The sequence below is a fragment of the Schistocerca serialis genome, chromosome 3 (genome assembly GCF_023864345.2).
Source record: "Schistocerca serialis cubense isolate TAMUIC-IGC-003099 chromosome 3, iqSchSeri2.2, whole genome shotgun sequence".
NCBI classification, from domain to species: domain Eukaryota; kingdom Metazoa; phylum Arthropoda; class Insecta; order Orthoptera; family Acrididae; genus Schistocerca; species Schistocerca serialis.
The window spans coordinates 986,504,518-986,792,875 of NC_064640.1; the positions used below are offsets into that span (position 1 = coordinate 986,504,518).

Consider the following 288,358-nt stretch of genomic DNA (forward strand, 5'->3'; position numbering starts at 1 on the left):
TGATAAAATTGCCTTGTCTTTGTTATTAGATATTCAAACAAACCCAATAAGAACCATTTGAAATTAATTTCGGATTTCATCCCAACAAAAACCAAATGCAGCTGCTTCATCTACCTCTCGTTAGAACTACTATATTACAAATTACTATTGCTAGAGAACTTACCAAAGTGCTATAAAGCATTAAGTATTGTTTACAACAACTCTGTTCCCATTCATTATTAAACCAAACATGAATGAATAATTTCGTTCCCACATTCATCATGCTTCAACGAAAATAAAGGACATACTATAGGCAATGCTAAACTTTTATGACCAAAATTATACAGTTGGTAGTGGATCCTCTAGAATGAGTACCTAAAGGTAAGGATCTACCTTATTGTCACAACTTTCACTTTATAACAACTTAAAATAACAGTAACTGTACAAAGTGAGAGCCTCACTGCATGCATTACAATGTAATCTGTTGACCAAAAAGAAGCCTGCACCCCACTGCTTGCATACATTATTTATGATAGGGAGTGCAATTGCTTCTCTGCCAGGACCACATGGTATACCTAACAAGCACCTTTCACAGGCAAATTGCTCTTTTATTATTGATAAAATTATATTCCACATGACTCAACACTGTCTCAGCTCTTATTGTACAACAAATTCTTTGTTGAAAACATTGGCCAGCTTTCTGTGTCTTGAATGACTCATTTCCTCAAAGTTAATATCCATAGAAATTTCTTAGAATTAGCATGAAACCTTTAGCAAAATTTATTATTTATCTGTCTACTTATTCAACTTTCTGGGTGCTACATCCTGTAGCACCATACATGAAATGCATTCAGTGAAAGCTCCAGTAACTTGTACTTCAATAACTAGTCATGAACAGCGATAAACTCTACTGTGGACAGAACACAGGTGATCGTGTATCCTGTTTCAACGCAGTGTCACCAACAATGTTTCACAGAAATGTCTTAATGACACAAAAATTTTTTAAACATGTGCCTCATGTACACAGCTCATTCAAACCTATGGCCTAAAATATACATCTTCAATCATTGGTTCCTTATCTCAAAACACTTCATTTTGAGTCTTCTACCATGTGGGTAAACTTTGAAGCTACAGGTTTTGGATGCCATGTTCACATTAAACTTTTTCCATGAAACATTTGTTATGTATGAAAATCTTTTGAAGAACGCTCATCAGTAATATTTAGCAGACAGCAACAGACTTAAACAGTAATCTAAGTATGTATAAAAACCTTCTCAACCTGTAAATTGTCATGTATTTGACAATACCCACAGTAAGATCAAGAACAAATAAAACTGTCTTCTAAACTATTGTTAACACTGACAAAATGGCAAAAATAACATTTAGAAGAATTTTTTCTTACATTTGAACATGTAGTGCACATCCAGAACAATGATATTATCCAGAATTTAACTCACATGTGTACCAGTACCTGTTTCATATGCATAACAGATGGGTCACATTCATAGTTGTCAAATGAACAAACCCTATATGTTCTGCAAATTATAACTGGAACGGAACGCCCTTATAGACTGCTATAGGTACGACACACAAACTGGGGATTCAAAATACCACTACAATAAAACAAGAGTGCAGAGAAACTGTTTATTAAACTCAAATGTCTTATACTGTCTTTACATAATGAAAAATGTTGAAATTTTTTTAACAATGTTAATCAGTATCAAAAAATATGAGATCTTCATTTCAGATGACAGATGTATTTTGGAGCAAAAGCTAGCACAGGATCTGTAAAACTTTACCATTAACATAGCACCTCACAGAGTCACTGAAAGGCTTTGACTACATCTGACACAACAAAAGGTACATTAGAAAATTTATTCAAGCTAGTTCTACTACCAAAAAATATCTATTGCTTCTTACTAACAGTTATGTGCTGTACAGATACTGAAGCTCACTGATACATGAAATGATAAATTAATAATTACACTCAGAACAAGAATGTTGCAGAATTTTATTCATTACATCTATACGAGTCAACAAAATAATTACAGTTGCTGCATACATATCTAAGTTGATTTTGTGCTTTGTATTTTTCTATGAAATAACTGTAAAATTACAGAACATATAACAACCTGTAAAATGTTGGTAAGAACGTATTTCATAGGTTTTCCACAATGCTAAACTAAATTATCTGCAAAAGCAGTACCAGCCAGAGGGAGTGACTAATGTATGTTGATTAAAGCATATACTTACACAATTAAGTCTCTCCAAACATAATCACATAAAAATAGGACCAAAGTATCTTCTCAGATTTATATTCTGTCAGGCCTTTTCATCAGCTCAACAATAATGGAAAGTAAAGCTACATACCTACATACTACAGTAAAATTGCATAAGTGTGAATGAAATTACATAAACATACAGCTCACGTATGTTTAATACATAACTAGGTTCCAAATTTAATCCATATTTGTGTATAAATATGCACACACTTCCACATGCACCAGAAATACAATGCAAGTTCCAAGAACAAAATCCACACTAATTATTATAACAAACATGAACTATACTATCACCAAAGAAAATATTCATTTACCACACAAACATTTCTGGTTGTCATGTTCCATCAACAAAATAGCCAAATATTTCACTGATGATATAGTAACACATTGTCAACACATACAAACACTTAACAATATGATAAAACAGAAGGTAAAACAAAGTTGAAACTATATTAAAAAGCAGGCATACAAATACTCACAGTAACTCAGTCATTTGGGTATGATTAACATTAATTTCAAATGGAAACAATGCACTGACTTCAACACCCTCTCCCTCAAGCATCAATCCTGATTATATATGTGATAATGTCAAATGTTACATCCACAATAATTCTTTAGAAGTTTTGCCCATCAATTTATCGTACTCATTTCCTTTCATGGACAATATTAAAAGTTTCAGAGTCCATTTGGGACTTTCATCAATCATATGCACTATAGAGAATGAAGTAAATGATATATGGAATACTGATGACAACAAATGAGTCTAGTTTGAAAGACTTTGCTGTATTTGCCAAATAGACAGTTTTTGTTTGTGTTTCAAAAACAACAAATGAAATGTAAAAAAATAATACTAATAATTTACCAGTTCCTACACTGGAAGCAAAATATCAAGTGACAGATTGCCACCAGTGACAGCGATATTCCAACTCTTACAGCTCCATTTGGGAATATTCACAAATATCTTACTTCAATGGTTGCCAAATAACTTATAATGATTATGGTTTCATTCATGATGATCTGGCAGCAGTTCTACACATATTTTAGTATAGTGGAAAAAATTTCTCAGCATAAGCAACATTAGGCCAACCTCTTCCTGAATTTTTGCACAATCTGATGATCATTTAAAACTTTTCAATTCCAATATACCTAGGTCACTTAATGAAGTTCCATTCATCAGCATCAGCTCTTTTTGTTTGTTTCCTACAACTGCCTGTAGACAATTAATCTGAAACGTTCATACAATGTTCCACATGACAAGATTGCTGATTACCCTCCTTACAAAGTGAAACTTTAATAATTTCCCCACTATATCCTTCGCAAACCAGCCTCCTTTTCCAAGTTTTGATGAAATCAAATACATCAATAACCTCCTTGCTGTCTGTTTCCAGATAAATATACTTTTATTACCTAGTGTATGCCATACAATGCTGTTCCTCCTTTCAATTAACATGATTTCACAAATAAACCTTTTCTTCTAGATTACATCTGAATCTGCAGTTGACTGCATGCTATACTGAAACTTCCCAACATATTTAACACTGTGTGGTGGACTAAGATTAATCTAGTGCAAACATGACAAAAAAAGGGGGAAAGGGGAGAGGGCAAGGGTTAATGTTTGGATCTTTGACTGGAACATAATCTTCAACTATCAGGAAGTTTCCTCCCTTTGTTCTATTCCAGAAACAACCTTTCCTACTACCACATATCAATCTATACTTCTCCTTTCTAGTTTCTCATTTCTAGTTGTCAAGGAAACTGAAGATTTAGTGTGAAAAAATGCTGTGACACAGGAATACATAATCAGGAATTCTTTATTCATTCTGCATTCATTCTTCAATTAAGGAAGATCTTACATCTTGAGTCCTATTTTTTAATTCCCCCCCCCCCCCCCCAGTTCATTATTTTCTAACAAAACTGAATATCTGTTTACTGCCTTAGTTGTATAGTTCTGAAACCGATCAGGAATCAACATTCAGCAGCTATAAAATTTAGCAGATGGGAATAAACAAAACAAGAATACACTATCCTTTATGAGACCTTCAAAATTTTCCAGTTCTGGACAAATCCAACAAAAAACAAATGGAAACACTCAAGTTATGTATTAAACTAACTTACGACATTAAACTAAGTGATGCTGCAAATTATGTAGAGCACTATGTTCTGAAGGAAAAACATAACTACAGACTGAGGAATGTGAGATTAGTGGTATGTTTCATGACTTTTAAAGCATGCCGAGAAGCCAATACTTTAACCACTGGTATGAATGATGAAGTTTCCAGCACATTAATCACTTAGTTCATTGCATTCTAACAACTGCCGCTCCATTACTGAATTAAGTACAGGTGTTTACTATTCACTTGTTAAAAACAATACTTTATCTGATGTACGTACAGAATAAAATCAGCTGAACTAATTTTAGTTTTCCAAACACCTTTATTTTGTTACAATATGCTGGAACGTAATGTGGTTTTATCAGTCAATCCATCTTTTTTTTTAAAATCAAAGTAGTATGTGTAATATTACTGTTATGTTTCTGGAAGCCATATCTTTGCCTTGAAGACTTTTCATGTGACATTATGATGCATTTCAATTTCATGTTACTCAAGATTCACAAAAATATTAATTTTTTTTTAAGAGCATCATTGTGTACCTACGCTGCAAAAAGAATACTTTTAACACTGGAACAAAGTGTGTGCCATCCTGTGGGCTACAGCTTCATGAACGAGATGTTTGGCAAACACACAGTGATGATTCTGCACCAGTGAACTATGTACAAGATGAAATAACAATATGTCTGTTACATTACACCATACTCTCAACATTACTCTAGACATCTGTCTGAACCGTCTTACATGTTCTAACTGCTGTTCCACGAGGCTGACAACACACAACAGCTAAGATAATGTGATGACTATTTCATGGCAGTGAAAAGAATCTTTACCATGAAAACTTTCAATTTAGCAAGACGGGTGGTCACACAAAATAAAAAATATTAAAATGTGACAAGATGTCTCATATTGAAGGAATGATAACCAACAAACTCCCACTCCATTGGTTCAGCTTTAATTGGGGGGCTGTGGGGAGAGCATGATTATGTGACAGCAAAAAATAGGACAGTTTTTATATAGAAACATTTTAATAATATTGGAAAGAATTCTGTTAATGTTGGTTAATTAGAAAACAATGCATACAATATGTTTTCATAACAAAATTATCAGTACAAGGTATCTGCATACTGTTTTAACAAATGTAGCCACCACAAATTTAGGATTCAGAGGAGAGGCCACTTCTGACACAGGAGCATTCATTAGAGTTTCCATTATTAATTTTCTGCGTTGGATACCCAGTCAGTCAGTGAAGCTTGCATAAATGGATTTTTGTAAAACTCAAATATTCTCTGTAATAGATTATTTACCTTGTCCATATGAGATATGCCACTCCTTATAATTTGAGATTCCACATTCCATTCCATGTCTAATTGCTGGCAGAACCACAATTCCAATTATATATGGATGAATATTAACATATCAGTTAAGCCACACCTAGTTTCTGCTTCTGCACAATAATTACATGTGTAACTCCCCTTATCCAGAAACACAGCCCAACAAAATGGACAAAAAAGTAATCAGCCAAGCTCAATTTTCATTTTGTTGTTCAATATTCCCTTAACTGGAGACTTCAATTACTTCTTGAGAAGGAAGAACACACATACCAAATGTTCTTAAAGGAAACTAAAAACAAAAATGATATTTTCTAAGCAGCTCTAAGACGAAATTTACACTCCATGATTTTACAATTCAATTCTTAAAAAGGCATCTATATCACTCTACACAAAATGTGTGTATATACACACACACACACTTCTTAAATTACAGAACATTATCAAGTTTGTTGCACAATATTCCAATTTCCCAAGTATTTCTTGGAAAATACTAATTAGTTATAATCAGCCTTTAACACAGATTAATAAACTTTAATCACAATAAAATATACATAAACAAATTTATGGCCAAATCAGGCACTGAGGAGGAGGGTGTACAACGACTAGTAGCAACATTCTGTGTGTCAGTCACCTTGCTCCAATTTTTACCAAGTGGCACTAGCGTATTCCTGACTTCGAGTGAGCAATCAGCCACTGCAGAGTTATATCAATGTTGTCTTTCTCCTTACAAGATATTGAGTAACAGCAAATTTCACGGTCTTGGATCGCCGACAAGTTCCTTTAAAACAGAGAAGTTACAAATAAATGACAAAATATAGCAAAAAAATTGTGGCTATCAAACTACTACATCTCCCACTCAAGTGGAGCCTCAAACGTTTCTTCACTTGGTAAAAGTATTATTATTCAAATTATGGTAACACTGCAAAGCTGTACTTTGGTAATGGAACAAAGGGATATTTCAATTGACACACTACTGTACAGCTAATTGGCTTGATGGTCTTTGATCATCCTTTACAGATAATTTGCATGCGAAACAGCTCCACTCTTAACCGTAACTTATTACATGTCACATACCATGCACCATTTGTACTGAATCCTAGAATAACCAAGGTCTATTCCATTGGAACAGTTGTGCATAGCAACTAGTACATTTCAAAAAGGAAAAGTAATTCGGCAATCAGTTGCAAATCCAAACTGCACTTTTAATAGCAGCATTAAAATTATTGGGATGAATGTAAGTGATGAGAACTGGTTTTCTGGACAAGAAATTAAAGAGTTTATCAGTATGTTGTTGCTAATCCTGAAGTATAACTGTTTTAAATTTAATGATAAAAACATACCTCCAAAATGACGGACTTAGCATGGGAAGCTACATTTCTGGTGTGATGGCCAATATTTTTATCAGTTATATTGAAAATAAGTTTTTCACTGAAAATCCCAGTTTAACAAAAAAGATAGTATATTACTTCACATATGTTGACAATAAGCTATTGTTAGCCAAAGGTAACAATAATGTTGTTAATGCCGGCCGGAGTGGCCGTGCGGTTCTAGGCGCTACAGTCTGAAACCGCGTGACCACTACGATCGCAGGTTCAAATCCTGCATCAGGTATGGATGTGTGTGACGTCCTTAGGTTAGTTAGGTTTAAGTAGTTCTATGTTCTAGGGGACTGATGACCACAGCAGTTAAGTCCCATAGTGCTCAGAGCCATTTGAACCAATGTTGTTAATGAAATTGTCACCAAGTTCAATGATTTACACGATAAAATCAAGTTTACATTTGAAGTTGAAACCAATGTTTCCATAATTTTTTTAGATTTGAATATCTGGAGTGAAAATAGGAAACATAGTTCTGGGATCTTCAGGAAAAATACTTTTTTTCAATTTTGCTACAGTGTTGCTACAAAATGTATTTATCATGAATCAGGTGTGCAAAAAATAAAATGTTTAGACTATGTTGCACATTATATTTGGCACAATGTGGTTGGGTGGAGAAGGGACGAAACTACACGGTCATCAGTCCCTCCAACCTTGGATTAACTAAAGCTGATAAAATCCCATATTAGAAGAGGGAACTAAAATGTCCATAAAATGATAAAACTATTGACATGAAAGGAAGGAAAAGGGCAGAAGAAGAGGTGAGGGAAAGAAAGTGACTAATGACAGGGGTGTGAAGAAAGAAGCGCAGGAGGCAAGAGAGATGCCCAAGACATAACAGACCCCATAAGGAAAGGAGTGGGAAGAGAGAGGGCCAAGGTGAACCACCACACCCAGCTGAAGCCAATCCAGTTGGGGCAAATGGGGGAGCAAGAGGGCCTGCCATCCCCTCCATTCACCAATAAGGTGGATGATTCCTCCCTTAAATAAAACGATAAAAACCCCCATCACGAATAAAACGTAAAACGAGATCTGTCGCTGAGGTAGTGTCAGCCAACACCAGGGGTAGAGAGCCTGGAAAGCTAAAAGTCCATCACAGTGTGGCTAAGTTGGGGCAGTCCAATAAGATGTGAGCCACAGTCAACACTGATCCACGACGACAGAGAGGGCGGTCCTCACGGCAGAGGAGATAACTGCGAGTCAGCCAAGTATGGCTGATGCGCAGCCGGCATAGGATGACAGAGGCCTTACGAGAGGCCCGCAAGGAGGACTGCCACAGAGTTGTAGAATCCTTAATCGCCCTGAGCTTGTTCGGCAAAGAAAGAGTGTGCCATTCTGCATCCCAAAGGCCCAAAACCTGACAACGTAATGCCGAGCGAAGGGCTATTTCCAGAATGCCAATAGCAAGAGATGGCGTGGTAGTAGCTAATTTAGCCAGTTGATCAACAAATTCATTGCCAGGAATCCCAACATGGGCTGGGGTCCAAATGAAAACCACCAAGCATCCACGTTTAGCAAGAAGAGAAAGGGAGTCCTGGATACCGATGACCAATGGGTGGTGAGGGAAGCACTGACCGATAGCGTGCAAACCGCTCAATGAGTCACTACAGATAGTGAAGGATAGTCCTGAGCAGGAGTGGATATGGTCCAGTGCGGGCAAGATGGCTACCAATTCTGCAGTAAAAACACTAAAGCCATCTGGCAAAGAACGAAGTTCCATGTGTCGCGCATAGGTGTAAGCAAAACCGGTGCGGCCAGCAACCATGGAGCCATCAGTATAGATCACTTCTGAACCCAGAAAGGAACTGAGGAGACAGGAGAACTGGCGGTGAAGAGCCAACAGAGGGACAGAATCCTTTGAATCTATTGAGAGATCAAGACAGAGCTGCGGCCAAGAGATGCACCATGGAGGGGTATGTGCGGAGAAAACAGGCGGTAAAGGGAATTGCTGAGCTCAGGAAAGAGCGACTGAATGCGGACAGCCACGGTAAGCCCACATCGTTGCTGCCGCTGTGGCAGGGTGGTCGCCATGTCTGGATAAAGGAGACCATAATTTGGATGCTTTGGGGTGCACAGAATGCGGAGCGCATAAGATATCAGCTCGCGCAAAACTCGCAGTGGTGGAATCCCCACCTCTGCGACAAGGCTAAGTACACGGCTAGTCCAGAAGGCACCAGTTGCAACTCAGACCCCACAGTGGTGGATGGGGGTCTAGTATCTGCAAAATCGAAGGTGACACAGAACCTTAGACAGGACTTCCATAGTCTAAACGAGACACGACCAGTGCTTGATACAATCGCAGGAGAACAGAGCGGTCTGCACCCCAGGTGGTATTGCACAGACACCTAAGAACATTGAGATGGGACCAGCACATCCTCTTCAGCTGGTGAAGATGAGGGAGCCATGTCAACCAGGCATTGAAGACTAGACCCAAGAAGCGATGGGTGTCCACCATCTCGAATGGCTGGCCATCAAGGAACAGGTCTGGATGGGGATGGACTGTACGGCGACGGCAGAAATGCACGACACACGACTTGGCTGCCGAAAACTGAAAGCCATGGGAGAGAGCCCACGAGTGCGCCCGGCAGATTGCCCCCTGTAGATGGCGTTCTGCAGCACCTATTATGGAGGAAGCGACGTAGATACAAAAATCTTCAGTATACAAAGAGGGAGCCACTGTCAGTCCAACAGCTGTCACCAGACCATTAATGGCTACATCTACATCTACATGATTACTCTGCAATTCACATTTAAGTGCTTGGCAGAGGGTTCATCCAACCACAATCATACTATCTCCATACCATTCCACTCCCGAACAGTGTGCAGGAAAAACGAGCTTTGATTTCTCTTATTTTATTTTGATGATCATTCCTACCTATGTAGGTTGGGCTCAACAAAATATTTTCGCATTCGGAAGAGGAAGTTGGTGACTGAAATTTCGTAAATAGATCTCGCCGCGACGAAAAACGTCTTTGCTTTAATGACTTCCATCCCAACTAGCGTATCATATCTGCCACACTCCCTCCCCTATTACGTGATAATACAAAACGAGCTGCCCTTTTTTGCACCCTTTCGATGTCCTCCATCAATCCCACCTGGTAAGGATCCCACACCGCGCAACAATATTCTAACAGAGGACGAACGAGTGTAGTGTAAGGTGTCTCTTTAGTGGACTTGTTGCATCTTCTAAGTGTCCTGCCAATGAAACGCAACCTTTGGCTCGCCTTCCCCACAATATTATCTATGTGGTCTTTCCAACTGAAGTTGTTCATAGTTTTTACACCCAGGTACTTAGTTGAATTGACAGCCTTGAGAATTGTACTATTTATCGAGTAATTGAATTCCAACGGATTTCTTTTGGAACTCATGTGGGTCACCTCACACTTTTCGTTATTTAGCATCAACTGCCACCTGCTACACCATACAGCAAGCTTTTCTAAATCGGCTTGCAACTGATACTGGTCTTCGGATGACCTTACTAGACGGTAAATTACAGCATCATCTGCGAACAACCAAAGAGAACTGCTCAGATTGTCACCCAGGTCATTTATATAGATCAGGAACAGCAGAGGTCCCAGGACGCTTCCCTGGGGAACACCTAATACCACTTCAGTTTTACTCAATGATTTGCTGTCTATTACTATGAACTGCGACCTTCCTGACAGGAAATCACGAATCCAGTCGCACAACTGAGACGATACCCCATAGGCCCGCAGCTTGATTAGAAGTTGCTTGTGAGGAGTGATGTCAAAAGCTTTCCGGAAATCTAGAAATACGGAATCAACTAGAGATCCCCTGTCGATAGCGGCCATTACTTCGTGCGAATAAAGAGCTAGCTGCGTTGCACAAGAACGATGTTTTCTGAAACGATGCTGATTACGTATCAATAGATCGTTCCCTTCGAGGCGATTCAATATGTTTGAATACAGTATATGCTCCAATACCCTACTGCAAACCGACGTCAATGATATAGGTCTGTAGTTCGATGGATTACTCCTACTACCCTTCTTAAACACTGGTGCGACCTGCGCAGTTTTCCAATCTGTAGGTACAGATCTACCGGTGAGCAAGCGGTTGTATATGATTGCTACATAGGGAGCTATTGTATCAGCGTAATCTGAAAGGAACCTAATCGGTATACAATCTGGACCTGAAGACTTGCCCGTATCAAGCGATTTGAGTTACTTCGCAACCCCTAAGGTATCTACTTCTAAGAAACTCATGCTAGCAGCTGTTCATGTTTCAAATTCTGGAATATTCCATTCCTCTTCCCTGGTGAAGGAATTTCGGAAAACTGCGTTCAATAACTCCGCTTTAGCGGCACAGTCGTCGGTAACAGTACCATCGGCACTGCACAGTGAAGGTATTGACTGTGTCTTGCCGCTTGTGTACTTTACATACGACCAGAATTTCTTCGGGTTTTCTACCAAATTTCGAGACAAAAAGAGGGGCGCTCAGGACGGAACCCTGTGGAACCCAATTTTCTTGCCAATGGGAAGTGCTGTAGGAGGAGCCAACTTGGACCCAAAAAGAGCGACAAGAAAGGAAGTTACAGATAAAAACTGGCGGAGCACCACAAAGGCCCCATTCGTGAAGGGTGGTGAGGATGTGGCAGTGCCAGGTGGTGTCACAGGCTTTATGCAGATCAAAGAAGACTGTAAGGAGGTGTTGCTTATGGGCAAAATCCGACCAGATAGCAGACTCCAGGTGGACCAAGTTATGCACCATAGAGCAGCCACAGCAAAAACCACTTTGAGTCGATGACAAAAGGTTGCGGGATTCAAGGATCAAAAACCGCCACCGACTCATGTGTTCAAGGAGCTTGCAGAGGGTGATGGTGAGGCTAATTGGACAGTAGCTATCCAACTGAAGAGGTGGCTTCCCTGGCTTCAAATCCGGAACAACAATGCTTTCCTGCCACAGGGTAGGAAAGACTCCACCACTCCACAGACTGTTGAAGAGGGCCTGTATACGATGGTGGCTGTAAGTGTTGGAGCATTTGGTTATGTATCCAATCCGGTCCAGGAGCCGTGTCAGGACAGAGGATGAGGGCGCTGGCGAATTCCCACTCGCTGAATGGGACATTATAGGGCTCCAAGCAGCGAGAAACAAAAGACAAAGGCAGTCATTCTGAGTGCTCTTTCAGGAGAAGGAACATGGGCGGATACTGAGTCGATGCTGAAGCTTGAGTAAAGTGTTGAAAGAAATTTTCTGCTACAATGTTCGGATTGGTAAGGACAACACCATGCACAGAAATTCCTGCAACCCCGGTGGGAGGACAGTTGCCAAAAATTCGCCTGAGTTTCGCCCAGACTTGTGAAGAGGAGGTGTAGTCCTATGGCAGCTACATATCGTTCCCAGCAAATGCATTTATGAAATTTGATTTGGTAGTGGGCCCGGGTGCGGAGTCATTTAAAGACCAAAAGAAGAGCAGTAGAAGGGTGCCGCTTGATGTGTTGAAGAGCACGGCGGCAGTCTTTTATGGCTGAAGTAATTTCCGGAGTCCACCAAGGGACCATTTTCTGATGGGGAGAAGCTGAGGAAGAAGCGACTGCTGAAACAGCTGCTGAAAGGATGGCAGCAGTCAAAGTCTGCGTAGATTCACCAACACTGTCGTGTGGGAATACAGGGGGGATGGGAGCAGAGGAGAAGGCACCCCAATCAGCCTTGTATATGGCCCACCTGGGAGGGTGACGGAGCCAGAGAGACTGAAGGAAGGTCAAAACAATTGGGTAATGGTCGCTGTCACATAAGTCATCGTGGACACCCCACTGAATGGAAGGAAAAAGGCCGGGACTCCAGATGGAGAGGTCAATGGTAGAGAAAGTGCCGTGCGCCACACTAAACTGTGTGGGAGCACCTGTGTTTAGTAAACAGAGGTCAAGCAATGCCACAACAGCTTCAACTGTCCTGCCCAGGGCAGTAGTCGTATGACTACCCCAAAGAGGATTGTGGGCATTAAAGTCCCCTAGTAGCAAGCAGGGAGAAGGGAGTTGTTGAAGAAGGGTGGTTAAAGAAAGGGATGTGGGCGGCCTGTCAGGTGAGAGGTAGAGATTACAGATTGTGATTGGAGTGGCCAGATGGGTCCTGACAGCAATGGCTTCCAGAGTGGTATGGAGGGGAACCCATTTACTAACAATGTCCTTGCGGACCAAGGTACAAATATCACCAGAAGCCTGCAAGGGGCCAATTCGGTTCTGACAAAGCGTGGAACCCACGAAGGGCAGATGAGTAAGAATTGACAAAATGCATCCCCTGGAGTGCAATACAAGCAGCAGACTACAAGGAAAGAAGGGGACTCAAATCTGGAAGGTGACGCAAATATCCATTACAATTCCACTGAAGGATTCTCAAGCCGCAGTCCAAATGGGAAGCTAATGGACCGGAGTCTGTCACGCCGCTAAGTCGCCATCCGTCACTGATAAGGATTGGGTAATATCCATATAGGTGGGGTCAGACTCTGTTGGTTCATTGACTGGAGGAGGGGAAGGCCGCACCTCAGGGGGTACCAGAGGGGCCTTGCCCGTGTTCTTGTGTTTCTGCTTCTTCTCTTGGGAAGGAAGAGAAGAGCACACTTCAGTGCGGGCGGGCACAGAATTACATCAGGATATCTTGACGCCCACCGCCCGCAGATCGTGCAGCTGATGTGGAGCAGCAGATTTCTTTTCAGGGGGGGTGCTGAGAAGAAGAGTCCAGGGAGGGAGCTTCAGTACCGGTGGCAGCTGAAGGAGGGGAGCACTTTCCCAGCAGGGGAGGGGAGCAGCTCCCGAAGGGCTGTGTATGGGTACTCACAAGGAGGAGGAGGGGATGTGGGAGAGGGAGGAGGCTAAAGGCATGGGGCGAATGGGGTGGGGCTGGGAAGAGGAGGGGGGTATGGACATAACTGAAGCAAAAGTAGAAGTCATAGAGACAGGATGGAGCCAGTCATACTTCTGACGAGCATCAGTGTAGGTGAGCCGATCTAAGGCTTTGTACTCTTGAATCCTTCTTTCTTTCACAAACACCAGGCATGCAGGCAAGCATGGAGAATGATGTCCATGACAATTTACACACACTGGCGGGGGAGCACAGGCACTCCCCTCATGGAGGGGTTGCCCACAGTCACCGCAGAGGGGATCAGTGGTGCAGCACGAAGACGTGTCCAAACCATAAGCATTTAAAGCACCTGATCAGTGGTGGAATATAAGGTTTTACATCACACTGATACACCATTACCTTGACCACCTCTGGGAGGTCACCCGTAGCGGTGCGATTGTTTGGAGGGCCTCACTGCACACACAGGATAAAACGAACCCTTCGACGCTTGAGGTTAGCACAAAGCTCCTCATCAGTTTGGAGAAGAAGATCCCAGTGGAAAATAATGCCCTGTACCGAGTTCGAAGAGTGATGGGGCAAGACGGAAACTGGGACGTCACCGAGATGGTCACAAGCATTCAGGGCAGCAGAAGATGTCTTTATGAGCAAAGCACCGGGCCGCAATTTACTCATTGATTGCACTTCGTCATACTTATCTTCAATCGCCTCCATGAAAAACAAAGGCCTGGTCATGACAAAACTTCCATCTTCCATCCTGCTACAAACCAGGTACCAATGGAAAGGTTTCAAACCAAGCCGGCGAGCTTGACCTTCCTCCCAGGGGGTGGCCAGGGAGGGGAAGGCCGAAGGATCAGAAGAAGGAGTGTCACGTCTGCTACCACTCTTAGAGATAGCCACAGAATGGCCAGGATGGTGAAGCTTTTGTCACTCCAGGCGCAAGGCATCCACACTAGTACCACCCACTCCGACCAGGGGCTCACCCCACGGGTGCCACCCAGCCACAGCAAGGGCCGTCGCACTGCGACCATTGCCGGGAGTTCTGGTTCCCCAAAGTGATGAGCATCGACTCCTGGGCATACACGAGTTGTTAACAGCTCAGGTACTAGCAGTGTGATCCCTGTGGTTTCAGGGGGCTCAGCCAAGTGGATACTTAACAAGCCCCACCACACGGACTGGCTACCGTGCTGGTGACCTAGCAGGAGGGGGCCAGGGCGCAAAGGGAAAGGGGAGGGGGAGAGGAACCTGCACCATGGAAGCTAGGTAAAGAGTTCATCCCCAAATGGCTCACACTGAATGGAAAATTTGGGAAATGGAGGTCAAACCCCAAAGAAACCAAAAGAAGTCCACTAAGAGGGGAAAAAGATGGGGGCAGGGACAAAGGAGCAAGGATAGGGACAGAGAGGAACAGGGATGGTAATGCAGCCTGGAAAGGAAAGGAGGCTGCAATGGCTCAGGGCCCCATGCACACCACACATGTACCCGCAAAAAGACTGTGGGCCCCCTGGGGGTTTTGGCATGAGGGAGAACACTAAACTCTGTTTGGTGAACATGTGGCATTGGATAGACAAGATATAGTTGAAAAATATAACTGTCCACATAACAGAGTGGACTTAGTGTTCTGTCCTTAAGGTCACACATGGCATTGCTCCACCGAGCTGAAAAATGCAGATTTGTGGACCTCCTGGAGGAAATAGAGAATTTCTTCAGTTTTCTCTTATCAACTACTCAATGCTGTGGTGATGAGAAACAGCCTTTTTTGCGAGCCTTTCAATTTCCATCTACTTGGTGGCAGACGATGCCACTACCCAGTAGGATGTAAAATGCCTAACAGTTCCCTTTATATGACAACACCTGGCAGTTCACCATGTGAGAACAAAATTTGTTATTACTTGTGGGTGTTGTTCGTGTTCTAACTTTTCCTATTATCTTGCTTGTTAGTGTTCTTTAGCAGCAACTGCACCAAATACATTTGAATTGAGCTATTAGTTGAAATCTTTTCTTCTCTACAGCTAAAGCACTGCAATTCAAACGATGTTTTAGTGAGTTAATTTTCCACTAACTCAATGCTCCAGCTTTTTAACACTTAATAATCTTTATGATAACACTGTTTATATTGATAGTGGTCATTTGGTTTTCATTTTTTTAAATTTTAATATCCAAGTAATACAAAAAAATTGTACTGGTAACTGTGTCAGGGTTATAGAGGGCGTTACTCTACCCATATGACAAGCTGTGGCTGCTTGCACTGATCTGTGAACAATAGCCTCAGTTTGGCCATGTAAATCAAAGTCTTACAGTAATGTGTTGTCACAAGCCTGATGAGTCTCTACGACTTGGTTTAAACAGTATGTTGCCTAATTTTGTTATTGCAATTGTACAATGTAAATTTAATTTACATCTTTTAATTACTGATTGTTGTATATTTTCTTGTATTTTTTAATCACTTAAGACTGCTACCCAATAGCTAAAATCTAGATCTGCAATATAAACACAGATTGTATGTGTGACTGATTGCTGAATTCATTTTTATTTTTTGTAATCCTAGATTACACTCAGAGTTGGAATATAACGAAATACCTGGAACAAAATTATCTTCTCCACACAAACCAGCCTGGACTGTGAGAACACCAACCACACAAGACAACTCACACTCTTGGCAAAAGAGCAATGGCCTAAAGATAGTAGTAATCATGTCCATTATGTGTTTCCAGATATCTGGAAAGCTATCAATTTGGCATGAAAGCAAATGTATACTAAAGAAAATTGACTGGATGTGACTGGACTGGAAAATTTGTTGACTGGTAAAATGTAATTTGGTATCTTGGATTTTATGTCAGAGACACTGACATGACTTTAGATGTTAACACAGTACATATTAATACATTTCATATTGACCTCAAAAACCCTAGACTGGTTTAACAACATATTTTAAAAATAATAGCCACATCACAATGACTACTTAAAATGTGACCAAGAAATTATATGAACTATGTAAAATGAGGTTTATCAATTCTGAAGACACATTGTTTCAGCATACATGATGAAGGAAAAAAATGCTGCAATTGGGATCAGCATATGATTCCTCATAGCAATTCAAGACAAAAGTGTATCTAGCAAAACCTAGCACCACCAATAGGTTTAACAGAAACCAGATTTTAAATAATGAGACTGTGGCAACACTAACTGCATGCTGTGTGATCAAGAACAAGTAACATGAACTCCGCACTGTGCTCCACCTGTATCATTTGCTCAGTGAGACAATGGAATGCCGTTGGGAAAATATGTGCAGATCTGCCAATGTTCGAGTCTTGTTCGTGCCAATGCACACAATTGTATCCATTTTACACCTCCACAATATGGTATCTAGTGTATTTCTTTCTGTTACTGTTACTTTTATTTAAACATTAAGACATAACATGAACTTCTTACAGACATAAATGACCACTTTGTTTAATACATGACACAAATAAAGCCAACAAAAAATACTAATGGCTACAGTATCATCATCTGTGTTCATGAGGTACAAAAAACACAACAATTAGGCAACACTAGATTACACTTTATACTGCGCACACAATAATTCCTTTCTGTACATTTGATACCCAAGTGTATCTTCACAGAGCTGGTATAAACACGTACGAGCAACAGTCACTTTAGAGAGGACATTCAATGCGACCACCTTGCATTTGCTAAAACTTCCCCGTTACTGGATCACACTTTCTGACCCTAAAAAATACACCTGCAGCCACCATTGCCAAAGCTGCGTGCACATAAGGTATCAGGTCATGTACATCCATGGATGGAGCACTATAAATTTGTTCCTTCAAGTTTCCCCACAAATAAAAATCTAGTGGTTTAAGGTCCAGGGAATGTCAAGGCTAGAACACTGGACCTCCACAACCAATCCATGTCCCTGGAAACACTTCATTTAAATAGTTATTTGCATTCATTTCAAAGTGTGAAGGGGCACCATCATGTTGAAACCATAATTGTCACTGAATACCATGTGGAACATTTTCCAGGCATCAGGCAAAGTATTCCAAAGAAATGTACAGTAGAGCCCATAAGCATTCCTCCCACATTTACAGCCCACAGATTTATGCCAAAGTGTGTCACATTCACGGGTAACACGTGGGTCGTGTTCTGAGCAATAATGGCTGTTGTGGAGGTTGAAAATGCCTTCACAAGTGAAGCTACATTCGTTAGTTGGTATCACATGATTTATTGAGTGTTCGCTACCTTCCACTTGGTGCAAAAGCCATTCACAAAACTGTATTCATCAAATGCAGTCTTCTGGCTGCTGGTGTTGAGTTAATGTGTAATGATACGCAAATACTTCTTCATGGTACAACAAACACTTCAATAACAATCGGCTCTGAGCACTATGGGACTTAACATCTATGGTCATCAGTCCCCTAGAACTTAGAACTACATAAACCTAACTTAACCTAAGGACATCACACAACACCCAGTCATCACAAGGTAGAGAAAATCCCTGACCCCGCCGGGAATCAAACCCGGGAACCTGGGCGCGGGAAGCGAGAACGCTACTGCACGACCACGAGCTGCGGACTCAATAATCATTCTTTGAGATATCTGGAACTGCACTGCTATATCACAGGTACTTCGCCGAGATGATTGGTGAAGGTTTTCAAGAATTACATCCTCTGATGAGTACGCCTAGTCCTCTGGTGACTTACGTCCATTACTTTTGGGCAAAGACAACCGTTTCCTGAGGGTGTTGCTCAGGGTGATGAGAAACATTCTTTTCATGAAGGGAACCTGATGAGGATTCAAACCATAGCTCCATGGTGGATGTGAGTTTGCTGTCACAGCAGTCTCTACTCAGTAAACTACCATGACTGGTACAGTAGTGCTGGATGATACACATTCCTCTGTACATTTCAATGTGCTTCACAATGTGACAGTGTTGCCAGCTCTCTTTTCATACCTGTCTTTTCAAAATGCACCCGATCCAATTTTGTAAGATAAACTTTTGTCTTAATCTGGATGAGGAAACACACACTGACCTCCAAGTGCCGCATTTTTTCCTTTGTCCTGACGATTCTGCAGAGATCTGGGGTGCAAATTTCTCAACCTCTGCTATCGGGTGGGGAAATCTAGGGTCCCCCTGAATAGGTCAGGTGTGCACTACACACAGGAAGCTGCTACAAGGGTAGCAGAGTACATGTGGAGTGCACATGTGGGTTTTTTAGGTTAGAGAATTCCCTCCATAGGCCCGACAAGACGGCTCCTGAGACGCGACAAGACAGTAGTAGTCAAAACACAACAGGGAATAACAATTTTAATGTGGTAATAGTAAACTGCAGGAGCATCTATAGAAAGGTCCCAGAACTACTCTCATTAACAAACGGTCACAATGCTCATAGTACTAGGGACGGAAAGTTGGCTGAAACCAGATGTAAACAGTAATGAAATTCTAAACTCAGATTGGAATGTATACCGCAGAGACAGGTTGGACAGTGAAGGGGGAGGCATGTTTATAGCGATAAAAAGTGCAATAGTATCAAAGGAAATTGACGGAGATACGAAATGTGAAATAATTTGGGTGAAGGTCATGGTTAAAGAAGGCTCAAACATGGTAATTGGATGTCTCTATGGGCCCCCTGGCTCAGCAGCTGTTGTGGCAGAGCACCTGAAGGAAAATTTGGAAAATATTTCGAGTAAATCTCCCGACCATATTATAGTTCTGGGTGCAGATATTAATTTGCCGGATATAGACTGGGAGACTCAAATGTTTATAACGGGTGGCAGGGACAAAGAATCCAGTGAAATTTTTTTAAATGCATTATCTGAAAACTACCTTGAGCAGTTAAACAGAGAATCGACTTGTAGCGATAACATATTAGACCTTCTGGTGACAAACAGGCCTGAACTATTTGAAACAGTTAACGCAGAACAGGGAATCAGCGATCATAAAGCTGTTACTGTATCGATGATTTCAGCTGTAAATAGAAATATTAAAAAAGGTAGGAAGATTATTCTGTTAAGCAAAAGTGGAAAAAAGCAGATTTCAGAGTACTTGATGGCTCAACACAAAAGTTTTGTCTCAAGTACAGATAGTGTTGAGGATCAGTGGACAAAGTTCAAAACCATTGTACAATATGCATTAGATGAGTATGTGCGAAGCAAAATCTTAAGAGATGGAAAAGAGCCACCGTGGTACAACAACCGAGTTAGAAAACTGCTGCGGAAGCAAAGGGAACTTCACAGCAAACATAAACATAGCCAAAGCCTTGCAGACAAACAAAAATTACGCGAAGCGAAATGTAGTGTGAAGAGGGCTATGCGAGAGGCGTTCAACGAATTCGAAAGTAAAGTTCTATGTAGCCTACTGACTTGGCAGAAAATCCTAAGAAATTTTGTTCTTATGTCAAAGCGGTAGGTGGATCAAAACAAAATGTCCAGACACACTGTGACCAAAATGGTACTGAAACAGAGGATGACAGACTAAAGGCCGAAATACTAAATGTCTCTTTCCAAAGTGGTTTCACAGAGGAAGACAGCACTGTAGTTCCTTCTCTAGATTGTCGCACAGATGACAAAATGGTAGATATCCAAATAGACGACAGAGGGATACAGAAACAATTAAAATTGCTCAAAAGAGGAAAGGCCGCTGGACCTGTTGGATACCAGTTCGATTTTACACAGAGTACGCGAAGGAACTTGCCCCCTTCTTGCAGCGGTGTACCGTAGGTCTCTAGAAGAGCGTAGTGTTCCAAGGATTAGAAAAGGGCACAGGTCATCCTGAAGGGACATCGAACAGATGTGCAGAACTATAGACCTATATCTCTAACATCGATCAGTTGTAGAATTTTGGAACACGTATTATGTTAGAGTATAATGACTTTTCTGGAGACTAGAAATCTACTCTGTAGGATTCAGCATGGGTTTCGAAAAAGACGATCGTGTGAAACCCAGCTCGCGCTATTCGTCCACGAGACTCAGAGGGCCATAAACACGGGTTGCCAGGAAGATGCCGTGTTTCTTGACTTCCGCAAGGCGTTTGATACAATTCCCCACAGTCATTTAATTAACAAAGAAGAAGCATATGGACTATCAGACCAATTGTGTGATTGGATTGAAGCGTTCCTAGATAACAGAATGCAGCATGTCATTCTCAATGGAGAGAAGTCTTCCGAAGTAAGAGTGATTTCAGGTGCGCCACAAGGGAGTGTCGTAGGACCGTTGCTATTCACAATATACATAAATGACTTTGTAGATGACATCAGAAGTTCACTGAGGCTTTTTGCGAATGATGCTGTGGTATATTGAGAGGTTGTAACAATGGAAAGTTGTACTGAAGTGCAGGAGGATCTGCAACGAATTGACGCATGGTGCAGGAAATGGCAATTGACTCTCGATGTAGACAAGTGTAATGTGCTGCGAATACACAAAAAGAAAGATCCTTTATCATTTAGCTACAATATAGCAGGTCAGCAACTGGAAGCAGTTAATTCTGTGAATTATCTGGGAGTACGCATTAGGAGTGATTTTAAAAGCAATGATCATATAAAGTTGATCGTTAGTAAAGTGGATGCCAGCCTGAGATTCATTGGAAGAATCCTAAGGAAATGCAATCCGAAAACAAAGGAAGTAGTTTACAGTACGCTTGTTCGCCCACTGCTTGAATGTTGCTCACCAGTGTGGGATCTGTACCATATAGGGTTGATAGAAGAGAGAAGATCCAACGGAGAGCACTGCGCTTCGTTACAGGATCATTTAGTCATCGCGAAAGCATTACGGAGATGATAGATAAACTCTGGTGGAAGACTCTGCAGGAGAGACACTCAGTAGCTCGGTACGGGTTTTGTTGAAGTTTCAAGAACATACCTTCACCGAGGCGTCAAGCAGTATATTGCTCCTTCCTACGTACATCTCGCGAAGAGACCACGAGGACAAAATCAGAGAGATTAGAGCCCACACAGAGGCATACCGACAATCTTTCTTTCCATGAACAATACGAGACTGGAATAGAAGGGAGAACCAATAGAGGTACTCAAAGTACCCTCTGCCACACACCGTGAGGTGGCTTGCGGAGTATGAATGTAGATGTAGATATTGTAAATAGCATGCACACAAATTATTTTACTAGGACCTATGTAAAGTTTTTTGCTCAGGGGGGGGGGGGGGAAACAGACAAACAGAACACACAGTTCTTGTAACATAATTTCCCACATTGTGTAACGTTTCCTAACACCTTGGCATATAAAGAACATCATAAATGGTACAATTACAAGATCTCCTGGTAAACATTTTCCTTCTGGCTGTTACTGACCCTGGTATACTCAACATAGAGTCGACTGCAACATTTCAGCAAAATGTGTTTGCCATGAAGTGTGCGCCTGGTCCATGACATGGAGATGAAACAGGTTCTTTTGCTACAATAAAATTTCTTAACTGGGAGAAGGTACAATTTTGTTTCTTTTGGCCGCATACATTGTCTCCTGATGAACCAGGAATGCATTAGTGGTGCCCTCCAACTGGACTATGATTTGTTGTAAAGATGATTAGCAATCATTTGATCTGATTTATCAATTTGTACTTCACTGTCATTAAAGTTCAGAATCACGAAGCTGCACATTCCACGAACAGAACTGTCTGACAGAGGGAAGCTAATTATTGTTTGTGGGGACTTCAATGTACATTTTCTGAAAGAGTCTGATAGAAAGCTGGACCTTGAAATATTACTTGTTCTTTCAATTTGACGCCAGTTACTGATTTTCCTACTCTGGTTGTGCAGGAAAGCAGCACAACAACAGATAATGTTTTTATAGACACATATAAATTTATTCAAATAATATTTTTCCTGTTAGGAATGGTCTGTCTGATCATGATGCACAGCTAGTTGCAGCATATGACATAGCTCCATACATAATGCAAAACAGTCTCTCAAAATAGGGCATTCGATTAATGATTTAATAGTTGCAAATTTTAGACAAAGCTTGCACAGTTAGAGTGGTGCTAATTTGAAATTTAATCTCTTTCATGATGCCTTTGTGAGTATATCTGAAAACAGTTTCCCTAAGAAAATGGTGAAACATAACTGTAAAAAAACATCAAATAATATAAAAACTAGTGCACTGTATTAAGAAAAGTTATTAATGAGTCCATATGTATGAGCACTATGTCTGAGATTAACATCTCTGCTAATAAAATTAAAACAATTTGGAATATGGTTAAAAGGGAAACAGGGCAACTGAGAGAACACGAAGACTGTATTTCTATCAAACTCAATGAAAAGTTTATTAACAAAAAGTCAGAAGTAGAAAATATTTTTAATAATTATTTTTTAAATGTTGTAGAGAAAATGCAAGGCTGCATATGGAAGACGCAATACTTATTTAATTTGATAAAACTGAAATTCAAAGCTACCTCTCCTACTGAAAGTAGGAAAAATAGTAAATTCACTCAAATGTAAAGGCTCACATTGAATTTATGGTATTTCCAACAGCGTACTAAAAGCTTGTTCCCAATAGATAAATAGGATTCTCAGCCACACATGTAGCAGCTCACTGAAACTGGTCATTTTTCTGGACAGACTGAAATATGTTGTTATTAAACCATTGCATAAAAATAATGATAGGTCTGATGCTGACAACTACCGCCCAATCTCACTTCTGACAGCTTTATCCAAAATTCTTGAAAAGTAATGCATTCAAGAGTAGCTTCACATATTTGTAAAAATGAAGTACTAACAAAATGCCAATTTGGTTTTCAGGAAGGCTTTTCAACAGAAAATGTTATACATGCCTTCACTGATAAAAATACTGAATGTTCTGAATAACTGAAAATCACCCATTGGGATATTCTGTGATTTCTCAAAGGCTTTCGACTGTGTAAATTGTGAAATTCTTCTACATAAGCTTAAGTATTGTGATATGAGTGGGACAGTGCACAAATTGTTTAATTCACATTTAACTGGAAGGATGCAGAAGGTTGAAACTGACAGTACAAATAGTCTGTAAAAATCAAGCGTGTCCTCTAAATGGGTAAGTAACAAGAATGGTGGCACATAAGGTTCAGTCTTGGGTCCCTTGCCACTCTATATTCATAGAGATGCAAAGCTAGTTCTTTTTGCTGATGATACAAGTATAATAATCACATCCAACAAACAAGAATTATCTGAGGAAATTGTAAATAGTGTCTTTCAGAGAACTATTAAGCAGTTACTTTCAATAAATTTCGAGAAAACACAGTATATGCAAGTCTATACAGTAAATGGCATAACACCAATGATACATATAGACTTTGAACAGAAGTCTGTTGCTAAGGCAGAATATTCAAAATTTCTGGATGTGTGCACTGATGAGAAATTGAACTGGAGGAAACACATTTATGATCTGCTGAAACAATTAGGTTCAACTACTTATGCTATTAGGGTCATTGCAAATTTTGGTGATAAATATATCAGTTAATTTGCCTACTATGCTCATTTTCATTCACTGCTGTCATATGGCATCATATTTTGGGGTAATTCATCAGTATTACAAAAAGTATTCATTGCACAAAAGTGTGTAATCTGAGTAACAGCTGGAGCCAACCTAAAATCGCCTTGCAGACATTTATTTAAGGAACTCGGGGTATTCGCAGTACCTTTGCAATATGTATATTCACTTATGAAATTTGTTATTAATAACCCATTTCAGTTCAAAAACAACACCAAAGTGCATAGCTATAACACTAAAAGGAAGGATGTTCTTCACTCTTGAGTTGAATCTGACATTGGCACAGAAAGGGGGTGAAAATTGCTGCCACAAAAATTGGTCATTTGCCAAATAGGATTAAAAGTCTGACTGATACCCAATCAGCATTTAAAAACAAGTTAAAAGAATTTCTGAATGACAAGCCCCTCCTACACAACAGATGATTTTTTACATATGAAGTAGTAACTAAAAACGAAAGAAACAAAAAGAAAATTATATTGCATAAAGGAAAGTTATCTTCCACATCATTACAAAATGTCATACTCATGATCTATGGGACAAGTATTAATGTAGTGTAATGTAATGCAAGTGATGATATGAACAAAAGATCATTCAGAATCCAAAAACAAGGGGGTATCTCCTTGCAAATGACACTTCCTTATACAATCTAGCAAATTCCCAATAGAGGTTAGAAAGCACAAAGCCAACACAGAACACAAGACAGATCCAGGTGTTGCCTGTTGCAATGAGTGCACAGCAGTTATTCTCAGGCACTATCCACACTGTGTTGGTGACTTAGTGAATAGTACTATTTACAATCTCTTACATCTTGCAGAGGACTGTATACCCATTAAGGAAACTGGAAGATCAGGGTGTAAAGTTCTGTTGATTTTGAGATCATCAGAATTGGAGCTGATTCTCCAACTGAATTAGGAGGAGGGGAAAGTGGCACCCTCTCCTGTTTGAGCGAAACACTGCAATAAAAATTTTAGGAGTATCAAATCAGATGTAGGCAATATATTAATCTGGTGCCAAAAACTCAAAGATTTCTTATTCTTGAGAAATGTAAAGTTGTGCAGGTCATAGACTGCCAAACAGCATATTAACTGCCTACATGATTAGTGAGATATAATGCAAGTCTGGCAACTCTCACAAATACCTATGTAGATATGAAATGTAACAATAACATAGCTTTAGTTGTATTTAAAGTGAATTGTGTTCTTTGATACACTAATAATATACTGTAACATTAGTTTGCTTATGAAGCTGGGAACATCATGCCTATGCTGGGAACATCATGCACATACTGTTAAGTGCAAAGTGAACCATTTCAGCCTTGTTTGTATCATGGGAATTCTCATACTCCATGTGAATGAAATGTGAAGAAACACTAATAAGTGTTACATAAAACATTTTCTGCCATACTTTTCTAAGTGACAAAGATAGTAAATATAACAAAGGGAAAAAGAATTCTAAGCAACATGAGGTACATGCACCAGACACTGTTAGACAAGTACGGTAAACGGCATCAAAGACCTATAATTTAGAATGGCTCATTTGAGATGTCCCGCACAATTATTGTGATAGACCAAGATAAAACTGACAGCTGGACACATGTTAATATGCCTTTAAAACCTCCTGGCAATCTTGAAAACAGAAATTTTACAATGAAAAACTATAAACTGAAGACTTCCAGGTACTCCATACTGCCCTTTTACACCTCCCACAAGCCAATGATTTGTGTTTGCTACAGAACATGCAGCAATTGCCAAATGGAATATGGAAAGTATTAAATAAGATTGGTAGCTACACTAAAGCAAGTTACAGGCAAATACCATTAAAGTCATCTTAAAAGATGAGTGTCTCCTGATGGGTAGCAACCGTTAGTAAAAAAGGAGACCATTTGCTATAAGAACAGTATCTACATCACAGTATCTTATTTTTGCGTGCAATATTCAGCCTTCACAGTGTCAGTCAAATAGAATCTAAGGGAAAATTGTATCAGAAGGTCTAATTGAGGCTTAAAATATACCTAAAACTGCTGGTTGTTAGAACTTACTACATTCAACATTAAGACAATGAACAGGCGAAGAAAAATGTCAATGATGTAAGCATAATTCTGGGATTTTTCTGTTATTCCCATTCTTGCAGGGCACATACAGGACTGAACAGAAAACTTATTTGTATGTTTCATTTATGTGACTAATTTCATCATTTTGGGATTGTTTTTGTTTAACTTTTTGGTGCTGCAAATAGATTCCCTGCACAAAATCTAGTAAAATCACATATATTTAGAGTTACCCGTGTACTCTAAATGCCTCAATAACATAAATAGCAGTGACTAAGATGAATGATATGACCCTAGATTTGCTACCAGTTTTTTAACATCTAGCATTACAAAAAATTTTTTGGCAATGAAGCAAAGTTTCTTGATATGTTTCCAATGAAACAGTATTTTAATAAATTATTCTTTCTGTATCATAGAGATCCACATCATTTTCATGATGACTGTGCACTTCAAAGTGAAGCTAGTCTAGCAATGGCTGTCATGTACTGCAGAAGGGAACACACATTTTATGAAACAATATTCAATATATCCTCACCTGAAACCATGCCAATTTTCCATTAGCTTTTGTACACATTTACCACAACTCACTGACAGAATATGAAAAGAGGTTCTTCAGAGATGAGAATGTTATTCTTGGAAAGGTAGAGCAAGACTCCCACTGTGTGTATATTTTTTAATTTGACATTACCGTCAATGAGGAACCGTTAAATATTCAAAGCTCCTCTTTATATTCAAAGAATCTATAGTTCTCATGCAATAAACCATTTACAATATTCCTAGTAGTTACATGAACCTGGTAGCAGACATGGTGAATTCAATAAAAATCACATCACTTTCATTTACAAAAAGCCAATAATGGTCCAACATTACAGAGTTTGTAGATTAACATGCAAAAATGAATCTCATTCTCATATAATCCAGTTTTCTATTTCATGTTTGAACCTCCATAATTAAACAGTTAACAACATTTACCACAATATTTACACCAAACCACATACCCCTTTGACATACTTTAGCACTGTTTGCTCATATAATTCTGGAAACTTTACTTTCATACTACAATGCAGTAATAAAGCTGACATTTATTTAACTTTTGTCCAGTTGTGGCACATCAATGACAAAGATAATATCGTCTTTGCCTGTGCTTCACAGAGACCTCACTTGATTTGATGTCAGAGCAACTGCGGAGGGAGGCAGGGAGAATAAAATACATCAACAATTGCTTCATACGAATGAAAGTCTGTCTCCAATGGAGTGCAAAACACGTAATAAATATTCGAGTTTTCAGTGAGCTTTCACAGTCTGCAAACATGTAATAGTAGTAGTAGTAGTTTTAGTTGGAGACAGGGTTCACCGGATTAAGTGGTTCAAAAAGGAACCCAGTTCACCAGTATAAGACTACTGAATATCAGTACATACTAATGTTTATGACACATACTTCTGTTTCTGACACAAAATTTAATATTTTCCTAACACACATTTGTCAGAGAAAGCAGCAACTGTAGGTGCTGACTCATCATTTGGTTCAAACCCCCTTTTTTTAGTGTTTTGCTTAATGGTGTGACTGGTTCCATTATCAAGGCCCACTTTTCCTCTAAAATTTAGACAAAATGCAACCTATGTTTTTTCTGTTTTGTTTGAAGGTGCAAAAACAACGAAGGCCATATGCACCCATGCAACTCAATTCATTACACTGAAGCTTTCCAGGTAATATTTTATTTGCACAACTGAAAGTCTTACAAAGCCCATACACCTGGGCTGGACAGAACTTCTGCCCATGTGCAGAGCTGCTGCACATGTGCAACTTCCTAGTCAGAGTGTGCACATTTACCAAACGCGTAAACAGGGAAACTGAACTGTCACCGCTCGTTTAGTGTACTTTCGTAAGCACTGATGTTGCCACTTCACTTTACCCACTAGCTGGGATACACTATACCTGCGGAAACCTACTGCTCTTTTCACAGTGTTCAATACAATTATGGGAAGGTATCGTGTTATTCTATCACTCTGTTAAAATGGCACAGAGCTAAAACAAAACATACAAACAAATGGTGTATAAATATGCTGGATTGGTTTTATGCCCATGTTAGTTATCTAAATACCCTTAATGGCAAGTGTATCAAACATGTCTCTCAATAATAAAAGGATAATTTTTGAGCATGTAAGTGTATCTTTAACAACTGGTTTAATACCAAATTTATCAGATAACAATGTTTGTCTGTGTAACATGAAGCAGGACGAGGTATGGTTAGTAAATAACAATTTTAAATTAGAAAAAGAAAGAAATCCGAAATTTGTTATCATTGGTGACGAGACCACACAAAAGTGCGGCACATTGATAAATGCAAGCACTTGTGAATATTATCATCGTTAATACTCTATCAAAACCTAGATTTATTCATTTTCATTATGGAGAAAAATCTTTCACACACATGGACATTACTCTCACAGCTTCATGTTGCAGTCGTGGAAATTCTTGCTGTGGAAAGTTTTCGTAGAAATCTTTGCCCTTCGTACTGCAAAGAACTTGTCCTTCAGCGATGTATTGCACTGGAAGTCAGTAAGATCTATTTGAAAATGATTCGGGGCATCTTCAACTGATGCTAAAAATGGCCGAGCAAAGCAATGAATGATAGGAGACACACTGGTAACATCTACAAATTGTGCTCGAAACTGCTGCTAAGTTTTTACATTTACTGACATGTATCCTTTAAATCTAGCACTTTCATAGACCAAACCAAGAGTAAGGAAATTTGCAGCGTTTTCAGACAATACTTGGCTCTCCCATAGAGCAAGCTTCCTTTCAAAACATTTACTATTTCCAACTTGTCAAAAAGTAAATCATTTTCACGTTGCAAACTGATGTGCAGGCTATTCATCTTAGATGTAATAGCCAGGGGGAAACACAAAGTCTGATAGCCAGCCAGGGTCTTCTAATTCATCTTTTCAGCATTTTACCTCGATTGAGCCTGTGTACTTCGGTATAGTAAGGTATGTCACTTTGCTCCTCTCCTAATTCCTCCAAGAACTGCTGAAACTGGCAATGCACAAGCTCATATGTTTTCAGTATGCCCAACAATTTGCAGGATGTTTTCTAACATTGCTAATCTCGCACAAAGTGTCTCTCAATGTAGAGTGCAGTGAATTCCATACAATGTCTATTCTATGCATTCTAGCTTTTTGCACATCAGTGCCATGAGTCCTCTTTGGTGGCCTCACATTAACAGTGTTCCATTCGATGTCACTGAGAATAACCAAATCCGACCCATATCAACACCATCACCAGCTTGCTAGACAGCTTGGAGGAAGTCTACGTCTGTCATGATCCTTTCAAAGGCACTAAGTCCAAAACGTTCTCTGTTACATGCAGATTGTTACTGACATCTCATATGCATAACACTAACTGAGCTGTATCTGTATAATCTGTTGCTTCATCCCCTGCAACAGAGAAAGCAGCAAAGTCTTTAGCGTTATTAACTGCCTGTGTACATTGCTGACCACAACTCTTATACATTGTGTCATTTATCTGGAAAGGTCAATTTCTTGAAACCTGCTGACATTAATGGGACACAGAAATTCTGCAGCATCGGTAAGACAACCTTTTACAGACCCCCTTTGGAAAAATTTTCCCAGCTCTTGCTATTCTTGGTGCAGTTTTGAAACTTGCTCGCAGTGCAGATGCACTGCAATTATTCTGGAAAATTGAAAACAGTACGTTGTAATACAAGAAATTAAGAGTTCAAGAGGTATCAGTTGTTATGACACGTTAAAAACATGTTTATGTGCCTGATCCAGTTTCTTAAGTGCACTTAATTTGGCTTGCTGTTCTTCGCAGTTTAGTACACTAAACTCGTCTTTATGGAGTGAGTTGTTTTGTTTTTCAATCGTGAACTTGGGCTGCTCACCTGTTATTCAGCAGCAGAGCAAATACTGTGAGTTTTCACCTACTGCTGTACATAAGACCTGCAGTTCCCAGTCATGTTTCAATGACTGAGAACACAGATTCCCATTCTTTGCTTTTCTTGCAATACTAGCCATTTCTCAGCACATCTTGCGTAAGGCTACAGTTGCCAGAGGGAAGCAAGACTGGATGTGCTTTGGTCCTCCTTGTACCACATAAGTAAGGAAACGAAACCGTCACTGCTCATTCGGTATGCATGTCTAGTCACAGATGTCACTGTTCTGCTTTGTCCACTGGTTGAGGTGTGAGCACCTCTGTCACACTTCTGCACTTTTACATAGTGTGCAGCATTTGGCTGGCACTGCCATACACAATACTGTTAGATCATTTTTTATTTACCTTTCAAAGCTTCATCACACATTAATGAACAGTTAACTGTCCCAAAAGCTGTAAATGACAGTGATTATATCTGTTGAGATGCTACAGACCAAAGTAACAATTGTGCACACATTTCATGAGTTATTAAGTTAGTGAGGAGGAGGTTTTAGAGTTTAACATCTTTGTGGCGCTGTTAATATCAAGATCTGGAGCACGAGACCAGTTACAACAGATTGTGAAGGGACTGAGATGTGGTTGCCTTAAAAGAGCAATGCAAACAAGGATGTGCACATCACTTCTAAAGAGTGAGTTTCAACTCCTAACTAACCCACTACTTGCTAAATATTATTCTTAGGCCAGGTACCAACAGTGTGGGCGATGCTCTAGGTAGAAAGTGACTAAGTGTAGGAAGGCTGGTGATAAGATGATTGGAGGAAGCATGAAGACAGATGGCAATAAAAAAGGGTTCTGTAAATTTGGGAATAATTCATACATGCACCTCGACTAACCAACCATGAAGAATGTCTCCAGTTTCCATCAGTACCACCTAAGAAAGCACCATGGATGATTAAAATACTACAAATTTATTTAGGAGGAGCGACATAATTTTATGTCCTGCTGTCTTGATACAGATTGACCTTTCCTTCCAACAATCATTTCATCTGAACTACAGGATGATTTGTTCAACACAATCACAACCAATTCCCTATACCTCCTATGAATGAAACTTGAAAAACAATCAAATACATATTTAACCAACTCTAAACCGTGACCTTACATTGCAACCTCCCCTTCCCCCGATAGGCCCCAACAGCACAACTAAACCATCTAACAAAACTTTTAGTTCCTTTCATCCTTAAGTGACAAATTCATGAGGTCCTTCCCACAACCCTCACAGAGTATTACACTGTCCAAACAACTCTCACAACATCCTAGATAGTAACTTTATCACTAACTCCAAATCCTACACAGCATGAATTTTACCCATGAGAATGAGTCTGATTCAAGAACTGTTTTACAAGATCCATCTTCCTCCTCACACATTAGTCCTGATTCAATCATGTCACATCACAACATAGGAGCTAATAGTGAATGCATTTAAACAGTTCATGAACTTTACTGCAGCCACTCCAGTATTGCTGAATATTAAAGAATTATACACTTGTGAATAGGTCTCCACTACCACCCTGCAGTCAGTTTGCTAGGTCTGCCACCCAGTGGCTGTATACGTACATGCTGCAGAGCCCACCTACAAACCTTATCCCCACAGCTCTGTATTTAAATACTTTCTTTGAACACTATCTCCTTCAAACTGCACTCATGAGAACCAGTGCAGTCCCTGGTTCCACAATCCTTTTTGACCTCTCAATGGTTTCTGCCTTAGACCCTGTATTTTACACTTTTCTTAACTGTAATTTCTCACTTTATTCTCATTCTTCAATTTTACTTTACCCCATTAATTTTATTTTCCGGATTTTTTAACCTGCCACTACTTATCCCATGCTCCTACTGCTTTGTATTTGACCTTACATTTACCAACATTTTCAGTTTTATTGGGTCTTTTCACATAATCACAGTATTATATTCCATAGAGAAATAGTCACTATCAGAATCAATAAACTTAGATATGAGAACTTGTCGACACTCAATAACAGCAGCAAATACTTTACAACTAACCTACAAATAAATGAAAATTTAAAAATCTATTAACTGTAAAAAAGTTTCTGGGGTTTGACTGAACAGCTATGTACACAAGAAATCCACACAGAATACGAAAAGATAAAGTTTGGCTCAAATGGCTCTGAGCACTATGGGACTTAACATCTGAGGTCATCAGTCCCCTAGAACTTAGAACTACTTAAACCTAACTAACCTAAGGACACCACACACATCCATGCCCGAGGTAGGATTCGAACCTGCGGTCGCGTGGTTCCAGACTGTAGCGCCTAGAATCGCTCAGCCACCCCAGCTGGTGATAAGTTTCCTCAACAGTAATTGCTAATGGAAAATATAGTTTAGTTTCAGGCAGCCGATCCTGAACCACTGTAAAATATCTGGTACAACCTTCTTTGGCCACAAATGCCAAACTGTACAGCAATTTGGAGCAGTGTAGAAAATATGCACACACTTAGATTGTATACAAACATTCTTTCCCCATGAATATTTCTCCAAATATCTGTATCATGTAACTGCTTGTCATCTATGGACTGTGACTAACATTTATAACATACGAAATTTTAACTAGCTATAATATTTTGCAATCTATACAAATTGTATATGTTCACAATTTCCAAAGCTAAAAACCTTAAAAAATAATCAGTATAATGAGATAAAAATATAGGCTTATTCCAACTGATATCACAAACCATTACTACTTTCCTCTAGTCTGTAATGCAGCAAATTCTAGCTGAAAGTCACTAATCTTGTACACAAGGGTTATTAAACATTTACATTTGATTATGCGTGGTATATTACACTACTATGCAATTAAATATAGTTGTCAAGGTTTTGACATTGCTCACCTAACTTAAGTTCTGAACAGGTATCTATGCAACTCTCCACTGAAAGCAAAGTCAAATGTCTCACCCGAGAACTAATATCAATGACCAAACAACCATAGAAGATCCTTTCTTGTGTAATGGCAGAATTGTACGGCCATAGCGGATAGTGGGAGAGCCGCCGCGCTATGCGCTTATCACACGGAATGCTGACGGGAAATGCAATCTGAGTCACGCACCGTGGCGTGTACACAGCCACCGGCTACGAAGAGCAGTCTGAGACCGGCCAGTTGCGAACATGTATCAATCTCGACACAGTGAAGATGGGTTACCAGACGCGCATAATGCAGTGTCACACCGTCTTTATTAATAAATGGTAAAACTAAGTTTTCCGTTTTCCACATTCCGCACTACCCGGAACTACTGCCCACGCATCCCATCCTAACAGCAAATGGATGCAATAACATTTTACTCGGCCGTCCAAAAGACCCCATTAGAAAAGTGGTGCCAGGTGTGGGATTATTTTCGGAAAACCTACAGTCCTGAAAAGTGCAGCGATGTGTAAACTTAACATCGGAGCATCTTTACAACAACACAGCAAGCAGCAGCAGCCGCCGCCAAGGACATCGTCCGACAACACGGGGACATCCAGTGCTGGAATTCAGGTTAGTCTACTCAGATTGGCTTAAAACGAAAGGCAGTGATGGATTTTAATTTTTTCTGTATTGAGTGACTGGTATAGACTGCATTCAAAATGGTAGACGCAAAACACGAGTAACACGGTCGATCTCCAAACCATTATAGAAGAACTATGAAGAGGGATTCAACAATTAAAAGCAAATAAAAGCGAGCATAGAATCCCGGTTGATTTGTCACATGATGGCACTTCTGTTCCAATAAAGAATTTTTCACTGTTGCCATCTGTACCAGTGTTCAGTGGAAAACCTGAGGAAGATGTGAAAGTATTTTTTCGGAAACTTGAAGGCGCAACTCTGTGGGGTTCGAGGACCGATTCAGATAAGCTAGCAGTTACTAAATTGAAAATCCAAGGAGCCGCACAAGATTTCATTAGCGTGGAGCCGATTTCCATGAAAACCGAAGTTTACAATGATTTTAAAACGGTAGTGGTTCAGAGGTTCAAACGCAAAAGTGCAATCAGATTCTACCGTGAGCGCATGCAGCGTGATGAATCTATCGCGCAATTCGCTGATAGAATCCAAAACACAAATGCTCAGACTTACGAGCTTGTAGAGGACGAAAATGAGAACTGGTTCCAGCTTTTCGAAGCCGATCAGAGAGCACTTAACACATTCATCCATGAGCTGTATGGGGAAGAAGTAAACAAAGCAGTCAGACTCGCACGCTGTAAAACATTTCAAGAAGCAGTAGAGGCAGCTGTTGGTTTTGTCGAAGCATTGAGACGCCCAGATGACATGCGAAAAGAAGAACGTCGCGTGTTCAATTCAAATGTGGAATGTTACCGATGCAATAGGCCCGGTCACGAGGGCAAGGACTAAGGAGAACAAGACCTGCCACAGTTGTGGGATACAGGGTCACTTAGCGAGGAACCGCCGCAACAAAAAGAAACCAAATGTGAGCAGCAGACAACTCGGCAGATCTTTAAACGAGTGCGGGGACGTACGTGCCACCACAGCATCCGCCCCTTGCCTGAGGCAGTGATTCCTGTTAGTGTAGCTGAAAATCAATTCGATCATGACTTCGTGATAGGTGCTGTTTATTGTGAAAAAAATTTTAAATTATTGATTGACACGGGAGCACAGACCTCACTGATGTGGTGTTCTATAGATGAAAGGGACAAGCTGAGTCCGCCAATGTTTAATGTGCGGGGGCTCAACAGTGGGAAACTATGTAACTATGGAGAAGTTGACGTAGAATTGTGCCTAGGCCAGGACAAATACACAGCAACGGTGCAATTGGTTTCTAACAATGAAACGCGCTACGATGGTGTACTTGGATTTGATTTCGTATCTGCTAACGGGGCAGAGATATTTGTCACAGCAGGAAGGATCAGACTAGGTCGTAACAATTACAACCTGGAAAATCATTCTTCACGTCACACTCAAAGGAGCCGAAATTCTGACGTCGATGGACCGATCACCCTGACCGACACATCAGTTGGAACCCTCCAAGTCGAAGTACAAATTACTCAGCCACAGCAAGTTCCTCAGGGAACAGAAAAGACAATCCATGTTTAAGTAAAGTCGCCACTGATCACAAAAGAAGCACTGTTGTTGACCAAACGGTCGGAAAATTGTGAATTATTGGACACAATGCATTGTTATGTTGCCCGAAGTATAGGCGTAGCTACAATGGTGAGGCCGAATGTAGCGAGAGTCCCAATATCAATAACTAATATGAGCAATACAGATGTTGTTTTGCCACGAGGAACAAAGGTTGCTGAAGTGTCGAGCATAAGTAAAGATGATGTAATACCGATTCCAAATGAAGCAGCAAATGTAGCAGTCATGGAAACAGATTCTTGTAGTGATACTGAAATATTGAAACAAGGAGCTGAAAATGAAATCGAATTAAAGAACAAAATTTGGAAGAAGACTGAATATTTGTCAGCTGATGATCAGAAGATTTTAGCACCTGTTCTGTTAGAGTATTCAGATCTTTTCAGAGAATGTTCAAATTTACCTGTTACTCACTTAGTTCAGCATCACATACACACTGGAAACGCAGCACCAATCACGCAGAAGCCTTACTGAATTCCATTCAGTCAAAGAGAATTGGTAGAAGATGTGGTCAAGGAACAACTAGAGGCCGGAATTATTAAACCAAGAGATCCTGCTGATCCACCATGGTCATCACCAGTGGTCCCAGTAAAGAAGAAATCTGTTTCGTGTGAACCACAGTTCCGATTTTGCGTTGATTACCAAGCTTTAAATGCTGTCACCACACCAGACATTTACCCGTTACCAAACTTGGTAGAAACCCTGGACTATTTGGGCAGATGTTGCATATTCTCAGTCTGTGATCTAATTAGCGGATATCACCAATTAACAGTGCATCCAGATGATCAAGCAAAAACTTCATTTGTAACTGCAACAGGAGTTTACAAATACCTCCGTATGCCCTTTGGACTATGTAACGCCCCAGCTACCTTCCAACGCCTAATGGATTCTGTTTTACGCGGGCTCACCCCAACACAAGCTCTTGTATACCTTGACGATGTGATAATTTTTGGTGAAAACATGATACAACACACTAAGAGACTTCAAGCAGTATTTGAGCGTATCAGAAGTGCGAACTTGTCTCTATCAATAGATAAATGTCACTTCACACAAAGTGAAGTGAAGTACCTTGGACATGTTATAACCAGTGAAGGTGTCCGCCCTGATCCAAAATTAGTCGAAGCTGTCAAAACTTTTCCTGAACCACAAACAGTCAAAGAACTACAATCAGTTTTGGGTTTATCGAATTTCTATTGTCGCTTAATAGCCCATTATGCAGATATCACAAGGCCAATGACACAGTTACTTAAAAAAGGAGCCACATTCAATTGGTCAACAGAACGCAAAAATGCAATGGAAAGACTGAAAACTGCTCTAACCACAGCTCCAGTTTTGGCCTATCCAGATTTCAGTAAGCCCTTCATCCTCTCCACAGATGCTTCAAATTTTGCAGTTGGTGCTATTTTGTCCCAAAAATTTGATTGTCAAGAACGTCCAGTATCATTTGCTTTCCAGCAATTAAATAAGACTGAATGTAACTACACTACCACTGAAAAGGAACTTTGTGCTCTGGTCTTTGGTATCAAACAAAACAGATGTTTCTTAACAGGAAGAGAATTCACTGTAATCACAGACCATGCCGCACTTAAATGGCTGTTGAGCTTACAGGATCCCAGTTGTAGACTAACAAGATGGGCATTTGAACTGAGCGCTTACCAATTCACAGTTATCCATTGTCCTGGGAAACAACATGTGAATGCTGATGCGATGAGTCGTAAGGTCCACGTTTGTGTCACCATAGGCCGTGAGGAGGAATTAAAAGCAGCCCAAGAAGAAGATTCACAATGCAAAATATGGAAGAATGATCAACGGTTCGTTGAAATAGAGGGATTGCTGTACGAAGTCACTAACAAAGGGAATCGCCTAGTTATTCCAGCAAGCATGAGAGAGCAAATCCTAACTGAACAACATGATTCCTTACTGTCAGGACACTGCGGTAAAAAGGCAATGAATATCAAAGTAGCTGAAAAGTATTGGTGGCCAAGTCGTAAGGCTGACGTATTTGAGTTTGTCTCACAATGTGATTCCTGCAACAGACACCATTACAAGAACTGCCAGAGACTAGTGAACCTTTTGAAAGAATTGGGTTAGACGTCATAGATCCCCTGCCAAAGACTAAGGATGGAAACAAGTACATATTGACGATATTAGATCATTTCTCCAGATATCTTATGATAGTACCAGTACCTGAGCAAAGTGCTGAAACCATAGCTAAAGTTTTTGTGAACGAATGGATTCTGAAGTCTGGATCTCCATTAAGCATTATCAGTGACCAAGGGACGAATTTTATGAGTGATTTACAAACATGTAAGATGATGCAAATAACACAGTTGAGAACCACACCAGCACACCCTGAAGGCAATGGTCGCATCGAGAGTGTACACAGAACCATCATTAAAATGCTTAGCCACTATGTAAGCAGCAAACACGATAATTGGGACGTCTGTCTTCCATGTGTTGTAAATGCCTACAACACTAAAATGCTCTTATCAACGGGCCTCAGTCCCTATGAAATTGTATATGGATGGGAGATGCATTCACCCTTGGACTTTGCACGATCGACAGCTGGAATCAGCAATGAACACGTAAGGGAGTTAGCTCGCAAACTGAGAGACGTATGGAGGGGAGTGAAACAGCGGAATAATCAGCCCTTCCTTCAGCAAGCCAAGCAACATGATTGCCAAGCAGTTGTGCTGCAGTATCGAGTGGGAGACTTTGTCTACCTGAGCAATGTAGTGCTAAAGAAGTCACAGGTCAAAAAGTTTAAGAAGTTTTGGAAGGGACCATACCCGATATTGGAGGTGGTGTCACCTGTTACCCTAAAGCTCCAAGTGCCTTTTCGTTCAGTTCTCGTCCATGTCAACCATGTAAAGCCCTACCTGGGTAGATTCCCTGTAGCAACGCAGGACGACGACGAGGACCGACCGAGGGGCAGACCAGATGCTCCAAAATGCAGGAGCCGAGCACAGCGAGTTCACAGTCCAGACTTCGAGCCCGAGGCGTCGCCGCCGCCAACCCACCGATCCAGCCCAAGGCACACTTACAACCTCCGTAAGCGTGTGTAGTGTGAGTGAATGCAAGATGTGTTGCGTTTAGCCGAGTGCATATGTGAATGTGCTGTGCAACATAAAATTGCAGCTATTGCGTAAGGTGCTCAAATGTATATAACATCTGATCCACAGGTCGCCGAAGACGCATATTTCTTCATATTCATTGTTTAATTCTAGTGTGTAGAACTTATTAACCATGTGAACTGTAATTCCATTATTTGTTATGTTAGTGTGTTCCATTAATGCTGTAGACGTAGTATAACAGAATGCAGGTGTGTTGTTTGAACCACAATCACACATGGCAGTCTCAACGCACAGTGCTACAATTGTGCTTAAATATAATTTGTCTGAGATTCACCAACAATTTGATTCTGTTAAAAAACAAATTGATTTGATCCGTTCAATTAAGAATAATGATACAGTCTTGGAAACTGGAACCTCTTGGTATAACAACTGGATTACTGTAAAAATGCAAGTAGAATCCACTTTCGCTAGCTATGAGCAAGAGATTAAATGTTTCTTAAAACTCTTGCATATAAAAGCTTGATTAGGCGCAAACATGCCTGGTTTGATTTTGGAGGTAAAGTTCTTCGTACTGTATTTGGAACCTTAACTAGCCAATATCTATTGGACATAAAGGATAAAATACTAGCTCTAGAGCAGGAGTCTAACACAAATTCAATTAACCGTTCTAATGAAATAATTGTGTAAAGAAATATGCAAAAGACCATTACTAACCACAAATTGTTTATTGAGCAAATTGTGAAAGAGTTCATTACACATTTTAACACAATTCATTGTGAAATGAATGCAACCATCCGTGAATTATATGCCATTCTTCAAGCTGTGAGTGCACATTTAGATTTAAACACCCTACTGTTAAGAATTACTGACAGTTTATCAAACACTAAATTTGATGATCTCAATTTAAGAATAGCCTTAGACAGTAGTTCAAATGATTGCTTGAATAGCGTTTTATTGCATCCAGACCAATTTTTACAAATGTTGCTGTTGATCGAAGGTAAGCTAGATGCAAAAAATGGTTCAAATGGCTCTGAGCACTATAGGACTTAACATCTTCCTACCTAACCTAAGAACATCACACACATCCATGCCCGAGGCAGGATTCGAACCTGCGACCATAGCGGTCTTGCGGTTCCAGACTGAAGTGCCTAGAACCACTCTGCCATCAGTGGCTGGCGGCTAGATGCATCATCTACCATGATTTACCCTGTCAATTACTACAATTTATATGCTTATTACAGATTAACTACCACATATTCTTTAATTATTGAAGATCAATTAACTGTAATTGTTTCTATACTGATTGTCAGATCCAAGCATAATTTTGAAACGTATAAAATTCATACTTACCCTGTGAAATGGAACGAAATAGGTATTCACACAATGTATCAGCTAAAGGATTATTTATTGATCAGTAAAGATAGAAGATATTTTGTATCCCTGAATGAACATGATGTTCGTAAGTGTAAACGTAATCATAAGCTAATTTGCCCAGAGACGGCAGTATTCTTAGATACTAGAGTGTACAGTTGTGAGAAAGATTTGTTTATGAACAATCCGCCTCACGGTGATTGCCCTAGGATTTTAATGGATCTTCATCAACCATTCCTTAAAAGATATTCTGAAGGTATAATATATTCATTTAACTCTACTCTCGAAGTCACATTTACCTGTAAAATGTTCGACACACCTGAACTACCTTTCACATCCAAATTAACTGGTAGTGGATCAATTCTGAATGTTACGCACTGTGATTTATCACGTGATCTGTTTGAAATGCGATCTGTATTACCAACCACCTTTCATGCAGATGCAAAATTCCCTTTAACAAGGATGTTACCTGTTAATTACAATGAATCATACTTACTGACCAATGCAAATAATTTTCTGCCCAGCTTACCCAAGGATGACAATTTAATTGTGCACTTCCATGAAAGTGTAATAAATACTATTAATGAGTTAAATTTCTTAGAAGTAGCAACTAAAATTAAGTCTATTGAATCTTCCAATAATGCTAATCCATATTTGATTGTCAGTGTTGTGTTCTTTGTGCTTTTATTGATGTCTCTTGCATGGACAGCCTCTGTAATGTGTGAAATTGTCGTCCTGAAAAACCGCTCGTCAGTGCCCATCGTCACTGTGTCTGCAAACAAAATAAATGCTGAAGTGTCCCCCAACACTGCCATAGGCGAGATAAATGCACGACACCCAGGAGGTCGTCTTGAGCAACCTTCAGTAGCTCGTTTTCATGAGGGAGGGTGATTGTAACAACAGAATTGTACGGCCGTAGCGGACAGCAGGAGAGTCGCCGTGCTGTGCACTTATCACGCGGAATGCTGACGGGAAATGCAATCAGAGTCGCGTGCCATGGCATGTACACAGCCACCGGCTACGAAGAGCAGTCTGAGACCGTTCAGTTGCAAACATGTATCGCTCCCGACACAGTGAAGACGGGTTATCAGATGCGCGTAATGCATTGTTGCACCGTCTTTATTAATAAATGGTAAAACTAAGTTTAGCGTGTTCCACATTCTGCACTACCCAGAGCTAATGCCCACGCATGCCATCCTAACAGCAAATGGACACAACAACATTTTACTCGGCCGTCCAAAAGACCCCGTTAGACTTGTTATAAACCCCACAAGTAATTCCATACGAAGAATACTGCACTTGAAAAATCAAATTTGAGGACAATTATTCCTGCTCTTGTATCCCACAACCATAAAGAAAGTTGCTCCGTTAGAAGTAACTTGTTACACCAAAATGTTTAATGTCACCGACAGAGTGATTGTTTTAGAGGTTATTTCAGAGCATCTTCTACTTATGAGGACTATGAAATAGATATGCATTTTGAAAATCTGGATTGATACGGAGCACGAATGAGAGAGAGAGAGAGAGAGAGAGAGAGAGAGAGAGAGAGAGAGAGAGAGAGAGGGGGGGGGGGGGGGGTAGGTTTTGTCATCATTAGCCTGTCCAGTTCTGGATACATAATTAATGGCCGCAATGTCTGTGTTTATACAAGGTGGAAGGAAGGAAGATTAGGGTTTAACATCCTGTTGACACTGAGGTCATTAGATATAGATAACATGCTTGGAATGTTTCCTGGATGGGGAAAGAAATTGGCCTTGCCCTTTTGATGGAACCACATCCTTGCATTTACCTGGAGCAATTTAGGGAAATCATGGGAACCTAACTCATGCTGGCAGACACGAATTTGAACTGTCGCCATCCTGAATTAAAGACATTGTAATGTGAAGATACAGACACAGTGTAAACACAGACACTGTAACCATCAATGATTTATAAGGATTAATTTCTGCTGAAACAAATGGCAAATTATGATTTTGGCTTCCTTATTCTGCAGTCTGTTTCAGTCATGTCCTCAATAAGCAAGTTAATATGTGTGTGCATGTGTGTGAAGATGTAATGAAAAAACATCACGCATTGCTGTTTAGTGAGAAATACATATTTCCAACTAATCATTGTTCATCTGTGAATGTATGAAATGTTTTACACTTACTGTAATTTGGCACTCTACTGTTTTATTGATTGTATGTTAGAATTGTCCACTGGTCATTACACAAAACTGGATCCCCGTCTTTCATCAGAAGTGCACACCCAATTACACCATCTCTCAGGCTGACTCAAAGCAGATAACGTAACTGTTAGAGCACTGTCTGAAAAGGGCATAGATCCAAGTTCAAATCTAAGCCCAGCACAAAGTTTTTCTTTGTCACACACAATCACCACATTATAGATTTTGATTTGAATGAAAGAATCGATTTCCTTTAATCCTTTTTTTCCCCCCAGGAAGCATCTCAACCGTATTTACCAAGCCAACTATGTACACCCTTTTCTACATTTTTGTCAACTATTTGATCCTTAATCATATTTTCCTTTTGTGGGCTATGTAACATCTATGCTGAACACACTAGGCTCCCTTCAGATGCTGCCCGAATTTAGTGAAAAGGAAGTCCAGCAGCTATTCATCATGCAGTTGAATCTCTTTTTACCCATGTTCACTTCCAAATGTATAATTATGGAAATATGATTCGGCCTTGAGCAAACAGAAACTCTTCTTTTTTAAACAAGTCTTGTAAGTCCAGAGCTGTTTAAAATTACTGTTGTTGCAGTTGCATGCAGCTCATTGAATCCAGTCAGAAGTTGACTATCACCAAGTTCTACTGACTCACTGCCACTGACAGTAATACATACTCAGCACAAGCAGTCTCTATAAACTTATATGCCATCAACTCTCTAGAGAATGCATGTAGAAGTGTTTCACGAGCAGTTTTGTGAGGACTATCATCTACAAAAATTGAGTTTTTTAACCACTCGACTGCATACTTTTAGAATTTAAATCTTTCCACTTCCCACAACTCTATGGTGCTGGGAGGAGCATGCTTCCTGTGCTTCCCAAATAAACTTTTTGAAAAGGGCAAGGGAGAAGTGCATGGATTATATGTACCACAGAGCCATGCTAACTTACTTATGTCACAAAGAAGACTTCCACCATATACTCCTAACTCTCCTTAAAAGTTCATCCAAATTCATTCTGATACACCATCCTTCTATTAAGACCCATGATATTTCCATTATCAGAACAGCATCACTTAACAACCACTGAAGCAAAGTGCTCTCAAACATTTTGAGAGAAGACAAAAGGCAAGCTAGGAAAACAGAAGTAGTAGACAAAATTATAAAGCAGGTTTGTTTTCCATTTAGTTCAATTCTAAAAATAAAGGGAAAAAGGGAACTTTAAATTATGGCAGCAAGCAAAGTAGGACAGCTTTAAAATGCAAAGTTTTTCATCTGTACACACCACACATTCAATCTATAGGACATAGCTACAAGCTTTAAGTGCAGCCTACAGTCACTATCCTCTCAATTGGCAACATTATAACTTTTAGGAACAGTAAGTACTCAAACGAACAGCTATGGGTTCATTCCCAGTTAACATATACATCATATAAGAACAGATTACCTACTACATAAAGTTGAATACACACAATTTTAGGAGTAATACTTACATTCTTTCAATAAGTCCGTTCTCATCTAGGGCATTGGGAAGATCACGTTTGTTTCCTAAAACCAAAACTGGTATACCAGCAAGTTGCGGCTTATCCAGTAAACTATGAAGTTCATTTCGAGATGCATCAATTTTTTCTTGATCTGCTGCATCTACCATATATCTGTAATGGTTGAAATAATTTAATATATTAGATTCCAAAGTGTAAGGAGTGAGACAAGATCAGCAAAGACAGCAGCCTACAGCACTAAATATACAGTAGCAAGTAGAAGAAGAGTAGCTGGTAGCACATGCTAGAACGAAAAGTAGCCTCATAGGATCTGAAATTTGAAAAACAGTTATAGCCTTCAATGTATATAATAGGGTACAATATACTGCAAGGCAATGAGCAACTGAAGTGTTTTTAATGACACCAGGAAAATCAAACACTGACAAACTGCTTGTGATAATCTTCGGACTGATTTGGAAAATAATAGATGGAAAACATAAGTCTGATACAAAAATCAATTTTACTGCCACGACCATCACCACGCAAGTTTACATATATACTTATCTCTTAACACTGTGAGAGTAAGATTAACTGCTGCCATTTAACTGATGTTCTGTAGATAATAAAGCATTACAAATTTAAGTTTAGTTATTTTATTATTTTATTTACACGTCAAGTTCCGTAGGACCAAACTGAGGAGCAAATCTCCAAGGCGATAGAACGTGTCAGTACATGAAATCACAAAATAAAAGTAATAACAGATAAAAATAAATGTTCATGAACCCGAAAAAAGTCAGTTCATAAGTTTAAGTAAATGCTATCAGCAATATAATAAGAATCAGCTTAATTTTCCAAGGAACTCCTCAACAGAATAGAAGGAGTGACCCATGAGGAAACTCTTCAGTTTCGATTTGAAAGCTTGTGGATTACTACTAAGATCTTTGAATTTGAGTGGCAGCTTACTGAAAATGGATGCAGCTGTATACTGCACACCTTTTTGCACAAGAGTTAAGGAAGCCCAATCCAAATGCAGGTTTGATTTCTGCAGAGCATTAACCGAGTGAAAGCTGCTTATTCTTGGGAATAAACTAATACTGGTAACAAGAAACGAAGATAAGGAATATACATATTGAGAGGCCAATGTCAAAATACCCAGACTCGTGAACAGAGGTCGACAAGAGGTTCGTGAACTCACACCACTTATTGCCCGAACCGCCCGTTTCTGAGCCAAAAATATCCTTGTAGAATGGGAAGAGTTACTCCCAAATATAATACGATACGACATAAGTGAATGGAAATAAGCAAAGTAGACTAATTTTCATGTCAAAGTATCACTCACTTTTGATACCATTCGAATAGTAGAAATGGCAGAATTAAGTCTTTGAACAAGATCCTGAACGTGGGCTTTCCACGACAGCTTACTATTTATATGGACACCTAGAAATTTGAACTGTTCAGTTTCACTAATCATATGACCGTTCTGTGAAATTAAATGTAAAATTAAAATGTCAGGTTTTGTTGAATTGTGTGTTAGAAACTGTAAAAACTGAGTCCTACTGTGATTTAACGTTAGTTTATTTTCTGAAAGCCATGAACTGAGGTCATGTGCTGCACTATTTGAAACCAAGTCAATGTTTCACACAACATCCTTTACTACCAAGCTAGTGTCATCAGCAAACAGAAATATTTTAGAGTTACCCATAATACTAGAGAGCATATCATTTATATAAATAAAGAACAGGAGCAGCCCCAACACTGATCCCTGGGGGTACCCCCGACTTGACAGTACCCCACTCAGATCCCACATCACAGCCGTTATCAACACTGTGGATAATGACCTGTTGCTAAATTAAGAGGTGAACTAGTTGTGAGCTACTCCCCGTATTCTGTAATTGTCCAACTTCTGGAGCAATATTTTGTGATCAACACAATCAAATGCCTTAGTTAAATCAGAAAATACGCCAAGTGTTTGAAACTTTTTGTTTAGCCCATCCAGTACCTCACAGAGACCAGAGAATATAGCATTTTCAGTTGTTAGACAACTTCTAAAGCCGAACTGTACATTTGATAGCAAATCTTACGATATAAAATGATCAATTATCCTTACATACACAGCCTTTTAAATAACTTTTGCAAACACTGATGGCATAGAAATAGGTCTAAAATTATCTACATTATCCCTTTCTCCATTTTTATAAAGTGGCTTTACTACTGAGTACTTTAATCGCCCAGGAAACTGACCATTCCTAAAGGAAAAATTACAAATATGGCTAAATACAGGGCTAACATGTTCGGCACAGTACTTTACTAGTCTGCTAGGCACTCCATCATAACCATGAGAGTCCTTACTCTTCAGTGATTTAATTATTGACTCAATCTCCCTCTTGTCTGTATCACAAAGGAGTATTTCAGATATCAATCTCGGAAAGGCATTTGCCAAGGAAATTATATGATTCTGTGTAGAAACTAAATTTTTATTTAATTCACCAGCAATGCCCAGAAAATGATTGTTAAATACTGTTCATATATCTAATTTACCAATAACAGAAATATTTTTACTATGAATTGACTTTATATCGTCAACCTAGTGCTGCTGACCAGACACTTCTTTCACAACTGACCATATGGTTTTAATTTTATCCTGTGAATTAGCTATTCTATTTGCATGGAACTTACTAATTGCCTTTCTTATAACATTTTGAAGCACCTCACAATAATGTTTGTAATGGGCTACTGTAGCTTGATTGTTACTGCTTCTAACATTTTGATATAATTCTCACTTTTTTGTACTTGATATCCTTATCCCACTAGTCAGCCACCTGGGCTGTCCATTATTGCTAGAACCCCGTTTAGAATGTTCTTTCCTACATAGTTTGTAATTAAATATGACATTGGTTTGAGTAGAAAAGCCTTTTAGTGTTAAAATTTGTACATCATGGTCTGAAAGGCCATTGACACTTTTACTAACAGAATGCCCATCCAGTAATGAAGAATGAATAAAAATATTGTCTATGACTGTGCTACTGTTCTCCTGCACCCTAGTTGGAAAAAACATAGTTTGCATCAGATCATATGAATTTAGGAGATCTACCAACATCCTTTTTCTTGCACAATCATATACAAAATTAATATTAAAGTCACCACATATAACTAATTTTTGGTGCTTCCTATAAAGTGAACAAAGAACCCTCTCTAGCTAGAGCAAAAATGTTCTGAAGTCAAAGTTAGGGGATCTATGAACAACAACAATTAGAAGTTTAGTTTTACTAAATTCAACTAACGCTGCACAACTTTCAAATATCCGTTCAGTGCAGTATTGTGATATGTCTATGGACTCAAATGGAATACTGTTTTTTTACATACAGAATGACTCCCCCACCCCGCAAGGAACTCCTTGAGAAACAGCTAGCTAATCTGTAGCCTGGTAAATGAAGCCTATGAATTATCAAATTATTTAAGTGATGCTCTGATATACTAATAATTTCAGAGTCAACATCTATTAGCAGTTCACTAACTTATATTTTGATGAAATATGCTAATTCTTTCTCTACTTGGAAACATTACATCCTCTGAAAGTGAGCCCTTAGTTAGAGGGACTTCCTTTAAGCATGTATACCTATCAGCTAACTTCAATCTAAAAAAGGTGTAGCTCTAACACCAACTACTACAGGAATTTTTCCATGAGTGACACCACCACCACCACCTATAAGCTTAGCGAGCCTCCCCTTCCCACACCTATTGAGGTGCAGGCCATGCCTAGTGAAACCTGATCTACCGACTGGCACCACTGAGATGTGATTCATGCCCTCTGCCATCAGTGCCCTCCCCAGCCCCACATTAACACGCCTAACAGCCACATTAAGGTGAGGCCGATCATGACGCTGAAACAGTTGCACGAAATGCACATCAGTGCCATCAGTTTGAGTAGCTATCTTAACCAAGTCACCACCAACATATTCCCCATCCCTATCGAGACTATTCCCTGCTCCACCCACTATCACTACCTGATCGTCCTCCGTAAAATTCTTACATAACTCCCCCATGCTTCCAGTCACCTGAGCCAACCCTGCACTAGGCTTCACAATGCTGGTGACCTGGCACTCACTCCCCAACACTTTCTGCAACTGCTGGCCCACACCTCAACCGTAAGAACTACCTAGCAGCAGAACCTTCTTTCTGCTAGACTTTGCAACTAACCTAGGCCTCCCAATAGCTGAGGACTGCTGCAAGTTCCCTCCATGTACAGTGTACTATGTATCATAAATAGTGATGAAAGTTTTAGCATACTACTTTGAATTTATAATTCTCAAGGCACCTACAGCGAGGCCTTTCAGCTGAAAAGAAGTAAAATGACAGAGCAATAAATAGCCTCCGCCTAGGGAAGTATTCCTCTGCACACTGTTAGCTACCTTATGATATGTGGCAAAGAGTACTTTGGGTACCATTATCATTTGCCTCACTTTTCCTTTCCATTTGCCAATGGTGCACGGGAAGAATGGCTGATAGCAAACCTCTGTATGTGTTCAAATTTATCATTATGGTTATTTCACCGGATTTAGCTGGGAGACCTAAATGTTGCTAGGCTTGTTAATAGGCACACACATGGAATTTTAACTGTAAACCCCATGGATACACACCTTTCTAGCAGTGTCATTGGAGCTGGATAAGCATGCTACCTCCTTAATGCTTAGCACTTCCTAAACATACTCGTGGTGAAATATGGTGCTATTCTCCAACTCATCTGCTCAGTCTGTGTGGTAATAAATCCACATCACTGAATAATATTTCGGTCAGTTGTAGGAGGATTTTGTGAACTACTTATTTTGTATGTGAATTACAAGTCCTTAAGATTGTTCCCATGGATCTTAACCCACCACTTGTTTCTTTTTTTTCTTAACTACTACTACGTGGTGGTTCCACTTTAGATCACCCCAGATATGTACTTTTAGGTCCAACTGCATATCATTTAGTAAACACAAAGGAAATTTTCGTGTAAATTACGAAAGAAACAAGTGGAAAAGACACAAAAAAAATGGTCAACTGGAATAAAAACATGAATGTCCCCGTACTGGTTCGATTCCATCCTACTGACCCTAGCGATGACTATTTGTCCAGTAACTAGATGTGAATCTAAATGAATTAAGTAATTACATTAAATTCCTCATAGCTTGGCAAAGATATCTGAAGGTACAGTCCTGTCAATAACTGTGTCATTAATTCCTAATAATTAGGAAGGATATGACACTGCAGTTTTAGGCCCAGGGTTACTGCTTTTAAAATATCAAAAATTTCAACAGAATAAACAATCATATTGGTGTAAACAGCTACATTTACTGACTGTTCATCTTTAAGCACTGGGTTCTGTATTTTTGATGCACTCATCACAGCAATTTTGCGACTTGCTTGACTGACACTTATGCCCTAATATGTTGCAAGTCCTCGATTCATTTTCACATGAACTGGATCGCAGTCACATACTACCTGAAATCTGTCGTTCCTATTATTTTAAGAAAGTGTGTTGCAAAAATCAACTCTTCTGTTAAGTTTTCGCTCTTAATCTTATTGTATCGTTCTTGCACTAAACAGTCTTTCAGCCTATTTGGGAGAAAAAAAAAAAAAACTGTGTTTTTAGTGGTACAGGTTTGTCACTGAAGTTAGTAATAACTCTGTTTCTGAGAGATACTGTCATTTTTCTGAGAATTTCTCAGTCTCTACAGTATACATGAACAGATTTCTGTGTCAAATATACAACAAAATTTATTTATAAACAGCATTGGGATAGAAATAATACCGAGGCTTTTGAAATAGTCGCTAAGAAATATATAATCATACCACCACCACCACCACCACCACCACCACCACCACCACCACTCTTCCCCTGTAAAAATTCTGATCCTATCATAAACCATGATTCACCATACTTTAACAAATTCAGTGTTCATTCAGTATACTGAACAGAGATTTCCTGCATGTGTATTGTCACAATTAATGCATTATCAATTTAGCTGTGATTAATTTATACAACACACACTTAATGTTATCCACAGAAACTGCAGTCGACCGTGTGGATGAAGCTTCTTACTAAGTTTCATCCACAATTGCGTCCCTCTGTTTTCTCCAGTCTTTGTTGCTGAACACTGTGTGCTACATCTGTATCAGGTATATAACTAAAAACACTTTTGTGAGCAACAGTTTTAGTATTTGCCAATATGAGTTCACTCGAAAGGAATGAAGCAAGAATACGGGTTAGCATCCTATTAACAATGAAGTCATTTGGCACCAAGTTCAAACATAACATGGAAAAGAATGGGAAGGAAGTTTGCTATATCCACTTGAAAGACTTAGTCTAGCATTCACATCAAACAATTTGGTGAAACTGCAGAAAACCTAAATCTGGATGACCAGATAAGAACTCTGACTCCTAGAATGTGTGTACTAACTTACCGCTGCACCACATTGTTTTTTTGTTCTCTAAGCTGTTCCACTGGTAGCTCTTCCTTTAGCACCTCCAAGCCACTAGTTTACTTTTCTCCTCTCGCAACTCTCCCCCACTCTTTTCTCCAAACATTTATTTACAAACAGATGTCAAGGGTCAACCATATATTATAGCTTTAGTTTCCTATTTCCACATGTTCACTGCTGAGTCTTATTTCTTACTGCAGTTACATAACTTCAGCCATCACACTGTTTTCACGAAGTGAGATAGGACAGTGGTTAGCACACTGGACTTTCAATCAGGAGGACCAGAGTTCAAATCCACATGTGGCAATCCTGATTTAGATTTTCCATGATTTTCCTACTAGGTGCAGTTCATTTTTGAAATGGCTATTTGACAATTTTTCACCAGTTGTCCGTACACATTCTGCTGCCTCTTTCAACTGACATTACTTTATTTTCAATATTTAAACAATTTTATCTCCACTTTTAGCATGGGATGTACTCAGCAAGCTTTCTTATTCTATGGCTTTTTTCTAATAGTGTTTGCTGATATCACTCATTTCCTTAATTTTATATAAATTGCATCACAGTTATTTACTTTTCTCAGTATCTTCCAATTTTATCAATTTTCCTAATTATCTACTTGTGCAGTTAAATGATATCATATCACAAACTAATATTTGTAAATAGTTATCTTTACTGTGCAATCCATACACTCACTTCAGACAGTGTACTGTCAAAATCTAAAATTCTGAGATGCCAGTCCTTAAGCAAATGACATACATGGTTTGATACTTTTTTCCTCCCTTAGTCAGTGAGAAACAGATTTCGTCACGAGTGTGTTAAGTGGCTGGAAAAGGACAATGTCGACATTAATTACCAACTGTTTCAGTGAAACATTTGGTCCAAAAAATTTTCGAAATAGTTTCTCAAGAATTCCGTCAGCAGATAGAAATCTTGGCCCTTTTTGTTTAAAAGGTCAAGATAACACACCAGGATGTTCTTAAGATGTAATGATATGTTACACTACAAAACAAAATGGTATGAAAACTTACACAATGGCATTTACTCCGCGACAATATCGCTCCCACATCGATCTAAATCTGGGCTGTCCTCCAATGTCCCATACTTTTATCGTTACGTTTCCTTTTGTTATCTTCCTCATATTGAAACCTACCGTCGGTATCATATCTTCACTGAATTGACCGGACTGCAAACATATGAAAGAACCATCATCACACTAAAGTAAAAACCGGAGACATATGGGCAACATAAAGTACACAATAAAGCAAAACTTCGTAGTGCCAAACTTGCTGTTTGAAAGAGCAATATAAAAAACTGCACAAAAACCACTTTCACGAAATTCACTGGTAATTAACGATTGAACAAGAGTATGCCAGTCGTCCAAAAGAAATGAATCATCATGAAAATAAAGTTTTAATATATCAATATTTATGTTCTTACCGCTATGACGTTTACGAACGTAGTTTTACCAGAGTACTGCAAGCCTACTAATGTCAGTTCCATTTCTTCTTTCCAAAACAAACTTTTAAACCAATCTAGAATACGATTTATTAAAGCCAACATGTTGTCTGCCGCTATGAAATCTGCCCACAGCAGTTAAAATAAAGTGGTCCACTTGGAATATCAGAATATTGCCGAAGGCACCGACAATTACAATATTTGACTTCACATCAACATCTGGCCGTCAAAAGTCCTATGACTATTCGTGTTACTGCAAGGTTCAAAATCCACACTGAATGCGCTGTCACCCAAAAATTATATAAACCCTTAGTGCGTAATAGGGCGATGACACTATTGTCATAGTGATGTTCCGTTACATTTGACAGCAATGTTTATTGTACATAAAACATATTTCTAATTTTTAGGTAAATAAATTTAACTCTGGTAGGTGGTGTTATTGTTTGCTGTCTTTCAAAATACCTATAAACCTAGTTACATAATTCGTATCCTTATTTTACTGTAGCTTTTCCAGGGGAATAAAATTTATAGAACTACGAAAATATTACTTCTGTACTTTTTCCAGTACGTTTTTCTGAACTTTATTATCGATTTTTTTAACATTCGATGTCAAAGAGTTCCATTACGATATGCAGTGGTGTGTAATATCTTTTTATTTCAAAACATTGTGTTGTTTATTTTAATGAAGGATAATGAGATTTGTGACACAATGTGATTTTTTCACAGCGTGTAGCGTGCCAAGCATTATTTCAGCATGAAATCGCTAACACGCTTGGTAATATTGCTGCTAGCTGTTTGCGTCTGTTTTGTATTCGTTGGCGTGAATCTTTTGTACCTCAAACCAAAACTGTATAATGGATTTGGAAGTCAAACTAGTGCCATGAACTTAGTGTATGTGAAGCATAAGCCGTCCACACAGTTTGAAACCAGGGGTGACATTATCTCTAGAAGCACAGAAACCAAAATTGAAGCAGATGCTAGTGTTCCACATCTTTACAGAGGTTCACTTCGCAATCCTTGGAGTAGCAGGTACGTGTATTCGTTGTTATTTAAAGCAAAATTTGATTTATGGGTCAGTTTGAGAGAGAGGAAGGGTTATTATTTTGTGTATTTATTATAGTAAATTATTGATTTTTGTTTCCATAGAACTCAGATTCATATGTTTGGAAGCGTCTGGAAGACATGTAATATGGAAAAACTATTTAGACTGTGAAGAAGAGAATAACATTGTTGACTGTGCAAAATATAATATAGCTGAAAGTGTTTTGACTCTCTTAATTATATCCTCATACTTTACTGCCTCTAAATAGATTTTAGTTGTATAGACCTATGTTTCAGATTGGCAATAACCAAATTGACAAACGCAAGTTTCAGGGATGAGGGGAAGTGACAGGAGAGGAAAAAAGAGAACATATTGAAAATAATTCTTAAACTCCCAGATACTTCTAACTTTGAGCGCTACTGGGTGCATGCTATGTATAGTAAAGAAAGTGGCTTTTTATGACTAGATGTTATGTTACGTGGAATCTCTGCACCAAAATTTAACTGACAAGTGTCCTTTTTGTATGACGTATGTTTCTTTTCTGTTCGCCTTCCACATAAACATTTCTTATTGTTATTCAGGAAGTGTAATGGGATAAATCGACCATTGTGCTGTTGAACTTAATTTACTCACGAACACTATTGCTCTTATAATAATTTTTGGCAGTAAGATAAACACAACATTATTGAAGCTGATATTATTCTTTATTAACTACAAATGTAGCTCTATGCACTTTGTTGGATAATGCATTAGAGCTGCATGCCAGATTTTAACAGCCTGTACATCTAAACCTGCATTTTGCGGGTATAGAACTACCTAAGAATATTTCATGGACCAACTCAAAATCTTCAGTAACAGATATATGGGATTGATTCTAGGTTTTTATCTCTAAATCCTACATAAGTCCACCAAAAAGAACATTAATGCCCCCTTAAAGAAGCTATGTTTAATTTGTCTTCTAAGTACATATTTTTCTAGAGCTTCATGTGCTATTCACCTGAACTCAAGACATTGTACATATTCCTTGTGTGAATTGAATTTTGAATATAACATGACTGTCTTCTTCCTCAGGCTGAACATGTAGACTTTAACACTAGACTCAATAGACCTTCATTCCGTGGTATAATATTATAGAAAGTACTTTGACATCTTGTAAATGGCACATGACTGGAGTTTGTGGTTGTCATTATAATGATGGTCAATGTTTTTTTTTCACAATGAAGGCAGTAGGGCTGTTAATAAAAGTGCTCTTTATAATGGATATTCAAAATGTAGAAGAGCCACATGTTGCAAGAAAAATGCTACAAAACTTGTAAACGGTAACGCTTAGTGTTCCACCTGTCACTAACAATAGGGTCCAGTACTATCATCTTCTCCCTTTAGTACAACACGTTATTAAATACATATAACCATCACCTTTGTAACAAAGTTACTGTCATCAGTATGTTAACAGATTGCAATCATCGTAATCAGCAGCACATACAATTTTACAGCCACTGCAGTATTAAGATTTCCTCTAGACTTGACCATGCATTACATTTTTAAGATACAATTTGACAGCCACTGCTGTATAAAGGCTTCCTCTAGACTTTACCATGCATTACATTTTTAAGATATCCGCACCCATGTTGCTCTTCTGTGTTTTGTAACTTCCCACTCTGTTGCATCATCATCATCTCAGCCTTTTTTCATCACTTGGTTATTTAGCAAAATGTTTCCTTGATCCTTCTACAATCTGTTCACTTGGCTAGAGGCCTCTCTCACCACCATTTTCTTAAGATCATAATTACGTCTTCCACCCAGGCCTATTACCTGATCCATTTGTTTGCTTTCCTGTCTCTCCTAGTAATTTTCCACATGCATTTCTCCATTGCTCCCTGAGCAACCAACTTCAAATGGGCTTCACATTAAAAGTTTATTTCTCACTGCCACAAGATGCAAGAGGTAATACACACTGATTGCCTACGGTTCAGAAGCTTCTTAATTCAGAAAACTCTGTTTATTGATTGTGTGAACCATGACATTATGTTACACAAATTACAATTCTGTGGTATAAATGGAATAGCATATGAGTGGTTTAAGTAATACCTACAGAAAAGGAAACAAAAAAGTTTCTTTATATGAGTCAAGTGATTTAAATAAATTTGCCACTTCATCTAATCATCTAACTGGGATGAAATTATATTAGGTGTTCCACAGGGTTTAATCATGGGGGTCCCCTTCTGTTCTTGATGTATATGAACGACCTTTCTTCTTATCTGAAACAAGAAGCTGAACTGACACTGTTTGCTGATGATAGAAGCATCATTATTAATCCAATTAAAGAAACTCCAATTAAAAATGACACAAATAAGGTCTTTGGAAAAGTTATTAATTGGTCTTCTGCAAATGGGCTTGCTTTAAACTTTGAAAAAGCAATGTACATACAGTTTTCTGCTGCAAAAAGTACAGTTCTTTCAATAAATGTAACACATCAACAGAAGTCAGTAGACAGGGTGTACATGCAGATGAGAATCTTAAGTGGAAATTTTATATTTTGGATCTTCTAAAGCAACTAAGTTCAGCAACTTATGTAATCAGAATAATTGCCAATTTTGAGGATATAGGAATTAGTAAGCTAACATACTTTGCATACTTTCACTCTCTAATGTCATACGGTATATTTTGGGGTAACTCAACAAAAAGTATTCGCTCCTCAAAAGAAACTGGTTAGAATAATGTGTGGGGTTCATAGTCGCACATCTTGTAGCATCTTAAAAAGATTGGGAATTCTTACAACAGCCTCACAGTACATTTACTCACTAATGAAATTTGTTCTCAACAACATGGACCAGTTTAAAAACAACAGTAACATTCATGATTATAATACCAGAAAAAAGAAAGACTTACACTATCAGTTACTCAACCTATCTTTGGCACAGAAAGGGGTAAAATAAAAATATTTGACAAATTACCAGATGAAATGAAATGCCTGACAGACAGAAGTAATAGCTTCAAAAATAAATTGAAATCATATATTTAAAAAAAATCTTGTTTCACATGTGCATTTCTTGTGCACTTGACACGTTCCACATAACAGCGGCTACCATACCGTGCGATTGATCAGTGGAACATGCAACTGATTAACTAAGCCATTTTTTACTCACCTGTTTTACAGTCAGTTATTGTCTTCATCGTTAATTTGTCCTATTTTCTTGTCTGTATTTTGGGTAAACATTATTTTAGTTATATTCTCACAGATTTTCAGGTTCACTCCCAAACATCCTCTACTCAACTCTTCCATTAGTTTTTGAAGTTACCACATTAGATGCAAATAATACAGTGCCATCGGCAACATTTAGGTGATTCATGTGTTTTTCCCATTTAAGAAGTGAATCAGAGTAACATAATAGTAATTATTTTTTCTGATTTTATATGCAAAGTAAAATGTTTAATTTATTTAAAAATGGCAGTTTGAAATGGAAACAAGAAAACAGAAAATTATGTCTAAAATTTATTTTATTGTTTCCCAGTAGAGTTCCTGTTTACCCAGTAAATGTTCATCAATGTCATGGTTCCATTTTTAGTCACAACCCTGTTGTAGCAAATAATGAGAGGGAAGTCAGTTGAACTAGCTTTGTAGTTAAAAAAATTGTCTGTACATCTGATTCCCCACTCCCCTCATTTTAAAGGCTTTAATTACAGATATGTATACATTTTGACCTAATTATGTTTATAGTCTTATTTTAGTACTTTCATTTTCAGAAATTTGGGAAGTATCCTTTCCTGATTTGATTTGATTTATTCATGCAGGAATCATCTTCCAGTGATGAAGACTTTGTCATCATAATGCAGTGAAAATAAAGTGTTCAAAATATATGAGTACATAGAGTATGTAGGTATATTTTTGCGAAGATAAGATCAGTGGCCGCCCATGGCCTTGCTGAAGGAACCATTACAGCATTTGTGTGAAATGATTTAGGAAGACCTGAATCTGCATGGTTGGACAATGCAAAGTCTGCCCTCCTGAAAATTAGATCAGTGTATTGACAAATGCACTCCCTCATTAAGTTGGTCTCCATTGTACAATGTCATTTTACACACTGTTTGTCCCATACAACTTAAGAGACACAGTTTTTCATTGCAGTAAGAACACTTGCTGGTGACTCCTGGACCATGAACCTGCTGCTAGGTTCCTTGCACTTACTCCAGTCTGTTTGAAAAACTGACTCCAAGTTGATAAACAATGAACTATACCCCCTGCACATTTTCATGTCCTACTCTCAGTCCACCTGAAAATCTGAGTTAGCATCCCACCTATGATGATTGAGACGTTGAACTCAGGATAATGACAAGATATGACGATCATGCACATCAGATCTTAAACCATGATTTTTCTGTAAAAGCCTCTCATAGTAATGTGTAGCTGTCTCCTTTCATTATTAACTGTTGTTTAAATCCTTCCAGGTAATGTGTAACATGCATTAGTTATGAAGTATGTTTTAGCTGTGTTTTTTTTTTTTTTTTTTAACAAATTTGTTTTAGTAATCCCTAATCTCCTTGGGCAGTTTATTGCACAGTTTTATTCTCTACTAGTTTATGGTGGTGTTGCATTTTTTTTACACTTGGTGAATTTGATTAGTCAATATATTCACTTGATGCAGTAAGGATACCCAGTTTTTTAAGTAGGCCTTAGTTCTTTACACTGAGCCTAACTGCGACTTCTATTTATTATTCTTACAGCCCTTCTTCACAGTTCGAAGATTGTGTCCATGTTTTGTGCCTTTGATCATCAGAAAAGAATCCTACAGCTAAGAATTGTGTTATCAGGGGAATAGCATGCACCACAAGGCAGTTTAGGTTACAAACTGATATACAACCCTAACATTATTTTTGCCAGTATTTGTGTGTTCATTCGCTGTTAGTTGACAGTGTTAATGACTTGCCACTCTGTCCTCATGAAGATGCAGAGCTAGTTCTTTATGCTGATGATATAAGTATAGTAATCACACCCACCAAACAAGAATTAGCTGAGGACATTATAAATAACAGCTTTCAGCAAATTATTGAGTAGTTCTCTGCACATGGACTCTCACTAAATTTTGAGAAAACACAGGATATGCAGTTCTGTACAATAAATGGCAGAACACCATTGATAAATATAGACTTCAAACAGAAGTCTGTTTGCTGAGGCAGAATATTCAAAGTTTCTGAGTGTGTGCATTGATGAGAAATTGAATAGGAAGAAACACATTTATGATCTGCTGAAATAATTAGGTTCAGCTACATATGCTATTAGGGTTATTGCCCTGTGGCTCTAAAGCACAGCACATTGTCACTTCAAGTACTTGTCAGTCCTCAGGTGACCGTATCCAGTACAAGCAATTGTTGTCGCTTCAGCTGTGTAGATGTTATTATAAACAATAGTGAGCCTTGTCACGCCAACCACTGACAGTCGTGCATCTGTCTTCTGCCGCTGTATTTGTAGACATTTAGAGTCACACCAGGCCTGCTCCTTGGCTGCTTTTATCATTGACTGTGCTAGATGCTACACTCATTCACTATCTGACAGCACCTACCATAGCTCCTACCACTAAGCTGCTTCCTTACATGTTATTACAGTGAAACAATGGATGAGTAATGCTGTAAAGGTTCTACTGATGGTGTTGTGGCCAAACACTACATTCAATCAGTGAGGCTCGGCCTCAATCATTGTCATGTATAATTGTATTAAAATTCATATTTTTTCAACACATCTGATCTGCAGCACATATTAAACAATTAGGTCTTACAATTAAATAGTAAAACACAAGGAATATGGTGGAAGTGGAGTGCATTACAATGTTAATGCATTGTCAGTGAGTGTTTTGACTTTAACTGTCTTAAATATGGTTATCCTTACTGATTCTTACAAATTTTGCTCCATGGCTACCTATAAATGGTGACACTTGTTTGACTTGCTTGTTGTTTGAGAACACAGAAAACAATTGTCTTTATGTTTGTATGCTGTACTTTAGATAACATTCACCTTAATTCTTAACTTTTATTGAAATATACATCTGAACCATCTAATTATTTTTCCAACCAGTTAATCAATAAATACAAAGAAGTTATGTTCTCAAATTCCATGCATATTTAATTTTTTTTTCCTTTTTTTTTTTCCTGTGAACTATCTGTCTTATCTCCTTTAGTAATAGCTTCATTCTTTCTTACAGTTCTTCTAGCTGGGAACATTTGGGGATTTTAACTTTGTCTTGTATTTCCTGGATTACACTGCTGTTAAAATGTTCCAAAACTTTATGGGTGTACCATATGTTACCAACTCTCCTCCTATACATTCTTGATGAATTTTCATATATAACTTTAATTTTACAACTTCAGCAGATGAACTACCATTAAATGTAGTTATGTTGTGAGTTTTAAACTCTGCAGACAGCTTTTCTGTTGGTAGATGCCCATTGTCAAGTCCAGCACATTTAGGTACATTGCAACCACCCTTTTTAAGCAGATCCAAATAGGAATGGATGTTTATAGATTCTTCATGTGCCCTTTAATATAGTAAACATCCACCACAAATGCATTATTTTCTGTGAGTGCTCCAGCGTATGGCCACTTTCCATTGCTATTTGCAGTAAATGCTGACATCTTTTATTCCCCAGTCACATCTAGATTTTCAGATATAGTCTTAATGTCCTGGATTGAGAAAAATGTTTCTCCAGCTTTAATATAACACTTGGGTATAATATTTACACATATTTATTGGAGTCTATGTTAACAATTTCCACATAGTTTACAAGCAAATACACAAAACTAGAGGCAGACAGGCTTTCCTCAGTTGGGATTCTCTGGAAGGTTTACTTGTATACCAGTCAACTTTCATGTTTTATTACTTCCCCAGTACAGTAATTGTAGAACACTGTTATACACAACACATCAGTTGTTGTGTAACTATCTGATAATTTACACTACATAGAGGATGTTACTACAGTCATAGAAAGTCTTGTATCTAATGACGAGTGTAGATGTGTTGCTTATTTTTTTCACTTCATCGTACTGCATACATAGAAGATTTACTTCTCTCAGAGCCCATTTATCGTATATTCTGTCATCCCTAAGGGGATCTTTTAATACACTTTTCAACGTCATACTTCTGCGGTGGTAGGGGGAGTCTATGAGACACTTGGGTGTTAGTAGGATAGGATTTCCAATAGGGTTTCAAATAGATGTTTGAAATTCTTAAAAATTGGCTATTTTGATATCCTCCTATCCTGTAGGGATCTGTACAGTGCAGCAGTACCCAGATGACTGGCAAGCATAGTAGATGTAGTCTCTTCAGTAGGTTTGCTGCCTTTTCTAAGTGTTCTGGGAATAAAGTGCACAAAACACAGTCTTTTGACATTGCTGTCTTGATATAGCCGATCATAGTGTGTTGAAAATGTAAATGATCATCGTATCCATCTAGCCAGTCGCTAGAGGATGTGTTGCGCTAAATAAAGTGGCAACTTTGCACTCAAAATTGTTTGCTGAGGTAGTGTGCTGTGATATCTAACTGTTTAACATTTTCTACACATAAGGTTTGTTGAAGGAGGGGGAAAAAAGAGATGAATTTTAAGAGAATTACACATGACAGCGATAGAAGCCATAACCACATTAGTTGAGTGCAGTGCAATGCAATTGACAGAGTCAGCATTACACACTCATTGTTTCATTTTAATAATATGTAAGGTAGAAACTTTACAACCCTTAGCTGCAGGAGTTGTCAGATCGTTTAGTGCATGTGGCCGCTGCAAGATGAAGTGCTACCCTGTGGCGCAGTGAGTGATAGGCAGCCACCCAGTACCATGGCACTGCCAGAGATCGTGTGACCAAATTATATAGTGCTGTGGATCAATGCAATGCATGAGAGACAGGCCTGACATTCACAGAGGCATAATAAAAACAATGGATATGCAACTGTTGGCTGTCAGTGTGGACTCGCATTCGGGAGAGCAACGGTCCAAAGCCACGTCTGGCCATCCAGATTCAGATTTTCCGTGATTTCCCTAAAACACTTACGGCAAATGTCGAGATGGTTCCTTCGAAAGTGCACGGCCGCTTTCCCCCTCTGTCCTTCCCTAAGCCGAGCTTGTGTTCCATCTCTAATGATCTTGATTTCGACGAGACATTAAACACACATTTCGGCCGTAATGTGATGATCCCTGTCGGGTTTGACCTCCATCTTTCTAAATTTTCCCGAAGAGCGAGCCAATTGGGGAAGGGCACCTTACATGGTGCATCATGTCCATCCTCCATCTTTAGCCACTTTCTCATTGTCGCATTCCAATCCTGCTCATTCTCCATCTCTTGGGCAAGGACACCTTCCTGGGTACGTTTTCCACCATGCTCTATGCAGTGTCGCACCTCGTATCCAGCACGGTAGCCAGTCCATATTGGTGGGGCTGCCATGTACCCTGTTGGTTGTAGCCCCCTGACAACACAGGGATCACTCTGCGGATGCCTGTGCCGTTAACTCCCCACGTATGCCATGGAGTAGATGCCCATCTCCCTGGAGCATCGGGACTCCTGGCAATGGCCATCCCGCCAGGTGGCCCTTGCTGAGGGTGGGTGGCACCCGTGGGGAGGGCCCCTGGCCGGAGAGGGTGGCATCAGGGTGGATGACATGCCATGAAGTGTAGTACATAATCTCTTGTTGGTGGTCCACCGCTAACAGTCTCTAAGCCGGCAAAGTCTAACTTCAGTGCTAAGAAATATGACCCCAAATCATTTCCTTTCCTGGCCAGACCATGGGAGGACTGCCAGGCTAAGGATGGCATTGAAGCTTATTTGCCCTGGCACCTCATATGTACGAGGGTTGATGGGGAATCTTTCATGTCCATGAACCCTCAGTTTTTTGTGGAGCGTTTGCAGGACAATTTTGGGGAGGTGGAGGGCTTGTCCAAAATGCACTCTGGGTCAGTCTTAAAAACAAAAAACAGCATCCTCTGCCTAGTCACAGGCATTACTCGCCTGTGACAAGTTGGAGGATGTTTGTTACCATCATGCCCCGTAAGGGCTTAAATATGGTCCAGGGTATTATATTCCACAGGGACTTTCTTTTGCAGTCTGACGATAAGCTGTGCGCCAATTTAGAGCGGCGAGGTGCTCATTTCGTCCAGCATATCCATCAGGGTCTAAGGGATAATCAGGCTGCCACCGGTGCCTACATCTTGGCCTTCAAGGGTGACACATTGCCCGAGAAGATTGGTCTACTGCTGTGACGTCAAGCCATATATCCCTCCCCCAGTGCGGTGCTTTATGTGCTGGAAGTTTGGCCATATGTCTTCCTGCTGTACTTCCAGCATCACATGTCAAGATTGTGGTCGTCCATCACATCCCAATACTCCATGCACGCCCCCCCCCCCCCCCTCCTCGCCCCTTGCCATCTGTGTCAATCGCGGAGAGCATCATTCACCTTACTCAGCAGACTGCAGGATTTTACAGAAAGAGAGGAAAATCATGGAATATAAAACCCTGGACCGACTGACCTACACTGAGGCTAAGAGAGAATTCAAACGCCTGCATCCTTTACGTATGACATTGTCTTACACCACCCCTACAACAGTTATGGCACCAACAGCTCCGCCAACCCGTCACTTCTCAGAGCTGGAAGACTATACCTGCCCACTTGATAGTGGGGGGCATTTCACTCCCTGTTGCTCCTGCACCACCTACTTCGGGAGCAACACCCCCACGGACGCCTGTTCCCACTTCTAAGCCGGAGAAGTGTAAGTCATCTTCGGCTTCTCTCACTAGGAAGGGGTCCCTTGGGTCACTCCCTTCCCAGGTTACTGCTAGTGGGAAAGATGACACTCGCCAGTGGCTGTAGAGCCCAAAAGCAGCTAGTCACAGGGCTTCACACTCATCCTCAATCACAGAGACTGAGCCAGTGAAGTCCTCCCAGCCCGGGAAACCAAAGGAGCAGTGAGAGAAATCCAAAAACAAAATCTCTAAGACCAAGGAAATTATGGTGGCACCCACGCCACCGTTACCTACAACCTCTGTTTCTGAGGATGGGGTGGAGATTTTGGCGTCTGCTGAGGACCTGGATCTCTCCAGACCCTCAGACAAAATGGATATAGACTGCTCAGGAAAACAGTTGGGTGCGGCAGGTGACCCTGAGGTGTAAACTGCCTCATTGAATGTTCCATGCCTTCCCAGTCTCATGATGTCATCCTCCAGTGGAATTATGGCGGTTTTTTCTACTGCCTGGCTGAGCTACGGCAACTATTAAGCTTTAGACCAGCTATCTGCATTGCCCTCCAGGAAACCTGGTTCCCAGCAATGCAGACCCCTGCCCTCTGCAGCTATAAGGGATATTACAGGAACCGTAGCGACTATAATAGTGTCAGGTGTAGTTTGCGTTCGTGTCCTCAAGTCAGTCTGTAGTGAACATCTGCCCCTTCAAACCCCGCTTGAAGCCGTGGCTGTCAGAATAAGGACGACACAGGAAATAACTGTCTGCAATGTATATCTTCCTCCAGGTGGTGCCATACCCCTGAATGTATTAGCTGCACTGATTGATCAACTCCCTAAACCTTTCTTACTTTTGGGAGATTTTAATGCCCATAACCCTTTGTGGGGTGGTACCATGCTCTCTGGCCAAGGCAGATATGTCGAAACCTTCTGTCTCAGTTCAACCTCTGCTTCGTAAATACTGGGGCCTCCACAAATTTCAGTGTGGCTCATGGTAGTTACTCGACCATTGATTTATCAATTTGCAGTCCAGGGCTTCTCCCATCTATCCACTGTAGAGCACATTACGACCTGCGTGGTAGTGACCACTTCCCCATCTTCCTGTCACTGCCCCGGCATCAGGCCCACGGACGTCTGCCCTGTTGGTCTTTAAACAAGGCGGACTGGGAAACTTTCACCTCTGCTGTCACTGTTGAATCTGCCCCACGCGGTAACGTCAATGTGATTGTTGAGCAGGTGACTACAAAAATTGTTTCTGCGGCAGAAAACACGATCTCTCGCTCTTCAGGGTGCCCCTGGCATTAGGTAGTCCCTTGGGTCGCCGAAGTCGCTGAAGCAATTAAGGAGCACCGGTGTGCTCTACAGTGGCATAAGCAACACCCTTCACTGGAGCACCTCATAGCCTATAAATGGCTCCGTGCCCATGTTCGCTACCTTATCAAACAACGGAAGCAGGAGTGTTGGGAGAGATAAGTCTCATCCATTGGGTGCCATACGTCACCTTCACAACTCTGGACCAAGATCAAAAGGAAATTGCGGTGGCACCCACTCCACTGCTACCTACAAGCTCTGCGTCTGAGGATGCAGTGGAGATTCTGGTGTCTGCTGAGGACCTAGATCTTGTCGGTCCCTCAGACGTGATGGGTGTTGCTCCCGTAGGTACTCAATCGGTGGCAGCAGGTGACACAGTGGCGTAATCTGCCTCCTCAGTCCCTTCACGCCTTTCTCGGCCATGGACAATGTCATACTCCAGTGGAACTGCAGTGGTTTTTTCCACCATCTTGCTGAGTTCCGACAACTTCTCAGCCTTCACCCTTTCCTCCGCATTGCTCTACAGGAAACTTGGTTTCCGGCGATGTGAATCCCCACCCTCCATGGCTATTGGGGTTATTATAGGAACCAGACAACTTATGAGAGGGTATCTGGTGGCGTCTGCATCTACATCCTTCACTCTCTTTACAGCGAGTCTGTCCCTCTACAAACACCTTTAGAGGCTGTCGCTGTTCTGTTGTGGACCCCTCAGGCTGTTACTGTCTGCAGTCTCTATCTTCCACCGGATGTTGATGTACCGCAGCATGTCCTGGCTGCGCTGATAGCCCAATTGCCGCCACCTTTTCTGTTATTGGGCGACTTCAATGCCCATAACCATCTGTGGGGGTGGATCAGTGGCAACAGGCCAAGGCAGCATCATTGAGCAAGTATTGATACAGCTAGACCTTTCTCTTTTAAATAGTGGTGCCTTCACACATTTCAGTGTGGCGTGTGGCATGTACTTGGCCATCGACCTTTCGATGTGCAGCCCTAGCCTGTTACCATCTGTCCAATGGAGTGTGCATGACAACTTGTGCGGTAGTGACCACTTTCCGATCTTTCTGTCACTGTCACAGTGTCACTCTTCTGGGCGCTACTGCAGATGGGCTATGAATAAAGCTGACTGGGACTTGTTCACCTCCATTGCCACTACTGAGCCTCTTTCCAATGACGCCATTGATACGGTGGTTCACTCGGTCACCACTGGCATTGTTACTGCCGCAGAATCTGCCATTCCCTGTTCTTCTGGGTCCCCTCGGCAGAGGACTGTGCCTTGGTGGTCGCCCAAGATCGCTGAGGCGGTTAAAGATCGCAGGCGGGCACTCCAGCATCACAAGCGGCATCCCTCATTGGCACACCTCATCGCCTTTAAATGGCTCTTAGCGCGAACCCGCCGCCTCATTTGCCAATGCAAGCAGGAGTGCTGGGAAAGGTATGTCTCCACCCTTGGTCTCCGTACCTCTCCATCACAGGCTTGGGCCAAGATTAGACGACTCTATGGCTATCAGAGCCCCATCAGCATACCTGCACTTTCACTGAATGGAGCAGTCTGTACTGACTCTGACACAATTGCAAACGGCTTAGGGAAGCATTTTGCTCAGAGTTCCACTTCTGGGAATTACCCACTGGCTTTCCGCTCCCTGAAAGAGCGATTGGAACATTGGAGCCTTTCATTTCACATGCGCCACCCTGAATTGTACAATGCTCCGTTCAGTGAGTTGGAATTCCAAAGTGCCCTAGATGCTTGCCCTGATACGGCTCCCCGGCCAGATCGCATCCACTGTCAGATGCTCAAATACCTCTCAGTGGACTGCCAGAAACGCATCCTAGACCTTCTCAACCGTATCTGGGTTGTGGGTGAGTTCCCATCGCAATGTTGGGAAAGCATCGTAATCCCTGTGTTGAAACCTGGCAAGAACCCACTGGAGGTGGACAGCTACCGCCCCATTAGCCTCTCCAACATTCTTTGCAAGTTGCTCAAACGCATGGTGAGCTGGAGGTTGAGTTGGCTACTTGAATCTCAGGGCCTTCTGGCTCCGTCTCAGGGTGGGTTCCGTAAGGACTGCTGTGCCGCCGATAATGTGGTGTGCCTAGAGTTTGCCATCCGTATGGTCTTTGCCCGCCATCAGCATCTATTTGCCATTTTTTTTGACATGCGGAAGGCATACGATACGACATGGCGACATCACATCCTCTCTACGCTTCATGGTTGGGGTCTTCAGGGTCGGCTCCTGATTTTCATACAAAATTTTCTGTCGCTTCTTTCCTTCCGCGTGCAAGTTACGGCCTCCCATAGTTCCTCACGAGTTCAGGATAGTGGGGTACTGCAAGGATCTGTCTTAAGTGTTTGCCGAACGGCAGCTGCAGGGCTCTATCCACAAGGCGCAGTCTTGGGCTGTATTGCATGGCTTCCAGTTTTCGGCTGCCAAGACTTGCGTTATGCATTTCTGCCGGCGACACAGTGTTCACCCTGAGCCATGGCTTTATCTTGACGGCGAACCTCTTGCTGTGGTGGAGACGTATCAGTTTTGGGATTGGTTTTTGATACCCGGTTGACTTGGCTCCCTCATATTCGGCAGATTAAACAGACGTGCTGGCGGCTTCTTAACGCTCTTCGTTGCTTCAGTCACTCCAGCTGAGGTGTCGATCGGTCTACCCTTCTACGGCTGTACCAGGCATTAATTCAGTCCCGTCTAGATTATGGGAGCTTGGCTTACGGTTCAGCATCACCTTCCGCATTGCAGTTGCTTGACACCATCCTTCACAGCGGGATCCAACTCACCACTGGAGCTTTCCCGACAAGCCCTGTCAACAGCATACTTGTGGAGGCAGGTGTCCCTCCATTGCAGTTCTGGCGCCACCGATTACTTGCCGCTTATGCTACACACGTTTGTAGCTTGCGCGGGCATCCCAATTATCGTCTCCTGTTCCCTCAGTCGGTCGTCCATCTTCCTGAACGGTGGGCCCGGTTAGGGTGTACGGTCACAGTTCGCATCAGAACTCATCTCTCCGGGCTTGAGGTTTTTCCCTCCTCCACCTCTTTTCCGGGCCCCTCTGCATATATCCCCGTGGTGTCTGCCCCGCCCGTGCCTTCGGCTCGATATGGCACAGGGCCCAAAGGACTCAGTCCCTCCTGAGGCGCTCAGCCGCCGCTTCCTTTCAATCCTTGCCACATTTTGAGGCTCTGACGTTGTCTATATTGATGGTTTGATGGTTGCTGGTCATGTCGGTTATGTTCTTACTCTAGGGGATTATTGTGAAAAACACTGACTGCTGGCTGGCTGCAGTGTTTTCACTGCCAAGCTGGTCGCCATCTCTCGCACCCTAGAGTATATCCGCTCCTGCTCAGGTGAGTCCTCCGTTATCTGTAGTGACTCCCTGAGCGATTTACGAGCTACAGTGTTTCCCCTGCTCTCGTCTGGTAATGGCTGTCCAGGAGTCCTTCCATACTCTTGCCTGTTGTGGCCGCTCTGTGGTCTTTGTGTGGACCCCGGGTCATGTAGGAATACCAGGTAATGAATGTGTTGACACGCTGGTCAAACAGGCTGTCGATGCACCAGCCTCAGAGATTGGTCTTTTGGAGAGTGACATCAGGTCAGTTTTGTGGCAGAAGGTACTTTGTACCTGGGGTGAAGAATGGCGCACCCGACAAACGTCGGGCCTTCAAGAAGGCTACCGGTGCGTGGCGCTCCTCCTTGCGGGTCTCTCGCAAGGACTCTGTTGTCCTCTGCCGACTGCACATTGGCCACACCTGGACAACACACAGCTATTTCTGGCACCGCGAGGACCCACCTTTGTGTCGCTGTGGGTCAACTTTGACGGTGGTCCACATCTTGTTGGACTGCCCGCTTTTAACTCTGCTCAGGCAGACGTTTGCACTGCCTGATACGCTTCCTGCACTTTTATCAGATGACGTTGCGATGGCAGATTTAGTTTTGGATTTTATTCGTGCAGGGGGGTTTTATCGATTGATCTAAGTGTTTGTCCTTTTTTGTGTTGAGTCTGGTCTTTGGCCTATGATTTTAGACTGGGGTTTTTAGTGCATTTCTTGGTAGTTGGCTTTTTCCTTTTTGTTTCTGTGGTCGGCCAACCACTGTCACACATGGTGTGATTTTAATTCCTTTTTTCTGGTCTCTGTCTCTCTTGTCCTGTGTCATCTCTTGTCATCTCCATTGTTTGTTCTTATTCTTTGTGGGTGCTTCAAGTTCGTGGAAAAAGGGACCGATGGCCCTAGTGGTCTGATCCCTTCAATACCACAAACCGACCAGCCAGTGACTGACCTACGCTTGTTATTACGCCGCAAGGTTTTTCAGCTTTTGGAGATGGAATGGCAAAATCTCAGTACGCAGAATAAACTGCGAGCCATTAAGGGGACCACGAATGTGTGGAAGTCCTCGATGAGGGCGTCTCACAGGGACTCTGTGGTTCTCTGCCAACTCCACATTGGACATGCATGGGCAACCTAAGGCTACCTCCTGTGCCTTGAAGACCCACCTCAGTGTCGGTGCGGCGCCCGGTTGACAGTGGCACGTATTCTTTTGCTATGTCCTTCTTTGGCTGCCGTGCAACTTCATCTTCGGTTGTCGTACTCGTTATCATTGATTTTCACAGACAACGCCTCATCGGCTGATTTGGTTTACGTTCCGTTTCATTCGTGAGGATGGGTTTTATCATTCGATCTGAGTTTTAGCGCCTGTCGTTTGTCCCTCTGTGTCCTCCACCATAGTGCTTTTAGTGTGAAGGTTTTAATGTGTTGCAGGGTGGCTGGCTTTTCATTTTTATTTTCGTGGTCAGCCAGCCACTGTAATCTGCTTCCTTGTTTTACTCTCTTCTGTTACTTGCATCTCTCTGTTGTTCTCTTGTCCTCTTTTGTTCCTTTTAGTGTTCGTTGCCTTTCCTTCGTTCTTGTGGTCTTTCCTTTCTTTCCGTTTTGTGTCATATGTCTCATCTATTTTATGCTCACACTTGTGGCATTGTTTTATTAGGAACAAGGAACCGATGGCCTCGTAGTTTGGTCTCTTTCCCCATATTTTAAACCAACCAACGAAATGGCACAACCTCAGCACGCACATGAAACTGCGTGCCATTAAGGAGACTACGAATTTGTGCCAGTCCTCCATGGGGGCCACTCGCAGGAACTCTGTGGTACTCTGCCGGCTCCACATTGGCCATGCTTGGGTGACACACGGCCACCTCCTGCGCCGTGATGACCCAGCTCAGTGTCGGTGCTGCGCCCGGCTGACAGTGGCCCATATCTTGGTGAGCTGACCTTCTTTGACTGCCCTGCGACAGACTCCTCAGTTACCGGACTCGCTGCCATTAATTTTAGCAGACAACGCCTCATCGGCTATTTTAGTTTTACGTTTTATACATGACGGTGGGTTTTATCATTCTATATAAGTTTTAGTGCATGTCCTTTGTCCCTTTGTGTTCCCCACTCTAATGCTTTTAGGGTGGATGTTTTAATGTGTCGCAGAGTGGCTGGCTTTTCCTTTTAATTCTCGTGGTTGGCCAGCCACGGTCATCTGCTCTCTTGTTTTTACCCCTTCTACTTGTTTCTTGCTTCTCTCTGTGGTTTTCTTTTCCTGTTTTGCCCATAGTAGCGTTCGTTGTCCTTCTGCCCTTCTTCTGGTTCTTCCTTTCTCCTGTTATTGTGCTGTACGTCTCCTCTTCTTTTTTTCCTTATGTAATTATTTTAGTGTGCGCAAGGGACTGATGACCTCGCAGTTTGGTCCTCTCCCCCCCCCCCCCCCCCTTTCTAAACAAACTAACTAACAAACTAACTAACCAATCCTCCTCCTGCTATTGATTATACTAGTGACTCCATGGTTGATATGATCATAGTTGCTTATCCAGACACAGTCTGCTGAGGACGGGCGTACTACTGGAGATGGCTATATGCATCGTGCTTTACAGCCATGGCTTTTGCCAGAGTTGCGCACACCCATATACGCTCACTGGACAAACCAGTCTTCTTCTTCTTCTTATAATAATAACAACAACAACCACCACCCCGTGGAGGCCCGGGAAAAGAATAGGCCTCTGGTATGTTCTGCCAGTCGTAAAAGGCGACGAAAAGAACAAACCACTAATAGGGCTAACCCCCCTTTTAGTGTGATTAGTTGGTTCAGGACAGAACTAAAGAAGCCTCGGACAAGCGCCGTCATGGTCGGGGACGACGCTTGAACCCTATGCCCGCCCACAATGGTAACGACACTGCTAGCCAACTGGAAAATGATTTAAATCCAAATAGAGGTGTTTTGCAGGATATGCTTCCTGCAACCACCCTAGAAGGAAAACAAAGACAGAGGATGAGATGGTCAGATGAAGTTAATGGACACCTCATGTTCTGTTATTACCAAGCAACAAACCTAGGAACCACCACAACTGGATACAGATCACAAGTATACACAACATTTATTACCAGATACCCAGAATTAAAATTTTTAACAGAACAACGACTAGCTGATCAGATCCGTGTAATAATCAAAAATAACAAGATACCCCAGTCAGAATTAGAAAACATCAAACACCAAGTACAACAAATACTGAAACAAAATAATGTGCAATCAGAAGAAGAAGAAGAAGAAGAAAATACAGTAATGGACTCAAACATCCCAGAGCAAACAAACAAAGAACAACACGCATCAATTAAACAATCAGAGGAAAACGAAATCTTAAGACAGCTACCAGAACAAGCACAAATAGAACACGAAGTGACACACATGTTAGATATAGAAGAAAAATTTCAGCTGACATATATAGAATACAGAGACACAAATACAGACATTAGACCATTCTTGCAAAGACCGCCAAATAACCCACAAGTCGAAACAACAATAAAAACTATCAACACAATCATACACAACAAAATAAATGAAAACACAACTATGGAAGAATTACAACTACTGGTTTATATAGGAGCACTCACTACACTAAATATACACACTAGGCAGAGATCAGAACCAACCAACACACAGAAGAAACCCACAAAACCAGCATGGCAACACAGGCTACAGATCAGAATAGAAAAACTTAGAAAGGACATCGGACAGCTAACACAATTTATAAGAAATGAAATGTCAGAAAAAAAACGAAAAAGGTTAGGTAAAATCTCACAACAAGAAGCGATAGAGCAATTAGATGAAAAGAAACAGAAATTACAAGCACTGGCCAAACGACTTAGAAGATACAAAAAAAGTGAAAATAGAAGGAAACAAAACCAAACATTCAACACAAACCAAAAGAAATTTTATCAGACAATAGATAACACCCACATTAAAATAGACAATCCACCAAACATAACAGACATGGAACACTTCTGGAGCAACATATGGCCAAACGCGGTACAACATAACAGACATGCACGAGGGATACAAGTAGAAACAGACACATACAAGATGATATCACAAATGCCTGAAGTGATAATTTTGCTACATGAAGTTACCCGAGCAATTAATTCTATGCACTATTTGAAAGCCCCTGGAAAAGATAAAATAGCAAATTTCTGGCTAAAGAAGTTCACCTCAACACATTCACATCTAACTAAATTATTTAACAGTTACATTGCAGACCCATACACATTCCCTGATACACTTACACGAGGAATAACTTACCTGAAACCTAAAGATCAAGCAGACACAGCAAACCCAGCAAAATATCGCCCCATAACATGCCTACCAACAATATACAAAGTATTACCTTCAGTCATTACATAGGAATTAATGACACATACAACACAGAACAAAATTATAAATGAAGAACAAAAAGGCTGTTGCAAAGGAGCACGAGGATGTAAAGAGCAACTGATAATAGATGCAGAGGTGACATATCAAGCTAAAACTAAATAAAGGTCGCTACACTACGCATACATTGATTACCAAAAAGCTTTTGATAGTGTACCCCACTCATGGTTACTACAAATATTGGAAATATACAAAGTAGATCCTAAATTGATACAGTCCCTAAACATAGTAATGAAAAATTGGAAAACTACACTTAATATCCAAACAAATTCAAATAATATCACGTCACAGCCAATACAGATTAAGCGTGGAATATACCAAGGAGACTCTGTTCTTTCTGGTTCTGCCTTGCTCTGTACCCACTATCCGACATGCTAAATAATACAAATTATGGATATAATACCAACAGAAAATCACACAATAGCTTTACATGGATGATCTAAAACTACTGGCAGCAACAAATCAACAACTCAACCAATTACTAAAGATAACAGAAGTATTCAGCAATGATATAAATATGGCTTTTGGAACAGAGAAATGTAAGAAAAATAGCATAGTCAAGGGAAAACACACTAAAAAAGAAGATTACATATTGGATAATCACAGCGACTGCATAGAAGCGATGGAAAGAACAGATGCCTATAAATATCTAGGATACAGACAAAAATTAGGACTATATAATACAAATATCAAAGAAGAACTAAAAGAAAAATATAGACAAAGACTAACAAAAATACTGAAAACAGAATTGACAGCAAGAAACAAGACAAAAGCTATAAATACTTATGCTATACCAATACTGACCTACTCATTTGGAGTAGTGAAATGGAGTAACACAGACCTAGAAGCACTCAATACACTTACACGATCACAATGCCACAAATATAGAATACATCACATACATTCAACAACAGAAAGATTCACATTAAGCAGAAAGGAAGGGGGAAGGGGATTTATAGACATAAAAAACCTACATTATGGACAGGTAGACAATTTAAGAAAATTCTTTATAGAACGAGCAGAAACTAGCAAAATACAGAAAGCAATCACTCATATAAATACATCAGCTGCACCATTGCAATTTCATAACCACTTCTACAACCCTTTATATCACATAACATCAACAGATACAAAGAAAGTAAATCGGAAAAAGAAAACACTACATGACAACCACCCGTATCATCTAACACAGCTACACATCGATCAAGACGCATCCAACATATGGCTAAGGAAAGGCAATATAGGCCTATACAGTGAGACGGAAGGATTCATGATTGCAATACAGGATCAAACAATAAACACCAGATATTGCAGCAAGCATATTATTAAATATCCCAATACCACAACAGATAAATGCAGACTTTGCAAACAACAAATAGAAACAGTAGATCACATCACAAGCGGATGTACAATACTAGCAAATACAGAATACACCAGAAGACATGACAATGTAGCAAAAATAATACATCAACAACTTGCCATACAACATAAACTAATAAAACAACACATTCCCACATACAAGTATGCACCACAAAATGTACTGGGGAATGATGAATACAAATTATACTGGAACAGAACCATTATAACAGATAAAACAACACCACATAACAAACCTGACATCATACTCACCAATAAAAAGAAGAAATTAACACAACTAATCGAAATATCCATACCCAATACAACAAATATACAGAAGAAAACAGGAGAAAAAATTGAAAAATACATCCAACTGGCTGAGGAAGTCAAGGACATGTGGCATCAGGATAAAGTTGACATTATACCAATTATACTATCAACTACAGGAGTCATACCACACAATATCCACCAGTACATCAATGCAATACAGCTACATCCAAACCTATATATACAACTACAGATATCTGTAATTATTGATACATGTTCAATTACCCGAAAGTTCCTAAATGCAATATAACACATACCGTACAGTTAAAAGGAAGTGACGCTTGATCAAGGTCCGCGTCACTCCATTCTTAACCGGACTTAACGTCTGAGAAAGGGAAGATAATAATAATAATGAAAAATTAATAATATCTGCAGATGACATTCCATGCTGGGCGGAGTGACGCAGGATTGTGGCTACACACAGTGGCTATCATGTGCAACTGTGACCCTCCTAATGTGAGCACAGAGGCTGGGCAGTGTGGCGGCAGCTTCAGCCAGCGGTGGTGGTAATATGAGGGGCGTGCAATACATAATGCAACACTTTTTTTTTTTAAACTTCCTGACAGATTAAAACTGTGTGCCCGACCGAGACTCGAACTCGAGACCTTTGCCTTTCGCGGGCAAGTGCTCTACCATCTGAGCTACCGAAGCACGACTCACGCCCCGTCCTCACAGCTTTACTTCTGCCAGTTTCTCGGCCAGTTTCAGCTGGAAAACACGAGTAATTTGTTTCTCGGCCAATTTCGGGTGGAACAAGTGTGGAATTTGTTGTGGGATATCGTGGAATATTCCTGCTTCAGCTCTTACAGCTTCAGGAAGTTCCAGTAAGTGATGACATTATACGTAGCTTTGAAAATGGCGTTTGTAATTGATGTGGGTTCCAAGCAGAGAGTTGTCATTGAATTTCTTTTGGTAGAAGACCAGAGCATCGCAGATATTCACATTAGTCTGTACACCCGAGAGGAATTCGCAAAACTTCATAGGCTCGTTCTTCCACATCCACCCTACAGCCCAGATCTCGCATCTGTTTGGCCCAATGAAGGATGCACTCCACAGGAAGCAGTATGTCGATGATTGGTGCAGCAAGATATTGGCTCCAACGTCGACCAGGAGAGTGCTGCCTCTCAATGATATCATCGTCTTACTTACCTTAATATCGTTTTACCACAGTTACGGAAAACTTGAATCTTAAGACCGAATAGGGATTTAAATCGCCGTCTTCCCAAATGTGTGACCAGTGTCCTACTACTGCGCCACCTTGCACATTATTTTCGTGCCCACATGGGAACGTATAACCAAAACGTTAAATGTACGAGTATAATCTGAACAATGAAGCAAAACACTCTTTCATTACAATAGTGCCTAATATCTGTTCTGTTACTATACGGAACTAGGTGTTAGTAACAGTTCGAAACCTCTAACCCATACTATCATGACAATCTCTCCAACCGAGCCTCTTTGACTTGTACACCCAAGAAGACATATAGATCAGAGTCTGCCACAGGCCTAGTAACAAAGTCCATGTGGATGTTCCGTGTGAATGTCGCATAGTCATATTGGCTTAAGACTGGGGTTCCCAAACTTTTCCTCTGGCGGAACACACTGAGGCTCCTGGTACTTTGATGAAACACCTTGTTTATTTTATTTTGAAGGTTAATAAAATTTTTAAAAAGTGAAACGTTTGTTTTATTCAATGATTACTTCAACTCATAACGAATAACCCAGAAAATCGTAATAAAATTTTAAAAAATAATTATTATAATCTTCAAAATGTTGAGAAAAAAAAGCGCCCTGCTATTAATAGTTTTTCGTAGAGCAGTTGTTCACGTCCCGTAGTGTGCCAATGTTCCGCGGAACACAGTTTGGGAAATCGTGGCTTAAGGTAGGCACATAATCGTGAAACCGGTAGGCCACCGGCGTCGTACCAAAGCAACCAACTCTCCATTACCCAAGCAGTATGTTTAGTTTGTGCGTAACATAGCGGTTCATCACGAAACGACGTAGACATACAAAATATCAGACACGTCTTTCTGGAATTTTGGGAGGAGGGGGCCATAACATAGCGGTTCATCACGAAACGACGTAGACGTACAAAATATCAGACACGTCTTTCTGGAATTTTGGGAGGAGGGGGCCATAAAGTCTCCATTTGGTGTAACGGGCAATGCGATTGCTCGGTAACGGGCCCCTCACGGTTATAGGATCTTTACCTAAAATTACGCGGGAAATACATGTGAATAATACTGCAATGGTAGTTGCCGTATCCGTGCCGTAGATTAAATAAGCACAACAACAAATGTGTTGCCAGGAGCCTGAGTGCCTGCTGAAATCTTTCAGCGTACCATACAGTGATCAACTAAAAAGCATACATTATCACACTTTAATTCAGTTTTTAATACAAGTGAAAGTACCGGCCCGAAAAGTGAACATAGAATTTAGAACACTGCGTTTTATAGGTCGTTCTAGATGACTAGGGTACTTGATCCAAGATGCTATGAGCGGATATAATGGAATTATAACAAGAGACAAAATTAAAGAAAAAGAGCTTGAAGGAATCAAAGAACAAACCTAAATTTCATCACTGGTGATTTCATATGTCTCAGTAACTGACAACAGAGAGAATTTTAGAAGCATCCAAAGATTCCTTTAAATGTTTCTTATGCTTGGGAGATAAATCCGAAACACACACAATAATAAAAATAATGACAACATTCTGGAAGTAATGCCGTATTGTATTGTTCAAGCAGTGAATCATAAACACACATGATGATGATAATAAAAATAAGATTGGCATTATGGAAGTAATGCCATTTGAGTTTTGAAGAAAGGCAGAGTGTCTGGAAAGGGTGTTTCAATAGAAATGGTTGAAACTGAAGGGAAAGCAGTATGAAAATAAACTGCAAAATTGTTTACAATATTTCTACAGGGAAAGAAAACCCCTCAGAACTGAAAGACTGTTGTAAAGAAACAAAAGAAGATAAAAAATGTATGTGGTCAGCTCTGTAATGTACCAAATATTCACTAAAAATCTAACTTTATAAGTAAATGTAGCATAATAGATCATTTGCATTTGATGAATAAATGCATACGATTCATTAATGTCAGAAAGCTTTTCACTCAGTGTCGACAGAATCTTTTTCTTGAGAGACAAAGAATTGATCCAAGTTACGTTAATATGCAGAAGAAAATATACTGAAGAGCGAAAACATTATGATCACTGCCCACCGTGAGACTGGAAGGAATCGGAGCAGAGACGGAAGGGGAATTGTTCTAGCAACGATACGGACTGTAAATGGGGGGGGGGGGGGGGGGGAGAAAGACAGTGACGAAAGCGACTTTGACAAAGGATAGATTGTTATGGCCCAACGCCTGGGAACGGGCATCTCGGAAATTGTGAAGCTGGTAACCTGTTCGGATACTTCCGTCGTTGAGCATCCACAGAAAAGTGTTGGTAAATCCACAAGTAAGTGACAAGGTGGTCAGAGTGTGGAGATCGGAGGCTTGCCATCGCTGTTAAGCCGGATATGCAGCAATCTGTGGCAGATTTGACGACAGGGTACAGTGCTGGTGCAGGTACAAATGTTTCGGAGCACACAGTTCAGCGCACATTGTTGAATATGGAGCTCCGCAGCAAACAACTCGTGTGTTCCCGTTACGAAGTTAATCGAACGACGTAGTCAGCTACGATTGCAGTGGGCAAGAGATATCGAGATTGGACCGTGGATCAATGGAAGCGTGTTGCCTGGTCGGGGACATTAGTTTCCTTTTACAACAGGTCTATTTCGGTAATAAACTCCGCACAATCAAGGAGACTATTGCAGTTTGGCGCTCTTCCTTCCGCTCCTCTCGAAAGGAATCCGCGGTCTTATGCCGGCTACGCCTCGGTCGTACTAGGCTCACTCATTATTTTCTCTTGCGCAACGAACCACCTCCACAATGTGATTGTGGAGCCAGACTGACGGTATCCCATATATTGGTAGAATGTCCACTCCTTTTGGCCCTTCATACTTTCCAAATTCCTTGTCTGTAATATTAGCGGAAGATTCACGGATGGCTGATTTGGTCCTTAGTTTCCTTCGTGAAAGTGGTGTTTATTTTCAGTTATAAAGTTTTGCTTTCGTCCTGGAGCAGGGGCAGACTTGTTGTGGTTGGGGCCTCTCTTCGTGTTTTCTGGGTCTGGGACCAATGACCACTCCCCTGTGCAAAAACCGCTCTTTTATCCCTCTGTTTTCCCGTTTTTAGATTTGACCGCACCTTTTATGCCTTTTACTGTCTGCGTTTTTAGCTTCCTGGCTTTATAGTTTGACCCCTCTGACTGGATCCATCCACTTTCCCCGAGCGCCTCTGTCTTATGCACGTAACTGTTGAATTGCGGGACTGATGACCTATAGCGGACATTCACCTGAACTTCCATGGGACCTGTGGTAGTAATCGAAGGCATCTCGACAGCTGCGGATTGCGTGGACATTACTGCGGACCACGAGCATTCCTTCTTCCCTGACGACCACGGCATCTTCCAGCGGGATAACTGTCCGTCTCGCAATGTCACACTCGCTCTACATTCGCTTGAGGAGCCTGATAGTGGACTCTCTCTGACGTCTTGGCCTCCAAATTAACCTGATCTGAAGCCGATGGAACATATCCGACACGCTATCGGGCTACAGCTCCTCGCCCAAAACCACCAGCCCGTGATTACGGGCATTGCGCGGCCAGTACGTAGACATGTGGTGCCTCCCACCTCAGGAATACCGAGGACTTGACAAATCTGTGCCGCACATAATCGTTGGCATATTGCATTCTAACGGTGAACATGCTGTTAAGCAGTTCGGCATAACGTGTGCGCGTCATGCTACAGATTCGTATACTTCATCAGAGTATTGAGAAATTCAGATTTGAAAAGGAAGTCAGGCAAGGTGATCTCATATCATCGTAAGTATTTTCAGTAGCCCTAGAGAAAATGAATATGAATTAACGGAATATAGTTGGACCACATACGTTTTGCAGATAAACGTCAACAACGAATGGAATAGTAAGTTTGAAAGTAGGCCCAAAATTTATTAAGACCAAAATAATGTGTAATAAACACGGAAAAAATGTACAGATTAACAGTAACGTAGAAGAATACGTTAATGAGGTTTTTCTTTATTTAGAGAAGTTGACGACAGTGACAGGATGCACACTAAAAGAAATGAACAGAAGAGTAAATATGCCTCGGACTACATGTAGTAAATTGAGTATTCAAACCGGTACTTCAGATTTATTTCAAAAGTAAAGTTTATCATCAGTATGTGATGCCAGTTTTGACTTACTGTAGTGCGAATGGACATTCAGTGCAAAAAATCATTCAAAAACTGGAGATTGCACAGCGAGAAAAGGAGAGAAGAATGTTGGGAATTACCTGGAGGGACAGGAAAACAAATGAATCTGGGAGGAGTCTGGGTGGAAGGTGTAATTATGACAAGAATGGAAATCGAATGTAGGGCACGTGTTATCAGAGGTGGTCCTATTCCTGGGGGCCCTATATGTGGACCAGGCGTGCTAAAGACGTCTGGTGCTACTAAAGACATTCACTATTTAATGTCGTCACTGTTAGCTGTACACTGTACATACAACATACTAGATACATTCACCTGACTCATTAGTTTATGATTGATGCTGTTCAGAATTATCTTCTTTGAGGTTTTCCTAGACATTTTTCTGTAAGGAAATCGGTAAGACATATATCAGCATGCAAAGCATCTAAACTATATCGTGCATTTATAGCTATGATCTGAAAATGAAGCTTATTGAATGTTGGTGATAAATTGTCATAAATGCGTCGATTTCATAGTAATAGACCATTCGATTCTTATTACTTGCTTGCCGCGGTGGCCGAGCGGTTCTAGGCGTTTCAGTCTGGAAGCGCGCGACCGCTCCGGTCGCAGGTTCGAATCCTGCCTCGGACATGGATGTGTGTGATGTCCTTAGGTTAGTTAGGTTTAAGTAGTTCTAAGTTCTAGGGAACTGATGGCCTCAGATGTTAAGTCCCATAGTGCTGAGATCCATTTGAACCATTTTTTCTTATTACTTTTCTCAGAAATAATACATTTTGAATTTGGTTTATTAATTCATTTTGTGGCGTTATAAAGTTACATTATATGATCCAGGTATCACTTAAACATATGCTAAGTATTAATTGCTTTCATTGATATTGTGTCACATTGTTCTTCTATGGAAATAGAGAATGAACGCTGTTTCAAAGTCGCAGCAATATGAAGTCAATCTTCAGGATATTTCCACACACAACTAATTTTATGCTGTCTCTTTATTCGTCTATTTATGTGAGCTTTCATCACATTAATCGTTTAATCAAACAACCTATAAACACACAGATTTCTCAGCTTGTAGACCAGATAAGGATGTATGCTCACTATAAATACGCTGTAGCGTCTGCTAGCTCCAGTAGCACTTACCGCAGTAATCGGGTTATTACTGTATGTAGAGGGTCAAAGAGAGACACGTCGCCTTGTCGGTGCTAGTAGCTGGAGACAAGGAACAACTTTTATCGATAGAGCTTCCTGCTAGCAAGGAACGACTCGTAGAGTTCCTCTCCAGATTATTTAGAAGAAGCACAATGTTTAGCTACAGTGCCGTTCTCTGGCTTGAGGTATTCAAAAATATTACCAAGGCCATCTCCAAAGTGGCCAACTATTCAAGGACAACTGGGCGTAAACACAGTTGGATCGTGTGGTCACCCAGCTGTCTTCGTTCTGGGGTTAGAAATTTCAGGAGTAACCTCCAGGAAAGACACTTCCTGTGGATACCATTAACTGTGAGGATAACTACAGACTATAGCGCACCTACTGGATTGTCGTGCTCTACAACTTGTGCAGAAGAAGATCTAATGCTGGAAATTCCATGTGCAGGTTTTGGTCAACAGACCTGTAACTTGATTGTTCTTTCTTTCATTTGCTTTTAATGATAATTACCTTGTATTGTATTTGTTCCTGACCCGAATCAACAAAAAAAAATTACTAGACGGCATAGAGACTGTTGAAGGGAAAATTGCGTGATTATGCAAATGACGTCTTAGTAATGTCTGCAGACTCTAGGTCGAGACATGAGCAACGGACGAATGCTTTGCTTACGTAGATGTAACAGCGATACACAGGGAAAGACTGTCTATAGCTAGCCACAGAACCACATACATACATATCTAGGACAGGCGCACTCTTGCCAAAAGTTATGCCCTGAATCTTGGCGGAATCCCTATAACTCGTAGCAGTGTTTGCTGGTACCCAGTCATTCTTCCAGAAGAAAAGAGAAGCATCTTGGCACATGTAAACTCTGTTACTCAAAGAGCAGTCATAATCATTCAACAGTATTATCCTTGCCGAGCAAAGTTATTGCTACGTGTTGTATGTGCGTTGATATCACCAATCTTTCGTCAATAGTATTGTGAGCTTCAGTTCCGTCGTATCTGGAAAAATTTGGAAGATTTATTGAACGTAATGGATAATGTTAGAATGAATTCTCAGAGTAGTTGTTAGTGGAAACCAATAAGACTGTTGAGATTTTGAGGGAATTAAAAGAATGTTCTACAGGTAGAAAGTTTAGAACACACGCGGCGGGATCTGGGAAAGGTGTCTGTAAGAAGACTAGGATAGAAGCTTGAAATTATCTTCGTAAAGCAGTGCATATTAAAACGTGATGTCATGGCTTTTGGTACGTGGGAGATTGACAACTGCTAATAGACGTCTGCGGGAGCGCTTATCACAAACGTTACTATGAGAGATAGGTAAGAAAGAATTGCAAAATGTTTAAATGGCATACCGCAAGATATTACCATAATACTAGGGCTACCTACGTCTCGGTCTCTGCTAAAGCTGTACCGTGTGAGCCAAAAGTATCATAACAAGTGAAATATCAGTAACTCCAACTACAGGGTGTTTATAAATGAATATCTGAGTTTTAACGGTTTATAATATTTATTATATTTAACTTACAGTTATAAATGATATGTCAAATAGAAGAGCAACTCAGTTTCACCAAGAACCTTATAAATGTCCAACGTGAGCACCATTTGTCACACGGCACACACAAAGTCCATAGCCGAGCGCTCGATAGGCAGCAAGGGGCCCAATGACAGGGCTTGCTTTGCATGGCCTCCACGTTCACACGACCTAACGCCATGCGATTTTTTTTCTTTGGGGCTTCATTAAGGATTGTGTGTACGTGCCTCCGCTACCAGCAGACCTCCCTGAATTATGAAATCTGATTGAAGCAGCTGTTGCTACAGTCACTGAAGACACACTTATCAACGTTTGGGAAGAACTCGGCTATAGACTTGATGTGTGCCGTGTGACAAAATGGTACTCACATTGAATATTTATAAGGTTCATGGTAAAACTGAGCTCTTTCAATTGACATATATTAAACTTACAGTTATAAATGATAATAAATATAAAAAGGTTAAAACCCCGATATTAATTTATAAACACCCTGTATTTGGAGGCAGGGGTCAATACAAGACGCACTTATGGCATTCGATAAAGCTACAGGTGTATGACATGGCGAGCAAGGGCACCGGTTGTGTGTCCTTCATCACCATTTTCATCAATTCGCCGAAGAGGTGTCAACTAAAATGACTTGCAATACGGCGGCCGAACCCTGAAGGGAATATCCTGGCCAATAAATGCCATACGATCATTTCATTTTACCTGGGAGAACTTAGACGGTTTCGTCTGGGTACAGGTGGTGTAAAATAGCGAAAGCAACTCAATTTATGCCCCAAGCAAGTAGTGACTCTCACTGGTTCTATCTTTTATCAATTTGTTGTGCGCCGGTATGCTACTATAGATGAAGCATGAGTCTACCGCTTCATGGCAGAAACTAAGCAGCAATAAAAGCAGTAGATAGAAGACCGCGCCCCTTCACTTAAAACGGAGAAGTCGATTTCATCTACAAGGAAGGTGGTGGCCAGTGTTGTTTGGAGGCTGCAAAGGGGCTACCTCTTATTCGTTACCGTGGGAGAATAGAATTAATAGCTAGTAGTTCCTCTGTGTTGTATGGAAGGAAAAATATTAGAGAAGGAACCTAGGTCTTAAAAAAGGAAAAAAATCACATTTGCTTAAGACAGTGAAAGGTGCTTGGCTGTGGACACCCTGCGTGCTGTTTGCCACCTTTTAAATTCCTCTGCTCCCATATTTATATTTGTTGACTGGTAACAGTTCTGAGTTTAATGAAGAGGTTTTGGCCGTTGAATAGCATTCTGTAAACGTCTTGCAGTTGTATTTGAGTGAAGGAATTTACTCGCTGGAGAAACGCTGTATAAAGTGCAGTGACGTTAAAGGGTTGGTACATATAAAAGTGATTTTCAGCTAAAAATATTAAGAATTCCACTCCTAGACAATGAATCATGCCCTCTTAATGTTTCTTTCCAGAATTTTCAGAATGCGTGAACGCCGACACAAACAGAGAGCCCTTTACAAATATCGTGTGTGAGGCTTTTTTTTCCGCCATCATCCATATAGGACAGACATCCATTTTACTGATTGAGTGGTGATATATTATTTGCAAAATTGTTCGAGCGATGAGGAATAGTGTTACGATACTGCTTGGGTACGCAGTTGAGATCACACGTAAAGCATTGTCGTTGTAGTTGATTTGCCCTTATGGGTCACATCAGATAGAGGGGTTTATTACTTGCACAGGGTTTGTTTTGCGTATTCCTCTGTGCCGTACAGATTTCTGCCTTGTGCCTGCAGAGTGAGTAAAAGGACTCCTTTTGTGTGTCGATTATGTAATCCCTGTCTCGTCTCGTTTGTGTACTTCTACTGCCCAGTCCGGTCTGGCTGGTATATAACGCATACAATCCAACAAACTCTACCAGAAATATTTGAAGGCCTCTGAAGGAAACACACCTTTAAATATTCGAATAAAATCGCTAGTCGATGCGCGTCACAACCCATGTATGAGTTTGTTTGGATTCCGCATAAATGGGAGTACTTTGATCCGTATCTCTTTGGCATCTACTGCCCAGAGGTCAGCGTCATTGGTTCATCAGTATAAAGTCCAAATTATAGGCAAATTATGTAGTCGGCGATAGTTGACGTGGAAGTCTCCGGTACCACGTGAGCGAATTTCGCATATGGCACTGGCTTGTTTCGGCCAATCTTGATCATTGTTATGAATAGAAGGACATCAGACATAAAGTGGGTATTATACTAAATGTGGGTGCAAAACTAGTGCTACGTGAATCAGTGATGCTCTACGTTTTTGTTACATTTCTCCACTGTTTTTAAGTTCTTTGCGAACCCAGAAAAAATTGGCAGAGAGGAATATTTTAGAGAACAACTGGCGCATTTACTTAAAAAGTGAACAGTACTGCAGGTTTTTCATCCTATCCGGCATTCAAATTATTCCTTATCCCATATTATTATCTATAAAGACGATATATAAATACAAATTTACAGTGAGCTGTATGATGACATAGGCACTGGAGTGGAGTGCATATTGCCATCGTACCTTTCAGATTTAGGTTCTCCTTGCTTACCCTAAATCACTAGGAGTAATCATCGTTGGCATATTTCCACCGCAACAATGTCCCGACCGATTGCTTGCCCGGCTTAGCTATTTAGTCCAGGCAGCGAAGGAAAACCAGTCGAAAATTCTTGTTGTCGCAAATTTTTGTAGAGTGGTAAGGGGGAGGGCCATGAGCAAATATTAAAACTCCACACATGTGAAATGTGAGCGTTGGGGTGGAGATGGGGGGGGGGGGGGGCTAATGGGCGTCTAAAGGTCACTTTTAGTGTTTTTCTTGAAAACCCGGAAACCTCGGCCTCTACCGGAAATGTTTTCCAGTACAAAATTAAACTACGTTAAATTTCGTACAAAAAAGTTCGTGTTTATTTTTTTCTCGAGGACTAATAGTTTTCGCATTGTATACTAAGCAGATTCAGAAGGATGTAGACTGCAGTACGTATTGGGATATGAAGAAGCTTGCACAGAATAGAGTAGCATCGAGAGCTGCATCAAGCCAGTCTCAGGACTGAAGACCACAACAACAACAACAACAACAACAAGAGGATGGAAAAAATTTCGAAGATAATTACAAATAGTGTTAATGGTGTAAAATCAATGTCTATTGTTAAGTAAAATTGGTTAAGAACAAATATTAAATGTGTGTACTGCACCTAAGTGTAATATAGCCATATTAAGGGGTAAACTGTGCTCTGTGGGTGTAACAGGGTATAGGGGACAGGCTTGGAGGGTAGAAGTGCAGGGGAAAGTAGGTCACCGGAATGTGGTCATGCAGTTCCCTCCGTAATATGTGTGCAGGTGCTTCCCCACTCTATCTGCCCTACCACATTACAGGAAGAAACTACAGGATGTTTCACAAAGTTATGTATCCCTGGCGGCGCAGTGCGCAGATATGGCGGGGTGTCCATTGTCCGCAAAGTACGGTAACGCTGCATCGAATACGGATATGAGTTACTAATTATGCTGATGAAAGAAATGCATATGGACAGAACCTATGTAAAACTCTGCACACGGCTTTACATAGCTATAGGAAAATTGTTTCTTAGTAATCCTGTACGGCAGCTGTAGCGTTCTTCCGGGAAAGGTTACCTTCACCACCACGAGCGCTGGTCGCGCTTTTCAGATCAGACTCCACCTCCTTAGCATTTCCTGTTGAGTTCTTTTATGTGAGCAGACAGTTACCTCACTGGGCTCGTGTTTATATGGTGGAGTTATTTTCAGTTTATTAAATGGATAGTTATTGGCAGTTGTTAAGTGAGCTCTTACGTAAAATACTCGACAGCTGGAGCTGTCAAATGTCTATCACACTGAAGAGACTGTCCCAACTGTAACATGCTGTCAGTGTGCATTTGACGATGGCGATTGGTACTTTTCACAGCATGAGGGGTATTAAATGTTTCTCCCCAGCCTGAACTCTCCCAACATCAGAAGAGACCCAGATGCTTAAAATTGTCCCTCTCTGCAACACAAGAAGGGTACATGGGAGTTATGGAACTTCAGATATCTCAACACAAATGAAGCGGTGCATTACAGCAGACCACTCATCTACGTTTGTTTCGCACCCACCTAGGAATGCCTCCACTCGCTCGGTGATGGAGCATGTGGGTCCCTGGTCACGTCGGAGTGAAGCTGCCAATGCTGCTGCCAAGGCAACAGTCAGGCTACCTAGGCCTTCTAGCTGTATGATCTCTGTGTTGGCGCACGTAAGAACACAGTGCCACCGTGGTCTGAACACTGGTCGCCTCTATATGGCAACAAACTCCGGGAAATTAAACACCTCGCAACGGCTTTGTTGACTTCCTCTCGCACCTCTCATCGTGTGTAGATACTTTTAGCTGGGCTGCGTATTGTTTGCTCTCGTTTGTCACCGTCATTTGTTAAGTGGAGACCCCGCATCACTCTGCGCTTACTGTACCCAACGATTAACAGTACGCCATTTCTGACCCTAAGCCGATTTTATATCCATTTACGTATTAATGTATGTTTTCCATCTGAATTATCAGATATTTTAGCAGATACCCCGCGAGCTGTAGATCGCGTTCTACTTTTTAGTCGTCGTAGTAAAATGCGGAAGAAAATGTAATTTTCAACCGTTTGAGCTACCTCAAAGGGGAAGAGGTCGTTTGTAGCTATCCCTCTTCTCCAGTCGATTAGGCTCTCCGTATTACCAACTTCAAATTCATTCGATAATTGACCATTTTAAGTTTTGACATGGGGGCTTATGGCCTCAGCTGTTTCGCGCCCTAAAGCAACAAATAACAACAACAACGACTCATCGTGGAGGATATACTGTGAATGTTTGATAAGTGGTTCCGCTAAAGTAAGTCGTATGCTGTGAATGGCTGGGAGACCCCCGAAGGGCCGGTTTCGCCGCCTAGTTGGAAAGGTTGTCCCTATCCTCTGCGTCCGTAAGCACCTTTTCTGTGCGAAGTATGAGAGCTGTGTGTGTAAGAGTGTCTGTTAAGTATAGTTGACTAATGGTGTATGTGTGACTTGTAGTGTAGTAAAGTGTCGCGTTCGAGATATGAGAAGGGAGAGAGTGAAACCTGGTACCGGCACACAGTCTACTCCATCGCGCCAGATGGGGCTTGACTTAGGTGATCTAACAGGAACTGGTGTATCCACCTTGGCATGGCCGTTGGTAGTGACTCAACTCAATGCACCCTACTCTGCAAGTAACAGCAATTCCTGAATCTAAGAGGTTTATACGTCCACTAGTAACAGAATGAAGGGTGAGAGAAGTGCAGTAACTTTCTGGTTATTCATATATTCACCCACCCAGTGGCTAGAACACTATTACACGGCTTTACAATATGCTATCAACGATAGACAGCAGCAAGGTTCTACATTCGCCAATCCAGTCACTTTCCCACCAACACTACAAAGGTCACTGCAAAATCACACTTACAAATTATACACTTCTCAGCCTTTGTTTATAGGAACGTATTTTACATAAAAGCTTACTTAACAACTGCAAATAAGTACTCATTTAACAGCCGGCCGCGGTGGCGGTGGCGTGGTTCTAGGCGCGCAGTCCGGAACCGCGCGGCTGCTACGGTCGCAGGTTCGAATCCTGCCTCGGGCATGGATGTGTGTGACGTCCTTAGGTTAGTTATGTTTAAGTAGTTCTAAGTTCTAGGGGACTGATGACCACAGCTGTTAAGTCCCATAGTGCTCAGAGCCTTTTGAACCATTTAACAAACTGAGTAAAGCCCACTGTAGAAACACTTTCGAAGTTCCTCGCCCGAAATAGACTGCGCTGCCGGAGCTTCGTCGAAACCCTCATAAGAGGAACAGGAAAAAAGTAAAATCATATAAACACGATCTCAATGAAGAAATTTTGTCAACTCACATGAGAGAACTGGGCAGGAAATGCTGGTGATGTATAATCTGTCTGCAAAATGAAAAGTGATCTCCTCTTCTGGGGGAAGAGGGGGAGTTCGAAGTTGCGTTTACCGGAAGAACGCTACAGCAGCCGTACGGTATGACAGTATAGAGCGGTATGCAGAGATTTAGGTAATCTGTCAATTTGCGTTTCTAGCGTTAGTATTATATTAGTAATACTGATCTATATTTTAGGGGGGGGGGGGGGAGGAGGGCAGGGGAGGGGAACTGGGCACGAGCATCAAACAGGTACCTAAAATTTAAATCTCCCACTCACCGGGAAATATTAATTGGCGCACACGCAGAAGTGTGTTACGTAGTGTGGTTTGTTGTGGAGACCATTAAGAAAGGTAAGAAATAGCGTGATATTGTGATGTTAATTAGTTGTTTCCGTAACTTGCGAGAGAGCGTTCTTACATGTTCCATTTTCGATTGATGGTTGTATTACAACGCGGTTAAAGTGGCGTTATAAAAGTACGTCCACGCCAGCGTGGTTTTGTTAACTTTGTTAACAAACTCTTAACGCAAGATACACATGCACACTTTGTCCTATTCATAAACAAAACTGCGTACACTGAAGGAAAAAAATCGCAACACCAAAAAATAATTAATGTAGAGCTATGAAATTCCAGGAATACATTTGCCTAGGTAACATATTTGATTAACACTGCAAAATCACAGTTCATTGTAGGCGGGAGATAAGCCATTGCAAATGTGCAGTGCTGATTCATTAATAATTAGTGTAACTGTCATAATGTTGAATGCAAGCTGCATTCTTTGTGCTGTACAGGTGCCGGATGTCAGTTTGTGGGATGGAGTTCCGTGCCAGTTGCACTCGGTCGGACAATAAGGTGATGGTTAATGCTGCTTGTGGATGACGCTGCAATTGTCGTCCGATGATGTACTATAGGTGCTCGATTGAAGACAGATCTGATGGAGCAGGCCAAGGCAACATGTGGACATTCTGTAGAACAACAATGGTATGAGAGCGAGCGTCATCCTGTTGGGAAACACCCCCTGGAATGGCAGCACAAGAGATTGACGTACGGACTTACAGCCACGGTGCGTGGGATAACCACGAGAGTGCTGCTGCTGTCATACGAAGTCGCACCCCAGACAACAACTCCAGTGTCTCTAGCACGCAGTCAGATTGGTTGAAAACCCTCGCCAAACCTCCTTCTAACCAACACGTGGCAATCACTGGCACCGAGGCAGAACCAGCTTTCATCAGGAAACGCAACAGACCCCACACTGCCCTCCAATGAGCGCTCGCTTGACACCACTGAGCCGGCCGGTGTGGCCAAGCGGTTAAAGGCGCTACAGTCTGGAACCGCGTGACCGCTACGGTCGCAGGTTCGAATCCTGCCTCGGGCATGGATGTGTGTGATGTCCTTAGGTTAGTTAGGTTTAAGTAGTTCTGAGTTCTAGGGGACTGATGACCTTAGAAGTTAAGTCCCATAGTGCTCAGAGCCATTTGACACCACTGAAGTCGCAAATAGCGGAGGTTTGGGATTAGTGGAATGCATGCTACAAGGCGTCTGGTTCGGAGCTGTTCTCGAGTGACCGATTTGTCACATTTAGTTGTCACTATGGTGTCAACTGGTACTCAAATTGCTGCTGCAGATGGAGTACGATGCGCCATAGCCATACATGGAACACGATGGTCTTCCTTCTCGGTAGTGCGACGTGGCCATCCAGGGTCCGGTCTGTACATTCTCGTGACCGCCACTGCCAGCAGCTATGTACAGTGGCTACATTCCTGCCACGTCTTTCCGTTAATATCGCAGAAGGAAATCCAGCTCCTCGCAGCCCTATTACTCGCCCTCGTACAAACTCAGTGCAGTGTTGATAATGACTAACATCAACTCACCACGCCCATTCTCAAAGGTAACACGCTCACGACCGTTACAGCTTATATTTAAAGCAAACGTGATCTGCATCCTCATAGTGGCGCTACTAGCGCCACTCTTATGCGACTGGTGCGAAATACATCTTTCAGATGTAGAAACACGCCTACCAATTTTCGTTTATGTTGCACAACTCCTTGATATTGCGATTTTTTGCCGTGTGCTTTCGAACTTTCCGGGCGTGTTTGATAAACAGAACTTTTTAACTTCTGTGGGTCATATTGTGAATTAATTTATCGTCACGGTTTTTTTTTTCATTGCGAATTTACCTATAATAGCAGAGAGTAGCAGATACAAGCAGATACACTCAGTATGATTTTCACGCGGACGACTGAATAGTTTGCTCCAGTTCGTTAAATCAAATGACAAGTGACTGTTAATGTGATTCCTACTTTGTCGTTAATGGACGCTGCTATATTTCGCTTATCACTGACTGGCAGAAAGCGTAGAGAAGAAACACTCTCCCCAAAAGAAATTGTAGGTCAAGAAGAAACACTTATCCCAGATAAACCCAAAGACGATGAAAAATGCACTTTCATCATATGAAAATGTAATTGAACGCTCAGTGCTAATCCCTTTTTTCTTTTTTTGTGAAAAACTGATAAAACTCAGGACTCCGTCGCAGTGAACGAGATAAAACAAAGTTCTTTTGAAACATCAGAACATCAATTTAAGGATGGTACTACAAGACACTGTACTAGTGCCCTTTTTTACAGAGAGAACTTGTAGACTGTGAAATTAATGGTAGAGATTATTTAGTGCACCCAGAAAGTCAGGGAACATTATTTTGTGCAACAAGTACTCTGTCTGTAGGAACATTAGGCTTGGCAGGACCTCACGGTATCTCGGACTGGAAGCATCCAGAGGTAATCACAGCTCATGAAGACAGTTCAAAGCACTGAGATTATGTTCTAAGTTTTAAAAACAGAACTCTGTTTTGGACGAGTTCATAATGCTACCTTTTTAATGTGCATGGAACTTGTATCTTAATTTTATCCATTTCTTGTTAGCCACATGTCACAATTTAAGGATTCTGGAAAGGGAAAAACATCATACTTGTCTTCCGCTATTTATGAGGAAGTAATCAAAATTAGGGTAAGAGAGTAGTTGAAGTAGTGGCAGAAATTATTGCAGTTAAATATTATTCTGCCGTTGTTAACTCGAAACGTGCTACTGCACACAATAATCAGGCAAAAAACATGTCCACGTGTTAAGCTGCGGTCACAGTGGCACCGATATTGGTGGATTCTGCCGAAGACCGACATCAGCCGGCGGTGGCCGAGCCTTCACATCAGTGCACCACTGCGACCGCACTGTAGCCGATCTCATCGTCCGAACGCATAGACTTCGAACGACAATCGGTGACACTCAAATCTGTGTTTTCTTCGATCAAATCGACCGACGTATTCACACACGATATATGGGCCTGTGAGAAACTGGTAAGTTTAATTCGAGAAAGAGAGAGTTTGTTGCATCCCGAGGACAATATCATCATCGGGATATAGTTCGGAATGTGCTAACTGAAATCGCAGGTTTATTGGAAACAAGAAGTAGGCAAAATCTTTATGGAAATTTTAGGTGTAAATCATAACCTCAAAAGATAATTTGTTCAAGTGAGAAGGATGGCGTATATTATGCTACAGTTACTGTAGTCGATATTTTTTGGGTTGTGGTAGGTGGACTTAGCTGTCTACAAATTATTACTACCGCTTGCTTGCTGGTGATTTTAAGTCAGTTGGTTGGTGATTTTGTTACATGAAGTGGTTTGCAGATGTGGTATCATGTTTCCACTTCTCAGTGCTTTAGTTGTTCTTAATGTCTTATTGTATACTTCAGCATTATCTTCCACACGCACGCTGAATGACAGTCATTGAAGGTTGATTGACGTATGTCTGCACAACTTCAAATAAATTCAGCAAAACAGTGTTCATAGTCTCCCTTTTCAGGGCACCTCTAATAATCTCGAATATGTAAAGCTGGAGACTCAAACGTGGGACACTTTCGGATAACGAAAGCTAATTTCCGGTACTTGTAGAGGCGTGATTCGAGCTCTGTTAAAAAATCCGACACTCACGTTAAAGGTGTAGTTCTGGCTCAAGGAAGATTAGAAATGACACTTTGATATTTGATATATGGTGATTACATCTTCCCAATATGTAAGCCTATACCATGTTCTAAAAATTATAATTTGCAAGTTGTTGTGTCGTATGTTGGATGCTATTTACGATGTCCTTAAGACTAATTTAAAAGCGAATATTTTCAATCTTGCACAACAAATACTACTAAATAATAAATTTATTCTGTACCGAATTTTGGAGGTATGCTTTGTGTAAGTAAACTAAAAGACACTGTGATATAGTTGACTTCATTAATAAAACCTGCCGGCGTCGTTGGCGGAGAGGTTTTAGGCGCTTCAGTCCGCAACCGCGCGACTGCTACGGTCGCACGTTCGAATCCTGCCTCGGGCATGGATGTGTGTGATGGTCTTAGATTATTTAGGTTTAATTAGTTCTAAGTCCTAGCGGACGGATGACCTCATATGTTAAGTCCCATAGTGCTCAGAGTTAATAAAAGCTACACTCAATCTGAAATACTCCTGTCACCATAAACCTTGTTACTACTTTTCCCAAATCCACTGGACAAGTGTTTAAAGGGCATTGCAGTTTCCAGTACTAGAATGTAATTATCTGAATATACTGCCCGTACTGCATTAATTTTCACCATTGTTGGAATAAAATGAGCTACTGTGAAACAACAAATTTGTCTTAGGTTAATTAAATAGTACTTGCTTACTCACACACAAATTCTATCCGTGCATCATAAAATAGAAGCATCGTCTACTTTCACCACGTAACTTAACCATAATGTGCTCATAATGTCATTGACAAAATGCTTAGCCGCTTGGTCTGAGGCGCCTTGTCACGGTCCGCGCGGCTCTCCCCGTCAGAGCTTCGAGTCCTCCTTCAGGCGTGGTAAGTTAGTGTAACTTAGATTAAGTAGTGTGTAAGCAGTTTGGTCCCATAGGATCTTACCACACATTTAAATTTTAAACAAAACGTTTATACGCCGAAGTCGCACATCCTATCGCTGTAGGATAAAAGTAATACTCGGAACAACGTGTTTCGGAGAGATTCGCAATGCGGTACGTCACTGAAACTACGTTTTTCGTATTAATACGTGTTTATTACAAAAATGTGTAAAGTACATCATGTTAGATTCAAAGGTGGTGACCGTTTCTGACGCTAATAGGCGGTGGGAGAAGGAGAGTGGCATTCAGAGTATTTAGTAATCTCAAGATAAATCTCATTAAATGCATTTCGGCATCTTTTTAATATCAAACGCCTAATTGCAACAATCGTCTCCAAGCACAGAGCTGTCGTGGTATCCATCTCACCCATCGAGGTTAAAATCTGACCTACTTCGGACATAGAATAGATTCTAGCCTAACAGAGTGTGACCAACGTTTCCGCCATTTGACCCTACAAACTTCTTTATTTTATATTACTATCATGATTTCGGCCTTAATCCATTATAAAGTACAACAGTGCTGGGTAAAATTATACTTTAAGTGATATCATCGTCAGTACCTATTAACCTGGGTGTCCCACCGTGTAGATAAGTACTTATCTACACGCTGGGACGCCTATATCAATAGATCTTGACGATGACTTCACTTACCAAAGTCTGAATATACCCAACATTGTTGTTACTGATAATAACGTAAGGCCGAAATCATGATAGTAATATAAAATAAATTTTGTTCTGTCAAGTGGCGCAAATATCATTCAAACAGTATTACATGACTGTTAGGTTAGGATAATCTTTTTATAGTTTTCGGTTACAACGTCCAGACTGACGGAGATCGGACGCACCGTGACAAAGCTGTCAAACGATGTTATCGACGGCGTCAGGCGACCGTTGTGAAGTCAACCATTATATTTAAAGCCTGCGGAGAAAGGGTGGGCGTCAGGAGTTCCAAATACGGGCCAGTCTGTACTTGTTGTAGTGTTAGTGCGCTTTGTGAAAAGTAAACGCGCCTTGGGCATGTATGCGCACCGCGTTGCTAATGATTAGTAATGCGCGCTGCGAATGGTCGAAATAACTTTGTGTAACACCCTGTAGTTGCTTCTTGTAACGTGATGACGTAGTTAGAGTAGGGAACTACCTCACTGTTCGAGGGAAGTGCATGGCCACAATCCGGCGATCTGCCATCCCTCGCACTTCTACCCTCCACGTCCGCACCCTCCACCCTTCTACATCCCCAGAACACATTTTATCCCTTAACACGGCTCTGCTGCACTAAGACATGTTGCACACATTTAATATTTGGTTTTAACCCACTCATTTAACAGTAAACATCAATCTTCTGCCATTAACACTACTATTAATAATCTGCGATTTCTCTTATCTCCCGCAACGCGGGAACTACATTGAAGAACCAAAAAAACTGGTACACCTGCCTGATATCGTGTAGGGCCCCCGCGAGCAAGCAGAACTGCTGCAGCACGACGTACCGTGGACTCGACTAATGTATGAAGTAGTGCTGGAGGGAACTGACACCGTGAATCCTGCAGGGCTGTCCATAAATCTGGAAGAGTACGACTGGATGGAGATCTCTTCTGAACAGCACGTTGCAATACGAAGATATGCTCACTAATGTTCATGTCTGGGGAGTTTGGCGGCCAGCGGATGTGTTTACACTTACAAGAGTATTCCTGGAGTCACTCTGTAGCAATCCTGGACGTGTGGGGTGTCGCATTGTCCTGCTGGTATCGCCCAAGTCGGCCGGAATGAGCAATGGACATGAATGGATGCAGGTGATCAGACAGGATGCTTACGAACGTGTCACCCCTCAGAACCGTATCTAGACACATGCAGGGTCCATGGATTAATGTGGTTGTCTCCATATCCGTACACGTCCATCCGCTCGATACAATTTGAAGAGGCAACATGTTTCCAGTCATCAATTGTCCAGTGTCAGTGCTGACGGGCCCAGGCGAGGCGTAAAGCTTTGTGTTATGCAGTCATAAAGGGTACACGTGTGGGTCTTCGGCTCCGAAATCCCATATCGATGATGTTTCTTTGAATGGTTCGCTCGCTGATATTGGTTGACGTCCCAGCATTGAAATCTGCAGCAATTTGCGGAAGGCTTGCACTTCCGTCACGTTGAACGATTCTCTTCAGGCGTCGTTGGCTCCGTTCTTGCAGGGTCTTTCTCCGGCCGCAGCGATGTCGGTGATTTGACTTTTACCCCATTCCTGATATTCACGGTACACTCGTGAAATGGTCGTATGGGAAAATTCCCACTTCATCGCTACTTCGTAGATGCTATGTCCCATCGCTCGTGCGCCGACTATAACACCACGTTGAAACTCACTTAAATCCTGATAACCTACCATTCTAGCAGCAGTAACCGATCTAAAAACTGCGCCAGATACTTGTCTTATATAGGCGTTACCGACCTCAGCGCAGTATTCTGCCTGTTTACATATTTCTGTATTCTGTATTTGAATACGCATGCCTATAACAGTTTCTTTGACGCTTCAGCGTAGAGAAAAAATTATTATGGCTTTTTTTTTTTTTTAGGAAATGTAACGTAGTTGGATGTTGTACTGGGAAAGATTTTTGCTAGAAGCCGTGGTTTTAGAATTATTCAAGAAAAACTTTAAAAAGTGAACTTTAAACAGCCCTCCAATCCCAAAACTCACACCCCAAGGGTGGGGATTTTTAGTATTTGTTCATTGCCCTCTCCCTCTCACTACAAAAATTTGGGGCTACATAATTTTTTTTTCTCTATTCGCCCTTTTTTTTGTCTTCGTTGACTGTGTTAGTTGCTTTGACTGTCTTGATATCGAAATGTTGCTACCCTTTTTATTTTCGTATTCTTTGCTTTTGTTGTTGAAATACGGATACAAATCTGACACAAGGGCCTGATGGTTTTATTGATAAGACACTCTTCCTGAAGACATTATTCACTGAGTCGGTCTTAGGACAGTCTTCCCAACTGCTACACTAACATGCCCTACTCAGCGCCACTTCGCCTTCCGTCATATTCTTTCACAATCATGCACTGCCCCTGAACTTGCGTGTCACAGTTCTGTATCTTCTATTCCGACTGCGGTAATGCAATCTCCAGCATAGCTTTGCGCAGCAACGTTACGTGCTTGCACATTCCTGCACCAGAACGCTTGACGCAGGTAACTGTTGTGAGTGATCTTACAGTATTTCCCGATCTTGCTAACAAAACATAATAAGAGCAATGTAATGAAAATATCAAAAAAAGATGTGGTCACTAGTGACGTAAAATGCCTGTTAATTTATAACTTGGGCAAATGCCCAGGATAAATGCATGGGCAAATGCCCAAAATTCAAAAATGCTCTGACATATATGCATTTTAAAGATTAATTGATAAGCAGAACTTATAAAAAATTTTGAACTCATATTTTGTATTGAAAAAGATGTTTGGCAACACTGTGTCTGTAGTGGTGTGGTAACAAAGTGGAAAAAGCTGCTCGAGAGTTAGGGATGCGTTATTAGAGGAAATAAATTGGACTGTAAACATAATTATACATTTTTAATGAGGTCAGTTCTTGCGCTAGTACATAAAAGAAAATTAAAGTTTAAAATTAATTCCTTCAAATGAAGTATAGTTTACGTTATGTAGGTAGCCTGTAGGCAGTATTTTTATTTGTACTATACTGTTGCCAAAATATTAGAATAGTAAATTTTTATCCATAATTAGTTTAATTAGGGATGACTTACGTGCCGATTCCGATTCAACGAGTCCAAGAATCGCCGATTCTCTAGGAATCGGTTAGTATCGGAATCGAACGTTTCCAGTGTTTTCGGCATCGATTCTTTGTTATTAAATCTTTTTTATGTTAGTGTTCTCATTTTAGCTTTACAGCAGTCCGTTCATACGAAATTAGATAAAGAAAGGAGAAAAAGAGTACATTTATTGTCAAGAAACACATGCCAGCTGTGTAATACATTCAGTAAAATTTGTTATCAATAATCATTCTTCAATAATATTCAGAGATTTGACACGGACTAATATTGTGTTACAACGCGGCGTGTGCGTGTGTGCGCGCGCGCGCACAAGCAACTGTCAGTAACAGGCGCCTTTCCTTGGTACAGCAAGCTGGAATGCTAGTAAAGAAAAAAAAAAAAAAAAAAATCTCTCTTCTTTCCTTTCGTTTTTAATTATAAAGGCAGTGAATGACATACATATGATTAAACATAAACATTTACTAACAGCTAATATCGGGAGTATCGCCCCATACCTTATTTTTATTTGTAAATTATACATTCTTGCAGCAAAACTTGAAAAAGTACTTTTTTATAAATGGCCCAGATTCTGGGCGTTTGAAATGCTTTGAGCAAATTACGGGGCAAATGCCCATTTGTCTCGCGCTAATGGCTCTTCTGTAAAGCGCTGCTTTCTGCCAGGGTCCATAGTGGTCTCACAGTAACGTTGGAAATATGAGGTGTCAAGGGGAAATCACCCGATATGGAGCGAGTCTGATATGCTTCCACCACCACTCGATGAGGGAGGTGGGCAAAGACCAGTCCATTATCTCAAAGGTGGAGAAAACATCTTTGTTCGGTGTACACAAGTAGCCGCTGTAACGAGCAAACATTCGGAGCCCATAAATGATATTATGCTAGTTCTAATGCAGGGGACGTTAGGGCAGATTCGAGGTCGAACGGTACCATCTAAGAAATTTTTGATTTAGTCTCTCCCTTTATTTCTTACTTTTTTGTTTTCAAGACTTTAATTCTTATGTGGGCTTGTCGAGTTATACAAGGTGTGCTGGGAGGAACAGTCAAAATTCAGAAATGTTACAAAAACAATGATTTGCAGCAGAAGTCTAGTAAACAAGGTCTCTAAAATGCATACCTTAAGAGCTATTAGGACTTTTTCATCTTCACTACTGTAAAACTTTTCGTCTACTGAAGAAATGCTCATAACTCTTAAGGGACACATTGTAGAGCCTAAGTTTACTGAACTTTTTTGCTTCAAATGATCATTCCTGTCATACCCGGGACACTCCATATATCCATTCTACGGCCAGATGCTTGTACTCGGTTCTCCCACTGATTGTTACGTCAGTAAAACTACAGGATGAGAAGGGAGAGGGAACGTACCCGGCTTCCCTGTGATGTCAGAGAAGGGGTGCCTACTGACGTGGTATATGTAGTATTTAAGGGAGGTGCTAACCTCTCCGTCCAACGGTTCACTAATTTAATAAATAGATAATAGAGTTTGAACAGAGGAGTGTTAGCTGTAACTTTTGCGAAATTGAAGATCATATCAACTGGATGAAGCTGTTCGCATATGTATTTGGACTAACAAGTTGGAGAGGCGATCCAAAGATTTATATTCATGTGTCTTCCTGTCCTTTTTAAAACTCAGCCAAACTTGTGACCTGGGAAAGTCATCAGGACAGTTTGTGCACACTGTAGGTTGTTCACAACAGCGGTCGTCATACGGAATTCTGACAGTTACTGCATACGGATTGTGAAATATAATTAGATGACTGAAATGGTAACTTCCGGTAAGAGTGTCCTTCAAACGTCAATAACAACCCACCTCTGTCAAGTCAATTTGCCTTTGTGTGTTCCATACAAAATGAACACTGCGAATTGTCAGGTTCTGAGTTCTTCATCAGACCTCTCTTAAAGACAAGTCACATGTGTTTTTTTTTTTTTTTTTTTTTTTATTGTGGTGTGTTAATGACAGGGATGTCTCTTAACTTGGTACAACACCTGAGTGCTTGGGAGTGCCAAAGCTTGATTGTTATAAGTATCAGCATTAAATTTTCTTTTTTCCGATTACAGATTTATGCGTACTTTGATCTTCGATTTTAATGGCATAGTGCACCACGAGTTCATACCACAAAGTGAGACTATCAATAACGAGTACTACTTAAAAGATCAACGCCGTTTGCGTGGAGCAAAACAAACAAATAAAAGTCGATTGGATTTGTGACCAAACAATTCAGCCTTTGTACCACGATAATGCACGGACTCGAGTGATTTGGGCCAGGTAAATGCCCAGCGGGCAGGACATTTATAAATGAGCATTTGCCCAAAGTAGTTTTAAATGCCCAAAACTCTGGGCTGTTTATAAAAAGTACTTTTTGAAGTTTTTGGTGCTGGAATGAATAATTTACGAATAAAAATAAGGGATGGTACAGTGCGCCCGATATTAGCAGTTAGTAAATATTTACATTTAAACAAATACTAAAAATTAAAGGAAATAAGAGTGAAGGTTTTTTTTCCTAGCATTCCAGCTTAACAACAGCTGCTTGTCATTTACAATGTTCCTTTATATTTTTACCATTTCTCGCGCGCGCGCGCTCACACACACACACACACACACACACACACACTGCATAGAAGAGCTGTGTCGTGATAAGCCGGCACTAAAAAACATAGTCCGTACATCATCGCTTTGTTGTGTAACACACTTTATAATCTGTGTCAAATATTACTGAAGAATGATTATTGATAACAAAATTTTACGTAATGTATTACATAGCTGGCATGTGTTTCTTGACAATAAATGTATTCTTAAATGTTAAACTGTTTTCAGTGAAAATAATGACTTTGTCAGACATAGTGACATTTCAGATAGACTATAGTCTTCTGTTCTGCTCCTGTCTTTATCTACTTTCTCATGGCTGCACTGCTCTGAAGATAAAATGGGAACACTAACATAAAAAAATTTAATAACAAAGAATGGAAACGATCGATTCCGATACTAGTCGATTCCTAGATAATCGGTGATTCTTGCACTAGTGGATTCGGAATCGGCACACGACTCATCCCTAATTAAAATCATTACGGATAAACTTTCCTTACTCTCATATTTTGGTAGTAGTATAGCACAAGCAAAAATACTAGCTACTGGCTACCTACTTAAACTATAGTATATTTCAAGTATTACTTTTAAATTTGAGTTTTCTTTTCTTTTTTTTTTTTAACTATATACTACCCCAAGAACTGCGACGCTCAAAACGTATAATTACGTTTACAGCCCAATGTATTGCCGCTAGTATCTCTTCCCTTGCTCGCAAGCAGATTTTTCAACTTGGTTATCCAACTGCTACAGAAGCGGTGTTGCAATACGCCTTTTATGGTACAAAATATCAGTTTAAATGTTTTTTTATAAGTGCCGCCTATCAGTTAGTGCTTAGAACGCATAAATGCCCGAGCATTTATGAATTTTGGATATTTATCCTGGGCATTTACCAGAACTTAAACACTGAAGAGCTGAAGAACCTGGTACACCTGCCTAATATCGTGTAGGGCCCTCGCGAGCACGCAGAAGTGCCGCTACAGGACGTGGCGTGGGCTCGACTAATGTCTGAAGTAGTGCTGGAGGGAAACTGACACCATGAATCCTGCAGGGCCGTCCACAAATCCGTGAGGGGGTGGAAATCTCTTCTGAACAGCAAGTTGCAAGGTATGCCAGATACGCTCACTAATGTTCATGTCTGGGGAGTTTGGTGGCCAACGGAAGTTTTTAAACTCAGAAGAGTGTTCCTGGAGCCTCTCGTAGCAATTCCGGACGTGTGAGATGTCGCATTGTCCTGCTGGAATTGTCCAAGTACACCCCCCTGCTGACATGAAGGATCAATTGATTCATGAGGTGGTCTCCATACCCGTACACTTCCATCCGCTTAATACGATTTGAAAGGAGATTCGTCCAACCAGGCAACATGTTTCCAGTCAACAGTCCATAGTCGGTGTTGAAGGGCCCAGGTGAGGCGTAAAGCTTTGTGTCGTGCATTCATCAAGAGTACACGAATGGGCCTTTGGCTCCGAAAGCCCGTATCGATGATGTTTCGTTGAATGGTCTGCTCGCTGCACTTGTTGGCTCTGTTGATTGAAATCAGCAGCAATATGCGGAAGGGTTGCACTTCTTTCACGTTGAACGAATCTCTTCAGGCGTCGTTGGCCACATTTTTGCAAGATCTTTTTCCGACCGCAGCGATGTTGGGTATTTGATGTGTTACCGGATTCCTGATATTCAGGGTACACCGTGAAATCCCTACTGCATCGCTGCCTGTGAGATGCTGTATCCCATTGCTCGTGCGCCGACTGTAACACCACGTTCAAACTCAATTAAATCTTGATAACCTGGCATTGTGGCAGCAGTAACCGATCTAACAACTGCGCCAGGCACTTGCTGTTTTATATTGGCGTTGCCGACCGCAGCGCCGTATTCTGTTTGTTTACGTATCTCTGTATTTGAATAAGAATGCCTAATCCAGTTTCTTTGGCGCTTCAGTGTAAATACCCAGGCATTTTACATCACTATGTACATGTACAGACAAAATGATAACAGTTTCAGAAATATTGGATGATTTATTGAAGAGAAAGAACTTCACAAACTGAACATGTCAGTAATCCATTTGTTTGCCTCTGCCTGTATGGAAGCAGTTTTTCAGCTTGGCGTTGATTGATATAGTTCTTGGATGTTCCTGAGGGCTATCATGCCAAATTCTGTCCAATTGGTGCTTTAGCTCTTCAATATCCCAAAATGGTTGGAGGGCTCTATCCACAATGTTTCAAACGTTGTGAATTGGGGAGGGATCCTGCGACCTTGCTGGCCAAGATGAGTTGGACCAACTCAAAGACAAGCAGTGAAAACTCTCGCTGTGTGCATTGGCTTACGGAAATGTAAGCCCAGGTTGGCTTGCCATCAATGACAACAAAACAGGGCGGAGAATATCGTCGATGTATTGCTGTGCTGTAAGGATGCTGTGGATGACAAGCAAAGAACTACTGCTGTGAAAAGAATGGCACCCCAAACCATCATTTCTGGCTGTTGGGCTGTATGTGGGGTGACAGTGAGATTGGTATCCCATTGTGGTCTGTAGGGGGTGGCGGACGGTGTCTGTGTACATTGTTTGTGTGTCTATTGCATTATTTTGTGAGCAGGTCTGTAGGCTGCGCTATGCATTATTTGGGCAGTTTACAAGTTGATTTTGCGTCTGCACATCAGTGTACTGCATTATTTAGGTGGAGTTTGTATGTCTGTCCTGACGTTATTTCGGTAAATTAAGTGTTGTTTGCGTGACTGGAGAGCGTTATTTAGAAGTAGTTTACAGGTCTGCAGACCGTGTGTTGTGACCCTAAGCATGTGTTTTGTATCAGGGTGATAAATATACTCCATTCCAAAATAAATGACGTACACTCCTTCCTTACTCTATCCAGCAGCCCAGCACAGGCTGAGTCATTTTCATGCCATTTTCCCATCCAGACCACCATCTTGGACTGCATCACAGGAGTGATAACAGCACCCTCTGGTGGCAGTAGTGTGTACTAGGTCAGATGGACTATAGGTCTCATGGTGGGGAGGCTGCCTGCAAAATAAAAACTTATGTCCAGCACAGGCAGAGGCCTTTTCCCACCATTTCCCCCTACCATCTTGGATTTCATTACAAAACGGACGACAGCACTCTCTGATGGTGGTACTGAGTACTAGGTCCAGACCTTATGGTGAACACATTTTGCCGCCATCTTGGATAATGGTAAATACGTCATCAGCTGACGTCATGGCTGTCATCTTGAATTACGTCACGGAACAGGTGACAGTGCCCTCTGGTGGTGGTACTGTGTACTAGGTCAGTTGGAGTGCAGACCTCATGGCAAACACACTGGATGAGGGTGCTGTCTCGAATTGTTTAAATAAAGACTGGTGCATGATTTTGACAATTGATGATTAGCGAGCATGATTGCAGAGTCTTTTATATGGATTATTATTCTGACAATTTACGAGATGTTTGGCTCTGTGAACATAAATATATTGCATTATTTAAGAGTGGTTTGCAAGTTTGTAGGCTGTGCAATGTGTTATTTTCAGTTTACAATTAGCAAGTGTCTGAGCAAAGCATTATACATGAGTTATTTAGGAGTAGTTTGCAGGTCTGTATGCTGTGTGGCGTGTGTTCTGTATCACAGTGATAATAAATTTTTCCAAAATAAATAAAGTACATTCCTTCCTCTCTCCACCAGCCCAGTGCAGGCTGAGTCCTTTTCCCAGCAATCCCTAGGAAGAGGTGGTGGCTGGGTGACTTGGGTTAGTGGAGGCAGCCCAAGTGACCTATCTTCCTGCGATTTTCTTAGGTTAGTAGAGGTGTGTTGCCTTGTTCTGTTGGAATTTGACCTTCCCACCATTTTCTGGGGGATGGGAAGGGGATTAGGTTAGTGGAGGTAGCCCAAGTGCCCTGTATTCCCGCCAAAATCCGCCATTTTGGATGACGGCATCTCCGCCATCATGGATACATCTGGCAACAATAGAAAGTGATGTGACGACATTTTATTCCACTACTCTTCGCCATTTGATTCATAATCAAACCGTCTTCGGTCCCGGGTTCAATCCCCGCCACTGCCTAAATTTTGATAAATAATCAGCATTGGCGGCCGAAGACTTCCGGCATAAGCAGTCAGCCTCATTCTGCCAACGGCCTTGTCAAAGAGGGCGGAGGAGCGGATAGAGGTTCAGGACACTCTCTTGTCCTAGGGGTGGGAAATTGCCCCTAAAGGCGGAAGAATCAGCAGTGATCAACGACATGAGGATGCAGAAGGCAATGGAAACCACTGCATTAAAGACACGTAACGTGTATCCACAGGACATGTGGCCTGTATTTGAAGAAGTGTCATGATGATTGGCAAAAGATTCCGGAATAGTCCCCCATTCGGATCTCCGGGAGGGGACTGCCAAGGGGGAGGTTACCATGAGAAAAAGATTGAATAATCAACGGAAGGATAAAGACCTTCGAGTCGGGGCGTGGAATGTCAGAAGCTTGAACGTGGTAGGGAAACTAGAAAATCTGAAAAGGGAAATGCAAAGGCTCAATCTAGATATAGTAGGGGTCAGTGAAGTGAAGTGGAAGGAAGATAAGGATTTCTGGTCAGATGAGTATCGGCTAATATCAACAGCAGCAGAAAATGGTGTAACAGGTGTAGGATTCGTTATGAATAGGAAGGTAGGGCAGAGGGTGTGTTACTGTGAACAGTTCAGTGACCGGGTTGTTCTAATCAGAATCGACAGCAGACCAACACCGACAACGATAGTTCAGGTATACATGCCGACGTCGCAAGTTGAAGATGAACAGATAGAGAAAGTGTATGAGGATATTGAAAGGGTAATGCAGTATGTAAAGGGGGACGAAAATCTAATAGTCATGGGCGATTGGAATGCAGTTGTAGGGGAAGGAGTAGAAGAAAAGGTTACAGGAGCATATGGGCTTGGGACAAGGAATGAAAGAGGAGAAAGACTAATTGAGTTCTGTAACAAGTTTCAGCTAGTAATAGCGAATACCCTGTTCAAGAATCACAAGAGGAGGAGGTATACTTGGAAAAGGCCGGGAGATACGGGAAGATTTCAATTAGATTACATCATGGTCAGACAGAGATTCCGAAATCAGATACTGGATTGTAAGGCGTACCCAGGAGCAGATATAGACTCAGATCACAATATAGTAGTGATGAGGAGTAGGCTGAAGTTCCTGACATTAGTCAGGAAGAATCAATACGCAAAGAAGTGGGATACGGAAGTACTAAGGAATGACGAGATACGTTTGAAGTTCTCTAACGCTATAGATACAGCAATAAGGAATAGCGCAGTAGGCAGTACAGTTGAAGAGGAATGGACAGCTCTAAAAAGGGCCATCACAGAAGTTGGGAAGGAAACAATAGGTATGGTTTGAGAGTAAATCGGAGAAAGACGAAGGTAATGAAAAGTAGTAGATATAAGAACAGCGAGAAACTTAACATCAGGATTGATGGTCACGAAGTCAATTAAGTTAAGGAATTCTGCTACCTAGGCAGTAAAATAACCAATGACGGACGGAGCAAGGAGGACATCAAAAGCAGACTCGCTATGGCAAAAAAGGCATTTCTGGCCAAGAGAAGTCTACTAATATCAAATACCGGCCTTAATTTGAGGAAGAAATTTCTGAGGATGTACGTCTGGAGTTCAGCATTGTATGGTAGTGAAACATGGACTGTGGGAAAACCGGAACAGAAGAGAATCGAAGCATTTGAGATGTGATGCTATAGACGAATGTTGAAAATTAGGTGGACTGATAAGGTAAGGAATGAGGAGGCTCTACGCAGAATCGGAGAGGAAAGGAATATGTGGAAAACACATAAGGAGAAGGGACAGGATGATAGGACACCTGCTAAGACTTGAGGGAATGACTTCCATGGTACTAGCCGGGTTGTAGAGGGCAAAAACTGTAGAGGAAGACAGAGATTGGAATACGTCAAGCAAATAATTGAGGACGTAGGTTGCAAGTGCTACTCTGAGATGAAGAGGTTAGCACAGGAAAGGAATTCGTGGCGGGCCGCATCAAACCAGTCAGTAGACTGATGACAAAAAACTCTTCGCTGGTCATCAGGGCTCAGTTCGAAGCAGGACTCATCACCAAAGACAGTTCTACTCTATTGTCTGAGATTCGAGGCTGAATGTGCCCAACACCGCTGCAAGTGGGTTTCTTGATGTACAAATGGGATTTGTGCAAGGGGCCCCATGAGCTCAGCCCGCGTTCTGTCTGTTGCTTATTAATGGTCCTTGTGGTCACTGAAACACCAGTTACATGCTGGATCGGTGGTGGTGGTGGTGGTGGTGGTGGTGGTGGTGGTGAATACATGTTTCTGAGTGCCTCTTTGACGATTGCTCGGTCCTCCCGTTCTGTCGTCTCTATGTCGACTGCTTCGTTCTTGCCGCTGTAATAGGCCGTCATTCACCGATTCCTGCCAACATCGTCGAATAATGGCGTCGCTGCTACTCAGTTTCGAGCGATTCTCCGATTACGCCCACCGGCTTCTTTGCGATCAACTTTACACCCTCTTTCAAATGCTGACATCTGCGTATATTCTTCACGCGCCTGTCTGCGAGGCATAGTTACTGTTGAGCCGAGTACACGGAGTGAAATTCGCGAAGTCTATACTGTGGTATCGATGTGTCCCTTGTCTACTAGCGTTGCCAGCTGAACGGTGAAATTTGTGCTGCAGCGTCACACATTCATCCATCAGCCACCAAAGTTTACAATTGTGCATTTTCCGTAGATACCTCTATGAATATCAATTTGTGACCAGTGTTATTACTCCATCCTAGCGCGTTGGTGGAACAGTTTGAGCTCACGAAGTCGAGCCATTGTCCTGCAGCCCTCGTGGGGCTGAGGTTGTGTTTTGGTTGTGTTTTTCTTAAGTCGGGAGTACGTGATCCTCCGTGTTCAACTACGAAGTCTGTTCAAAAAATTCCAGAACTTCGTCCACAAAAATTTTCTACGCCCATCTTTTACTTATTGTACATGGTCTACTTCGAAATACTCTGCTCCACAATTGATGCACTGCATCCAACGCCGTTTCCACTTCCGAAAGAAGTCTTGGTACAACTCTTGCTGGATCGCGCGAAGCGCCGTCTGCGAATTTTCTTTAATTTCATCTGTCGTGGCAAATCTTCGTCCTTACAATGGGGATTTCAACTTTGTAAATAATAAAAAAAATCCGGTGAGGCCAGGTATGGAGAGTACGGAGGATGGGGCAGCACAGTGACTTCGTTTTTTGTGCAATAGTCACATGATCCTACTTAAATGTTACATTCTTGTGCGACAGTGAGTATACGATTGGCACTCACAGTTTCGTTCACGTCCCCGACATGAGCGTCGTCGGTATACGTCGAAGGGCGTCCTGGACGATTGTCATCTTTAATTTCCATCCGGCCATTTTTAAACCGTGTGAACCATTCTTAACACGGAGTACCACGTAAGCACTCACCACCGTATCACCGTAGGCTTCCTGGTGTGATACTGTATACGTTTTCTTGAGCTTCACACTAAATTTAATGCAGACGCGTTGCCCTAACAAGGAATAACATTATACAGAAGCTCTGTGGAACGACATGGGGAGCGGCAGCTACTACGTTACGGACATCAGCCTTAAGTCTCGTCTTCTCAGCTGCCGAATATTGTGCGCCGGTATGGCTAAACAGCCACCACACCCATAGAATCGAAGCACAGCTCAATAACACAATGAGAATGATCGCTGGTGTAATAAAGACTACACCCGTGGAATGGCTCCCAGTACTAAGCCACTTACCACCCCCTAACCTACGCCGCACAAACGCTTTATAAGAGAGTACAAAAAGATAATGAGCAATCGGAATCTACCCATCCATGAGAATTTTGAAGATGCCACCCAAAGCCGCCTCCGCTCCAGAAGGTCACCCATCAGAACCGCAATAGCCACATCTGCAACAGAGGAAGAATTCAACATAACCAGCGCCTGGCACCAAGAATGGTCCTTAAAGAACATCAGCAAACTTCCATGTATCTCCCAGAAGCCTCCAGGTTTTGACTTATCACGCAAAACCTGGGCAACTTTAAACAGAATTAGAACTAAACATGGCAGATGCGCCTATTCCCTCTACCAGTGGGGCATGACAGAATCGCCGCTATGTCAATGTGGAGAAAATCAAACTATCCAGCACATAATAGAAGACTGCCCCAGGACAGCCTATGATGGGACTCCAGAATCAATTGCATATATTAACTCATTAGATGTTTGTTTGTAATTACTTCCAAACTACTATAACTTTGTATAACTACTGTAACATGTGTATTATGTGTAATTTTGTATAATTTTGTATAATTCTGTATAACTATTGTAATAACTGTAAGAATATCTAATGCCAAATTATTACAATTTTGCATATTGATTGTAATAACAATTGTGTCTAAATGCCATACGCTAAATAAAATTCCATCTCGAAATTCGCAAACTGTGCGACACAATGTTCTACTCAATACAACACTTAACAATAACATACAAACTTCCGGCAGTTACACATTAAACACAGGCATCGTGTAGGGATGCGAACCGCATTTCGCTCCAACTCACAATTGGCGCGTTATTACGAATGTTTCGGGATATTTTGAACAGACCTCGGAAGTTGTAAGTTACGTATTGAAGTACGGAAGATTGAGAGAATTCGTAGTGAGTTCTCGGACCCGGAATTCTGCTTAGATACTTTCGTGCTCCTTTTCTCGAGAGAGAGAGAGAGAGAGAGAGAGAGAGAGAGAGAGAGAGAGAGAGAGAGATATGCAGAGCGTGGACCCATTAACTAACTGGAGGCTCGTTGAGAAACGTAACGTACAGTAGAGCGTCGATTATCCGAACGTCGGTCAACCGAAAGACCGCTTAACCGAACTGTGTACTCGCTCGCACCTGTTACTCTCCCACCCCACCGTCCATCATCCGCCTCACTCCCAAACCAAGTTTCCCACAGTAGTCGCCGCACTGGGCCACCGCTGGCGGAACATTGCTTCTAATGGGGCCTTCACAAGGCGCTGCTGACCGGCCAAGCCGCCAGTCGCTGTGTTTCAACAATCAGCACACAGAAGTCGGCTTGGCACTGGCATTAGAAGTGGCGGCATTATCAAAACTGTTCACAGCAACAGCTGCGCCAGCTTAGAGTTGAGGTTTGCCGCTCCGTAATACTAAAAGAGATGCCTGTTTTTATGAATAAATTTACTGTACAGTACTTCTTTTTGGCAAATAAACATGTACAGTTCGATTATCCGAACAAACCAGTTTTCCGAACACCCATGTCCCCCAATTACTTCGGATAATCGACGCTCTACTGTATTTGGCTTGGGTTAATTCGTGTCACTAAATTTCATTTGTTTCCGTACAGATTTGTGAGGGATGGGTTTCTGTGATTGCCCCCTCCTCCCCCCTCCCCACCTGTTGACTTCCAACTGTGTTCCTATTTTGATGTTGTGGGGAATACTGGCGAGAGTTGGTAGTTGCCATTAGGGGCAGTGTCTGAACAGTTAGCGTTGAACATATTCCAGTCCAGTGGTCGGGGTCTCTGAATCTTCCAGCTACAGGTCTGTTTCAGTTGTTGACTTTGGAGTTGTGAGAAGTTGAACCCTGTGTGGTGGGGTCAAAGCGAGGCTAGCAACTCTTATTTAGAGAGATTAGCAGGACAGCAGAGTAGAGAATTCATGCGGGTACGTCTATAAAAGCTTCCGATTAACCTTCACAATACCAAAAGTGGGAAAGGGGTGGGAGGGGGGAGGTGATACCAGCTTCCCACCTTTTGAAAATATTGTAAGCTAGTTATATACTTTATATTTCAGAATTTTGAAAAATATTTGTTTTTAATGATTTGTTATATCAGATTTCGTAATCGTTTTAAAATTTTCATTAAAACTTAACCCAAAAATTTTTGTTTTAGTACACTACTGGCCATTAAAATTGCTATACCACGAAGATGACGTGCTACAGACGCGAAATTTAACCGATAGGAAGAAGATGCTGTGATATGCAAATGATTAGCTTTTCAGAGCATTCATACAAGGTTGGCGCCGGTGGTGACACCTACACGTGCTGACATGAAGAAAGTTTCCAGCCGATTTCTCATACACAAACAGCCAGAGGTGGTAGTTCTGGGTACTGATTTCTCAGGATCTATGCACCCAAATTGCGTGGAAATGTGATCACATGTCAGTTCTAGTGTAATATATTTGTCCAATGAATACCCGTTTATCATCTGCATTTCTTCTTGGTGTAGTAATTTTAATGGCCAGTAGTGTAGTTAATGTGAGTTTCCGCAACAAATGTCTTTTTCAGGTTCAGGACGCTTCATACACATCTATATATCTTTAAAAAGCACGTCGTTGAATAAAAGTCAACGACAGTTATCGAAATTGTATTTTTTAAATTTTTTGTCGCCATGAAGTACCCCTCAGCTCAGTGTACATATTACGGAAAATGCTTCGGCATCGCTAAGTGTGTGCTAAAATATATTTTCTGGATCTGAACCCTACTTATACATATGTACCCATTTAAAAAGTGCGTTGTTAATAAAAGTTTACACGAATTAACGAAATGAGCTTTTCAATTTGTATAGCGCTGACTGCAGCCATGAATGGATTTCGCTCGACACTACAGAAGCTCCAAGGCACGGACGAAACGTACGTTTCACTGCCTGTAAATCAGGATATTACACCAGTCAAAGAGGAAACCGAGAAAGAACCAATCCAGTCCCTTTCAGCTTAGTTGACTGAAACTACTACTTGTTTAACGCTCATACAATGGAACTTGAACGGCTATTACCGCCACCTGGCTGAACTTACGCAAATTATGTCCCACCTATCCATCGCGTGTGTTGCAATGCATTAGTCTCGGATACTGGAAGGCAAACTTCCTATAGTCCAAAAATATCACGTTTTTAGTCAAACTAATGCGATGGATGCTTCAGGATGCGTTTGTACATTAGTACATTCGCTTACTTTTAGCGAGTTAGAGGTCATAGCTGCTATAATCCTTCTGTCTTGGTAATTAGTAACGATCTCAAAATCATACCCCCAACCCCTCCCCAGATAGTGGTATGTACTGTCAGCAGATAGAAGTACTACTACATAAACTACTACTCCCCATTATTCTTTTGCCCAGAGCTATGCTAGTCAGCGAGAATACAATTAGTAGAAGTCCACCAGTCTATCGGGATTTTAACTTTTGCACTACGAATACAGGCTGCGTCCTGGTCTTTAATCTGTGCTACGACTTGTCCACCGCGTTGTGTGACAGCGACCTTCACCCAATCAATTTATTGGTACCACTTTAGAGAGGCACTGACGCTCCGCTGCGGTAGCCTCTACTAAATACCATTGAGGACGTACACTCCTCCAGTCACGATATCCTAAGAAAAGGGTATTGATGAGATATTGCGAGAAACAACGAATGCGATACCCTATTCTTCCGGGACATCTCGACGCAAGCGGTACGAAGACCATCATAAAAAGACGAAGTGCATTACAACGACAGTAACCTAATTTTATATAAAAGACTACGAGCAAAAAACGCATTTTTAAATCAAACAATGCAGGCAGGTTTGTTAAGAACAAATAGTCGCTTCAAGGAATGCACATGTAACAGATTCCCAGATACGGGCATAACTGGGACGTTCCAGCACACATTTTCCCGAGCACGAAGACTGAAGAGCTCGACATACCAATCCTTTTTAATATAGCCGAATTACGATACAGTGTCAGCTTCAATCAAGATTTCACTCTGCATCGAATTTTAAGAGAAGTCAGTATTACATCTTTTAACGTTTGTCAGATACAGCCCTATAATTCGCCTTTTGAATACGTAATTCAGCGGAGCACGAAGACATTGAAAACACACCTCCCACGTCTGAGATACCTTATACAATCAAATGCTCCACCACCTTACGCACTACAGCAAACGAAGTACCATCCTGATTATGTTGGACAAGATTTGGGAAGAGGCAGAAAGTGTCATAGTACTGACATTGAAACCTTTTACTATGTAAATCCACTATTAGGAACCCCCCTGCGGGTCCAGGGATTGGCATAGGCCCAAGTTATTCCTGCCTGTCGTAAGAGGCGACTGAAAGGAGTCTCACGTTTCGGCCTTCATGTGATGATCCCCTGTAGAGTTTGACCTCCATTTTTCAAAATTTTCCCAAGGAGTGAGCCAGTTGGGGAAGGGCGCCTTACTGGCCATAGTGGCCAAGCGGTTCTAGGCGCTTCAGTCCGGAACCGCGCGACTGCTACGGTCGCAGGTTCGAATCCTGCCTCGGGCATGAATGTGTGTGACGTCCTTAGGTTAGTTAGGTTTAGGTAGTTCTAAGTTCTAGGGGACTGATAACCTCGGATGTTAAGTCCCATAGTGCTCAGAGCCATTTTTGAGCGCCTTACATGGTGTAACGTGTCCATCGTGCATAGAGATCTTCAGCCCATTTTCTCGTCGTCGCATTGCAGTTCCACCCGTTCTCCATCTCTTGGTTGTGGACACCTTCCTTGGTGCGTTTTCCACTGTGCACTATGCAGTGTCGCTTTCTGCGTCGACGATGAGCGTGGACTTCTTTGCACCTGATATCCAGCACGGTAGCCAGTCCGTTGTGGTTGGGCTGCCATGTACCCTGTTTGTTGTAGCCCCCTGACCACACAGGGATTGCTCTGCAGATGCCTGCGCCATTAACTCACCACGTATGCCAAGGGGTAGATGCCCATCCCCCTGGGGCATTGGGACTCCCGGCAATGGCTATCCTGCCAGGTGGCCTTTGCTGCGGCTGGGTGGCGCCCGTGGGAAGGGCCCCTGGTCAGAGTGGGTGGCATCAGGGCAGATGACACGCAATGAAGCGTAGTCCATCATCTCTTGCTGTTGGTGAAACACCAGCAGTTTCTAAGCGTTCACAAGCTCAATTCAACGCACAGAAGTACGACCCCAAATCGTTCCCCTCCCTGGCCACTCCATGGGAGGAACGTCAGGCTAAGGATGCCAGCGGATCTTATTCGCCCCGGTACCTCGTATGTTGGAGAACTGATGGGGAGTCTTTCGTAACGATGAAGCCTCAGTTTTTTGTTGAGCATTTAGAGGACAAGTTTGGAAAGGTGGAGGGATTGTCGAAAATGAGACCTGGGTCAGTCTTGATCAAAACAGCATCCTCTGCCCAGTCACGGGCATTACTCGCTTGTGACAAGATGGGGGATGTTTCTGTAACCATCACGCCCCATAAGAGCTTAAATATGGTCCAGCGTATCATATTTCACGGGGACCTTCTTTTGCAGTCTGATCATGAGCTGCCAATTTTGAGGGGCTAGGTGTACTTTTTGTCCGGCTTGTCAACCGGGGTCTGAGGGATAATCAGGTTGCCATCGGTGCCTTCATCTTGGCCTTCGAGGGTGATACATTGCCCGAGAAGGTCAAGGTGATGGTCTACTGCTGTCATGTAAAGCCCTATACCCCTCCCCTGATGCGGTGCTTTAAGTGCTGGAAGTTTGGCCATATGTATTCCTATTGTATTTCAGCATCACATGCTCAGATTGCTGACGCCCATCACATCCCAATACAGGGCTATTACAAATGATTGAAGCGATTTCATAAATTCACTGTAGCTCCATTCATTGACACATGGTCACGACACACTACAGATACGTAGAAAAACTCATAAAGTTTTGTTCGGCTGAAGCCGCACTTCAGGTTTCTGCCGTCAGAGCGCTCGAGAACGCAGTGAGCCAAATTGACGACAGGAGCCGAGAAAGCGTGTGTCGTGCTTGAAATGCACTCACATCAGTCAGTCATAACAGTGCAACGACACTTCAGGACGAAGTTCAACAAAGATCCACCAACTGCTAACTCCATTCGGCGATGGTATGCGCAGTTTAAAGCTTCTGGATGCCTCTGTAAGGGGAAATCAACGGGTCGGCCTGCAGTGAGCGAAGAAACGGTTGAACGTGTGCGGGCAAGTTTCACGCGTAGCCCGCAGAAAATTGGCTCTTGCCACAACTGGAGACCGACAGCGCCGACTTCATCTTTCAACAGGATGGTGCTCCACCGCACTTCCATCATGATGTTCGGCATATCTTAAACAGGAGATTGGAAAAGCGATGGATCGGTCGTGGTGGAGATCATGATCAGCAATTCATGTCATGGCCTCCACGCTCTCCCGACTTAACCCCATGCGATTTCTTTCTGTGGGGTTATGTGAAAGATTCAGTGTTTAAACCTCCTCTACCAAGAAACGTGCCAGAACTGTGAGCTCGCATCAACGATGCTTTCGAACTCATTGATGGGGACATGCTGCGCCGAGTGTGGGAGGAACTTGATTATCGGCTTGATGTCTGCCGAATCACTAAAGGGGCACATATCGAACATTTGTGAATGCCTAAAAAAACTTTTTGAGTTTTTGTATGTGTGTGCAAAGCATTTTGAAAATATCTCAAATAATAAAGTTATTGTAGAGCTGTGAAATCGCTTCAGTCATTTGTAATAACCTTGTACTCCATGTGCCCTGCCTCCCATCTGTGTCAACTTCAGAAAGCACCATTCTCCTTGCTTGCCAGACTGCAGGTTTCTCCAGAAAGAAAGGAAAATCAACTGACTGACCTACACTGAGACTAAGAGAAAATTTGAACACCTGCTTCCGGTACGTATGACATTGTCTTATGCCACCCCTACAACAGTTATGGCACCAACATTTCTGCCAACCCAGTCACCTCTCAGAGCCAGAAGACTACACCTGCCCCCTTGATGGTGGGTGGCATTTCCCTACCTGTTGCTCCCGCACCACCTACTTTGGGAGCAACACCCCCCTCCCCAATCAATGGGGACGTTCGTCCCCACTTCTAAGCTGGAGAAGCGTAAGTCTTCTTCGGCTTCTCTCACTAGAAAGGGGTCCCTTGGGTCTCTCCCTTCCCTCGTTTCGCCTTGTGGGAAAAATAACACACAACAGTGGCTGAAGAACTCAAAATTAGCTGGTTGTAGGACTTAACACTCATCCTCAGTCCCGGAGACTGAGAGTCAAGTCTTCCCAGCCAGTTAAACCCAAGGAGCAGCGAGAGAAACCCAAAAAGAAGACCCCTAAGACCAAGGAAATTGCCCCTCACTACCACTATCTACTAGCTCTGCATCTGTGGATGGGATGGTGATTCTGGCATCCTCTGAGGATCTGCATCGCGCCAGACCCTCATGCAATGGATATAGACTGCTCAGGCAGTAAGTCGGTGGCAGCAGGTGACTCTAAGACGTAAACTGCCTCATTGAATGTTCCATGCCTTCCCAGTCGTACGATGACGTCATCCTCCAGTGGAATTGCGGCGTTTTTTTCCGCCGCCTGCCTGAGCTACGGTAACTATTAAGCTTTACACCTGCTATCTGCATTTTCCACCAGAAAACCTGGTTCCCAGCAATGCGGACCCTTTCCCTCCATGGCTATAAGGGATATTACACGAACTGTAGTGACTATAATCGAATTTCAGGTGAAGTTTGCGTTTATGTCCTAAACTCAGTCTGTAGTGTCACTTCAAACCCCTCGTGAAGCTGTGGCTGTCAGAATTAGGACGATGCTGGTAATAACTGTCTGCAACATATATCTTCCTACATATGGTGCTCTACCCCTCAACGTATTGGCTGCACTGATTCATCAACTCCGTAAACCTTTCTTACTTTTGGGAGATTTTAACGCCCATAACCCCTTGTGGGGTGGCACCGTGCGTACTGTCCGAGGCAGAGATGTCGTAACTTTACTGTCTCAGTTCGACCTCCGCCTCTCAAATACAGCGGCTGCCACACATTTCAGTGTGGCTTATGCTATTTACTGGGCCATTGATTTATCAGTTTGCAGCCCAGGACTTATCTCATCTATCCACTGGAGAGCATATGACGACCTGTGTGGTAGTGACCATTTCCCCATCTTCCTGTCACTGCCCCGACGTCAGGCCCATGGACGCCTGACCCGATGGGCTTTAAACCAGGCAGTCTGGGAAACTTTCACCTGTGCTATCACCGTTGAATCTCCCCCACGCGGTAACTTTGATGTGATAGTTGAGCAGATTACAACAACAATTGTTTCTGCGGCAGAAAAAGCGCGATCCCTCGCTCTTGAGGGTGTCCCTGGCGTAAGGCAGTCCCTTGGTGGCCTCCGGAAGTCGCTGAAGCAATTAAGGAGCGTCAGCGAGCTCTACAGCGTCATAAGCGGCACCCTTCCCTGGAGCACCTCATAGCCTAAACAGCTCTGTGCCTGCGTTTGCCAACTTACCTAACGTCAGAAGCAGGAGTGTTGGGAGAGATACGTCTCGACCATTGGGTGCCATACGTCACCTTCCCAACTTTGGGCCAAGATCAAATGTCTTTTCGGGTACCAGACCCCAACAGGTGTTCCCAGTGTTACCATAAATGGCGTGTTATCAACCAACGTAAACGCGATTGCCACACACTTTGCCGAGCACTATGCTTGAGCCTCTGCGTCGGAGAACTAGCCCCCAGCCTTTGGCACTCTCCAAACGGCTTCTGGAAGGGAAAGTCCTCTCATTCACTACACACCACAGTGAATCCTATAACGCCCCATGTACAGAGTGGGAGCTCCTCAGTGGTCTTGCACATTGCCTTTGCACATTGCCCTGACACAGCTCCTGGGCCTGATCGGATCCACAGCCAGATGATTAAACATCTCTCATCTTACTACAAGTGACATACCTCCATCATTTTCAACCGGATCTGGTGCGATCGCGTCTTTCCATCGCAGTGGCAGGAGAGCACTACCATTCTGGTGCTCGAACCCAGTAAAAACCTGCCTGATATGGATAGCTATTGGTCCATCAGCATCACCAACGTTCTTAGTAAGCTGCTGGAACGTGTGGTGTGTCGGCAGTTGGGTTGGGTCCTGGAGTCACGTGGCCTCCATGTCGGGGCGGCTTTCGCCAGGGTTGCTCTACCACTGATAATCTTGTGTTCCTCGAGTCTGCCATCTGAACAGCCTTTTCCAGACGCTGACACCTGGTTGCCGTCTTTTTTGTCTTACATAAAGCATACAACATGACCTGGCGACTTCATATCCTTGCAACATTGTACGAGTGGGGTCTCTGGGGCCCGCTTCCGATTTTTATCCAAAACTTACTGTCGCTCCATACCTTCTATTTCCAAGTTGGTGCCTCCCATAGTTCCATCCATACCCAGGGGATTGGAGTCCCGCAGGGCTCTGTATTGAGCGTCTCTCTATTGTTAGTGGCTATTAAGTCTAGCAGCAGCTGTCGGGCCCTCCGTCTCACCTTTCCTATATGCAGGTGACTTCTGCATTTCGTCCTGCTCCACCAATACTGGTGTTGCTGAGTGGCGCCTACAGGGAGCCATCCACAAGGCGCAGTCATGGGCTCTAGCCCACGGCTTCCAGTTTTCAGCTGCAAAGTCGTGTGTCGTGCACTTCTGTCAGTGTCTTGCCGTTCATCCAGACCCAGAATCTTACCTTCGTGACGATCCACCCACTGTAATGGAGACATATCGATTCTTAGGACTGGTTGTCGACGCTCGATTGACGTGGCTCCCTCATCTTCATTAGCTTAAGCGGAAGTGTTGGCAGCACTTCAATGCCCTCTGTTGCCTGAGCAACACCATTTGGGGTGCTTATCACTCTACGCTGCTGCAGCTTTACAGAGCCCTTGTCCCATCTCAAATTGACTAGGGGAGTGTGGCTTGTGGTTCGGCAGCGCCCTCAGCGTTACATTCACTCGACCCTGTGCGGGGTTCGACTAGCAACAGCAGCTTTTAGGACGAGACCGGTGACCAGCGTACTGGTAGAGGTTGGGGTCCCTCCATTGCAGGTCAGTCGTGGACAACTGCTTGCGAGTTACGTCACACACATTCGTAGTTCTCCTGAGCATCCGAATTACCGTCTCCTTTTCCCGCCCCCGGCGATCCATTTCCCGCATCGGCGGCCCAGGTCGGGGCTGATTGCGGTTCGCGTGCGGTCCCTTCTCTCCGAACTGGAGTCTTTCCCTTTATCACCTCTACTTGCGGTACGTTCACGTACGCCTCCATGGTGTACGCCTCGGACGCAGTTTCGTCTGGACGTTTTGCATGGCCCTAAGGACTCCGTTAACCCCGCTGCTCTCTGCTGTCACTTCCTCTCGATTCTTGACGTTTTCTGGGGCTCTGGCGTGGTTTACAGCGATGGCTCGATGGCTGATGGGCACCTAGGCTATGCGTCTGTTCATGGAGGAGATATTGAACAACACTCCTTGCCATATGGCTGCAATGCTTTCATTGCAGAGCTGGCGGCCATATCTCGTGCTCTTGAACACATCCGCTCATGCTCTGGCGCGTCATTTCTCCTGTTTACTGACTCATTGAGTAGCCTACAAGCTATCGACCAGTGCTACCCTCGCCATCCTCTGGTACCGTCCATCCAGGAGTCCATCAATGCCCTCTAATGGTCCCGTCGTTCAGTGGTGTTTGTGTGGACCCCAGGACACGTCGGTATCCCAGGCAACGAACTTGCCGACAGGCTGGCCAAACAGGCGACGGGGAAACCGCTTCTGCAGATGGGCATCTCCGAAGCTGACCTGCGTTCTGACTTACGCCGTAGGTTTTTCCGGCTTTGGGAGACGGAATAGCATAGCAGTACGAACACCAAGCTACGTGTCATTAAGGAGACTATGAATGTGCGGAAGTCATCCATGCGGTCCTCTCGCAGGGAATCAGTTCTCCTCTGCCGGTTCCGCATTGGCCATACATGGCTAACGCGTGGTTACCTACTCCGTCGCGAGGACCCACCTCTGGGTCGCTGTGGCTCCCAAATTACAGTCGTCCACCTGTTGCTCGACTGCCCACTTTTATCCGCTCTTCAGCGGACTTTTAACTTTCCCAGCTCCCTACCTTCGGTGTTGGGCGACGATGCCTCAGTAGCGGCTTTAGTTTTACGTTTTATCCATGTGAGTGGGTTTTATACTTCTATATAGATTTTAGCGCATGTTCTTTGTCCCTCTGTGTCCTCCACCCTAGTGCTTTTAGGATGGAAGTTTTAATGTGTTGCAGACTGGCTGGCTTTTCCTTTTTATTCCCGTGGTCGGCCAGCAACTGTAATGTGCTTTCTTGTTTTACTCTCTTCTGTTTCTAGCGTCTCTCTGTTTTCTTGTCCTCTTCTATTCCTTTTAGTGTTCGTTGGCTTTCCTTCGTTCTTGTGGTTTTTCCTTCCTTTCCGTTTTGTGTTATATGTCTAGTTCGTTTTATTCTCACACTTGTGGCATTGTGTTATTAGGAACAAGGGACCGATGACCTCCTAGTTTGGTCCCTTCCCCCCTATTTTAAACCAACCAACCACTATTAGGGCGACTTTACCCTTAGTTGACAGCAGTTAGCGGTCTTATTCGATTTGCGAAAGACGTATTATACACAACATATTAACACCCCACCTTACAAAGTTACGTGGGTAATCCCCCAACTTTTGTTGCAGTTTATTAGGCCCTCAGCATTCCGAATTGGTGCAACGGTTAGTACACGGCATTCCACAGAGTTCAGGCTCCAGCACTGTCCTCTTCGTAACAGGAACTACCGCCGTTGCCGTCCAAATTTATCGTCGCCCTTGTATGCTGACACTTCCGTGTGCACTGCATTTCTACAACACTGTGCTCAGAAGAGGGTCATTTTCGTATGACACGGATATGGAGCCCATAAACGTGGCTGGTGTTTCCCGCCTACAAAATGCTGCATCATACACTTATGCAGAATCCGATCCTCCCACCCCCCATCTGAATTATATCTGGATGAAAAACAATTTGAAGTGGCAGGCGACTTGAACTTTACAGGGTTGCTATTCAACCGCAGTCTGACATGGTTATCGCACACAAAGCAGCCCGAGACAGCAGGTATACAGAAATTTAACGCCTTACACTGTAAGATTGATTTATTTATTTATCACACAATGTACGATATGCTATATAGTAATAGGCAGCAGGTCGTTACTTGAGAAATAAATAAATAAATAAATCCTCTGTAATGGTGCAAAAGCGTGGCACCATGCTACATCACTGTCGGACTCGGCTACGCTACAAATACATGCGAAAAAAGGCCACAGCTCAGAAGTGTATATGAGGTATAAGATAGGTTAATGATGGCAGATTGGCGCCGAATTTTATCTCAATTCTGCCCAACTCCACCGTGGACGTATCACACGGTGGGAAGATCATCACATCCCTTCTTATCCACATTTCACTCCGTTCTTTTGACGCCTGTGCGATAGAGATCACAACTGCGACGCCCAGATTTGAAATCACACTGTTTTCTTATGGCCGAGAAAAACATTTCAGACACACTGGCGTTCAGTACCGAAACGAAAAGGCCACAGGGTTGGCGTAAAGGACGCTAATGAAATTGCCTCTTCTCTTGGGGCGTTAATTCCCACACATCTTTCGGTGGAAAACGACAGTTCGCATTGCGATGAGCAATACGACGACGTTCTTGAACATCTTTGACATAGTTGTCAGCCACCCCACTCCCTGGACGATCAACCCTTCTCCAACGACATCGTGGGCTTTCAATCCATTGAAAGTGATCGTACCCGTTTTATGTATAGCGCGACCGCATTTTTGCTCTGGTGGACAGGATGAAACCGCTAAAGCCCGTTCAAAATCATTCAAGTATTTGAACGTGATCCAAAGCAGCAAAGGGTGTTCATGCTTTTTCAGCCCTCCTGTGGCATGTTTACGAGGTGGGTTGCGACATTGACACATCCGTGAATAAAACGGCAAAGGTTCCCTCTAATACCCCTTTTGTTGATCACGTTAAAAATGTTGCTGTACAAAACAGCCAATTATTTGTCTCCTAGGCGCCGGCATGACAGGCATCTCTTTCGACACTCCTCAGATTTCTCATGCGACCTACCGGCGCTAGTGCAGTGAAGAAGTGCCGAGCCGGGTGTAACTAGCAGGACACTTAAGACCCTTCTACACGATCGACTTCATTGCCTCAATTGACTACTCGAGACAAGTGCGTCTACTGCAGCGCCCCAGACGTTTTATTTCCGCGCTGAGTCTCGTCTGTTCTGAAGTGGTCATTTTCGTTTACACGTCAGTGCTGTGCAGTTTGGCATTTGATGAAAGCGAGATAATGAGGGACTATCCTTTTTATGGAAAAATCGAAATATAGTGACAAAATGTAGGAAGAGGCAATGACAGTAGAGTTTATTAGTGACCAAAGCAGAATTCATAGTGGAAGCTCTTGTCAGAGATCGCGTCGTAAGTTTTCGGCACTCCTGAGAACTGTAAGAACAGGAAAGGTGTCATCCAAACATTTCAGAACATATACATTTGCTCGAGAAAATCTATACTTGCAAACACATCAGACAATACGTAGAACGCAGTAAATTGCGCCTTTTTGCTCTAGCCTTTGTATTTTGTGTTCTTGCTAAGTGCTAAATAACAACGAAAGTTATTTTTCTCCGCCAGTAGTTCTTTTTCACTGTTGAAATTATTTTCGTCAAAACACGTTTTTTTATTTACATTCTTATGTATACATAGTGTAGATTTTTTTTCTCTGTTAAACGTAAATACTTTTTCGCTTTCAGTTGTTTTCTTTCTCTTGTAGGCGGACACTAGTAAGAAAAAAAAATACAAGGACCGTGCGTAACCTTTCAGTGTGCCACGAAAACAGAGTAAACAAGATAATGAAGATTAAGAAGACATGAAATACATTTCTGTAATAGGAATGAGCTGGTCTAGAATTGGTTATAACTGCCGACGTTAGCAGACGCCGCTGTAGTCCCTTGTCTCTGCGCATGCACAACGTGCAGCATACTCAGAAACTTAGAACTCCGCTCTCGGCACAGTCTATAGATCATTGACGTCATAGGCACACTCGCGTCGAGGTTGGGTGCTGACTTAACACGCAGGCACGAAAGGCCCACGTACTAGAATAGTCGATCTTGACCACAAAGTCGCTCGTGTAAAACGGGCTTCAGGCGCGTTCGCCGCGGATGCGAAGCGCGAGCTGGATGTCCTTGGCCATGACGGTGACACGCTTGACGCGAATGGCGCACAGGTTGGCGACGAGGTACACTATGTGGTCAAAACTATCCGGACACCCCCAAAAACATACGTTTTTCATATTAGGTGCATTGTGCTGCCACCTACTGCGAGGTACTCCATATCAGCGACCTCAGTAGTCATTAGACATCGTCAGAGAGCAGAATGGGGCGCTCCACGGAATTCACGGACGTGATCAGGTGATTGCGTGTTACTTGTGTCATACGTCTGTACGCGAGATTTCGACACTCCTAAACATCCCTAGGTCCACTGTTTCCGATGTGATAGTGAAGTGGAAACGTGAAGGGTCACGTGCAGCACAAAAGCGTACAGGCCGACCTCGTCTGTTGACTGTCAGAGACCGCCGACAGTTGAAGAGGGTCGTAATGTGTAATAGGCCATCACACAGGAATTCCAAACTGCATCAGGATCCACTGCAAGTACTATGACAGTTAGGCGGTTGGTGTGAGAACTTGGATTTCATGGTCGAGCGGCTGCTCATAAGCCACACATCACGCCGGTAAATGCCAAACGACGCCTCGCTTGGTGTAAGGAACGTAAACATTGGACGATTGACCAGTGGAAAAACGTTGTGTTGAGTGACGAATCACGGTACACAATGTGGCGATCCGATGGCAGGGTGTGGGTATGGCGAATGCCCGGTGAACGTCATCTGCCAGCGTGTGTAGTGCGAACGGTAAAATTCGGAGGCTGTGGTGTTATGATGCGCTCGTGTTTTTTATGGAGGGGGCTTGCGGCCCTTGTTTTTCGTGGCACTATCGCAGCACAGGCCTACATTGATGTTTTAAGCACTTTCCTGCTTCCCACTGTTGAAAAGCAATCCGGGGATGACGATTGCATCTTTCAACACGATCGAGCACTTGTTCATAATGTACGGCCTGTGGCGGAGTGCTTACACGACAATAACATCCTTGTAATGGACTAGCCTGCACAGAGTCCTGACCTGAATCCTATAGAAAACTTTTGGGATGTTTGGGAACGCCGACTTCGTGGCAGGCCTCATCGACCGACATCGGTACCTCTCCTCAGTGCAGCACTCCGCGAAGAATGGGCTGCGATTCCCCAAGAAACCTTCCAGCATCTGATTGAACATATGCCTGCGGAAGCTGTCATCAAGGCTAAGGGTGGGCAAACACCATATTGAATTCCAGCATTACCGATGGAGGGCGCCACGAACTTGCAAATCATTTTCAGTCAGGTTTCCGGGTACTCTTGACCACATAGTGTAAGTCTCGCTGGCTTCCTGCAACGCCTTGGTGGCAGAGCTCTGGAAGAGCGATTTGTTTTGCAGTCCTGGGCTGTCTATCTCGCGCACTAGGCACTGTAAGGGCATGTTGCTAAGGTTGTTTCGACTACGCTTCGGAAATTTCGGTGGGAAGCCCTTACACATCCTGCACACAGTCACGATCTCTCCTCATGCACAGACAGCATCCCCAGCACAGTCACGGGCATTGCTTGCTTGTGACGAGCACGGTGATGTTGCAGTCTCCATTACGGCTCATAAGAGCCTCAATATGGTTCTGGGACTTAGTTTTCATCGTGACCTGTTGTTGCAGTTTGACGATGAGCTCCGTGCAAATCTGTAACGCCGCGGTGTCCACTTTGAACGAGGTGTCTTCAGGGGACCTAAAGATAGTAGGGTCGCCACCGGCGCCTTCATCTTGTCTTTCGAGGGTGACACTGAGCCCGAGAAGGTCGAGGTGATGATATATCGATGCGATGTTAAGCCTTACGTCCCTCCTCCCATGCGCTGCTTTAAGTGCTGGAGATTTGGGCACATGTCATCGAGATGTGACGCCAACCCTACCTGTCGGGATTGTGGACGTGCCTCCCACCTCGTACCATGTTCGCCGCCCCCTTTTTGTGTCAACTGCGGACAGAAACATTCACCTTGCTCGTCAAGACTGCGTGGTTTATCAAAAAGAACAGAAGATTATGGAGTATAGGACCTTGGACAGGCTCACTTACACAGAGGCTAAATGCAAGTATGATCGACTTCACCCTGTGCGCATTTCATCGCCGTATACTGCAGCAGCTTTGATGTCACCATCCCTGGCGATGAGCCCCCAAGCTCAGCCACTTTTGTGGGCCCTCCAGCCCGGCCGTCTATTCCTGCCGCCCCCCCCCCCCCCCCCGGTAGTTGGGGGAACACCCTCTTCCGTTGCTCACCTGTTTTCAACATCGGGAGTAACAACCTCTCCTTCTTTGGGGACTTCAGTCCCCACCTCTGCGCCGGAGAAGTGCCCGCCGCCTCCAGCTCCCCTCGCGCGGAAGAGATCGCTTGGTGCTCTCCCTTCCATGGTTACTGCCTCTCCAGATATCAGCGAGTGGCTGAAAAATCCACCACCTGAGGGCCGTAGGGCTTCCAGGTCTTCCTCGGTCCATGAGACTGGGTCGGAAAAGCCCACCCAGCCTGATAAACTGAAGGACAAACAGGACCCTGCCAAAAAGAAGAAAAAGCAAAAGGAGAAGGACATAGAGACAGAAAAGGAGTTCACCACTGCACCTGAAGATGATGTGGAGCATCTAGCGTCCACTCAGGATCTAGATGTTGCTCGACCCACAGCTCCTAGGGAAGTTGATCAGGCTACTTCTCAATCGGTGGCAGCGAGCGCTTCTGAGGCGTGACCTATCCCCCCAGGTTCTTTCATGTCTTCACAGTCGGATACCATTATCCTTCAATGGAATTGCCATGGTTTTTTCCACCACCTTGCTGAGTTGAAACAGCTTTTGTGCCGCTTCTCTGCCACTTGTCTGGCCCTACAGGAAACCTGGTTTTCTGTTCGGCGGACCCCCTCCCTCTGTGGCTACTGGGGTTACTATAAGAACCGCGTAGAATACGACAGGGTGTCTGGCGGTGTCTGTGTTTATGTTCTTGCCACTGTTGCTAGTGCCCCAGTGCCACTTCACACGACTCTCGAGGCTGTGGCTGTTAGACTCCGGACAGGAATGGAGCTTACCATCTGTTCCCTGTACCTTCCCCCGGATGAGGTTGTCCCTCTTGCTGACCTAGCTGCCTTGTTCGCCCAGCTCCCCCTGCCATTCCTCCTTTTGGGGGACTTTAATGCCCATCACCCTTTATGGGGTGGGGCCCAGATCTCGGGCCAGGGTAGGAATGTTGAGGTTCTGTTGGCACAGCAGGACATTTGCCTCCATGACACTGGTGCTCCCACATATTTTAGCTTGACTCATGGCACATACTCAGCCATTGACCTCTCTCTTAGTAGCCCAGGTCTTCTTCCATACCTCAGTTTGAGTGTCCACGATGATCTCTGTGGTAGCGACCACTTTCCTATCCTGGTTTCTCTTCTTCAATCCCAAACCCTGACCAGCTGCCACGATGGTCTCTTCGTGGAGCTGATTGGGTAGCCTACACCTCAGTTACTATGGCCATCGCTCCGCTTTCTGGTGACACTGATTTGGCAATGGACGACGTCACTATCGCCATTGTTTCTGCTGCCGAGGCAACTGTCCCCTGTTCTTCAAGTACTCTAAGGGCGTAAGTCAGTCTCTTGGTGGACACCAGGGATTGCAGGAGCTATCCGTGACCACCAGCGAGCCCTGCAACTACACAAGCGTCATCTTTCCCTAGAGAATCTCATTGCTTCTAAATGGCTGTGGGCCTGGGCTCGGCGCTTAATCCGGTGGAGCAAACAGGCCTGCTGGGAACGATATGTTGCCACAATAGGTTCTCGCACCTCCCCAGCTCAGGTGTGGTCACGGGTTCGGCGCATTTTTGGCTTTCGCCCTCATGTGTCTGTCCCTTGCCTTTCTCTTCGGGGTACCCATCGCCGAACATCTGACAGAGTACTTCGCTCACAGTTCCGTGACAGCAGGCTACAGCGCAGAATTCCGTGCCATTAAAGAGCAGGCTATGTGTATGCAGTTGTCGTTTTGCATGGACCATTGGGAACTATACAACACCCCGTTTAGTGAATGGGAGTTCCAAATGGACTTTAAGCTTGCCCCAATACCTCTCCAGGTCCAGACCAAATTCACAGCCAGTTTCTTCGCCATCTCTCGGCGCACTGTCAGGGTGAATTACTCACCCTGTTTAACCGCATCTGGACAGAGGGCGTTTTCCCAACTCATTGGCAGGATAGCGTTACCATCCCAGTGCTGAATCCTTGTGCAGATCCGCTGGTGGTTGATAGCTATCGCCCTATCAGCCTTGCCAACGTTATGTGCAAACTCCTGGAACGGATGGTGAGTCAGCGGCTCATGTGGATCCTCGAAGCTTGGGGCCTCCTGGCCCAGCAACAGGGGGGCTTGATCAGGGCCGCTCAGCGATCGACAATTTAGTCTCGCTAGAGTCGGCTATTCGTACAGCTTTTACTCGGTGTGAGCATGTAGATGGTGTTTTCTTTTATCTTTGGAAGGCGTACAATACCACCTGGCGCCATTATATCCTTGCTACGCTGCACGAATGGGGCTTACGGGGTCAACTTCCGATTTTTCTCTTCAATCGCTCCTTTCGGGTTAGAGTTGGCTCTTATTTTAGCTCTGCTCATATTCAGGAGAACGGTGACCCCCAGGGCTCAGTTCTCAGTGTTCCCCTCTTTTTGGTGGCGATTAATGGTCTTGTGGCTGTGGTGGGCTCATCGGTCTGTTCCTCTCTATATGCTGATGACTTTTGTCTTTATTACAGTTCCCGAAGCATCAGTGTCGCTGAACGGCAGCTGCAGGGAGCTATCCGTAAGGCACATTTTTGGGCATCCAACCATGGTTTTCAGTTCTCAGCCTCTAATACCCGAGTGATATTCATGGAGAAGAAGTAAAAACTTTGAGGTTCGCCGATGACATTGTAATTCTGTCAGAGACAGCAAAGGACTTGGAAGAGCAGTTGAACGGAATGGACAGTGTCTTGAAAGGAGGATATAAGATGAACATCAACAAAAGCAAAACGAGGATAATGGAATGTAGTCAAATTAAATCGGGTGATGCTGAGGGGATTAGATTAGGAAATGAGACACTTAAAGTAGTAAAGGAGTTTTGCTATTTGGGAAGCAAAATAACTGATGATGGTCGAAGTAGAGAGGATATAAAATGTAGAGTGGCAATGGCAAGGAAATCGTTTCTGAAGAAGAGAAATTTGTTAACATCGAGTATAGATTTAAGTGTCAGGAAGTCGTTTCTGAAAGTATTTGTATGGAGTGTAGCCATGTATGGAAGTGAAACATGGACGATAACCAGTTTGGACAAGAAGAGAAGAGAAGGTTTCGAAATGTGGTGCTACAGAAGAATGCTGAAGATAAGGTGGGTAGATCACGTAACTAATGAGGAGGTATTGAATAGGATTGGGGAGAAGAGAAGTTTGTGGCACAACTTGACTAGAAGAAGGGATCGGTTGGTTGGACATGTTTTGAGGCATCAAGGGATCACAAATTTAGCACTGGAGAGCAGCGTGGAGGGTAAAAATCGTAGAGGGAGACCAAGAGATGAGTACACTAAGCAGATTCAGAAGGATGTAGGTTGCAGTAGGTACTGGGAGATGAAGAAACTTGCACAGGATAGAGTAGCATGGAGAGCTGCATCAAACCAGTCTCAGGACTGAAGACCACAACAACAACAACAACAACAACTTCGTCATTTGTGGGAGGCCAGATGGGGCCACTGGTGGAGCGGGCTCTTCCGGGTGGCAATTACGCCACCTCCTTCGCTTCTTTGCTATGGTCCACAGAGGAAGGCATCTTGGCATCAAATGATGAGAGCTCCACCAATGCACTACCGTTTTGTGCTTTGTGTTTGCAAAACTTTTGCCGTCTGTATATGTGTGTATCAGTATCCCATGACTTTCGTCACCTCAGTGTATAACTTACAATCATCCCCATTTGCAGTGTGCCACAGGCAGTTACAATTTTATTAATAATTGCAATAAAATAGATCTGTGATTAGTATGTTGCAGTTCAGAGGTACACAGCATTTGAAAAACATTCTTTAGAATATTTGAGATGCACATATGTAGTGCACCTAATTCAATAAATATACTAGCAATAACCTCTTAACAGCTCTGACATTTTCTTTATTTACAGAATAGCTAAATATATTCTAAAATTGAAGTGTACTCACCACAGTCAATATTTTATGAAGCAGTATGACTGTGAACACAGGTCTCTTAGACTACGCCTATGCCAGCAGATAAGTTGTTCCCTTCCACGTTCAAGAACTCAGTCTTTGTTATATTTTTGCCGTGAAGTCTCCTTTTCTGTCCAACTTGATTTCCTGAGTTTTGCTGGTTCTGCATGTGGACTCGCAAAACGTATTGGATTTGTTCATAACGGCAGGTACAGTCATTCTGTGGATGTGCACCTTTACCTGCCTGGTACCTCACCTGCCAGGTCTTCATGCAAGCAACTGGAAAGTATCATGTGTTAATAGTAACTTTTAATTTATCTAATCCCTTTATCTAGTTTTTGTGCTAATTTGCCCTCCAAAATTTGTTAAATTTGGAAATTCTGGGATCAGGATCTGCGTCGGAAGGACACCGATGTAATCCACCTCTAGGGACCCCTTACTGGATGGTGCGTAATTTAACGAACTAGTGTCATGACAATCAATTTATTATATGGATAATTAAATGTCCTCATGGTACTGTTCCTTTAAAAATGTGATTGGAGCAAGCATTTCACTTTAATTGTCAGAAACATGGGCAACACCACTCAAAAAACGCACACAAAATGATAGAGAGGGACAGTATGTTCGCGATTAAATACTGTAGGTGAGAAGTTTCCTAGGTTCCAGCCCAGGTGGGGGTTCTTACAAACCAGTAGGAAGTAACTTTAGAAACTGCTATAGATAAAAAGTATCAAGTACACAGATTGTTTTACGTGTACACTACTGTTTCGTGATATAGTTCAGTATAAAATACGCCGCTGTAAAGAAACCTCAACAGTCTGATGCCACACCTGATCGAGTCCAGCATCCGGCACTGACGTCAGCACAGCAGGAAGCGCTGAAAGGTAGACTGAGGGCCTACCAACATGACTCTGGTCCATGGCAGGAGCTGCCCTAAACCCCAGCATTGCATGGGTCGGAAAGCCTACTGCACTGTGCGGTCCACCTGAGGTGACAACGCGCAGGAAGTGATCTGGGGGAGGAGGGGAGGGGGGGGGGGCTGAGAATGCCACAAAACAGCGTGTGAATCAAAAACACAGATGTTGTGGTCACTGCCATCTCCAAAAAGCAGAGCTACCAATGGGGCGTGCCTATCCCAACAGCGGGTATCAAAACCACCACATCAGGTAGTCATAGTCTTCCCCTCAAAACTGATAAAGCACCCTCAGCACCCAAGAGTCCACTACTGGGGTCAAGAGGTTCCTTTCCAGGTTATATAGCCACCAGCCATTGCAGAGGACATGGCAACTATTTGCATTTTCAATAATAAATGGCATAATTTTGAAAATTGTTTTATGGCATCTAAAAATGCCACACAGGACCTCTGTTTGCACCCTCATAATACAAAATCGTTCAGCTTAGCAACTAAAAGATCCAAGAGAACTAATATTTCTAGGAATTGATAGACTTTTATAGTAGACTTTATATTTTCTATAAATTAAGTGATCATATGGAAACCAACAATGCTGTAATAGGGCTGAGTAATCTGTTCACAGCCAACAACTGTACTCTTTACCGTTCATTTACACATTGGTGCCAACATTGGCCATCAGTAGTGGGGCAGCTCCCACACATTGAAGCCGAGGAGAGGATCTGCTCTGCAACATCATTTGTAATTACAGGATTGATTCTCCTCTTCCCAAGTCATTAGGGGTCTTCAGTTACAGTAAATTTGCTTAACAAACTTGTTACAGGGTCTTTACGCATAGTCAAACTCTCACTAGTCGCTGTTGCATCCTACCGAGTGTGTTTTGTGTAATGTTGCAGGAGTAACAAAGACAGTTCAGTCTGCTTTTGGCACTATCAGTATGATCAATGGTAATCTTTTCATTTGCATTTGGTTCTCTGGTTATGGTATGGTAACATCTTGTTTGACAGATTGTTCCACTCTTTGTCCTGCATTTGCTGGCCTAGGAGGTGATCAACAGTCTGCACTTTTGTAAACATTTTACACTGAGTTGTTCACACTCCCTCTTAAGAGTGGCAAAGCAACTGTTTTGCCAATTTTTTTACTCTCACATTCCCTTACTATTTTAGTCACATAACAGCACGAAACATCTGTCCTGTTTGGTGCATCACAAGGACTAGCCATGTTTCAGACTTGCACAAATATCAGAAGTGGACACACATTGGACACCAGGTGTATGCGTAATTAAGGCTACAGTGGTAATAAGTGTGGCCAGAACTCTAAAAGTTTGGAGTTTAAGTGAGCAATCAATCCAGCCTAGCTGGTGCATACTACAGAACAAGTGGTATTACTGTCTTTCCTTCATTTTATATTTTTCCTAGTATCAAAACTGAGGTCGGTAAAACATTCTTGTAAGGAGTGAACTAAACAGGAAATGACCTGTTCGCTCAGCTGGAGCTGGACCTGTGCTGGCCTTCCCAAGAAGCAAATAATGTTTCCAAAGAAGTGAAGGCCGTAACACGAGTACCACTCAGCGACAAATACTCCACATATTTGGATTAAATTATGTTTGACATCCACCTTTTCAAAAGAAATAGATAAATCAATAAAAAAAAAATTATAAGATCTTACGAGCCACTTAAGGAAGGTTGCTCAATACCCAGCGGGGTAGCCAGGGGTTTGTCAGGTACCTTCACAGTGGTAGCCTCCTGACAACACAGGTATCACATTGGAGATGCTAGAGCTGTCACCTCCGTGTGAATGCTGAGGAGTAGGTGCCTGTCTGAGGGTACCAGGACTGAAGACACTGGCCATCTAGCCAGGTGACCTATGCTTTAGCTGAGTGTTACTCATAGGGAGATTGCACATTAGGTGGCATCGTGGCAGATATCTGGTGTCATGAAAAGCCCTATTTTTTCAGCCAGTGGCCACAAGTGCCTGGCAGTCTCATCAAGCTCTTGTTCAGTACAGATCATAATGACCCTAGGAACTTTCCTTCCTTGGCAGCTCCATTGGAGGTGCACTAAAAAAAAAGCAACTTGCAGACGTTTGCAACCCTCAGTTCTTGGCTTGCACCTCAACAGTTGGAGAGTCCTTTCTCTCTACTAGACCGGTGTTATTGTGGAGAATAATGAAAACATGCTTCGCAAACTCTCTTCCCTTACTAAATTATAAAGTGGTTCCATCTTAATTAAGACAATAAATTGTACCCAGCTCTGGGCATTACACTCTTGCAAACAACTTGTTGATATAACTGTTATTTAAAGCCCCATAAGAACCTAAACATGTTGCGGAGTTTAATTTTTCACTGGGACCTCACACTGCAGATGATGAATTATGCGAACACTGAGATATGCAAGGAATCCACTTGGTGCATCGTTTACATTGGAGCCCACCAGAGAACAAGGTTGACACAGTGATTCACCCTCACTTTTGAGGGGTATTTGCTTCCAGACATGGTCAAACTCAAGGTGAAGCTGTACTTTTCATCCCCAATTCAGTACTTTAAATGCCAGTGACCTGGGTCGGTTGGTTGGCCGATTTGGGTGAGGGGACCAAACAGCGAGGTCATCGGATTAGGAAAGGAAGTCGGCCGTGCTCTTTCAAAGGAAACACCCTGGCATTTGCCTGGAGTGATTTAGGGAAATTGCAGAAAACCTAAATCGGGATGGCCGGATGCTTGTTTGAACTGACATCGTCCTGAATGTGAGTTGTGTGCTAACCACTGTGGGATGACCACCATCCCTGAACCCCAGTGTGCTGCCCTAATTAAGGAATGCAAAATACATGAGCTGAAGGTCTGTGATCATCTCTCATATACTGAAGCTCAGAAGAAAATGCAGTCATTTATATCCTGTCTCAATATTGACTTTTGCCAGTACTGTGGCAATGTCATCGACAGTACCCTCAATGTTGGCCTGCAGTAGTCTCACAAATAAGCTTGACTGTGGAGGCAATAGACACTGCCCTTTTATTGTTCCTGCAGCACTATCTTCAGGAACCACTCCCTACACCTGGCTGCAGAAGTGGCATCCTCCAGCGTGTAACAACATTTAGAGCACTGCATTGGTGATGGGTAGTAAAGCTTCACATTGCAGCACTAAACCTTGATTTGGACATTGTCTGGAATCGAATCTCCCTCAAAAGAGAGGATGAATGCTCCAGTATTAACCTTGTATCTTCCTTTTGGGAACCCTATTCCTTGAAATCAACAGACCAGTGGCCCATCGCCAGCCAGTGGCTGAAAAAGCCACTGATTCTGGGTCCCAGGGCTGCATGCTCCTCTTCCACTTACCCACGGCAGACAAGCCCTCACAAGATTCTCAGTTGCCAAAAGCAGTGAAAGAGAAAAAGAAGAAATTTTGAGAGATGACTACTCCACTGACCCCATAGGTTCCAGATCCCCCTCCCCCTCATACTGTCAGACTCCAAACTAATGTTAGTTGGATGTTGCTTACACCAGAATGTCACCAATAAAATACCACACAATTAAAACATACAAAATGTTGTGCTGATGTCCCAGCATACACAAGGATTAGTGTATGCTGGGACATCAGCACAATGTGTTGTATGTTTTAATTGTGTGGTATTTTATTTGTAACGTGCTGGTGTTCTATCCAAATTTTTTTGTTAGAATTTGACACAACATCTCTGTGTAACTTTCAGTATTGTAAAAAACTTGTACATCTAATAATGTTACAAGATCTGATGATGACAGCATAGATTTGCCAAACCTTGATAGTAATAAAAATAATTACTAACAATTATGGCAAACTTGAGTCTTCAAGAATAGTATGTCCTTCAGATTGCCATCAATGATTAGTGCAATGTCAAACATATAAAACCCTTTACTTTGCCTTCCATCCTTTTTGTTGGGAAGAAAAAGACTGTGAAAGTTCACCAGTCTTCATACTTCGTGTGAATAACCTTCTAAATTAAATTGGAGAGTAGTAGTTAGTGGAGTGCCCCTCATGGGGGGACAGGAAAAATAGTGATAAAGTTTCAGCAAGTTTATTGATTGCAAAAATACGTCTACTTCGACAGTAAAAACAAAAAACAGAAAAATAAAACGTCTTGTGAGGTACTGGTACAGAAGCTTGGCATACCAGACTGCTTCTCTAGTATGTAGTAATGTCACTAGGAGCTTTTTAGGAAACTGCATTTGCAGGGAAGTAATCCAATTTCTGAGGATGTCGTCCTGGTTAGGTCCAACACAGGCACAGAAAAGTCTATCTCGAATCAGCCTAAGTCCTCAAACGAAACAACGATGAAAGTGGAGAACAGCAGCAGTGGTCCCTGCAATGGGCATTGAGACTGTCCTGAGATAATGAGATGAGTAGCACTGCCCGGAGGCCAGGAGAGGCTCTCATAGCCAGAAGAACTGGCTTGTGTACTCCATGCGCTGGCCTTTGTAGGTGTCAGTTGTGGAATTCTCGTCATACTATTTTCTTGTTACGTGTTGTACAGACACAAATAGATTCCTTGGAAATGGCAGCCTCTGCCAGCACTGGTATTGCTGCCTGGTGTCCGGTTGTGACTGCGACGTGGAGAGCTCATGATGCTGAGACATACAGGGGCCGTGTAGACTGCATGTGTGCCCGAGCAGTTGGTGCTACTTTTTTCATATATCTCCGATATAACAGTTAACATACTTTTAAATTACAGTAAGCCCCTCTTCTGGGAAATTTTGTAAAGTATGGATATGCGCTGATCTCTGTTTCAGTATTAAAGTAAACTTGTGTTCATGTATGTATTTCATTATGACCCTGTTACAGTATTCTTGTGAGAAATAAAGTCATCTTACAATTAATATTTTTTTTACTCCTTTTCTTTCAGATTTCACGAAATTGTGTTAGCTGTTGTCGCATGTGGAGATCGTCTAGCTGAAACTCTAGTGGTGATAAAATCAGCAATACTATTCACTAAATCACCATTGAAATTCATTGTGGTTGCAGATGATCATCTTATTCCCAGTTTCAGAGAGAAAGTAAGTAAACTTAATAAATAAACTCACAAAATACAAATAAATAAACATGAGTAGTAATATATGAAAAAACTAGTGTTATCAGAAAGAAGAAATTTGTGACTTGTAAAAGATACACTGAGAAATAGTCACAGAAGTTGAAGATTTTGAAGTGTTAAGATATTTCTCTGGCAACAGAGAGGTGAAGGAGAAAAGAAGGTAAAGCTAGGGGAAGTAGAAGGTGGAGGCTATGCAGAACCTATATATAGAGACCCACTACATAAAGTAGGAAAGTCTTATTATCAGCCATATGACATACATTGCTGAATGAAACCCTGCTCTAGACTTTTCCATACACATTCAGTTATACACATGCATTATTGTGCCTACATTTTTCTAACATCCTTTATTCACCTTCCATTAGGTAATTAATGTTCTTACTCTTTCATTAATGCCAGGACTCCAACAAAGAGTGTTCCTTGGTCCATCAATTCACCTGGATAAATCTCATGTCCCCTTCCATGCTATTTTCATTATGTAGTTTTGTCTTCTACTACATTCTGTTGCCAGATCCATTTGTTTGTTTCCCCTGTGTCTCCTAATTATTTATTATGTGCATCTTTCCATTACTTATTGAGCAATCCTTTGCTTTAGATGTCTGTCTCGCTCCATCAGTAAAAAGCAGGCAATACACATTGCTTGTAAAGTTTCTGTTGCAGACACAACAGAAGCTTCATTTTAAAGACTTGTTTTACTTCATCACGCACACTCCTGGCCATAATCTTCTGGTTTTACTTTTTCTGTCCATCCAGTCATTGTCTGCAGCTGCTCTAAATATAACACAAGAGTTGGTTCTGTGGCTTCATTGTCAGCTTGTACTATTTTACTTTCCACCTGTTGATTATATATTTTATTTGTCTTCATTATAATGATTTTTGTGTCTACATGCATACTTGTTCCATTTAGTCTGTCCATTTGTTGTTGAAGTTTATATGTACATGAGGCAAACTGTTTAATGTCGTCATCATTGTTTGTGTTTGTGCAAGCTTTGTCTTCCAGCTCTACACCTCCACAAATCAGTTAGTCATTGCTTGCTACCAATTCCGACTTCATGAACTCTCGGTGTAATTCACAAGGAAAATTCGTAGCCTTAACAGCATAAGATGTATAACTGGGCATTGCTACCAAAGTTTAAATGCTATCAACTTTATTTATCCCTCCTTCATATATGATATAAAATGTCTCTCTTCCACTGATGCCACAGATATTGCCAGATGTAGGCTGAAATAATTGTTGTTGGATGGATTGACGAGTGGGTGGAAGAATATAGCAGATTGGGTCGTGTGTTTGTGAAATAGTACACCCAGAGTGAGGAAGAGCAGTAGTGTCTGATGTTTCTGTGGGATCCATACATGTTCAGCAAAAATAGGATGAGGGTTAAGATCAAAATTAATAACAAATAATGGTAATATAACATAATTTCTCTCATCTAGATAGAACAGTTTTGCAGTTATTCCAGCTACACTGTAATAATGCCCAGTGAACTTTGTTGTTCAACTTCAAATCACTGCAGTTGGTGCATTATGAACAGGATATAAATCACTAGAGTTTCCACAAAAAAAGAAGCTTAGGAATAGGTACCTCGTGGAAGACATAGCATCTTGCAGGGCTTTTTAGAGGATTGGGAATATGTACCAGCCTAAAATTAATTACACAATTGTGATATGGGGCAGTATTACCTGCACTTGCGGGAATGACTTGGGAAGCTATGTTCTTGCAAATTTAATCAGTTTCCATGTGATAGATGAAGATGTTGATTACTCACAGAAGACTTATTCTACAGGAGTTTAGAGTGCAAAGAAGAAGAGTATTCAATAAACATGCTTTGGAAATTGCTGGTATTGTATCACAAAATAAAAGGGCACTATTTAAATAATGGAAAGTCCAGAGTGGGATAACAATAATACAAAAAGGATAGACTGTTACTCACCACATAGAAGAGGTATTGAGTTAGAGAAGGCACAATGAAAAAGATTGCATTACATTAAGCTTTCAGGCTTTCAGACAAAAAAGCCTTTCTTGCAAAATAGAATTACACACATTCACAACTTGCACACACAGTGCCACTGTCTTTAATGTCATGCGCCAGTGCCCGTAGAGCCAGTGCCCAGAGACATACGTGTGTGTGTGTGTGTGTGTGTGTGTGTGTGTGTGTGTGTGTTTTTTTTTTGGCGAAAAGTGGACTTCTTTCTTCAAAAGCTCAAATGTTTAGCAGTCTTCTTCATTGTGCTTGTCTGCAACTCAGGACCTTCTCTATTTTGTGAGTAGCAATCTTTCTTTTTCAAATTGTTGTTAAGACACTACTTAAATTATTCATCAGTTTTCTAATACACTTCACATGTGGATGTATTTACTCATCATGAAAATTTAGATTCTGTGGCATGGAAGTAAACAAACAGTAAAAGCATTTTGAATATTTCCATCAGTTTCGTGGCAAAGATACTTAAGTGCAGAACCAAAATCTATCAACATAGGTAAAAAACAGTATTCATCCCAACCAAGACAAAACTGTACTTATGAGTTAAATAGCACATTGTGTTGCGGTACTTCATTGCAGGTGCAGAAAAGCAGGGCAGTTCTTCAAATGCATTAGGGGGCTTATTTGGAGCAAGGAGGTGCCACAGAAATCCAAGGGAATTATATACCGAACCTACTTTGTCCCCATATTGGCATACGGAAGTGAGACATGGGTAATGCACAAAAGCGACAAAAGTAGAATACAGTCTAGTGAAATGAAGTTCCAGAGGAGCAGGTTGGGTGTAACAAGACGAGACAGATTGCGAAATGTGTATGTGAGGGAAAGACTAAAGGAGGAACCAGTACAGGACAGGATAGAAAAATCAAGACTGCAGTGGTATGGACACATGAAGAGAATGGATGAGGGAAGAATTCCAAAGAGGATGTTTGATCTGCAACTGGAGGGGAAGAGGCCCAGAGGAAGACCAAGAGATAGATGGGTGAAGGGAGTGAAGGAATGTGTGATGAGAAGAGGAGAGAACTGGACGAAGGTGGAAGAAGGGGAATGGTGGAAAGACAGAACACGATGGAGAGGCTTGTGTTCCCGACAGACCCAGCCAGTGGCTGGAAACTGTCCAAGATGATGATGATGACTTCATTGCAGTAAAGCCTGTACTTTAATGTGACAAACACCATTACAAATAAAATGACCAGACCCCATGGTTCATCATACATAGCATCAGGGCTTAGAAATTCACACACAATTTATTATTACTTTCACCACACATTTTGGTGTAAGTGGGTAAATTTCATAAAGTTGCATCCGTTTTTCGCCTCTTGGCTCAGATTACCCTAAATCACTTCCTTTTTATTAACTTTATATTAAGTTTTTCTCTTTGATAGGTGTTCATTTTCTTGTATTCACTTTCCCTGTTTCTCTTCATTTTCTCTAACAGTGGAAAGTCCAGTTTGGAATATCAACAATAGTATGAAAAGGATAGACTGCCACACACTGTAAAGACAATCCATTGAGTTGCAGACAGGCATAATGGAAAGACTGTTGCACATGGGCTTTTGACCAAAGCCTTCTGCAGAAAGGAGAGCTCATAACACACATTCACACAAGCAAGCACACCATGTGCACACATGATCACTATTCCAATTGTTTCAGCCAGAATGCAACTGCATTGCATCAATGGAAGTAGCAATCCGGAGTGGGGTGGGGAAGGGATAGCAGGATAAGAGTGGGGGGGGGGGGGGAGAGAAGAGTCAGCACATCCCAGTGGAGTGCACAGGGACTAGATAGTGGCAAGAAAAGGCTACCAGGCATAGCATTGGAAGGCTGTAGGGGTGGAAGGGGGGAATGGGGGGGGGGGTGAAAAGGAGCAAAGAAGGGGATCTGCACATTTCGGGAAAGCTGGTGGTGGAGATGATGATCCAGATGGCTCGGGTTGTGACGCAGCCATCGAAATTGAGCATGTCATATTCGGCTGCATGTTGTAGCACAAGATGGTCAACTCTGCTCTTGGCCACAGTTTGGCAGTGGCCACTCATCCTGCTGGACAGTTGAATGGTACTTGTACCAATACAAAAAGCTATACAATGATTGCAGCAGAGCTGGCATATGACATGGCTGCTTTCACAGGTGGCCGGGTCACTGCTGGGGTAGGATAAGCTTGTGGCAGAGCTGGAATAGAAGTGATGTGTGGGCAGATTGGACAGGTCTTGCACGTGAGTCTTTCGCAGGGCTTTGATCTATGTGCCAAGGAGTTGGGATTGGGAGTGGCATAGAGATGGATTAGGTTGTTGTGGAGCTTGGTTGGGCGACGCTACACCTCTTTGGGAGGGATGGGAAGGATCCTGGGTAGGATGTCACTCATCTCAGGGCGTGATGAGATATAACTAAAGCTCTGATGAAGGATGTGATTCAGTTGTTCCAATCTGGGGTTATATTGGATGTCAAAAAGGGTGCTCCTTTGTAGCTGATTCTTTGGGGGGGGGGGGGGGGCAGTGATGGGAGAGGAGGATAGGGGTTGTGAGAGGGTATCGCACAGGGAATCAGTTTGTGGACTAGGTCTAGGGGAACTGCCTGTCTGTGAAGGCCTTTCTGAGACCTTCAACATACGTAGCAAGAGAGCTCTTATCAGTGCCCATACACCGTCCCCAGATTGGTGGGCTTTATGGGAAGGACTTTTTTATGTGGAAGGGATAGCAACTATCAAAATGCAGGAACTGTTAGTGGTTGGTGGGTTTAATGCGGACAGGGATGGTCACCATCCAGGAAGGTGATACGCTGAGTTGAGGAGGACCAGGCAAAGCAGATAGGAGACGAGGTGTTGAGGTTATGATTTATTTATTTATTTAACCTGGCAAGATTAGGGCCATCAGGCCCCCTCTTACATCTAACCAGACATTCTACTTATTTTACATTCATATGTTTTAGTAGGCATGTTAAACTACATCTAGTACAGAAAGTGAAATAAACAATTACAAAGGCACACCTGGAAAAATACATACATATAGAGTTTATATTCGTAGATCATAAGTACTGTTATAATTAGACATTATTGAAGAGACAGATTTTAGATAGGAGCGCTAGCAGCAGGGAGTATGAGGGAGACTGATGGTGAAGGGAGGAGAAGAATAGAGAGACATGATGAAACTTAATTAAGGAAATATAAAAGAAAAGAAGATTGCATGGCTAATAGAGATAGATGAAGAGGGAGGCATCTCAGGAGCAAGATAGGAGACGCTAGCTTTGCTATTTGACAGATGAGAGGATTGGCCTTGTACATTAATTTTGTGGAGAACGTTATGAGGATGATAGTAGAAAATGCTTCAACTTCTTCTTAAAAGCAGCAGGAGATTGAATTTGGCGCAAGGTAAGGGGCAGTTTATTCCAGAGACAGACAGCGGCAAATGAGAAGGAGTTTGCAAAAGTTTTTGTTTTGTGAGTGGGCACAGTTAGGATACCAAATAAGAGTGACCTCATGTTTCGATTATGATGGCATGACAGGTTTTTAATCTCTGAAGCAAGGTACTGGGGTGCTTGCGCGACGAGGAGTCGGTGAAGTAGACATAGAGTGTGGTAGTCACGCAATTTGTCCGGCCGCAGCCACCCTAGCTCGGAGTATGAAGCACTAACATGATCATATTGGCGAATGTTGCAGGTGTAACGCACACAGGCATTCATGGTTAGTTCTAGCAGTCTTTTGTTTACACTACTCATGCTTTGTTGAATTACATCACAATAGTGGAGGTTCGGTAGAACGAGTGCTTGCACGAGCTGGCGTTTCAAGTCCTGTGGAAATATGTTCCGAAACTTTTTGAGAGCATAGAGACAAGCAGACGTCTTTCGGCACACTGTGACTGTATTCTCCGCCCAGTTGAGATGCTCATCCAAAGTAACACCCAGGTTCTTCACTGTTTTCTGATATGGTATTAGATTACCGTCGAGCAGAATAGGATGTAGCCGTTCGCGGAAATCTGAACTTATTAATTTCTGATGGGCTATTAAGATTACTTGCGTCTTTTTTGCATTTACTTTAAGCCCCAGGTTTTTCGCCCATGTCACTACTGAAGACAGATCATCATTCATCTGAGCGATTGCAGTGTTTACATCTTCAGGTCTGATGCTTAGGTGGAGCTGGAGGTCGTCGACATAGAAATGATATTTACAGGAGGACAGAACCGACGAAATATCGTTGACATATAAAGAAAAGAAAAGTGGTCCTAAGACTGATCCTTGTGGCACTCCCGAGGAAACACATTTCCAGGAAGATTTTTCATTTATGCAGACAACACATTGCTGTCTGTCTTTTAAGTAGCTTTCAAACCATCTCATTGCACTATCAGAGAAATTAAGCTGTTGCATTTTTCTGAGCAATATGTCAAAAGCTTTGCTGAAGTCCAGTAGCGTCAATATTGTTGCCTTTCGAGTGTCGATGGCATATTTCAGGTCATCAGTTACTTTAATTAGAGCATTGTTTGTGCTGTGATGTTTATGGAAACCGGATTGAAATTTGTCATATAGGCTGAATTCATGCAAGTGTTCAGTGATTTGGTCATGAACAACACATTCAAGTGCTTTGGAAACAGCAGGCAGTATGCTAATTGGTCGGTAATCACAAGGCAGTTGCGGGTTTTCGATCTTAGGGATGGGTCGAATTATGCTTCTTTTCCATGCAGTGGGGTATATTCCGTTCACGAGGGAAAAATTAAATATGTCAGTTAAGACAGGTACTAAGATATCGGCAACATTCTTAATCACGGTTATACCGATACTGTCGTTGCCTATTGCATCAGAAGAAATTCTCATTATTGCTTTTCTTGCCGTATTTGTTGTTACATGTTTTAGATGGAAGGTATCGTTGTTAGTTATGCTGTTTGGGGATTCTTGTGGACGGTAATTATCAGCCGTGCAGGTATTCAGAGGTGCAGAGAAGAATTCATTTAATTCATTAGCTGACACATTAAAAGTAGTTTCCGATTTTGCCTTTCCGACCCCCAAGCTACGGAGATTTTTCCATAGAGTCGTGGGCGTCAGATCGCTGCATACAAGGGAGCGAGCGTGCCTGATTTTAGCATTGCGAATGCATTGTCTCACTCTGTTCCGTAGCTTTCTATATTCTTCGAAACGCTCCGGTTTCGGATCTGCCTTGAAATGCCTGTGGGCAGCATCCCTATTAGTCGTCATTTGACATAACTCAGCCATCAGCCATGGAGCAGGAGATTTTCTTACACGGTTTGTGCGTACAGGTGCATGTTTGTCATAGAGGGCAGTGAGTTTATCACCAAGTTCGTTAATTTTGCCGTCCATTGTAGGTTCTCTGATTATTTGATGCCATGAGATTTCTGAGCAATCGGCTGTTAGAGCATCAAGGTCAATACGTTTCATGTTCCTACAAGTTATGTAACGCGATTTGATCCTTGGGGGCTGCACAGAGTAGGCCAGGAATACTACATCAGAGCTTATTTTGGCGGCTTGTACACGACGCCAGTCAAGAACTTCCGGCTTTGTATATTTATTTCAGTGAACATGAATTCAGCCTCTTTTTCTTCAGCAGGGTTTGACGTACATAAGACTTTCGCTTTGAGATCTGTTCGTATATACGCGCCGACCCCGGCACCTCGCTTTTTTGATCTGTCTGCCCTAAGAAATGTGTACCCTGGGAGATGAATAGATGCAGAGGATATGTGTGGTTTCAACCACCTTTCGGATAGGAGGATTGGTTGAAGAGGAGGCTACAATTAAATTGAAATTTACTAAAGTGATACAGGTAGTGATTATCGTAGGAAGCTACAATTAGATTGAAATTTGCTAAAGTGATACTGATAGTGATTTTTGTTATGAACAATTTAACCTAAGATATAGGTGATTAACGAACTAAAGGAGAGACTAATAATTGCAATAGAACTATTACAGAATGGAAGAGAATAAACTGAGAAAATGAAAAAAAGTATTAGCAGTAACTAAAATTAAGTAAAGGTTAGAGCTACAGGTACAAAAAAATAGTAAAAAGTTAATACAATTAGTTGACGGTAAAAATATGGGTATAATTAAAAAGTTAATAAAATTACAAGACAGTATATCTGAGTATAGGGCTGTTACAATTTGCAAATGGTGTTAAGTTTGCACTTTTGGCTCGAGTAGCTTCACTTAATACTATTCAGTTCTGCCATGTTTGTGACTGTCTTCTTTCCAGCTGCTGTCTTAATGATTACTCTGCCATCCTGAGTCCACACATTCTGAAGACCAAAATGGGATTGGCACTGTTTAAAATCTTTAGTCGTTCGTGTGTCAGATCTTCTCTTATTGTAAGCTCTGTCCTTGCTAACTTCTTCTTCTGGGTAAAGATCTCTGCCCTTTTTCGGTAAGAGACAAATTTAATTTATATTGGACGATGTTTGGTAGCACCTGGCAGTTTTCGTCCCACCCGATGGCTCCTGTCAATGTCTGCTTTAGTCACTTCAACGCCTAATTTTTCACGCGCAACCTGTATAAGCAGGTTGTCTGTGTCTTCTTCCTTATTTTCTGCTACTCCAAACAGTCGTAGACTATTTCGCCTTTGGTACTGTTCTAGCTCGTCTGTTGCGGCAGATAGTTTCACTTCCAACTCTCGTGCCTTTTTCTCGTATTCAGACACAGACATTTTTAGTGCTGTAATTTCGGCAGTATTGGCCTCAACAGTTTCACACATTTTGGCCAATATTGCTGCCGTTACAGTATCTGATATAGTGCCTGCTATCAGATCGAGATTGTTTTTATCGCAAAGCGCAGCTTTTACCTCAGAGCGGACCCGGGAGCCGCGGCCACACCTTCCGCCAAGAGCGAGCCCGCCACACCTGCTGCTTCCCCGCTGCTGTTGACTCTTCTGTTTACCATTTTCTCGAAGATATTGGCGGAGCACAGAAAAAAAAGCACTACTGCACGGAACACTATTGTTTACACAATTTCCACTGGTACTAGTCAACACCACCTGCGAGAACACCTTCGAATTCAACTAAATTTCGCGAGCCGAACTTGACACGTGTTACACTGCAGCCGCCATGACACGCGATGGAATGTGAATAGGGTGTCTTGTCCCCGAGTCCAGATCATGAAGATATCATCAATGAACCTGAACCAGACCAGGAGTTTGTTGTTTTGGGAGGCTACAAAGCTTTCCTGTAGAGGGCCCATAATGAGATTGGCATAGGAGGGTACCATGTGGGTCACACCAGGCTCTGCCGTAGATTTGTGTGTATACCTTTCCTTGTGTTGTTGTTGTGTGTGTGTGTGTGTGTGTGTGTGTGTGTGTGTGTGTGTGTGTGTGTAAATCTCCTGTGTAGCAGTTTTTTTGTTATGCCTGTCTGCAACTCGATGTGTCATCTTGCAGTGAGCAGCAATCTACCCTTTCCACAATATTGTTGCCCTTCCTTTTCTCTCTTACTTTAGAATAGTGCAGCTGCTTTACCTACCACCCTGATTTACAGATAAAAGCAAACGCAGATTTAATTTTTATTAATGCGTGCTTTAGTAATTTTAGCGTTCATTAAGCCATCCTGTTTGTTTTACTTCTCCCTTGTTTAGTTTCCTAGTCCTGTTCTAGATTATCGCCCTTTTGCTGGCATTTTGTCTGTCTGCAATTTTGTACAATATAACAATTTTGTTTTATTTTATTCTACTATCTTCAGTCTTACTATTACCGAGTTAGCACATTAGCCTTGCATTTGGAAGGGTGACAGCTCAATTCCCTATCCAGTCATCCAGATTTAGATTTTCTGTGATTTCCCTAAATGGTACCAGGCATATTCCTGGATGGTTCCTTTGAAAAGGGCATGGCCAGTTTCCTTTCCCATCCTTTTATAATCTAAGCTTGTGCTCCACCTCTAATCACTGCACTGTTGACGAGACATTAAACTTTAATCTTGCTTCCTTCAGTCCTACTATTAATCTTTATTAATATCTTTGCACGCTACGGTCGCAGGTTCGAATCCTGCCTCGGGCATGGATGTGTGTGATGTCCTTAGGTTAGTTAGGTTTAACTAGTTCTAAGTTCTAGGGGACTAATGACCTCAGCAGTTGAGTCCCATAGTGCTCAGAGCCAATATCTTTGCATGTGCCTTGACCCTTACATGTTTAGTCTTGTATTGGCATCTAATACATGGTCTAAAATGAGTATATGACCTCTTAATTCTACATAGCATTATTTCTTCCATTTTTGCTATACTCACCCCTTATCTACTATTGGTCACCTATAATAGAAATGCAGACTTTTTCACCTCCCTCCTGTTGTGTCCCTAGTTTCAGAAGTAAGAATTTTAGTTCCCAGTATTAATAAAGTTTGCCAGTCTGTAGATCTGGAGATATGGCTACCAAATCAAAACGTTCAAGATGGCCGTGAGTGTAGAAGTGTGTAACTGTAATATGAGAAAAAGTTACAGTTATGTGCTAAAAAGGGAGTTTGCGAGAATAGTAACATCGAAATAACAAATTTAAGAGAACGAGTTTCAGGCCTACAATTCTTAGTCAACACTTTAAGAAGTGAAATCATCACACTCAAGAATGAAAATGGGGAACTACGGTCGAAGAACAAATCAAGTGAAGTGGCACCTGACGAAAGGTACAAATCGTCGGAGTGGAAAGAAGTGAGATACAAAGGTAGGACTTTAGCTGGAAAAATAACAACGAACTTTGCAACAGCAGTTACATTTATGGATAAAAACAAATACGGTGTTCTGCAGCCCAGTGACGGTGTTAAAGAGAGTGTAAATCATCCAGACCTCGCAAAAGACAATGCGCTGAAAACGAATAATCACTCTGAGAAAAACGATGATTAATGGGGAATATCAGGTAAAAAGAGCAGTGTGCTTCTTCTAACAGACAGCCATGGCAGGAGTATATCTAGTAAGTTTCGAGAAATAAATCGAATCATAGCAGTGACCAATGTTGTCAAACCTGGAGCAGGAACTAAACACATTTTAGACACTCGCATTCAAACAAAATCCATGCAAGAAAATGACTTTGTCGTATGCATAATGGGATCAAATGATATTGCGAAAAATAAGCAGATGTTTGTGTAAAAGTGCTTCAGAACTTTCTACAAAAAAATAAGTCAAGGAATACAGTTGTTGCTACAGTGCCTCATAGGCACGATATATAGTTCGTGTGTTAATAAAGAAATTCGAAGAACAAATATTAAAATAAAGAAACTGTGCTCTGAATACGAAAATTGTGCTGTGATCGACATAAGTAAACTGCAGTGTAGCTTTCACACCAGACATGGGTGCCACCTAAACTATGAAGGAAAAAAATTTATGTGCGAACGTGTCAAAGAAACTAATTATAGAAAGACTCACATGGAGTAAAACAATCTACAAAAGTAGCGGTTTGAATAATACCTGAAATCTACCTCATTTTTTAGTATAAAAGTTAGTGAATCGGCGGGTAATAAACCTCCTGTACTTGAACTAGGTGCTAAAAGCAACATTCATATGAGAGTGTGTTCACAGACAATAAACAATAAACATAAATCTGTTACTGTGATGCAAACGAACATTAGGAACAAAGTATTACAATTAGAACATTTTTGTAGTATTGAAAATGTTGATGTTGTTTGTGTCTCAGAACATTGGCTGACAGAAGGTCAAGTAGAAGTGAAAGAAAGAATGGAGGTGTTCTAATATTTGTTAAAGATACTATAATGTTTACCAAAATAGATGTTAGCTCTTACTGTGCAGAGCTAGATGGAGAATTTAGCTGTATAAGACTAAATGCAGAGAATACTATTATTGTTAGCTTATATAGATCACCAGGTGGAGATGTAAGTACATTTTTCGAAAGATTTGAGCTGCTAATGAGGAAAATACTAAAATCTCTTCCCCCCATGAACCATGGACCTTGCCGTTGGTGGGGAGGCTTGCGTGCCTCAGCGATACAGATAGCCGTACCGTAGGTGCAACCACAATGGAGGGGTATCTGGTGAGAGGCCAGACAAACGCGTTGTTCCTGAAGAGGGGCAGCAGCCTTTTCAGTAGTTGCAGGGGCAACAGTCTGGATGATTGACTGATCTGGCCTTGTAACACTAACCAAACAGCCTCGCTGTGCTGGTACTGCGAACGGTTGAAAGCAAGGGGAAACTACAGCCGCTATTTTTCCCGAGGGCGTGCAGCTTTACTGTATGGTTAATGATGATGGCGTCCTCTTGGGTAAAATATTCCGGAGGTAAAATAGTCCCCCATTCGGATATCCGGGCGGGGACTACTCAAGAGGACGCCGTTATCAGGAGAAAGAAAACTGGCGTTCAACGGATCGGAACGTGGGATGTCAGATCCCTTAATCAGGCAGGTAGGTTAGAAAATTTAAGAAGGGAAATGGATAGGTTAAAGTTACAGTGGGAATTAGTTAAGTTCGGTGGTAGGAGGAACTAGACTTTTGGTCAGGCGAATACAGAGTTATAAATACAAAGTCAAATAGGGGTAATGCTGGAGTAGGTTTAATAATGAATAAAAAAATAGAAATGCGGGTAAGCTACTACCAACAGCATAGTGAACGCATTATTGTGGCCAAGATACACGAAGCCCACGCCTACTACAGTAGTACAAGTTTATATGCCAACTAGCAGATGACGAAGAAATTGAAGAAATGTATGACGAAATAAAAGAAATTATTCAGATAGTGAAGGGAGCCGAAAATTTAATAGTCATGGGTGACTGGAATTCAGTAGTAGGAAAAGGGAGAGAAGGAAACGTAGTAGGTGAATATGGATTGGGGCTAAGAAATGAAAGAGAAAGCCGCCTGGTAGAATTTTGCACAGAGCACAACTTAATCATAGCTAACACTTGGTTCAAGAATCATAAAAGAAGGTTGTATACATGGAAGAACCCTGGAGATACTGACAGATTTCAGATAGATTATATAATGATAAGACAGAGATTTAGGAACCAGTTTTTAAATTGTAAGACATTTCCAGGGGCAGATGTGGACTCTGACCACAATCTATTGGTTATGAACTGTAGATTAAAACTGAAGAAACTGCAAAAAGGTCGGAATTTAAGGAGGTGGGACCTGGATAAACTGACTAAACCAGAGGTTGTACAGAGTTTCAGGGAGAGCGTAAGGGAACAAATGGAAGGAATGGGGGGAAAGAAATACAGTAGAAGAAGAATGGGTAGCTTTGAGGGATGAAGTAGTGAAGACAGCAGAGGATCAAGTAGGTAAAAAGACGAGGGCTAGTAGAAATCCTTGGGTAACAGAAGAAATATTAAATTTAATTGATGAAAGGAGAAAATATAAAAATGCAGTAAATGAAGCAGACAAAAAGGAATACAAACGTCTCAAAAATGAGATCGACAGGAAGTCCAAAATGACTAAGCGAGGATGGCTAGAGGATAAATGTAAGGATGTAGAGGCTTATCTCACTAGGGGTAAGATAGATACTGCCTACAGGAAAATTAAAGAGACCTTTGGAGAAAAGAGAACCACTTGTATGAATATTAAGAGCTCAGATGGAAACCCAGTTCTAAGCAAAGAAGGGAAAGCAGAAAGGTGGAAGGAGTATATAGAGGGTCTATACAATGGCGATGTGCTTGAGGACAATATTATGGAAACGGAAGAGGATGTAGATGAAGATGAAATGGGAGATATGATACTGCGTGAAGAGTTTGACAGAGCACTGAAAGACCTAAGTCAAAACAAGGCCCCGGGAGTAGACAACATTCCATTAGAACTACTGATGGCCTTGGGAGAGCCAGTCCTGACAAAACTCTACCATCTGGTGAGCAAGAAGAATACAATAATTCCAATCCCAAAGAAAGCAGGTGTTGACAGATGTGAAAATTACCGAACTATCAGTTTAATAAGTCACGGCTGCAAAATACTAACGCGAATTCTTTACAGGCGAATGGAAAAACTAGTAGAAGCCGACCTAGGGGAAGAGCAGTTTGGATTCCGTAGAAATATTGGAACACGTGAGGCAATACTGACCCTACGACTTATCTTGGAAGCTAGATTAAGGAAAGGCAAACCTATGTTTCTATCATTTGTAGACTTAGAGAAAGCTTTTAACAATGTTGAGTGGAATACTCTCTTTCAAATTCTGAAGGTGGCAGGGGTAAAATACAGGGAGCGAAATGCTATTTACAATTTGTATAGAAACCAAATGGCAGTTGCAAGAGTCGAGGGGCATGAAAGGGAGGCAGTGGTTGGGAAGGGAGTGAGACAGGGTTGTAGCCTCTCCCCGATGTTATTCAATCTGTATATTGAGCAAGCAGTGAACGAAACAAAAGAAAAATTCGGAGTAGGTATTAAAGTCCATGGAGGAGAAATAAAAACGTTGAGGTTCGCTTATGACAATGTAATTCTGTCAGAGACAGCAAAGTATTTGGAAGAGCAGTTGAACGGAATGGATAGTGTCTTGAAAGGAGGATATAAGATGAACATCAACAAAAGCAAAACGAGGATAATGGAATGTAGTCGAATTAAGTCGGGTGATGCTGAGGGAATTAGATTAGGAAATGAGACACTTAAAGTAGTAAAGGAGTTTTGCAATTTGGGAAGCAAAATAACTGATGATGGTCGAAGTAGAGAGGATATAAAATGTAGACTGGCAATGGCAAGGAAAGCGTTTCTGAAGAAGAGAAATTTGTTAACATCAAGTATAGATTTGAGTATCAGGAAGTCGTTTCTGAAAGTATTTGTATGGAGTGTAGCCATGTATGGAAGTGAAACATGGACGATAAATAGTTTAGACAAAAAGAAAATAGAAGCTTTCGAAATGTGGTGTTACAGAAGAATGCTGAAGATTAGATGGGTAGATCATATAACTAATGAGGAGGTGTTGAATAGGATTGGGGAGAAGAGAAGTTTGTGGCACAACTTGACTAGAAGAAGGGATCGGTTGATAGGACATGTTCTGAGGCATCAAGGGATCACCAATTTAGTATTGGAGGGGCAGCGTGGAGGGTAAAAATTGTGGAGGGAGACCAAGAGATGAATACACTAAGCAGATTGAGAAGGATGTAGGTTGCAGTAGGTACTGGGAGATGAAGAAGCTTGCACAGGATAGAGTAGCATGGAGAGCTGCATCAAACCAGTCTCAGGACTGAAGACCACAACAACAACAACAACACTAAAATCTAAAACAAAACTAATTATGTTTAGCAGTTTCAACATCGAAATGGCCAACAGTGATAAAAATGTTACTAGAACATTTTTTAATGTCTTAAAGGTCACTAAATTTACAATGTACAAATTACACACCAACACGGGATAATGCGTGCTTAGATAATATTATAGTACATTTTTCTAGAGATATGTATGATGTCAGACTTGCCAGTGGAGCCATAGCTGATCATGAACTGTTGATTTTAACATTCTGCTGTGATCAGTTGCCTAAATCAGACACATCAGTCAAAATCAAGTCTAATGCTACGTGGATAAGAGGGCAGAAAGATGAATATATTAATTTATTTATTGACAGATTATCTGATATTAACTCGGGCTTTGTATACAACACACAACCTGGGAAGGGTGCTGGTGAAATGGTGTTTAACAACTTCCTGAAAATACTTGAAAGTTGTGGTACTCCTGCTCACCATTAGTCAAAAGTAGCCCTAAGCATAAACAGAAAAACAAACCGCCAAAAGGGTATACAGATAAGCTAGCTCTCACTAGGGAGGAGATGCTCAGTCTGTACAGAATACATAGAAATTCTTTTAAACAAGGACCTGAGCTATATAATACTTCTTATAGAGCTTATCTGAAATTTAAAAAAAAACTACAAAGACAAACTGTCCTTGGCCAAAAAACATGCATGTGAACATTACATTGAAAGTGCTCCCAATAAATGTAAATCAGCATGGGACATCATCAACCAATATAATTCACAAACCCACACACAAGGTGCAATGCTGGCCCCAGAAGAAGTAAATAATTACTTCCTAACCTCAGTGAGTGAGCTGAAAAACAAAATCAAGCAAAATGGCTCTTGTGCACTAGATCATCTTGGCGCTGTGCCACATAGGAGGCATACTTTCCACTGGAATGTTGTCACCCCAGAGGATATTGTAATAGCTATGGCAAAGTTCACCAACTCCAAAAGTATGGATTGTTATTGGTTCTCTAACTATGTAATGAAAAAAAAAATACACTTTATCTGTCAACCTTTTTCTTTCATTTTTAATTTGTGTTTAGAATCGGGAGTTTTCCAAGATGCACTCAAAACTGCTGAAGTGATACCAGTCTTTAAAAAGGGAGATAAGCATCTGCCCCAAAACTATCGACCAGTTTTTATTGTCCCAATTTTCTCTAAAGTTTTTGAATATCTAATGTACAGCCAACTAAATAACTGTTTTGAAAAGCATGAGCTCCTCTCCAACAGACAGTTTGCATATCAACATGGTAAAAATACCACTACTGCTGTCACTGAAGTTGTTAACCAGGTGTTAACTGCATTCGAAAAGAAGGATCTAGTGTCAGTTATACATTGTGATCTTAGCAAAGCCTTCAACTGCATACCATTTAACACCCTACTTGCAAAACTGGAATTTTATGGCATACTCAAACCATCTTTAGATGTAATCTAATCATATTTAAGTAACAGGAGACAGCTTGTATTAATTAAAAATAGATGCTCCTCACTGAAGGAAGTTCAGACTGGAGTGCCTCAGGGCTCGGTCCAAGGTTCTTTTCTGTTCATCATTGCAATTAATGACTAACCTTACTGTGAAGCAGCAAATTCAATTGTGTGTTATGCAGATGACACAACACTGCTCAATACACACCATGACACAACAGAACTGCATCAGGCAACACTTGAAAAACTAGAACTAGTAATGAATTGGTTTTCTTCTAATGAACTCCTATGTAATACTGATAAAACACAAGAACTAATTCTGAGTTTAACTACAGCTGTTGAAAGGAAATCAGTAAAATTGTTAGGATTCCACGTTGATTCAAAATTAAACTGGGAGGAACATATTAGCCATATCTGCAAGAGAATAGCAAGAGTGTGTTATCTCATCTGGAGACTGACAGGTGTAGTCACTGATGAGTATCTAAAGGTGGTATATTTTGGCCTGTTTCAATCACACATTTCCTATGGCGTATTTTTGTGTGGACATTCTTGCTTTGTCAGTGAAATTCTGAGAATTCAAACAAAAGTAATCAGAATAATGAGCAAAGTTAAGCCTAAGGAACACTGCTGCCCCCTCTTTATCAAGCACATGATATTAACTGTTGTGAATCCATACATCTACACAGCACTGCTTTATGACAAAAGCAACTTAAATGAATTCGAGAGCAGAGAGAACATACATCCCCACAACACCAGAGGCAAACTGGACCTCGACATACCAAGACACAGACTCACAAAGACTGCAAACGCTCACAAAAAAAATGAGTTTAAAACTCTTCAATAAACTTTCAGCATCTGCTTGGTCACTGGCCAGTAATATTTTCAAATGTAAGATTTATGACTGGTTACTCAAACACCCATTTTATAAGATAACAGAATATTTTGAAATAATCACTGACATTAGTATATAAGAATATTCCTAAAAGAAGTGGAATTAAAATGTAAAAACTTTACTGTAAAGTTATTGTTAATTGTATATTTAATGTTCAGACCTATTCCACTGTAATTGGTCGATGGTGAATAAACTGAATACTGAATACTATTATTTTTTGTTGAGCATAGCTTTTATTATCTATATTTTTGCATGAAAAGTGTTTCTTATCTTGGGATCTGCATATTTCATACCTGCTAACACATTATGTGCCATGGTTATTGGAGGAAGCCTGTGGCTCTCAATTAAATTCAGATCTTGCTGACCTCCACCTCCTACCAGCCCAAACCAAACCAGTCCAAAGGACAGCAAGGGGGACTTTGTCCACATAAACTCTGTACAAGGGGATGTGTGATGGAGGACTTGGAGCTAGGCATCAGAGCCATTTTTTTCTCATAGTTAGGGCAATATGGTCCAGAGCCACTTATTTGGACATCATCACCCTTATTTACAGTACCTTTCCTCAAGGACAGGGCTTCCACCTAGCCACCAACTGGTTACTCACCCAACGGCAAGAGATTATCACTTCCGAGTCACCAGCTTAATGGACTTGCCATTAATCTACTAACCAAAAGCCAAGGCTTATACCAGAGACTGGAAGCTGATCCAGCTACAAAAATATCCAAGTTATCACTATTCTCTTGAAACTAAGCTTTGATAATAAATTTGAGATTTGTTACATACTAAATGTGACAAAGTTAAGTAAATAAACTTGAAATAAATAATCATGGATTCCAAATTTCCTATCTGCTGTTTCATTTGAGCTTAGAAGGTAGCACTTTTTCTGTATCACTCTAGTTTTTTTACGGCTCAGTCTGTGACAGATCTCAGCCAAAGACATGATTTAGATTTAAACTTTTCCCCTGTTCAGTTTTGTGGTTGAGAACTGCCTGGTAAGGGATCATTGTGAAGAGGATGAACACAGTCATTTATGAATTTGAGCATACAATGGTTGAATATTACAGAGTAACAGGAAACTCTGAAGGGAGAGTTGGATAGACCGAATTTTATGTAAGAGAGATTAGTGAGCTGAAGTTGAAAGAGAATTAAGACTTGTTTTTGAGGGAAGAATTCACTACTGAAAATAACATCAGCAAATGATGTGACTTTTGTTGACAATAATGAGTAATGCTTTGAAGGAAACAACCGGCCGCTGTGTCTGAGCAGTTCTACGCGCTTCAGTCCGGAACCGCGCTGCTGCTACGGTCACAGGTTCAAATCCTGCCTCAGCCCTGGATGTGTGTGATGTCCTTAGGTTGGTTAGGTTTAAGTAGTTCTAAGTCTAGGGAACTGATGATCTCAGACGTTAAGTCCCATAGTGCGTAATGCTCAGAGCCATTTGAATTTTTTTTTAAAAAGGAAACAAAGATAACACATGACACAAATATGCCAACCTCTACAGTGAAAATTTGGTGATTCTGAAATAGATACATAAGGAAACAGAGGAATTGATAAAACATGTGAAAAGAATCGGAACCTAATAGCGGTACATGACTGGGTTGCTATAGTTGGATAGAGAAAGGAAGCCAGAATTATTGAAGAATAGGCTGGTGGAAAGAATTGGAGAGGACAAAGATTTCTGGAGTTGGGTTGTAGGTTTTAACTGGTTGCAGTGTACACCTGTTGCCAAAATATGAGGTTTATTCGAAAAGTAATGTCTGATTGATCACAAAATGGAAACCACAATGAAAATCCAATGAAGCTTTGCACAGATGTGTTGGGCATGTCTCTAGCATGCCTGTCAATAACATCATGTTGCTCTTTTCAGTTCTGAGTGCACAGTGAGCACATAAAGGTGCCTAGATAATAGTATTTTCCGCCAATGGTGTGTGCCTGCTGAGATATTTTGCCTGATTTTGTGCAACCCTACATAATGTAACTGTCATACATTTCATTTTAAGTGACAATTTTTGGCCGCACGCTGCAGGGGCAATGAAGGCAACAGACAACATTTTGCTGCAGCAAATGAGCTGCAGACCAGTGTACAGAATTGGCAGGAAGCACAGATGGCTGTCTTGTATGAGGAGCGTATTGGAAAGTTGGTACAACACTATAACAAATGTCTTGGTGTGGCGACTATGTAGAGAAGTAGCTGGAGGTTGTAGCTAACTGTTCTGAATAAAACATTTTTGAATTTCACTGTGGTTTCCATTTCGCAACTGATCAGACCTTACTTGCCAAATAACCCTTGTCATTAGAAAAGAAGATATACTTTGACGAGTAAGATCTCAGTTTGACGAGCTTTCACATGTGTGAGATGCGTACACTGAATCTGGGCTGCCCCTCCTTTTCTTTTTAAGGTCATACCAATAGAAGAACTGAACAGTACTATAACAGCCTCTTTCTGCCTTACATTATATCGTTTTTCAATTACTTGCTGAGTCCACGATTCTTTCAGATGCCTCATCATTTTAGTAACAGTAAAATGTATTAAGGGCAATTATGAAACTTCTTGGCAGATTAAAATTGTGTACCGGACCAAGACGAACTCGGGACCTTCCCCTTTGACAGGCAAATGCTCTGCTGACTCAGCTACCCAAGCTCAACTCATGACCCATTCTCACAGCTTTGCCTCCATAAGCACCTCATCTCCTACCCTCCAAACTCACAGAAACTCTTCTGTGGAACTTGCAAGACTAACACTCCTGGAAGAAAGGATATTATGGAGACATGGCTTAGCCACAGCCTGGGGAAATTTTTACAGAATGAAATTTTCACTCTGCAGTGGAGTGTGTGTTGATATGAAACTTCCTGGTAGATTAAAACTGTGTATCAAACTGAGACTCAAACTTGGAACCTTAGCCATTGGTAGTCAAGTGCTCTGCCAACTGAGTTACCCAAGCACAAATCACAACTAGTCTTGGTCCAGCACACAGTTCTAATCTGCGAGGAAGTTTTATGTTGGTGCACTCCTCTGCGACGTGAAAATATCATTCTGAATGACAGGTTATATTCATACTTCCTTATTTTCTTTTTGAGTCTTGATATCACATTGCGAACTTTTTAAATAATACCTGTTCTGTATTGTTCCAGCTCAATGAATGGCAAAATCTGGTCAATAACTCATTTTCATATGAATTACACCATATCACATTCCCCCTGAAGGGAGATACTAGTGAGTGGAGACGTTTATTCAAACCTTGTGCAGCTCAAAGATTATTTCTGCCTGTGAGTAACTGCAGATAACTATAATACTCAATAAAATGATGTCAGTATTATACATAATGTTTGCATTTATTATTTACAGACAGTTCTGAGCCACATTGATGCTCTTTTGTATGTGGATACAGATACCTTATTTCTTGGACCATTAGAGGATGTGTGGAGACACTTTGAACTTATGAATTCATCTCAGATAGCAGCTTTAACTCCTGAACATGAAGATCCAAATACTGGCTGGTACAACAGATTTGCCAGGCATCCATATTATGGAAAACTAGGTATGTTAGTTTGGGTTGCTCATATGCCTTTGATAATTGTCTAGTGATATCTCATAATCTGTAGTTCCAGGGAACTGTTTATATGAATCTTCTGTAAACTTTGTTTACTATTAACAAGTAATTTATATCATCATGCGTCTGACTGGTTCATGCAGTTTGTAGGCAAAAGTCTTGGGGATACAATACATTGAATGCCAGGATATGCATCTCAGGGTGTATAAGTGCAGGCATTGTGTATAAACATGTTTCTTGTGAAGAATGAGTCTTCGAAGTAAACAGAGTTGAAATGAAGCCTGATTGTAGGTGGCTCCACGAATTAGGTTTGTCAGTGGAGTTGTGTACAGTCAATTCCATTGTGCAGTATGGTTACTCTAAAGATGAAATTTAATACTTGCACCAGGAGCGTCACACTTGTAAGCATAAAAACAACTGATTAGTAATGCTGAACTCTAAAGAATACTGTGTGAACCAATTGTTAGACATGGTTAACTAGACAATTTCCATTATTGCTCAGGTAGGGAGGTCAGTGAAGTGTTGCACAAAAAATTAGTAAGGAAATGGGAGAGTAAAATTTACTAAGTGCAAACAGCCACCATTACAAAATAATGGTGAAGTTTCGAAAGCTGTGCAATACAAGAAGAGTTAACATTTTAATACTGTTACTTGGTCACAAAGGTAGCAACTTCGACATTCTTCAGTGAGACTGCAAATGAGCTAAGCAGAAAATCGTTAGAAAAGTGCAGAGTGGACTACCTTCAAAATGTTACCTAGCAGGGGTTTAACTAAGCAGTAAAGGCTCAGTAATAAATTTGTTACACATACATAGCAGATCTGAACATCGTTGACAACTCTAGAACAGCAGAAATGATTTGGTCATTATGGATGACATCGTAGAGCAGAGCCTGTCCTCAATGACATAAATACTCCGTCCCCACTAGCCTAGACCACTCAGTAAGTAGGATCAATGGCATTCATATTGTTTGTACCCTATTTTCCGATTATGGTATGGTAACATCTTGTATGAGAGTGTTCTAATGTTGGTCGTATGCTTGCTACCTTATGAGAAGGTCAGTAATTCATAGCCATGAATAATGAAATTCTAGCACTCAGTACTGAAGTCAGCACAGCAGCCACCACTGATCTCTCTCTCTCTCTCTCTCTCTCTCTCTCTCTCTCTCTCTCTCTCTCTCTCTCTCTCTCTCTCTCACACACACACACACACACACACACACACACACACACACACACACACACACACACCATGGTGGTCACCACCCCTGCAGCGCTATTGACGGGGCAGCGGACGGCAAACCACCGCACAAGGGTGTTGTAGACTTCCATTGTGAGTTGGAGCAGCATCCTCGGCAATCTAGAGTCCATTGGTGGATTCAGCAGATTCCTCTCTGGCTTACATAGCCATCGACCATTGCACAAGTTGTGGCAATGATTTGTATTCTGAGTAATAAATGAAATAATCTTGAATACTGTTTCATTGCATCTAACAATGCCATGCAGGTCCTTTGTCGCATCCTTACAAAACTTGTAGGGGTTTCCAGCCTGGCAGTCGGCGACCATAACAAATTGGTTTTGGAAGTGCTTCAGCCCAGTGTCAGTAAGTGTTGTAGGGCAACACCAGCAGCAAGTCACAGAGGGTGGGTCAAGGAGAAGACATTGTCGTGTGTTCTCAAAAGAAGGAAATATATTCTTTGCTATGTCCAGGTTAAGACTTAGACCTTGAAGATACCTTATATAGACAGAGAGAACTGGCAGATTTGTTGCAGTTAAAGGGTAATATTTAGCAAGGGTATTTTGTTCCAGCACTTTGTAAAACTTAACAGGACATAGTGCGCCATTTGATACATTTGTTCCAGCAATATGTACTACATGTAGAAAATACAGTCACATGGTAGAAAATTGTTCAGATTGTCATTGGTTAACGATTAGGTGTAGGAATTAGGTGTGATTATTTTGTTTTTGCATTTGTGACACTTGAGTTAGTGTCAGAAGTAATACTAGTTTGATTCGTTTGAAACAGAGAAAGGTAAATTGCGCAAAAATGTCACATACACAGACAGTTAGTACTAAAAAGGGATCATATAGAATAAGTTTCCAAATTGTTAGAGGATAATGAACTACAGAACACACTTAATGTACAACTAAGTCAGCAATTACAAGCTTTATTGACACAACAGCAACTATAATCAGGTTTGATCGAAGTTAAAACTGTAGTAAATGTTCACCCCTTCATCTGGTGATCCTTCAGCCATAAATCTCATAACCCCCTTCTCTCCAGGAAAACAACAGAGGACATTACTGTGTTTTAAGATGATGTGTTAGCCACATTAAGTAGCTGGTCAGATGAAACCTGCTCGTGGATGGCCAAGTTACGTATCATGGGTCAGGCTAAAAATCTATATCTTGTATCATGAAGTGCTTAATATGTTGCCCACATTCAGTGACTTAGCAGAGGGTTTGCATCAGGTGTATAGAAAACTGAACAGTACACAGGTTTTTAGGGAGAAACTAAATATTTTAGGACAGAAGATGAATGAAACAGTGACATTATTTTCTGACAGAATATGCAAAATTGATTCACAGACTTAAGAGCTGCCGCACAAGCCAAGTGCATGCAGAGTCTTGCTCAGAAGCAGAAAATACAACACTGGACATGTTTCTCAGATGGGTCTACCCAAGTTTTTCATGATGAGTGTGAGTGGGATACCCTGAGGAATTAGGCTTATATTGCTATAAATTTGCAAGAAGTGGATAGTGCAGCTATGATGCATACTGAATGGAAGATATTCAGATCTGGTAAAGAATGTTATGGTTGTGGGCAGCAGGGGCATTAAGATGCAGGGTTTCCAACCACAATTCTATAATTGCCAACAGTTTGGGCATAAGGTTTGGGATTGTGAATTTAGAAAACAGGGAAAGTGCAGTGCGAAAAAGAAACAGTTAAACACCAATGGAGAATGTTCCTTCCATTGGGAAACATTCCCAGTAAATCGCAGTACTGTAGAAATATCTGCAGAGACAGATTCTTGTTGATAATGTGGATAAACAAAAGGAAGTATAAGTTTTTAGTAGATACTGGGGCACAAACATCAGTTGTGAACCTGGATCTTATGGACAAGTGGAGACTGAAAATACCGAGATACAGATTGTGCTCAATAGGGCTAAAAAAGATAGATTCAGTGAGGACAACACAGCTTAAATTTAGTTAGGAACCACATGGTTTCAGGAGCAAATGGAAGTGTTTCCAACTGTGGGGCAGGGACTTTCTGCAATATTTGAAGTAGACTCGTTGCTTAGGCACCATGCTAGAATCAACCGTTTGCACTGAACTGTTGAACTCGACGGAGATTCATTTTTGATGGGTGCAACAGTTGCAGATGTTTCTGTGTCACAAGGTACACTATCGCTAAGGCAGTACCAACTAAACTATTTGCAAGTACATTAAAAGTTTATATGCAGACTGAAGTGACAAATGGAAAATTTATACCAGGTCCTGGATTCAAACCCACGTCTCCTGCTCACTGGGCAGATATGCCAACCTCTCTGCCAGGGTGGCTTAGTGGTTAGCACATCTGCCTACTGAGCTTGAGACCTGGGTCCAAATCCTGTTGTTGCTACAAAGTTTAATTTGTCACTTCAATCTGCATTTATACATCACTTCAAAAGGTGTCTATCACCATATTGTTTCATTTTACATTAAAAGTTGTTTCGTATGACTAACTACCAGCAGGTACAAGAAAGTAATTTGGGTTAAGATAGATGTCAATGTTCCACAACAAGCATTATGTTTAATAGGATGTCCTTTACCAGCCACACTTGTAGCACATCGCTGTATTCCATCAGGTAGTTGTCACCACTGCATCGTAAGCAGTATAGATTACCAAAAGATCTCCAAGTGTTATGGTGATATTAGTTTTTATTAATGCAGTCTACTTTTGTCTCATAAAGAGCATAAATCGTGGAAAGGGAACAACCATCCATGACATTACTGTGGAATGGATTCATCCTAGTAAGTAAGAGTGTTTAGAGTAAAAGGTAAAAACAGCAAGCTAGAAAAATAATATTTTCCTTGGGTAAGATGTTCTAAAGGAACAAACAGTTCAGAGTAGTCAGTATGTAAGATAGTTAACCAAGCAGATAGAAAGAGGTAAAATTCAGCCTAAATTTTATTCAAGTGGAGGGGAATGTTACACTACAAATTATGAAAGAAACAGAAGTGTAAAATTTTGTAAATGTGAACAGCTGACATTACTCAGTCACATGGAAGTATCAACAGCCGCCAGCTGGGAATCGTAAACATTTCAACACTGTTACTCAGGCAGGAAGACAGGAACCTCAACACTCTTGAACAAGACTGTGAGCAAATCCAGCAAAAAATCATTAGAAGAGTGCAGACTGGACTGCATTCGTAACATTATGTAAGAGACACTAGTTAGGTTGCAGCGTTGCTTTGCAGGGTTTTGACTAAGCAGTAAAGACACAGTAACAAATTAATTAAGCAAATATAGTGGAACTGAAGACCACTGACAACTTGAAAAGCAAAACCGATAAGGTCACTATGAATGACATCGTATAGTGGAGCCTCTCCTCGATGACATGAATACTCCACCTCCACTATTGAAGAGCACTCAATCAGTAGGATTGTGTTCATATCATTCAGACTCTATTTTCTGGTTATGATATAGTAACATCTTGTGTGTGAGTGTCCTAGTGTTGGTGTTACACTTGCCGCCTCACGAGAAGATCACCAATCTGTAGCTGAAGATAATGAAATCCAGCATCCGTTACTGAAGTCAGCACATCAGCCAGAAGTAACAGGTAACCCAGGGGTCTACCAATACAATTCTGGTCCAGCACAGAATTTGCCCTAACGCTTCAGTGTCGCACCAGACTGGCAGCCTACTAAACTAGTGAGCCAGGTTCAGCTTTCAGCACAACATCCGACATTGCGATCCACCTAATAGGACAATGTGAGCAATGACCTGAGAGGTATTTCATGCTCCCCGAAATGGCATGTGGAGAAAAACAAACACACACACACACACACACACACACACACACACACCCCTTTATAACATAACAAATGATGAAACAAAGTAAGCAGTAGATACCAATAATTAAAAATTTATTGCAAAAGTATAAGAAATGCAACTTTCAATAAATAAATTTTATATCCAGCTGAGTGGGAAATTAATGTCTATCAGTAAGAGAACTGCTGAAATTGGAACTGTAGAATCGATAATAAATGACATTGTGATAGTGTAGGTAGTTTTTAAAAGTTACCTAGTGATACCCATGAGTCTTTCTATTTTAGTTTAATATGTTTTTAATAATATCAATGTGCAAATTGAGTAGAGAATGATGAAAATAAACCCATGAAAGACAGAAAAATGCATAGAGATGTAGCCTATCATACGGTTAACCTTTCATTAATGTTCAACACAGTCATTGCTTTGCTACTTGCTTAAGAAGATGTAATCTCAAAATTAGGCTGTCATTACAACTGCTGTGTGTTAAGGTTTGTGTACTCTAATGCTTACTGTGTGGCATACAGAAACACACACATTGTGTCATTCTCTTGAGACAAACACGGATAGCTAAACAGACATTGTTTTTCAAGAAGTTATATCAATTAAATTTACAGTGAAAATTATCCGAAGAGTGCCAACTTTGTAAGGAATTTATACTGGGTGTAAAGTTGTTTTAAATCTTTCTCAGTGAACTACATTTAATAATAAAACACTGCAAATATGTTTATTTCATTTTACTAGTCTGTTGACCTACTAATATTTTATAAGAAATTTCATGTGACAAAATTACAAAAAGTGAAACACTGGGAGAATCCTGTTATTGACAAAGAAACCATAATCAGTTCCCAAAAGTATCGACATTGAAAATTAGTGACCAAAGGTGGAAAATGATACTGCAGTCATTTGACTTGAAGTCTACACTGTTTTAGATGTGGGTCATCTAAACCGTAAAGTCCCGTAATATAATTTCTTGGTTGTGTGGTAGTTGACGTACATTGCATCAGTGCTGAACTACAAAAATCTGTAGAATATGTGAAAAGATTTAATAATTTTTTTCCCATTATTTACCAGTGTGTGAAAATTAATATTACGTTACAGCAACAATAAAATATGTTTCATGGAATATTACTATGCAATGCATTGACTTTCTTGAATGGTGTGAAGAAAAAACTAACAAGTAAGAGAGGGTCATATAAAGAGACTTGAACTGTATGGAAAGATTGACATGTATCGCTTTGTTGTCATTAAAGTGCACAAACATTTCAGATTGCAGTGTCGTAATACTTTCTCATCTTGCTTCATTTTATTGGAAGCACTTCTGTCACAAAAAGTACATTTACTGAAGAACATTTATCATATGTGAAACTGATACAACATAATAAGTACTTCATTCTTCAGTACTTCATTGTCATGAAGTTAATCATCTTTTAGTTTCAGGGAGGATGTGTTGATAACACTAAAAAAACTGTGAAATTTACACATTTAATCAGCAATACTGATTTGTATTCACATGTTATGGCTTTGTTTTGTCATATGATCACTGTTGTAATGATAACAGAAACTTCGTTGATACTATGCTATGCAAGATTATATATCAATAAATTTAATCACAGGTAACTACAAAACTTGGGAGTACTGAACATATCACTATTGTTGTCATACCTTTGTGTCAGCTTGGTATGCTGCCATTGGTATTTCTGACTATTGTCATTTTCTTTGTTAAGGACTAGTGTCAAAGACTTATCTTACAAGCCAGCACTAAATATTTCAGTTCTTAGCTGTACATAGATTCCATGCGGGTCTCCTGTCAGCCTGAAAATATTTTAAAATATTTTGTTTGTAATTATTGTTAACAAGCTCCTTCTCAGTTGCAGTATATTTTCACTATCCCGTTTGCTACAGTATTATTGATTGCTGCTCAGTGATTGCTTAGAAGGCTGAAAATTTATTACACGTGTGTTTTTTGTCTGCATAGGAGTCAACTCTGGTGTTATGTTAATGAATCTTACCAGGATGCGCACTTTCCGGTGGACAGACTATGTTGTACCAATATATAAAGAATACAAACTGAAGATAACATGGGGAGATCAAGACATTATAAACATAATATTCCACTTTCACCCAGGTATGCACAACATGCTTTGGATATGATATATTATATTTTGGAAAGAGAGAGAGAGAGAGAGAGAGAGAGAGAGAGAGAGAGAGAGAGAGAGAGAAAACTTGTTGGAGGTATTTAGCTTTTGTATTTTAAATTTGTTCACAGATATTACTAAACATGTTTGAGTGTACTATTGTCTCGTGATCTAATGCTCATAAAGCCTATAGCAACATGGAAGATTTAAGAATCTGGTGTTGCAGAAATAATACTCATGGTACTTTGTTTTCTTTAGTTAAAAGAAAACTTTGATTAAAAGATAGGTTCAAGACAATAGTAAGTTGCTCAGTGGTTTTGTTCTAGATTAAATTACATCTGATAGACAGTACTGGTGCAACCTATGGATCATAAATTTTCAATTATTACCTTAAAAAATCAAATTGTAGCTGGGAAACATTGTGGTAGTGGTGATAGTCCTCTACATATCAGCACTCAATGTAACAGATTTTTCCCATCAACAGATTATTTAGTGGAGACGACAGTTGTGGAAGACTGCATTTTGGCTGTTCATGAAACAGTTTACATAGAAAATTACCTCATAATTCTAGAAATGACTGCCTCATAAGGTTTTATTCATCTGAGGAAAGTGAAAAAACTCACTCACAGGTGAGGCAAAATTCAATAGCCCAAAGAAACAGTATCTTAGTCTGTGTACTGTACAGAATCAGTAGGCATGTCTTCATGGAGCAAAAACCATCCCCGTAGACAGCTCTCCTGTAATGCTTTTTCATGACAGCTACCCCTCCCCCGCAAAAAAACACAAAAAAAATGCACCCTCGTCATCTTACTTGTCTGATAATGATTGGGCCATGGTCTTTCTTGGCACTGGTCAATCCAGATTTCGACTTCTCCTTTGTCTAGGAGTCATAGCAATTTATCCAGCACTGAGCTGAAAAGGTAATAGGGATTGGTCTGACACAGCTGCAACATTTCTGCTGCTGTCTCAATTTGGAGGACTTTCTTGAACCTGTGTGAGCACTGGTGGAACCCAGTTGGGGGTGACCTCTATTTTGTTCAAAATGTTGTGTGATATGTTAAAAATTGAGCCACAACTGATCTTGAATTTTTCACTGTCACCTCAATTGTGGTATGGCAGTCTTGGAGTACCAGGGCACCCACTTCTATTAAGAGTCCTGGTTCTTTGCAGGGAAATAGTGTGCCACTCCACTCATCATCATTCAGATTTACTTGACTACACTTGAAGGGCCTATAACACTCATAGTGTCATGTTGATGCATTGTTGCTGTACACTTCGACCCCCTCAGCATGAGAAAATGAATTGTTGTGTGTTGCTTCGTTTTCTCAATGGGCTGTATCATTTTGTTTTGGTTGCTTTTGTGACATGCTGTTGTACTGTGGCACAGTATCAGGACTGCAGATATGTACTTGCAAGTAAAAAATTTTTGAGGTGGTAATTAAAACTTTGACTGCCACTCATATTTGCCAAGAGCAAGTGGTCCAACAACTTTGGTGCACACACTGAGGCAAGGATACTAGTTCTCTTCATGAAGGTTTTAAATCAGTCCCATGCATTTTCATCTTGGCCTCTGTCAGCCAGCTTTCGTTTCACAGTAGCGGCTAAAAATTCGTTGAAATTGGTGGGTTGCTGACACTTTCAAAAGAAAGTCTGCGTGGACAGTAAGAGATTACGACAAAGTTCTTAAATGTGTAAAATTGTGTACACTGGCTGAAGTAGCCCCATTTTTAAGTGAAGGGTAACAGTTGGCTTTAAAAGTAGGTATTCTCCTTCTTCACAAAAAAAAGTTTTTTAAGGCTTGTCAGAATGATAAATCAAAGAAAAAGGAAGAAAAAACATGAAATGGGCTAGATCAGTACAGATCAGGGAAACTCATATTTCCCGCCAAAAAATTATGGATATCTAACTTGACTTCAGTTCTGTTGTCACACTGTTAATTTCATTACTGAATTTGTAGTGTACACATAGAGAATTATTGCCAGAAGTTGTATGTCCAGAAAAAAAGTAAGTATTGAGCTGGAGAAAGCAGCTGCATTTAACCCGTAGGTGTTGCAGTATGTGTTAAATACTTAACTCTGTTTTGTATATAAGGCTGTCTGTAAGTAGTTTAACCACACTTCAGCAATGTTGGTTATAATGGTGTCATAAATGCCAACTGACTAAAAGAAAGTGTACAGAAAACATTTAATCAACCGTAAAACACCATAAAACTATGCTTACCAATCAACCTGAATCACTTTACCACCCACCATACACTAACAGACTGCTGTTATCATTGCGGGAAACAGAATACCTGAATTGGAAAAATCTGAGATTTATGGGAACTAAATGTGTTTAAAGTGCTGTTTATGTCAGCCCTTATGAAAACTTGCAGAGTACTATATTTTGGCTGTTTAGGAAACATTTCACCTTAAAAATACACCTCGTAATTCTGGAAATGCCTGTCTCATAATGTAAATGGTTTCTTCATGTGAGGAAAGTGGAGGATAGTGAGTGAGTTTCTTTAGGTAAGCCACTTTTAAAAAAATAAACTTAACATAAGGCAGCTTCAAGTTGATATGATTTTTCCAATTTCTGTTCCACTTCTAGTCTCATATCTTCCTCTCATCAGTTACAGTTGATACTTACGTGACTGGAAGAATAGTCTGCTCAGACAGGTTTTAATTTCTTCCTAGAGAAAACGGTTTGTGTTGATTGTAAATGTATTTGTTCTCTTTTTACACCTCCAGAACTAAGGCTGTGGGATACTGTTATACATTTTAAGTAGACGGTGTGGTTTTTAGGTATCTTATTTGATAGCAAACTTACTTGGCTGCCACATCTCAACGAGTTCAAAACAAGAACCCTTAAAGCTCTGGATATCATGAAGTGCTTGAATGGTAAGAACTGGGGTGCAGATAGATCCTGTTTGCTGCAGTTCTTTAAGGATTTTGTGCAATCACATCATGATTGTGGTTGTACGGTCTATGGCTGGGCATGACCAACGTATTTAAAGATGCTGGACTCTGTACACCCCAAGGGCATCAGATTGCCCACAGGAGACTATAGGATGAGCCCTATACCGAGCTTTTGTGCAGAAGCAGAGGAGCTGCCATTAGCTGCTCAGCAGCACTTCCTTGTGGTTAAACAGACGCTCAAGCTCCAGTCATTTCTGACTTGGTTGGCTTTCCCTGCAGCTATTAATATCTGTGAATCTTTAGAATGACTCTGTTGCAACCATCCACAAGGGACGAAACCAGTCAGTATATGGGCAAAGCAGCTTTTATTGGGTCTGGGAGTGTGTCCGCCAAACATACAGAGGGAGGGTTGGTGCAAACCTCCACCCTGGTTGTTATTGAAACCTAGATTAATTTTAGGTTTGACAGAGTGCAACAAATTGTTCACTCCAGACTACGTTATTAAGAATAAATTTATTACCATTTTAAATTAGTACTAGGACTCTACCATGATATGCACTGATGGGTCCAAGGAGGGGGATGTTGTTGGTTGTTCTGTCATTTTTCTTGCCTCTGTCTTTAGGTTCCATCTGCCTGGTGCATCTACTATCTTTGACACTGAATTCTATGTGGTTTTTAATGCTGTGGATCAGATGAAATGTGAATGTGGATCCAAATTCATCATATGCTCTGACTCACTTAGTGTGCTGCAGACAATCCGGCCTATGTATCCAGCAGATATAACTGTCCGGAACATCCATGATGCCATTCTGCACTTTGAAAAGACAGAGGAAGGGGGTCTCATTCTGCTGGGTACCAGGACACACGGATATCTGTGGGAATGAGATGGCCGACACCACGACCAAGGAGGCATGTACCCTTCACAACATAACTGACTCTGTGCCCTGCATTGTCGTTGCTGTGATGGCCTGTCATGCATCTTTGGGAGAAAGAGTTGCTGATCATGCCAGAAAATAAGTTGTGATCGGGAAGAGACTGTGTGGCCATGGCGCACCTCTTTTCAGCCAGTTACAAGCGATGCAGTCTGTTTAATTTATTTATTTCTCCATCAGTCTTCTGGCTGATTTGATGTGGCCCACCACGACTTCCTTTCCTGTGCTAACCTCTTCATCTCAGAGTAGCACTTGCAACCTACATCCTCAATTATTTGCTGGATGTATTCCAGATGTATTCCAGTCTTTGTCTTCCTCTACAGTTTTTACCTCTACAGCTCCCTCTAGTACCATGGAAGTCATTCCCTCATGTCTTACAAGATATCCTGTCATACTGTCACTTCTCTTTATCAATGTGTTTCACATATTCCTTTCTTCTCCGATTCTGCAAGAACCTCCTCATTCTTTACCTTATCAGTCCACCTAATTTTCAACATTCGTCTGTAGCACCACATCTCAAATGCTTCGATTCTGTTCTGTTCCAGTTTTCCCACAGTCCATGTTTCACTACCATACAATGCTGTACTCCAGACATACATTCTCAGAAAATTCTTCTTCAGACTAAGGCCGATATTTGATATTGTATTGTATGGAACTGGGGACCTAGAGACGCCAGAGAGACTTCATCCCCGCCATAGCCCGCAGTGGTACACAGCAGGCTACAGCAGTTCACTCACCCCACTGCCGCCCCACACCGAACTCAGGGTTATTGTGTGGTTCGGCCCCCAGTGGAACATCCCTCCCCCCCCCTCTTTCCCCCGGAAACGTCATACACCAGACGAGTGTAACCCCAATGTTTGCATGGTAGAGCAATTATGGTGTACACGTATGTGGAGAAAGTATTTGCGCCGCAATCGCCAACATAGTGTAACTGAGGTGGAATAAGGGGAACCAGCCTGCATTTGCCAAGCCATATGCAAAACCGCCTTAAAAACCATCCACAGACTGGCCAGCACACCGGACCTCATCACTAACCCGCGTGGCGGATTTGTGCCGGGGGACCGGCGGCACGCCTTCCCACCCAGAAAGCAGTGCGTTAGACCGCATGGCTAACCGGGCAGGCTATATTTGATATTAGTAGACTTCTCTTGGCCTGGAATACCCTTTTTGCCATTGCCAGTCTGCTTTTGATGTCCTCCTTGCTCTGTCCATCATTGGTTATTTTACTGCCTAGGCAGCAGAATTCTTTAACTTCATCTACTTCGTGACCATCAATCCTGATGTTAAGTTTCTCGCTGTTCTCATATCTACTACTTCTCATTACTTTCGTATTTGTTCAGTTTACTCTCAGTCCATATTCTGTACTCATTAGACTGTTCATTCTCTTCAGCAAATCATGTAATTCTTCTTCACTTTCACTCAGGATAGAAATGTCATCAGTGAATCGTATCATTGATATCCTTTCACCTTGAATTTTAATTCCACTCCTGAACCTTTCTTTTATTTCAATCACTGCTTCCTCGATGAACAGATTGAACAGTAGGGGTGAAAGGCTACATCCTTGTCTTACACCCTTTTTAATATGAGCACTTGATACTTGGTTGTCCACTCTTATTATTTCCTCTTGGCTGTTGTACGTATTGTATATGGCCTGTCTCTCCCTATAGCTTACCCTGCTTTTTTCAGAATTTCAAACATCTTGCACCATTTTACACTGTCGAATGCTTATTCCAGGTCGACAAATCCTATGAACGTGTCTTGATTTTTCTTTAGTCTTCCTTCCATTATTAACTGCAATGTCAGAATTGCCTCTCTCCTGCCTTTACCTTTCCTAAAGCCAAGCTGATCGTCATCTAGCGCATCCTCAATTTTCTTTTCCGTTCTTCTGTATATTATTCTTGTAAGCAACTTGGATGCATCAGCTGTTAAGCTGATTGTGCAATAATTCTTGCACTTGTCAGCTCTTGCCGTCTTCAGAATTGTGCACATGATGTTTTTCCGAAAGTCAGATGGTATGTCATCAGAGTCACACATTCTACACACCAACATCAATAGTTGTTTTATTGCCACTTCCCCCAATGATTTTAGAAATTCTGATGGAATGTTACCTATTTCTTTTGCCAGATTTGATCTTAAGTCCTCCAAAGCTCTTTTAAATTCTTATTCTCATACTGGATCCACTATCTCTTCTAAATTGACTCCTGTTTCTTCCTCTATCACATCAGACAAATCTTTCCCCATAGAGGCTTTCAATGTAATCTTTCCACCTATCCGCTCTCTCTCCTCACCATTTAACAGTGGAATTCCCTTTGCACTCTTAATGTTATGATCCTTGCTTTTAATGTCACTGAAGGTTGTTTTGACTTTCCTGCATGCTGAGTCTGTCCTTCCGACAATCATTTCTTCTTCGATGTCTTCACATTTTTCCTGCAGCCATTTCATCTTAGCTTCCCTGCACTTCCTATTTATTTCATACCTCAGTGACATGTATTTCTGTATTTCTGAGTTTCCCGGAACATTTATATACTTCCTTCTATCATCGATCAATTGAAGTATTGCTTCTGTTACCCATGGTTTCTTCACTGTTACCTTCTATGTACCTAAATTTTCCTTCTCAACTTCTGTGATGGCCCTTTTTAGAGAAGTCCATTCCGCTGCCTATTGAGCTATTCCTTATTGCTGTATCTATAGCCTTAGAGAACTTAAACTCTATCTCGTCATTCCTTAGTACTTCTGTATCCCACTTCTTTGCGTATTGATTCTTTCTGACTAATGTCTTAAACTTCAACCTACTCTTCATGACTACTAATATCTGCTCCTGGGTACACCTTACAATCCAGTATCCAATTTCAGAATCTCTGTCTAACCATGATGTAATCTAACTGAAATCTTCCCATATCACCCGGCCTTTTCCAAGTATACCTCCTCCTTTTGTGACTCTTGAACACGGTATTCGCTATTACTGGCTGAAATTTGTTGCAGAACTCAGACTTTCTCCTCTCTCATTCCTTGTCCCAAGCCCATATTCTCCTGTAACCTTTTCTTCTACTCCTTCCCCTACGATTGCATTCCAGTCCCCCATGACTATTAGATTTTCATCCCCCTTTACATACTGTATTATGCTTTCAATATCCTCATACACTTTCTCTATCTCATAATCTTCAGCTTGCGATGTCAGCATGTATACCTGAACTGTCGCTGTCGGTGTTGGTTTGCTGTTGATTCTGATAAGAACAACCCCGTGGAAATCGGGTTAACAACCCTATGGAAATCGGGTTTTCTGCTGGATATCAGTGTTTCCAAACAAGATATTTCGACGTCATTACTTGACGTCTTCATCAGGTGTGACCTGAGGCTTGTCTCAGTAAGTAATGATGTCGAAATATCGTTTGGAAGACGCTGATATCCGGCAGAAAACCCGATTTCCACGAGATGTCATCAAATCGCCGGGAAAGTGTAAGAAATTACAAGAACAGCCCTGTCTCTGAACTGTTCATAGAAACACACTCTCTGCCCTGTCTTCCTATTCATAACGAATCCTATTCCCATTATACCAATTTCTGCTGCTGTTGATGTTACTCTATACTCATCTGACCAGAAATCCTTTTTATCTTTCCATTTCGCTTCACTGATCCCTACTGTACCCAGATTGAGCCTTTGCATTTCCCTTTTCAGATTTTCTAGTTTCCCTACCACATTCAAGCTTCTGACATTCCACGCCCCGACTCGTAACCTCCACCTTGGCCAGCCCCCCCCCCCTCCCCCCCCCCCCCCCCCCACCCCCTGAAGATCCGAATGGGGGACTGTTCCAGAATCTTTTGCCAATGGAGAAATCATCATGACACTTTCTCAATTGCAGGCCACATGTCCTGTGGATACACATTACGTGTCTTTAATGCAGTGGTTTCCATTGAATTTTGCATCCTCATGCCATTGATCATAACTGATTCTTCTGCCTTCAGGGGCAGTTTCCAACCCTAGGACAAGTGAGTGCCCTGAATCTCTGTCCGCTCCTGCGCCCTCTTTGACAAGGCCATTGGCAGAATGAGAGTTACTTCTTATGCTGCCAATGCTGATTAATAATCAGAATTTAATCATCAGCGGGATTCAAACCCAGGACCAAAGACTTTTGATTATGAATCAAAGATGCTACCCCCTAGACCATGAGTATGAATACATCACTTTAATATGACTTTGAATAGGACAAAGCTCCCTGACCCATGGCTTTCTTGAGAGACATGAAGAACTGCCTGTTTATGATGCATGTGGTGTGCTGATTACAGTTCGCCACATTTTGACTGTATTTCATATAGTGACAAGACAGTTCAAGCTGGTTTACCTGGTTCACCAACAGACCTGCCCTTGATTTTAGGTGATAATGAGCTGAAGGTGGCACATGTTTTACGATTTTGTTTTTTGTCTTTCCTTCTACCTAAGCTCTTTGGTAGAAGCATTTAGTATGTTAGATTCTGGACTTGCCTCTTAGTGGCTGTCCAGACCAGATATCATTGTTTGTAATGGTGTGTATTGACTAGCTCGCTCCAGTGTACTGTTCAGGGGAGTAGACTGTGTTCATGTAAAAAACAGTACAGGGGCTCATGTTGTATCCTCATTTTTTATTTATTTATTTATTTATTTATTTATTTATTTAGACATACAGTTCTGTAGGACCAAATTGAGGAGCAAATCTCAGAGGTCATGGAATGTGTCAATACATGAAATTACAACATGAAAGTAATAACAAACAAAATAAAACGTTTAATGAACCCAAGAAAGTCAAGCCATAAGTTTAAGTAAGCACAATCAGCAATGTAACATAAGAATCAGCTTAATTTTTCAAGGAACTCTTCAACAGAATAGAAGGACTGACCCATGAGCAAACTCTTTGCTTTCGATTTGAAAGCACATGGGTTACTGCTAAGGTTTTTCAATTTTTGTGGTAGCTTATTGAAAATGGATGCAGCAGTATACTGCACACCTTTCTGCACAAAAGTTACGGAAGTGCGATCCAAAAACAGATTGGATTTCTGCCGATTATTAACTGAGTGAAAGCTGCTAAGCCTTGGGAATAAGCTGATGTTGTAAACAAGAAACGACATCAAAGAATATGTATATTGAGAGGCCAATGTCAAAATACCCAGACTAATGAACTGGGGTTGACAAGAGGCTCACGAACTTACACCACTTATTGCCTGAACTGCCTGTTTCTGAGCCAAAAATATCCTTTTAGAATGGGAAGAGTTACTCCAAAATATAATACCATACATCATAAGTTAATGAAAATAAGCAAAGTAGTCTAATTTGCACGTTGAACGATCACTTACTTCAGATACCGTTCAAATAGTAAAAATGGCAGCATTAAGTCTTTCAACAAGATCCTGAATGTGGCCTTTATGTGAATGCCTAGAAATCTGAACTGTTCAGTTTCACTAATCATATGCCCATTCTGCAAAATTAAAAAATCGGTTTTGTTGAATTATGTGTTGGAAACAGTAAAAACTTAGTCTTACTGTGATTTAGAGTTAGTTTATTTTCTATAACCCATGAACTTGTCATGAACTGCCCTCTTTGAAACTGAGCCAATGTTGCACACAACATCCTTTACTACCAAGCTAGTGTCATCAGCAAACAGAAATATTTTAGATTTACCTGTAATACTAGAGGGCTTATCATTTATATAAATAAGGAACAGGAGTGGCCCCAACACTGATCCCTGGGGCACCCCCCACTTGATCCTAGCTCACTCAGATCCCACATCACAGCCATTCTCAACACTATGAATAAAGACCTTTTGCTGTCTGTTGTTAAAATAAGAGCTGAACCAGTTGTGAGCTACTCCTCGAATACCATAATGGTCCAACTTCTGGAGCAAAATTTTGTGATCAACACAATAAAACACCTTAGTTAAATCAAAAAATATGGCTAGCATTTGAAACCTTTTGTTTAATCCATCCAGTACCTTACAGAGAAAAGAGAATATTGCGTTTTCAGTTGTTAAATGACTTGTGAAGTTGAACTGTACATTTGATAGCAAATCATGTGATATAAAATGATCATTCCTAAAGGAAAAATTACAAATATGGCTAAATACAGGGCTAACATGTGCGGCACAGTACTTTAATAGTCTGCTAGGCACTCCATCATAACCATGAGAGTCCTTACTCCTCAGTGATTTAATTATTGACTCAATCTCCCTCTTGTCTGTATCACAAAGGAGTATTTCAGACATCAATCTCGGAAAGGCATTTGCCAAGAAAGTTATATGATTCTGTGTGGAAACTAAATTTTTATTTAATTCACCAGCAATGCCCAGAAAATGATTGTTAAATACTGTTCATATATCTGATTTACCAATAACAGAAATATTTTTACTATGAATTGACTTTATATCGTCAACCTAGTGCTGCTGACCAGACACTTCTTTCCCAACTGACCATATGGTTTTAATTTTATCCTGTGAATTAGCTATTCTGTTTGTATGGAACTTACTAATTGCTTTTCTTATAACATTTTTAAGCACCTCACAATACTGTTTGTAAGGGCTACTGTAGCTTGATTGTTACTGCTTTTAACATTTTGATATAATTCTTGCTTTTTTGTATTTGATATCCTTATCCCACTAGTCAGCCACCCAGTCTGCCTTTTACTGCTAGTACCCCATTTAGAACGTTGTAATGGAAAGCAGCTCTCAAAGAGCATGAGAAATTTGTTAAGGAAAGTGTTATATTTGTCATCTATGTTATCAGCACTATAGACATCCCGCCACTTTTGTTCCTTAATGAGGTTTAAAAAAACTATATTGCCATTGCATTATATTTTCTTCATAGTTTGTAATTATATGTGACATTTGTGTGAGTACAAAAGCCTTTTAGTGTTAAAATTTGTGCATCATGGTCTGAAAGGCCATCCACCCTTTTACTAACAGAATGTCCATCTAATAATGAAGAATGAATAAAAATATTGTCTGTGGCTGTGCTACTGTTCTCCTGCACCCTTGTTGGAAAAACTACAGTCTGCATCAGATCATATGAGTTTAGGAGATCTACCAACATCCTTTTTCTTGCACAATCATACACAAAATTAATATTGAAGTCACCACATATAACTAATTTTTGGTGCTTCCTATAAAGTGAACAAAGAATCCTCTCTAGCTTGAGCAGAAACGATCTGAAATCAGAGTTAGGGGACCTATATATAAACAACAATTAGAAGTTTAGTTTCACTAAATTCAACTGCCCCAGCACAACATTCAAATATCAGTTCAGTGCAGTGCCATTATACATCTATGGACTCAAATGGAATACAATTGTTTTACATACACGGCCACTCCCCCATTCCACAAGGAACTCCTTGTAAAACAGCCAGCTTTTCTATATCATGGTAAAGGAAGCCTCTGAGTTGTCAAATTACTTAAGTGGTCCTCCAGTATACCAGTAATGTCAGAGTCAACATCTCTAAGCAGTTCACTAACTTTATCTCTGATATCTCTTATATTTTGATGAAATATACTAATTCCTGCTCTACGTGGATACCCAACCTCCTCTGGAGGTGATTCCGTAGTTAGAGGGACTTCCTTTAAGCAGCTATAAGTATCAGCTGACTTCTATCTAAAAAAGGTGCAACTCTAAAACCAACTACTACAGGAATTTTTCCATGAGTGATCCCACCATCTTCCCTACACTATCACCTATGAGCTTTGCCAGCCTTCCCTTCCAATACCTATTGAGGTGCAGGCCATTCGTGGTGAAAACCGATCTACTGATAGACTCAGCTGGCACCACTGCAATGTGACCCATGTGCTCAGCCATCAGTGCTTTCTCCAGCCCAGTGTTAACACACCTAATAGGTACATTAAGATGAAGCCAATCATGAAGCTGAAACAGTTGCATGAAATGCACATTAGTGCCACCAGTTTGAGTAGCTATCTTTACCAGGTCACCACCTACATCATATTCCCCATCCCTATCCAGACTATTCCCTGCTCCACCCACAATCACTATCTGATCTTCTTTCATAAAATTCCTACATAACTCCCCTGTGCTTTCAGTCACGTGAGCCAACCCTGCACTAGGCTTCATAATGCTGGTGGCCTGGTACTCACTCCCCAACACTTCTGCACTGCTGGTCCACACCTCTAGCATGCGAACTACCTAGCAGCAGAACCTTCTTCTTTCTGTTAGACTTTGCAACCAACTCTGGCCTCCTTACTGCATGTTTCCTACACCTACACAGGAGGCTCCTCTCCACTCAACTCTGACAGTTGGTAAAATCTATTGGATATATACAAGGTAAAACAGTCTGAATACCTCCTCCTCCTCCTCGCTGCCTTCTTGCCAACTTCCAGTTCCCATTACCCAGCATCCTTCACCTTCCTCAACCTATCTAGTCATTGTTTTGTGCTCTAGCCCCATTTAGCTCATGAAGTTGGCGTATGGGCGCAGATGACCACTGTGTTGATTGCCCTTCAGATGCAACGGCAGCAATAACCAGATTACAAGAAAATAAAGCACACCTTGTGATGCCGTTTTATAGGTCTGTAAGTTCTTTCTCTACCAAACTCTTAATGTCCTATTAAACTATATAATTTTTTGCAGCTTTCCTGTTTAACCTAAAATGCACAAATTTAGAAACTTGTCATTTAATAAAATACAATCGTAGATTTTTATTTCATCCTGTCACATTTTGACCCAGTGTTTTTAGTGGCATGTTATTTTCTCTTCTCTTTCTTCGTTATATTCTGAAGGAGAAAGAAACCTTCTAAAAATTTTAAAAAAATCATTTTATAGCTGGCTTTACTGACATATCATATAGAGTTCATTGTTTGATTGTTTGTATATTGTTTTTTCAAATAAGCCTTTTGGAGGTTAAGATAAATCAACTTTCTTCTTTGTATTTAATTTTCATTGCTCCCAGACTTCCTTCATGCTTTGAGTGTGTCATTCTTTTTTTCCTGTGTTCACTTCCTTCCATGTGTATACCTCTTTCTTTCCTGAAATCCTGCTCTTTGTACTGCTTCTCTAAAAGAGTGTTATTAACTATTATGTCCATAGTAATTCCAATGTTTTTTGTCTCTCTGTCAATTTCAGTGAACCATGTGGGTTTGGATTTGCAGCTGTTTATGAAGTTGAAGATCAGCTCGATTAGTCTGTTTCGTTCATTCATTACGTGTGTCCATAAAAATACTGTCTTCCTTTCCACAATGCGTCACTTAGCGTTTCCATTTTCAAACAGAGCTCTCTGTTTGATCGTAATTTGTAGTCAGTATTACTGTTACTTTTGGGTCCTAGTATATTCCTTGTAATTCTTCTTCCAAAATGTTTCCACTGTTTCAGGATCCTCAAACCTTGTTTGTTTAAGTGTTTTTGTTGCACAAACTGTTTCAAGCCTTACCACTGTTTGATAGTGTGTTAGTTTTTGGAATGTCCTTTCCATTTTATTCACTGTGTTTTCTATTGTTATCCTTTCTTTTATATTGCTTGTATTCATTCTAGTAGATATTTAAAACAGCTTGTTTTAGATACTGTGTTGTGATTTTTAAGGCTTTCGGGGGCATCATTGATATTTGTCGTGAACTGCATTTTTTTCAAATGATATTTGTTGTCCTAAATTGTCTGCTTGTTTCTGTTGTTTAGCGATTTGCTCTTTGGCAGTGTCTAGCGAGTCAGTAGTTAATGTAGCATCATTTGCAAATGCTAGACAGTCTATGGTGATTTTATGTTGGTTTCTTTCTACTTGAATACACTTAATATTGATGGATTTTCTGCATTCTGTCAAAGTAGAGATCACAAATCCTCTTCTTGTCTTACTGCTGATTTTATTTCAAAAGGTTTTGACAGTTCCCCCAAAAAATTTTACATTGGATGCTGTGTTTGTTAAGTTCCTTTAATTATTTCTGTTGTTTCATTATCAAGTCCAAATTTCTTTATAATGTTGTTTACGGCATTTCTATCAGTTGAGTAATAGGCCTTTTTTACAATCTACAAAAGTTATCACATATTTTAAGTTTCTGATTTTCCTCATTTCTACTATGTTCTTTAGATTTAGTGTTTACTCTGCACAAGACCTACCTTCCTAAACCCTGCTTCATATTCTCATAGCTGTGGGCTGAGTATTCCTTTAGCTTTCTTTGAAAGTGCTGTGGACAAGATATCATGGGTCACTGGCAAGAGGGAAATTCCTCTATAATTGTTTGAATGTTGAAATGTACGTTGCTGTGTCAGTGTAAAATTCAGTGCACATCCACAAAACATAGAAGGTCCATCTTAAACAACCTGAGTCCTAACATTATTGCTAGTATTAATTTCTATGTCATCAGTTGCCTTATAGACCATCTGGCGAGAATGCCTAAACCACCTCCTGTAGTGTGGCATCTCCGTGAGTGGTCCTATGCTGTTGCTCGTGCAGCTACTCCGCGGCCAGTCCACTGAAAGTCCCTTATTGCAGTCGACAATTTGATCGGATATTGCATAAAATCCCGTGTGTTTCCAAGTAAAACTAGAGAGGCACGCGAGTGGCAAAGATATTCCATCCACACAAATGACGTCACAGACATGTACTGCACATGCGCGTCAATGCTGCAGTGGCTAAGTCCAGTTCGAGGTCACACTCACAGAGATGTAGTCACGTGACCCACACATAGACCAGCACACTGATCAAAGTCTTAAATGGTTAGTTTTTTTCCTTCCATAGGATAGAAGGAAGGGACCAGGAATCATAGAAAAATTAATGAACATGAAGCTGTCTCGGTATGGATTAAAGGAAGCTGCAGCTGTTCCAAAATAAAGTTCACGGAGATCTTACTTTTTACTACAGAAAATGGATCAATAAAGATACTGATCCCTTCCTTCTATCCCATGAATTTTTGTTTTCCCCTTGTTTAAAAAAAAAATCCATTTAAGACATTGATCAGTGTGTTGGTCTGTGTGTGGGTCATGTGAGCGCATCTCAGCGAGTGTGACCTTGAACTGGTCCTAGGCACTGCAGTGATGCCGCGCATGCGCAGTACATATCTGTGATGTCATTCAGGTAAGTAGAATAGCTTTGCCACTCACATGCCTCTCTAGTTTTACTAGGAGGTACGCGGTATCCTATGCTACATCCAGACGTGTTATCAGCTGCAATAAGGGACTTCCGGTGAACTGGGCATGTCTGAGATGGGGCTCTCTAGTTTCCTTTTTTCAGTAATGGATGTATTAATGGTGTTATTCATTCTGATGCTAAGGTGTTCATTGTCGAAATTCCATTAATGATTTCTGTTAGACCTAGAATAATGTTGTCACTGGAGTGTTTCCGTAATTCAGCGACAATATTGTCTTCTCCTAATGCTTTGCTATTTTTGAATTGTTTTAAGATTTCCTCCATTGCTGGTGGTTTTGAGTCTGGCTGTATTTGGTTTATCTTATCAAAATTAAATTATTCTTTTGGTAGATTACAGTTGTGTAGTTCTTTGAAGTAGTTGTCGAGTATTCTGCAGCTCTTAGTTTTATTATATACTTAGTGTTATGTTCCTCTTTAAACTATTTTTAAATGTTTTATAAAAGTTCCTTGTGTTGTTCTGTGTGAAATAAGACTTCGTTAGTTAATCTTTTATGGGTTGTACACTGATCTTTTTGAAATCCTTTGATCCAGGTTTCCTGACTTCTACAAACTTTTTCTTGTTCTTATCATTTTCATTTGCCAGGATAATGACTGAAGCAGAATAAATGAATTAAAATTTGTGCTGCAGCTGGGACTCAAACCCAGGTCTTCTCGTTTGCTAGGCAGAAATGCTAACCATTACACCACCACAGTACAATGATCAACATTGCTACACGAACTACCCAAGTTGAGTGCCCTCCTCAACACAAACTTCAGTTCGTATCGTGCAGCAGTGTTGACCATTGTACTGCGGCAGTGTAACGGTTAGCATTTCTGCCTAGCAAGCAAGATGACCTGGGTTTGCGTCCCAGCCACAGCACAAATTTTAATTCATTTCTTCTGCTTACTTAAGAGACTTACTAAAGAGACTTAAATGTCTCAGGGAAGCATTTAATTTAGAGATTTATTTTCATTTGCATTCCAGATATTCTAAGCTCATTGTCTCTTTATAATTAACTCATCTCAGTCATCATTCCACTAGGCATGTTTCCATTTCTTTTTAAGAGCAAGTTCTGGAAATCGGGGACTATCAGGGAATTTCAAACGCATCAGGGAAATTTGAATAAAAAAATCTCATTTTTGTCTCAGTAGATGAAACTGTTTGTTTATTGAGATGTTGTGCATCGTTGTTGGCTTGGCGCAGCTGAGTACGTGTGTCGCTTCCCTACACCCTCATTCTTACTTCTTCTCCCCTTCCTGCCACACCCCTCAGCTTGCTGTCAGTGCTGCCACCACTTTTTGGCACTAGCCTAGCAGTTGCCAATGAGAGGCAAGAAGGTGTGAGAAGTGGTTTGTTTGGATCTGATTATCAGAGATTGTTGACACAGCGGCTGGAGACAGTGGTCATCTGTGCACAAGTTATGTATGAGTGACTGTGTGAATGTGTGTATGCTCTTGTTTTCTGACAAAGGCCATGGCCAAAAATATAGCTGAGAGTGTGTAATTGTCTTTTCTACGTGCCTATCTGCGGCTCAGTCATTATCTTTGCAATGTTTTATAGACATTTTATATATTCTGGTACATTTTGACACTTCAAAAATAATTTATATATTAGAAAGTATTAACGAAAAGAGGAAGGAAATTGTGGCTGTCACTGGCAGTTTGTACGCTATGTACTCGTATATTTCTCGAAAGAAAAATCACGCAATACCTGTAAAAATAATAGACGTGACACAGGGACGTAACATTTTACTGGTGGTCACCTATAGTGTTGGTTTACACAACTGTTCCCTGCCTTATACACTTCTTTCAACAGACCTACTTTTTTCTGGCGTTATTTCTGAAATGAGTGAAGGTATTTTAAATCTGTTATGCAATTCCACGGAAATGCGTATTTTTGTCACCAAATGTGTTTTGTTTTACTGAAATAAAATAACAACAGTGGTCTTAATGAAACACACCATTTGGATTGCTCTCTCCATATGAAAACAGTTCATTACAAAAGATGTTGATGTTAGTACTGCAGATTTTTGCTCACACAAGGAAGAAATACGAAGTCCTTACATTTTTTGTCAACTTATGTCTTTACCTACCCTAGAGATCTCAAAATGTGTCAGGGGAAAACGCTAAAACTTATCTGGAGATAAGGAAAATACCAGGGAATTTCATCTTTGGAAAGTTGGGGCAACCCTGAGAGTCATCTGAATAATGTCTTTTTGAAGTTGACCATAACATTTAGGTATTAGTTATAAATTCTTTAGCATAGAACCACTAATATTGGGAAAAGGAACGTATATATTTCGTGTCACACAATGCACGCTTTTATATTGGGCAGCTGCAGCAGATTGGTGGTTGCCAAGTATATGTATGACAGTAGTCACACCCTGAAAGGCATAGGAGAGAACTTCCATGTAGATAAGAAAGGAAAGGAACTTGACTTCTTGAGCAACTTGAAATAGCAATCTATCGGGTTAAAGTTGATAATGTACTTAATATACAAACTGGCAATGATGGTAACACCTTTTCCAGTGGCTTCTGAACCTTTTTCAAGGTTGATGTTAGCACAGTGAATGTGAATGACTTTGCATAGATAACCATTGGTGTGGTCTCTCTCCATGTCCTTCGTAACATCTTTGGAATGTTATGGAATGGCTGATAACTCAATGCAGTCTCTCAGAGCTGTCCACATGTTTCTGAACTAGTGGTGCATGGAGAGGCAGCGTATGTGACATATGCTTATCACTCTGCAGAAGGAACACTTTGGTGGATGGGCAGTAATGTGGATAAGAGGAACAGAGAATCTGGTGTTGCCATTTTTAAAGTAAGACAAAGACTTCATGTACATATAATTTTATTTGTTTTTATATTTTGACCTAGTTTGTTTTTGAAGGGCATGTCCATGTAGGATTAACTTAGACAGATAATGATGGGAGCTTGACTCAAGAAACTCATCGTTGAGGATTATTTTCTTAATATTAGTGGCTGTATGCTAAAATATTTGTAAAAGTTATCTTAACAACTCCTACCTCCAGTCCTTAAAATGGAAAGTATTACAATTTAGGTATACTGTAGACAATTTCTGTATGTCAAACTTTTTTGGTTGGTATTGGTTCTTTTTTCTAAATACTTATCTTACTTCGAATTTAATGCTAGGTAGATAGTGGCCTGAATCGAAATTGGTACTCTCAGCAATTTTTACATTGAATACCTCCATTGCACAGTGTCTATTGATAGCAACATGATTAAATTTTTTCCCCTACAAATTGGATTTGGTGGGTGAGTTAGTTTTGTTACTTACTTTGTTTCATGTTCAATGGATAATTTGCATGATAAATTATGTGGGATGTGTCATTTTACATTTACATTGTAAATTAATTTGTAAATGTGGCTACATACTGAACATCTATGAATTTTTGTTTATTATTATTAATATTATTATTAAATCTACAGATGTTATTAATTCCTACCCACTTCCTTTTATACATTACAGTGATAGAAATTCTTCTATGGAATAGGAATTGTCAAGGAGAAGCTTTTTTGGTTTTGTTTCCAAATTTTACTTTGCTGTAGTCTGATGTTTTATATCATTGGGTAAGTGGTCAAATATTTTAGTTGTGACATTGTGCACCCCTTTTTGTGCTAAAGACAACATTAGTGTGAAGTAATGAATGGCATTTTTCCTTCTGGTATTGTAGTTATGTACATCATTGTCCATTGAGAACTGCAAGGGATTATTTACAACGAACTTGGTGAGGGAGTAAACATACAGTGAAGCAGTAGTCAGAATGTCCAACTCCTTAAACAGATGTCTCCAAGATGATCATGGATGAACACCACATATTATTCTTATAGCATTTTGTTGAGCAATGAAGACATTCTTTCATTATTCCATATGACATTATTGAATGAAAGTTTGCAAAATATGTCAACTTGCTGATCTGTCTTACCCCAATATGGCTGAACTACATTGTTTTAGGAGTTCTAAAACATACTTTTTTCAGGTTACATGCTCATCAGCATGGACACACAAAAATTTGGAAGATTCCACTCTGTTTATTATTTCCTCACTGTGTGTTACTCTTGCCACTGTTGTAGTACTTCTAGATGTGCAGAACTGAGTATGGTGCTCTTTTTAAAACTGAGAGTGAGACTGCAAAAAACCAGTCAATGAAATTTTTAGGCACTTTGTTTGCCGTATCTTCTGTTGCTGTACATATGCTTGGATTGATTACACCAACAGTGTCATCCACAAAAAGAACTAATTCTGCTTGTTGTATGTCAAATGGAAGATAGTCTACATACACGAAGAACAATGGTAGACCAAAGGCTGAGCCTCAGGAAATTCCATATGTAATTACTCCCCAGATTACATTGCTTGAACAACTACGTAAAATGTCTTGCATTCTTTTAGTTAGGTATGATATTATCCATTGGTTGGCTTTATCATAATTTCCATAAAACCTCAGTTTATCTAGGATGATATTGTGGTTCACACAGTCAAATGGCTTAAATAGGGCACAGAAAATACCAGCTGGCGTCATTTTGTTATTTAATATTTGGGTGATACCTATGTAGTAAGTTTTCTAGGAAGTTCTTGAAAGAATGTAGATGTAAGTACTATGTTATGGGGTCTGCACAGACGTTGGTCTTTTTCCGTATGTGCATGGAGTTTTCCTGCTAAGAATTTGTGCTCGTTCTTTGCCAAATTGTGCTTTAAAATCTACAAGTAGTATTACTGTGTTTTTCAGTGAAATATGATCTAAGGTACGTGACACAATTTGCCAAAAAATTTCTGTGTGGTCTTTCTGAGTTGTATTTTTATCTTTTGTTGGTGCATATGTATATAAAAATATGTGACATTCACAACAGTATCTAAAAGATTTTTGTATATTTTACTAAAATTATTTATCCTCTTATTGTTAATTAATTATCGCTTTGCATATGTATTTTCCAGATAAACTGTACGTATACCCATGTCGGTATAATTATCGTCCAGATCACTGTATGTACATGAGTGTGTGCCATAGTGCTGATGAGGAAGGTGTTGCTGTACTGCATGGAAGTCGAGGGAGCTTTCACTCTGAGAAACAACCACCTTTCCATGCACTCTATACTGCAATGGAAGAAGTAAGTTCCAAATATTTATAACAATAAAACCTAGTATTCAGAAATATGGAGAATAGGGAAACGACAAAAACAACAAAACAAAGTGTAAATCTGAATCAACCAAGCCGCCAATGTGTAATGACAAAGGTAAATCAAATTTAAATTGGAATTTTCATGTAGGTAGGAGATCAGTAAATGCTTGTGAATAGCTGCTGTTGTACAAGGTGGAAGCGGTGATTCTCCATAACATTATGAAGAGTGCAATAAATGCCCAGATAGTACAACATATTATTAAGCTAAATTTTGAGCTTGACAGCGGCAAAAGTAAGGTAAAGCAGAAATTAAGATGTTGCCCCACACTAAAAAATACTGCAAATTTTAACTAAAGTAATATAGTTCTTAGCTTGTAAGCAAGGGCATTTTCAAAAAAGATGACATAAAACTAAACAAAAACAACTATCTTGAAAAAATAGGTGTGTGTGTGTGTGTGTGTGTGTGTGTGTGTGTGTGTGTGTGTGTGTGTGTGTGTGTGTGTGTGTTTGTTTGTTTGTTGTTTCCCGATGAGTCTCTAAAAGAAGGTACACAAGGTAGACAGACACGCAACCAACCAAATGCTATTCTATAGCACAGTCTTGAAGATAGAAAAAACCTGGTCATTTACCGGCCATTGCAGTAATTAACTTAGTCAGCCACATAATGTGATAGTAAATATTGCTAAGTCCAGCAATATGTACAAACTGCCAACTCTGAAGGCTGTAACAGTTTGTAGAAGTGGAGCCATTTTTCCACTCGTGCAGTCCTGTGCTGTAAGGGGTTATGGTCTAATGGTAAGTTTAAACATGAGGTCGAGCATTCAGGCCTTTCGTTACATAATTTTTACACTTACTTTCATCTATACATTTTGATTCTGCGGGTGCTGGCTGCTGACTGCTGCCACCATGGGGTATCTTATCTGTGATTATCTAACATACTACAGATGCCCCAGGGTGACATTACAAAAGGCTGTCCAGTGGCCTATGAACCACTGACTTGTGCCTCTCTTGGTGCATCCTTCTGCGAAAACTACTCCAAGGATGGCAGCCTACTTTACTTTACTACCCTGGCAGTCTGGGTGCTTCTGCAACAACTTAAATGTTCTTTCAAAATACTATGATTTATATGAGGCATGCAAATCAGAATCAAAGAGTAAATGAAGAGTAATGTTACATTAATCAGTTACTGACAATCACTTGTACCATTACGTATCATATTACTTGGCATTGATTAAATATTCTGATTAAATGGGTCTTTCATTATTATTTTACTTATGCTATGTGACCATTTCTGAAAAAGTGGTCCCGTAACACAACCCAGTGACCAAGTTTGTTGATAGAGACTGCATACCGGGATGGTCCATAGGTACAGGTAATTTTCCAAAAAGTAAAATGTTGCTTAATATTCTCCATTCAACAACAGAAAACAGCACAAAATATGTACTCGGTAAGAAATGCCTAGAAGTTTGAAAATAGTCTAGCCCTACATATAACTGTTCAAAAGTTGTATATTCCTTCCATCCCCACAATTTATTTTTTTTACTCAAAGAGAAATTTGTGGGGACACACAATGCACTTGTTAAAATCATTATTGTAAATCAAAGTTCCCAAAAAATATTTTACAGAATTTCCTGAAAAGTGTTAAAATTTTAAGAATTTTTTTCTTCTAATAATGCACACAAATTCAGTAAAATGACTATCTTATGTTGAATCAAAACATGATGTAAGGGAATAGAATTTGGACATAATTTTGTCATAAGAAAGGATTTAGTAGCCATTGAGTATTTTTATACTCACCAGCAATGATCTGCAAAATAAGTTGTTTCTCAGTTTCTTTGCTTGTGAGAATGATCCATGATAGGTTTGATGTGTCGTGCTACACACAACTAACATTTTCTGGACATTTTTCAATTTTTGTATTGTAACCAGGATTGTCCATGTGTGTCATAGGGACTTTGTCGAGGAATTTACTGTCGATATGTTATCTTGCACAACTTGACCAGAAGAAGGGATCGGTTGGTAGGACATGTTCTGAGGCATCAAGGGATCACCAATTTAGTATTGGAGGGCAGCGTGGAGGGTAAAAATCGTAGAGGGAGACCAAGAGATGAATACACTAAGCAGATTCAGAAGGATGTAGGTTGCAGTAGGTACTGGGAGGTGAAAAAGCTTGCACAGGATAGAGTAGCATGGAGAGCTGCATCAAACCAGTCTCAGGACTGAAGACCACAACAACAACAACATGTTATCTGAAGAAATTTTTTCATACTAAGAGTTACAAAAATTAGGACTCGTGTTTGTAAGGGAATGAAAATATCTTTCATGCACAATTTATCACACTGATTTTTCTTCTTCCTCTTCTTCATCTCTGTCTGCTTGCATCAAAACTTTCATCATGTTTGCCTTAACTACCATTCAAACAACATCATAAAATAAGGGTAGAGTCAGTTGCAGGAATTAAGTAGAGATGGCTGAAAAAATTTTTGCAGCAGTGTTACTGATTTCAAATCAAGATTCAAGATGACCAGTTAATAGGGAATTATTTCAAGGGGGCTTGAATTGCTTATAGTGACAGAAGTCAGATTTATACATACTTTCAAGCGAGAAAAATGCATATTCCTCGTAAAACCAAACATGATCGTGGATGTGAAAACTGCCTTTGTCATCTATCTTATACGAGTGCAGCTCCTGCCATGCAAAACAATCTCCTGTTCTTTGGAATGCCCCAAGTTAACTCTAAAAATTCTTGGCAATCACCTCACTTCTCTTTCTTTCTAGTAATATGACGTCCAAGAAATTCATGAATGGTAGAGTGCACCTCATAGCTACCACTCATATAAACATTCTTGTTGAGTTTGATCAAAGCTTTTTTTAACTTTTTAGGAAAAACTTGGTGTCTGTACTAGAAGTTGAATTATCAATATTTCGAAACAGCTTCTCAAAACTAATCCAAAAATTTAATTCTACCCAGTCATGGTTAAAAAGCTTTCCCGGATTTGTACGGTCACCATTTTGTCAAATTGTGTTGCTTACTGTGTTTTGCATGGAACAGTGTCCAACACTGAACTTGCTCTTCTTCTCTTCATATTGCCTTTATGTCTCACCATAACCTTCTGGCACATTTTTTTCGCTAAGATTATCTATGAGGAAGCTTGTGATTGTAAAAACTTGGGCACCATAAACTATTTTATTATTTTCATAGCGATTAGATTTCAGCTTTCACTGATAGTATAAGTTACTTTTGAAACTTATTTGTGTGTGTGCAAATTTAATTTTACAATTTTCGAGTTTGTGTATACTTTATCTATATGATTAATATGAGTAGTTTGAAAGGAGTACCACACATTTTAATAGACAACTGAAATGCAGGTTTCATTACTGCTGTTTGATTGAGATCAAGCTTAGTCAAAATCATGAAAAAATTAGACAGACGCACTGATATTTCTGTATTTTTATTTTTCAGTATCAGCTGGGGACAGATCCTCACACAAATCTTTATTTACCCATTAAGAACTACTTGGAACTAGCGTCATCATCAAACTGTGGTAAAGTGAAACACATATTCACAAAATCTCTGCAGAGATATTTTCAGAAAATTGATTTAAGATAACAGATGATGATTATCTAGATGAAACATTTAAAACTAATTTTATGTTTTTAATCTAGAATTGTTACCTCTTTTCTGAACAGATGTTTGATTCTGTCAGTTGATGAAGTTCCTTTAGTTGCAATATTGTATTAATGTCTTTAATGTGTTTTCGTGTATACTTTAAATTTTTATGTGATTGTAAATGTGCAAAAATTATGACAGAAAATTAACCATTGGTGACAGAGGACTGTCGATAGTCATAACTTGTCTGACAACCATTGACCAATGATGGTGCTAGATTTTGTTGGCATGAAAATGTGAGTGTTGAAGGTGGGGGAGGGCTGTAAATGAATTCTGTTTCAAAACAAGGACACCAGATGAAAAACTAGCATCAATAATGTATAGTTGTAAGACAACTAACACCAAAAAATTACATACTAATACACATGCTATACAGTGCTATTGCTAGAGAGAGTTCTGAGGTGCTATACTGAACCCTGTAGACTATACTTTCAGCTCTCAAAACATGACTTCTCCTCCATTTTCAAATCACACATTTAGTTCCCAGCGATGCTACTGATAATGATTCGTCAGACAAGTTGCATGTTATTGCAATAATGAGAATCTCAACTTGTTACTTTTTTGCATTTGCCATGACTTGACTAGAAGGTAACCCTGTAGGAGGTTCACATTTTCTCTGCTACTCCTCCTTGTGAAGTTGATTACAATTTACAGCAGTATTTAGCAGTTTTCTAAAGATTTCTAGCTGGTTATATGGTGTGTGATAGGACTTAATGATGTGCCTAATCCAAAATTTCTTAGTTCCTATAAGGTTAACAAGGAAAAAAATGTGTTCAGAACTAATTGTGTTGTACAATTGGAATATTTCTTCAGCGTTTTGTGAAGACTAGTTAAATCTACTGTGCTTCTAAGAAGACACCAGATGATAAATTTTGTAACTTGCTGCAAAATATTGTTGTAAAAAGATTAGAGTTTGTATGACTTAAAACAAACATGTGAGCAATGAATAGAACACACTGAATAGTGTGTTGGATTACTTTAAATTTTAAATTTATGAGCTGTATTTTGTGGTTACAAATTCAGTTATTCTGTTGTAAAAGCATTCATCATAATTTAATGCACAGTATCTATTTAATTAATATTGCAGTCATGGTTGTTGTCCCGGGGAGGGGGGGGGGGGGTCGGCAATTTTCTGCAGTTGCCTTTGTTTGTTAGGAAAGTATTTTTGCAAGAGTTGATTGATTATGTTAAAGGTACTGCAGTAACAGATGTTAGTTATAATATGCAGATATAGCATTACTCTTTGCTCTTGTGTTTTCAGTTTCCCTTCTGGATATATGTCAAGTCTTTATTTTTATTGGTTAATTCATGTTCATTGTATGATATGGTGCACGAGAGTGAGTCAGGTCACCCAAATTTAAGTTGTCAACACTCTCCTTAAATCATTTAAGGCCAGTGCCAAGATGAGTTCTGTTTCCATCCTTTGTAACCACAGCTTGTGATTGATCCCTAATGATCATTCATCAGTGGAGCATTCTACCATAATAAGTTTTTTAACTTTGCTTCTCAAAAATTTCAGTTTCAATTAAAAACTGAGCATTTTAAAAGTACCAAACTGTGTAATTGAATAAGACAAGAAAGCTACACTACATTTAAAAAATCAGTGTATTGAATTATAATATGTTGTTTTGTGACTATAATAACTGATAGCCGTGAAGATGGAAAGTTATTGGAAATTCTACACAGTCTAGAAATAATCACTGTATTGGAACTATTATGAAAGAATTGTCAAGCCCAAAAACAATCCCAATATACTATCTAATCGAAAATGTTCCCTCCACCTGCTCCCCACTCTAACTCACTTTCATGTGCCCTAACCAATGATAGCACTTTTTTTAAAGGCATGTCATGACTTTGCCATGTGATGCATGAAATTAGCGTTTTCCGTCTTAAATTTGCTCCACTTACATCCTCATATTGTCTATTCAGACAGTGATTATGCTTGGACATGCCTTACAGAAAAAGTAAAATAATACCATTTATGGGCTCTCAGCAATACCTTAAAAGAACAAAATGTATAATAGAGTTAGGTTTCTACATTTTCAGTCAATAAATTCCTATAATAGTATCAGACTGCTTCAATACTGAGGTACAGTATTTGGAAGCTAAGATATTCAATGGACGAAATTATACATATTGTATTGCCCCATCAAACATACAATGAGATGAATAAACCATGCAATTTCTCAATTATTATTAAGTTGTCACTCGATGTAGCAAATGTCACAGTGCCATATTATTGTCATTAATATCATCAATATTACTTTTTTCTCAACATGTTGTAGTTATGTCCACTTTCCTGTATATTAATTTCTGTGATAAAATGAACTTTTGTGTAAACATACTACAGAAAAATATTTTGGCCTTTCTGAAATGGCAATATAGATTTAAGAGAGATTTATGTCATAGAAAATAGTGTAATATGCTGAATGATGTGGCTTGGATGGTCGTAGATCTTGCTCAGAGAAATAGTCCCTGGACATCAGTTGAATTATTTTAATTTGAAAATAAGGCACAGATCACCTGACATAAGTAGTAATAGGAAACATTTACAGTACCTCAGCTAAATCTCTCTCATCCACCCCCCTCCTTCTCTCTCTCTTTCTCTCTCCCCCTCCCCTCTCTCTCCCCCTCTCCACCTCCCCCTCTCCCCCTCCCCCTCCCCCCTCCCCCCTCCCCCCCCCTCCCCCCTCTCCCCCCTCTCCCCCCTCTCCGCCCTCTCCGCCCTCTCCGCCCTCTCGCCCCTCTCCACCTCCCCCATCTCCCCTCTCTCCCCCCTCTCCACCTCCCCCCTCTCACCTCTCTCCCCCCTCTCCACCTCCCCCTCCCTTCCCCCCCCCCCTCTCTCTCTCTCTCTCTCTCTCTCTCTCTCTCTCTCTCTCTCGCTGTGTGTGTGTGTGTGTGTGTGTGTGTGTGTGTGTGTGAGAGAGAGAGAGAGAGAGAGAGAGAGAGAGAGAGAGAGAGGGGGGGGGGGGGGGGGGGGAAGGCCAAAATTTTGTCTTGAACTAACACCAAATGTGGACTCAATCTAACATTCATGATTCATTGCCTTTAAATTAAAAATTGTAGTTGTGTGGGTGGGGTTTCCCACATTTACCAGTTGGCTATGAATGGAGAGGAAATCTGAATGTCATTACAATCATGAAAATTATTCCCATATTTGAGAACAAATGTTGACTTAAGTTGTCAGTCAGAAACCTGTGCATAATTTGTACATAATCACAGAAATAAGGTCTCATTAGCTTCCAGAAATGTGAATTCCTAACCCCAAGGACTGCAGACTTGCGTCAAACGTTTGTGTGTGGCTATCAGTGCCCATTGATGATGGCTGCTGCTGTGTGTTCTCTTTGTTAATTCCATCTCTCCATGTTCATCTGCCAACTCTACCATTATGCAATGTCTGAAGACGGTATTAGTAACCTAACAGGTTCTGTCTGTACATCATGTCTGTGACAGTGTGACATAATGAGCATGTTATGTGAGGTCTCCAGATATTGTTTCACAATTTCTGTTCTTCTTGTGTGTTACTTCTTGCAAATCTAATGGTGTGGTGGACCTAAGACTTTGAGGCCTTTTAGATGAGCATTATAATATGAATCTTGAATCTCAAAAATACTCAATAGAAGGCCCTTATAACTGTGCACAGTTAATGTGCCAGTGATTGTAATAATTATTGCTATGAACTAACCCATTGAATTCTAATGACCCCATGTCAATTTGACACACAATCAGATGCTTAACTTGAAGTCTCAGTCGATACACAATTATAACCTGCTACAAAAGCGTCGTAACACTGCATGGTGAATAACTGAAGAGAAGATTTGTTTCAGAAAAAGAGTGTGTGTGTGTGTGTGTGTGTGTGTGTGTGTGTGTGTGTGTGTCTTTGTTTGTTTACAGAGCACCATATTTTTAAGAGAGAATTGTTAAAGAAAATATTTTGAAAAGTTTTAAACTTAGATGCATGTGAAAACCAAAAATTGCAGGTTTTTCCCGTAGATATTAGATTGTATTGATCACCACCATGGACACCGTCAAATAGTCATAGTAGTATTAGTAATAGCAATACTAGTAATAGTTTCTTTATCATTAATATAAGCACATATTAGTGCACTGCTCATAAATAATGTACCTGATGGTTAATGGAAACAAAGTATTTGCATAGTGATCAGTATCCAGGCACTGGCTCATTTTTGAAAAAGCATACGTAAAAGTATTTATATTCACCTGAAATAATGCGTGAAATTAGCAGAATACTGTAAAACTCAAATAACAAAATATAATTAGCAGATTAATAACAAAGTGCTGTCATATATCTTGGCAATCTTTCTCCTATGGAGAGTTTTCATTTATGGCCTGCTATAATTGCATAATGAACTTCAGTTCAGCTAATCAGTTTAAAAGTGAATCCCTTTCTAAATTGTTCAGGTCTTCAAGCATTTTTCTGGTTGAACATTCTAGTTTTTCATGGATTTTTAAACTGTTTCTGGTAGATACAAAAATGAAAACGGAAAAAGTAAGTTTCCTTAAACTGATCTTGCCCATTCCTGCTCCTATTTTCTTCCTAATGGGCTCTAATGACATATATAAGACATTGAACTGTGATTGTAGTTTGCATTTTGCAATTCATCTGGCAGTTAAAAATAAGAGCAAACAAATATATTTGCATTTCAGCACTTTAAGATACTATAAAGGATTTGATAGTATAGTGAATACTAAACCAAATGAGAAGACGTTGAGCAACATCAGTTCCCAACTTTTAAGCAGTGAAAAGTAGTGAGTTAGCCTATAGTTGACTTTTTGGAAATGACTGTCAGAACCAAAATTATAGACTGTTATTAAGAGAATTACAAAACATGTGGCTTACCAAGATAACTTCATGGAATCAAAAGCATTTTTAAAATTCTCATTAAAAATTGTGAACATTCAGAATCTGAAGTTCTTGAAGTTTCACCACTGACCACTCGTAGCTGCAGTCATATGTGATAAATTCTCATCTCATCTGAGCTAGTACTATCAGAGTTCAAAATCCATTAACCAGTTCATTCACGAAGGCTTTAGTCTACAATTCTCTTACTTTATGTTGAGCAACTTTATACCTGATCTAACGCCTTGTCAGGCCTTCGTGCACCGTTTATTACACCCACTGACTCGTGTGACTAGCACATAACCTACCCCATGCAAGCTCTGGCTTCATTGACTAATACAGCTTCTCTATTGGAAGGGATGAATTTTCAGTTATATGTAACTTTTTTTTTTTACCTAACATTCTGAAATATTTAATACATCCTTCACCTTTTCGTACTTTTTCCTTGATATACTTTTTTCCACAACTATAGCAGAAACTGATAATGAAGAAAGCTGCCTAGATGAAGTTTTAGTAACTGTTATGAGTGGCTTCGACCAAATTGGGCCATCCTCAAACGTAACACTAAAATACAGCACTGTTACTACCAGTGATATCATCTGATGTGTGGTGTAGCAGTAGACTTGTGTTCTGGTGTTATATATGAAGATGACCCATATAACATGATTTCGACTGTATTCTTCGCTAAGTAATAAAACAAGATCACTTATTTCTTATATGATAAAATGCTGCCTTTCTACAGCAGACATATTGCTGTTTCCAGCAATTAAAGATGCAATGACTACCTTCTGAGGTATTATCTTCAGTTTTTATTTTAAAACACCAACTATGTTTTCAGTATTGTTAGTAATGGTAAATTTGGAAGTGTGTCATTCATAACTATTCTTCAATAAATCTTCTACTGCAGGTACCTCTGTTGATCTCATCTGTATCAAATTAAGCCACAGCCCAAAATGTAAACTATTTAGTAAAAGAGTAGGTATTGTTCTATTTTCATGTGGACTGTGCAAATTGGAGTCTGCTCTATTATTATAATAGAATTTGTGTGATTTTATATTTACTTGCAATGATTGCTGCCACTGGACAAGGAATGTGTCACAGTGTAGATACAAATTTGAAGTAAAGTGATTTTGTGAAATAATGATTTGCAACAAGTGTGCAATCACTCATATAACCTGTTGGTGAGTTGATGCTTCCAGAATATGAACTAAGACAGAAATAGCAGAACACAACAGTAGCAATGGTCAATTATTTTGGATGTTTTGGCTATGTAGTAGCACTGAGCACAACCTTCAGACAATATTATTCTACTTAAGTCTGTATTCAATTCAATTGTTTCAGCACAGCTGTTTTTAAAATTTTCTGGTGTGTTATTGGGATTTGAAGCCTTTCCTTTAGATAAGCATTTAGTATGGATATTGTGTGTGCCTATTCATAATTACATCAAACAAATTTATGACTGTACAGACAGGTTCTTATTGCAGGTGAAGTGAGGATCTGTTTTTAAATTGAATACTAGTGTATATTTGTATAATTTATTTGGCTTTGATATGGACATTGTAACTGACTTGTTGCTCAACAAACTAAACATGTTATGAATATAAGTTGCTGCAGAAGTTAGTCGTATTGTATATGCCACAAGTGACCATTTAATATTCCAGGAAAGAGCAGTTTGATAAGTTTTTCATTGCTTGATATTGTCTTGATGTTGTTTATCAGTACTAGAAAATGAAACACAACACAGACCAATAATAAAAATGACATAAAATAGAAAGAGAGCCACTATTAGAAATGAATTTAGTCATGGATCAAAAGAGGGATGAAGAGTAAATGTGACAGCAAAAAATTTGTGCAGAGGTGAAATTTCAGCTACTCCCCTTGACACACATGAGCCACTCATATTAGAGAGTGTGCAGTACTACTTATAAAAGTAAAAATGACTTGTAATTGTGTGCATAATTGAAGGAGATTTACTTTCTTTATATGCCACAAAAAGGTCTGTCTGCCTGCCCGTCCCCATTTCTCAACACCAACTGCAACCTGTACATCTGCTTCCAAGAATTATAGATGTGGGAAAGATGTAAGAGTAGCAAGAAATTGATGACCATGGGAGTGGCCAATATAGTGTCTTCATAACTTAGTGGTTCATATGACAGGTTGGCTTTTAATAACAGATTGTAATTACCGCCTCAGATAAATCTTTTTCTTTTTTTTTTTTTTTTTTTTTTTTTTTTTTTTTTTTTTTTTTTTTTTTTTTTCTTGGTATAATAATTTGTTTAATTTGAAAAGAAATTAAAAGTGGTCACTGCCTTTGAATATTTTGAATGCTCAAGAGGCCACAACATGTGACATTTGGTTATATCATAAGACCTGCAATGGGAAGTTAATGTATGTTCTAAAAACTGAGGGATATGTCTAAATTTTTATAGTAGGGACGTGTCTAGGTGTGGGTCGTTCACTTGCAGAGGCCCTCCCATACACCCACTTCTATTTATTCAGTTATTTCTAGAAAATAACAGTGTATTCCGTTTACTTGATAAGGTTTATAATAATTCCAAGGAAATTTTTTGCCACATATGTTAAATGTAAATTGGAAAACTGTTATGTTTCATCTCATTTCTTTCAATGCAAGATTTTAACTCTGGCTGTGATTTATCCTGGCCAGTTTTTTTGCTGTTAAGTATATATAAAAGCCCTTTCACATGTATAGGGGAAGATAAGGGATACTGTGCCCTGTTCTGGAATTAACTACATCTATATTGGAAATTACTACACTCATAACTGTCACATTGTTAATCACCATGGCCTCTAAACTGTGTAGACTTTTGTCCATATCCTCACCAAATTCACTACAGCTGCGTGTCGAAAGTGGCTTATAAATATTTCGTATCTATTATCAGAGGAGAAGAAAACGTGAGATCTGTAGCACTAGTAATCATCCTAACGAAAGACTATTTTCTCAATGCTCTGGAAAGATGGCATGTACTTCATACTTGGATAAATTGTGACTCAAAATTTGATTGCCTGTCTTCAGTTCAGTGCAACTCATAACATGGTTCATCTTCTTCCCTCTATCAGTAAGTTACTGGTTTATGTCAGTCGTTTAATCTTTTTTCCTAATCTGTTTAGTACTTCAGAAAATGCTATTTCAATGTCTAACCAATTATGCCTTTCAAATTGAAAGCAGTCTGTGCCTGAAGTCAGTGCTATATATTCTGAAAAGTGTAGCAATGAAAGATGTGAATTAGTTGCTTAAATTATTAGTGTTCAGAAAAAAAATCCTTTCACTGTGCCTTCCTTTTGCTCTTCCAAACACCTGTATAGTCAATATTACGTATCAAATATATGCAGGGATCACTAACACAGTTTTTACTGACTGAGAAACTTGAAGCAACAAATTGCATTTTAGTGAATATCATACAAAACTGTCTCTGTGTATTGATGAAGAGATTGTTGAAGCACAAATCTGTTTGCTATTTGTACATGTTGATGTATCTGTCTGTAATATACTCTGTTTCAAGGAATGTCAAAGGTAATATATTTCAAATAAAAGATAAATTAGCACAATACAAAACAATTTTGTGCATTTTATATGCTTTTTTAATAAAATAATCTTTGTATTTATCTGACTTTGCAGTTATAACTATTAACTTCAGGATCTTTTATGATGTTGAATTGACTGTGTCATGCAGTTTGAAAAATTATGTATCAGAACTTTAATACAAGTTTTCAGCTTCGTCTCATAATGTTTGTGAAATGTCAGCCCAATCAGGCATAATGATACTTTCATTTATCCTAGTCATTAATCATTTTTGTTGTTAACAATAATGTATTATTGGACAATATTGTGATAGTTAGATTAAGTTGTGTGTGTGTGTGTGTGTGTGTGTGTGTGTGTGTGTGTGTGTGTGTGTGTGTGCAATCTTTTTTTGTGATTGGCGGCAGAAACTCATGCTTGTTAATGACTGCATCTTGTAAAGTGTCGATGATTCTTTGCACCTGATGGTTCTTCATGTGCTGTTACAGGTCTTGCATTTTCATTACTGAATGTTAAGTGTATCATCAGTGATTTGATGGATATTATTTAGTGAGTCACTGTAATTTTATGAATGTTAAGTCTTTTATGCTTGTCTTATTAAAATAAATTTAGGGAGTATGCCTTCCTCATTAGCATGTCTGTCCTTCCTGGTTTGTTTTGCTTTAAATGCACTGCATAGATTTGTGTGAGAATTTGCATCTAATATCTTTCATTACATTTGTTTATATGAAATTTGTATGAATTCTTGCATGAAAATTTAAACAATTTTTGGACTTCTAAAATTGAAATAATATATTATTACACTTTTGTTGATACATTTTTGTATTTTTTCCTAAGATCTTTGCATCCCATAAGCCATAATCCTTGCAGATGTTAGTTTTTCAGTATGAGTTCAACATTATTGGCTGCTAAGCATGGTAGGTTTCAACTAACGTGCATAGTTACTAATTATTTAAAAATTTCAAAAACTCTTATCTTAGTGTTATGCAGGCCCTGAATTTTAGTTAAATAAAAGAAGGAGAAATTATTTCTTGAAGTAGCTAGTCACTTAACACTCTAATTTACACGTAGTTAGTAGAGTGTTCGTAAAGATGGTGTGGGATGGCAGGGGACGTGTAAAAAGGAAAAAAGTCGAGCGTTAGTGAAAAGTCACACTGATACGACATGTACTCCCCATGTGTGAAAATGCCCTCTGTCAGTGGGAATTAACATAACCAATATATTTTTGAGTAGAATTGGAGATGAGTATGGTGCAAGGAATAATAACACTGAATATACTAGAAATGACAGACTGGAAAACTAAATTGAAAGCATAAAATGAGAATGAAATATATGACAACTACAAAACTCGTGAAACGGGGAATTGGTTCAAATCTTTGTTTCAGAAAGGATGTTATCATAGAAATTGTCTGTTGTAGTAAAGCAAGATATTTTTTTTAGAGTGGAACACTTTTAATATCAAGTTTTTTAACTGAATAAAAGTCATTTCCCTTCTACATTACATATTACTCCTCCATGTATTTTGTAGCATCATCATTGGCGTTAAATATATTGACAAGGAACCTCTTTTTTACAACTTTTCAATCAGGCATGCAAATATCAAAAAGAGCTCGAGATTTCCTGGTTTTGTTGTGTACTTGTTTAATATCATGTTCTCATTTTCTACAGAGATGCTGCCTTGTGGCAGTAGTGCGTACACTTCATAAGCTTTCATCGTGTGTGCAGTGAGGTTTAACACAAGTGCAGTGTTAAAATGATGTACCTGAAATGTATAAATTGGCGTAAATCACAACTTGATCAAACTTGCATAATTCTTTGGTAGCTTTTTATTTTAATTGCCTATTACATACTTTCTGTAAGCTTTATTGTTGACTTGCATACAATATACTGATGGGAAAGTCCATAGTGATTATGGCCAGTTGATTATTGTATCCAACCATAACTTGTAGTTTTCAGTTGGAACAGCTAGTACCTGGCATACCATTCTGATGCTGAGGTGGCTCCTAGAGCACCTAATCTGACCGGACAGCAGATCATGATATCACATACCACAAAGCGGAATTTCAATGTTTTTGCTGTTAATTTGCCCACTCCTATCTTAGAAATGGCTGTGTGACACATTTCAGAGGCTGAAAGGTCTTTTGAATCTGAATTTGATTATAATTGTTACTATTATTATTGTTGTCGTCATGATGTGGTGATGCTTCATGTGAGCAACAGCTTTGTGCTATCCTTTGATTAAATACCACTTCAGCCACTTGTGTGATGAATATCTTAGTCTCACTCTTAGTTCTGATGAATTCATGTGAAATATAGTGTTGTGTTTGTGTTGTTGTTTATGATAAGGGGAAGGGAGAGGAAACCAGAAACCAGTACATAGTCTGCTACTCTTGAATAGGGGAGGCAACCTGTAAACCTCCATTTAAAGGTTAGGTCATCACCAACAGTGTTGTTTGCCCGGACTACATGAAACACAATGTAGAAGTTTGCAATGTAACCTACCATTAGGACAAAATATACTACCACTTATACTCCCTTTGCTGGCCAAGTGCTGATGATTAAAATCTATTGAAATAGCAGGATTCAAACTGGCTGTCAGTACGTAAAATGCCAGTTCGTGAGTAGCCTCACATATTGAACTGGGTTAGGGGCTGGATTAAAATAAAGAATAGTTCAGTACGATGATGATGATGATGATGATGATGATGATGATGATGATGATGTTGATGAAAGATTTTACATCATGTAAGTGGAGTAGAGGCTGTGACAGTAGCTACTGAATCTTCAGGGTGTTATTAGCTGCAACTCGTCGCAGATATTGGTATTGTTGAAGCTTTTTACAGGAATTTGGATTTTATACTTGGTTCCTGCTGATGACTGAGTAACTAGTCAATTATTGATTCTTTTTTTCACCATTTGGTGCATCATACCCATGACCAATCAGAAATATGGAATTGATCAGTTAAGACAATCGTTCCACAATATACTTTTGATCATTGTCAGTGTGTGTGGGGATTGCTCTGATAGATTAGATACAGTGAAAGAAAATGTCACATCTTTGTAAATTAGATACAGTTAACAAAAAGCAGGATTTGAACCCAGCTATTTCCCTTTAGCAATACTCTTCCAGTAATTGGTTTAGAGTTCACATTGTTGAAGGTGAAAGTAATCAAAGTAGTATTTGGAAGGTGCTATTGTGACAAAATGTACCATCCTCATGCATGCAATCACCTTGTACTTGATGAGAGTGTGTCAGATAATTAGAAGCTACTTAGCTGGAGATGTATAACAAAAAAATCAAGACAAATGAAACTGACTGACTTGTCTGCCCATATAATGCATTCTATCAGCCATTTGTATGGGAAAAAGGCACCCCTAGAAGAGAGAAAATAAGGCACTGTCCCTAATACGTGACTACCGTACGGTGAGAGAACTCGCCAGTTGGAGTTCTCATAGCATACCAGTCTCAGGGCACTACATTTTAATGAACTAATTGTTATATACTGGAAAGAAACATCCAGTGACTAGCAAGGACTTATCCAGTGTTTCAGATGATAGTGAAATGACTGTGTTGAAAATTTTCAAGTTTTGCATAAAATCAGGATACCTTCCTGAGCTAACAGGAAGGACATATGTCAGTTGGTGTGGCTGATTCTAGCAGTTTTACTTAGCGATCAGCCAGTCCAGTCTTCTTCAACTAGCAAGTTGGAATGTCATTTTGGCAACCTTACACCTATCGCTTTTCATTGGCCAGTTTCTTGTGGACAGATTGATCTGGGAACTTGGCACATAGGTAATGAAATGATATGGAATAAACATTATTCGAATAGAGTGAACTTTAGCTTCACAGAGTTCATTGCTCTCAATTCTCAGTCTCCCTTCAGCTGAAGATCTTATTGATTTCTCATACTTGGACATATCTTCACATGTAAACACTGATGCATTGCTTTCAGAATGCACGCAACCAAACTCAGGTATAAATAGAGTTTAATTGGGGCTGGTAACCTACGAAAAATGTGTAGAAAGACCAAAATACAAACAAAAGGTGTTTTCATAACTGGAACCAACCTTTTCCCCTTAAAAAATATTCTTTCAGCCTCATATATTCTGCAACTTAAACACACTCGAGTAAATATTTTGTACCAGCCTCACATCTTTCTCAATACATCACTTTGTACAGCCTTGTGTGTTACGGAGGTAAAAGTAAATCTGTATTATCAGTGTGATTTAGTAGAACACTTTTTGTCTCCAGTTGCAATTGGCACAGTTCAGTTTGCACGCATTGTTCAGTCTGACAACATGCCACAAAGCATCATTTTGAGCTTAGATTGTGTGTGCATTGTCACTTACAACAAAAACAGTTGTCAGCATGGGAAGTTGCCCACCATACTGGCATCAACCACAGTGACATCATTCTAACATTCAATCAAAATTGTGAGACACAAAATATCTAAGGTCTGTCTCTTCTTTTTTTTCTCATGGACAGTACCACCAGCTAATTGCTACTTCAAAATTATGGATCGCATGTACCTTAAGGAGAATGCAACATAATTGCACTCTGCATTTTTTGAGGCAGCTGGAAAGGTTTTGCCAACCATTATCCAAGCACCACCCCAAGATTCATTTGACCTCTAAGTGTCAGTTATGAACAACAGTTGTACATCGTGTGTCTGAGACAGGATGTGGAAACCAGCCCAGTATTTTCATAGGTGGATGTGAAAAACTGCCTAAAAGCTACATCCAAGCCATCAGGCACACTGGCCCCCATTGTTAATTCACAAGGCAGAACTGATCATGGACTGGTGCACTGTGCCTCCCTGTCTCATGGAAGCAAGTGCTTTAGTGTGGCTGACTATCTGTGTGGATATGAAATCTTCTGTTGCGATGTAAACACTGCCTGGCAGGGCTCTCGTGCTAGGCTGCATCATTATATGAAATATTATCAGTCATGAGGCCTACATATATTTGCAATATTTTACTAATCCCCTTCTGATATCCAGAATGAGGTATTCAATGTGCAGTGGAGTGTGCAGTGATATGAAACTCCCTGTACTGAGACTCAATTTGGGTCCTTTGCCTTTTGAAGTTTGCCAGTTGTGAAGTTTGGAAGGTAGGCGGTGAGGTACTGGCAGAAGTAGAGCAGTGAGCACAGGTTGTGAGTTGTACTTGGGTAGCTCGATTGGTAGAGCATGAAGGCAAAGATCCTGAGTTCGAGTCTTGGGTTGGCACACAGTGTTAACCTGCCAGGAACTTCCCTTGTGATATGTCACCATAAGGTTCCATTTACAGATGTAGCTGACTGTGTTCATCTGTGGTATAAAGTAGTGCCAAAAGGAGACATGTTTTTATTTCAGTAGCCTCAACCTATCTGACTGTTGTATATATAAACAGAGCCTGGCATGAGGACCCTGGTTCTAATTGTTTACTACCACTCACTGGGTTCCGTATGCCTTGCCTCTCACATTTTGCATGTGTCTCCATTACTTTCATAAGAGGTTTTTCGCTAACCTTAACGAACTGTATTCATCTTAACAAAACTTTTCAAATTCTGTTAAAAATATGTTATTCCAGTTTAAAAATATACCTCAATACTTGGCTGATGAGACTTAACAGCATTAACCATGTAAGAAAATTGTATGTTCCTCTGGATACAATCAGCTAATGAAAACCTTAATTTTGTATCTTGAATTGTTCAGAAAATAATTGCAGTACTACATCTTGGGCAACTCAGCAGAAATAATTAATATCTGTTCACATCTGTATACCAGTTTAGGTAATTTTGCTGTTTATGTAACAGTATTCAGTGTTGTTAAACACACAAAATTTAAACATCATAGTTAATTCGACTTACCGGAGCAGTCACATGAGAGTACCAGGTGGTTACAATTAAACTTTCGCTGCTTGAGTTAGTGTAGACTGAAAACTGTTTACTGTATTGGTACCCAACTTTATAGGAATGGCATTCAGACTGTGTCCTGCAGGACTTGCATTGTTCGTGGTGATATTGTCATAATTTGCCATAAGGCTCCGTTACTGGTACGGAGACATAGGGTTGAAACGCAAGTATCAGTGTGCATTAAGTTGCAGACAGTCAAAATGGGTTTGTCAAGGTGATCGGGGCTTTATTCATAATGCTGTTTTATCAAAAGAACAACAACAGTGCTGCTGCTCTTTGTGAGTATCAATGCTTTAAAGTAATATGAAGAGGTCCTCTTTCCACACTGTGGATTGAAGCGCATGATTTGGAAGTGGGAATCATCTGGTAATTTGGGAACTGATCCAGTGAGATACCTACAGCCAGTTGCACAAGTTGTTGCTGAAGTTACTGATTCCATGGCAGAGAGTGCAGGACACAATGTGCAATCTTCAAGCAGTGCACCAAGGTCCACTGTTCGAAAAGTATTGCGAACAATCTTTAGTGCAGTTCCGGTCTGTCATGGATACAGATGGTCATCACGTTGAGCAATTTTTGTAACCTGGAATGTTAACATTGTATGCGTTTAACAAATGTTACCCTCTCATGTGTATGTTAACATACATTTCTTTCAATGGTTTATTTAATATTTCTCTTCCGTGTGTCCTTACGAACATTTCCAGAAAGTTGCTTTGTACTGTGATCACTCATTTTTTTCCTGAGGGCCCTCGCAAGTAGCAAAAGCTTAATTATAACCACTCTGTTCAATGCTCAGGAATTAAAAGCAAAAAGCCAGCTTAAGTGTGATGGAAATGACCTTAGGGGAATTGTGGAGAAACAGTTTTGAGTGATTTATATAAATGTAAATATACTGGCAATGTAATTCTTTTTAAGAAATGTATGTATCTATGAAGAGACTTCAGAAAATAAGTTAGACATGTTATCCCATATTAAGACTATTGCACAACAAGAGTGACACATTGTCAGAAGAGAGTACATTTTATGGGTTTCCTGCAAACAGAGAATGGTGCATCACAGTGTGAGATTGAAATAATGTGGGAGCTGAAAATATACTCCAAAGTTGAAGTAAGTGTGGCAGTAAGATTCATTTGGGCAAAAGTATAAATTTCGCACAGATTCACCATGAAATTTTGGTGGTATGTGGACCAAATGCAATCTTGCATCCAGTCGTAGTGAAATGGTGCTAATAATTAGACAAAGACTGCAGACATGGCTCGTACTGATCAAGCAGGAAGCCCATCAACAATGACCATAGACAACAACGTCTAGGCAATCCAGGAAGAAAGTCAGGGTTGAAATTTTCTGATGATAAAGGATGTTCACATGGCATTTGTCGAATGGCTGATTGGCCAAGGAGCAGATTCCTACTAAGGAACTGAACGATTGCTCGAACGCTACAGTCATTATTTACATAGACTTGATCACTGTATTGGAAAATAGTGTTGTGCCTCTGTGTTACATCGAAATGTAGTGCAGCATTCAGTAGAAGGTCCTTGGTCTGCCATAGTTATATTTAACTGAGTTTCTCAGGGGCCCCTCTTAATTAGCATTTCTAATATTATCTCTGAAAACATTTTCACATTTCCCATTGTTCATATTTGTTTGTTAAACACAGTTATACAGGTTTTTTATTAAATGAATTAAAGATACTACACAGTGTAAACAAAAAAGAAAAATAGCCATAAACTCACTCAATTGGGGAAAAAACACAAGCCCACTTTACAGCAATATATCAGTCAAAATACAGTAGAAAGGCTGTCATATTTAAATGTTAAAATTCTTTACAGGATGCATTTATTATATCGTTATTACTTCAAAACAAACCCAACTCTACACAAGTAACAAGTTTTCTTTTCTATATTTTTATTCCTGCAACTGTCATTCCTTGACTTAGTGTAATGTGAGAAAGATTATTTGTAGATTAAAGCAACATCATGCTAAGTGTACTAAAATATAAAGTACGAGACTAATGCAAACATTATTATTTTGCACTGTCTTTTCCACATTTGCAACACACAGGAGATTTTTTGTTTCTTGTGCTGTTAAGTGTTCAGGTTGTGGGCTAATCAATATCTGGTGTTCTTTATAAGCGTCTATAACCCTACCATATTTTACAAACCAAAAGGTGCTCCTAAATTTTTAAGCAATTTTAATAAAAAGAACATATTTACCAATTTTATTATTAGATTGCAAAGCCAGACTAAAAAAAAGAAATCCGTAGTTGATAAAACTGAACTGACCTTTAAAATCCCTGAAAATCATCATCTGAACTTTCTTCTTCTTTTTCCTCCTCCTCCTCCTCCTCCTCCTCCTCTTCATAGTCATTGTTGTCCTCTTCAAATATAAGATCACCCTCACAGCCATCGAGAACATTACTTATGCCGCACTTGAAAGATTTAACCATAATGTCCTCTTGCACTTTAGACCGTGATGTTTTATCCACTGACACGCTTGTTTGTAGGTCATTTCAAAGCTCCCTTCAGCGTGAATTTATGTTGGGTTTCATCCATTTGTTGCAGTCCTCTCCCATATACACTTTAAATGGTTTATTTATCAAGACATCAAGAGGTTGCAGTTGTGAAGTTAGTTCTCCCAGAATAACAGCAAGCTCTGTACTTCCCTGACGCAGTTTCTCTTCCACAGAATTTTCCAAAGGACTCCTAAACTGATCTAGCACAAGACGAGAATTCTTCTTCAATAAAGCACCATTCCTTCTCTCCCCCACTCAATTAATCCATAATTTCATACCAGCATCAGCCATCCAATCCTTGTCACATACATGAACACCACCACCTATCGGTATTTCAGAAGATTTTGACATTGTTCTGCACTTGAAAATGATCATTGGATTAAGCTTAGTATCATCAGCACAACATGAAAGGACAACAGTGTAGTGAATTTTTTCATATCCACTTGTTTTTATAGTTACACTTTTAGCACCTTTCATGGCAGCAGTTCTGTTACTTGGCACATCAAATGTCGGAGTGCTTTCCTCCATATTCTGTATTTGGCTAGTTCCACACTGATTTTATTTCATTGTTGAATAATAAAGTGATGGAAAGTTAGTATTTTCTCTTCAACTCTGTGGCATTTTCTGAGATATTTTGGTTTTGGTTCACATGCCAAGTCTGACACTTCATTTACCTGTAGCACCAACCGACTCCACCCTTAAAGACTATTAATTTCCAGTATAATGCTAGCTTATGAGTGTGTGTTTCAATCATTTTTGTATTAATTCAAATGTCATTTTGACAGTGTCCTTGAATCCATTTCAATATGCCATCTTCTAGTTTTCACCATTTGCGTTCAGTCCTATGTTTGCACATTTGTTATGGCAGGCCATGAAGGAGACGACTTAAGAAATCTTATGAATATGCGCCACTCGTCTTTGTCATATCAGTGCACTGCTGTTGCCAGTTGAATCCAGTGTTGCCATGTAGAGATAGGTTTCCCATGGCATCGATTATATGGCCATTTTCAAGACTGGTGGAAATTGTAAATCAAACACTGGACATTTTTGTATTAATTTTGAGTGCAAGGCACACCTGAATTTTGAGGCAATTCCTAGAAGAAAAAAGTGCATCTTATAGTCCGTACAATATGGTAATTTTAATGTCACTTCTTATACCGGCTGCCCCTCCTAATAGTCACTGGCATATTTTCTCTGATGTTTCAGCAGGTATTAGCAATTTCATTTTTGCGTTGTGTACTGGAGTTGAAGCAAACAAAATGGTTTTTTTAAGAGGAATTTTATATGTCCATTCAATAGAGCAGTCCAAAATTAGTCCAGTGTGGTAGGTGTTTTTTCGATGTGTATTAATAGGGACAGTAGAACACAAAGAATAACCAGTACTCCAGCAGCAACTCCAGTGCTCCTGCATTGAAGTAGTAGTCAGCATGGGCCAGGAGATACTGTCACTGTGGAAGTACTGTTTATTCTTCATGTTTCACAGCATCTGTTAATGTGTATTGTTAAAACAAATATCACACTAGACTGATTTGGGACCATTCTATCGAATTGGCATGTAGAATTCTGCCTTGAAAATAATTTTGTTTGCAACAGGAAAAAGGTGCTTTCCAGTGACACTGGGTGTCACATGAAAGGTGTGAAGGGCAGTGTGTTTGTCTTGACTCCTTTTACACAATGCAAAAACGAAACTGCAAATACCTGCCGAAACATCACAGAAGCTGCTGATCTATGCCAAGTGCGCCCTAGTATTTCATCAGTAGCTATTTTCAAATTGGTATTACTTACAATTGCACATTCCTTCTTGAGACAGGCTGGCCTTCGAGAAAATTTGCTCTGATCTGCAGTCTGCTGCCAACAAACTGCCTGCTAAGCACTCATTATTTCTAGCAACCTCTAGTCACATTAAATTTAAATTTTGGTGTATGATTTTTCCTCCCATGTAATTTCCATATTGAAAAATTGTGTGAACTCCATTTCACACAGCTGTCTCACACTGCATAAATTGAAGGGACAGTGGTATAACATACCTCTTCTATGAGGAGTGAAGTAATATAGTCATGGTGTACACTACGAGCACGTCACTTCTTTCACAGTGTTAGCCTACCGGCATTATTTTTAAATGATCCTCGTTTTTAAAATTATTTAACCAATGAAGATATTACTGAAATTCTTGTTTTCATTCTTCATATGGTTGCAGAACTGAAAGACATAAATAAGTCAGCAAAAACCAACTATAGTATGTACCACAGGATCCAAATGCCTTTTTGTTGTGTAATTTCTACAACAAGCATGGAGTGGAAATGACTAAGGTTCTTACCAAGCGAGGTGGCCCAGTGGTAGCACACTGGACTTGTATTCGGGAGGATGATGGTTCAATCCCGTGTCCAGCCATCCTGATTTAGGTTTTCCATGATTTCCCTAAATCGCTTCAGGCGAATGCTGGGATGGTTCCTTTGAAAGGGCACGGCCGACTTCCTTCCCCATCCTTCCCTAATCCGATGAGACCGATGACCTCACTGTTTGGTCTCTTTCCCCCAAACGACCCAAGACTAAGGTTCTTACCACTACTTGTGGCATGTCATTTGAGCAGCAGTGCTTTGATGTAATTGGAAACTGGCTATGGCCTGGGCATATTCTTCTTGACACATGATGGATATTGGTGGCACAGTGACATATCTAGTACTTAAAATTAACCAAAGGAGATGGCACAAGGTACTATGGACAACATTATCTACAAGGAATAGAAGTGCAATAGTAATTTGTTGGGAGGGGGGGGGGGGGGAGGGTGGTCTGGGGCAGTGACAGCAAAGTTGGGCATTACGAGACAGGTGACTTGTTGACCACGAATTTTGTATTCCCTTCCTCATGCATAGATTGGAAGCTTATAGGGCCTCCTTGGAATATTGATGAGTTTACATTCTTCACTACGCCATGTGTTTTTTATGAATTTAATAACATATTCAAAATCTACTCCTAGAGGAGATCGTATTTTGCAGCCCAAGCCATACTTGGTTTACAAAGGTAATCATGTCACACCGGAATAGAAATAAATAGATAGTACAATTTTGGAACTCAGGGGGGACCTCATTTTTACCAGGAGGGGGGTAGTCCTGGCGGAGAAACAATATTGTATCTTTCTCCTCGCCAGCATGTTACGGCGCCTGCCGTGACCACCAGCGGTGTATGTCGCCCACACATAATGCCACCCCAAAACAGCAGGGAACCTCCACCTTGCCACACTTGCTGGACAGTGTGTCTGAGGTGTTCAGCCTGACCGGGTTGCCTCCAAACACGTCTCCGACGATTGTCTGGTTGAAGGCATATGTGACACTCATCAGTGAAGAGAACGTGATGCCAATCCTGAGAGGTCCATTCGGCATGTTGTCCCATCTATACCGCGCTTCATGGTGTCATGGTTGCAAAGATGGACCTCGCCATGGACATCGGGAGTGAAGTTGCGCATCATGCAGCCTATTGCGCACAGTTTTAGTCTAACACGATGTCCTGTGGCTGCACGAAAAGCATTATTCAACATGGTGGCATTGCTGTCAGGTTCCTCCGAGCCATAATCCGTAGGTAGTGGCATCCACTGCAGTAGTAGCACTTGGGCTGCCTGAGCGAGGCGTGTCTTCGACGACAGTTCCTGTCTCTTTGGTTTACTCGGAGACGCCTGGACACATCCCTCATTGAGAGCCCTTCCTGGCACAAAGTAACAATGCGGATGCGATTGAATCACAGTATTGACCATGTAGGCATGGTTAAAGTACAGACAACATGAGCCGGGTACTTCCTTCCTGGTAGAGTGACTGGAATTGATCAACTGTCAGACCCACTCCATCTAATAGGTGCTGCTCCTGCTTGGTTGTTTACATCTTTGGGTGGGTTTAGTGACATCTCTGAACAGTCAAAAGAACTGTGTCTGATACAATATCCACAGTCAACGTCTATGTTCAAGAGTTCTGGGGACCGGGCTGATGCAAAACATTTTTTCATGGGTGTATATGCATGAACAGTCTGCACTTTTCCACTAAAATTGTTATCTTCATGAAGATCCCAATTAAAATTCACAATAGGCTTCATATTTTATTGACCTTTTTGGAAGGTAAACATATTCACAATTTGATTAAAAATATAGGTTAACAAGTAATGAGGCAAATACGTGATGGTTTATCCCAAATTGTGAAATAGATAGGTAAACGGCAATGTGTGGTTAACTGCGAGTATTGTGAGGACATGAAACATCTTAAAGGAAAGAAAGAACTTTCATTCTAGTAATACTACATAATCTTGATTATTGCTTGTCTTATCAAATTAGAACTATTGAAAAAGCTGGAACTGTCTAAAAATAGTTTATTTTATTTGATTGGCACAAAAGTGTAATGCAGATGCTCAACAAACTACAGTGAGAAATGTTACAAGGAATACGAATTAAGTGTAGGGCTGCTCATAAAATTCTGAAAGACTGTTTTTACGTAGGAGTCTAAGAACAATTTTGTCTACGTAAAACAACATAAAAATAGAGGGGTTAAAAATGTGTAGCTGTGTAGTGGTAGCTATTTTCCTGTACGGCATTTATGAGATACACTGTTCGTTGACCTGCTTTGCTTTAAAATTCTTGCATTTTGTCCTCATTTTCATTTAAGCATATAAGTCATTGTATCATCTATTCTTTGCTTTTGCGTGTGCAGTGAGTATTATTGTGCTCTATGTTTGTATGCTCTCTTGTTCTTGTCTGTGTGTGGCTGTTTTGTTTACAACATTTCTTTTGAGTCTCAATCTTTTACTTGAATCTATGTGTGGCTCTCATATCCATTGCTCTTCACTATTTTAGTTTTCTTCCATATTTTTTCATAATTTCGTGTGTTGAAAATATTCCAATTATTCTCACTATCATGTTCCTTGGTACAGTAATGGAGTGTAATGTGTGAACCAGTTGGTTTTTCTATTTGTGCTGAAAGGGCTTTATTCTCCCTTTTTGTATTTATTTTTAGGACCCCATTCATTTTTCTGTTTAATTTTGCATTGTGCTGTTATAGTAGAATGGTAATGTCTGTGGTAGAAACCATTTCTTGTATTTTATTTTGTAAGCCTTCTCCCAAAATAAATTTTAGTTGTCATTTAAAAAGATATTGGGTAATGCCCTTGAGATATGAAATCAGATTTGTAGGCCATCTTGTCACTTTGTAGATTATAAATGTCCCCATCAAAATAGAAATAAAATTGATCTGTAGTCATTGTTACTTTAAATGGTTCTCGTGTTATAACTTCTGTAAAGAGTTTGTAAGTGCCATTTAATTGATGTATTTATATCGAAAGATTTATTTTCATGAGCGTAGTGGTTGTAATGTAATATGGTTTCTGCCATATTCCTTGTGTTTCTCTTTATAGTGACATTTCTAGTTAAATAGCATTTTCTTTTTGTTGGTATAGACAGATTCATTTTATAGCATGTGGTGTTGTGTGAGTAGCTGTAGCTGTAGTGTGCTATGCTGGGGTCTCTGTTGTCTCTCCTCTTAAAGAGTCTGAATTAATACAGATTATCAAAAGATGGAACAAATATCCTTCTGAGGTTTACCAAGTATCATTTTTCCATAGCAAATCACTCACCTGCTGATCTTCCGTCCCAGGCATTGGATTTCATTTTTTACAGCAGGTGTTTCATGACCTAGTAAAGAATTAATAACAAAAAGGGACTGCGGGGAAGCTACAGGCCGATGAAAGTCAGTGTAGTCTGGCAATGCATATATTTAGAAATGCTCACATAAATGAGAGGCAGCCCTGTCACAAATTTCCAATACTATCACTCTCAATAAAGCAGCTGCTGAGCAAGCAATGGACTTGCTGTAGGACAAGTCATTAGAACAAAAGTTCACTCAAACAATTCTGTCTTTAGAATAAAGACCAGTCCCTAAAGAGAGCACTGAAATGAATTAACATGGCCACGAGCCATGAATATGATCACGATAACAGGGGTTGGACAATAGGGCTTACTGTGTTGCATGTCAATTTGCAGCTCTGGTATCTTGCAGTGCAAACATAGTAACAGCACAGTCACAAACATTGTAGTTGTGGCTTGCTTTGTAATTCTAAACATCACAAACAGCTCGTGGGTGGCTAAGACCAGCCTGCTCCCATAGACATCTTCAGAAACAGCAACGGAATAGGCAGGAAAGCTGCTCTCTGGGCTACGTAAAGACTTGGTCAATAGACTACTGTGCACCCCCAGTATACAAATAGGTCTTTGTAGTCATCCTAACAGAGGCTGGATGTGTAGCCATTCCTGGTGTTCCAGCAAACTGGAGGGGCCAAGTTCCTTCCTTCAAGATGAAGTGACATGGATTCCCAGAATGTGGGATGCTTTGTATGTCTCTGCTGCCAGGTGGCTTCAACAACTGTTCAAAATAACAGCTAGGAAACCAAGCTACATTTTGCCATCTTCAGAGTCATGTGTACTACATAAATGGGGAATGGTAAAATTATACTGCTCATTCTAGCCGATAATTCTCTATGTAGACAAGATCTCAGTAGTGTCTATGGACCTGAGAAAATTAGTTTGATGGTATTAAATTTATAATTAGGATTGATGACTTGTCAATTAATTAACTTGCCAGTCTGAGTAGGTATCAGTTTAGTTGGAATTTTATTGGAGTTCTAATCTGTGATCAGAATTAAGGGATTCATGTTATTATTCTGGTCTGGAAAGATGGTGTGACCTAGCTGTGTGCGTTATGTGCTTGACAAAGTCACTGCGTTATTATTTGTTTCTACCATGTAATGCAATTTTTTAGTGATTATGACAGTGTTCCTCTTTGTTGTTGCCTCTCTCTTCATAATGTTATAGGCTTCTATCTTCTTGTTTCTTTTCTTCAGGGTAGCAATATCTGTGTAGATTGTATTATTGTACTTCAGATTTAGTTTCTTCATTACATATTGTAGTCCTTTTTTAACTAAGACCATTCTCAGTCCTAAATTCCCTGCTGTTGTCATTCCTTTCATATGTTGGGATGCTGAGCATTTTTGAAGTAAGCCTCTATAGCATAGTATATTTAATGTGCTATTAGTACATGTAAAATGCCACTTGTGTTTATATGTCTTGCTCCCTCACACTAAATGAAACTGAAACAATTACTGTTCCCTACAGTTTTTTTTTAAGTGGAGAGTTTCACTTTGAAGTGTTTGTTTTGTAGTGTATTCCTTGATTTTGTTCTTCATCAGCCACAGAAAATAAAATGGTTGACAAATATATTGGTACTAGTTCTAGATGCTTCTAACAAAAGCTTGTGTGGTGACAGATTTTGGGAAAAGGTCAAATTCTGCATTTTTGTGACACCTTAGATCTGTTTTTAAACATCATGTTTATGTGTTATTGAAAGACCAATTGAATTTTATGTACTCAGATAATTAACTTACCAGTCTGAATAGGTATCAATGTAGTTGGAATTTTATTGGGAGTTCAACTTTTTGCCTAGACTGAAAAAAGTCACTGAAAAGACGCATAAATATTTTGGTGTCTGTGCTCTTCTGAATTGTTGAAGTTAATCTTTATTTATTTATTTGTTTATTTATTTATTTATTTATTTTCTCCCCTCTGTGGAAATGCTGTTCCTGTTCTAAAGTGCGGCTGTAGACCAAAGAAATGAACATTGTTTTTGTGTTAAGTTACTGCACCCAATTGTCAGTCTGGTTTTCATGGTGACTGTTGTGAAGTGTCACAGAAGAAACGTTTGTACAAAAAATGAGGCACTAAAGCAAATATAAAAATGAGAAGATCCTTCTTGTGTTCATTCACATTGATGTAAATGTTTTATTGCCTTTGATTATGAAGTTAACAAAGTTATTATGATGAGAGAACTAAATATGGGCCACATGATGTGGTTCAAGGAGAGAATTATATATTGGGGACAAGTAGTAAACCTCTTTTTCTCCACTGAAGTCTTAAAGCAAGTGAGTGATTACTTAAGAGACAGATTTTGAGAAGCAGTTATTCGTAATGTAAAGTCGTGTATAGATAAAAGCTTATTGCTTTTCAGAGTCACCTGTGTTTCGAGAGGATACATTAAAAAAAATTAAACTGATTTGGTATAAAGCTCTTAATCTTGTGGTACTTTGAAACTGGCTTTTACTAGGATTTTATTGTGTACATAAAACTCTATAACATTCAGAACAGAGTAAAATTGGTGATGTAACCAGTCTATTGAGCACATTTCCCAAGAATTGTCACACAATCTTATCAAAGAGCAGTATAAAAACCTGTAACTTTTCTTATGACTTGTCATAGAATTACCAATGCCGTTGGAACAAAACAGAATAGAAATATCATTGAAAATGGACAAAAATTCTAAAAGGGGTGAATTTACTTTTTGTAGCTCTGAGAATTTGCTGTTTCTTTGATGGCAGGCCAATCACCTTACAACTGTCCAATTATTGTGTCCCAGTGGTAACAAAGAAAGACCTATACGTCAGAATCACCAATACTAAAATGTGAAACCAAGGTGGGTTATAACATTTCAATTGGTATTTTGACTCTGAAGAAAGGCTTCTGAGTTTCATTGAAATAATATGAGAGATGATTAAATTATATAAGACAATGGAACCTGCAGGTTGGAATATCAACACCATCAGGAAAAGGATAGATTGCTACTCACCGTAAGGATGACACATTGAGTTGCAGATAGGTATGATGATTCTGGTCCGAGCTGCTGGAGATGACAAGGGGGGGGGGGGGGGGGGGGAGGAGGACTAGTTTGCAGCTCAATGTGTTATCTTTATGGTGAGTAGCATAGTGATATATCATTTTCCTAATACTGCAAATTATATAAGATGTTTTTGACATACAAATTTTCAGCAATAAAGTCTCTAAAAAGTCACCAGAAACAAAATGGCATGTCCAAAAATCACATGGAGCTCATCTGATGGTTGAGAAGCTTCATGAAGCTGTACTGTACGAAGTTAAGGAACAGGATCATCATATGGTATCCTAAAAAACTTGAGCATCAAGACAGGTCCTACCCAAAGTCCACTACCTACTAGAGAAACAAAATTATTGAACTGTGTGTAAAAGCAATAAGAAACAGTCAAAGAGAAGGCCTGTGTGTGAAGAATTTCATGATCCATTGTCAGTGACTCTTGTTTCAGGCAGTATTACACAAAGAAACATTACTAACAGCTGTGTACGTGCATTTTATGGATACCTATTCTGAAGTCGTGGAAACTGAGGCCTATGATGTGTATAATTGTGCACAGTGTGTGACCTATGAGAATGATACATCCACATTTATTGTGCACTTCAGAATGAACACTGAAAACTAGCTAGTAGTGCTAAATAAAGTACTAATTTAAAATAACAGCCTGCTGAAAAGTCTGTTCATTAAATAAATTTTATTTTTATGTAATGTCTGTTCACCTCACTATATTGCTTCACTTTTTCAATAAAGTGATTTTGTGGTTTCTTCTAATAAATTTAATTCATTTCAAGACTTATTCATTCTCCTTTCTGCCCAACAAATAAATTACATTAATACATATGTTGCATTCACTAACATTTAGCTAGTAACATAAAACTGTAATAAATACATAATAAGCTTTGCAGCAAATACAGAGCATTAAATGGGATGTACTTGTGAAACATTTTAATCCAATAATAAGTGAGCATGTGCACAAAACAGGGTGGCATATGGACTATACTCCCATTTCACATTTTAGATCTTGGGCTGGTGGTGCACTCCCAAGAGTTGGACAGTGAAAGGGTTGAAATATGTCTTCAGATATTGTCATGGATCAAGGAGAGGACCAGATTAGTGAGAATACAGAGAACTGGTGTACGAGGAGGAAAAAGTAGACAGATGTGGTCAATGATAGGAGTTGTATCAGGTTGTGATGATGCTAATGCTATATGATCATGATGTCTGTACACATATGTCATTTCACCTCTGTTGTTGTGTGTTAGCATAATGATACCTTTATTTACACTGTTCCTTGCATATTGCCAGAATTAACAAATGATTTTGATATTTTGTTATTGAATAAATTTTCTATTGTGATAGTGTTGTTTCACTGCCATACTCAGAAATGATCAGTTTTCATGTCCTGTTCCCTTACAGGTTTTCTCATGACAGTTTAGATAATACAGAAGTAAATATGTAATTCCTTTGGAGCGTAGTACTGTCTGTTCAGATGAAGCACTGCAGCTCTAAACACAGTTTAAACTGAAGTTGATATACTACATTAAATATAGTGTTTAAACCTCACTGAAAAACAGGGATATTATGGATTTTCTGTACAAATTTTTTTTCCTTGTGTTCTGCAACAAGCAACACTTACATTTTTCTTGCAGAGCATACAATTTTTACAGGTTAAATGTCTTTACACTTGATGCTTTCTAAGATACTGAACTTCAAAAAATGGCTATTTTCTGAAATCATCCAAAAGTTCACGTTTCAGGATTATAACTTTAATTTTTTTTTTTTTCTGTGCTACCCACCTGTATCAGTAGCTGGTAACTTCTACAGTACAGGGGTTGATTAACTTAGAATTGTTGCAACACTCAGTGATGAATTACTTCCAAACTGAAAATTCCACAACAACATATTGGCATCCTATCATCTTTTTAGGACACGCCTTATATGGAAATTGACAGCCTCTAAATTGTCACCAATGGCAAAAACTGTGGAATTAGTTGTTACTGTTAGTAATTGCTGTGTCTATATCAATTTTTGGGAATAGGAAACATTTGAAGGGTGAAAAAACTATTGAGGAAGCTTAAAGTGACTGATTATATATGATGCTGCCATATCAATACACACTTCACACACTATCATGGACAATTAAGGAATCTGGAACTGACTGCAGTACAGCATAAAATCCAGCCTGGATACTGTGTGAATTTGCTAGTTTTTTAAGTGAAAGATGACTTACGTGAACATCAGTTTAATACCAAACAGCCATGATGATTTACTTAAGAAAAGAGAAGACAGAGTTATCCTATGATACCATCATTAAACACACAATACCCATGAATGCATCACTTACCATTCTTTGATATTTACCAGATAAATAACACAGCTTTAAGTGGGACCTCCTGAAACATAAAGTAACATTGCAGAAACATGGTTGCAGAACACTTATTGTAGTCATTAACTTTCACAAGCCAATGAATAGAAAGTCCAGTAAGTATGAATACCTGTGAATTAATTAGAAAATGTTTATTGTACAGCAACATACTGTACTATCAAATATAAATTGAAATAGTTTTAATTGTTGAAATGCAAAAAATTACATGTCAACTTCACGTCGGCCGTTCTGCTATCCTTGTCACTCAGTACCTGGTTGCAGTACCCATGAATCTTGGTGGCTCTGTGGAGAAAGATGTGTTAAAGTGCCAGACTACAAATCCAGAGTTCACAGTTTTGGTCTCTAGGCACTCCTAGTATCTTAATCTGTCACCTACCACTTCTTTCATCTCTGGCAATGTTTGTTGATGTGAAAAATGCCGAGTTTAACATGAATCTGAACCACGGCACAAGTGTAAGCCAGTCACTCTTCTACATTTTATTTTTCCACTTGGTTCTATGCAATTACAAAGTTACCATCCTTTTATGACTACATACCTGTAGTTGTGCAGTCAGTAGTCTATTCTTCCATTCATTAGCTACGTGCTGTACACAGCGCCGGCCGGTGTGGCCGTGCGGTCTAGGCACTTCAGTCTGGAACCGGGTGACCGCTCCGGTCGCAGGTTCGAATCCTGCCTCGGGCATGGATGTGTGTGATGTCCTTAGGTTAGTTAGGTTTAAGTAGTTCTAAGTTCTAGGGGACTGATGACCACAGATGTTAAGTCCCATAGTGCTCAGAGCCATTTGAACCATTTTGCTGTACACACTGTTCAAAACTGTATGTTGTTGCAAAACATAATTTACCACATTTCTTTTGATTCACAGATATTTGTATCTTCTACATTATTTGCCTTCAAGCTACTCACATCTGCTGATATACCTTCTACAGCTGAAGAATGTCTTGGATTACAGTAGTGACTATGTAAAGTGTTTTACTTACCAAAAATCTTTATTATAATGCAGACCATGATTGAATGAGGATTTTATATAACAGCAGAGAAAGCGACAATTTAAGTCTAGTATTTACTGTCAAAATTGTGGATAGGAAGTATTATGGTTTTGGTTGCCTCCACTGTGATCATAAACCATCACTCATAATGCTGAAAGATTTGTAATGCAACAGTAGCGTAATGAGTACCCAAAATTCTTTTTCAGAATGCCCTATGCTGTTCTAATGAAAGATATATGTGAATATATTATTACATCCCCTAATAGGCTCTTGGGTGCTCATTCAATTGCACTGCCTTCAGAACATCTTGTTTGTGATTTTGTGGGTTGTGGTATCACACATTTTCCATGAAAGTTTCTTTCAGTTCTAGAAAAGTTGTGTACACAACTGCAGGAAAATTAATATAATCTGCTTACATAATGCATCCACAACTTGTTTATAGGGTAGACTGCATCATCCCATTGCTTAATCTGTGTTTGTGAAGTGTGTTGTTCCCTCATGTTTGTCTCGGATTTTATGGCTGTAGAACAAGGTTTACAGTATAACTAGATATGGACTACTTGTGCCCTTGAATTTGTCAGCCTTCCCTCTCTCTCTCTCTCTCTCTCTCTCTCTCTCTCTCTCTCTCTCTCTCTCTCTCTCTGTGTGTGTGTGTGTGTGTGTGTGTGTGTGTGTGTGTGTGTGTGTGTGTGTGTGTGTGTGTGCAAAAGACATTCACAGGAGTTCAAGTTAGAGATTATACTAGGTCATTGCAACACATTCATTCAATTTTCCTAACACCACAAAGCAATGTTTCTTGCTTTCTGGAAATGAACATTTGTATTCAGACTGAGAAAAGGTGTGATTGTTCTTTGTTGCCAAAGTGTGAGAATCATAATATTGTTGAGAATGTGTGTATATGAACACCTGCAAAATAGAAGGTATAATTAGCATAAACTGGAAAAAAACAATCACACACTATCTAAATCAGTTTTCATTTTTGCCACAGCACACTGAAGTAAATACTGTGTGCCACATCGACACATGCTCACCCAAATGCCACGTCATGTAAAATCACTCATCACTTCAGAGAACTGTTCATTGCTTGTTATCTGTAGCTTCACAGCAGCAGTAGAGTCTTCTCGTTTTGCCAATTGATTTCTCTGTAATCAACTTCTGTAGGTGAACTACAACACAAATCTCTGCAATTATGAATGCAGAAGATTTTTTATTAAAACTTTTATCCGCAAAGATCATAATTTATAAAACAATGATTACGCGTTTCAACCACTTAAATAGTCATCTTTAGATCTGGAAGTTGGTATAAAAGGTCACTAGTTAGAAATACTTCAGAATACAACAGCATTAGCAAGAGTAATTTTGCGTGATCTGTTGCGAGTACATACCAGGATATAAACATGTGGAGTTTACATCAGGAGAATAGGCAAGACACTTAGTCATTTCAGTGTGAACATCCGTAAGAAAAGGTCAGTTACAAAATAGAATAAAATTATAGGGATATGATCCAAAGTCAATGGCATAAAGGTATATGTAATAAAATCCCAGTAAAACCATACCTTATAATTGTATTTACAATATATGTATATGAAACATACACAAACATTGTTATAGCAAGGTAAGTCATTCTGACTGGCACTGTGTACATGAGATCACAAGTTAATGAAGATAACACCAGCTGGCAGTACAGCATAGTGAAATTAAAATATAATGTATTACAATAATTAAAAGGGGGAAAATACTACACAGTAATTATTGATGAAGATACATGGCAACATACTTTCCTGACATTCCACTTCACAATAAAAATTATTAAGAGTGACTCCAGATATAGATAACTGGTAATCCCCAGTATAACTCGCATAGGAGAAATTGGCCTGTTGCCAGGCCAGCACCCATAAGGATCACGGACTTTGTAACAAGAAACAAGATGACCTCATTGCTATAGGCACAAATAGCATACACAGAAACAGCCACGATAGAAGTATCATATATCATGCAGGATACACATATTTTTTGAATTTTACATTTTTTTAAATATACTTTCAGCTGTCCTGGCACTCCAAAGTCTTCCTAATTGATTCTACAATTCCCTTTTCACCAACAGGCATAACATAATAACTGAAGAAAAACCAGGTGAGCCACAAAAAATAAAATTTTGTTGACTTGCTGCTTTCCTGAGACAAGTCAAGGAAGGTGTGACTTCTAGAACTAGGTGAGGTAGAGCTCTCGTAGAAGGAACTGAATCTGTTACTTGTAAAAGTAACCTTCATCTAGTTAATCAACAATCTTAAATTGTACTCATCAGTTTCAGCACAGCACACGCCTGATGTCAAGGACCTTGTAGTGTCCTGTGTTTGGAAGAACACATTTTTTGCTAGCTGAAGTGGTGGTACCGGATATCAGATATCTCTCTCTCTCTCTCTCTCTCTCTCTCTCTCTCTCTCTCTCTCTCTCTCTCTCTCTCTCTCTCTTTCTGAGAGAGATAAGCATAATTTACACAAGCATTAATTTGTTTTGGTTTAATGTTCATTCTACAGATCTTAAATTAAATTAATTGGCCTCAGGGGCATGGAGCATGTCAAATATGCTAGACAACACTGTTCTCTGAAAAAAGTAAAGTTCTTTCACAAAACAGATCTTTCTTTGTAAAAGTAGGATAAATTTCAAATATCTGCTGATGTAACATGTGCTTCTTGTATTAAAGTAACACATGCAAATAACAGATTTAAGTCCATTTCTTTGTAGCAAGTCATAAGATCAAATTAATGTGTATTAAAATGTCATCATTATGAAGAAACTATCACAAATGCAACACATTTATGACTTGCTTGTGCCTGTTGTGGAGGCCATGCCAACTATAGACCATTGACTGCAACAGGCTGTTCCATTGCTGCCCCATAGGCACAGGCACTGCTGGGTGCTCCTAAGCTTGCTCCTGGACAGGCACAGCTAATATAGGCTACTCACCAGGTGGTCCTGTTACAAGCATTCTGCACATGTGTGAACCACTTGTCCAAACCTGCCTGCATGCATTTGGCCAGCACAGAACTGTTTTGTACAGTGTGGCCCAGCAACCTTACTTCCAGCACATCAGCCATTTGCCCACCTTTGCCTGTGGACACCAGACTGCCTGCTGGCAGGCATGTGAGCTGGAACAGCCTAGACTAGACAATCACCCACTGGTTACTGGTTGTAGCATTACAGTGATATGGCTGCTGAATGTACAGTAGTTTCTACTGCACAATGAAACAAAGACCTGAGAATTCAGGGGGCCTTGTGTAGCCAGGAGCTGACTTGTTGAATCATTGTTGAGAGAATTCACATCAGCAGGCAGCTAAGATTGCAGAGGATACTAAAGTCATTTCCCACACCATTATACTGTGCCCCAGTGAAGCATGTACCTCATGTTAACATTAGTGCGGTATCATGACGACAGAAGGGACGCAAAAGAATAAGAACTAAAGATATCTCAGCATACTGCAGCTCATGCAGGACCAAAATGTTCTGCTTCTTCAAGGCACATGATCTGCATACCCATATTGTGTGTTTCATTCATCCACTTACTTCATTAAGTCCCCCATTAAACAACTTTCACATGAATACTGAAAAATATCAAGAAAGTTAAAACACAATTATTATACAGTAGTTGAAGACAAAATCCTGTGAAAATCTTCATTACACAAAACCACATACAGCAGAAAAAAATCTCAAGTTTGATGATGAAGAGACTAAACTATAGCAATTTTTCAAGTTATCTGCATCATTTAACTGTCCATAAGATGCTAATGTGAAAAAGCAATGAAGCAGTTGCCAACAACAACCACCTCCTAGTACAATCTTCAAATCATGACGTTAGTATCTAAGATCCAACTGCAGCGAGATGTCAATGAAGGGTCTTTGCAATACTCAAATGTGCATATACAAGTTATGACAGATCTTTATCATATGAGCCAAATGTCACACCAGAAAGAGCCAATCAGTGTTCAACCCCATAGCTAGGTACTTTCTACAAAGCAAGCAGCAAAATAACACTGAGGAAATTGAAAAATAATAACAGGTTGGAGTAATTTATGTGACATGATAATATAACAGTGCTTCATAAACATGTCAGATCTGCCACTCAAAGTGTTGCTTCTTTATCCTATTGTGATGGTCACACAATCTCTCCCTGGGACACGTAACTGTCATACCGACTAGAAGTTTGCAATGGCTGTGGAGTTGAAAGCGCCCTCTGCGGCTGCATGTGTCCACTGTCTCTGGTACCTTTGTGACTTTATAATTGTAGTGTGTCTGTAATGCAGTATTATTGTCCCCAAAGGGGAGCATCTGTTGGTGGAAACAGCTGGATATGTGTCATCTTCTGTGGGGAAGGATAAAAGAGTGACAAAAGAATCCTGGCTGAATGTGAGCTGTCTGTGAGACCTGTATGTACCCTATCTTCCACATTGTAACCAAGACTTAAGTGATGCTGAGCCAGTTGAGAAGGCAACCTGTAAGATGTCTTCTGTGACTGCCAGTATTGGCATAGGGCCCAGGATGGCCCCAACGTAGGGATGAGACCAGGTCCAAGGAAATGAGTATCGTAGACTGATGGTGGCCTGGTGACAGGTGGTGTTGGTACTGCAGTTAGCTGTCTGCTTCAGTTGTAGAAGCGGTCACTGGGGTGCAGCTGATTTAGAGGATGGCAGAATCAGGAAATCTCAGCCAAGACCACAAACATGTGGTGACCACGATACTGGGGTTCCTGACTGTTTTGTGTCTGAAAGTATTGGTGTAGCGGGTGAAAAGTTGACCGCCTCAGAATCTGTAAATAAATGCCAACCCTCAGTCCGAATTAAGGTGGTGGGAATCAACCCCATTTTATACTCTAAATTGGAGACAAGTATAGGGGGAAGTGGAGGAATTTGGTGCACCTGAGGTATTTTGACTGTAACCTTTATTCTGTAATACCTAGAGGCTCTAATTTTTGTACAGTGTTAGCTGCATGTGTTTACTGGGACACATCTTAAAACCGTAAATATGCAGCTACACATTTTAGAAATTAAAGTGATAATTATGTCATCATTGCATTGCTTCATTTTACGTGACATACTGGGTGAAATGACACAGTGAGTGGGGTAAACTGGTGCAAGGAATGGTGTAAAGTGTTTCATTCCACACATATTATAATACAAAATAAATGTATTCAGTGTTACGTGTATTAAACAAAATGCTGAATGACATAGTTTACAAAAAGAAAATAGCAAAAGCATCACCTTAATTAGTGACAAAACTGAAGAAGGCTCAAGTATAAATGTATTCACTAATTGGTGTCTTCCATATCTGCTAAACAACTTGCATATCTGCTTATTCAGACACGAGTCACAGTTATAGTTTTCAGGACTGTCTCTCTCAGGGCATTCAGAACAAAACCAAAAAGCACAAGAAACACACTGGTACCATTTCTTGTCATCTTTGCCGAATTTACCACAGACTACACACAGATCTTTGCCTGTGGTATGTTGTGTTGGATGGTGCTCTGTCTAATAGAAGTCACATTATGGACAGCAGTGATAGCATTTCTTAATTCACCTGCTATCCAAGCAGCTCTCTCTGTTCTGCAGGTGTACGTCCTCAGCATCTGAACAGAGGAACCTGATGTTATAAAAACTATGCTCTATGTTATTTTGACTTTCATTAAATATACATTAATGTATATCATTTAGCTACCTACATTCATTAGTGTGAAACAAGTGGAGTAAAACAACACACTTGGCTTCTGTGCATCAGATTACCCTAACAAGCGTGGCTTATATAAAACTAAAGTTCCAGACTTACACTTTGCATAAGACAAATAATAAGTATATAATCTTCAGTGTTAATGTGCAGACATAGGGATAACAACAAAAACCTGTAAAATGAAGTGAGCATACAGCATTGCTGGCCAGTAGGTCCCGGCCGGGGAAGTTCGGCTGCCAAGTGAAAGTCTCATTTCAGTCAACGCCACATTGGGCAACATGTGTGCTGGTGATGAGAATGAAATGATGATGAGGACAACACAATACCCAGTCCACAAGCAGAGAAAATGTCCAACCCTGTCGGGAATCGAACCCATGCCTGCTTCATGGGAGGCAAGCACATTACCACTCAGCCAAGCAAGCAGACACAAAAACTTTTACTTTGTCAAACAGAAAGTGGCTTACGTCTTAGAAACTGGAGATCAAATATTAGAAGAAACAAAGACAAAACTCACTCTTGCTTCTTGTGCCTGTGGTCTGTATGCTATTTGTATAACTAAGCACCATGTGGCAGCACCAAACAGCTAAGATTAGCTCTTCCATTGAAATACATATTGGTAGGCATCATTTTACTCACTGTGCAAAATTCCCCCACTCTCCCCCCAGTATGTATGTACCCCATGTCCTAGTGGTGGCCACAGTTGATGGAGGATGGTGTGATGGTACTGCCTGTGGATAATTTATGCTGAGTTACTGTCTCCCACCAGCGTCGTCCTAAATGTGCTCACAAGCCACATAAGGTGGCACTTCATGCGATACTTTGCAGTGGCTGGAGCATGTATATCTGGAAACATCCATACCGTCATCTCAGCCCCAAGTGCTCAACTGTTAGTGCAGACAAAACAGATACGCCTCAGAGGCAAAGCAGCTGGTGCTACTAAAGAAACAAAATGTAGGCTTGTATGGAAAATCAAGAAGACAGTCATATTGCCATCTTTAGCCTTCAGAGATGGCAACCAAGGCATCTACCCTTAAGAAGACACTGTGCACTGAAGCCAATACAGTGGCACTGCTTCCCAAATAGATGATAAATGTGACTTAAAACAATAATAATAATAATAATAATTGTGATAAATCACATATGATGCAAATAGAGGAAAATAGTAACTTTTAACCAGTAATAATAATAATGATAATAATAATAATAATAATAATAATAACAACTGTGGATAGCCACAGTTATGAAACTCCCTGACAAATTAAAATTGTGTGCCAGACTGAGACTAGAAACTCAGGACCTTTGCCTTTCTCAGGTAAGTGCTCTACCAGCTGAGGCACTCAAGCACGACTCATGACCCATGCTCAAAGCTTTACTTTCTTCAGTACCTCATCTCCTACCTTCCAAACTTCACAGAAGTTCTCCTGTAAGAAAGGATATTGCAAAGACATGGCTTAGCCACAGCCTGGTGGATGTTTCCAGAATGAAATCTTCACTCGGCAACGGCATGTGCATTGATATGAAACTTTCTGGCAGATTAAAATGTGCCAGATTAAGTGAAGTTTGGAAGGTAGCAGATGAGGTACTGGTGGAAGTAAAGTTGTGAGGATGGTTTGTGAGTTGTGCATGGGTAACTCTGTTGGTGGAGCAATTGTCTGCAAAAGGCAAAGGCCACGAGTTCAAGTCTCCTTTCTTACAGGACTGTTAATCCTGCAAGTTTCACAGGGGAATTTCTGGGAAGAAGTGTGTGAGGTAGGGGGATGAGGTACTGGTGCAACTGCTGCTGTGAGGATGGGTCGTGAGTTGCGCTTGTGCAGCTCAGTCGGTAGAGCATTTCCCCCTGAATGCAAAGGTACCGAGTTCGAGTCTTGGTCCAGCAGACAGTTTTAATCTGTCAGGAAGTTTCATATCGGCACACACTCTGCTGCAGAGAGAACATTTCATTCTAGCTACAGTTAAATCCACATCAGCATGGACTTTTACCAGTAAAATAGTTCTTGAGCTTTCTTTTTGCAAATGTTACATTGTCTGGCTAGCACTTGCACCTCATTAAAATCTATATTTTGGCTGAATTCCTCTTGATGTTAAGGTACCACAGCATCACATTTAATTTTAGGTGCAAATGTCGAACACGTTAAGGACTCAAGGATTTGTGTTACAAAGATAACTCATCCCATTTGGATAATTCCTTCGTGGTGTGTCACTTTTTTAAAAAAAGAATGTATTTCCTCCTTTATCCAAAGCCTTGCTGTGGATTACCTGACAGAATACCTTAAAACTTCTAGCATCTAAGATAAATAACAATCAGTCCTCTGAAAACACAGCAGCATGGCAACTCCATTAAGCAAAGGGACTGATGACAACAAACATGCCATGAGTAGGGGTGAAGTGATTATTTTAATACTGCCTGGTTTAATACTGCTATATGTCACCAGGACTTTGGTACAGAAGATTTTGACATTTTTTTCTCCTCCTCTGCTGTATCTATATTAGCTTAATTCATTTCAGTATATATATGCAAGCTAATTTCAGGAACTGCTGTAGTCATAAATACACGGATTCACGGGGAAGGATTATTTATATAATTTATAAATATTTCATACAAGTTCTCTAAATTATGATGAATTCAAGTTAAGTATTGAAAATGATGCCATTGCCATTAGTGAATGGTTCGTGTAAGTCAAGACATCAGCAGTGCCTCGAGAAAGCAATAAGCATGACCAAATTAGCATCTGGTGTGTTAATCTAGCTGTAGTGGCTGGAAACTGTAAAGGTTATGGGATCGAGTCCTGGCTCGGTCCGTTTTTTTCTCTCTGCATTTTAACCTATCATTTACCTCTCAATGATGTGGGGATACCCATTTTGAAATATGAAAACAATTTTAGACTGCAAGTTTCTGATTCCCTGAGATTAGAAATTGCAATTCGCACTCTTAAGTCACAGCAAATTCTTTCAACAATAAGCTGATAGTTATTCAACTTTGAAGTATTGTAATAAACATGACCACTAATGGAAAGATAAGCAACTCATCGTCAATCTGTGTTGTGAGACTTACAATTTGAAATACATAATCAAATATTTTAAACCTATCGTTTCCCTTCAGTTGCTTGAGAATAACTGCATAGTGAAAAAACATGCAAATCCAAAAAAATTTGATGCTTAATTTTTCTCCAGAAACCTACTTCAGCAGCTTTTCTTTGTTTACACACAGTACATCCAATGCGAGTTTTAAAGTTTTTCCAGTGAACTTGATGTTCAAGTTAATTTCAGACTTTCATCCAGTTGTCATTCAATACATTCCACAATATTTCAATTGGGGCACTTGCCAGACATCCTCAGGTGAGCCATCAAAGACAGACAAAGACATTCTCCATTCCACAGTATACAGGGCCAAGAAAGAAATACCACACTTGGAGGTATTCATGCATTCCTCGTCCGGATTCAAGGCAAAAGTTTATTTAGCACACTCAAGTCAGGTGGATTTTGAAACCACATGTATGAAAACGAGGAACTGATAACACTCATGTTGTGCACCAATTTGGAATGTACAGAGCAATGTGTATTACCCTGCACTATCATACCAGCAGTCGTAGCTCATTGGGTAGACTTCTGGGGTATCAAACCCACATCCACCATGGAGTTATGGTTCCAGACCTCATCAGATCCCCTTTATATTTTTTGGATGTCCAGTACCTAGTTCTCGTCGTTTATCAGCAGGACATCATTTTGTCACATTGCAATAGCCTGTCACGTGACAGTGGGATCCATTAAACGGCATGCCTGTGTCTACTAATCACACAGTGCACAACCATAAACGATCCTAGCGAGTCCTGTGGTGTGGCTTCCCAGTGGAGTTCATAAAAGATCAATATACTTTTGGTGCTGGGTGCTTCTGACAACCAGCTCGCTGCTGCTCACACATATGTTGCACAATATACTCAAAGGCACCATCATGATAAGAATGCTTCTCATCACCTGGAGCAGCACCTTCAGGAAAACAGTAAGCTTTGTCCACAAAGAGTGGACAGAGGTCCACCAACGACTAGACGTACTCCACAAACAGAGGGAACGAAAGTACCCACAATATTGAGAGGTAGTTCCACATACCTCAAAGACTGGTTGTTGAAGTGCTACACAATTAAAACCAGCATCCACATCATATGTTAAAGGCCAATTCACACTGTCTGTCACATTATGGCACCATCACGTCAAGGTGTATTCACCCTATCCATCACGTTAAGTCACTTTAAGTCACGTGATCTCAACTCACATGGTGGTCTCAACAGTTTCCCCCTCCCCCCGTCTCCACAGGAATTGTGATTTTCACAAGATTTTCAACTGTTTTTATGCGCACACACACACACACACACACACACACACACACACACACACACACACACACACACACACACACACACACACAGTGTGGTAGTGTATGTAAGCGGATGTTGGAGTCCACATTTGTACAAAAATGACATTTATTCGGCTCAAATGGTTTGCAGCTTACAGGGATAGCTTGTATATTAGAGAAGGAATACAGCAGTGTACACAAAAAAGAGGATGGGTCTGAAAACGTCATTCCGTGGTACAGAAGGGGAATTTCACACACCATACAAGAAGCTCGAGGAAGAGGAATCTTCATTTTCTATTTTAGAAAGTCAAGGCATCAATTTTTTCATTTGTTACACCAAATTGCACGCTGAATTACTAAATGAAACACACTGTTATGAGCTACCATCACTTACTGCAAAAAATTGATTTATCTAAGGCTAAGTTTTGTTGCTGGTCCTGCCCAAGTTTTTGTGCAATACTCATATCTCTCTCAATATCCTGCCCTTCATGATTTAAAGGTTTTCTTCATGTCTTGTATTTGGCTTTTAATAGTTCAAGTGCCTTATTTGTACTGGGGTTAGCAAGTGAAACCACATAAATATGACCACTGATGCCTGAAAAACTGTTTGACACACAATCCAGAGAGCTACTTAGCAAGAAATAAATCTGGCAGAAACTCAATGTTAAAAATTTTGCAGTGTCTGAAGGCTTCAGTCCATTTCTTTATGAAACACTACAAATGGCTGAAAAATACAAACAAATTCCACCAGCTAATCAATCTGATTCTACCCACAGTACTTATTTCATTTCAAGTTGCAGCCATATTGCATGCATTTCATTGCAAAAAGTTAAATACTGTACTGGTATGTATAAAAATCCACTTCATGAAAGTAGTAGAGAGCAAGTAATTTAGTACACTCATATTGTACAATTCAGACTGCTGCCTTGCTGATTCAATTAATCTTTTGTCAGTTGTTATAAATTTTAACAGAAAACATTATGAAGCAAAACCATTTTATAACAAATAATGAACAAAATACAACTGACATTAACCACAAAAACCATAATGAAATATGGAGCTCTGTCCATGGCCATGTATCTAAAGGAAATGAGTTTGGGTGTCACGTGATCAACAACAGATGGATGACATCAGCCGTCAAAATTTTCTTGCCAAGAAACTTTGATGGTGCCATGATGGGACAGGATGGCCATTGTTGATGTCATCATTTGAAATGTACTGCAGAATGTTTTGATGAGATAGGACATGACATAACATGACAGCCAGTGTGAATTGGCCTTAGCTCAACACTAGCAGTCAGAGGACTGCATTCAATAAATCCAGTTTTTATATATATATATATATATATATATATATATATGAGAGTTTGGTGGTCGATAGCGATATGCAGGATGCAGAAGTGCCGATTTTGTATGGTGTGTTTGGTACATCGATATGGTATGTGGTAATATAGCTCAGTTGGAGATCAGTTTCAGACTGAAATATTCAAGCTTTCCTTGACAGAAGCAGAGCAATGTACTTGAGGAAGTGTCTGTGGTGGTAGTCTCTGTATTTCATGGTCCGTGGATCACTTTTCCGGGGTTTCACTGTCAGTGCAATATGACTGCTGTATCTTTTCTTTCCAACTGTACAAACTAGTTTGCCACTGAAAGTCACATAATTGGTCCCTCTGCAGAAAAATCTGGTAGATAATGCTCCCACCACAGCAGCAGCAGTTTGATGGGTAAATTCCATAAGAGCCAATCAGAATGCTCCATTCAAAAGACCTCCTTTGAGCTGGTTCAAACAACAGAGGGGCAGGGTATCTATGGATAGTTCTGTGACATCTGAGAGTAATGTGATGTCTTTTTCATTTGAGTGTTTGGAGACATGTCCAAGCAGACCATCCACCTCTGGCGGGATGATGTCCCTGACCCACCGATGTGGCTTTAGAGCATCTCCAGGCCAGCAGTTGCAGGACACTGAAAATTCACCAAAAATTCTAGCCATTTTTTTCCTCTGTAGAATAGTGATCAAAATCTGTTTGCATAATTGTTCTGATTTTCCCATCTGTGCTTGGACACAATGCACACAAAATAAAGACTTACATCCATCCTCTCCGGTAGCCCAGCACAGACTGAGTCCTTTTTCCCACCAATTTCCAGATGGGCAAGGATAGGGGAGGGGAGGTGTGAGGGGAGATGGCTAGGTTAGTGAAAGTAGCTCAATTGATCTATTTTCCCGCCAAAATTTGAACTTCCCGCCACGGTGTTGCTGCGACATTGCCACATCTTTGGCCACCACCTTGGATCCACCATCTCGAATAAATCTGGCAACACTGCAGAGTGGGGTCATACGCAGTTTGACCTACTACTTTCATTTATTCTGTGTGCTGTTCGAGAGTGGAATAATAAAGAACTACTGTGAAGCTGGTTCAACGAACCCTCTGCCAGGCACTTAGGTGAGATTTGCGGACTGTCTGTGTAGATGTAGATGTAAATGTAGACATCGCTTCCACTTGTGAGTTCCCTTTGCTGAACGATGAGAATAGGGCACTTTGTAATTCGTGAATGTAATTCTTCACCTACCAGTAAAATAAGTGTGATGGGGTTGATAGAATGGCATAAACTTTAGTGGAGTTAGTTTTAATGAATGCGTCAGTACTCCAATTTTGTCGACGATCAGCCCATCGTAAAAGGAGTGATTGCTTTACTCATCCCACGAGTCAATAGCGTGCAGAATTGGCCAAATGTAAAGGCCATAAATTCAACTACATACCTAGCAATTACAGCTACGAACAACTTAAATTTAAAGAGCACATAGAAAATGTTGTGGGGAAGGTGAACCAAAGGCTGCATTTTATTGGCAGAACCCTTAGAAAAATTACTGAAGAGACTGCCTACATTACACTTGTCCACCCATCCACCATGTAGATGTGGATGCAGATGTAGATAAAACCAGAAACAGTTGAAGTAACCATAGTTCAAAGTGGCACATTTGTAAAACAAGAAGAATTAGTTCCCATAATGACTGTATGGTATTATTTTAATGTCAGTATTTTTGTTTTAAATAATTTTCTCATAAAATAACAGTCCTGTCAAGTGGAATTAGTGACATAATAACACAAAACAATGGCAGCAGCACAGAATGAATCAAATCTGAAGAAGTAGTTTACTGGTCCAGGCACAAATGAGAAAAAGTGGAGTAAAGCAAGCAGAAGAGATGGAGAAAAAAAGAAATAAAATGGATCTGGGAAATCTGAAATAGTGTTAACAATGTGACACAAACACTAGTTTACTTTTGTACAGAAAGTAGATAGCTTTGATATGCTCAAAGGGAAACTATGCTGATGAAAACATATAAAGCTTTAATCTCACTTGAATGCAGCATGGGTTTTGATCAGATGTAGGTTACTGGCTAATTTGTTCCAGAATTGTGCATCTTAAATGAAGCCAGAGACTGAAAAATAAATTAATTTAATGCATTGGTGCAGCCAAAATGCTGGATGTAGCAGATATTTTATTGCAGTTATGAAATGAAAGTAGGTGAGGAGAGGTGTTGAGGACACCATACGATGTGACCAGTCAACCCAATCAACACATACCAGTTCCTTATGCAAGAATTCATGGCTAGCACCAGGTGTTGCTATTTCTGGTTGGTTGACCTACATAACATTAGTAAAGATTCAGTAATATTAATGGTTGAAGGTGATTAAGTTATATTTTAAGTGGAAAATTTTTTAATTGTACATAGGCAAAAAAAGAGCTTTCCTGATGGGCCTGACAGTTGCTTCCTCTCAGTATAGATGCTCCTTCATGCTTATGCTGGGATTTGTAACTGTTTTTTGAAAAGGTATCATCATATTGTCACAGAATGTATGAAGAAATACATCACAAAAGTGTTAACTGATCAACTTTTGATGCAATATGAGGATCACCTTTGTGTGGCTTCTTTGGATTTATTTTAAGCCTAGCTTTTATACCCACTGTGATACTGAAGGAAGATCATCATTTGTATGTGATGCGGTAAACATGACGTTCTTAGTGTTGGCACTTAGCTACAGCTGGATGTCATCAGCATATAAATAATAGTTACCAGGTATGTGCCCTGAGATTCCTGAGAGCATGTGTCTATTAAGACTTTTCTGATTCACAGATGACTCATGTATTTATGTTTTTAAGGTAGTTGTCAGACCTACATTTTCAGCTGTTTCATTTTCATATGTAACTAATGAGTCGGACCTGCTTCACATGGGTAGCATGAAGTGTATTAGGTCAGAGGACTTGTGTGGAATAGTATATTTTGTTTGCAAGTCACTGCATAAATCTGTGAATAAAATTTGCGGTACAATGTTAAGTCACTAAATATATAAGTTGTTATATACCGGGTGATCAAAAAGTCAGTATAAATTTGAGAACTGGATAAATGACGGAATAATGTGGATAGAGAGGTACAAATTGACACACATGCTTGGAATGACATGGGGTTTTATTAGAACCAAAAAAAATACAAAAGTTCAAAACATGTCCGACAGATGGCGCTTCATCTGATCAGAATAGCAATAATTAGCATAACAAAGTAAGACAAAGCAAAGATGATGTTCTTTACAGGAAATGATCAATATGTCCACTGTCATTCCTGAACAATAGCTGTAGTTGAGGAATAAGGTTGTGAACAGCACTGCAAAGCATGTCTGGAGTTATAGTCAGGCATTGGTGTCGGGTGTTGTCTTTCAGCATCCGTACAGATGTCAGTCGGTCACGATACACTTGTGACTTCAGGTAACCTCAAAGCCAATAATCGCACAGGCTGAGGTCTGGGGACCTGGGAGGCCAAACATGACGAAAGTGGCAGCTGAGCACACGATCGTCACCAAACGACACACGTAAGAGATCTTTCACGCGTCTATCAATATGGGGTGGAACGCCATCCTGCATAAACATCGTACATTCCAGCAGGTGTTTATCAGCCCGGCTGGGGATGATGCGATTCTGTAACATATCGGCGTACCTCTCACCCATCACGGTAGCAGTTACAAAACCAGAATCACGCATTTCCTAGAAGAAAAAAGGCCCAATAACGGTAGATGTGGTACCGTAAATCCAACCCATACCGTGACTTTCTTGTTGTGCAATGGAGTTTCCATGACAGTTCTAGGATTTTTGGTAGCCCAAATTCTGCAGTCTTGGGCGTTGACAGATCCTCGAAGAGTGAAATGAGCTTCGTCGGTCCACAACACGTTACTCAACCAATCGTCGTCTTGTGCCGTCTTTTGAAACGCCCATACCACAAATGCCCTCCGCTTCACTAAATCGCCAGGTTACAGTTCATGATGCTGATGGATTTTGTACAGATAGCATCGGAGGGTACGCCTAAATGCCAACAGTAGTGTAAGGAATGCCGGTGCGATGTGCGACTGCAGAAGTGCTGACTTCCCCATGCATAGACGAACCCGCTACAGTCTCCATTTTTTCCTGAACTGTCTCAGCAGCATTACGCCTTGTGCTCAGTCGGCCGCTATGGGGTCTATCGTCTAAACAACCTGTGGCTTCAAACTTCAAAATCATTCTCGCCACAGTTGCATTTGTCAACGGACTTTTACCCGTTCGAATCCCCATCCTATGGCGATAGGATCGTAACGCTGAACTAGCACATTCCCCATTCTGATAATACAGCTTCACTAAAAGCGCCTTTTCAGGTAACGTCAACATGCTGCCACTGCTGGCGCATCTGATTCTCTCTCTCATTACAGCTCCTTTTAGACATGATTGTTATGCGCAGTCACTGACGTTTTGCTGTCCAGTGCCATCTATTGGAAATTTTGTGAACTTTGTTTCTTTTTTTTGTTCTAATAGAACCCCATGTCATTCCAAGCATGTGTGTCAATTTTTACCTCTCTATCTACATTATTCCGTGGTTTATTAAGTTTTCAAATTTATTCTGACTTTTTGATCACCTGGTATATAAGTTACACAATCTAATTGGTGCATGGCAGAAAAGTTGTCTGAAGACATGAATGTTAGTTTTTTCACACTGAGTTGGTGTTTGAAGTGACATCTCATGGCAATGACAGGAGCACATCATAATGTAAGTAATATGTTTAAAATCAATATAAATACTGTGTGCGAATCTTGTGTGTGTGTGTGTGTGTGTGTGTGTGTGTGTGTGTGTGTGACTGATTCAATATGTATCAGAGGTTGGCTGATGTGGCACAAATAAAAGGAAGAAAATAAGAAAAAACATGTATGATGTACATGTTTAGCTAGTGTTACAGCTCTTCTCTTGTGAAGTTTAGTATACACTGTAATGCGTTGTTGAGATTCATCATTGCAATTCTTTTTCATAGACTCTTTACGGCAGACCTCTCCACCATGCCACGCAAAGATTAATGTCCACATCTAGAATTGATTCAAACAAAACAGCAAGCTGAAAGTTGAGTCATCTGCTACACTTGTGCAAGAACACACTGTTATACAGAGAACAGCTGAATTTGACAGCCCCATAAGTGATGGTACTTCTGTCAGGCAGTACTGTCTGCCTGTCAACTTGACTTTGATGCATGTGTGGAATACTCACAGAATGCTATACAGTGTGAAGAAAAAACTGAAGCACTTGGAGGTTGGCATGCGACTCCTCATCCCAATTCAAGACAAAAGTGTATGTAGGGAAACCTAGTCCCACCAGTATGTTTAACAGAAATTTGATCTAAAAAATGAGGCTCTGGCAACACTAACTGTGTGCAGCATGGCTAAGAACAGATAGCATCAACTCTGTGCTGTCCCAGAGCTGTCCCATTAGCTCAATGAGATGAGGCAATGCCATGGAGAACAGATATTTAGACTTGCCGATGTTCGAGTCCTTTTTTTCCAGTTAAAGTATCAGATTGTGTCCAATTTCAACCTCCACAGTGCACTATCTTGTGTGTTTCTTTCTGTTGCTGTTACCTCTATGTAAGCAATACAACATAACATGAACTTCTTACAGATGTAAACGACCACTTTCTTTTGTTCATGACACAGGTAAAGCCAACAGAAAATAATGGTGGATACACTAACATCATCTATATCCAGTGAGGTACAGAACACACAATACGTAGGCTACACTAGATTGCACATTATGCTATGCACAATAATTCCATTTTGTACATTTGAAATCCAGCCTTACTTTCACAAATCAGGTACACATATGAGCAATGTTCACTTTAGAGAGAATGTTCAGTTTTTGCATTTGCAAACACTTTGCCACTGGTTGAATCATACTTTGCTGGACATATACAACACACCTGCATCCACCATCACTAAAGCAGCATGTATGCAAGTCAATAGGTCGTGTACATCCATGGGTAGAGAACTATAAACTTTTTGTCTGCCCACCCTTTTGACTGGAGATCTTCGGAACCACAGCCGTTCACTCTTGTAAGAAAATGAAACGCCTACAGCCGTCCTTATGGTCTTAGTTATTGTGTAGCTATCAGTTTTGGCACTTCAATGTGCTATCTTCAGAACAAAGCTGATGCTGAAGGGGTTATCACGATCCATATATATGTTGCATCAGTGGCCAATGTGACTGGTTTATACAGACTGTCTGTATACTGTGGTGCCAGCACTCCAACCATCAACTGCCAACTAAGCCAGTGTGAATTGGCTTAATCTCAACACCAGTCATCAGAAGACTGCATTCAATGAATCCAGTTGGCAGTTGACAATTGGCTGCTGTCTTTGACGCTTTCCTGGGCAAAAGAGAACCATCTGCCCCTAAACTTATTTGCATCTGAGTTGAAGGATGACAGAAAGTGGATGGAGTGATAAGTTGAGATGGAGTTGTAATGAGGTATGATTTAGTGGTAGACTGATGATGCATTCTAGAGAGAGAGAGGGGGGGGGGGTGTTGCTGCAGGTCGTTTAACCATTTTTCTTCCATTGTTGTGTCGGGGTGCATTAGTTGTGTTTCATAACCTGCACTCGACTTGTATACAACTGCGTGTTCTGTGTGTGACTTAGAGCACTATGTACTTGCAGACCTCTCATTGGCTCTGAGCGCTATGGGACTTAACTTCTAAGGTCATCAGTCAGACCCCTCATTCATCAGAGAACTTCCACCTCATGTGTGATAGTGATGATGTAAAATGTCCCTCCTGTTTCAGCACTTTCCTCTAGACGAACGAAGATTTATGCGATGTGCTCCATTCCCTTGCTGCATCGTGGGCATAAAACCGAGTCTTCAGTTTCATAAATATGGTGATTCTACGTTAGTGACAGGTCTTTGTGAGGTACGGCAATCGGTTGTCCTGTTTACAAAGATAGTGGCAGCATGACCTGTAATTTCACATGTCAAACACCGCTGTTATGACTGCGTCTCTTTACATGTAAGAGACATTCTTCGCTACTAATGATCGTTTTTTATTGGACTGGGGCGTGATCTGATGTGAACAGTGGGCGCTATACAGCTCTGGAAGGCTACTTTTTTATGTATCACAAACAATCGATGTTTTAAGGAATGTTACCACGTCTGAGAGTAGCGTGATGTCTTTTTTATTTGAGTGTTCAGAGACATCTCCAAGCAGACCATCCACATCTGGCAGGATGCTGTTCGTCACCAACCATTGTGGCTCTAGAGCATCTCCAGACCAGCAACTGAGGACATCGAAAATTCGCCGAAAATTCCAGCCATTTGTCTCGTCTGTAGGACAGTGATCGAATTCTGTTTGCGTAATTGTTCTGATTCTCCCGTCTGCGCTTGGACAGTGTTTCGAGAAGTGAGAAAACTAACGTCCCTGACTCCAGCAGCGGCAAATATAAGACTAAGCCCACCCAACGTTTTAGAAACGTGATGAACACCACAGCAGCTGTACGACACAAAAAGTTTTCGCTCCCTCTGGCAGTGCCTTCAAACAAGCAGCTAAAACTCGAAAAATAGTGGGTGACCTGTTTTTAGAGTTACAGAGATATTTATTTCGATTTCCAAATATCAAGGTTAGGCGTGTAAAATCAGATATTGCAGCTGATATCGGTTTCGGGGTCTGTTTCCCATAAATACTTGTGATGTGTCTCAGGGAGGTTTCACAAGTGTGCAGTGATATTTTTGGAGTCCAGTTCAAGTGTGGCGGTATACATCGCAAAATTGAGGCAAACTACTGTGCTGCGACCTTTTCGAAAGCGTATTTACAGACATATTCAGTTGCATTTAGTAACTCTTGAAATAGCTTGTGCTCGAAGACAAGGGAACTTCTTCCTAAAGCGCACAAAGTGTCTCTGGGATGGTTGCACAACTGTATCGCGATCTTTTTCTTTTAGAGCCTGTGTTCAAGTGTGACGGTGGTGATATTCCTCCTAATCGTTTAAACATTCTCACGTCATCTGCTAAGTTCTCTCTCTCTCTCTCTCTCTCTCTCTTTGTGCAGTGGTTCATTTAGTTCATGTGATATCTTTAAGTTATGTGTGTGGCAATATTCCACAGCACCAGATGCAGTTTGTGTTCAACAACAAAGGTTATCCGTGCGCTTGAGATGGGAAAGAGGAAGGCCGGGGGTATTTCCGACACGAGAGGAAGTGCTTAGCAGCTACTGCATTAACGTGCCGTAAGCCGGTGCGCTCCCTGGCTGTGGTGTAAGCCGATGCGTTGCTTCTCTTTCGGCAGGGCACGGAGACTCTGGGATACACGTCTTGGCTCTCGCACTTCGAAAGACAGACTCACTGGACTTAAAACGAATGATCTACAGTTACAGCACACACATTTATCAGCACGAGTTGCGAAGTGTAACTTAACCCCACCTTCATTATTTCGTGAAGTGTATTCGTCTTCACCAAATATCATTGTTATCGATAGAGTCCTCAGATGCTAATATACTCCTCCTTCTCCAGCGCAGACATCTCGTCCACCGAACACAGCAAACAATTACATCTGTCCTCCCAGTCCAGCAGCTAGACACAGACTGAGTCCTTTTTCCGCCATTTTTCCCTGACCACCATATTCGGTTACATCACAGGAGGGGAGAACAGGAGGGACAATAGTGCTCTCTGGTGGCGGTGTTGTGAACTAGGTCAGTTGGACTCCAGACTTCGTGGTGCATACACCAGACGGAGCTACCTCCTATGACAACTCAATTTATTTAACTAAACTATGCATACTCACATCTGTCCTATCTGGCAGGCCAACAAAGACTGAGTCCTTTTCCTGCCACAAGTGGGGAGGGGGGATGGGGTAATGGAGAGGGGGAGGGGTGAGATTAGAGGAGGTAGGCAAATTGACCAATTTTCCCGCCAAAAATTGAACTTCCCACCATGACATCACTGCAACATTGCCACATCTGTGGCCGCCCTCTCGGATCCGCCATCTTGACCTGATTTTGCAACAATCCAGAGTGGAGCTGTACGCAGGTTGCCCTACTACTAACGAACGCCTATGTCTTTCTGTCTGAGCTATGATTTCCCTCATTTATTATGATGATCATTCCTCATGATTCATGTAGGTCGGCATCAACAATATATTGGAGAGGAGGAGATAGTTGTTGACTGCAATTTCGTGAGAAGATTCCGTCGTAACTAGAAACGCCTTTATTTTAATAATGTCCGTCCCAAACCCTGTATCATGTCCTTGGCACAATCTCCCTATTTCTTGATAATATGCAATGTGCTGCTCTTCTTCGAACTTTCTCGATGTACTCTGTTAATCTTATCTGGCAAGGATCTCTCACCATGCAGAAATACTCCAAAAGAGGACAGACAGGCGTAGCATAGGCAGTCTCTTTAATAGATCTTTTGCATCTTCTAAGTGTTCTGCTAATAAATTGCAGTCTTTGGTTTGCCTTTCCCACAACTTTTCTAGACTCATGTTCAGGAAAAACAGAACACCTTGAATGACTAGAGATAGGACATTCATATTCACAGGACATGTACATTAGCATGTTCTGGAGAAATGATTAGCATTCCAGTCACCTCAGTTCAGCATTTGTCCTGTTGCCTATTAGGCAGGGAGCCCACCATAAATCCTGAAAACTCGTTCTATGTTTGATGTCATTGACACATATAAGGCGCGAATGGCGTCCTGTGGTATAGCCATCCACGCTGAATTCACCTGGTTCCAAAGTTCATCTGTGATGGTCGGCATTGGGTCACAGCGCTGCACCTGTCGTTTCACCATTTCCCAAACATTTTCGATTGGCGATAAGTCTGGTGATCTGGCGGGCCAGGCAAAAGGCTGACGTCCTGTGACACCAAGAAGACACGTGTTCATGCAGTGACATGGCTGAAAAATGGCGTCTGGGGCGTTGTGCAGAAAGGATATGTCTACCGGTCGCGCAGGATGTCATTCACATACCTCACACTGGTCACAGTGCCCTGGACATGCACCAGCTGTGATTTGTGGTTGTACCCAATAGCATCCCACACCATAAGGCTCAAGTTGGAGTTGTATGTCTTCTGGGAATGCAGTCACTGTGATGCTGCTCCCCTGTCTGCGGTGAATCAAAATGCAGTCATCATTTACGAACAAACAGAACCTGAATTCGTCCGAAAACACAATCTGATGCCATTCCTACCCGTCTGATGCCATTCCTACCCGCAGTGGCGGCGTTCCATACACCGTTGCCATCTAGCACGTTTCTGCACATTCGTCAAAGGGAGGCGGAGAACTGCACAATGAGGATGTAACCTGTGTCGTAATAAGAGGCGACGGACGTCAGCCCTGGTAGTGTACTTTGTTTCCACTGCTACTCTGTTGTGCCAGAGCCGAGGAGGACGCAGATCTGTCCTGCAATGCCATTCAGATGAGGTGTCGATCCCTTTAGGAGGTGGTCTGGGTGGTGTGACCTGACCCATCTCTCGTGTTCTGCGGCATTCTGTGAACTATTCTGCACACACGCGTTGCACTGCCGAAACATTTGGTCCTGCACGAGCAGCAATTTGCCGGATGGATGCATCACATTCTCTCATGCCAATAACGCACCCTCTTTCAAACTCACTGATCTGACGGTATGGTTCGCGCGTACGTCTGCGAGGCATTCTGCACATCTGCTCAAGTCACACTGGTCCATTACCTTCGGTTTATAGCGACAACGAGAGCCGCAGGCACATTTTACCGGTGGGTGGTGTTGCGCCACGATACCGATGTTGATCTTGAACCCGTAACCTGACATGGTCCAAATGCTAATCATTTCCACAGAACATACAAGTGCACATGTCCTGTGAATACGAGCGTCCTATGTCTAGTCGTTGAAGGCTCCTGTTTTTTTCTGAACATAAGTATATGTGTTCTTCCCAATTTAAGTTGTTCGTATTTGTAATTCCTAGGTATTTAGTTGAATTTACGGCCTTTAAGTTTGATTAATTTATCATGTAACCGAAGTTTAACGGATTTCTTTTAGCACTCATAATGGGTGACCTCACACATTTCATTAGTTGGGATCAATTGCCAGTTCTCGCATCATATTGACATGTTATCTAATAGAGTAGCATAACTTAGACGATATTCCGTAAGCACACACTATGATTAAAAGTCGTTTGTGAGTACTGTGTCCAAAGCCATCTGGAAATCTAGAAATATGGACTCAATTTGAAATCCCTTGCCAGTAGCATTCATTACTTCATGTGAGTAAAGAGCTAGTTGCGTTTCACAAGAATGATGTTTCCTAAATCCGTGTTGACTGTGTGTCAATAGACCGTTCTCTTCGAGGTACTCATAATGTTCGAACACAACACATGTTCCAAAATCCTGCTGCATATCGACGTTAATGATATGGGTCTGTAATTCAGTGCCTTTCTTGAATATTGGTGTGACCTGTGCAACTTTCCAGTCTTTGGGTAGGGATCTTTCGTCGAGCGATTGTTAAGTGTGGAGCTATTGTTTCAGCATACTCTGAAAGGAACCTAATTAGTATACAGCCTGAACCGAGAGACTTCCTTCTATTAAATGATTTAAGTTGCTTAACTACTTCGAGGATATATACTTCTAAGTTACTCATGTCGAGGTCCGTCCTTGATTCGAATTCAGGAATATTTACTTCGTCTTCTTTGGTGAAGAAATTTCAGAAGGCTGTGTTTAGTAACTGTGCTTTAGCAGCACTGTCATCGATAGTATTTTATTGATTGTCTTGGCGCTAGCATACTTTACAAAAGACCAAAATCTCTTTGGATTTTCTGCGAGGTTTCGAGACAAAGTTTCATTGTGGAAACTATTACACGCATCTCGCATTGAATTCCTCACTAAATTTCGAGCTTCTGTAAAACGTCACCAATATCGGGGATTTAGCGTTCGTTTAAATTTGGCAAGCTTTTTGCGTTGTGAAACTTCCTGGCAGATTAAAACTGTCTGCCGGACCGAGACTCGAACTCGGGACCTTTGCCTTTTGCGGGCAAGTGCTCCACCATCCACCAGGCAAAGTCAACAACGAGCAACGACCAGAACGCAGTACCGCCGAGATAGAAACGAAATCCAGCGCGAGTACCAGACTGGCTGGACTAGGACTTTTTTTTCCCTTTAGTGTTATTTGAATACCTGAACAATCAGGTAGGCCGTCAGCAGCATGCTACGCCGCTCTTCAGCCATAGTGTTGACAATAACAGTACAAGAATGGAGAATTAGAATTAACATAGTGACGGGCAAAAAATAGTGGTCACAGATTCACAAAAAACACGGAGTCGTTCACACTCGACGATAACGACACTGAGAACACGTTGGCACGGCGCACATAACACTGATGAATCCGACGGCACAAGTGAACGTAGAAGCGTGACGGCGGACACTAAAAACACAAAACGACGTCACACACACGAGACACTGATGGCAATGATCTCCGGCGCGCGAAAGTCCACGTAGCGTGTGCGAGTCCAGGGACCTGCCAAGAGGGGAAGAGGGGTGAGGGGGGGTGGAGAGGGTGGAGAGGGGAAACAAAGATGCCAATGGCTGAGGAGATGGGAGGAGGAGTAGAGGGACAGGGGAGGGGAGTTCGGGGGAGGAGTGGGGAGGAAGGGAGGAGGGAGGGAGGGTGCCCAAAGGAACAGACACAGGAAGAGGGAGGGAGGATCAAAGTTGGTAGGAGGGGTAGATGGAGGGGAGGAGGACATCATCAGGGAGGGGAGCTGGCGGAAGCCACCTTGGGAGAGGGTAAGGAGGGTGGAGAGATGGAGACCGGGTGGGACGTGGGAATACAGGCGCAGCAGCAGGCGGGGGTGGGAGAGGATGGGTGAGAGAAGCGGATGAGGAGGATCAAGTTTGTGGGAGGTGTACAGGATCCGTATCCTTTCAAGGAAAAGGAGGAGGTGGGGGAAGGGGATGAGATCATACAGGATCCGCGTGGGGGAGGGGAGACGGATGCGACAGGCAAGGCGGAGAGCATGGCTTCAAGGATTTGTAGTGATTTATAAAAGGTAGGGGGGGCGGAGATCCAGGCCGGATGGGCGTAACAAAGGATAGGACGGATGAGGGATTTATAGGTGTGGAGGATGGTGGACGGGTCCAGACCCCACGTACGGCCAGAAAGGAGCTTGAGGAGACAGAGTCGGGAGCGTGCCTTGGCTTGGATTGTCCAGAGACTAGGGCAGAGCGGGTCCCTATATATGAAACCGGAGGGAGCAGCTATTGGCCGCTGTCTGCACGTGGCTTAGCAGTGGCGCCCTCGCTGCGCGAGAGCCGCTGAGCGAGAGCCGCTGAGCGGAATAGCCGCCGCGGAGGCGGAGCCTTCTATGGGCTGACCACGTCCATTTGTTCTGCCGCGTGTTCGACTTCCGCGGTGGAAGGTACTAGAGTATAATTTTTCGCTTATTGTTGGATTATTTTTTTCCACATTTCTCTCATCATTTCTCGATGTTCTCTCTTATTTCTTCTGTTCAAGTGTCTTTAGTCTTTTTTCTTGATTCTTCAAGGAAACCTTTGGAATCTAGGAATTTTTTTCTGAGAGGAGTAATTTGGAGGTCATCTTTGCACCCTATGTTATCCATTTTTCATTTACCAAAATAAAGTCGTCTTTTTATTATTCTTCTGGAGTTCATCCTTTGGATGTGGCCACAGAGAGCTACAGTATTCTTCTTTACCTAATCATGTCTCTAATTTTTTCAATTTACTTTTAAAGGTCATTATTCTGACCTCTTATGTACTGCGATTGCTCTTTAACTGGTCTCAAAATTAACCTTAGTATTTTTCTTTTTGCGATTTCCAGTGCACCCATCACCGCAATTTTGTTTAAACGTTCTGATGTATAAAGTGTTTCTGGGCGAATTACCGTCTGTAAGTTTAGCATTGAGTGATACTGATTTCTTATTATGTACATCCTTAGTGAGGTGATTGTTTGTCTCATGAACTCTTGTTTTTATGGTTTCTTTTTCCAAAAGCCTTGTCCAGTCATTTATCCTTGATATTTGAACTTGTTAATTCTGTCAATTTTTGCATATTTAGGTTACATTATCTCGGGGCTGCCTGAATGTTTGTCGTAAATTTGGTCTTCTCAAAGGAGATGTGTATGTCTGCTTTTTCAGCTTGTTTTTTGGATGTCTCCATTGAGTTTGCAAAAATAGATAGGCCGCCTGCAAACAGTAGACAGTCTGTTTGTATGCTGTCCGTTTTGTAACCTAATCTAATTCCCTTACTGATTTGGATTTCTCGTAATAGCCTTCTCTATTCTCATAAGGCTTTTCTAGTACACAATTGAATAGCAGTGGAGCCAGACCATATATCTGTCTGATTCCAGTTTTGATCTTAAAACTTCCAGAAAAATCACCTCTAAATTTCACTTTAGAATTGGTGCTTGTTAGAGATTTCTTAACTAGATGACTGATTTTACTAACTAAGCCCAGTTCAATTGGAATTTCGAACCTTGGCTTCCTGTCAACTGAGTCATATTTTTTCTTGAAGTCAACAAAAGCAGTTACTAAAATTTTAAATCTTCTTTTGTGACCTTTTATTATCGACTTTTAGTTGAGAATCTGCTCTGAACATGATTCATTAATTCTAAATTCACATTGATATTGACAAATTTCAGGATCGAGTTGTTGTTCTGCCCTAACTAATAAGGCTTATTATAAGATCTTATCAGTAACCCATAAGAGACAAATGACTCTACAGTTGTTCACATCGGTTTTCTCCGATTTTTGCAGTGGGTGATCAACGCTGTGTTCCAGTCTTCATGAATTTCTTGTGTTAATCAAATGTTCTGAACGATGTCGGTCAGCTTGTCCAGAAATTTGTTATATGAATATTTCGAAAGTTCTGCAGTTGTGGAATTCTACCCAGGATCTTCATTTTTTTGAGGGCATTGTATCCCCAGGAAGTTACCTGTGATACAACGAGGCATACAGGTATGGACTGCGTGTTGCCACAGTTACAATCCACATGCAATACTACCATGCTACATCATATTCAAACAATAATATAACAATAACAAAAATAGCCTGGGTTGTTTTCAACTGATCTCCCAGCTGCTGTCAGCATCTGGTGGCAACAGTCTCGCTGCTGGTGGCAAGCAGGTCGCCATATGCATTGCTGTGATTACAGGCACATCTTCCCTTACGTGAGATCACATACCTCCTGTATGCATGCCTGAATTCTTGCGCCAGATTGGTATTTAGGGCACCACCACCTGGCCACTCCATGGCAGTGTGCTTAGCGTGCACTCACCTAGTACATCTCTGAGTATCAACCACAGCCATGTTTGAGTAGTCAGGCCATTGTCGAGTGCTTCCTACATGCTATCTTGCTGGACTTCACGTGCAGCTCACCCTCCATCTTGCCGCCGACCACCTAGGGTCTCTCCTTGTTGGATGTCACCTCCAACTTTCCAGACTCTCCCCTCACTGTTTGTCGCCTCCAACTGTCCTGGGCTCCCATATCACTCGACATCATCTCTGACAGTTCAGGGCTTTCACCCCACTGGATGTCACTGCCGACCAACCAGGGTTCCCACATCACTTAACATTATTTCTGGTTGTCCAGGGCTGCCATCTTGCTAGACACCATCTCTGGCCATCCAGGACTGCCATCTCACTGGATGCCATCTCCAGCCATCTAGGACTGTCACCTCTCTGGACACCATCTCCAACCATCTAGGGCTCACTGTACACCATCTCTGACTGTCTACGGCTACTGCCTTGCTGGAATTTGACCGCTACTCATCCTTGAGCAACCTACTGCTCTTGGCCAGCCACAGCCTGTACCTGTTCTCTGACAGCTGTGCACCTTAGTTGTGGCATATTGCCCCTCCAGTCATGAACAAAAAAAAGTGGTGATGCAAGACATTCTTTCATATGCTATTTATCTCTTTTCCCTAGTGTTCTGTTGTGATAGCTGTGAACCCATTATTTTTGCAATGCTGGAAGAAGCAGCTCCATCTGCAGAAGTATCAATGGACGCTGCATCAGGAGCAGATGGGGGGCACTGCTGCAAAAGAGTTTGGAATTAATCAGTTTGCACGCTATAATGGTTTTAGACCTACATTTGCACAGACACTTCCTCCTCTGCCACCCTTCAAGCTGCTTGTGGGTTTCTATGAGTCCCCGGCAACTGCCATGACTACACTCCCTGCTCCAGCCAGCACCACTGCCACCACTTCTGACAACTATGCAATCTCCTCTGCCACCAGTCTTGCCTCTTCTATCACTACATAACCTCATTCACCGCCAGCCTGGCCTCTTCTGCCAGCGGCACAGCTTTCTTTGCCACAGGTCTGGCCACCTCCAGCACTGGCATAGCCTCCTTTGCCGCCTGCCCAATCAGTACCTTTGCACCTCTGTGGCCATCGTTGGTGTAGCTCATATCCCATCAGCCTCAGACGCCCCATCGGTCCGATCAAATCTCCAGCATTCATCAATGGTCGATCCCTATCTTCCATCAGCTGCAGGTGTCGTGCCAGCCCAATTACATCTTTGGAGGCCATCAGTGGTCGAGCACTGTCTCTCATCTGCTGCTAATCCCCATGGTCCTAGTTGCATTTCTCCCAGCTGCCTCCCATTCGCTGCTGGTGCTCTACTGCTGTGGTCCACCATCTCGACATTGCACCTTCTACCTTCAGATACTGTTTTGTCTCAGAGCTAGGTTCACCATCTCTTCTTAAAAAGGGAAATGAAATTATATCCACATTATTTGCCTGTGATATGACCATCCATATGGGGGTGGACCACAGGATGCTGCAACTATTTTCCACCTGCCATCATTTTATTGGGTGGGGGCAGCATTACCACTGGCAACTTACATGTCACAGTCTGCAGTGCCGTGATTGCGGCTATCTCATTCCTTCCATGAGATCATGTGTCCACTGTATGTGCATCTGTATTCTTACACGAGCCGGGTATTTAGGGCACCACCTGGCCACTCCACAGCAGTGTGTCTGGCAGGCACTCATCATGTATGCAGGGTGGTCCATTGATCGTGACCGGGCCAAATATCTCACGAAATAAGTGTCAAACGAAAAAACTACAAAGAACGAAACTTGTCTAGCTTGAAGGGGGAAACCAGATGGTGCTATGGTTGGACCGCTAGATGCCGCTGCCATAGGTCAAACCGATATCAACTGAACTTTTTTTAAAATAAAACCCCCATTTTTTATTACATATACGTATAGTACGTAAAGAAATATGAATGTTTTAGTTGGACCACTTTTTTCGCTTTGTGATAGATGGCGCTGTAATAGTCACAAACAATTGGCTCACAATTTTAGACGAACAGTTGGTAACAGGTAGGTTTTTTAAATTAAAATACAGAACATGGGTACGTTTGAACATTTTATTTCGGTTATTCCAATGTGATACATGTACCTTTGTGAACTTATCATTTCTGAGAACGCACGCTGTTACAGTGTGATTACCTGTAAATACCACATTAATGCAATAAATGCTCAAAATTATGTCTGTCAACTTCAATGCATTTGGCAATACGTGTAACGACATTCCTCCCAACAGCGAGTAGTTCGCTTTCCTTAATGTTCACACATGAATTGACAATGCGCTGACGCATGTTGTCAGGCGTTGTCGGTGGATCACGATGGCAAATATCCTTCAACTTTCCCCACAGAAAGACATCCGGGGGCGTCAGATCCGGTGAACGTGCGGGCCATGGTATGGTGCTTCGACGACCAATCCACCTGTCATGAAATATGCTATTCAATACCGCATCAACCGCACGCGAGCTATGTGCCGGACATCCATCACGTTGGAAGTACATCGCCATTCTGTCATGCAGTGAAACATCTTGTAGTAACACTGGTAGAACATTACGTAGGAAATCTGCATACATTGTACCATTTAGATTGCCATCGATAAAATGGGGGCCAATTATCCTTCCTCCCATAATGCCGCACCTTACATTAACCCGTCAAGGTCGCTGATGTTCCACTTGTCGCAGCCATCGTGGATTTTCCGTTGCCCGATAGTGCGTATTACGCCGGTTTACGTTACCGTTGTTGGTGAATGACGCTTTGTTGATAAATAAAACGTGTGCAAAAAATCTGTCATCGTCCCGTAATTTCTCTTGTGCCCAGTGGCAGAACTGTACACGACGTTCAAAGTCATCGCCATGCAATTCCTGGTGCATAGAAATATGGTATGGGTGCAATCGATGTAGCATTCTCAACGCCGACGTTTTTGAGATTCCCGATTCTCGCGCAATTTGTCTGCTACTGATTTGCGGATTAGCCGCGACAGCAGCTAAAACACCTACTTGGGCATCATCATTTGTTGCAGGTCGTGGTTGACCTTTCACATGTGGCTGAACACTTCCTGTTTCCTTAAATAACGTAACTATCCGGTGAACGGTCCGGACACATGGATGATGTCGTCCAGGATTCCGAGCAGTATACATAGCACACGCCCGTTGAGCGTTTTGATCACAATAGCCATACATCAAAACGATATCGACCTTTTCCGCATTTGGTAAACAGTTCATTTTAACATGGGTAATGTATCACGAAGCAAATACTGTCCGCACTGGCGGAATGTTAAGTGATACCACGTACTCATTCGTTTGTGACTATTACAGTGCCATCTATCACAAAGCGTAAAAAGTGGTCCAACTAAAACATTCATATTTCTTTACGTACTACACGAATATGTAATAATAAATGGGTGTTCCTATTTTAAAAAATGCAGTTGATATCCGTCTAGTGGGCCAACCATAGCGCCACTGGTTTCCCCCTTCAAGCTAAACGAGTTTCGTTCTTTGTAGTTTTTTCGTTTGATGCTTATTTCGTGAGATGTTTGGCCCAGTCACTATCAATGGACCACCCTGTATTGCTGAGCTGGTCAAGGATCAGTTATTCAGTTATCACTGCTTTTGAGTCATCAGGACATTGTCAAGTGATTCCCCTGAGCTGCTTTGATGGACTTCACATTCAGCCCATCCTCCAGCTAGCTGCCGACTGTAAAGGGCCCCACCTTGCTGGATATCATCTCAGACCATCCATGGCTCTTGACTTGCTGAATGTCACCCCTGACCATCCAGGGCACTTGCCTCACTGGACAACATTTCTGACCATCTGAGTTTCCTGCCTCACTGGAAGTCATCTCCAACTGTCCAGGGCTCTCACCTCGCTGGATGTCACCACTGACAGTAGGGTTCCCTCCTCACTGGACATCATCTCGAGTTCTTCAGGGCCACTATCTCTCAAGGTGCTATCTCTGCCATCCATGGCTACAGCCTCACTGGATGCCATTTCTGATTGTCCAAGCTACTGCCTCGCTGGATGCCATCTCTACTGTCCAAGGCTACTACCTTGTTGGACATCACTACTGATCATCTGGGCCTCCTGCCTTAGTCAATGTCGTCTCTAGTAGTCCATGGCCAAGATCTTGTTGAATGCTATCTCCGCCATCCAAATTCCACCGTTGCTGCCTCACTGGACGCCATCTCTGACTGTTCAGGGTTATACTGGACTTTGACTGCTACTCATCCTACAGTAGCCTACTGTCCTCAGCCAACTTTGGCCTCACAGACTGCACCTGTATTATTTTATTCCGTTCGTTAATATTAATAAAAGGTGTTGTACTGGATGAAAATACATTTGTTGGCACTGTGGTGAGCCCTTTACTTTGTTCCGAGAGAAGATCAAGTGTATACTATAACACGTAAAACATTGTTGTTGTTGTTGTGGTCTTCAGTCCTGAGACTGGTTTGATGCAGCTCTCCATGCTACTCTATCCTGTGCAAGCTTCTTCATCTCCCAGTACCTACTGCAACCTACATCCTTCTGAATCTGTTTAGTGTATTCATCTCTTGTTCTCCCTCTATGATTTTTACCCTCCACGCTACCCTCCAATACTAAATTGGTGATCCCTTGATGCCTCAGAACATGTCCTACCAACCGATCCCTTCTTCTAGTCAAGTTGTGCCACAAACTTCTCTTCTCCCCAATCCTATTCAATACCTCCTCATTAGTTATATGATCTACCCATCTAATCTTCAGCATTCTTCTGTAGCACCACATTTCGAAAGCTTCTATTCTCTTCTTGTCCAAACTAGTTATCGTCCATGTTTCACTTCCATACATGGCTATGCTCCATACAAATACTTTCAGAAACGACTTCCTGACACTTAAATCAATACTCGATGTTAACAAATTTCTCTTCTTCAGAAACGCTTTCCTTGCCATTGCCAGTCTACATTTTATATCCTCTCTACTTCGACCATCATCAGTTATTTTGCTACCCAAATAGCAAAACTCCTTTACTACTTTAAGTGCCTCATTTTCTAATCTAATTCCCTCGGCATCACCCGACTTAATTCGACTACATTCCATTATCCTCGTTTTGCTTTGGGTGATGTTCATTTTATACCCTCCTTTCATGACACTGTCCATTCCGTTCAACTGCTCTTCCAAGTCCTTTGCTGTCTCTGACAGAATTACAATGTCATCGGCGAACCTCAAAGTTTTTATCTCTTCTCCATGGATTTTAATACCTACTCCGAATTTTTCTTTTGTTTCGTTCACTGCTTGCTCAATATACAGATTGAATAACATTGGGGATAGACTACAACCCTGTCTCACTCCCTTCCCAACCACTGCTTCCCTTTCATGCCCCTCAACTCTTATAACTGCCATCTGGTTTCTGTACAAATTGTAAATAGCCTTTCGCTCCCTGTATTTAACCCCTACCACCTCCAGAATTCGAAAGAGAGTATTCCACTCAACATTGTCAAAAACTTTCTCTAAGTCTACAAATGCTGGAAACGTAGGTTTGCCTTTCCTTAATCTAACTTCCAAGATAAGTCGTAGGGTCAGTATTGCCTCACGTGTTCCAATATTTCTACGGAATCCAAACTGATCTTCCTCGAGGTCAGCTTCTACCAGTTTTTCCATTCGTCGGTAGAGAATAAGCGTTAGTATTTTGCATCTGTGACTTATTAAACTGATTGTTCGGTAATTTTCACATCTGTCAACACCTGCTTTCTTTGGGATCGGAATTACTATATTCTTCTTGAAGTCTGAGGGTATTTCACCTGTCTCATACATCTTGCTCACCAGATGGTAGAGTTTTATCAGGACTGGTTCTCCCAAGGCCGTCAGTAGTTCTAATGGAATGTTGTCTACACCCGGGGCCTTGTTTAGACTCAGCTCTTTCAGTGCTCTGTCAAACTCTTCACGCAGTAGCATATCTCCCATTTCATCTTCATCTACATCCTCTTCCATTTCCATAATATTGTCCGCAAGTACATTGCCCTTGTATAGGCCCTCTATATACTCCTTCCACCTCTCTGCTTTCCCTTCTTTGATTAGCACTGGGTTTCCATCTGAGCTCTTGATATTCATACAAGTGGTTCTCTTTTCTCCAAAGGTCTCTTTAATTTACCTGTAGGCAGTATCTATCTGACCCCTAGTGAGATAAGCCTCTACATCCTTACATTTGTCCTCTAGCCATCCCTGCTTAGCCATTTTGCACTTCCTGTCGATCTCGTTTTTGAGACGTTTGTATTCCTTTTTGCCTGCTTCATTTACTGCATTTTTATATTTTCTCCTTTCATCAATTAAATTCAGTATTTCTTCTGTTACCCAAGGATTTCTACTAGCCCTCGCCTTTTTACCTACTACGTCCTCTGCTGCCTTCACTACTTCATCCCTCAAAGCTACCCATTTTTCTTCTACTGTATTTCTTTCCCCCATTCCTGTCAATTGTTCCCTTATGCTCTCCCTGAAACTCTGTACAACCTCTGGTTTAGTCAGTTTATCCAGGTCCCATCTCCTTAAATTCCAACCTTTTTGCAGTTTCTTCAGTTTTAATCTACAGTTCATAAGCAATAAATTGTGATCAGAGTCCACATCTGCCCCTGGAAATGTCTTACAATTTAAAACCTGGTTCCTAAATCTCTGTCTTACCATTATGTAATCTATCTGAAACCTGTCAGTATCTCCACGCTTCTTCCATGTATACAACCTTCTTTTATGATTCTTGAACCAAGTGTTAGCTATCATTAAGTTGTGCTCTGTGCAAAATTCTACCAGGCGGCTTCCTCTTTCATTTCTTAGCCCCAATCCATGTTCACCTACTACGTTTCCTTCTCTCCCTTTTCCTACTACCGAATTCCAGTCACCCATGACTATTAAATTTTCGTCTCCCTTCACTATCTGAATAATTTCTTTTATTTCATCATCCATTTCTTCAATTTCTTCGTCATCTGCAGAGCTAGTTGGCATATAAACCTGTACTACTGTAGTAGGCATGGGCTTCGTGTCTATCTTGGCCACAATAATGCGTTCGCTATGCTGTTTGTAGTAGCTTACCTGCACTCCTATTTTTTTATTCATTATTAAACCTACTCCTGCATTAGCCCTATTTGATTTTGTATTTATAACCCTGCATTCACCTGACCAAAAGTCTTGTTCCTCCTGCCACCGAACATCACTAATTCCCACTATATGTAACTTTAACCTATCCATTTCCCTTTTTAAATTTTCTAACCCACCTGCCCGATTAAGGGATCTGACATTCCACGCTCCGATCCGTAGAACGCCAGTTTTCTTTCTCCTGTTAACGACGTCCTCCTGAGTAGTTCCCGCCCAGAGATCCGAATGGGGGACTATTTTATCTCCGGAATATTTTACCCAAGAGAACGCCATCATCATTTAAAAATAGCGGCTGTAGTTTCCCCTTGCTTCCAGCCGTTCGCAGTACCAGCACAGCCAGGCCGTTTTGGTTAGTGTTACAAGGCCAGATCAGTCAATCATCCAGACTGTTGCCCCTGCAACTAATGAAAAGGTTGCTGCCCCTCTTCAGGAACCACACGTTTGTCTGGCCTCTCAACAGAAACCCCTCCGTTGTGGTTGCACCTACGGTACGGCTATCTGTATTGCTGAGGCACGCAAGCCTCCCCACCAACGGCAAGGTCCATGGTTCTTGGGGGGGGGGGGGGGGGGACGTAAAATATTATTTCACTTTATTATAACTTAGATAAGAAGAATTACTTAACTTCATATAATCCATTACGACAGTAATTTCATGAGTATTGACAGCTGTCTCTGAACATGAATGCATCATTTGCGACAAAATGCAAGACTCTCACACAGAGTACATTCAACAATAACTTTCACATAAAGTTATCTTTAATACATTGGTCACACAGATTGCTTATTAGAAGATGATGCTGTTGTCTCAGTTGATGATCACAAACTGGACTGAGTGGTACTGTGCTTGGCTGTAAGTAGAAGAGGTGTTGCGATGGTGTAGCGAAACATTTCTGAGCTTGGCTATGGTGTCACTTATTCGTCAATGCTGCTTGCAGTGACTATCTTCTCTTGTGGTCGCTTTGCGAGGTACCAACCTTGCTTTGGCATTCACTCTTCGGACGACACCACTTTCCTCCCCTCCAAACCTCTTGCTGCGAGCGGACGGTTGCCAGCAGTTGCTCAATCTGCTACACTTGAATCTGAACAACTTCATTGACAGACATTTCCTGTGGTGGCTCAGAGGTGGTTAAATTCTTGAAGAAACACAGAAAGTCTGAAAAGGCAAACCCACGGTAATGCACGGGAATGTGCACACAATAGTATTTTGCAAGCAGGTGGATCAAGTCTATAAAAATAATCAGCGTCGAAGCCAATTGTTGTACTACACGAAAATACACTCATGGGTACAGTGGTGGGTTCTTTACTTTGCTCTGGGAGGAGCCACTTTACAAAAACAACATTTCTAATTAGAATCCAAAATAAGTACCGCCTTTTAAATTGGGCTTAGGTCTGCAAAAATATTAATAGCCATCAACTAACAACAAATACCAATTATTTGTTACAAGAATGACCCTCCCTGTTGTGGAAATCGCATAATGGATGTGGGAGCATTAGGAGATGTAGACAGATGCGGCATATGGAGGATTGTGGCGGTCCAGGAGGGGTGCACGAATAGTCGAAATGGTTAAGGCGTTTGCTCACAATAAGTGGGAAATCCACGTTCGAGTACTGGTGTGGTATGCAATTATATTGACTAGTGCGTGCTCACTAGAGGAAGGGACCAAAGATGGAGGTATCTACTAAACTGTCAATGTGCACAATAAACAACTGACATGCGTAGATCTGTTATTAGAGACTACAGGACTAAATTCATTTAATTATATTGATATTTTGAGTCTCTTTAAAATGACAACCTGAGTCAGGAAAAAAGTAGATGAGACCAAATAGAATAAGTTAGGTGCAATTTCCTGTCAGTGAATTGAAAGCAACTGATATGAAACACAGTGCGTCTTAAGTCTAATTTTGTAAATAAATTGTCCCTTGTCTGGCGGGTAACACGTAAAACAAAGGGCTGTCAAATATGGTGTTTAGAATGTTTAGTAAAAGCAGTAAGCAGGAGGTTCCAAAAAAGTGTACTGCCGTTTATTTGAGTATCTCGGTTTTTCGAGTAGTCTTGGGTCCACATTAACCTAGGTCGTCGGTTGTCTGTTGTGTGTTATAGATAGTGGTGTCCAAAATTAAAGCAATAAACAAAAAATTTTTGAGTTTGTGTTTATTTTGCCACAAAACATTATAAACAGTTGATAGTAAAGTAGAAACAATGTAAAGAATGCAAAACATAAACAAATGCAATACGCAAAACGGTAGACAAAAATATTCTCCGTTTTTTCCATACAAGGGCGATGTTCTGGAGGACAATATTATAGAAATGGAAGAGAATGTAGATGAAGATGAAATAGGAGATATGATACTGCGTGAAGAGTTTGACAGAGCACTGAAAGACCTAAGTCGAAACAAGGCCCCGGGAGTAGACAACATTCCATTAGAACTACTGACAGCCTTGGGAGAGCCAGGCCTAACAAAACTCTACCATCTAGTGAGCAAGACGTATCAGGCAGGCGAAATACCGTCAGACTTCAAGGTGAATATAATAATTCCAATCCCAAAGAAAGCAGGTGTTGACAGATGTGAAAATTACCGAACTATCAGTTTAATAAGCCACGGCTGCACACATTTTTAATCTGCCAGGAAGTTTCGTATCAGCGCACACCCCGCTGCAGAGTGAAAATCTCATTCTGGAAACATCCCCCAGGCTGTGGCTAAGCCATGTCTCCGCAATATCCTTTCTTTCAGGAGTGCTAGTTCTGCAAGATTCGCAGGAGAGCTTCTGTAAAGTTTGGAAGGTAGGAGACGAAGGAAACACTTCACGGCATTCGCTTCAGAACTGCTACAAATTCGTCGGGCAATAGACCGCGCCGCTCGAACTGTCAACACAACTGGCACTGCTAAGAGTATCCTACGACTTCCACATGTCTGCAACGGGTTATACACTTTGAAGGCCAGTGCCGCGCGGGATTAGCCGAGCGGTCTAGGGCGTTGCAGTCATGCACTGTGCGGCTGGTCCCAGCGGAGGTTAGAGCCCTCCCTCGGGCTTGTGTGTTTGTCCTTAGGATAATTTAGGTTAAGTAGTGTGTAAGCTTAGGGACTGATGACCTTAGCAGTTAAGTCCCATAAGATTTCACACATAATTGAACATTTTGAAGGCCAGTAAAACTTTGAAACACGTACCTACTTTTTACGAGCTGTAAATAAATAGTTGCTACTATTAAAGTTCCAACCCTCGTATATGAAGACGGAGCCACGGCCTACAAGGTAAGTAATATTTACAAGTATGCTGTTTAGTGCTCACGGAGCACATGAATTCCGTGTGTTGCTTTACATCTTTTCTACGCACCTGAACGTTCGGTATGATGCAGTCTGATAATTTCGTTCCAACAGCGATTTTACGTAAAGATGTAGGCTATTAGGTGACCAATGCATCAAAGTATAGGTCAAGATTTACGACAGATGACAAATTCAATAAAATAATTAGTCTTAGAGAATGTAACTGGTGTCTAAAATTAAAGCAACAAATTGCTACTTCCCCGTCCTGTGTCTAATTCACGATATAAACGTACAAACTGTCAACAGATGTTCGTACGATCATATTCTGAACGGAAGATGGCATTCTGGTCTACGGACAACCACGCCAACAATGATGTCAGGGCACGTATCAAACAGGGTAGTGTTTGATGGGTAGTTCCACATCCACAATCACTGTGTACACAGTCACAGGCGGTGCAGTATGGCACAGAGAAGACGGCTACCAGACTCTCTGCGGTGGACTGCCACAGAAAGAAAAGATGGAAGCAGGACAGTAGCAAACTGATATGGCTCGATGGTTTAATGTGAACAGTTCTGTTGTTTCTTGGACGTAGTGACAGGTTATAGAGACCGAAAGAGTATCCAAAAGACCAGAGCAAAGCCGACCACTTGTGGCATCAGAAAGAGAGGACTGTTATTTGGCTGTAAAGGCATGACGGTACCGCCTTAATACCGCACGACAGCTGGCATCTGACCTCGCTGCATCCACTGGATGTGTTTCATCAACGTAAACGGCGTACAGAAGGCTTCGGCAGAAAGTCCTTCATTGTCGGAGACCTGCTGTATGTATACCTATGCCGCGTCCTCACAGAAGGGAACGTCTAGAGTGGAGTCGTCAACATGCCACCTGCACGGTCAAATAACAGGAAAATTTTCTTTTCACAGATGAGCCCCGATTTGGTCTGGAGAGTGATTCTAAATGGAGTCCCTTCTGGAGTAACGTGGAACACTATTTCAGGACCCAAACATTGTGGAAAGATACTGAGTCCGTAATAGCATGGGTAGTGATTATGTTGACCACTCGAACTCGTCTTTATGAAATTTTATGGGTGTATTGGCAAGGTTTAACTGCTGTCAAGTATCGTGGCGAGATCTTGGCACCTCATGTGCGAGGTGCGAGGTGCTGGCGCCCCATTTTCGTACTGATGGACGATAATGCTCGACGTCACAGACCACGTGTGGGGGATGTTTTTTTGGAAATGGAAGATATTACACACATAGCGTAGCCTGCTCGCTCATCCCATTTAGTCACATAGAGAATGTCCGGCATGCACTAGGAAGACAAATTGCGTGACGTCAGCATCCATCAATCAGCCTCCAACTCATGCGGCAGCTCTGCAGGAAGAATGGGCGTTAATGCCCCAACAAGAGATTGATGACATCATTCACAGCATGTCCTGTCATAGTCCGGCCTGTACTGTTGCCAGAGGTGGTCACACCCAATGTGTGTGTGTGTGTGTGTGTGTGTGTGTGTGTGTGTGTGTGTGTTTGTGTTTGTGTGGACTTCAGTCCAGAGACTGGTTTGATGCAGCTCTCCATGCTACTCTATCCTGTGCAAGCTTCTTCATCTCCCAGTACCTACTGCAGCCTACATCCTGCTGAATCTGCTTAGTGTATTCATCTCTTGGTCTCCCTCTACGATTTTTACCCTCCACACTGCCCTTCAATAGTAAATTGGCGATCCCTTGATGCCTCAGAACATGTCCTACCAACCGATCCCTTCTTCTAGTCAAGTTGTGCCACAAACTCCTCTTCTCCCCAATTCTATTCAATACCTCCTCATTAGTTACGTGATCTACCCATCTAATCTTCAGCATTCTTCTGTAGCACCACATTTCGAAAGCTTCTATTCTCTTCTGTGTGTCGGATAGGTCCCACGCATTGACAATTTCGTGTGCCATGCTGGATCACTAGTACTGCTGCCGTATTGTGTTGGGACCTCTCTTGTCAACTCACTGGCCAAGGGAACATCTAAATAGGGGGTGATACTTCCAGAACAATGTATAAAGAAATCATTTACAATAACAAAAATTATTCGGTCAATGCACATGCGCAAAATTGTTTCTCTCCTTGTAGCTTTTAGTGCAGTCTGCATTTTGGCAGGGAGCCTCACTGGCCTGTATCTAAAAAAACACGTTACCCTACTCCAACGCTGGAGAACAAATAATGCTGGTCCTTGTCTTTGCTACACTATGCTAACAGGCAGTATGCAGGCAGCAGCTACTTAAGTATGCCCTACTTTTATAACATCAGGACTGGTTCTTTATCATTAACATTCCATCATCGTGACATACTGTCCCTAGCAAGGTGCTTTTGCTTTGTAACATTATATCTGGCCTGTAGTCTGTTTCTAAAAAAAGATCTGTTGTGTATCACAGGTTTTATCCAGTCCATTAAGAATATATCCTCTCATCAGTAGCACGTTGTATGGTAACCTCCCTCGTTTTAAGTTAGTAATAATATACACTGATTAGTGTGGTTCATATCCTAAATAGCATCTGCATATACACAGAAGCAGAGTGATTATCTCGTACAACAGAGACGTAGAAGTACGATCCACAGAAAAGGAAGGAATTTTGGGATTAATGTCCCGTCGACATTGAGGTAATTAGAGACGGAGCACAAGCGCGGATTGTGTCAAGGATGGGGAAGGAAATCAGTTGTGCCATTTCAAAGGAACCACCTCGGTATTTGCCTGGAGCTATTTAGAGAAATGAAGAAAAACCTAAATCTGGATGGCTGGACTCAGGTTTGAACCATTGTCCTTCCGAATTTGTCTCCAGTGTGCTAACGACTGCGCCACTTTGCTTGGTATGAACCAAAGAATGTAAAATAGAAAATACCGCAGCAAATCTCTGCTAAAGAGAGATCGCCTGTCAATTCTCTTTTATAGTATACAGCATGGCGTATAATCCATATCAGATATTACTGATGATTCCTTACAGAGAAGGACACAATCAGTTTATGCCATCACTTCTACATAATTCGCACTTGTGATGCTTACACTGTTTACAGTAGGTAACATTAGATGCCCCACATGATTGCAATAACACCCAACCCTGTTCCATTCGTGTGGAAAGAATGATTGTCGATAACCTCCTTAGTAATTCCCATTTCTCATCACGGTCATTTCGTGAGATGTTTGTGGAGTTCGTTTAGTATCTTGTGCTGACTAAACGATCCCTTGACAAAATGCATTGCTCTTCGTTGTTTCTTGTCTATATCTTCTATTGGTATGACCTGGTAACGTTCCCAGGCTGATGCGAAATACTTAAAAATCGATAGAACAAGTATTTTGTAAGCCACCTGCTTCATGGATTGATTACATTTCCTTAAGATTCCTCCAATTAACGTGATCATGATATCTGCTTGTCCTGCCATTTGCTTTATGTAGTCATTTCACTTTATATCGCTCTGTGTGGTTACTTGTAGATGTTTTACGATTGCTAGTGTTTCTAGCGATGTTTCGTCAACAGTATAATAGGACAGTGGTGGGGCTGTCTGCTTATTTACATGCAAGTTTAGCTCTAATTCCAGTTCCCTTCACCAATCGTCAATCCTCTACAGGTCTTGCTGTAAATCACTACAGCCTACTGCTGTTGCAACCTTCCCACAGAGAACAGCATCATCTGTGGACAGTTTACGTTAAGACATACACCCTGTTTACATGGGGCTCCCAAAACGGATTGCCGGCCGAAGTGGCCGAGCGGTTAAAGGCGCTACAGTCTGGAACCGCACGACGGCTACGGTCGCAGGTTCGAATCCTGCCTCGGGCATGGATGTGTGTGATGTCCTTAGGTTAGTTAGGTTTGAGTAGTTCTAAGTTCTAGGGGACTTATGACCACAGCAGTTGAGTCCCATGGTGCTCAGAGCCATTTGAACCATTTGAACCCAAAACGGATTTCGTAAACCGATTTCCCAATACCGTTTGTGGGTAGTAATGTAAACGCTTCAAAGTCAATTCTGAAAATCCACTTACAGTTTCCACAATCGATTTTCGTTCCCATGTAAAGGCAACCGGTTTTGAAATGTTCTTGGGCTGTCAGGTCTCGTCTTGTTTTCAAAAATTTTCGGCTAATATAGACGGAGTGGCTTTTTGTTCAGTAAAGGATAAGTAGAAATATTAGACTGAAGCTGTATACACCTTATCTAATAGTGATTGTGCTGACTAAATCAGAAATTGTAACAGCTGTTTTCCAAGAGCCATATTTAACTGGACTAGCAAATCTTATTTGGGCAGTAACATGTAAACATGAAAGCGAGAAACAGTTTTCGGAATTCGGTTTTCTTCTTTCAGAGGATGTGTCACATGTAAACATAGTGATACAGTTCTTCTTCCCAAGCCATTGTACAGTGCATGGTGAGGGGTAGACTACATCATAAAAGTGTTATCGATTTTCGTTACTATTCCACACACGCTATGACATATAAGGTGGTGGCGGCATAATGACATCATAGACTTCATAAAATGCAGATTGTTCAAATTTATACAACAGCTTTTGTGAGAAAGATTTGCATTTTTCCAAGCTCTCCTATTAAATGTTTTCGAATGAGCTAGACCAGCCTGGTAGAGCTTCCAACTGCGCTGGCATAAGCTGGCGCCAGCACACTATGTGGCATAGAGGTGACAAGAAGATCGATCGAGGCCAACGACAGACTCACTGGAAAGCGTTCCGCCAACGCCCTCTCGGCCTCCAGTATTTAGACAGCCGCCAAGGAGATTCGACAGACAGTAGACCGCTCCATAAGCACCATCAATGGAACAGGCTCTGCTAACGGAATACTACGCCTTCCACATCGCTGGTAACAGGTTCTACACAACGCTGGTGACTACTTTGAAGGACAGTAACAGGTGCAAATATGTAACTCTTTTGTATCAGTTGTAAATAAATAGTTGCCATTATTTAAGTTCCAACCCTCGTAGATATTACCTGTCTGAGTACAGAATTTTGATGTCCCACTTTAACAACAACAAAAAAAAAAACGACTATTTCCGTTGGACATATATAATTACACAGCTTTTTGTTCTAACTCTACCATTATATTTGTGACTGTGTACCTCAGATGCAATGTAAACTATGCAGGTTATCCAAATTTTGCAGATGTCTTCTTAGTGTCTCATGTCCAAACTATAATGTAAACTAAAGTGTATTGCTCTATATTACAGTAGTACCACATCCTACTACCAGAACACTTAGAACTTGTAATAAATCAATCAAAGAGAGACTGCATCCACTACATTGTAGGCATACTGTCACTTGCTATCCCAGTGGTGCCAATAAGTGAAGCATACGTATTCTATAACTGCTATAGAACAATTCAGTTACAACAATAGTGTTACATATGTGTTTTTATGTTTGAAATCTTTAATCCTTGCAATGCTAAGGGGGTGGAGGGTGGAAGGGTACTTTATGCCCTCCTTTTGAAAATGTTGTATCTAGTCAAGTACTTGATGTTTTAAAATTTTGCAAAATTTTTTTATTATTTTTAATGAAATATTTTACCATATTCCATGAAGGTATGATCTTTTCAGTTAAACTTAACCCAAAAATTTACAGTACTAGATGTGACTTAACACAATAAATATCTTATTCAACATTTTCAGGCTCGGGACCATACTTCTACATCAGTAACAACAATTAAGGAAATATGCAATTTTTTATTTTTTTATGGTCATAAAGTATCAGCCCTCTTGGTAGTATACGTTATCAAAAGTATGTTGGTATTGCTGAGAGTGTGCTTAAAGATATTTTCAGGTTCTGGTCCCTATTTACACATCAGTGCTTCTTTAAAAGGTATGTTGTTAATATAAGTCAGCAACAATCAATTTTTAAATTTTTTTCAGATGAGCATGAAGTACATCCCCTCCCCCGTGAGCAATATGCATTACTGAAAGTGAGCTGGTATTGCTAGAGTTATCAGGGGATACTCTATGTCTTTTTCTTAAGACCTGCAGGATAACACTGATTGTAGAGACCAGTCCTAGTTCGATAATATCTACATTTGACTGTATTGTGCTGAGGAATGTTCTGGATTGCAAAAAATATGTTTTCCTGCTTCAGTATAACACTTCTCTATAATATCTGCATCGTCTTTGTTGTAGTCTGTGTTAAGAATCTCCAGGTAAATAATCAAAACTGTAAGCAGACAAACATAGTTTATAATATTTTCTTTGTCTTGATTGTCTGGAAGGTTTATTGGCACAGAAGCCAGTTTTTGGGTATTCTTATTGCCCCAGCAGACAAATACAGAATACAATTAGACACTCCTCCACAGGGTCGAACACGCACAACTCATTCTATATTCAGAAATCGTACCTTATGTCTGATTATAAAATATTCTTTAGCCATGGAAGATGTAAAAGCTTCTACTACATGAATATGAAGGCACTTTATAAAACTGACAAAATGGCTACCTTTAAGTATGTTCACTTCTGGGATTTTGATTTGACATATGCTTTTGTTATACACTGTAAGGCCAAAGAAATTGGTACAGGCATGTGTATTCAAAAACAGAGTTATGTAAACAGGCAGAATACGGCGCAGTAGTCGGCAACGCCTATATAAGACAACAAGTGTCTGGTGCAGTTGTTAGATCGGTTACTGCTGCTACAATGGTAAGTTATCAAGATTTAAGTGAGTTTGAACATGAAGTATAGTTAGAGCACGAGCGATGGGGCACAGCATCTCCGAGGTGGCGCTAAAGCGGGGATTTTCTCGTGCAACCATTTCACGAGTGAACCATGAATAGCAGGAATTCGGTAAAACAATCAAATCTCCGACATCGCTGCGGCAGGAAAAAGATCCTGCAAGAACGGGACCAACGACGGCTGAAAAAAATCGTTCAACATGACAGAAGTGCAACCCTTCAGAATATTGCTGCAAATTTCAGTGCTAGCCCATCAACAAGTGTTAGCGTGCGAACCATTCAATGAAACATAATCGATATGGGCTTTCGGAGCCAAAGGCCCACTCATGTACCTTTGATGACTGCATGACACAAAGCTTTAAACATTGCCTGGGCCCGTCAACACCGACATTGGGCTGTTGGTGACTGGAACATGTTGCCTGGTTGGACAAGTCTCATTTAGAATTGTATCAAACTGATGGACGTGTACGCCTATGGAGACAACCTCATGAATCCGTGGACCCTGCATGTCAGCAGGTGCTGTTCAAGCTGGTTGAGGCTCTGTAATTGTGTGGGGCGTCTGCAGCTGGAGTAATATGGGACCCATGATACAACTCTGACAGGTGACACGTACTTAAGCATCCTGTATGATCACCTGCATCCATTAATGTCCATTGTGCATTCCAACGGACTTGGGAAATTCGAGCAGGACAATACGACACCCCACATGTCCAGAATTGCTACAGAGTGGCTTCAGGAACACTCTTCTGAGTTTAAACACTTCCGCTGGCCACCAAACTCCCCAGACATGAACATTATTGAGTATATCTGGGATGCCTTGCACGTGTTGTTCAGAAGAAATCACCAACTCCTCGTACTCTTCCGGATTTATGGACAGCCCAGAAGGATTAATGGTGTCAATTCCCTCCAGCACTACTTCAGACATTAGTCGAGTCCATGCCATGTGGTGTTGCAGCACTTCTGCATGCTCACGGGGGCGCTACACGATATCAGGCAGGTGTACCAGTTTCTTTGGCCCTTCAATGTATGTCTGTACGCTGAAACTGTAGCTCATCCATATTAAACAGTCTTATCGTTGCTTACAATGACAGTATTGTTCCCCTGCACACAGGAATCATGGTATGGTGTTAGGTAGTCACACATAACCATTTCGTTAAAAATCCTAGCAGAATCTTGTGTTATATCAACATCCATAAGCTGATAGCCATCTACACGAATCTGTTGCAGTAGTCCAGGCGCCTAATCCATTAGAATACCCATTTTAACTTCGACCAATTCCACTTTATGTATTATAGTCACACGATTATTTTATATATTTGCTCAAAATGGTTTCCAGTGCTTCCTTGCCAGTTTTCCCCAATATGACTCTTGCTGCTGCAATATTGTAGAATAAATGGTAGATTAGTCATGACAACACGTCTCTAGAATGTTTTGGCTTCCCCCTTCCTTCAACTATGGATATGTGACATCATCCATCTCCCGTATCTACTGCTTGCATTTAAACCTCACAGCTTCTTCTAAAAATTCCGATTACTTCCATTGTATAATACTTTTTTCTAAATGTATCTATGAAATATGAGTAATATTACTAAAGTAATACGACACATGGGCACAGGCCACAAATTATAATTGCTATATAATGGAATCACATATTTTTCCATGCAACAGACCCCGATACAGCATCGAGTCACTACTACTTAGTGACGTGTACAGGTAGTCCCTGGATTGCTATCACCACATCACAAAGAACTTGTTTACATGTGGTAAAAGAATTGTGTAGTGCACATGTAACATGTAGGCATATACAACGAATTGTAATTGTTATATAAACGTAATTACACCCATTATTTTCCACAAGTCCACCAATGTATGATCATCCTCTAGCATTTTCAGTAAATGCAGATGTTTTGTATCCCCCATTCGTATCCAAGTTTTATCCATGTACTCTGTGTTAAGTAATATGTAAGCCCTGCTTACACACTGGAAACAGCCTGTTCTTGCTTGAGTAGCAGTTTATAGTTGTCCTTTGTGGCAAAGCTTTACACATTAACTGCAATTAATTTCTTTAATAGGTGTCAGTCCATGCTACTGCAGTTTCTGCATGTCTCACATTCTGTGTCTCATTCTTCCAGATGACTGTTGAACATGGTAATTACCCCATTTTTGCGTCTATAGAAATGTTATATGGAATATGAAACACACTATACAATGCATGTTATTACTAACTTAAAATGATGAAGTTTCTTATACAATGCGCTGTTGACAAGAGGGTATACGGGCCTTCTATGATTTATTCGTTTTTAGAATTCTGTATTTTCCAAAGTGTTACACATTCAAATATGATCAGAATAAGAATCAGACTTTTTATTATCCCATAAAATACAACGTCAAATCATAGATCTGATATACTGGGGACTTGTCAACATTACATTTACATTACAATTCTTATTTATAGTATTACAAAAACAATATATCAACACTCCAGTTTAAATGTATTACATAGTAATATATAACTACAGCATTTAAGTAGTGAACATATTTTTACAATCATTTATTTGACACAAAACTGCTAAGCTTAATTTGCAGGTGATGTTTCCTTGCTCAGACTTCCACATCATCATTCATAAATTCTTCTACAGAGTAATAACGTTTCTCCACTAGTAACTTGTGCAGCTTTTGTTTCAGTTGCCCTAGTTCCATGCTGTTTATTTGTTTCTTTTTCAGCATGTTGTAGATTTTCATGCCAATATATTCTGGGGTTTGTGCATATAACTTTAACCTGTGAGAAGGAAGCATGAAGTTTGTCTTATTCCTAGTGCTGTATTGATGCTTAAAATTGTTGTCTATGATTAATGTGTGGTTACTGTATACAAAAATAATCAGTTTATAGATGTAAAAACAGGGGATAATTAATATTTTTAGATTTCTTAACAGTGGGTGACAAGATTCTTTTGGTCTTGTGTTATACATATTTCTAACAATTGATTTTTGTAATTTTAATATTCTAATGATTTTGCTTGTGTTATCCCGAAAGATAATGCCATACCTTGTAACAGCTTCAAAATATCTGTGATAAACTACTTTTCTTATCTCCATGCTATTCCAATATGACAAAATCTTCATAGCAAAGATCAGGCTGTTTAACTTATTTGCTAAGTATTCTATATGTGAAGACCAGGATAAATTTTGGTCCAAACGTATTCCTAAAAATTTACCATAATCTGATTCTTTCAGTTCCTGGTTTCTACAGGTAATATGAATTTCATTTATCTTAGAGTTTAAGTTTTAAACTATAGTAAATGTGTTTTTCCAATATTCAATTTTAACCCATTTGACTTAGTTGGAACCAGTTTTCTAAGCTGTCTAGTAGATTTGTGGCAGTTGAGGGAATTTGTTCTGAGTGATTGCTTTCAATGAGGGCAGACATATCATCAGTGAATAAAACTGAGTGGAACACCTTGTGAAATAATCATCCATTCAGAGAAGCAGTTTCCCTTGCTTGATGATATAACTACTCTTTGTTTTCTCTTTGTGAGGTATGACCTGAACCACTCTAAAACACGACCTCCAATTCCGTATTTTTCCATTTTATACAGGAGCAATTAATGGTTTACACAATCAAATGCTTTTGTGAGGTCACAGAACAATCCGGCAACTTTGCTAGATTTGTCTAGGGCAGAACAAATTTCTTTCACAAACTCATTTATAGTGTTTATTGTGTTTTCGCCTTTCTGAAAGCCATATTGATTATCTGACAATATGTCTGATTTTTCTATAAATTTTTTGATTTGCATTACTACCACTTTTTCGAATATTTTTGAGAAAATTGGGAGAATAGAGATTGGGTGGTAGTTCCCCATATCTTCTCTTGAGCCTTTTTTGATCAAAGGATTTAGCTCTGCATGATTCAGGGCGTGTGGAAAGTGGCCTTCTTCGAGTGATTTATTGATTATTTAGCAAAGGGTGTGAGCTATTGTCCTGGGAGCTGATGTAACTACTTTAATAGGTATGCCATCCCACCCTGCGGAATTTTTGTTTTTGAGCTGTAATATAGTGTTCTCTACATCTCTGACTGATTTTTTTAAATTTGTTAAAGCATTCTTCCACCTTCTGACCTAATTGTACTTTTTCGGTATAACCATCTACATCTGCAACTGATTTTGATACATTTATAAAAAGAATTGTTAAAAGATTCTGAAATCAGAGCAGGATTTGTTATGGTTTTATTTCCAACCTTAATTTTGGAGATAACTTTGCTGTTAGGTCTCATCCCCAGTTCTGATTTTACGACAGATCAGACTGCCTTTGATTTGTTTTCATGAGCCAAGGTGTATTTATTATTTACCATTTCTTTTGCAGCTTTCACTAACCTTTTAAATAAGCCTTTATATCATTTGACATAATTTATGAAAACAGGATATTTGTTGTATTTCAACTCCTTGTGCAGTTGTCTTTTCTTCCAACTGGATATTTTTATTCCAGTGGTGATCCAAATTATCTTATTTGACACCTCTGTGTGGAATCCTCTAAGTGGAAATATTTCATTAAATACATGTAAGAAACTTTCTAGAAACCCATTAAATTGTACAGTCTCATCTTCAACTTGCCATTCCACCTCATCTAATTTAGAGCAGAACTGCTTTATATTTTCAGCAGTAAAATGTCTTTTGCTATAAGTATTTTTAGTGCTTGGTTCATTTGCATTTGCTATTTCAATGAATAGAGCAGAGTGGTCTGAGAGTCCTAATTCCACACATAACTTCTTTGCATCATCAAATTTATAATTTGTTTAAATGTTATCAATACAGCTTCCTGTATTTTCGTTTTCTCTTGTGATTTCCATGAAGGTTACCTTGAAACCAAATTTTTGGATTAAGTCCATAAACTTTATTGAGTAATTTGTTTGATTTAATAAAGTTATATTGAAATCAGCTGCTATTAATACATTTTCCTTTTTCTCATTGATGACTTTCTGTAGAAGATTTTTTAATTTTGATAAAAATAATTTTGTTATTTCTACACCTGGGATTCTATATATAGAAACAATAATAATATTTTGTGTTGCTAATGCAATTGAGCAGCTTTCAAATACTCCTTCCTCATTTAGAAAATTGAAATCGTCTTTTACTTTATACTCTACAGAGTTATTTACAAGTATGCACGAGCCTCTGTGAGTACTATTTGTTCTACAAAAACTTGAGACTACATTGAAATTTTTTAATTTATTTAAAATTATGATACTATCTTTAGTAAACCAATTCTCGTTTAAACAAACAATTTTAATATTTTTACATTCTGAGAGTAAAATTTGTAGTTCATCAGTTTTATTTATTCTTTCATTTTGATGGGTTATAACCATACCATTTATGTTCAAGAGCACTAAAGAAGTGCTGTTTTTGCCAGAGGTATCAAGAATAGCTTACTTTATAGGATTTTTGCACTTCCTATTCTATTTTTTCCTTATTTACAGTTTTTGTTTGAAATGTTTGGGAACCAGTACAATCATGAATAAAAACGTTTCTTACCTTTGTATTTGCCTTAGGCTCACTGGCACTAAAAATCCTATAAGTGCAATGGTTGTTTGATTTTTCTATTTGGGAGTCGAGTGGTTGTTGCTGTATTACTGGCTGTTGGTGGTGAATTGATTCTTGCTGCTGGGCTTGCTGTTGATGTTGGGATGGTTTCTCCTGCTGGGAGTCGAGTGGTTGTTGCTGTCATACTGGCTGTTGGTGGTGGATTGGTTTCTGCTGCTGGGCTGGCTGTCGATAGTGGGATGGTTTCTCCTGCTGCATCAGTACATAATGGTGAAAGTGATATGCTTCTGCTAGCAAGATTGTAGTTTTTGGTTTAAACCAATCCGTAATTCGTGTTTTTCTGGCGATTTTTAAGCTTGGTGTATGTGTCCTCATGACACAGGTATTGCTAAATAGTTTCTCTGCTAAAAGTCCTTTTACTAATTTATTTAAATGGAGTCCATGAGCTGTGAAAAACCTTCGACCTAAGCCATGTATATCAATAACTTCTACATTTTTAAAGTCAGAACATTTCAGAGATTTGTTTGTTAGCAGCACAAATTTCACGGTTTACGCACGACCAGATAGGCAAGTGATAACGAGGTAGTATGTTTACAACACAAATTGTGGTGTGTATTAATTTGTTTAAACAGTTCTTCAGTTCTTTTATTAACTTGTACGTTTCATTCCAATAAACATCATTTGAGCCACCTAAAATTACGACAAAATCGTCGTTATTTAAGTTGGATACCTGAGCAGAATTTGTTTGTTCTGCCATCTCACGAAACGGCGCTCCTGGTTTGACAAAGCCTGATACCTTTGAATTAATTTTTTTGTAGACAGTGCAGAAATTCCACATCCATTGCTATCACCTAACACACAAAGATCGTTTTTTACTTTCTTTTGCACTCGGTATTATGCAAACCTGTATTTGCCCAGAAGCCATGCTATGTTTCTGCACATTTCCTACAGGTAATATCTTCCCTACTTTCAGTCTCTGTTAGATATTTTTACACATTGTCCACTGTTGTTTACACTTGTAGGCCTACTAGTATGTCTATTTGATTTGTTTTGGCCGTTATTTTCACTCGGAAGTGTGAGTGGTTTTTTACGCACTTTTGACTATTATTTCCCACTGATACATTGTAGCCAGTTGTGCACATGAGTTTTCGATCTGCTTCAGTTTTCTGTATCACGTTTATACCTGGTAATTTGTATAAATAGAACCATACACTCACTGAGTTTGCATTGTGCTCACCAGATGGCATTATAGGACCAGTGCCTTGACAAATTGGCAATAAAGCAAGAATCGAGTTATCATGTGTTGGAATATGTGAGATATTTATCTTTGACAATATTGCAGTGTGCATTCAGAAGGAATGAAAACAGATCATTGTGCATTGGTATTTACAATTTAGGGACACTGATTGTATCTGTAAACAGAAAAGTGCCAGTCGACCAAGTGTGCTATTTGCAATTCTAGAAATGGTGACAGAAAGTTTCGCACATAGCCCAAAAACTTTAATGGTCCGCACATCAACAAATTTTCTACGCTGCAGCAAACTGTGTGGAACATTTTACGACATGATCAAGGTAATGATCCTTTGTGGAGCGACTGTGCCATTAACTTCAGTGAGGACTGTGAGTGTACACTGCAAGTCCGTCGCTGATGTATCAAACGTTACACCTCTACTTAGGGACTATACAACTCTGGTATATTCAAGAAGGCGACTTATCCTACACATTCTGGAAGTTCCTGAATACGTTACAACTATTCAGCTGGATAATTCCAAAACGATAATGAGTGACCTAAGTCCACCCGTTCCATTTTCGAGTGGGTGAAATCACAAGATACAGTCTGGGGCTAATGGGGGTGACAATAGCAGTGGCAGTTACATTCACCTAAATTTGTCAGAATGCAAACAGATGTAACCCTGGTACTTCTTGTAAGTCAGCGATTATTATTCTCAGGTTTTGTACAAAAGATACTCCCACAGAAATATTTTTTGCTTTTCACTATTTTCTACTGACAAAAATGCTCAGGGTTTATGAAAAATTGAACTCAATGCACTTGCTATTTGAGAAGTTACTGACAAAACTGTGAGCCAAATGTATGATAGAGCCTCGGCAATGGCAGGTTCACATAGAGATGGGCAAAGTGTTGTTATAAATAAATGACTATGAGCTGTATTTTTGCACTGTATTCCTCATAAACTTAATCTAGTGCTGTCACATGGTTCTAAAAATATTAAATCAGATAGGCTTTTCATTTACAACCTTGCAGCATTCCATTCATTTTTAGCAAGTCCTCGTAGAGAACACAGCTCTTAGAGCATATAGGATTCAGATTGCCTCAAATATGTACCAAACACTGGAATTTCAATTCACAAGCTGTTCAGACACTATATCTTATATACCATGAGATGAAAATGTCACCACAGATTATGAAGACTGGGATGCAGAATCGTTCTGGCTTGCTTGGCAAACGGAGTAAAATTCAGTTCCTTTTCCAATATCTGTACAAAAAACTGTTGTGTATGCTGGCCATCTCTATGCACTTCTTCAACACGAAATTGCATGTGATATTAATATGTGTAATACTGAAATCAGGAAGACCATCAGTCTGTTAAACCATTGAGATCAGAAAAAAACTGTGTCCTCATGTACTGAAAACTATAACAAGAAATTTCACAGTGAAGCAAGCCTCAGTGAGAATGACTTCCAGTCCATAGTGATGTTATCTAATGAGATGCTAGATAACATGGTAGTGCAAACAGAAATGCGTTTTGGACTTGTTCAGAATTTTCAGTTTATAGAGTTGCTTGATAGGAATCAGTTTGGGAGTTACAAATCAAATTTCACAACAATGGAACTGAACTGCCTTACCACAACTTACCCATTCTTCAACAAAGAATGACTGGAAAATGAGTTAGGGAACATTTTACGTTGACAAACCTGAATATTTACGACCTGCAGACCTTCTTAAATTCGTCACGGATAATGATCGTCAAAATATTTATAACGAACTAACAAAGCTTATCAAACTGATTCTTACATTCCATATCGCTGCAGCTTCTTCTGAAAGAAGTATGAGCACTACCACAAGAATTAAAAAACTGCTTTCGCAATTCAATGACAAACTATTATTTAAGTTCTATCTGCACGACTGCCATAGAAAAAAATGTGGTCAAACAACTTACAAGATGACGTGATTGATAATTTTGCTATGAAGAAGAATCGATTCAAGGATCTCCTGGTTAACAAAATATAAAGTAAGCGTGCCCACAATTAATCTTTATTTTCGCCGCTGCCTGACACACTATGGAGTACTTGAGGCTACGCTATCATGCTCAAGGACGTAACTGTTATAGGCTTCAGTCGAGAGAGACTTTGATGTCACAAGAAGCACACCCTAACCCAATCTATGGATGGCACGTTCATCTACACAGCACATGTATACGTTTGATATGAGCCGCACAAACTCCACATCTGCAAATCCAGCACCTCGTCTTTCATCACGATGACATTCTTCCTTTGAGGTGCTTTTCCAAGAGGATTATCGGCCGCATATCCAGACGTGACGAATTCTTCGTGATTATACCTAATTACTTAATATGGATCGCAGTTATATCCAGTCACGTGAAGGTGGGATATTCCAGCTCTACATACAGAACATATGGTTCATCCGCATCCATCTGTATCTATATAAAGTAACTTGGGGTCAGCGAAGTTTTGCTTCACAAAGTCACAATGAAAGCGGTACACGTGATGTTTGGAAAGACCCATAACACACACGCTAATAGAGTCAGGCTTCGTGAACTCCACTGAAACCTTGGTTATCTCCACAGCGATTAGTCCTTCATTGAAGATGGAGATCCATTTCAATGTGGCCTGGTGATGTAATCTCTTGTGACATAATGCCCCCTCCACCAGTAGACTAAATGAACTTCACAATTTTCTCTAACGTTCTCCACGGTTTTTCCGAATATTGAATTGTTCATTAATTTTTAAAAATCTTTTTTTTCGGAATCACATAGTGAGAGCCCTCTGGTCGGTGTCTAAATCAATGTACTTCTTCAGCCAGTTACGCTGCTTGAAGGAAATTCCACGAGCAGTACTAGCAAGTACCATACCCAACCTGAGGCATTGCTATAGGTTTCTGTAGTGCACAGTATAACATTGTTCCCTGCCGTTGTCAACAGCTTCAGGACGGAACTATTTAGCGCAACTAGGCATTCCAGGCATAGTTGCATTTCACTGTGCTCACCAATCAAGTAGATGGGATATTCCAACTCTACATACAGAATGTATCATTCACCAGCATACGCGGCCACATGTTTGGTCTTTTCCTTCACTCAGTCGATTTCCATTTTGGACATACATGAAAACTTTCCAAATCAAATGTTCAAATGTGTGTGAAATCTTATGGGAAGCTTACACACTACTTAACCTAAATTGTCCTCCTAAGGACAAACACACACACCCATGCGTAAGGGAGGACTCGAACCTCCGCCGGGACCAGCCGCATAGAAAACTTTCCAAATGGTAGACTTCGTCACATTACTTGGCGATAGAGGTTGCTTAAATCCAGATAAAGTATGTAACTTAATTGTCAGAGGACCTGTACTACTCACTCATTTGTGGGATACTTTGGCATACCTGTGCACTCAGTTGAAAAGTTCCACATGAATCATGCTTTCGAAAAATAGCAGCATGCTTACATCAGCCTACAGTTCAATGCTGACATGCATCTTCCTTAGCATCGCATCCCACAGAAACCACAACAGGATCGAGCTTGTATGTACCCAGGCATACACTCCTGAACTTCTGAAACATGTATGAAAACTTGTGTTTGTCAGTGTTCATATATAACCTAACGTATTTCCCTAAATTAGCAATTCAGAGCTCCTACCAAACATTCACCATGTACCCATACTCTGCATCTGTTATGGCAGTGCTTGTTACTTTACAGAGAATGTGATTAAGTTGACGATATTGTTTTGTTGGGTCTCTCCATTGAATCCAGATACTCATATGGAAAGACCCCCTTCTTCTTCGCAAGCTGAAACATTGCATCATCAGGATACATGGCTCTGGTGATATCCATATCTTCTGGACGCATCGTCTCAGCAAGTTTGTGGACAGATGCATGCATGAAGTGAAGCAAACTCCAAAAGTGGAACGTTATTCTAGGTGTGAGTCTCTTTGAAAGCGAAATATCTTTCTCAACATTGTCAGGTATAACACTGACCTTAGCCGGCTGAAGTGGCCGTGCGGTTAAAGGCGCTGCAGTCTGGAACTGCAAGACCGCTACGGTCGCAGGTTCGAATCCTGCTTCGGGCATGGATGTTTGTGATGTCCTTAGGTTAGTTAGGTTTAACTAGTTCAAAGTTCTAGGGGACTAATGACCTCAGCAGTTGAGTCCCATAGTGCTCAGAGCCATTTGAACCATTTGAACACTGACCTTATCACCTCTCAACCCAAAATCCCCTAAGTTTGGAGTGAGAATGTGAGCCTCATACATGCTCAAAATGTGGAAAACGACAGACATGTGCCATGGTAGTTAGTACTTCAAGTTGTGTGCATTGTGAGCTGTTAGAAGATAATAGTCTCTATGTGGAGTTTCCACTTCTCTATCCAATGGCAGCCCTGCTCACAAGTATGACAATCACCTGCTTGATCATGGGGACATTGTTACGATCAACATGTGATCTGCTTTTGATCAACATCTGATCAACTTCCCACACAAGTTTTCCAAGCTCAATGAGAAACTATCTCATCGGATTATCCTCAATGTAAGACTCTAATTTGTTCTGACTAGTCATACGTGCATTCAACTTGATACACAGCCACATGCAGTATGTGCGTTTCTATGAAAGTGGTGTTGGAGGCAGAGTAGTTGCTTTCACAATGCAAAAAAATGGTTCAAATGGCTCTGAGCACTATGGGACTTAACTACTGTGGTCATCAGTCCCCTAGAACTTAGAACTACTTAAACCTAACTAACCTAAGGACATCACACACATCCATTCCCGAGGCAGGATTCGAACCTGCGACCGTAGCAGTCTCGCGGTTCCGGACTGCGCGCCTAGAACCGCTAGACCACCGCGGCCGGCCTTTCACAATGCACCACAAGAGCTAGGAGGCACTCGAAATTAGCGGACAAAGAGGCATCTCTCTTGGTGATGGGCTTCTTAAACTTCCAGAAATTTTTTATCCTTGGTAAGCATTTTCACACATACCAATTCCTGTCTTGAACAGTTAATGAGGTGCCTTTCAAGATACTTACTCTTGGTAAACGAATTAGGCTGCTATGGAAAAAATACTTTGTACTCATTTGGTAAGAAACTAGGTGGGACATAATTTTGATCCGCATGTAGTATTGCTCTTCGCCCTCAGAGATTAGGAACCAGTCTACACGTCTATAATTGCTTATCAATTAATTTGAAAAAGTAGACGGGTCCAACTACTTCATATTTGACTTCTTTGTTCTTCACTGTGTTCATGGCCAGCCTGAGCGGTCTAAGGCGCTGCAGTCATGGACTGTGCAGCTGGTCCCAGCAGAGGTTCGAGTCCTCCCTCGGGCATTGGTGTGTGTGTGTGTTTGTCCTTAGGATAATTTAGGTTAAGTAGTGTGTAAGTTTAGGGACTGATGACCTTAGCAGTTAAGTCCCATAAGATTTCACACCCATTCATGGTCAGCTTCATCTTCTGGCTTATCAACATGCAGGATGTATATATGAACTGAATAAGTGGGGTTTTCCTCTCGGATTCTGGATTGTCACGGCACTTTATGGGGAATGAGATACCTTGGAAATTATAATGCCTGCTGACATCAGACATTTTATCACCGCAAGCTAGCCTCTGGAGAGGACGCTACCCAACACGCCGATCAAGGTCTCCATCGCCGTTTAGAAGCTCCAGCTGATCACCCAGCCACCGCAACCTGGAAAACTAAAGATACCTTCCTTGGAGGTGAGGCCGCCAAAGAGAAAAATCCTCCGCCGTCGATCACTACAAGAATGACAGGAAACCATGTCGATATCCTCATGGATGGCCGACCAGCCCAAGCTCTTGCGGACTCTGGAGCATCATATTCAGTCATTTCGGAGAAGTACCGTCGCCAGTTGCAGAAAACAGTATTTGTCGACAACAAAACATCTCTGCTGAAGTTGGCTAATGGCAAGTATGTAAAACCTACAGGAAGATGTCTCATTCGGGTGGGTATAAGTGACCATACACAGCCCTTAGAATTCATCGTCTTACAAGAGTGTAGTCATGACGTCATTCTCGGATGAGACTTTTTGAAAGCTTCTCAGGCAATTATAGATTGTGGTCGCTCGAAGATTATGAAAGACGAGATGAAATACTGTGGACCGGAAAATGCACATCCAAGTGTTTGGAGACCGTGTGTGCTGGAAAAAGTGATCATTCCTGCAGTCAGAGCTAGAAATGTAACTGAAATGTGTCATGCCATGCAGCACCCCATGGATCCTGCAGTGCAATGTAAGAGAAGCATACCATTGAAGTATAACTTGGTCATCCCAGCCTCTGTCGTCTCGTTTAAGAACGGATTCGGTGAATTGTGAATAGTTAACTGTCGCCGAGAACTGCAGATCCTTCCAAGAAGCATGTGTGTAGCAAACACTGAGCCGTTAATTGAAGAACAGCTGAGCATCATAGAAACCTCCCATGCTGAGTCTGTGGGCGAAATTAGCACTATCACTACGAGACGAGATCTTCTAGCTCGATTATCACCAGATCTCACTAAGGAACAACAGAATTAGCTACTTGCCATTCTTTAATAGTTCTCTGAATGCTTCAATCCACAGGTGAAAAGCAAATTAGAGAAACTGACGGTGAAGCACCGGATTAGCACTGGAGACCATCAACCAATAAGAGAGAGAGCATACCGTGTGTCAGCAACAGAACGTCGAATAATTCGCTACGAGGTAGAGAAATTGATGAAGAATGACATCATTCAGCCTTCGCAGAGCCCATGGTCGTTACCAGTGGTTCTCGTCAGGAAGAGGATGGCAGTTGGCGCTTTTGTGTTGATTACAAGAAGCTTAAAATAGATAACTAAAAAGGACGAATTGACGATACACTAGATTGTCTGAAGGGGGCTAAGTTTTTCTCAACTGTCGACATGTACTCGGGATACTGGCAAATCGAAGTAGATGAGGCTGATCGTGAGAAAACTGCATTCATTACCCCTGAGGGCCTGTATGAGTCTAAGGTAATGCCGTTTGGTTTGTGTAATGCACCAGCAACTTTTGAACGGATGATGGATAATCTTCTAAGGCACCTGGCGTGGACGATGTGTCTTTGTTATTTAGATGACATTATAGTGTTCTCAGAGACATTTGATGAACATATAAAAAGACTGAGGGTTGTTCTTAAGTGTCTGCAACAAGACGGACTGAAACTTAATCCAAGAAAGTGTTTCTTTAGAGCAAAAGAAATAAAAATACATGGACACCGTGTGTCAAACGAAGATGTGAGGCCAGACCCAGAAAAGGTGAGATCTATAACGGAATTTCCTATTCCTAAGGGAATTAGAGATGTCAGAATCTTCCTCGGATTATGTTCCTATTACCATCGTTTTGTCGACAAAGACTTTTGTATCAAAACCAGGTCAGTGCAAGAGTTGTTAAAAGCTGATGCTAAATTTATCTGGGGTGGTGCTCAACAGGATTCCTTCGATGTGCTGCGAACAGCTCTGATGGTCTGTATGATGAGAGAGCACCTACAGAACTACACACAGACGCCAGCGGGCATGGGATCGGTGCTGTTCTGGTGCAAATTTCGGATGGAAAAGAGAAGGTTATAGCCTATGCTTCTAGGACACTTACAAAAGCCGAGAGAAACTGCTCAACTACAGAAAGAGAATGTCTTGCTGTGATCTGGGCCATGTGCAAATTTCGACAGTATCTCTATGGAAGGCCATTCATAGTTGTTACAGACCATTATTCACTTTGCTGGTTGACAGGTCTTAAGGACTCAACAGGACCAGTCACCAGGTGGGCACTACGTCTTCAAGAGTATGACATTACCATAGTGTAGAAAAGTGGAAGAAAACACCAAGATGCCAACTGTCTCTCAAGAAACCCTGTGCAAGACCATCAAAACTTTGGTGAAGATAGTGACTGTCTCGCTGCACTCCAGGATCTCTCTGCTGAGCAGATGAAGGACGCCAAGATATTTCAAGTATGCCTGCCTTAAATTGGCCAGAGGATGAGAAAGGACAATTTAAGGTCGTAGTTAATGGTTTACTTTGCAAGAAAAAGTTTGATCCGTTTGGAAAGAGTCCAGTGATTCCTAAACACATGCGCTTAGATGTTCTACAGTAATTCCATGACACACCAGACGCCGGGCATTGAGGATTTATTAAGGCATATGATTGGATCCGCAAGAGATTTTTCTGGCCAGGTTTATTTCGGAGTATCCATCACTATGTGTCACACCGTTGAGATTGCCAGAGGAGAAAGGCAGTTCCTCAGAAACCACCAGGCCGACTCATAAAAATTCTACCAGCCGAAACGCCTTTTCAGCGTGTTGGGATTGACCTCCTCGGACGATTTCCAATGTCTGCTAGTGGCAATAGATGGATTATTGTTTGCATTGATTATCTGACACGCTATGCCATTACAAAATCCGTGGAAACAGCCGAAGCATTGGAAGCAGCCAAATTCATCGTAGAGGACATTGTATTAAAACACGGTGCCCCAAGGTCGATAATTACGGATCGAGGGAAAGTTTTTCAGTCTAATCTTGTGACAGAAATAAACCGTCGGTGCAACATTACTCGTCACTTGACGATTGCCTACCATCTGCAAACTAATGGGCTTACTCAACGTCTTAATAAGACCTTGGCCGACATGCTATCAGTGTTCGTCAATGTTGAGCAGAGCAACTGGGATGAGGTGCTACCTTTCGTGATGTTTGCCTACAACACCACCAAACAAGACACCACAGGATTTACGCAATTTATCCTGCTGCATGGGCGTGAGGCGACGACGATGATGGATACTGTGTTTCCGTTACATCCTAATGACGTGGACTACGACTACATCGGCCAGGTGTTAACCAGAGCTCAGGAAGTTCGGCAGTTAGCTCGACTCCGAACGCTGCAAGCTCAAGAAAACGTTCGCCGAAGGTATGAGGCGAGCCACCACCCTGTTGTCTACCTGCCTGGTGACCTCGTCTGGATCTTCACTCCTGTTCGGAAGGTTGGTTATTTTAGAAGCTCCTCAGGCGCTACTTTGGACCTTATAAGGTTGTAAGACAGTTGTCTGATGTTACTTATGAAGTTGAAGATTTCGACCCCGACACAAGACGACGAAAGATCAGAGATACTGTCCACGTCCTTCGAATGAAGCCCTATAAGGACCCTGTAACCCGGGCTAAATTCGCTCGTTCCCGAAATAAGAGGACATAACACTGAGATGCTGTTCTCCTAAGGATGGAGCAATGCCGCTGAATAAGCTGCATTGCACAGTTACTATAGTGTAGTGGTTATGATACTAGACTTTTACATGGAGGGTCGTGAGTGCAAAACTCCCCTGAACTGTAAAATTTTAGTTTCTATGTTCGGTTCGTGTACATTCTTGAAGTATCCACAAATGTCAAGAATCATTGTACTGGAATATTCTGTAACTGTATATGTACTGTAAGTGTTCTGGCCTGAGGCAGTTCGCTCCAAGCTCTTGTATGTGCAAGTGCTGAATAAACCTTCGTTAAGTGAAGTTAGTATTCGTCATTCATCTAATTACACTTTCTGGAAAAGGTATTGAGCTACGTGCAAACATCAATACACTTAAATCTCTGAATGGAACGATTGACTTTAACCAGAAAGGTTTCTGTAGGGCGCCTACTGGGTTTCACAAAAGGGCACTTTTTGAAGAAGGATCCTAGTAAATTTTACAAGTCAGATCAGACTGTGAACATGCTGCCTGCCCGCACAATCTGAGTCGAGTGTAACATTGTAATGAATTCCTATCCCAACAACAGTCTGATTCATACCATTTAGGGATTCTTCCCTTCAGTTGCAACAGGGTATAAGATTGTTGAGACTCCTACCAATGCAATATACCTTCCAATGACATTTCAGCCATTGGACTATTTGGAGCTGCGTATTGTGGACCAGAATAATCAACTTGTTGACTTTCGTGGTGAGGAATTCTTTGTACAATTACATCTAAGGTAGGATGGGTGTATGGTATAAAACTAGTGCACACAGTCCACAGCACATTACTTTGCAGCTGAACTGCAAAGTGATAACACATACGAACTACGAGTTTTTTAAATTAGTAGGCTTGAAATCTTGGAATGACGTCCTCACTCCATGTAATCAGTCCAGTGGAGTATGATGAGCGAATTGTACGTCAGGAATACTTCTCGCATCTCGCATAAACCTTACGTTTTCATCACATTTAACAAGAATAAAGAAATTAGGACTGTCATCCAGTACCAAGATGTGATGACGCTTCCATGCAAGAGTTTCATATTTTTGGAGGGGTCAGTGAAGAATACCGCCTGCAGCGATACAGTTGGATCCAAGCATAACACGTAACACTTTACTATTTGTATTTCAAGAGATATGCTATGCACTCAGTGGGTCTGAGATCGACCATACACGCAATGTCAGCATAACATCAACCCTTAAAACATACGTCCCTGCATCACCCACGGATTTGAATGGTTTAGAAAATGCGGGATGCTTCATAGACGATCCGATGGATAGAACAGTTGCTGAGTACAAGCGATTTACTGCATGCATATGTTTAAAAATTCTTATTGGCTTCTTTGAGGACATGAGGCAGATTATTATGAATGCTAAGCAGGAACTCGTTCAGACACACTCAAGGAGCTCAAGAGGAAACATGATCACAATCAGCAAGTTAATATGGAAAATACCTCACATCAGTGAATCACACGAGGAGCATTTGAAGTTTTTAAAAGCTCTGAATTCTGGTACATATCTATCACTAACATTTGGCTCATCAGAGGTTTTCGAGTACCCAGTGCTACCGACTGCAAGTACACAAACATGGGCTATTAAAACCTCTTCACACCTAGAGATGCCTAGATTCATCATGCTTGCGTTTCAGACTGATAGAAGAGGGAATATAGCAAATGATTCCACTGTATTCTACACCTGCTAGTTAACTAATGCCAGAGTCTACTTGAATTCAGAATTCTACCCATATGACAATTTACACCTGCAGTGGGATGAAAATATATGCAGTATAGCGTATGATATATATATGAGGTTAGCCAACCCAGTTAGCCATGCGGTCTAACGCACTGCTGTCCAGGTGGGAAGGCGTGCCTGTCCCCAGCACGAATCCGCCCAGTGGATCAGTGTTGAGGCCCAGTGTGCCGGCCAGTCTGTGGATGGTTGTTAATGCTGTTTTCCATCTGCCTCGGTGAATGCGGGCTGGTACCCCTTATTCTGCCTGAGTTACACTATGTCGGCGATTGCTGCGCAAACACTTTCTCCATGTACGCATACACCATAATTACTGTAGCACGCAAACATTGTGGTTACAATCATCTGGTGTGTGTGAGACGTTCCCAGGGGGACGGGGGGGGGGGGGGGGGCACTGCGGGCTGAACCACACAATAACCCTGGGTTCAGGGTGGGGTCTTGGTGTGGTGAGTGGACTGCTGTAGCCTGTTGTGGGGTTGTGAACTGCTGAGGGCTATGGCGGGGATGAAGTCTCTCTGTTGTTTCTAGGTCCCTAGTTCCATACAATACAATACAATACAATGTGAGGTTTCGCGCTTCTTGCTATGAAAGAGCTGAAGAAGAAGAAGGAGGGTGTCTGTGCAGTCCATTGAAATTCAAGGAGCTATCACCAATCATTGTAATAAACTGCTCGAAACAGAAGAAGAGCATTAAGTCTGGACCTATAGGTGCACAAATTGAATTTGAATCTTCAGCAAATTTCCTGAAGCACACTACACCGTATGCTCTAGTTCTATATGACCAAGTGATCAACTACTACCCGCTCACAGGTATTGAGCAATGAGCTGTATAAATGAACAGGTACTGCGCCTTACCTATAGCATCCCTCAATGGCATCTCAAAGTGTGAACATCATTACAGATGCTCAAGGTTTCAATGATGATGAGTGCACACAGTTTATATTTAAAGATTTTGTAATTGTGGGGTACACAGAAGATGCTGGAATAATAGAGACATTCTCAGCCAGCATTGCATCACCAAGGTCTTTCAAGGATGTGAATTGTGCTAAAACATGGAAGAGTGCAATATGGTTAACACTGCATTCTCCATGGAATTCACTGGGACGATCCTGGCATACTCCATAATGATATGGTGACATCGCTTCTATTCGACCACGTGGATACCATCATCCACGTGAGGCGGAAGGAGAAGATCTCATGGACGCATCGAATCTTCAAGTTTTCTGCTATTCAAGACCAGGAATTCCACGAGTGTCCTGCTCTCCATCAACTCAAGAAGAAGAAGATGTGCAAAAACAGTGTTACTGTGTCTGCTTACGAAAATGTTTACTTTTAAGTTGGATACAAAATAAATTAATTTTTACCTCACTACCTCTGTGTGCTTTTTTCATTCCTTGTTCCCACTTTGACAGTGTACAGTTTTACCCAGATACTATGTCTGTGGTTGTCTTCATGCACAGGAGATTTAATTTTGGAGATGTTTGCCACATGTCTTCAGACGCGGACGCAGTCACATGCCTCCTGCTACCACAACCCAATTTGTGCTGCACGATAGGCATAATTCCATGCAACCGTTCTATATATTTTATTATCCTCATCTGAAGCTTCATCTCCTCATCTTCAGAAAAACTAATGTCAATTTTTACCTGGGATAGATTTTTTTTCATCTATTCAGTTCACACAAATACAATATAATTCTTGAGATTACATTACAGTATTCTTGAGGTACACTTTGACTGTTTTGTTCCAACGAAGAGTTACTTTCAACTTACATCCTACAACAGTAACGCAGGTCGAGAATATTTTTTACAATTTTTTGCCAGTAGAAAAAGGAATTTTTTTATAAATCTGCGGGGAAAACTAATACAGAGATACTTTTATTACAACTATATTTCATATCTATGAACACTCAAATATATTTGAACCCTTTATTCGATCATGAGTATTCTTTCATATCCTTGAGATCAGCCTGCCATAAATCATCCAAACCATGTATTATGCTTTATCTGTGCTGGAATGTTTTCAGGACAGGCCTGTGAAGTTCATGGACCACTGTCCCCTTTATTATTCAGCAATGCATTTTTCTCAGAGCTCTGAGATGACCGAAATTATTTCGTTCATGTGAGCTGTATTCTCTGATGCAACTGATGCTGTCAGTAGTTGTAGCTGGTTTATGATTTTGTAGGATCATTGTAATATATACTCTCCAGAGGGAATGTGTTCAGCTTTTAATGTCGAATGCCAGCGCCATTCCCTTCGCTATGTTCACCGCACAGTATAGGTTTCATAATGTTATGTATCTCTAACTCTTTGGCCTCTGTAATCAACCTTTTTGGGTATTGTTTCATCTATGTTGGTCATACATAATATTTCAGCATGGGATCTCGTTTCTTTCAACAAATCCTTTTGAGGGTTCTGTGTTTTTAGAAATACCAGCTCCCCTGTCTCTGATGTGGATGGTGTCCTTTGTTAAACACATAGGTGATTTCCCAGCATAAATGGCTGTTCTCGACTGATCCCATATGTCTTATCTGATTTGCTAGCACTGTGACAGTTGATGAAACTAGTGATAATACATTCTTTTTCTTCTGTGCTACCACCATCCATCGCTATGACCATGTGTGAGAGCTGTTTAATACTTTCTGTTATGGGTCTAAGAATTTCAGAGAGCGTTTGTTCAGAATCCAGCAGTCCCAGTTTTAAAAGTTGCAGTGTGTGGATTTCCGCACCTCTATGACTTTGCATTGTTTCAACATTTTCTCACATACTGATCAGACTTTGAGATAGTATCCATCTTTCATACTCTAGTGAAGCTGTTAGTTGTGATATGGGTTGTTTGCATTCCTAACTATTCAGAGATTCATGTCGATCGACTCTTTCATTCTTCTCTTCCATCAGAGATTCGTACAACTCAATTTTTACAGCTATTCCCTTGATAAACCAATACAGTTTCCTTAATTGTGGACAGAAGCTCCACTGACTGTTTCAATTTTTCACTCTACATAAGCCCCACATCACTGCGATCTGTCATTCAACTCTTTGGCTTTCATAACTGCTGCTTTGATAATACTATCCAGTTCCATTAACTGTGTGTTGATTGCTTACTCACCTTGTTGGAATCTGCTATTCAGCTGAGATTCGCCTTTCATAGCTGCTGCTATGATAATGACAACCAATTCTATTAAACTTGTGTTGATTGTTTGCTCATCTTGCTGGATTCTGTCATTCAGCTGAGATTCACCTGTCACAGCTACCGTCTTGACGCTGCTATCTAATTCAGTTAATCTTGCACTGATGGTCTCAATTTTTCTGTCGATGTATAAATGTATATCTGTATTATGCTTCGTCTCTTTGGGATGAGCATACTGCATCCACATGAATATACCTGTAGTCTACAATATACTGATGGGGTTATGTTTTGATATACTGCCTTTTAAGCAAAGTCTCATCGAAGTTACGTCTATACCTACCCTCATCCAACTTCCTATTTTTATCGAGAACCAGGAAGCCATACAGTGAGTTATTCCAGCAATTCTCGCAATGATGACAAATTAATTGAATGGCATTGAGTGTCCAGTTTGAAAACCATAACAAGGTTTGTATTGTCCCAGACCAGTTCCTTCAAAGTCCTTGGCTATATCAGGCTCGAATAAAATGTGTCGACTTTCATATGGCGGCCAAAGCAAAAATAATTGTAGACCTCGTCCCGATTTTCACAGTGATGATGCCAAATATGAATATACTATTTGGCTTAATTTTTTCAGATGGTGGACTATCGCTGCTTTCGCTGAACGTCTGGTACACTACTCCCACAATGCCATGCAGTATCTCCTGCAACAGCTGATATTTTGCCTGAAATATGGGTTTGGAAAAATATGTATACATGCTCGATGCAGGCTCCCAGGAAAATATATTTAGATGGTAGAACAATGACTAGTCTTCCCACAATCTGAGGGTCCTATAATTAAAGCACATGTTATATCAGGAAGTAATGAGCCCTTCTTCTTCTTCCATCTTCCAGCATCTTCATTGCAGGACCAGTCGGCTACAACAAGACTCTTGTGAAGGAGATGTTTTATCCTCTTGCAGCTTGATTAATATTAATTAATTAATTAATATTAATATTAATATTAAATTATTCTTTTACTGTTTCTCAGACGAGAACAACCTATGCGACTATATGGATAGAAATGTGCTTGCTAATTTTTTTATCCACCAAATAATTATTCATTCAGTGAGCTCCCATGTGCATCAGAAAGAATAATAATTGGTAAAGCAAGGAAAATACTGTTTATAGGGCCTCCATAATACATGGTTGAATTTCTTAAGTTTTGGCCATGTTATCATTGATGGGCCAATCAATGCATTTGTCACATTAAACCTTATGAAATTCAGTCGCAATTTCAATACACACAGACAGGAATTTGTGGTGAAATAATGTTCATGATTCACAGTATTTTGAATTTTAACAAACTGAGTCTATTTCAGAAAATAAAGTGCCTCTTATCACAATTATTGATCATACATTACTGCAATAACAACAGTCTGAAAAAGGGCATAAGTAAACTGAACAGTGTCACACATTCGCAAAACCCCCAAAAATTCACAAAAAATGATTAAAGTTCCCTTAGCGCAACTATAAAGTTCAGTAATTGTGAACTAGCGAAATTTGAAGTGCATATCACTCTCAAAATTAACGGTAGAAAAGTTTTAAAAGTTTTTACTTGTTCACCTAAATTAAAATATTCGAACTCCACGTGCTGAAAATATTCTACAGTACTTGTGGTGATGTCACAAGTCCCCAGTGCAACTAGTTGCCCTGATCCGAAATTTTTCAAAGTCCTCACAAGTTGAAAATATTTTAATGTATTCACTATTGACAAGTGCAAAAATCACAAGTCTATGACCAAATACTTAGAAATATTTTGATTCGCTCGCGAGGTGACTTACTGCTGCACACGCGTCCTTTCTCTTCAGATCTCAACTCCGACTGCTGGAGAAATGCAAAGTAAAGCCTAGTATATACGGTGGCACTGGCTTGTCTCACTCACTATATGAAAGGTGTTGCACACAAATGATTTCATGTGTATGTGGACACAGCGCTTACACGTCAGTTTCGTCGTTTTGTGAGTGCCATAATCATGTGTGGAACGAAAGTTTTGGCAGCTGTAGGAGATGTGGCGGAGCTAATGCTTGTTTGCACGGAATGGCAGCATTATTAAAAGGTGAAAATAAGAAGAAATGTGTTGGGTAAGTAAGTGACTGGATAAAAAAAGCGACCTTACTGAAAGAAATTGTGGTGAAATATCCGACAAGTTATTTTAATCATCTGTACGATAATTTGTGAATGGTAAGCACTGCTGTGACGTTTTAAATTAACAAATATTGAATACAGAATTCAGCTGTCCGGATTTCAGTACCCTTTCCTCCTGTCGGCAGTTTTCCTTAAAAAGGGATTAGCCAATGCAAACCATGGAATTTTAGTCTTGTAGACATGGGCTGTTCTACAGCCAGATGTTATGATTGCCTGTATTTTTCTTAATTCATTTGTATATATACCCCTATTTGAATGAATTTTACTGTGCAGCTCAGATATTGTCAACGCATCCATGTTCAGTTAACGTATGTTGGTTTGAAGTTAAGAAACACGTCGCTACTTGTTTTTTGTAGTCAGCATCTTCAAAATTCTGCAAGCACGAATTCATAGAATACATACTTACAAACGAAAAATTTCCTCAGTTCCCCACTTCATATATATATATATATATATATATATATATATATATATATATATATATATATATATTGACACTACGCGTAACGTCAGTACTCGTGCAGTTACTGCCAGCTGAAGCAAGGAGAAAGTGTTTAAAAATGAACACAACAGTCTCGACAGCAAAAACATTTATTTTGATGGTAGGTCTTCAGACACTCATACCATGATGGTAGGCAGTGGCGGTGGATGGAGCTTGTGTTGTAACTCCACGGACGTCGACTGCTCACAACACCAATTCCATTCGCCGCTATCGCCTACCATCACGGTATGAGGCTGGTCAAAAACTGACCAAAAATAAATGTTTCTGGGGTTGAGACTTTTTGTGGCCATTTTTAAAGTACTTTTTGCCGGACCGCTGTACTCCATGAGATATGTTCTCAAAAATTAGGAAGTGTTTAGTTTCACCAACGAATTGTGCAAACTCGCCACACATGCGCGGTGGCTCGTAGCACAGCTGTGTGCAACCTAGTCTCGTCGTGTAAACTAGGCGAAAATGGTCACCATTATTGAAACAGTCGCGTTGATGTGAGGCAAGCGAATACTCTTCCGACTTCTGAAACACACTTAAAACTGTAAATTTAATTTTACGTATGTATGCTGTACACGAATTTGCATGTAAATTTTTTAATGACATTCTTAGTTTTTCTATAACTTAAGGCCACATTCTCATTCAAAATTGTCGAAAAATCGATTTTTATTGCATTTTTTGAAAGGTAAATGTGTCTATAATGTTGCGACGAAAAAGTTTTTTAATCCGTGCATTACAAAAGTGTCTACAGCCTATTGTTCGAAGCAGTCTCACGGCCGCCGTAGGACGCTCTGAGCTGGAGACACCAAGCTGAGGTAGAAAACTTGTCGTGCAGTGACTCACGTTCATAAAATGATTTATATTGCAGTGTGCATGCAAACATACTCGGCAAAAAGGGTGACGAACAACGTGAGCAGGCTGTCCAGCACAGCAGATCCTGCTCAGCCGATCGGCTTTTCTCGCCAGGAAGAACGAGGAAATTGCTCTCCAGGAACAATTAGGGTTAGAGGAAAGGTTGACATACGGTCCTGGAATTGGAGACTAAACGTAAGTAACGAAAACACTTTTATTCGTCAAATTTTGATCAAAATTGGTCCAGACATTAATTTTGGTCCGCCATATTGGATTAGCTATTTCGACTTTTGAAAATCTGACTTCAGATTTGTATTCAGTGACATCAAAAACATGTGATAACATGTAGATTTTACGCAAATTCAACTAATAACACACATAAAAGTTTTCCCTAAATTTTAAACAGGTTTCTCTCGAGAAAAGATGTAGCCTATCAAAACTGTGTGCAGCATAAAATAAAAACGGTTTAACCTATTAATTTCTACCTTTGACCCCTGAAAAGTAAAAACTTTTCTTGGGAGCCTATACCTGCAATGTACAAAATATGTTAATATTAACTACTTTTTGTAAAGCCATAAAGAAAGAAACTCCCACAAATCGACCTCAAAGTTCGAGTTAGCACCATGTCTTTAAATTTAATGTTATTTCATTGTGGTTAGGTATAAGCTCCCATAAATTTAATGTAGCATCGACTGACGTTATTCATTTTTGTGTTCACCTAACTCCTGAGTGGCTACACTGCACGCAGTGTGCCTACTTCAAACTTGCAGGCCCTTAATCTAACCATAACTATGGGCACAATTTTTTTAGTGTTGAAAATCTAGAATAAATTTCCAAGTATATCAATCCCAGTCTCCAAACAGATCCTTTACATGTCTTTTGATTGTCTTAAGAAAAAGTTCCAAATGTTGCCTATTTTTTGCTCATTTGAATGAGAACCTGGCCTTCAATGTTTGATCAAAAATAATGTTTACATCCATGTAGACCCTACTTTTGTTGTTATATTGTAAAAATGAAATAAACCATTAAAACTAATTACTTTAATACATCCCTCATTATATCTACCTAGTAATGCTGCTGCTACTTTCACTATTTCATTTCTTATTTATGAGAAAATTCAGGTTTTTATGCATGAGATGTACGTTGTGGTATGCAATTCAAAATAGGTGGCATTTACAAAAAGAAAAGCTACTGTTACTGTTTGAAAGCGCTCACTAAGACCTATCCATAGACACGAAATCTGTAAGAATTGCTTGAGGTGTTATCAAGGTATGAATTTATAAATATCATTATATACATAAAATATTTTACATTAAATAACTTAAAAACTACATTTCATGTCGAGGAAATGTTTTTACTCACTCACTCATCTTAATTTCGTCTTTGTAACAGTCTTACAGGGTCTGTCTCTACTTGAATTTAGTTTTTAGTGTGGTGTCACCGCCAGACACCACACTTGCTAGGTGGTAGCTTAAATCGGCCGCGGTCCATTTAGTACATGTCGGACCCGCGTGTCGCCACTGTGTAATCGCAGACCTAGCGCCACCACCAAGGCAGGTCTCGTGATACGAGAGAGCACTCGCCCCAGTTGTACGAGAACCTAGCTACCGACCAGATGTACGAAGCCTTTCTCTCTCATTAGCCGAGAGACAGAATAGCCATCAGCTAAGTTAATGGCTACGAACTAGCAAGGCGCCATTAGCCATACAGTGATTGTACTTAAAGTCTCCTGTGTATCGTCAAGATCGATGTACCACAATGATTGAGTAAAGTTAAGTATTAAACCTGCTCCGTACTTTTCTTCCTAACATTAATTACGTATCCTGTTCCAGTACTTCACGCCCGTCTGCATTAGTCTAGCTTGCCTTTTCAGCCATCTCAACTTCACGGTGTCGGCCCAGATACCGACACAACATTGGCGACGAGGGAAAAGAGTTCTTTCTGATTGCTTACATTTAATTGTGTCATGGCTTCGCCACATTCTCCAGATGTACTGTCCGAATTTTATCGCTTGCAGAATCAGCAGACGCAGGCGTTATTGGATGCCCTTGGACAGCTCGTCCAGGGTCAACGTGCGCTGCACACCGATGCGGCCGCCGCCGCTTCACCGCTACCGCAGCCACAACCTGTCGTTGCACCGCCTTTTAGGCACTACGACCCGAACCAAGAAACCTGGCACGAGTGGTCCCGCCAGTTTGCGTTCCACCTCGCTGCCTACAGAATTCAAGGTAATGAGCGGCAGCCGTTTTTGCTTTCTTGTGTCGGTGTGTCCACATACCGTGTGATAGTGAAATTGTTTCCCCGACGCGACGTAGCAACTCTGTCCTACGAGGAAATTTTGTCTGCATTAGATGCCTATTTCAAAGAAACAGTTAATGTGGTTGCAAAACGGTATACGTTCTTTCGTACAAAATGTACGGCCGGTCAAACTAATAGGGAGTGGGTAGCAACATTGCAAGGACTTACTAGGGACTGTGCCTTTGAATGTGACTGTGGTCTTTCTTATTCAGATACAATGGTGCGTGATGCAATTGCACAGAACGTTTCTGATGTTCGCATACGGGAGCAAATTTTGAAACTAGTTAATCCCTCCCTTCAACAAGTGATAGACATATTGGATAGACAGGACACACTTGACTGTGCTCAGGAATCTTTTGAAACTTCGCCAGCCGTGTGTAACATTAACCGGCCCGCTGGACGCGCTGCGCGGCCCGGTAACCGGGCCTCGCGCACGTCCGCACAGCTGCCGCCGCGCGCTAAGCCACGTGTGCCGCGCCAGCCCACAAATGTAGTGAAATCGTGCCCGCGGTGTGCTACTAGACATTCGCTTGAACATTGCCCGTCACGCCAAGCTATTTGCTTTTTCTGCAATAAGAAAGGACATGTTCAAAGTGTTTGCCAGAAAAAGCTCAGATCAGACAATCACAATCATTCCAGGCCCTTTGCTTCGCGCCGGAATCGAACCAAGGACACTCAGGCTCGTGGACCTTCGCCTATGGACATTCATGTCGTTAATTCCGCTTCGTCCAGTGACACTTTCTCTAACAGTAACTGTGTTCGTCCCACAAAAACTGTGCGTCGACGTCGCCGGAAATCACGTCAATTAGCAAGTGATTCTGTACCAGTGTCTATTCAAATTGCACAAAACAGTCGCTTTTGTCGTCAGCAGGACAATAAACTTTTTGTGGACTTAGACTTTGAAGGCAAAGTGATACCATTCCAGCTCGATACCGGAGCTGCAGTTTCATTGCTCAATCACGACACGTACAAACAACTGGGCAAACCTCCGTTGCGTTCCGCAAATGTTAAGCTGACTACATATTCCGGACAGACAATTCCTGTGTTAGGACAGTGCAGCCTTCTTGCAACATACAAGGGACAAACAAAACTTGTGTCATTTTACGTTCTTCGTTCTTCTTCTGCAGTGAACTTGTTTGGTCTAGATTTGTTTCAGTTGTTTAACATGTCTATTGTAAATCAGGTCCTATCAGTGAATCAAACTGTGCCTTCAGACAGTGTTTCTAGTGTATGTGAAGAATTTGCAGACATTTTTGCACCGGGCTTAGGTTGCGCTAAAAACTATGAAGCACATTTAGAACTGAAGGTAAACGCGCAACCGAAATTTTTCAGGGCGCGCAATGTTCCCCACGCATTGCGTGATGAGGTCGCAAGAACATTACACGATCTCGAATCACAGGGTGTAATTGAACGTGTGCAAGCTTCTCTCTGGGCCTCACCCTTAGTAATTTTGCCATAACCTTCCGGAAAATTGAGACTTTGCGTGGACTTCAAGGCCACAGTGAATCCACAGCTAGTGACTGCTACTTTTCCTTTGCCCCGCCCGGAAGATCTTTTTGCTAAACTGTGCCCGGGAAAATATTTTTCAAAGTTGGACCTAGCCGATGCGTACTTGCAAATACCGGTGGACGACGAATCCCAGCGCGTATTGGTGGTTAACACGCATCTTGGATTGTACCGCTTCAAAAGACTGCCATTCGGGTGTGCATCCGCCCCTGCCTTGTTTCAGCAATATTTACAAACTATTTGTGCGTCGGTCCCTACTGCAGCAAACTATCTGGACGATATAGTGATCTCCGGACAGACAGAAGAAGATCATCTTGCGAACTTACGAACATTATTTCAGGTCTTGCGGCAAAATGGTCTTCGCTTGAGGAAGGACAAATGTGTGTTTTTTGCTCGTGACTTACCATACCTGGGACATGTCATTAATGCCCAAGGCATACATCCGAGTCCAGAGCACCTCTGTGCCATACAAGAATTGCCTTCCCCTCAAAATGTGAAACAGCTACAGAGTGTGTTGGGTAAAATTAATTATTACAATAAATATGTGCGCAATGCCTCTTCCATTTCAGCTCCGCTTCATCGCTTACGCCGTAAAGGTGTTCCGTTCGTCTGGACGACGGAATGTGAACGCGCCTTTCGCCAGTTGAAATCGGCGTTGCTTTCTAATACTTGCCTTACGCCATTCGATCCCCAGAAACCCCTTTTGTTGATGGTAGATGCATCGGATTTCGGGATCGGTGCTGTGCTTGCGCACAAAGTTGGCTCCCATGATCGCCCTATTGCCTTTGCGTCCAAATTGCTCTCGTCTGCGCAAAGAAATTATTCACAGATAGAGAAAGAAGCTTTGGCTCTCGTGTTTGGTGTTACTAAGTTCCATGATTTCTTGTATGGTCGTCACTTTACCATCATCACAGACCACAAACCTTTGACATCGCTTTTTCATCCGACCAAGCCTGTACCTCCACGTACAGCGCAGAAATTCATTCGCTGGTCTATTTTCCTCTCGCAGTACCGCTACGATATCTTGTATCGGTCCACTGCTAAGCACGGAAATGCCGATGCGTTGTCCCGTTTGCCTGTTGCTGAGGATAAAGCATTCGATTCTTCCGAACTTGCTTGCATGTTCATTGATTCGGAAACCGATGAAGTGGTCGAATCGTTTCCGATTGATTTTCGTCGTGTCGCTACAGCCACAGCTGCTGACCCTGTCCTTGCTACTGTTTTACGTTTTGTTGCTACGCAATGGCCTTTGTCAAAGTCTCGGATCGAGGATCCGTTGGTTCGCCGATTTTTTGCTCACAAGGAGAGACTTTTTGTTCGACGTGGTGTTTTGTTGTTGCGTTCTGATAATGATCAGTCCAGAGTCGTGGTCCCACGTTCGTTACAGTCCTCTGTTTTACGGCTTCTTCACCAAGGACATTGGGGTATAGTGCGAACGAAACAACTTGCTCGTCAGCACTGTACTTGGTTCGGAATCGATGCTGCGATTACGAATATGTGTTCTTCGTGCCCGGCGTGTGCCGAACAACAGTCCGCACCGCCGCGGAAAGTCTTTGCGTGGCCAAAAGCCACTTCCCCTTGGCAACGCTTGCACATTGATTTTGCTGGTCCATTCTGGAATGCTCGATGGTTGGTTCTGGTCGACGCCTTCAGTAATTTTCCTTTTGTTGTCCGGATGTCTTCCACGACGTCCTCCGCCACCATCCAAGCGTTGTCTGCTATCTTTTGCATTGAAGGTCTTCCGCAGACTATTGTTTCCGACAATGGCCCACAATTAATGTCCGCAGAATTTCAGTCATTCTGCCAGGCCAATGGTATTCAACATCTGACATCCGCGCCGTTTTCGCCTCAGTCCAACGGTGCCGCTGAACGATTGGTCCGGACTTTCAAGTCACAGATGTTGAAATTGAAAGAGTCGCATTCTCGGGAGGACGCATTGTTGCTCTTTTTGTCTTCGTATCGCTCTCAGCCCCGAGATGGTCGCTCGCCGGCTGAGTTGCTCCACGGTCGTCCTCATCGCACCTTGATGTCTTTGCTGCATCCGCCGCATCAGGTTCCTGTGCAGCGGCAGACTCCTGCTTTTGCTCCAGGCGACGTTGTATTTTATCGCAACTATCGAGGTTCACGGCGTTGGCTCGCAGGGCGCATTCTTCGCTGCCTCGGCCGCGCGATGTATTTGGTTTTGGGGGCCTCTGGTGAGGTGCGTCGGCATCTCAATCAGCTGCGCCTCTGTCGTCGCTCGGGTTCTGCCGCTCCCCGTCTGCTTTCAGCGACGGTGCCGTCCGGTCAGCGCCCTGGGGACCCATCTACTGGCTCGCCTCATCCCCAGGTGTTACCGACGATGCCTTCCATTTTTTCCCATGGCTACGCGCCGCCGCCGCCGCCGCAGCAGCAGCAGCCGCCGCCGCCGCCGCTTGTTCTCCCGCCGGCGCCGCCCGCATTCGACGCTTCGTTGCAGCCGCCAAGCGCCTCCCAGGGTCACGCGCCGCCGATCGCTTCCCGTGACCAGCTGTCCTCCGCCATGGAACTCCCGCCCGCTCCGGACCACATGACGTCATCGCGCGTCGGCTACCCCGACGCAATGCAGGTTGATCCTTCGGTCCCTCCTGTCTCTTTACGGGCGCATACACCGCATGTTGACGTGCACCCTGGACTAGTTTTTCAGGCGTTTCCTAGCTCCCCTCGGACCGAATGGCCGGGTGCGGGTGGCACAGCCTCGCCTGTTGTTAGGCTCCCCACCTCATCGCATACGTCAACATGTGGTCCTCCCCACGGCGGGCGGAAGCCTTATCACACGACCGTTCGCCGATTTGCGGGGGAGGAATGTGGTGTCACCGCCAGACACCACACTTGCTAGGTGGTAGCTTAAATCGGCCGCGGTCCATTTAGTACATGTCGGACCCGCGTGTCGCCACTGTGTAATCGCAGACCTAGCGCCACCACCAAGGCAGGTCTCGTGATACGAGAGAGCACTCGCCCCAGTTGTACGAGAACCTAGCTACCGACCAGATGTACGAAGCCTTTCTCTCTCATTAGCCGAGAGACAGAATAGCCATCAGCTAAGTTAATGGCTACGAACTAGCAAGGCGCCATTAGCCATACAGTGATTGTACTTAAAGTCTCCTGTGTATCGTCAAGATCGATGTACCACAATGATTGAGTAAAGTTAAGTATTAAACCTGCTCCGTACTTTTCTTCCTAACATTAATTACGTATCCTGTTCCAGTACTTCACGCCCGTCTGCGTTAGTCTAGCTTGCCTTTTCAGCCATCTCAACTTCACGGTGTCAGCCCAGATACCGACACAACATTTAGTAAATTCTGTCTTATATTTGATATTTGTTCTGGCCACTGAAGTCAGCTATGATGGCTACCCCTCTAAGATTCGCACTAATGACCAGGTTTTTACCCAAAACGTGACCTGAGCTCCCATTTACATGACTTTCAGTCTAAGATTCTCACACTTAGAGCATCTACCAATCACTACACCTCACAGGGTGCTAACATCTACTGATGACAACGAGAGATTAGTGTGGAAAC

General features: G+C 40.9%; 2 protein-coding genes across 3 annotated transcripts; one reads left to right on the forward strand and one right to left on the reverse strand.

Annotated features, from left to right (window-relative positions):
- Positions 1 to 1,609: 1,609 nt before the first annotated feature.
- Positions 1,610 to 51,734, reverse strand: LOC126471431 (ADP-ribosylation factor-like protein 8B-A). The gene is made up of 4 exons (XM_050099590.1): positions 51,441 to 51,734; positions 51,032 to 51,186; positions 43,551 to 43,712; positions 1,610 to 6,481 (listed from the first exon to the last, which is right to left on the reverse strand). The coding sequence occupies exons 1-4, from the start codon at positions 51,561 to 51,563 to the stop codon at positions 6,361 to 6,363; spliced, it is 561 nt and encodes a 186-aa protein (XP_049955547.1). The 5' UTR covers positions 51,564 to 51,734; the 3' UTR covers positions 1,610 to 6,360.
- A 402-nt stretch (positions 51,735 to 52,136) lies between these two features.
- LOC126471432 (glucoside xylosyltransferase 1) lies at positions 52,137 to 210,807 on the forward strand. 2 transcript variants are annotated; one of them, XM_050099591.1, is made up of 8 exons: positions 52,137 to 52,487; positions 131,994 to 132,144; positions 152,719 to 152,853; positions 152,933 to 153,125; positions 160,146 to 160,295; positions 180,165 to 180,337; positions 183,812 to 183,893; positions 210,528 to 210,807. In XM_050099591.1, the coding sequence occupies exons 1-8, from the start codon at positions 52,213 to 52,215 to the stop codon at positions 210,719 to 210,721; spliced, it is 1,353 nt and encodes a 450-aa protein (XP_049955548.1). In that variant the 5' UTR covers positions 52,137 to 52,212; the 3' UTR covers positions 210,722 to 210,807. The 2 variants fall into 2 exon arrangements, with proteins under 2 accessions (XP_049955548.1, XP_049955549.1); XM_050099592.1 differs by lacking the exon at positions 210,528 to 210,807 and adding an exon at positions 192,909 to 193,174.
- Positions 210,808 to 288,358: the final 77,551 nt, after the last annotated feature.

Bases quoted from the DNA above. Each gene is read 5' to 3' on its own strand.
- LOC126471431 (XM_050099590.1), bottom strand. From the start codon at position 51,563: ATGTTGGCTTTAATAAATCGTATTCTAGATTGGTTTAAAAGTTTGTTT. The intron at 43,713-51,031 runs GTAAGTTTTCAT...CAACCATTACAG, and splicing joins CGCGGAGTAAATGCCATTGT to ATATATGGTAGATGCAGCAG. The intron at 6,482-43,550 runs GTAAGTATTACT...TCTGTTTTAAAG, and splicing joins AACGGACTTATTGAAAGAAT to GAACTTGTCGGCGATCCAAG.
- LOC126471432 (XM_050099591.1), top strand. From the start codon at position 52,213: ATGAAATCGCTAACACGCTTGGTAATATTGCTGCTAGCTGTTTGCGTC. The intron at 132,145-152,718 runs GTAAGTAAACTT...GTATTGTTCCAG, and splicing joins TTCCCAGTTTCAGAGAGAAA to CTCAATGAATGGCAAAATCT. The intron at 180,338-183,811 runs GTAAGTTCCAAA...TTTATTTTTCAG, and splicing joins TCTATACTGCAATGGAAGAA to TATCAGCTGGGGACAGATCC.